This window comes from Vipera ursinii (genome assembly GCF_947247035.1).
Source record: "Vipera ursinii genome assembly, chromosome: 1".
Classification (NCBI taxonomy): Eukaryota; Metazoa; Chordata; class Lepidosauria; order Squamata; family Viperidae; genus Vipera; species Vipera ursinii.
Genome location: NC_139512.1, coordinates 293,020,677 through 293,278,510, shown reverse-complemented (window position 1 = coordinate 293,278,510; position 257,834 = coordinate 293,020,677). Strand labels below are relative to the sequence as shown.

Genomic DNA, 257,834 nt, shown 5'->3' with positions numbered 1-257,834 from the left:
AGGCCTGCTTCTTCAACCCCAATTATGTGATAACTGTAAGCGGTAGACTTTAAGACAGAAACTGAGGAGACAACAGATGAACTAAAGACCTACAATTGATACTGAAATATCTTGATCAAAATAATTAATGAGCATCTTACTCCCAGCGGTGACAACATAAAAATATATACTACAGGCAGGACAAATCCATGTCTGAAAGAGCTGGTGCTAAGTGATCTTTCCTAAGGAAACAAGCTACGTATCTGAGAGACTTGCCCCTTGTGGTAATACATATGCTAGCTCAAAAATTTTGTTGCCTATTTATTTCCTAGGGTCATTATATAAACATATTCTTCTAGCAAAAGTCTATCTGTTGAGTTCACCATGTTTATACTGGCATCATTATATGTTTGCTTCTGTAGGAATTAAACTCAATCAGCAATTTCCCTATTAACTATCAACTGTGGACTTAGCCAGAAACTATCACTTCAGGAATCTTCCTGGTTGCTGTGCCGATTTACGAGGTGGCTCTGGCAAGGGATGGGGCCTAGGATGATGCTGCAGGAAGAGTCGCTCGTCTTTCTTTCTGGTGTGAAGCCAGCTCACCTTACTGTGGTGCACCTTGGGAAGGATGACAGCGTGGTAAATCGGTAGCCAAACTACTACGCTGCAATAGCATTGTGACCTCCTGGTTATGTAACAATGCACTGTTACATAACCAGGAGATCACAATGCTATTGCAGCGTAGTAGTTTGGCTGCTATTAATAACTTCCAGGAATAGATGGGACTGCTACATACATTTGCAAGTTATACACAAATGGAAATAAACAATTCAGCTTTCTTTATTAAAACAATACTGATTAACAATACAGAAATTTATTTTCTGTGGAGGGTGGTACTTGTGTTCCCTGTTACAAATAATTATGGATAACAGACATATAATACAATAATGAAGATTATAGTCCAACAATAACTTATCCAAAACACATCATCCCCAACCACTCCTACCCATAGACCATCTACTGATTAAGGGCATTATGAGAGTTACAGATGCCCATTCTTTTTATACACGATCATATTGCAACAATATGTGTGATCAAGTCAGATTAATAATACATATAATTAACAGGGTACAAACACAAGAAAAAATCATTTTCTTTCAAGATGAATACAGCAGAAACCAAAGAAAGCATCAAGAACCTCCCACCAAGATTATAGCTAGCAAGTTAGGAGAAAGAAGAAACACCAACACCCAGGTATCCTCTAAAGATTCAAGGTTAGTATAAACTATTATGAGAAAGTAACATAAAATAAAATCAAAATTTTACTTTTTACTGGATAAACTGTATGCGTATTATAATAAAATCTATATAAAATTAGAAGCCTAATCTTTTTGTAATCCCAGTAAAATATAAAAGACAACTGATTCCACAGGACACTATGATACCGTACGTTCAAAATATTTTACCACAAAAAAGGCATTAGACATGAATCACTGGGCCTGGTTACCCTAACTATAACCCCAGGGTTACCTACCACAAAGCTAATTTAAATCTTTTGCTGATTCTTAAACACAAATCAAACAAGCCCAAAAAATCTTTCTCTGCTAAGATTCAAAATACAAAAGATTATGATTTTGTAGGAGAACAGGAGGCAGAAAATAAGGCACAAAGTGCACTTAGTAAGAAAGGGTCCAAGGCACCCAGTCAAGATGGAGGGATTTAAGCTAGGGCAGGGGTCAGCAACCTGAAACAGTGAAAGAGCCACTCGGAACCGGTTCCCTCACAAAAGGAAAAACTGGGAGCCGCAAAAAATATGTGTGCATGCGCGTACATGCGCACATGTGCAGAACAGGGTTTGACTGAAGAGTGGAGCCAAGGCGAGATATGCACCTACCCTGCATATTTGAATTGATTGGTTGAACTTTTTTAGTCCCACTTTTCTTTTTTTCTTTTTTTGGACTACACATAGCAGAAGACTGGGAGCCACAGGAGACGGCTGAAAGAGCCGCATGCGGCTCCGGAGTCGCGGGTTGCAGACCTGTGAGCTAGGATAATAACCAAAAATGAAGCAAAAGTCACAGAACTGTATCAAATTGACCAGCAACAAGGTCACCTGGATGCTGAAAATATGTTGTCTCTTAAAGAAAAGACAAAGTTCAGGCAAGCAAACAAACACAGAAACTAGATTATGAGTTTTCTAAAGCCAGTTTCCAACGCTATTATGCAATGATTAAATACAGAATTCAACTAATGCTAGATCTCCTGCTTCCATTTTATAAGAACAAATGCATGAAGAGAAGTACCTAAATTTCCCACTTTTGAAGGTGAGACAAAATGTGTATGTTCTGTTGTGAAAAACAACACAGCTTCTAGAGGGCCAGGCAAATTTTGTGGGTGGATATACATATTTGGAATGTTAAGCGCATGTTCTGCCCACTCTCATAAAACAAGAAAATAAAATAGATACCCATGGAAAGATGTTCCCAGCACTTCCTGTAACATCCAGCATGCTTTTTAATCACCCCCAGATTTTCTTTGAGTTTTTTTCTGGGCAGGTGGGCATGTATCCAAATAAAGCACTGGATTACAATCCCTCACCTTTTTTTAAAAAAAAAAGAGTTCTTGTAGTATATTTTAAGCCAGAAGTATTTTTAGAAGACTGGCATTTTCTTGTGTAATATGCCAGCTGCCCAATTCATTTTTTAAAATAAAATAAATTAGGAAAAAAACAATATTAGGTGATACAAACAATAAAAATCTGATGAACACTAAGAGTGACTCCATATTGCCTGCCCCTAGCACAATAATAAGTAAATCAAGACAATCCACAGTGATACACATTTTAAAATTTCATCAAGTACAATGTAATTGGAACAGAGAAAAAAATAGTAATTTGGATAATTAACCATCCATCTTAAAAAAAAACACCTCCAGATTTACTGGCTTTCATATGAAGTGACCATTACGAATGAAGCAAATATAAGTGTCCCAGGATAATGTTGAAGGATCCAATCTGGGCCGGTCTCTGGGACCAGAGGTTCAGTCTTTCCAGCTTTTGGACTCATGCTGGTGCCCATCCTCAGAGAACTTCTCTCTACCAGAATGTGACACACTAATGTACTGTAAAAACATTCTGGTAAGAGAGATGTTCCCTGAAGATGGTCACCAGCATGAGTCAGAAAGCTCGGAAGACTGAACTTCTGGTCCCAGTGACCGACTCAGATTAGAATTGACCATTATGCATACTGGATCAAGTACAATAGGATTTAAACACTTTTTAAAAGTTATTTATATAACTGAATTCTGTTGGCATATATAAATGCAGTATTATCAGTCTGATATTTTTTAAAGGTTTTGTGGAAGTTGAATGAACAAAATTACCATCAACATTTATTAAAAGTCAGTGAGAATAATGTTGAATAATGTTAAAATACTACATTCTGTAATAGATATGCCTATTCATAAGCAGTTACAAAGCTTCTTTACATAACTAAAAATATTACCCTGTGACCAATCCTATGTTGACCTGAGATGAATATGTTTATAATCATACAGAGGGTTTCACAGAAGCAGGCTAAGTTCTCTCAGAACAAATGTTATTTGTTGTAGATAATGAAATAATTCATGATATCACCTTTCTAAATTTGTTTTACACCCTTTGCTTTCTCTTTCAAAATTAATTATGAAATTAAGTATAGAAATGCATGAGTTTCCTGTTATTCTGAATTTCAGAAATGGAATGCACAAGCAGGTGCATTGGTCTATACAGCTGCAGGATTATATAATGCAGCTTTCTATAATACAGTGTGGTATCTTTCAAGGATTGAACTAATATCCCAGTATGATCAAAGGCCATGCTGGCAGAGTATTATGGAAGTTGAATCTAACCCCTCTGCAGGGTATGAAAATGAGGAAGGCTAATATAACGCACTGGAAATCATAAACCCATTGTTTCATTTTTCCAATGTATAATTCACAGCTGGGTGATTTTTGAAACTTCCATTTTTTTAGCAGAACTTAAGAGATTTGAGAATAGTGCTCTAAATATGACATCTAAAATCAAAAGGCACTAAATTATTATTTGCTGTTGGTGTTTTGCTAAAAACCAAATTTGCTTCACATTTTCAAGCTAAAGAGCCATGTTGACCTTCTTCTAGCCTAGTTCATGACAAAATTCCTGATTATTTTTTTTAAAAAACACCCTATAGTGGCAGCACTCGTGAAATACTTGTCAGATTGTGTCTTCCAGTGCCTGGAAGACACTCAATTACAAAAGTTGATTTCCTACGCTTTTTCTATTTGTCATCTAACACAATGGATGTGACAACTCTCCTGTTGATGGAAGTGATCTAACTGGCCATCTGAAACTTAGTGCTTATGTGCATTATACTGATGGTAGGTACTATTTTATAATCTATTGATTATTAATTGGTCTTCAACATTAAAATATTTTTTCTGGATAGGATGTTAAGAGAAATCTACCCCTCCCCAGGAAAAATTAAAACACAAGGAAAATACAGAAGGGGAACTGTGTAATGAGGGAATTGTGCAGATGGCCAGTAAAAAGATAAGTGAACAAAGTATAGGAATGCCACAGTGTAAATAGGGAAGTTTCTAGTGATTAAATTCACACTATGGAGAATGGTTGGCAAGATTTGCTGAGGTAAGAAAAACATCAGTTTGCAAATCACAATATGCTTATTCATACATTGTCTTACTTCGTATCTTGATAGCAGTTCTCCAGAATGCATTGTATTTCTAAGGGCTTCATTTAAAAAAAGAGAGAGAAGAAATACCATCCTTATACAGCATTACAGACAACATTCAAACCTGAGCATTCATGTATTAAACAAGCAATTTTCAGATGCATTTTCTGCCTGAAGTCCCTGGACAGCATTATCCAGCAAATCCATGCTATCTCGAAGTGTGACACTGAGTGTAAATGGCTTTGGTTTAACAGTCAAGCCATAGGTGAAGTCCATCTTAGAATCTTCCTTTGGATTAGCACTGAAATTGCACTGGTGGACCAAGACAGCAGTAAAGAGAAAGAGTTGTACTTTGGATAACTCCTCCCCAATGCACCTTCGTTTGCCCACTGAAAAAATCAGCACGCTGCTAGCAAGGTCCTTGTTCAGGAATCCATTCTCATCCAGGAACCTTGCTGGATTGAAAACGTCTGGAGCAGGCCATTTCCCTGGGTCATGGTTCACTGACCACTGATTGATGAAGACCACTGTGTCTTTGGGTATGTGGTAGCCCATCAAGATGGTATCGGCTGTGGTGGAATGAGGAATGGTAACAGGCACAAAGCTGCTGAAGCGCATAGATTCATATAGGAAAGCCATGACAGAAGGCAAACGGGGTTGATCCTCAGCACAGGGCAAGCGGTTTCGGCCAACAACTTTGTCTATTTCTTCTTGCAGCTTAGTTTGCACTTCTGGATACCTGGTTAAAAACATCAGCAGCAGCTGTTTTTAAAATGCTTCCCTCAATTCTCTGAAAGCAAATATTATCTAGGCAAACCTATGCTACTAAGAAAACAAGAAGACAGTATCAGGTGAGGGGGCACAAGTGGCAGGAAAAGAGAATATATATATATATATATATATATATATATATATATATATATATATATATATAGAGAGAGAGAGAGAGAGAGAGAGAGAGAGAGAGAGACTAGAGAGACAGACAGAGAAAGAGATAGATAGATATAGATAGATATAGATAGATAAATCTCTTGTGACTATGTGTTTTCCCTTGCAAATGCAATTCTGATGTTCAGCAATTGGGCCTTGACATTTTGGAGATGCTTGTCAAGCATTTTTTTACTTTGTATAAGTATCTTGCTAAAAGGACTCACACATATATTCTCTTTCTTTCATGTTCGTTTTCCCAAATGAGTAGAAAATTTGTATCATTCTCCAATAGTTTTACAGATGGACAAATATATTATGTTGAAAATCATGGCATTTAAGGAACTGACCAACCACTCTCTTCCCAACAATTTTATACAATTCTAACAGATAATAGGCAAGTTAAAGAAAAGATAACCAAACATTTATTCTTTAAATCAGGGCCTGCTGTAATATTTTGATTGAATTTGACTGAAACAGGACTCATAACTTATAAACTCCTACTTTGCCTACTGAAAGTTTATTCTTTAGATTTTTATCCTACCTTTATTACTTTATAACAAGTAAGGTGGCAAACACACCTAGCACCCCTTCCTTCTCCTATTTTACCCACAACAACCCTGTGAGGTGGACTAAAAGTGACTGGCCCAAGGTGCCCAGCCAGCTTTCATCTTCACATTGATAAAATTTCTTCTGTCGACTGCAAAAAAATCACAACACTTGGATCCACAAATATACTATGCTGATACATTATGAACTCCCAGGTTCTTGGAAAGAACTCGATGCATATGAAGGCCAACAGCAGGTTAAAAACTGGCAGCTATGACTCTACATTGTTGTGAACATATAATAATAATGCCCACTAGAAATCCAGACTCTTGAACAAAACTGAACAAAATGAAAAAGTACTTACTTAAGATCTGTCATCATTATGCTTATTTTTAATACGAACTCTGATTATAATCAGTTGTGAAGATGTTGAGAGTTTCTCTTATGATCTTCTTGATAATTTTATACTGCCATGTATCCATCTGGAGGGGCAGTATTTAAATTAAAAATATACATTAAAAGATGCAAGAGATTTATTTGTCATCTACTCAGAGCATTACAATCGTCAGTTGGTTTTTCTTAACCAAACCGAAGATCTGACACTACTGTTGTGGATATCAAGCGGATGTTGAATTTAACTACGGCAGTAAGACTTTTAGTAGGGCAATATTGGAAGAAGGAAGAACTGCCGATTATAGAAGAATGGACTGTAAAAGTTTCCAATTTGGAGGATATGGCAAAGATTTTAATGTACTTGAAAGACTATTTGCAACAGAGAGATACTGTGGAGTAAATATGGGACTAAAAAGTATTATCCAGTATTTGAATAATTATTGATGTGATATTTATACTGTTTGGAGTTAATTTATATGAGTTAAAGTGCGATAGTTTTAATAGTTTATGATTGTTTGCATAAGGTAGATTATGATTGTTTGTATTCTTATACCCTGTACTTAGCTCTGGGAAGTCGGGGAGGGGGGAGGGGGAAGGGAGGGAGGGGCTGGGGAGGGTTGGGAAGTGGGAAGGGGGTGGGGGGGTTTGTGTTTTGTTTGTTAAAAATAAAATGTATTGTAAAACTTTTTAAATAAAAAAAGATCTGTCATCATTATGCTTATTTTTAATACGAACTCTGGTTATAATCAGTTGTGAAGATGTTGAGAGTTTTGAGGATTATTATTTCTAAGTCTTCTGATTTTCTCTCATGATCTTCTTGATAATTTTATACTGCCATGTATCCATCTGGAGGGGCAGTATTTAAATTAAAAATATACATTAAAATATGCAAGAGGTTTATTTGTCATCTACTCAGAGCATTACAATCGTCAGTTGGTTTTTCTTAACCAAACCGAAGATCCAAGGAAGAGCTATTATTTGTTTCAAAAAAAAAACAACGATCTAGAGAATATAAGTTTCATTGGAGATTCGTATTAATGAAGAGCAAACCGTGGAAAATCCATTCTTTTTCCTGACTTGATAACCTGATAACTGCAAAGGTCCATGTTTCAAACAGAAATTATCAGTAACTCATAACCTTTTCTTTCTACAATCTGGCGAGGGAGAGAGAGATGCAAACAAACAACATTCATTAAAAATAATTGCCACCTAAGCAGCTGAAATATTTATCATCCAAGATTATATCAGCCTGCAACAGTGTTGACTAATATTAAATTGCTTAATTTGCTTACAATACTGAAATATGCTCCGGTACATGTGAAGGTATAAAAAGCTGGTTTAAATTATGAATCCTTGGCCACTTTGATCTAAGGGGGAGACTGAGAGTTCTAGTCCTGCCTTGGGTATGAAAGCCAGCTGGGTAACTTCTGTGTCTCAGCCCAATCCACCCCACAGGGTTGCTGTTGTGGAGAAAATAGGAAGAGGAATATGTGATGGATATGTTTGCCACCTTGAGTTATTTGTAAAAATAATAAAGACGGGATACAAACAAACAAACAAATAAATAAGTCTAGTCTTTTGCTTTCACAAATGGGGCTCTGTTCCTCCATGAGATAAAATTCTACTAGGAGAGGGGATAGGAAGGAGGCAGCATTTGCCCATGTTTCTTTTGTCCCCATTCCCCCCTCCCCACATTTGTTCCAAATAATTCAGAAATCCTAAGACTATCTGAGCAGGTGGTGTGGAAATAAATGGGAAACTTAAGTTTTTGCTTAGCACCAGTGCAGGTTAGATGTCAGAGACCATCGTGCAAATTTGTGTAATATCACCCCCCTCTTTTTTTAAAAAAAAATTGCATAACCTTGCAAGGCTGCAAAATCTCTCAAAATGTCAGTCTTCTTACTAAATTGTCAGCAGCTTTTTGGGCTGTCTTGAATTCAGAGTTTAGCTCAAATTTAGACACCACAGGGAAGATATACTTAATGCATGTTTACAAGATATAGGTAAAGGTAAAGGTTCCCCCGCACATACGTGCTAGTCGTTTCCAACTCTAGGGGCCGGTGCTCATCTCCGTTTCAAAGCCGAAGAGCCAGCGCTTGTCCGAGGACGTCTCCGTGGTCATGTGGCCGGCATGACTAGACGCCAAAGGCGCACGGAACGCTGTTACCTTCCCACCGAGGGTGGTCCCTATTTTTCTACTTGCATTTTTATGTGCTTTCGAACTGCTAGGTTGGCAGAAGCTGGGACGAGTAACAGGTGGTCACTCTGTTACGCGGCACGGGCACCCGCCAAACTGCCAACCTTCTGATCGACAAGCTCAGCGTTGCAACCCACTGAGCCACCGCGTCCCTTTTACAAGATATAGTGGTGTCCAAATCGGGATCATGGTTGGGATTGTGGGCATGAATCGTGGCCCTAACGCATTCAAAGAGGATAAAACTCGATTTTTAATTTTTATTTTTGACTGCTTTCATAGATTTTAGACTTTAGACCAGCTCAGTTATGTCCCCTGGAGCGGTTTTTATTGATCTTTCTTATATTGGTCCCTAACATTTCTAGCCGCGCCCAATAGCTCCTCCGGTCTTCCTCTCCCGCCAATCAGCTCACCTGATGAGGAAGATCAAGAGCCACTGCAGGGCGGTAGAGAGGGTGTCCTGGCTGGCGCCGAAGATGTCCGTGACGGTGGCCGGCACGTGCTCCAGAGGCAAGCCCGGCTGCGTTTGCTGGAGGCGGATGAAGGCGTCCATCAGGTCGCGTAAGGGATCTCCCGGGCGGAGGCTGTTCCGATGCCACAGAAACTTCTGGCGGACGAAGCCGTAGAACTCCTGATTGAGGGCGCGGAAAGCGCGGTAGGCCGAGCGCACCGGGTTGGGAAAGCGCTGCAGCCAGGGCAGCACGTCGACCACGCTGCCGGCGCCCACCGTGCGCCCGAACTGCTCGTTCCGACCCACCAGCCGCCGAAACTCGACGTCAGCGTGGCTGTAGCGGCTGCCGAAACAAAGCGCGCTCATGACGTTAGCCACGGCCACCCCCAGGCTCCCGGACGGATCGACGAAGGCGCCGCCGGCGCAAGCGCTCACCAGGAGCCTCACCGCAGTGCGCGCCTCGGCCAGCAAGGGCCGCTCCAGGAGGCGGCGCGCCGAGAAAGCGCGCAAGGTCGAGTGCGCCAAGCGCCTCTGCAGTTTCCACAGCTCGGAGTAGCCGCCGAAGGCCAAGCTCCGTCCGCCGGATACCAGCTGGAAGGAAGGGAAAGGAGGCCTGCCCGCGAAGGCGGCCCCTTGGCGGATGAGGGCCTCGCGGATGGCGCGCTCGCCGCTCAACACTACCACCGGCCATCTGCCCAGGCGCAGCTGGAACACGCTGCCGTAGGTGGCCGCCAGGCGTCCGAAAGCTAGGTGAGGGGCGCGGCCCAGTTGAGCTGCGTTGCCCAGAAGGGGCCACGGGAAAGGGCCCGGCGGTTCCAGCCTCCTCCGTCGCCGCCACTCCAAAGCCAGAAATTTCACCGCCTGCCAGGCGAGCAGCAGCGAGAGGAGCAGGAGCAGCAAGCCTCGCATTGGCGGCACGCCGGCCCGGAGCGTTTCTGCCAGCCCGCGAGGGCGCGCGCTGCGGAGAAAAGAGGCTGCCTTAGGAGCGCTTCTTGGGGGGGGGGGGGTTTGTCAAAACTTAAGATGTATTGCAGTGTTTCCCAACCTTAGGAACTTGAAGATGCGTGGACTTCAACTCCCAGAATTCCCCAGCCAGCTATGCTGGCTGGGGAATTCTGGGAGTTGAAGTCCACGCATCTTCAAGTTCCTAAGGTTGGGAAACGCTGATGTATTGCACCAGTGGTTTTCGGTGCCCGCTTGCAAATGCGTAACGTTTAGTGGTGCCAGATACGGGTTGCGACATGATTACATCGCCTTAAAAATAATTGACTCCGCTTTGTGCGCTTGATCTATCTGTATCCCAGAGAATTTCCCCCCTCCTCTCCCCTCCCCGTGGGAAGGTTCTCAGACTCTGAAGTTTAGAGTAAGGAGTCCACAAGACAGAATATAATTAAGAGACTGTTAATAAACTGAAACATGTTGGCTTTCAATTATGTGTTGTATGTTTCCAAAATCTATAATCCCACTCTTGCATTTTTCTGGTCGGTTGCATTAGTAGTTATGGGTACTTAATAATGACTCAGCCTTCCATCCTTCCGAGGTAGGTAAAATGAGGACCCAGATTGTTGGGGGCAATTAAGCTGACTTTGTAATAATGCCGCTTGGGGGGGTGTGTGTGTGAAAGCCCTAATAAGTAGGCATATACATAGAATGAAGGTTACTGCTAAGCTTGTAAGCCGCCTTGAGTCTTCGGAGAAGGGCGGGATATAAATGGAATTAAAATAAAAATAAAAAAATAAAGATGGGCTGGGGCCTCCATGGGTGGAGGGGAATGGTGCCCAAAAGGTCAAGGTGGGTCCAACATTTATCAAAAGGGGTGAGGCTTCAATTGCACAGTAATAGCTGCCATCCTGATTTTTTGGATCATCACCACTACCCATGCCACAGAAAGAGGCTGGCTTATATGTGAGATTTGTGAATTTCTGTTTGGCTGTAGGAAGTGACTTTTCTTTCAGGTGCACAGGGCAAAATGCACTGGGTATCTTAACTAAAAAGCTTTAGTTCTTACTACAGCTTCATAAGAGCAACTCACTTGCATGCTGAAGAATTTGTGCTCTAAAAATCTAAAACTTTCCAGAAGGACAAGTGATACTTAAGTGATACTTAAGGGATTTAACAGAGATACACACTATCTATATGGAGTAACATTCAACCATAGTGGAGGAGAACCACTGACTTTTAGAGCAGAGATTTCCAGGCAAAGTTTCCATTTTAGATTTCCAGTTCCATAGAGTTCTACCAGAAAGTTAAAAGTTCAAGAACACTTTATAGGAGCTTATGTAGTGTTGAAGTGAGAATTTTCATATTTGTGCTACTCGATAAGCCACATCAGATAGAAAACAATAAAAAATACATAGCAGGAACAGGAAGATCTGAAGTTACTAGAGACAGTATCTTCATGTATAACAGCGAATTGCATCATCAACCAAAAGAAATCCTTCAGTGAAAAAGAAGCATCTGGACAGGATTTGATGTATGTTTATATTAAAAGGTTCTCTTCTCTGGGATCACATCACAAAATGAGAGCATCTCCTAAAGGGCTGAGTTCTCACAACATGCTACAGTTCATTTCATTTATTCCTTGAGTTTGCATAACAAGCTGAAACAAACTATGCTACATGAATTGCATAGTAAACTACAAACTAGTCAATAACTTTTTAGTCTAGTTAAGATGTATGGCTTCTACTACAAAAGTAATTTCATTGAACTTGGGGATTCTACTAAGCTTGAATCATTACTAAATCTCTGTTCTAACTTGCTAATTTCAAAATAAATCAATCTTATTAAACAATAGATGATAGCAAACTACTTCCCTTCTCCCCCAAAATTAATGCCACTGGTTTGAACTAATCCGAGCTGCTGTGTATGCAAAGTGTCTTGCAGGTTTTGTTTATGGTCATGACTTAGTGTCTTAGGATAAAGTGTAATGTTTCCAAGACCACCCACAATTGGGGATTTGGCTGTGAATCCAAACAGCATTGTATCTATATTGCTTGTTGGCTCTTCATTTTCTTAACAAAAAAAGGTTGAGATGGATAAAAAAAATCAAGATAATCCTTAGGAAAGCATGGGGCTACATGTCTCAACTGCAAAAATACCACAAGATTATTAGATAGAGCAGAGAGAGACAGAAAATGCTGAGCATTGCAATCTAGTGGTTTTCCAGATTTTTGCAGGCCAAACCTGCAAAATCTAGCTATATGAGATGTAGGTGAAGAACAGGGTAAACTACATATTCCCACACATTTCTGATTTATTGAGTGTAATAAAAATTTATATGTTTTACCTGTCTTCTTAAATTAGCTCATGCAATTAACTTGAGTAAAAATATCCTGATATGCAACCCAATTTAACCCATATAGTTGAAGACAAAAACCACTGTTCCAATAGGATTTAGTCCTAAGTGAATCCACAAATATTTGAAAAAAGCACCCATTAACTTCAATAGAACTCTGAAAGAAGCACCCATTGATTTCAATAGAACTTTTTTTCCCCATGTCACTGGTGAAGGATGCATCCTTTTATCTTGATAGTAACCACTGGAGTTAATTGTTACATTCAAACTGATGTGAATAACTGTAACTTGGCAGTAACTGTTCAGCTGGATTTCCTCTCATCAGACAAAATGAACAAGGAATCCAACAATCCAGTCACTGAAAACAGAGGATGTAAGAGGATTATTCAGAAGTCTAATCAATAGTCGATGAAGCATACTTGTACATAAAAATGGGGAATTCAGCCACTTGGCAATATTTGGTGATGCACTGATCCACACTAGCCAACCATGATTTGGGTCAGTGTAGTTGTATAGTTACAGAAAATGGGTTAACCATAAAAAAAACAAACCACCCTGACGGTTAATGGCAAACCACTGTCAGAACAGAGTTAGAGTAAGAATCAGGTATTAGTTTCCAAGTTAAAGATGTGGAATATCTCAAGGTTTTGATGGCCATCCTAAGGTCAACTTTTTAAGAAACTGCTGACTGTAAATCACATGGAATATTAGGACCTAAATTCCATTTAAAAAAAAAAGATTTTTAAATTGCCATTGTAAATGCAAAATTTGTAACTCAAACACACTGGAAGACAACAGGCAGTTTAAGATTTCTAAGGAATACATGTTAACAGCTTTAGTTGCTATGGAGAAAAGGATTTGAAAGTTCTCTCGACATATTGCGAAAGGGACCTCTTTGCCTGGTTAAAAAAAAGATTAAAGACTTTTCCTCCAATGGTATTATACCATAATGAAAGAAGACACCTGTATTTTGGAAAACTCTGCCAAGCTTGTACTTGATACCTTAATGACTGGTTCTAATTTCTATTTGAACAAATTAATTTTGCTTTAGTGTATACTTCTGGTTTTTATTCCACTTTGTAAGCCGCCTCGAGTATTGGAATAATCAGAAAGTAAACAAACAAACAGCCTGGCTCATTTGGTGTTGCGTGGGTGGATCATCATCGCCACGACTTTATTACAAGCTGACGTTAACCACAAAAGAACCTTAACCAACCCGTCCTAAAACTCAAGGAGATGGAGCTCTTTTCCATCTCAGGACTAACCTGTTAATTAACGCTTCTCCCAGATCTCTCTGGGTCATAATGCCTCCGTCCCACGCTTGAGCTGTGCGCACAAGTGGTTGCAGTTCACGCGCTTGAGAAGGAGAGCAGCTCAAGACCGCTGTCCGGGGCTGAGGCTGCCGGCGATCTACGCTGCTGCTGTTGCTGCCGCCGCCTGTGAGAGACCCTGATCGGGGAAGGAGTCGGCTGGTGTGCTTTGAGTTGCACCGGCCGCTCAGCTTAGCTCTGCGCCCGGCAAAACCTCTTGCGCTGCCGCTGCAGAGAAAGGTGAGGCAGGGAGAGAGAGAGAGAGAGAGAGAGAGAGAGAGAGAGAGAGAGAGAGAGAGAGAGAGAGAGAGAGAGAGAGAGAGAGAGAGAGAGAGAGAGAGAGAGAGAGAGAGAGAGAGAGAGAGAGAGAGAGAGAGAGAGAGAGAGAGAGAAAGTATATGAGAGAGAGAGAGAGAGAGTATATGAGAGAGAGAGTATATGAGAGAGAGAGAGAGTATATGAGAGAGAGAGTATATGAGAGAGAGAGAGAGAGTGAGTGAGTATATGAGAGAGAGAGAGAGAGAGAGTATGAGAGAGAGAGTATATGAGAGAGAGAGAGAAAGAGAGTATATGAGAGAGAGAGAGAGTATATGAGAGAGAGAGTATATGAGAGAGAGAGAGAGAGTATATGAGAGAGAGAGAGAGTATATGAGAGAGAGAGAGAGAGTAAATGAGAGAGAGAGAGAGAGAGTATATGAGAGAGAGAGAGAGAGAGAGATGTTTTTGGCGCGCTTAAAGTGGCCACGCTCCGTCTTGCATCGCGTCCCGAGTGACCAAGGCGAGCGATCCCAACATCGTCCAGCCAGCAAACGCTTGAGATGGCGGCAGGGAAAAGCCCTCCTCTTCTTATTATCCCTGGGGGCTGAGAAAAGTTTCTATCCTTCGAGTGTCACCTCCCCGTTGCGTGCAGAGTTGCATTGCGTGATCTGTTGATGGAAAGCCTCTGGCCATCCCCCTCCCCTCCCCTTCCCCGCATTAGATGCTCGCACACGCACACGAGATCCGAAGGAGGGAAAGGAGTCCAAGGAATTGCAGAGAGGGATGGGCGAGAGGCAAGCGAGTTTCGACCCTTCCCAGAACTGTTTTCAAACGCCGCCATTCTTTCCCCAGGTCTGGCTAGAAAAGGGTGGTTGGCTCCCATTATCCAGCTTCATTTGGCCAGGTGAGATGGGAGTTTGGGGTAGATCTTGGGGACATCAAAGCTAAGCAGCTTTCATAGAACCTCCATAAAAACTTTAGAGCTACAGGCAACTTAGAAAATTGGGAAACGTCCCAGAAGAATTCAGTAGCAGACCATTTTTCTCTGTTAGAGTAACAAATTGCCTGGATGTGTCCTTGAAGGCATCAGGAACACCAGGCGCCCAAATAATCTTGAAAGAATATTGGCTTGGGGGTTTGGGTTCCCCATGAAGCTATATTTCGAGCGGATTCTTCCCAGCCAAATTTTCTCAATGGCGGGTTCCCTTAGGAAAAAAAAACTAGCTGAAGGATATCAGAGGGTGAGTCAGACCTTCTCTCCTTTGTGAATGTTCTTATAGAAAAATATCAGGTCAGAAGCTCTGAGAAAACATACTCCACTTGTATACAGTTTGATTTCTTTGTTTAGCATACCATTGTCTAGATTGTAGCTCTTCCTCCTACCTCCCAGGGTCATTCTCAGATAGCAATAGCACTTAGACTTATATACAGCTTCATAGTGCTTTACAAGGGACGCGGTGGCTCAGGATGCTGAGCTTGTCGATCAGAAGGTTGGCAGTTTGGCGGGTCAAATCCTGAGTGCCACGTAACAGCGTTCCGTGCGCCTTTGGCATCTAGTCATGCCGGCCACATGACCACGGAGACGTCCTCGGACAAGCCCTGGCTCTTCGGCCTTGAAACGGAGATGAGCACCAGCCCCTAGAGTTGGAAACAACTAGCACGCATGTGCGGGGGAACCTTTACCTTTACCTTTTTAGTGCTTTAAGTGGTTTACAGAGCATAGGGCCCCCAGCAATATGGGTCCTCAGAAGGATGGAAGGCTGAGTCAATCTTGAGCGGGTCAGGATCAAACTGCTGACAGTCAGCAGAGTTAGCCTGCAATACTGAATTTTAACCGTGTTTCCACCACAGTGCCACCATTACATCAAAGCTATAGCCAGCTTAAAAAGAGGGAAAAGTTTATAAGTGGTCTTCAATTTATGACCATTTGATTAGCAACTGATTGAAGTTACAATGGTGCTGAAAAAAGTGACATATGATCAGTCCTCACACTTATAATCATCACAGTGCTCCCCCCAGTCATGTGATCAAAATTTGGACACTTGACAACTGGCATGTATTTATGACAATTGCAGAATCCTATGGATATGTGATTACAATTTACAAACTTCCCAACCAGCTTCGAACAAGCAAAGTCAATGAGACAATTCAGATTCACTTAATGACAAGAACAGGTTAAAGACAGATTGTCACGGAGAAAGTCTATCAATGTGGTCATTAAGAGTAAAAAGAACTTGCTGGCACATAGTCAATCAAGATGGGTACAGCCATGAAGTTTTCTTGGTAAGTGTATAAAAGGGATTTGTTATTGCTGATAATTAAGATGATTACGAGGCTGGAAGCTAAATAGCAATAGCACTTAGACTTACATAACTTCATGAAACATATGATAGTAGTATTCCAATATCTAAGGGGCTTCCATAAAGAAGAAGGGGTCAACCTGTTCTCCAAAGCACTTGAAGGCAGAACAAGAAGCAATGGATGGAAACTAATCAAGGAGAGAACCAACCTAGAATTTAGGAGAAATTTCCTGACAATTAGAACAATTAATCAGTGGAATGACTTGCCTCTAGAAATTGTGGGTGTTCTATCACTGGAGGTTTTCAAGAAGAAACTGGACAGGCATTTGTCTAAAATGGTGTAGGGTTTCTTGCTTGAGCAATGGGTTGGACTAGAAGACCTTCAAGGTCCCTTCCAACTCTGTTATTCTGTTATTGCTTTTTACATTACACCCCTTGTATTCCCTAGTAATCTTCTTCTAAGTAACAATTCTATCTGATCCTGTTTATCTTCTAATCCCAGCTGAGATACAAATACGACGGGAACAGGATTCCCAGGATTCCCAGCCAACAATCCAACATTTGCAAATTCCGGATACTGAAGTCCCAAGACTGAAGAATGGGCAAGACAGCTGTACAGTCTAATCTAATTGGAATCGGGAACATATCTAAAGGAGAAGATGCTTGAAATTTCCTATATAATAAACACTTCCTGTTTGATGGTCAATTCTGCAATGTGAACTTTGGTCAACATCTTGGGGATATTTTATTCTACTAAGTAGCATGCTTAACTTTTTAGAAGTGGAGAACTCCTGTAGTAGTGAAAAGATAAATTTACTTGGGTGGAAATTTTAGTTTTTAAGCTGTTGATTTCCCTTAAGAAAGCTGTTTATAATACTGATCAGTTGTTTGTTATGCGGGTTAATGCAACTAGTCCCAATCTAAAATGCTGTGAAGCTGTTACACTTCAACTGCCATAATTCCCAGCCCAAAGTTACAACACTATCTGGAACTGATGAAAATTTCAGATATTGAGAATACCAGTTTTGGAAAGGCTGGATTTGTACCACTACAAATAAAGTACTATAGAGAAAATAGTTGTGTGCATGTGTTATAGTGATTGTACAGAAGTGTTTAAAAATGTGAGGGGAAGCATTTTACTTGGATAGTCCATTTCCACTTGCTGCCTATGAAAGAAACCTAAGTTCACAAATACAGTTGTTAAGTCTTTCCTTTTAAAACTCTTCATTGAGATATTTATATACTTTATCATAAAAATGTACCTCAGGCAACATTTCATTTGGTTTACAAAATCAGAGAGAGACCAGAGATTTATGGGATTAGAAAGAGGAAGTTTATCCAGTACATAAAGCTCTTTTCATCTGCTTTGTGTTCTCTGTTTGATTCCTATTTGGCTGTAAAATATGTTTTCTGCACATCATTATTATAGTTGGCTTTTGTCACAGCCATTGGAAGATATTGAGATCATAACCAATCCAGCCTCTGTCTTCTCCTATGACAGGTTCCAGCTATTCTCAATGCTGAAATTAATATAAATAAGTCCACAAGAAGGTAATGTGTTTGAATTGCAGGCCCATTTGAAATTTTGTGAGCATATCACAAAATGGCTGTTAGTGTAGGTGTTCATGGCAAGGGAACACAAGGGAGCAGATGATAAAACAGTTGTTGCAAACTCTGCCTTTTATGAGCATGCGTGTGATGCCATGCAAGCATAGAAAGATGGAACTTGTGTTAAGATATGATGGACATTTTTTAATTTTGGCATAGCTGTGGTTAAGTCATATCTATGGCTACCAAGATTATACAGCCAGTCACAAAGGATTGTGGAAGGGGGAAGACAAACTGGCAAGCTTGCCTCCCAAGATACTTACTCACTCACTCATTTACGCACTCACTCATTCTGGTGGAAATATTTCTAAACCTCTCACCATTATCCCAAAATGCTCACTCATTCATTCATTCACTTGCTCTCTCATTCTGGTCAAAATATTTCTAAGCAAAGCGTTGAATTGCTATTTTTACTGTTTAAGAATGCCTGATTTGGGACCAAGAGACATACTTTGAAATAAAGGGGATGCTGGAAATTATTGCTTTGGTTTACAGCAGGCCAATTTCCCATTAATAATAATAGTAATAATAATAATAATAATAATAATAATAATAATAATAATAATAATAATAATAATAATCATCATCATCATCATCATCATCATCATCATCATCATCATCATCATCATCATCATCCCCAGTGAGGAACTATCTTGACATCATTGTAGAGCTTGCCCTCTTCAAGGTTAATGAGAGCTACATCAAAGGTGCAACCGTACTGAACAGGTTTCATCAGAAGACCCAGATGAAGAGTGCCTCTCCCGTAAATCATATGATGAAATGTAATTATAGAAACTCATACTGGATCATTATCCAGGTCAATAAGGACTGCACTACATGACGAGTTCCTGGACATTTGGTGATCAATGTGCTACAGGAATTACCACATTTCTCCAAAAGTAAGACCTACCCTGAAAATAAGACCCTACCTTGATTTTTGGCGGTGAGCCTAATATAAGTCCAACCCCCACAATAAACCCTATTTTTGGGACAGAGGCACATGACTAAAAACCAAGCTAGGGCGGGAGTGGGGAGGTGGAGCTGCCTCATGTGCCCCATGCCCACTTAGCAGGCCTCTCATGAATTGACACTTGCCTCTCCTCACTGGCCCACTTCTTCTGCAGAGTCCCTTGGGCTGTATTTCACAGTCAGAGGCCTTTCCAGAAGGCCTCTGCAGCTGAGAACCAAGCTATGGATTTAATCTGTAGCTCAGTTCTTGGCTGCAGAGGCCTTCTGGAAAGGCCTCTGACTGTAAAATGCAGGCTAGAGCTCCATTCTCAGCTGCAGAATGAAGCTGCTCCTTCAGTCACAGAAGAAGTGGGCTGGCTGGTAGGGGCTGTCGGTGCCAGAGGTGAGTGGGAAAGACACCCCCCAAAAATAAGACCTGGTGCCTCTTTTGGAGGCAAAAAAAGCCCAGGTCTTATTTTCAGGGAAATACGGTAGGATTGTGAACTGACTAATTAGGGCCAGGAGCTGCAGGATTAATGGAAGAAAAATTGTTAACTGTCACAAATATACGAAGACTGAAAACAAAGAACTAATCATTTGCTATTACAAATCAAGTCCAACAGGAAGAGGATATCTGAAAAGAATGCACCAGTTCTGGAAAAAATAACATCCAGAGTCAGAAATAACAGAACAGAGGCTAGCAGATCAACACTGATTTATAATACAAAACAAAGTATTTGCAGAAGAAGAACTGGGAAAACCGCAAAGGTCTACCCAAGGCAAAGAAATTGAAGGCAAAGAAATTGAAATTGAAGTAGCTTAGATTGTACAGGCAAACCAGGGGAAGATAGCATAGTTATAGAACTGTTTTTATTCCTAAACTGGGAACCCTCTTCTCTGCCTTCTTCTCAGAAAGAACAAAACCCTCTAACTAAAAAACAGAAAATAACTGAGCATCTAGAACAGCACAAAAACAACAGAACAACATTGCCTGCATTGAAGCTTGATCCAGCACAAATATTAAAAGATGCCAATACTGTAATATCAAATAACGCATCAGCTCACAACAAGACACAAACCAATCAATCAATCAGAATAGAGCTGGAAGGGACCTTGGAGGTAATAATAATAATAAAGTTTGAAGGGACCTTGGAGGTCATCTAGTCCTGCTCAGGCAGGAAACCCTATACCATTTCAGTCTTGTAGTCCAACCCCCTGCTCAAGCAGGAGACCCTATACCATTTCAGACAAGTGACTATCATGTTTCTTCTTAAAAACCTTCAATGATGTCCAACTAATGTGCAGCATAGCTGTGTAGTTGGATGAAAAATCAATAATAACAACAAAAACCCAAACAGTGCACCACCAAAATGTAAGATAAGGTTGGAAAATAAGATCAGCATTCTAAGATCAGATACAAGTAAGCTAGAACAGATGAAAGAAAAAAAGCTGAAGAACAAGAAGATTAAAGAAAACCCATCAAGAAACATAACTTAGAAATAAAGAAGGTGAGGGAAGCACTAGAAATAAAGAAGCAAATAGTAGCCATAGCCAAGTTCAAAGTTTGAATTGCAGACTATAAGCAGAATTTCCAATTCATTTGAATCAGAAATATTTCTTACTAATCTATCAATGGAGAGACTGTAATGAACCAGTCAACACCTGACAAAGAAGAAACAGTGCAGTTTTGGGTGCAGCTATGTAACAACTCAAAGAAATATAAGAATGCAGCTTGAAGAAAGTAAGTGGATAAAAAAGAAAAAGAATCTGAAATGAAAAACTTGTAATAAGAGCAGAAATGGTGTCATCTTCAAATTACTCCGTTTTCTCCCTGGAACAGATGGGTCCTTTCAAGGATGGTTGTGTGTTTACAAAAATATATACTTCATAACACAAACTAGTCTGTGTGATGCTGAATGCCATGTGATATCATCAACCACTTCATGTTCCAGAAGATATTTTCCTGAAGAAAATATATCATCCTGGAATACTTGGATTAGTTGACTAGGGAGACCTTCAAAATATTCCAGAGATGAATTAGTCTGTTCTCCACCTCCCTATTTATTTATTGAATTACCAAACTGAATTTCTCTTTCTTCACTATGAAGCATTAAAAACACATTATAATTTTTGATGTTTTCCCAATTCTTACACGTCTAGATTGTTGGATGTGCTAGATACCAAAGAAAGTAATTTTTCTTTGAATCACCTTGCAAAGCTATAAGAGTGTGCAGTCTTTTAAATTACATAGTTATGCAGAATTCTGCCACAAAGGACTGTATGGCTTGCAGTCATTTTTGTTTTGAGAGTATTTATAATTGTACTTTGTGGTTAGTACTTATTTTTAATACGAAACATAGCAATCACATAAGATAATCATATAATACTGAAAAAGAAACCATTGCCCTGTGGAGGCTGACTTTAATATCTTCCTTTAAAAAAAAGCATTTCTGTATTGGAGAAAAAGATTGCACTGCAGTAGCTGTTAACAAATTACAACAAATATTGCCCCAGCTAAATATGGTTGAAATTATACATTTTTTTTCCTGAACAGAATGCAGTATGTAACTTTGGCTGCATCTCAAATAAAACTTCGGTTGCATGCTCAAAAGGATTGGAGGAAGCATGAAAAAGGCTCTGTCACTTTAAAGGCTTCCTCCCCCTTCCTACACTTCCATCCACTAATTGCCTGCAGCAAATCTTTTTGGGGAATTGCGTGCAAACTCTGACATAACCTTGGGCTTAACATAAACTAAACTCTCTCAGGTCATTGGCAAATAACAGGTATATCCGGTTATGCTTTTGTTGTACCTGTCTACTCACAAATTAAAAATGTTTGTAAAGCACCCCTAATCAAGGACAGAAAAAAGAGAGAGATAAAACTAATAGTCATGCTATTTTTACACAATTTATCAACATACATCATTAGCAGCAGATGAAATAAAGCTCTAAGATCCTCCTGGCAGCCCAAACATTCATACCACTGGGAGTAATTCAGGGTTTCTTAAAAATATTGCGATTGGCCGAATGGTTGATTTAGTTTGATTTGTAGAACTACCCATCTTAATACCCAAGTCTGGGACACTTAAATATGATCAGAGAGCGTGCCCAATCACTTAATAAAGAGGGCTTGCAGGGCACTGTTCATACGTGGGAACTCAGCATCACAAGGCTGGAGATTCAGCGATTTCTTCCCTTTCTTTGATGATACAGAAAAAGGAGAGTAAATTCAACACTGTTGTATGGAGTTTGTCCCTTGGATCTTGGAGTTTATCTCTTCGATCTTTCCTGGATCTGCAGAATATTTGAAGAATAACCAGATTAAAGTAATTCAAGATAACATGTAATTAGGTTTAACTATGACACAAATAAGTGATGACCACCACTATGTTGTATCATAATTTCTTAAAAAGAAAAGGCCTTAGGATGTGCATTTGTATTCAGTTAAAATCACACCATTTTTAATCTCTTGTATTTTTTATAAGTGAGTCCCATATTTGTCCATACCAGGTCTATGTCTATTGGCAATCCACTCATAAGTGGCTAGTGCAATCAGGTCCCCAATATATTGAGTAAAAAGGACCATCCATTTATCTTTCCAATACTGTAATATCAGTCTTTTGACCATAACAAGAATCCATTTGTACTGTTCAGTTGTCAAATTCCAAGAACTGTGTAATTCAAAAGAATATTAGTTTGAAAATTTTAGCTTTTGTACACAGTCGTATTTATATATTCAGTTTTGCAAAAAAACAAGTTATATAAATATATTAGAAATTTATATATGTACAGTATATATATATTTGAATAATAGTTGCAGTATATAGATACTATATATAGATAACTATATAATTTTAGTGTTAAAATTATACTTTTTCTTTATTGTATTTTTATTTTTTAAATGCACTTTTTATGCTTAAATGCATTTTTATCTTTGAGTTTTATTCCTTTTTCTTTTTGCCACTATTTTAACAACAAAAAGAAAACATTAAAAAAATCATACAAAGTTAAGAGCACAATTCAAAAATGGAAAGAATAAGTTAGAAAAAGAGAATAAAACAAATGAAACAATTATTTGTTTTAAATCTTAAAAAGCTTATCAGGGTCAGATTGCATTGTTTACTTAAATGGGAAACCTTGGGAAAATCCCAGGACTATGGGTGAGATTGAGAAGGCAAAAAACACCCTGGAAGAAGGAAAAGGCAAACCAATTGTACACTGAAGTCACCAGCAGCTACCTTGATGAAAAGGTGATTTTATCTTATTACAGTATATTAATATTAAAATAATCTCATTTGTGAACAAGATCCTACACGTTTTCCTATCTCCACCTGACACTTACTGGAGTGTATACTAATACACTACTCAGTGCCAAGTAGATTAATCTCAATGGACCTCAGTTCAATTCCTGGAGAACAGTAGAAACTCAGATGAAAGATGCATTCAGAAATTGGAGCTTGCCTGCCTGTCTCTTTCCCTTCCCCTCCTCTATTAGTATATGCGCTGATAAAATACATGATCAAAAGCATAGAGGAAAGACTGCTTGAATTCTGGTGATTTTTAAACTTCCTACATTCCATTCCTGGTTTACCGCAGGTAGGTCCCTCAGGGCACCCAAAGATAATTAACACAGGAGATTCAGCATTTCCCCTAATAAAGTTGACAGGATAATCTCATCAAATAAATGAGAAACAGTTCCCCGAGATAGCTGTGGTAGACAGAGACATGTCACAGCAGTTACAAGGATTTCTGTCAACAACTACCACTAGGGGTTCTTAACAGAAAAGGTGCCCTGATCCAGCTCCATGGGAGTTTTTACAAGATCCTACATGGTGGAGAGATGGCCTCTCAAACTATAGATGCAAATCCACAGTGTGAATTTCTATGCCCTGGGAATAGCATGTGCTTCATTTTCCTGGAAATAAAATAAGCGATTTCCTTAAATCATTTCTTGCATCTTTGAAGTGGGAGCAAATTATCTTTGATTTGGCAGGAATATGGTAAAGGAGGTTGGTGAGTGTCTACTGTCTGAACTTCCTAGGGAGAGAGGTTGTGTTAAATAAAAGATTATTTTTCTTTAAGAAAAATATGCTAATAATGCTAGCATGGTAGAAATATTTAACTGAATATTTAAGAACAAACTATCCATGTTTGTCTCAATTATCATGCTCCACTTTACAATTTAGCAGTAAATGCTACTGAAACTAACAATTGCTCCCAATGAAGCATTTGAGAATATTTATTAGAATCATCCTCGGTGTTATGTACTGGGCTTTTGGAATATCACCACATGCTCAGACAGGACGGCGCCAGTCCCATGATTGGTCAACTTTGGGCGGCAAGTATAGCTTCAACCCGATTGGGGCCTGGCTATATATTGAGGCAGGGTGAAACCAATCTCTCAGTACAGTTTCTGCTTAAATAAAGAATGTGTTCGTCTGTACTCCTCTGCGTGTTCCCGTTCCTGCTCATCAGAGCCCACGACATAATACTCATGATCTCTTCTTTCTCTACATTCTCTTACAAACAGATGTAAAATTAAAGAAGCAAAGCTTTCATAAATCTCAATTATAATTTTAGGGCAGTACAGGATATTGGGCTATAAAAGTAGAATAAACATCCAAGAAATTCAGTATTTTGAATTATTGGACAGAATAACTTGAAAAGTGGGAGATTTAAAGCTCACAACTGATATATAACACATTATTTAAGCACAGAGTATAGAGAGGGACCCCTAGTAATATTCAACAGAAGCAAGAGAGGTAGACAAATAAGCAGTTAACATCTACAGTACAGTGTGTCAGAAACAAGTCAGGAAAAAAATATTAGCATCTTCCCAATTCAGAATGTACTGTGATAGAAACCATAAGAAATAATTGCTGTATAAAGATTTTCAATCCAAGCTGAAAGTAGTTTTGTTTTCATCCTGACTGTAAAACCAGATTTGTAGAGATAGAAGGGACCTGTTAGGTCTCTAAGAAGTTGCAGGATTTCAAATATAGCCATCCAATGAGACAGTATCTATCGTACTTAGCATAGATTCCTAAGCATAATATGGCTGTGAGCCATCCACATTGTAGCTATTTATATCTTGGAATGCTGTGGATGAAAAGGTCTCATTTCTGTAAAATAGTAAATAAAAAAGATAGTACCAATAGTATTAAATGCCAAAACATCTGGAGTACCACTTAAACTCCATCAGCATTGACAAAACCACCATCAGTCAATTGCAAAAGGCAGCTTTACTTGGAACAACTTATGTCCTGTGACAACACCTTTTAGCAATTTAAAACAATATCTGCCTATCTCAGGTCTTTGGGAAGGACTTGTTAGGTGGATAAAAATGCCAGTTCCAGCCTAAACATCTGGCTGTTGGATGCAACCAACTATAATAATAATGCACTTTGAGGCAAAGGCTAATTGAAGTAATTGATTTTAATCCTAAGGTTTACTTATTTATCTTCTGGGATTTGGAACTTATCTGCAGTAAGATGAAGTGGATATCATCACTTGTGGCACATAGGTTGCAAATAACGCTGGGGGAGCTAATCAAATTCTGAAGATTAGCAGCAATCAGCAAAGTATCTTTGATGGTTTATCACTGGAAAGCAGTCCCCAACACTTTTTTCAATGGCTTTTGGAATTTCCTTGCCCCCCAAGTCAGCAACTCTTCTTCATTTTGAAACAGGAGAACCCAAACACTTCAGTAAAAGTCCTAAGGTGGTTTTAGCACATGAGAAATAAGAAAATCTCCAACTCCCCCAACTCAAAAAAAAAAACACTTTAAAAGCCTAGCTGTACCCACATGGATGGGACAGCTTTCCATTTTCTATCAGTCCATTGCTCTCCAGAAATATTAAAGTCAACTCCCTAGCACTAAAAAGTGACCTATCTCTCGTTTATGCCTCTTATTATGCCAATTCAACAAGCTGCACTTTATTCCATAAAACATGGTTGCATGATTTAGCACAATGTATTAAGTTTAAACATTCATCAGCAAACCTAGATTCCTAGATTTTGCTCTTCTGTGGCTAAATGATAGATTTATAAATGGGATGCCAGATGATTGGATGAGCTGAAGGTGTTCTATACTATCTTTTTTTTACTGAGGTTTTACCAGCAGGTGGCAATACTTATTCAAACTTGGTGAATCAGAAAACTAACTTGGATCAGACCTGATTAATTCTGAATGGGAGACCACAAGTAAATTTCAGGGCTGACAGCTGGAATAGAAAACTAAAAAAATATCCTAAATGATAGTGGCAAGCAATTTCTATACTGTTGCCCAGAAAACTCACATGGATGTATCCATAGAGTTACCCACGTTTATGTAATTATTAGATGAGCTGCATTTGAGAGAGTCTATAGTACTGTTGCTTCTTTTTAATCGGCTAAATTCATTTACAATGTAAAGGGAGTACATTACTGACCCAGATATGTGGAAGTAATGCAACAGCTCAGTTATGTATTTAATAAAATGCAGATTGCAGCAGTTGAAGGAAAAAAGAAAACCTTTAGATCTGACCAATAAAAGAAACTGAAAGCATTAAATTTTGAAAACATTTTCAAGTGACCACAAACCCTCTTGGTATGCTAAACTGCTTCACTGACCCTAGGGCTTATCTTTGCCCTAGCTCTCAACTTCTCAGAGAATTAAGTGAAGCTGTCAGTCAGGGAATATGAGGCCTTGAGTATGCAAAGCACACAAGCTCTGTTCAGATGGAGGGGGAATGTATTCTAATCCTGCCCTTGCAGTCCTTTATGCATGTCTTTTGATGTGCACATCTGAGCAATTTTCTCCCAGGAGGTTTTCTGAAAGGAATAGAGTACAACTATCCTAGGTGCTATACACCAGAGAAGCCCCATGAAAAATATGTTTAAGACTTTAAAATGGATGCTGAGTGGAGAAAACTAAGATGAACATTATTTCCTCAGGTCTCTCAGATTCTTTACATGTATGGATCTGTGGAAGTGTACAAATAACTTCATATACCACACTGGTATATTCTGTACATGCATGAGATATACACATATATCATTTCTACCCAAATAAATACCTAAGGCAAACTAAAACTTACAACTGATCAATGAGACTTCCCCAAAATTACAGGTTCCATCCATTGATAATTGCAATCTCATCATTCTTTTAATCCTGATTGACGGCACCAAAGTAGAATTACTCAAGGCAGCATAAGACTCACAAATTCCCATCTGCTTTTGAGAACAGGGAAATGAAAGGTGTGAAAGTAAATGTTTTTATTCATATAGCTGAAGGCCTTTTCTTGGAACAATTTACATGTCTTACTTAGTATATACAATTTCTGCAAGCAGAGCTGACGGAAGCAGAGATAATGGTGAACGTGTTGACTGAAGATTATGTGTTAGGGGCCTTGGCTTTTATATCTGGTATTCTATATTATATCTCTTTCTTTTTGAATTTATGTTTGTTGTATTGTTTGTGACTCTGAGCTGCTTAGAGTTATAAGATGGACAGCTATATGATTTTTTAAATAAATAAGCAAAAACAGGAGCAGTATAGTCTCTATGCACAGTATACCCATAAATATCAGAATCATGTTTAGTCAGGTTTGTAAGCCAAACCTGTGATGTTTTCTGGAAGTTGTTAAATAGCAGGTTCTTTGGTGCAGGAATGAAGATGCGAAGCTGAGTACAGGATAACTTATTTTTTATTTCGTGCTGTTACTGTACTGGGAAAATGTCTGCAATTAGCCGCAATATATAGTCTAGCCCGTAGGCGGCAGTCAATAGGTTTTGAATCAACCATTGCCGCCTGGAGATAGCCTATTGCTGCACAGGAGACTTAAAGTCTGGGTTGCTGGAGAGCCGTTAGCTGCTCCAGCAACCCACGTGGTGTTTCACAAGAGCCCAGTACATAACAGAAGTGAAAGTTGGACTTTAAAGAAGCAGGATAAGAAGAGCATTGATGCTTGTCTTCTTTCATGTTAGAGAAGATTCCTGAGAATACAGTGGACAGCCAAGAAAACAAACAGATGGATCATTGAACAAATCAACACAGTTTTCTCACCCAAAGCACAAATGACTAGGCTCAGATTATCCTACAATGAACACAGTATGCAAAGTCTCAGCTCTTTGGAAAAGGTTGTAATCCTGAGAAAAGTAGAAGGAAAGAGAATGACCAATAGCAAGGTGAATGGATTTAATTACAGTAGTGATAAATACACCTTGGTAAAGTAAAAAAGAACAGATTAAGGAGAAATTGTCATGGAGAATATCTATGAGGTCACTAGGAGCTGAAAACAACTTGATAAAAGCGAAATGGTTAACTTACAGTAGTTACTAATCTCTTTATCAGTTTTGTATTAAACACAGTACTTTTAAAAAAAAACTATATTGGAATGACAAACCTATCCAGGACATGAATCTTGTAAACAGCAATCTAGGTGCAGGAGACTTTGTTTCAGAGTGAACTCTTCTTTTAGTGAATTTAATTCATTTGCAAACATTTTATTTTCCCTTCCCCATTGCTACTGAAGTCATGCCTGAAACCTTATTCACTTGCTGGGGAAGTGCATGATCTGTACATCAGATATTAGGATTCATGACTTTAAAATACTTATTAAAGGTAAAGGTAAAGGTTCCCCCGCACATGTGTGCTAGTCGTTTCCAACTCTAGGGGCCGGTGCTCATCTCCGTTTCAAAGCCGAAGAGTCAGCGCTTGTCTGAGGACGTCTCCATGGTCATGTGGCCAGCACGGAACGCTGTTACCTTCCCACCGTAGTGGTCCCTATTTTTCTACTTGCATTTTTACATGCTTTCGAACTGCTAGGTTGGCAGAAGCTGGGACGAGTAACAGGTGCTCACTCTGTTATGCGGCACTCGGGATTCGACCCGCCAAGCTGCCGACCTTCCGATCGACAAGCTCAGCATCCTAACCCACTGAGCCACCGCGTCCCTTAAAATACTTATTAGGAAATCATTATTTTTTGGGACTAAATGTTTAAGCAACCAAGCTGTTATTTGGTTCTTTAATTGTTTAAATCAGTGTTTAAGCAACTCCACTTGGCAATTTTAAGATGAATAGACTTTAACTCCCAGAATTTTATAGGTTTAAATCAGAAACAAGGAATCCATATTTTTAAAGAGACCAGATATCCTAACTAAAGCAATGTTTTTAAAATTTGACAACTTTAAGATGCCTGGACTTTAGCTTCGAGAATTTCCCAAGCCAGCAGGCTGAAATCTATGATGTTTTTCAATGCTTTTTAACCAGAATTCAACAATGTGACTTCTATGTCTGCAGCATTTTCACCACAGGTTTAAATTGATGTTGTTGTTATATCTAATAGAACATGTCTAAAGAGCCAACAACAACAACTTTATTGATTAGCCCTTGGGCCATATCAAAGTGCAAAGTTCCAGCAACAAACCGTCACCAAAACTTGATAAAAGCAATCCAAATGGAATTTGATAAAATACAATTTAAAATGGAATTAAAATAAAATACAATTTAAGATGAAATAGTAATAAAATACAATCTAAAATGAAATTGTAATAATGTACAATAATTTAAGATATAGATAAAATATGATAACATTATATTTCGGAGTCACCCTTGCAATCTACCCCAATCAGTCCCACATATGCAGATCTTAACCGGATCATTTTGTTTAAATACTGTGCTACATTAAATGTTATTTTCAAGTTCTGACCGGACATAAGGTAAGTTATTTTGATATGGGGATCCCAATGGGTCATTCGTTTGGTATATAGACCAAGATACCTGTCTCTCACCCTCTTATACAGACAACAGTCAAGTAGGATGTGAGCTAGGTCCTCTACCTCTGCTGCTTCGCAAATGCAGAGATGCTCATTGTACGGTATAGACTCCCCAAATTATGCCTACTAGAGCAAATAAAACTACAATCACAAATCTCCTGGATCACCAAACTAACAAATTTTGTAAGAAGCTGTGGCCTTCCTGTCTCTTGCGTAACAGGAGAACAATCTAAAAAAAGAGTTGCCCAAAGAATTAAGGATATAGAAGCACAAACTGATATAGCTATCCTTAGTAAGGTGGGTAACTTGAAATGGCTGAGTAAATACAAATGTACTTTTCAAGTGGACAGTTATTTGAAGTTACAACTCCCAAAACATCTTAGGGAGATATTTACGAGAGCGAGATTCTAACAGCTTGACACAATGGTCAGATATGGGAGATTTCATGCTATCAGTCTCCATTTCATTAACTTTGCACCAGTAGTTATAAGCTCTAATTTTAGATAATGCTTGAATTGTATGAATTCCCAATTCAGCTCTAACTGCTGCAGCAGATGTTCTTGGATCTACACCCAAAATACATCTCAAATGCTGGGACTGTGTTTGTTCTAGGACTGTGGTTGAGTAAAACCACAAATTTCTGCTCCATACAAGAGCATTGTGGTAACCTTAGCCTTATAAACCTTGAGTAATGGAGCTAGGGACCCTGGGTAACTATGGTTCTTTAGTTTGAGCAATAAATTCAAATGGGCTTTTGCTCTAAATGTACTCCGTTGATGATGGCAGGCCCATCTAAAGAGCCAAAATAACCATATTCAGGAAGTGCTGGATGTATAGAAGCAATTTTTCCCAGTGAGGGAGGTGCAGAACAACTGTACAAGACAAATTTTTGGATGATTCATTTCTTCCTTTCTCATCCCCTCCTCTTCTACTCCCCCTTTGGGGAGGGGTGGTGGTGGTGGAGAGGAAGCCTGCTCCAGTTGGACCTTTCTTGAGGAGCAAAATTCTCTTCCAGATGACAGTGTTAAAATATTACTCCATTTCATGAGACAGCCAAAAAATATCCCTGCATAAAATTTACTGCTCGTTTTGCCACACTAACAAGGCTAGCAAAGAGTGCTGTCCTTACAGCCTACAGTGAGCCAAGTTAAGGAGAGGCATTTGTAGGTTACCCTGGTTTCCCCCTCCCTTCTCCTATCATCCGGAAAACACCACCTGGAGGAGAATTGGGCAAGCATAAGTAGATACTTAGAATGACTGATCAAACCAAAGATGGGCTGGTGGAAGCAGGAGTGAGGGACTCCTTCTGCTGGATGCAATTCCTGCCTGAGTCTACTCCTCTTCTGAAAGGAAGAGATGAGAAAGAGGAGGCAGAAATTGTGTTGGAGAAAGAGGGAAAATATGACTTCAAAACTAGGAAGCTTCAGATGATTCACTTAGGGGAAAGGGAGGATTAGTGCAAAGTTTTGCAGACATTCTTCTGTTTTTCCTCAGTCCTGATTTACAATAGGCTCCTCTTCATTTACTAGCTTTTTCTTCTCTTTGACCAGGGTTGTCTATGGCTGGCTGAGGAACTCTGGGAATTGAAGTCCACAAGTCTTAAAGTTGCCAAACTTGGACACCTCTCTCTTGGAGCCTTCAACTTTCTCCTGAGATTTTGTTCCTCAAATCGCTTTCCCATCTAATCATGGCACAGTCATGACCTGGCAAATATTTCTTTTCTTCCCATGATGCTGCTTTTGTCACATTCCAACACAGAATTACCTCTACCAACATCTGAGTGGTATATTCCCCTTTATGACCACATTATTCAAGGACAGTTCCAGTGTGGAAAGAAATCTGTAAGCCTTTGTCTCCTGAAGGGAAGCCAGGTGATTTGCAACTGGCAGGACAGGGATTAGCAAGAAGAATAGCAAATTTCAAACTGATGCTCTTGTCTGTCAACTCCAGGATAGCACTTGGCCTTTCCTAGCTCTCAAATCCCCATCTTTTGCTTAGGTACCAACATAACTCTGCGTTGAGATTCTTCCTCATATTGTCTAGTTGACCTTTCCCAATCGAGGCATCCTCTAGATGTGAGGACTTAGGTTCCCAGAATTCCCAGAGAGCATGGTCATTGCTGAGAATTCTAGAGTAAAACTAACACAACTGGATGATGCCTTGTTGGGAATTCTCATATGCAGTAACTTTCCCTTTGCTCTTATCTACTGTCTTATGCAATTATGTATGTATTAACCTTTTGCATATTATAACTGATGGTTGCTGGTAATTATTCTGCCCTCAGCAATATCTTACTACAATAATTTTCATACGGAAATTTGTGTAGGGGATTTTTGGGGTGCGCATTATATGCATCTCCTTGAAAATGCAGGTTTAAGGTGTAGAGATAACAATCTTATTACTATTTACAAGGTAACTGATTCCAAGATTAGAGAAGTGTTTAACTTTATCATTGATCTCACTACTGCCTTCAGCCCTTGAGGCATGCAAACAAAAAAAATGAAAAGCGAATTAGGTTATTTCACAGAATCAATCCCACCCCCAATATCCAATCCTAAAAAACCCATTTAAAAATAAACAAAAACCAGTGGTAACAATCCCAAACAATTCCAAACTTCATAATTAGATACTGAATGTGAAAAAGAAATGCATATCTCTCTTGACCACCAATTAAGTTATTCCAAGTGGGTAGGAAGTGTAGATTCTCTTTATCTCATAAACAGGACCATAATCCTATTCTACAAGGGCTGCCTTTATGTACCATTTTTTAAATTCAATGGAAAAGTGCTGACAAGTGTTGTCATGCAGAAATTAATTTTTCAGCACAACCTTCCATGGCTTAGAGAGATTTATACAGTGTAAAATATTTGGCAGAATTCAAATCCATTTATCCTGTTTAAAGAATGGAAGGAAAGTATTAAAGTAAACATTCCATTCAGCTCAGGCTCTTCTTTACTGTCTTCAAAATCAACATGTTCACAACTGCAATATCCCGTTTAAGATCCATTAAGCTGACACACAAAACTTACTCACCAACATTAGTAAGGTTTACAATGAAATTATGGAGTTTACTGCTCACTTTCAATTTTTATTCCGAATTCAAAAATATTTCTACATAGATTTATAAATGAAGTTCACTGTTAAATCGTGGCTTATTTGTGAATAATTCCTGAGTAAACCATAATTTGCTGAAGTTGTTTGCTAAATTTATGAATAATTCCTGAATAAACCATAATTTGGTGAAATTGTTTGCTAAATATTAAACCACAGTTTAAAAATTACAGTTGTCTGATTCACACATCATAGATCAGCCCAAACCAAGCAAACTACATTATTAGGAACCCACATTAACCATTTTAACAGCTGAACTTCTGCAGCTGGACTTTATGGCTTAAACAACCTCTTCTTTACAATTTAGTTTACTAACAAACTAAATAGCTGTTATTAGTCATAAGCTTATGAACATAAAAACAGTAATACCTGTACTGAGCCGTAAAAAAGCGCCAAATAAACTTTAATTGAAAAACATGTGATTAGAGTTGTACCATTTTTAAAAAATGAGAAACTGACAAGAATAGGAATTCTTAGGAACTATTAGGAACAACATGCATGTGAGTTTCCAGAGGAACAGTTAAATCTAAAAATAAGTCATCTGTACCTTTGGCGGTATACAAATGCAAATATTATTATTATTATTATTATTACTTGCCCCCAAAATTGAGCCGACTTTTTCACTTGTACAGGTATTTGCCCAAAGTCACTGATTTCTTCGCTTTCTGATTCTACAGGAAAATATTAGAGCAAAGAACACAAATTCTGCAAATTTACCGTTACAGCTATGTTGATGGTTGAGTCCTCGCTCCAATATAATTGTAATACAGTGGAAATATGGCATGTAGTAAAATAAATAAATTTTTGCTATATTGTGAATACTTGCAACTTGATCCCATACAAATAAAAACCACAGTATTTATACTAATATTTTAGCATGCCTTATTGTTAGATGAAAATATATTAATAAGTTAAGGTGATTTATAAAAGTTAAGATAACTTAAAAACTATTTGTAGGAAGAATGGTCTTTATAAAAACTTTGATTTCTCTCTTTTTTAATTGTTCCTGAAGCATTCCTTAAAAGGACACAACTCTTGTGTTTGCTCTGAAAGTACTTTCTTTGAGAGGGCTACTATAGATAGAAAACTAAAATCCTGGAATTTATTTTGCAATTAAAGCATAGTTAAAACTAGATGTAATATAAGAAGTTCACAAATAATTCAAACAGCAATTTTAATTCATGTTAAATGAATGAAGGGCGTGTAAGGGGGGTTTTCTTGTTTATTGTTGCTGAATGGAATTTTTGCAAGAGACAAAGCAGAAACAGAAGAGAGATTTTGCTTTCTTCCTTTTATATCCCTACCAGTAAACATGTGTTTTGATCGAGTTAAGAATTGCATCCTTCTGGATTCAGAATAAAGTAGCTTAACTAGTTTAGATTACTTTTCCTTTTAAATAAACACCTCAATATTATACCGCGATATCACACAGTCCCAACCTAGATATTTGACCTCATTGATAATATCCTAGGCTTTGTGATATTCTATGTTCTAAAATGTTCTAGAACTCTATTTTCAGAACAGTTGAAGAAATAGGATGTTCAAATGTTTTTTTTTTGCTTACATTTGCACATTTGTGTTAATCACATATATGTCATGTACACACTGTTTTACAAAGAATTCTTAGTCATTTTCCTGTACTGTGTTGTTGTTGTTAGTTGCGAATTCGTGTCCGACCCATCGTGAACCCATGGACAACGTTCCTCCAGGCCTTCCTGTCCTCTACCATCTTCTGGAGTTCATTTAAGCTCACGCCTACTCCTGTACTGTAGATGTCCTTAAAAGATCATTAAGAAAGGGAGATATGGACATTGTGAATGAAAACTAGCTAACATAAACGGATTCAGTTTAATGTTATTTCAATTTAACAGTCTGACCAATACCAATTTTAAAATTACGATTTTTTCATTTATGGGAAGAATTGTGTATGCTGCAATCCTATGCAGATTTTGTCAGAAGTATATCAAATAGGCAAGGTTCACAAACTGCCCTGAGCAAAATGAAGAAAAGAAATTCTACATTAGCACAATGGGTGAAGCTAGCAATTGTAGCTTTCCAACTATGAATGTTGCTCATCATTATGTCAGTGTTTAAGACAAGTAGTAGAAATTTTAAAAATAAATATTTAAAAGAATATTAAAATAATTTACAATCAACTAGTTTATATTGAAAAGGCATAATTTTAGGACTTTTCTTTCTAAAAGCAGGAATAGTTTAGCACTATGTGTCAACCTGCTATTGTGCTTATTCTGTAAATGCTGAATGCTAACTATTGCTTAATATTAGGGATGAATCCAGCTGCTATTGTGTTAAGTGGGACTTCATAAGAAGTGGGTTTGGGAATTTAGCCTATGTGAATCATTGATACAATTTCTACATTAAAAGGGTTAGATAATAGGGAACAGATTATACTCCATAATAACTGAAATGAGGAAGCCTGCTGAATATTCAAATTCATCTGATTGTGAGAAAGTATCCAATAGGAAAAAAATGCAAAAAAGGTATTTTGGGTATACACATTGCTCTTACCAAGTACTCATTTTCTTTATTTTTTCAAACATTGTCAAGTTATGATTACTATCTATATCATTTTAACTGGAAATAAGTGCCACTGAATGGAATGGGATATATGTTTGATGAAATATGTTCTGATAAACATATTTATAAGTTGCTTTATAGCTTTTAAATATGATTTCAGTTCATCTAATTTTTTAACTTAATGCAGTACATAAAATACTATTATGTTTCCTTCATTCAGTAATCTATGTGTCTATCTATCTATCTATCTATCTATCTATCTATCTATCTATCTATCTATCTATCATCTATCTATCATCTTTCAATGCAACCTGAGCCACATTGCTGGAAAAAAATATCCAAATTTCTTAATTAAAGGAAGTATTTTTTTAAAAAGGCTTTAAAGAGATTAAAATCATTATGCCTTATTAAAAGTTTTCATTCTGTAGGGAAAAAATTATTTCTGTTTTAGAGCAGGTCTTAAGGGTTACATTTACCAGCTTGTAGACTCTAATTGCAGCCTATTAGAAATAATGAGGATTTACATGGCCATATTCATTAGAGAGAGAGAGAGAATCCTAATGTGAAATGTTAGTACAAATGTATACTGCCTAAATGTGCAAAACATCCTTCAACTGGAGCCTCATTACTGAAGAATGACCTGTGGGTGGAAGTGTCACCCAGTTCAGGGACTTTCCCATGTAGTTGAGCTGCAGAAGTTACAAAAGATAAGGACTCAAATGTGGCCATGTCTAAACTAATGAGAACTGAAAGTTGTTTGGAATATCCCAAAGACCTCCCAGATAGGATGCTTATTAAGGTATCTGCATCAGGCTTCCTATCTGTCTAGCCAACTGTTGAAAAGCTGTGTTGAGACATAGGCAACAGTCCGTGAAGGTGTCTCTACGCTTTTCAACCTAGCCACAGCATATTTCAATAAATCCACACTCTACACACTCAGCCAGTGGGGAGCGGGTTTTTGCAGATATGTTTGTGTGATCATGCAAGCAAGGCAGTCAATTGTGATTACTTCATCAAAATTGGCTGTACAGCTGCTACCTATGTGACTATCTGCTTCAGTGCGCTGGTAGGTAGCCAGCTCCAGAGCCTTTTATATATATGGCATCCATAAAAGAATAATTAAGCCATTAAAAAAATAAGTAACAAAAGGGTAGCCACTGGGATGGGATTTGACATAACTCATTAAAATACAATTCAAGTATAATAAATCTGTGTTCTTTTTCCTATTAAAATGATTCTGAAGCTTGTAAGAGACAACAATTTGTTAGAGTTTAGGATTTATCGTGTTTCTGCACAAAATTTAGACCCTTTTTCTTCTTTTTTAATAGCAATTTTATTAAAAGTTATAATTAAAAAATATAAACTAATACAAACTAAACATTAAAAAGAATAAAAAAAGAAAAACAAAGTACAGAAAAAAAGAAGAAAAATATATCATAAAAATAGAGTTTAAAAAAAGAATGGAAATATATAAAGAAATGACTTCTATCTTCATCACAAGTGAAATTTCCTACAGTTAGAACAATTAATCAGTGGAACAACCTGCCTCCAGAAGTTGTGAATGCTCCAACACTGAAAGTTTTTAAGAAGAGACTGGACAGCCATTTGTCTGAAATGGTATAGAGTTTCCTGCCTGAGCAGGGGGTTGGACTAGAAGACCTCCAATGTCCCTTCAACTCTATTATTGTTATTGTTCAGTATATCCAGTATAGCATTTTTTTCATATCATTTTTTCAGCCTGTTATTTTTAAATCCACTTTCAGATCACTCTTAGTCTTATGCAATAAAACTTGTTTCTCTTTCATTACATCTTTTAAACATAGCCTATCTATAGAAGTAAACACTCTTAAAATTAACTTCTTGGTCCATTCTTCAAAAATATCCTTCAATATATCCAATATTAAGATATTTTGATCCATTCTGTATTAGCCAAATGTAAGTACTCACTTCCTTTAAATATAATCTTTAGTTCCCTCTAGTGCCCAATTTTTAAAATCTCATGTTTTTTATAATTTTGATAGAGCAAGGTTTCTTTCCAATTAATTCCAAAATCATATTTCAAATCTACCTGGATCCTTAGTCCATTTGTAACTTTCTAAAATCTAATCAGCCTTTTGCTGTTTATTTCAAAATAATTCTTTTTAAAGTAAATGGATATTTAAAGCTTTTTTCCCCTAAGGATTGAAATAAATTCACCTGGTGCTGTAGAACCTTAAAAGGTTCCTAATAGCTGAAAGGTAGTTAACAAATTCCAAAACTGATTTAAAAAGGAAATATGCAAACCCAGTATTCTTTTCAAAGGCATTGACCATCATTTGAGCAAAAATATGGTTTTCCCTCATCTCCTAGAGCTCATTGTCTTGCAGGTTCCACATAAGGAAAAACTGCATGGGATACTAGTGGGCAATCTCAAATCCTCCCCTTCTCTGGAGAGGAATTATAAAGAACTGGTCTATTTGCCAGCTCTTCATTCTGCTGCAGTCTTTTAGCAGAGTCATTTCTGCTAAAAGTTGGCCATTTCTTCATTAGAAGTCCAAAAAATTAGACCCTTCTTAAAGGATGTGAGGTTGCTGTCAACTCATTTTCAACTCATCATGAAAAATAAGATTTAATTGTTCCAGTTAGTGTTTTCTTCTTCTTTTAAAAACGTCGTTTGCTGCTGATGCTTCATTGACAATGTTGTTGATTCAGAGATTGGAATCTGCTCAGGTTCTATTGGCCCATTAAGATGACACAGGCTCACCCCTTCCCTTCGAGTCACTTGGAACTTTACTCCATGAAGAGATAGGAACAATACCAGATTTAAAATAGTATTGATACTTGTCTGGTTTCAAACAAAACAAATGATATTAAGGAAACAGAGAGTACATGTATTATGTTGGGAAGGTTTGGCTAAGATGGGGAAATCCTACTTCAAACACCAAATACCCCAAAGGGGGTATTTCCCCTTCCCATTGCTATTCCCCCCCTCCTTCCTGTTTATATCACAGATCTTTTATTATGTTTTTTAAACACAGTCTATCTAGCCTTGGTGGAGCTAGCCTTGGTGGAGCAGTGGGCTAATGCCTCCTTAAGTAACACCAGCTGCCTGCAATTAGTGCAGGTTCGCATCCCACCAGGCTCAAGGTTGACTCAGCCTTCCATCCTTCTGAGGTAGGTAAAATGAGGACCCAGATTGTTGGGGGCAATTAAGCTGACTTTGTAATAATGCCGCTTGGGGTGTGTGTGAAAGCCCTAATAAGCAGGCATATACATAGAATGAAGGCTACTGCTAAGCTTGTAAGCCGCCCTGAGTCTTCGGAGAAGGGCGGGATATAAATGGAATTAAAACAAAAAAAAAATATAGAGGTAAACATTCTTAAAATTAACTTCTGGGTCCATTCATCTAAAAATATCCTTCAATATATTCAGTAGATTCTGCAGGAAATGAAGGGAAGGGAAAGAAAACAAAGTTCTTCCCATCATGATTTTTGGGAGATAGTGCTCACATGGCTCCATGAAAAGAGACCTGGCAAATAATGAGTTGGTTAAGAAAGAGGATGGGGCCAATTTTTTTACTGCCATCAATATAGCAAATATAAGTTATGGTTCATGTGATTGTGGGATATAAACTTAATTGGGGTCCTGTTCAATACGCTAAAGTAAAATCCTTAAATTTTAGTTTTTATTTATCATATTTAAGAATCACCCATCTCCCTCCCTCTGGACAGTAAAATATTAAAAGCATAAAAACAGTATATACATGTTAAAAGGGGCGAATAAAACCAGGTTTATGGTTCGATAGGTGCTATCCCTGCTGAGCTAATCACTGATCAATACTTGCCTCTCTCACCTCATCCCCATCCTCATCTCAAATCAAGAATGGACGTTTTCCCCACTGGCCGGTGATATTTGATGGGAGATGAAAACAATTCAGGAAAATCCATCAGTCACTTTCCTTAACTAGTTCTGCATTAAAACTGTAGCGCAGTTTATGCCAGCATGCTTTTCTGTTGGTTCACAGACTAAAGGAAGCTATTCCAGTGTGGCTGTCTGGCTGCACTCTCAGACTGACTGGGGGTTTTCCACGTCAAGTGAATCTCAATCAGACCGTGTCGTGCAATCAGACAAAAATGTTTAGTTCTTGCAAGTAGGATGCTTGGCCACACAAACACATCTTCTCCAATGGCTAACATGTTGCTGAGATAAAGGATGAATTGGTCTTCTGTGTGCAAAAATGCCCCAGCACATTTTTTCCTTACAATAGCTTCCTTGTAGAAAAGAAAAGAAAAGGGGAAAAAAGAGGCCATCCTTATTCCTACGTTAAAGCTGGAGAGCGAGAGAGTGAGGGAGAGTGTGCTTTCCATACAGTGATTTAGTGAATTGTGGGGTGAACTTGGATGCCAACGTAGGCCTCCTGGGCTGAACGCCAAGTTAGTATACAACAAGTCATTTTAAATATTTGAGTTGGTGTGGGAGAAAACTTGGTTTGACCTGCGGGATCGTTGCCAGTTTATGGGTATTCTTCCCTAGCTTGACCCAATTTGGATTGGCTCTCTGGAACAAAAAGAGCAGACGGGTTTCAGGAGGCAGAATAAAATGGCCCAAGTCTCCATCACTTCTGCTTCAGCTTGGCAGCCTGCACTGAGTTTGTTTTAAGTTTCTGGTGGCTTTGTGTACCCAAGCTCTGTCGCCGAGTAGCTCAGAATGATTAATTTAGAGAGAAACAAGCCCTTTCACAATGCTGGAAACTGGAATGCTTGATAGGATGAGTTTTTCTTCGTATTTAATCACAGCATGAGGTCAGTGCTGTTTTTTTAACCCTAACAAGATCTGTCATTAAAAATTACTGGAGCTTGACTTTTCCTCGTTCTCGGCTAGTCATCCACATCCAAGGCTGAGGAGCTCCGTTGTTTGGCTGTCTTTGTGTCTTTTCTGGGTAATGATGATCGGCAGTTCTCAAATTCTCAATGGTAGATTTACTTTTAACAGGAAGTCTAATGAAATAAATATTGCACAAAGAAATAAATGTATGAGCAAACTTTAAGGAAAGTGGTCCCTCCCCCTCCCCTTATCTTAAGGTTAAAGAGGATATAAAAAACAACAACTTATATTTCACCCTCACTATCAGCAAACATGAGACCAGATTAACCAAACAACTTTTTGCATTAGCTAGTGTATAAATTAAAATAAATAAATAAATAAATTAGACATGGAATTTATTTGTGGTACCGACTACGTCCTCATTTAAATATAATGGATAAGAAATAAAACAGTGCAAAGCAGGCAACATTACCATGAAATTAGTGCAGGTTCGCAGGTTCGCATCCCACCAGGCTCAAGGTTGACTCAGCCTTCCATCCTTCCGAGATAGGTAAAATGAGGACCCAGATTGTTGGGGGCAATTAAGCTGACTTTGTAATAATGCCGCTTGGGGTGTGTGTGAAAGCCCTAATAAGCAGGCATATACATAGAATGAAGGCTACTGCTAAGCTTGTAAGCCGCCCTGAGTCTTCGGAGAAGGGCGGGATATAAATGGAATTAAAATAAATTAAAAAATAAAAATAAATATCACAACATTTCAAGTTTCAGAAAATCAATATGTTTATGGAGATTCTCAGTCATCCAGGTCATAGTTATCCAGGTAGCTTGAACAACTCGCTAAAAGAATGCAAATGAACAGCTGTCTGCAGGAGTATAAATCTTCCCATTCCCCACCATCCAGTCAGAGCTGAAGAGGCTTCTTGGATGAGAAGTGAAACGTCTTCAGGGAAAAACAAGAAAGTCCAGCTGCCTCATGAAAAAGCATCTTTGGGACAGAAAATTAATAGTTCAAGTAAGTGCTGTCAAAGACAGCATGCACACAGTAATATAAGGTGGCTAACATTTTATCTTGATCTTTGGTTTATATCTTCTTCTCTTTAATTATCCTTGAGGCTGCCAGAGGCTGCTGTATCAGTATGTTTATACCCCAGTTCTAAACACATTTTGAAGGTTATGTGCTATTTTAGGTTGTTGTTGACTTAGCAAAATTTCCTTTGCTCCATCCTTCTGCCAAGTGGCAAGCCATTTTGTAAACAGTGGGGTTTTAACACTAGCTTGTTTCATTTCTGCTAAACATATTTTAGCATTAGAACTATTCTCTGGCACAGGTTGTTGCCCCAAAGTTGAGCTGGCATCAAGACTTAAAAGCCTTGTCCTATTGAATATAATGGCATCCTGTTCTATACAGTTCAATAACCATGGATGGTAGGTTTTCTATGTTTATTTGCTCCATAAATGCAGAGCTACCATTTCAGTTAGCTTTATCCCGAGTTGAAAAAGAACAATCTGGTTTCAAATTGAGATTAGTAGTACTAGGAAGCGATTCCAATCTCAGTTTTCAACAACGTGCTTAACTATTGGAAAGCTACCATCCACCATGGTAAGTGCATATAGTCTGGGTCAAGGCCCCTAAGAATTATTAAATATAAGTATTCATGCCAGAGCTCCATCAGAACCCTCAGCCCCAATACTTGGGGAAGGAACGAGGTCTTCCCAGCTTTATGTCCATACATCAGAACGAGGCTGTTCCACAAGACTTGTATGTATCATGTTGGAGAAGACACATTCCCTGGAGACCACCAAGTGATATTGCTTTACCAATGGGATCCAGAACATGCCCACTCTGCCAGAAACCACTGAGGACAGACAGTCCTGCAAGGAACCTGGTTCTGTGCCATGTAGAGCTTTAAAGGTGACAACCAGCATCTTAAATTGCACCCAGAAACCTATTGGAGGCCAGACAGTTCAAGCAGTATACATTGCTTGATATGGATGTATCGTCAGTGGTGGGATTCAAATATGTGAACAACCGGTTTTCTTTGTGGATGCTGCTTCCATAAGTCCATTCTGGGCCTGGGCAACAAAAAATTAGCTACCGGTTCTGCCAAAGTGGTGCGAACCAGCTGAATCCCACCACTGTGAATCATGGTGCTCCCAATATTGCGGCTGCTGCTTCTTTCTGAAACAATTGAGGCTTCTAAATCTTTTTCAAGGGCAGCCTCATCTAAGCATGTTGCAGTAATTCAATGGCATGAATAATGCCTCCTGACCTAGGAATGTGCAATTTTTGAACAAGATGTAATTATGTGAGGGATTTCCTTACCAAGGCTGCCACTTGCTCCTCAAACTGGAGTCATGAGTCTTAGAGAAACCCCAGATTACCCAGTTTAGAGTTGGTGAGGATAAAACAGTATACTATGTGGACCTAAATCTAACCAAAGAGAAAGCTCTTCTGATTTTATTATTTGATTGAGATATGCTGACTGGAAAGAAGAAGAAGACAGCGGAAAAAATGTTTTGGGTCACCAATCCATCTGAAGCTCCAAATCCAAAACTGGAGAATGGCAGCCAATGAGAAATACAAATATTTTAGTTTCTTATGAAGCATCCAGCCCAAAATAAGAGCAAGATATCAGTCAGTTTTAGCAGAGCTAGTCAACTGAAAAAAACAGCACAGCTTGAACTAATAAGAGAGAAACTAGCATCAGGAAGGTGCTTCTATTTTAAATAGACCAATTCAACATTTCATTGGTAACCCAACTGGAAAATAACCTTCAGTAACTGGGGTTGAACAATTTCTAATGGAATAAATTACTTATATTGGTGCAGCTGGATTCCAAAAAGTTGTGCTTGAGTCTTAGCCTACCATTGTCCCAGTCCCCAAGAAAACTGCAGTTGAGTGCCTGAATGACTACAGACCTGTTGCATTAACGTCTGTAGTCATGAAATGCTTCGAAAGACTTGGTTCTCCAACATCTCAGGACATGCCTCCCACTGGATTTCAATAAACATCAATTTGCCTACAGGGGGAACAGGTCGACAGAAGATGCCATAGCTGCTTTACACTCTATAGCAAGTCATCTTGAGAAACCTGGAAGTTATGTCAGGATGCTTTTTGGTGATTATAGCTTGGCTTTCAACACCATTTTGCCGAGCATTCTCATCGAGAAGCTGACTGACTTGAAATTTTTCCCCTCCATCTGCGATTGGATTCAAGACTTTCTTAGGGACCAGTTACAGATAGTGACGGTTGGGTCTGCTTTGTCCAACCCCCTGAAGCTTTGCACCGGCTCGCCACAGGGCTGCGTGCTTAGCCCCTACCTGTATTCTTTGTATACATATGACTGTGTATCATCCGACCCATCTACTGCGATAATTAAGTTCGCAGATGATACTACCATGGTGGGTCTTATTACAGGTGGGGATGAGACAGCATACAGGGCGGAGGTACAAAAACTATCCATATGGTGTTGTAACAACAACTTGCACCTGAACATCGGCAAGATGAAAGAGATGGTGCTAGACTTCCAGAGGAAAAAGGAAGAAACTGCCCCACTTTACATCAGGTAGGACTGTGTGCAGAGAGTTTCCTCCTTTAAATTTCTGGGAGTCTACCTCTGCGAAGATCTGACCTGGAAAGTTAATACAACCCAGGTGGCCAGAAAGGCCCAACAGAGACTTCACTTTCTCAGGGTCTTGCGGAAGAACAGGGTAGAACAACGGTTTATGACCCACTTTTACCGGTCTACTATAGAGAGCGTCCTCTCGTATGGTATTGTGGTTTGGTATGCTGGTCTGACAGCTGCAGATAGGAAGGCATTACAGAGGGTGGTGAGCACAGCACAAGACATTGTGGGCTTTCCCCTGACACCACTGGATGACATTGCCAGGGCTCGCTGCCTTGGAAGAGTAAGGAAAATTCTCAGGGATGACTCACACCCTGGATGGTATCTCTTTACTCTCCTACCATCGGGTAGGAGATATAGGAGTAGAGCCAGCCGTACCAACAGGCTGAAGAATAGCGTTTATCCATGGGCTGTTAGGCTTTTGAACGGGAAATAATTTTATAAACTTTTATGCATGATTGACTTGCGAGGCTGGTGCGTTGTGCAATTAGTTCACATGGTGTAATAAGATGGAGGGTTTGTGTCACTGTAAGTTGGGGGTGGGGGCACGAAGGGAGGCTCAGCCAATCTCAATGTATACATGGTTGTACTTTAACAATAAAGGCTCATTCATTCAATCCCATTTATGTATTAATGCTATTACTGCATTTACATTCCATCTTTTCTCTAATATCTCAGTGTGAGTTATTTAAAATCCATCCTCATTTTATTCCAATAACATAATTTGTGGGAATGTAATGTATATGTATGAAGATTCACACATATGTGACTTTCTCAGGAGAAAACTCCACGTATTTGATTAAATGGACTATAACGCAGGAAAACCTATTCCATAAACTTGCAATAGTGTTTTACGATACAAGACTTGGGTGTTTTTGCTTCCCTTCTGCAAATAATACATTTCTGAGGCTTGAAGCTAAGGAAAGGTGTAACAGGGTGACATGGGCCCGGATTATCTTAGGGAGCACCTGCTGCCAGCATCAACTTCCCATCGTCCTGTGCGCTCCCATAGGGAGGGCCTCCTTAGGGTGCCGCCGGTCAGGGAGTGCCGGAGGGTAATCCCCAGAGGGAGGGTGTTCTCTGTGAGCATGCCTGCCCTATGGAATGATCTGCCTGTGGAACTCCGGACCGCCCCCAACCTTCGTTCGTTTCGCTGGGGCCTGAAAACCTGGTTCTTTGATCTATCTGGCCTGGACTGAGGGGTTTTAAGTTTTTAAACTTTGTTTTAATTTGTTGGGCTATTAATTAATTTAATTCATTTTAATTCTATTTCTATTTCAACTTTTATATTGTCTTTTAAATTTTGCCCTGTAAACCACCCTGAGTCCTTTGGGAATAGGGCGGTATATAAAACTAATTAAATAAAGAAATAAATAAAATCAATATTACTTAAAGCAGGAACTCCTAAACCTTGTACCGTCTTTCTCAGGAGAGAGCAAGTAAAAAGCAGCAAGCAAAGAACAGGATCTAGTAGCATTTGAAAATGCTATTCTTATGAGATGAGAAAAGATTCACTTAATTCATTGTCCCAAAGCCCAGCTGGAAAGTCAAAGAGTTGCTGAGGCTCACGATGTGAAGAACTTCTGAGATCCTTGGGAAAATAACAAGTCTTCTACTGTGGTCAGCCAGCATAACCAAGGAGCCATCTGAGCAGACGATCATTTCATTGGACCAGCTACAGACATCGTGACTAATATAACCAAAGCCTTCTCCTTTACACCACTCCTTTAGCCACATATTAAATTCTGCTATATGCTGGCCTTTTCCATTTTGCTCCTTATACACTGGTAATACCTCTGAAAAAGTGAGCCTACAGCCTATTCTGCTGAGTTCCTGCCCCAAGCTCTGGAAATCATTCTGCACAGAGAGTACATCGTTTTGGGACAGATTGTTAGTGCCAAGATGTACAATGGCATCCACATCACAGTCTTTGCTGGCATTGTTGACTATTTTGAAAATACGCTTCTTGTCCCTACTGGTAGTAGCACCTGGAAGACACCTGACCTCTTTTGAAACCTCTGTATCCTTTCCTAAATTTACATCCCTTATAATTGAATCACCAACCAGAAGGTCGCTTCTCTTTTTGGGTACCTTTCTTTTCTTGCACGACTGATGTGTAATACCTGATTCACACTTCTCCCTGTCAAAAACAAGTTCATCTCGGACCATGGTCCCCTGCTTATTTGAGTTATCATCACAATTACATTGACCTATTTCCTTAATGTCTTTGTTAAAGTCAGCAAGGGCACTGTATCTGTTATGCAGGGACACAGCTAAAGCTTTGGGTTTATGGTTCACAGCTCTCACCCTGCCAGATCCCACGGTTGTCCACAGTGCCCTTCTCCTGCAGGATCTTTGCGGTAAGGGGGTTGATAGCATGGAGGCTCAGTAGAGTAGGTGGGCTGAACTGAACACCTGATTTCTGCCTGAAGAGTGCAGATTACAGACCCTAGATGAATAATCTGTCCTTGTAGACTAGTAATTTGTGTACAGATAGGACAGTTTCCCAGTTTGAAGAGTGCTGCAAAAGACAGCTGCAAAATAAGTGTTGCACTGAACTAAGCCAGACATGCTGAGATGAAAGGAATCTCAGATGCACTTGCCCTGAATGTACCACCACTATTTTTGATTTTGTTATATGATTCACGCGCTGTTAGGTGCGCAGGCCGCTACTGTGCTCCTCCATCCACTTTCTTCTTAACTCACAGTTTTGTAGCTTTTCCCAGCAGCCTCTGGCAGTTTAAAAGCAAAGAGGGTCCAATCAGTTTAAAAGCAAAGAGGGTCCAATCAGCAAGGACTTAGCTACTGTGCTCCTCCACCCACTTCTCCTTAACTATGAAATAATCACATGTCATTTCCTGGAAGGCAAAGAATATGCCCCCAACCTTGGCAACTTTAAGATTTGTGGACTTCAACTCCCAGAATTCCTCAGCCAGCCCTACAGTTTGTCTCCTGGTTAATGTTTCCAATTGTACTTCCTTACAGCTCCTGAATACATAACCAGCAACTCCCTTTCCACTGGAATTAAACATAAGTATAGGGAAATGTGTATGCGCCACCTGCTGTATATTATGTCCACTGCAATAAATATAAGAAATAAGCTTCATAGCTCAATCCATATTTATTGATTACCAATGAAAAATAAATAATTTGAGAATATCAGAATAATTTGTGAATCAACACTGAACGTGTTTAATTTCAAATTCTTGTTAGTGATTTTCTGCACTTTCTTTCCCCTTACAATAGTTTGTAACTTGCCTAGTCTGATTTCTCATATGGTCAAAAGAGAACATTATAAAAACTTATAATGTATGAAAAAATGTATAACAAATTATAAAAAACAATGAACAGATGAGTACTGTTCCACCTTCACAAAACAGGCATCCCCGCCTCCCCCAATACTTACAACGTGGACAGTTTTGCTGCCATACCTTTAGGTTCCTTATTGAAAAGCAGAATATTTGCTGGAATTCTTGTGCTGTAATTGTAACCTTTCTTCTGATAAATACTTTTAAAGTGAGCTATAAGATTCTTATTCTTAGGATTAGTTGTTTCCTATCTAGAGGGCAAGGACAGATGTATAGGACACTTCCTGAGGATAGCCAGAAATTTTATTGAAAAGTATTAAAGGCAATGCCAAAACCACCAGCAAAACAAGACAAAAATAAGTAGGCAATTTTAATATTAGAAAATAATTAAAATTAGAACTATAATATTCAACTTTATCTCATTTTCCAATTAAAACCCAAGGAATCTAAATTAACATCAGATGTCAGTTACAGACAGGATGAGAGCAAACAGTAATCAAGTTCATTGGAAGATACTAGTTGAAAGATAGATCAGGGATCCAATTTATTAATCAAGTAAGTTTTAGTTCTGGTTTTGATTCCTTAACTAAAAACAATGAACAACACAAAAATAGAAATATTCATTTTAGTATGTTTTAAGCCAGGGGTGTCAAACGTACATAAGAATTGTAAAATAGCTGTAGTTGTAGCTGAACACCACTGAAATACAATATTATGTAAATAATCTACAGTTGAATTAATTTTGGCATATGAATTAAGAACGAATTTACTGTACCAAATTTCTATTTCCCATTTTTTCCCTGCAGTCTATATGCTCACTTGGTTTAGATCCAGACAATGTTAGAGAATTTTGTGCTATCCACACATTGATCAATTGTAAAATATACTAGAAGGATTTTTTTTTAGCATTTTTAGGTTTAAATTTGTATCTCTAATATTACTGTGGATCAGAATCTCAGTGCTAAAAATGAATTGCTAGTTTTAAAAATTAGTATTTTAAATATTAGCATAGCTACTACTACTGTATCGTGCTAGATGATGAATAACTTTGAAGTTAAGACCAACCTACACACAGAGACACAACAGCCTTCCATGCATACAGATCCCTAGACATTTTTCAGGTAAGAGGCAACCATGTTTCATCAGCTTTATCATAGGAAATCTAGCAGATTACAAGAACAGTTGGGCAGTTACATTATGTTGCCAGCAAAAGTCCAGAGCAGGAGTGTCAAACTGGCGGCCCACAGGGCAGTTGTGTCATGCACAGGCCACGCCCACCCCAGCTCCACAAAGGCAAAAAATGTTGTGATATATCACGATATATCACATGAATCAATTGAATTTGACATCTGTGATCAAGAGAATGCAAGCTGAACTACAGCCTTAATACTTTCTTGGAAGCAATGTTGATGGAGTTAAGAAAGTGTACTTCTTGCTAGGTATAAAACTTAATGCCTCTGTTAAAAGTAGGCAGAAGCAGAGAAAGAGCAGCTCATTAGGGAAAGAAAATTACCACATCTACACACAGGAAGAGGTATGTAGAATACAAGCCTCTCCTTGTTTAGTGACCGCAAATGGTTCCGGCAAAATGGTCACTAAGTGAACATCACTGGTTACTACCATCTCATTCAGATAAAGTTCTATATAGTATACTGTGCCTGACCCATTTTTTTCCTTTTTGCCCCCTCATAGGGCAGAGAGATTGCTTATGCAAGTAATCTCTTCTTGAGCTGCTTTTCTTAGCAGCACAAAATGTCCCTAAAAAGTGCAAGTTAACAAGCTCATCCCTATGACTTGACTTAGTTGATTAGAATTTCCAGCTGGCTCCTGCTGCTGTGGAAACTGACCAAACCTTAATCAGTTTCACACAGAAGGCTTTTGTAGTCAGGCACGCAAAAATTGGTCCTTCATGCACACATTGTTCTGAAAATGAATTTTTTATCCTTGTATTTGTAAATGGTCACCATCCGAGGTAATTGCTAAGCAAGGAGTGGTTGTATTGTGCTTAATTCCTTGGACTTTTTCTGTGCAACAACTCTACCAAAGGCTTTTTGGAACAGAATAATCTGAAATTTTCTTATGGTTTATAATTGCTTGATCATGGTTTTTACTTTTGAAAATAGTGTTAAACTTTATTTTAAATAACATAAAAATAAAACCCACTAACCTGTGGGATTAGGACATCAGAACTGGAGAAGTCCATCGTTCTCCACAAGTCGGCTCATTGACTGATCTTGCTGCCTATGGACCCAGTAGCACCTACGGCTAGGTGCTGACTCAGGAATTCTGGGAGTTGAAGTCCATGAGTCATAAAAGAACCGAGGTTGCCTACCCCTGGGCTAGGTTATGCCTATATAGCAAAAACAGCCCTCTATTGCTCTTTTGAGTTTTCTGGACAAGTGGCAGGTCCAGCTTTACTGTTCGGCTGGGAAAATGGAGTATTCACGTGTTGTTAAAAGGCCACATTGAGTTGTTGTATCTTTTTCTAACATCTTGCTGAAGTATCATTTACTTTTTGAGTCTCAGAGTTTTCCTGATGAAATTATTTGCCTGCCTGAGTGAATCACAAATTGCTTATGCAGTTTGGTTCCACAAACAATGATTCTGCAGAAAGGACGAGTGATTGGCACTTCAGGACCCAATTTTGTTGCCTAACTTTGCAATAGGGTGAGTAACAGACAGGTTGGGCAGGGGTTTCTTTATGTAAGTATCTGTAACCAATGTTTTTGTTTGAAATATTTCTATATGTACATTTGTGTATTTGTTGACACATATGGGTGACGTGCAGGTTGAGCCAGCTAGACAATCTTTTATATACACAGGCAGAAGATAAGTGAAATGGCCATAGTAGCTTATGGCCATAGCTATTACAATAATTTAGAATGACCTGATATTCAAAGAATAATATGAAAAAGCTTTGGCAAATTATACATACTAGAGATATCAGTACTATACAGTGGTAAAATATTGGCATTAAAATCAGTACCAATATATGTTTAAAAGATTTTAGAATTACAAGAATTTAGATGCTAAGATATCAAATCTGTATGTTCAGATTTTTTTATGTTTCTTCAACAGCATACTTAATAGTTCTGTTTTGTGTCTAAATTTCTCCTGCTCAAAAGATACTAATACTTTATAGACTTCATTAAAGTTTATTGGGTTGACAGCTTCAATGAAATCTGAACAATACTGATATTATTCGTCTTTTGAGGGGAGTATGTGTATTATCTTAACTATATTGGTCAGGTAAGATAAAAGATTTGGAAGACTTTAACAAGAGAGAAAACATTGGCTAAGAATGAAATTTAAATGTCTTCCCATCCTCTCAATTGATTCCCATCTGCAAATATTAACCCATGCAATTACATTGCAAGAAGTAAACTGAAAAAGACACATTTGGAGTAGTGTTTAATTCTGCAGATTCCGAAGAAGCATCTAAAATCTATGCCTAAAATTACAGTAATGCTGTATACTTTCAGAAAAAATATACAGTCTGAACTATGAGACAGTTACACTGATTTTTTTGAATTGAATATACTTAACAATATAATCTTTAAATATTTTTCACATTTCTAACATAATAATTTGATGAGAAGGAAGGACTCACTGGAGAAGAGCCTAATGCTGGGAAAGGTTGAGGGCAAGAGAAGAAAGGGACGACAGAGAATGAGGTGGCTGGATGGAGTCACTGAAGCAGTAGGCGTGAGCTTAAATCAAGGGTTTTCAAACTTGGCCCTTTTATGACTTGTGGACTACAACTCCCAGAATTCCTCAGCCAGGCATGCTGGCTGAGGAATTGTGGGAGTTGAAGTCCACAAGCCATAAAAGGGCCAAGTTTGAAGACCCCTGGCTTAAATGGTAGAGGACAGGAAGGCCTGGAGGAATGTTGTCCATGGGGTCACGATGGGTCGGACACAACTTTGCAATAACAACAAATTTGATGTTATGCTGACCACCAGGAGGCACTACATGACTGGTTTCATCCTACAACAGCTACTCTTAACTGTGGCAACTCAGATGTCACTCTGGATCACCTTGCTAGCTGGGGAATTCTGGGAGTTGAAGTCCATGCATATGAAAATTGCCAAGGTTGAGAAACACTGTCCGAACAGTATTGAGACTCACCACTTAACTATGCTTTAGTATTGCTTACCATTATGGGGGGGAAATGCAATGATGAATTGTCAGATCATTTGCTTTCTTTGAATCACAGTAACCAAGAAATATACTTATTTGTGATATCACGATCACAAACTGGTTGAGTGGGTGTTATTTTAAGACAGAAACTGCAACTCAGTTTCAGTTGTTAATTTATAGTCTTAGATACCCCAATCCCTCCCCCCCCCAACAAATAAAATGATATTGCTGGACTCTTGTGAGAATTTAGTGAGTTTGCAGGATTCTGGCTTGGAGAAGCAAAAAATGGCCACCTATTTATAGTTCTCTGTCTTAGAGGACTAAGACATAACAAAAACAGCATGTAACAGGTTCAAGTATGTTTAACATGGCACAGAATGTAAATTTTTTTAAAAAAAGATAGAACAGAGCACTTTAAGTAAATCAATGTAAACTTCGCAGGTAGAAATGCCCTTTAGCTGTAAACCCAAGAGGCTAAACTCTTAGATTACTTGGGGAGACTGTCACCTACATTACCTGCCACCTGATTCGTTTCAAAATGTTCTTCTACTAAAAGTCCAGGGAGGTCAAGAAGAGAAGAAATAGTATAGTGAGGAACAGGATATGTTTCCTTGGGAACTGTTCCAGTTTTATTTATCCAAATGGTTGCCTTTAAACCTGCATTCAACCCTCCTTGGATATCTGTGTCTAAAGAGTCTCCAATCATCACACAGTCCTCTGGCTGAACTCCTAGAAGTTCACAACAGTGAAGGAAAATGGATGGTGATGGTTTCTCTTCTTTTTGCTCTCCTCCTATAACAATTGCATCAAAAAATCCCTGACAGGCACAAGCTTCAATCTTTTCTTTTTGTGTCTCAGTGTCTCCATTTGTCAGCAGAAGCAAAGGGACAACTTTTTTGAGGTCACTGAGGATCTTGTGTGTTTCCTCTGTCAAAGTCAAGTATTGCAGGCGGGTGGTTTTCCAAAGAAAATAACATTCTCTAGCTAGCTTCTGATTGGCTGCTCCTCCCTTTACCTCTTGTATAGCTGCTTCCCAATGCTGCACCCTTAGATCAGTAATAGATATTTTAGATGGATCAAAGCATTCCTTGCACAGCTTGGCTTGGAACTTATCACAGACCATGTCAGCTTCTCTTTCAGTGTAGTGATATTCATACTGTAAGATTTTGGTTACCTACGAAAACAAGACAAATCAGAACAATGTTAGATTGGCTGAAGTTTACTTCTCCAGTTTGATGCCTTCCAGTAGTGCTGGAATCTAACTTCCAGAATTCTTAGCCAACATATGCATACTGGCTAGGAAGTTTGGAAACTGTAATTTAATAGAGTTAGAGCAGTGTTCCCAAGGCTTGACTGTTTGTTACACATGTGGAATTCAGCTCATAGGATTCCCAGCTAGAAGTTGCCAAAGTTGGGAGGCACTGCTGTAGAGTCAAAGGTGGAAGACTGTTGCTGATACTATTTAAAATGTCAGTGTTCATCATTTTCTCTTTGACAGATTGTTTAGTTATGAATTGTTTTTACTATAGACCATGGGTGTCAAACTCGCAACGTCACGTATCTCTGGCAATGGGATGGGCGCAGTTTCGGCATGACGCATCCGGCCCATGGGCCGGCAGTTTGACACCCCTGCTATAGATGGATGAATAAATTACAGAAAAAGCAAATAGAAGATAACATTTTGTGGTTTTGTATATTTATATGAATGCATAGCCATACAAACATTTTAAACAATATATAATATTTCTGTGCAGAAGAATATTTGTACAAACATGTTTTGGAAAAATGTCAGTAAAGCTAATTAACAATTAGAATTCTAATTGTATTTTCTCCCATAATTGAGTTTCACATAAACATACCCCAAGTGTAGAAAATTGATTGTGGGATGGGAGGGAGGGGGAGGGAGGGAGGGGTGGGGAGAGAGAAAGAGAATCAAATCTCTCTCTGTGCTTCAAGGTGCAACCCACATACACCCTACACATCCACCTGTCGGCTGTTGTTCAAGCTGTTTTGAGTCATGGATTGACTGTTCTTCCAGAAGACTGCTAAAGTTACATTAAAAAAATACATATGGTTGAAATGTAGAAAACATGTTTCAAATGTTACCAGCTGTAGGTTAATTTGTAGGTTTCATGAAGCAGCAGGTTCAAATTTATCTACGTTTCTGAGTCAGATACAGTGTTGACTTGGAGGCCTGTTATATAGTATAAAGAGCTTCCCCTTCTACCTGGGCATCCGAGAACAGAGAAGTTTTCTTAAAAAATTGGCTAAAGCTCACACATGGCAAGTGGCTTTCTCTAGGTCAGGGGTCGGCAACCTCGGCTCTTTTATGACTCGTGGACTTCAACTCCCAGAATTCCTGAGTCAGCTATGCTGGCTCAGGAATTCTGGGAGTTGAAGTCCACGAGTCATAAAAGAGCCGAGGTTGCCGACCCCTGCTCTAGGTGGTACTATTGAAAATGTTCAATTTTCCCTAATCAACATGCAATTTGAACTACAGAAGTCCCTTTTCCGAAAGGTAGCAAAGCATGTGGAAAACTTCCTACAGTATATTACTATTACCCTTTTGTTCTACTGATGCACCAGAATTGATGGGGAGTGACAATTTGAATTTAAAGGGCTTTCAAGAGCTAAAATCAACACACGTGTGTGTGTGTGTGTGTGTGTGTGTGTGTGTGTGTGTCTGCTAATCAGCCTCTCCCAACCTCTATTATGTGCTTCCCTTCCTTGTTTAAGTGAGGAAAGAAGAGGTCCAAATGGAAAGTACCTCTACAATGGCTCTCCGGCTTGCAGCGGCGGTGTCGATCAAGGTGTTGTCCAAGTCAAAGAAAAAGGCTTTGATTCCGTGCAACCCATAGCGGTGGTTTTGCCCGGCGCCCGCCAGACTCCGATCTGCAAGCTCCGAGTCTGGTTGGCTCATTTGCTCGTTTGGTTGGCGCAGAAAGGAGAGCGCGACATCCGAGATCGACGGGACCTCCGTGGCGGCGTCTTCCGCCGCTCGTGCGCGTTAGATTTGCACGCTCATTCGTGCACGTTCACTCCTGTATGTCAGGTTGCTCTATTTCCCCCGATTCTTTTCCGGCTAATTTGGGGACGCCTGTGAAAACCAATAGAGAAAGCTCGAATTTAGTTTTTGCTTTTGACACATCGCATTCTGGTCCTCTTTCCCACACCTATTCATTCATACATTCAGGACTTGCTCCTCTTTGAGTTCTTGTTTCTTAGGAAATTAATTAATTAATTAAATTAAATTAAATTAAATTAAATTAAACATGTTAATGCTTGGAGTTTTCAGTAGCTTCCTTAATGCAAGGCGAAGGAGCCCAAGAATTTCCTTTGCTGAGATTAACCTACTCATTTGTTATTGGGAAAATTAAGCCGGGTCCTTCCTGGTTAATACGCGGATGGGAAGCCATCAGGATTAACGATTAAAATGGGAAGTTGAAAAAAAAAACCATCTCACCAGAAAACATTGGCCAACCACGTACTTGGAATTCCCGCCCAAAAAAGTAAATAAATATCTCTGCGGAATCATCAAGCTGCCGAATTTAACGCCGTTTCATTTGATTAAAGCAATCGGCGCCTTACATCTTCCCATTAGTTTCTACCGATAGCCGCCGCCCTAGACTGTTCAAGGTTTGTAAAATGCTGATCCCGGAACTAACAAGACCAGTAAAAGGGATCGTCGCTCAAGGGTTTTTACGTATTGTACGTGTAGCCCAGGGGTAGGCAACCTCGGCTCTTTTATGACTCATGGACTTCAACTCCCAGAATTCCTGAGCCAGCCAAGCTGGCTCAGGAATTCTGGGAGTTGAAGTCCATGAGTCATAAAAGAGCCGAGGTTGCCTGCCCCTGGGGTAGCCTTTTCTCGCCAGAGACCGGGTGGGCGGGGCTAAAATGGAACGGAAGTTTGACTCGGGGTTTCTCCCCGCCCAGTTTTCCACTTGGTGGAAGGGGAAAAAAGCGCGTGCGCGTCACTGACGGACGTGGCCTTCGCGCCCCCTCCCCTCAGGTTCGCTCCGTAGTTCCTCGCCCCCGCGGGGGGGGGGGGACGGGAGACCGCTGTCTTTTGAGCTACGGATCGGTGGCTGGTGGCCACTTGATGAGTCGGAAGAGGCAGCAGCAGAAGTGAATTCCTGGGGCCCAGGTGCCCGATTGTAGCTAGAGCAAGAGAAGAGAAGGGAAATATATACATATATACATATATGTATATATATAACCTGGTCTGATAATGGCTGGTCTGATATTCTGCAATGTATGTTTCCAGAAGCCCCAAGGAGCCACTCTAAATTTCAGCCTGACCAACTGCGGCCATGTTATCTGTGGGCAGTGTCTCCAGAAAGGTAACCTGCCCAGGGGTGGCAGGGCTTTGCTGATAGCCAAGGGATAATTCATAGGAGCCTGCTCTTTCCATTGGCTGGGTTCACACATTGTGTTAAGCCGTGGTGTGACTGCTTGCCTTGAACCTGGTTAACTTCGATTTATTAAACTGCTTGATTAAGCTACACTGACTTTATCGGAACAGGTGAATCAAGTCACCATTTTACCAGCAAGATAGGGGGATAAAGTCTTGCATTCTTCAAACAGTTCCTTCTGTTTGAAACACTGCTTCAGAAATTGAGGAGACCTTCTGTCCATTGGATCGAAAGTTACATTTATTTGTAAATCAAATGGATGTCTAAATTTTAAATTACATTGGGTGGCATACAAGTAAACATTTACATCCAATACTTTTTTTAAAAAAAAAGGGCAATAACCTGGGGACTAAATCATCCAAAGTATTAATAAAATATTCACAAATATGTTTTCTAACCCAATAACTGGAGAATGAGCTAGGTCAGGGGTAGGCAACCTTGGCTCTTTTGTGACTCGTGGGCTTCAACTTCCAGAATTCCTGAGCCAGCTGGCTCAGGAATTCTGGAAGTTGAAGCCCACGAGTCACAAAAGAGCCAAGGTTGCCTACCCCTGAGCTAGGTCTTCAGAGCCCTGAAGATCAGCAGGACTAGAGCAACTCAAACAGTCAAGGCTATGTTGTTGTACAATGTGCTGGATCTATTTTGACAGAGTACTTAGGTCTCATCAGATGACACTTGTTTAAAGATGAGACGTAGAGCATGCATGTGCTGTTCATTTTTACTGGATGGGCAGAAACAATGGGAGAAATTTATTAGAAAAGCTATCTAGTTGAAGCATAAGGAGTCCTCAATTGCTCTCTGAGCTTGTTTGTCTGCATGTGTTTCATTGCCCAACTAGATAACATAATGCAATTCACATTGATGTTACCTAGTTAGGTAATGAAAAATCTGCAAACTAACTCAGCACCAAGAACTCCACAGTTTAACCTTGAGCTACACACTTCTAATGGGATAGTTGAAGCAGTCCTTGCATTTCTAGGAGAGTCCCATATCTGGGCAATGTCTGTTGCAATTATGTTTTTTAAAAACCATGATGAATATGCTGCTTTTTTAAAAAAAAGCTAAAATAATTCCAAGTCATAATTGACACGGTATGCAATTTATTAGATGTTACAATTTATTTGTCAGTAAAATAATACATAGTACAGTGTGCATTTATGTTGATTTTATAGGTAAAAAAGAAGAGTGTATGATTTGCAGAGCTCCATGTCGGACAATAGTCCTTTCAAAAAAGGTATAGAAAATGTTACAAATAGCTACAGTTCATTCAGTAATTGCAAAATGATTAATATATATTTTCATGGGCATTAAAAAAACAAATAGAATGTAACATGCAGTAATGATTGTTGTACTAGGATAGGGAAACCCAAGTTCAAGACCCCTTTCAATTATAGAAGCTCATTGAATGATTTAAATCCTGTCACTTTCCCTCAGGCCAAACTACCTTATTGGGATAGATACCCAGGAAGTAGCCTTGAAGCAAATATTCTTCTGATCATGGATCTGTAGTCAAGTGTATAAATATATACACATTGGTGGACTATTTACTATTGTTTATACTGACACTTTTGGTAACCTCCTTTAGCACCATGACTCTAACTTGGATATAGTATGGTGCTATGATAGAACTTGCAATATTTTCTTTTTGTGTGATGCTGCACACTAGACCTATAAATAACCTTTCAGTAGCTTCATAACTGTATCTCCAAAGAAATTAGTATCTGTATTACTGAGCAGAGTTGCTTATTTTTTAACATTTAAATACTTGAGTTGTATGTAATTATTTATTTGGTAATGTGTAATAATTTGGCTACAGGTGAATTCAGATATCCAGTCACTCTTTATGGGATTAGATGAGCTATGCAGAAAATATTCCAAAGAAATCACACAGGTGAGTTGTTTATGTTTTGAATATTTTTCATTGGGAATACTGTATGCTAGATCAGAAATTCCCAAACTTTACAGGTTCATGGTATCCTTAATTTCTCAATAATGTTTTCACAATATCTTGTAATTCCCAAGCTGGGATACCACAGTGAATTCATAGAGCTTAATGCATGTCTGACAGATGTCTGTGTTTACAAGAAAGTAGATTTAGTATTGCTTTGTAATAAGATTAAGTTGTATTAAATAGTTATGATGAATTACCTTTCATGTAGCACTAATACTAATAGAAGATAAGATGTAATTTTAATGTGTAGTATTGAATGAAGACATAAATGGAAATCTAGGCATGTTTTATCCATCCTGTGTAATGTTTAAATGTAATAAAACTGCATTGTACTATTAAACATACAATATCTCACAAAGTATGAAATTGTAACACAGTAAGAATTTCCTGCCTGCAGCTGCCCTTAGCAGTCAGAATTTCTTCAGTAAAAAATGGATAGTGCCGAAGTGAAGGAGGTTTCCAGAAAAATCAGGGAATTAGGTGATCCAAACTAAAAATGCTTTAGCTGTGCCCAGTGGCAAGGAAAATTAGTTGAACATTATTGTCCATACTTGCAGGTAGTACTGTGGCCTTAAAAAGAAGAAAGGTTTTTTAAAAAAAAAAAATAATTGAGAAATTCCTTGCTAAATCAACATCATTTGGCATTCAACGATTGTACTGTAGTAATAAAAAAATCAGGATTCATTATTATTCATGTTGAAATGGTCTACAGATTAAGAGGTTCTCATCAAAGGGAATGGAGGGAGGAAATGGTGTCGAGCCACATTCCTTCAGAAATTACTTAAGAGGCCTTGAGGGTTTTTCATTTCTTCATAGGAATAAAGCACTTACACCAATTTTTATGGCATTTCATGTTTTTAGGAATGTTTGCTTTCTGGCTAAGCTCACATTCTATACTAAGCCTTACTGTGGTTTTAGCTTAACATGTAACTTGTTCAGTATATTATAGCTTAGCATATAAGAATTACAAATATTGTGTTCTATGCAGTAAAAAAGTATCTTTAACATTTGCTGCACTCCCCGCATTATGATGGTGCTTGGAAATTAAATATAAACTTAGGTATTTCATTTCTGCTACATTTGTATTGCTTTCACATAAATATTATAACATTGTTTAGCAATACAAATAATTGTTACCGTGCTTTCTTAATTTTTAGATTGCCCAGTTTCAAGAAAAACACAGAAGACGTCTATTAACACATTACAGAGAAAAGGTACTTTGGATTCATGTTGAACTGAATACTGAAGCTTGATGAAGTCACATTTCTGTTGTGATATATATAAATAAAATGTAATGTATCAAATAATGTATTGTACTAAGCCATTGGTATCTCATCTAGCAGTTAAAATATTTTGACGGTGTACTGGTCCCGTAGTTTGGAATATTTCCATTAAACAACTGTTGAACCATTAAACAGCTGAGTTTTATAAATGACAAGAAATATTATAGAATTTAAATTACTGAAATAGATTATTCCATTCAGATTACAAAACTGGAAGTGTATCTTAAGAGAGCATCACAACAAATTCAGCATATACAACAATTGCAACAGTGAGTATTTTAATTATGAACATAATCATTGAATTTTGAATAGTTTCAAAGATATTTTGTATTTTCAAATAATCATAACCATTAGAATAATTCAGTTTCCATGAATAGTAACATTTACTTGAAAACTTGTATGGACATCCGAATACACTCAACTAAGTAGAATTTACTTTTCAGGTATCATATTTGGTATTGTGCTATATATATCTAAAGGAAGCAGTACCATTTAAATTTTATTATATTTTTATAACTTTTCTGCCTTTATATGTTTTTAATACTTCAAGCTGCCTTAAGAAAAACTATAGCCTTGGTGGCAAAGAAATAATTACCTAGTTCATCCTAAATGAATTTTAAAAGTGAGGTTGAAATCCATTGCTCCAATTATTCCATTATTTGAAATTTAAAATCTGTATGTGAGTGTTTGTATATATAATATTTATAATATGTAAACTTTAAAAAAATTAAACTTAAATATTTTATACAAGCTTAATATTTTTTCCTTTATTCAATTATTTAAATATTCAACATCTTTTATCAGTCGGAATTCATCAAAGGAGGTAGAAATGCCACCTTCAGTAAGGAAAGTAAGTTTATTTTCCTTGTCTATATACCAAGATACAAATAGTTCCAGTTACCATTCTATGCTTAAATGCTAGATCAGCTTTGTGGAAAAAATTCTCTGTTATTTAGGGTACTTCCTATCCTTACTTCTTAAAGGCATACATGCTGATGTGATATATTGAAATTTGATCACTAATCATTTGAAAAGCAAATGATGACAGTTTAGCACTTCCCATACTGCTCTCTTCTACACAAATATATATAGTAATTGTGGCTGTACCTTTTGTTTATATTTGGAACTGTTCAAATTACATATGAGGTATAAGATGGGACTATTAAATTGACAGCTTTTACATTTTCTTTCTCTCTATAGTCTGTTGCTTGAATTTAACTAGAAAACTAGTATTTGGTAACTGCTGCAATTGAAATGAATATATGGTTAATTCACTCATATTTAGTTTAAAAATTTGCCTACACTACGTTAAATGATTTCATGGAAATGCACATAATGCTTTCTTGTTTTTAACTGCAAACTGGGAAAGTTTCAGCTGATAGACTTTGATATATGTATGTAGTGTGTGTGTGTGTGTGTGTGTGTGTATCATGCTATCTTGTTTGGTGGTAAACAGTATTGTGCAAAATACAGAAAGGTTGTAAGGATAAGAAAAAGAAATAGAGGCTTGAAATAAGAAGAGGAAAAAGTGTAATTAAAGTTTATTTAACTGATCCTTTAGCATCCAGACTAGATGCTAAATAAGCTCTTGCCTGGGTATCTCTCTGGAATAATGGGCATGTTTATTACATCCAAAATAGTTCAGATTAGGCTATTTAATTTATCTTGCCTGTTTTTGAGGCTCTCATCTCCTCCAACCGATCATGACTTTTTCAGTCTTTCCCTCATTGTCTATATACAAAAGTGCATGTGTATTCACATCCCCCCTTTGCTCCTCATACTTTCTAAGTTGTAGTCTTTCATATGTCAAGGATGTCATCAGATGGGTCCAGTGATATTAACTCTTCCAGCTATCAAGGCTTTAGTCAATTGAGGCTTTCACATATAGTATTATGTTTTAGCAATATAGAGAACGTACCTTGCAACTCTATATTTTGTTGCCTGCTGTCCACCAACTAGGAGACATAGGTAGCATACAGAATGTTTAGATTTTGATTGTTACAGATTCTTGTTAGAAGATATTATAGCAGAGGTAGGAAATAATTTATTGGTGAGCCCATTAAAAATCCAGCTCTGTTCTTGTGATTTATCATAGGCCGAACCAAAATTTCTTTTAATTATTTATTTATTTATTTATTTTATTACATTTGTATACCGCCCTTTCCCTGAGGACTCAGGGCGGTTTACAGGGAATTAAAAATCAAAACATACCAAAGTTAAAAACCAAGTTAAAAAATATTAAATTCACCCTGTACTCTTAAAAAACCCCAGTTAAAAATTTTCTCCTCAGCCTGGGCCCGGGAGCTCAAAGAGCCAGGTCTTCAGGCCCCGGCGGAATGATCGGAGGTCGGGGGCAGTCCTCAGCTCCACCGGCAGCTGGTTCCAGAGGGCAGGCGCTCCCACTGAGAAGGCCCTATCCCTGGGTGTCACCCGCCGGCAATCTCTCACCGGCAGAACCCTGAGCAGACCCTCCCTGTGGGAGCGCACTCGGCGAAGGGCGTTTGATGCCGGCAGCAGGTGTTCCCTCAAATAATTAATACAACCTAGTAATAATTCTTTTTTTTAAAAAAGCGGTACAATTAAAAAAGTTCTAAATTCAGTAGCAAGGAAGCAAGAAACACAATAATATGAAATAATTATTTATACTTTATGTTTTTAGTTTATTATATTGTAAATATTTCTGAATTATATGTAGACTGAAACAGTAGCTGGGCCAACAAGGATATCACTGATAAGTCCACCACAGAATGGACATATGGGTAAGAGTAAATATTGTTTTTTTGTTGAGATTGAACAAGATATATACCTTATGTTTGGGTTTAGCATTTCATAATAATTCTTTTTTTCCTATATGTTTCATATTCTGCTGTCTGCTCCATGTCATTTAGTGAAGGATGGATGGATGGGTAGATATTACTAATTTTGTTTAATGATCAGGATTTAAAAAAGAGTAAAAGTACAGCTACAGATATGGTAAATAGAATAAAATAAATTGTATAACAGTGAGTAAATAGAATGAAATAAATTATAAAACAGTGCACACTATTATTTATTCAAATTGCTGGATAAAATTTGTATCCCAGTCTAAAAGGGGAAGCAAATATTCAAGTTATCGTAAAATAATTTGACAATATAAACATAAATCTTAATAATCATAGCAACTTCATTTAAGTTCCCATATAGGAGTCCTAAGGCTGGGTTATTGAATCTGGCCCTAAAAAAGAACCTTGTGTTAACAAGCAGATATAAGTTGATTTCTGCACCCAGACATTCAGTGTCCAGTTTGAGCTGCAGTCATATATTGCAGTTTCTGAGGTCATGAGAGGTCCTTTGCTTAATGATATGTGTAGTCCTCATTTAACAATGGCATCTGGGACTATTGGAACTGCTGATACTAAGCAACACCATTATGTGATATTGCACTTTACGGCCATGTAACTTTGCCATGACAATTCCAATTCCAATTGCTGTCATAAGCCAGGTCTACATATGTATAATAATGTATTTCCATTATTGTGTTTGGTCACCGTTTTATATTTTATAGAGTATGTTTTAATGTTATGTGAAGAAGTTTTAATTTATTTGTTTGTCTATTGTATGCTGCCCAGTTGAGTTGGGCAGCACTATAAATTATTAAATGAATATATGCACTCTATGATCCTATGTCTTGCAAGATCACATCTTGGTACTGAAAAGCCTTTATTGAAGCTCATAAACATAGAGGCCTATAAAAGGATGGGATTCTTTAATGATTATGGAGAGCTCTGTGCTAACATGAGATCTGATGCACTTACTCCAAATAATTTTTGAAGTTTGCAATATATTTAATATATTAAGTTAATCTGGAATATTATTTACAGGTAGTGTTACATGCAGAAGTTCTCAATTATCTGGAATGACATTTCAAAGAAACTCAGCAGGATATGTAAGGTAAAATAAAATGCAGTAGGATTCAGTAGGGGGTATCTTTTCTCATTTTGACTTTTAATGCTTATTTCTGCTGCCCATAGCAGAAGGTGTGATTGGCTTTGGTTTATTATGATTGCTTGACAGAATCAGTATACTGTGAAATGTCAGGCAATGAGTTTTATGAAAACAGGTACTACTACCTGTATTTTTCCTTTACAATTATTGAATTAAGTCTAATTACTGAATTAAATAGAAACTTTCCTTCAGCTATTAGCATTTTTCTTTTGGCTTATTTGAATTTATAGCAGTAAGTCTACTGCATAAAAGAAATAATGTTTTAGTGTCACTATATTCTCTAACACAGGTGTCCCCAATCTATAGGCTGCAGCCCGATACTGGGCTGCAGGCTCTTGGCCAGGGGGCTGCAGAAATGGCTGGCCAGGGTGCGCACCGTGGGCATGCATTCCCCCCCCTCGCGCCCTTGGCCCCATTTGCGTATGCGCACAGGTGCAAACAGGGACGCTAGCGTGGGGTGTGTGCACACCCTGTTTGCGCATGTGCGAATGGGCCGCTAGCATGGGTGTGTGTTGCATGGCACATTTGCGCATGCGTGAATGGGCATTAGCCACTGCGGGGGTGCATAGCCGTTCACACATACGCACGGCACCAGGGCCTGCCACATGTGTGAACGTGGCCACTAGTACTGCACCAGTGAGCGTGGCACACACAGTAATTTGGAAGCTCTCCCCTCCAGGCCGCGAGCCCGGAAAGGTTGGAGAACTCTGCTTTAACAGGGCTGTTCCCATTGTATCTATTTTGTCATTTCCTGAATAATGACATTTCTCCGTTATTCAGTTTGAAATAATGGAACAAGTACACCGCTATTGTAGTGAAAATATGTATTCTGCTTTCACTGCTATATAATGCTCTTGGTCATTTTATTACTAGATCATCTCCATTAAAAATGCTCAACAGTGGGAATTCTTACATGTCGCCTTTTGTATCATCGCAAAACAGTAGAAATCATATCCCAAATACAATTGGACAGAAATCTATTCAGCATTATCAGTCCACATCTGCGTCTTCGCTTTCATCTGGGATAAAACACCCAATCACTCTTGTTAACCTTTTACAAAGGCAGCATTTAGGTAAGTGAATTCCACGAAGTAAAAATAATCCTAGCCAATGTTAACTTGCTGTTTTGTGTAAAATGTAACCTTTGGGACAATGCTAATATGCTCTGATATTGACAAGTGATTTTGTCTTTGTTTAAAAATACTGGATATTTGTCTGGGCTTCAGCAGTGGAACAACCTGCCTCCAGAGTGGTGAATGCTCCAACACTGGAAGTTTTTAAGAAGAGACTGGACAGCCATTTGTTTGAAATGGTATAGGGTTTCCTGCCTTAGCAGGGGGTTGGACTAGATGACCTCCAAGGTCCCTTCCAACATTATTATTATTATTATATTATGACTCTTTGTCTAGTGAGATGTTGTTTTCCCTTTTCTTCCCCATTTTGCAACCGTTACACTTCTTCCAAATCTGCTTTGAAAGATTTTCTAATCTTTTGGAATAGATTGGGAGGAGAGGATAAAGGGGATACTCATTTTGCCAATGATGTTTGTTTGTTCTCCTTACTGCAGATGCAAACTTGAATGCAGTCACCTGCTGCTTCTGCAACTAACCTATCTTGTATTTAGGCAGACATGGCTGTGCCTATAAGATGCAAAGTAATATTTATTGTTATGTACCGAAGTTTTAAAAAAAAGCATCAAAGATGCCACAGTAAAGATTTATAGCTATGATTGCAGGATCGAATCTGAGTTGGTCACTGGAACCAGAGGTTTGTTCCTGGAGATTGAGAAAGGTTGCATATTAACAGAGGGATATAATCAAGATCATGTGAAGTGTTAATACCACTTTACAATGCCTACTGCATCCAGTTTTGGTTGCCACGATGTAAAAAAGATGTTGAGACTCTAGAAAGAGTGCAGCGAAGAGCAACAAAGATGATTAGGGGACTGGAGGCTAAAACATATGAGGAATGGTTGAAGGAATTGGGTAAGTCTAGTTCAGGGGTCAGCAACCTGAAACAGTGAAAGAGCCACTCGGAACCGGTTCCCTCACAAAAGGAAAAACTGGGAGCCACAAAAAATGTGTGTGCATTTGCGTACATGCGCGCATGCACAGAACAGGGTTTGACTGAAGAGTGGAGCCAAGGCGAGATATGCACCTACCCTGCATATTTGAATTGATTGGTTGAACTTTTTAGTCCCATTTTTTTTTTTTTGGACTGCACATGACAGAGGACTGGGAGCCGCAGGAGACGGTTGAAAGAGCCGCATGCGGCTCCGGAGCCGACCTGCAGACCTGTGGTCTAGTTTAATGAAAAGAAGGACTAAGGGGTGACAAGATAGCAGTGTTCCAATATCTCGGGCTGCCACAAAGAAGAGGGATTCAAGCTATTCTCCAGAGCACCTGAAGGCAGGACACGATGCAATGTATGGAAACTAATCAAGAAGAGAAGCAGCCTAGAACTAAGGAGACATTTCCTGACAGAACAATTTTTATATTTCTATTTCCTGAGAATGGGCTCCAGCACAAGTCCGAAAGCTTGGAATCTTTGGTTCTGGTAACCGACTAGATCCGATCCTGCAACATTAATTTGGGACACGTATATTTGCCTTTATTTGACACATACTTTTTTATAAATCAATTATTTATATAAACAGAAATAATTACATCATGTATAGTAATATCTTGAATTATATGGTTGTTATAGAGTCTGGTTCACAGAAATATGCACATCATTTTGTACTTGACTAATATATATAAAACTTTGGACATATGGCAAGAAATGTTAACAGATATTTTTTGATAGCTAAATTATCTTCCTGCTATAATACTTTACATATATTTTACAAATTGAACATTTTTATGATAAATGTGGCTCTTTAAGCATTTGTAGTTAAATGCCTGCCATTTTAATTTGATTTTTGTCATTACTGTATGAAGGAAACTTGATTACAATTAACAATTCAGTATTTCATTTGAGAGATAAACATTCTAGTTTGAATTTCCCTTTTATAGGAGCTACTAATCTTCCTGGATATTCATTGCAAAAATAAAATTACCTGCAACCTTCGTTTGAGAGGAAGAACTTTATATTTTATTTTTTTATAGAAATGTACAATGCATACCATTCTAATACCTGATCTGGTTTGATTAAACACTATTTGAGATAAATCTTTTTTGTTGTTTCTGTTTATTAAGCTTTTTCCCCTGGATGATCTTCCCTCCCTCATAATTATGAATTTTTTGCAACTTCACTTTGATCAATTTAAGTGATACAGAGCTGTTTTTTGAAGCAATATGGTTCCCTCTTATAAGAGTCACCAAAAGTGATTATATTGTTTCATTTTGCCTGTTTGGACTGCCTTTTGATTTCCAGTGTTTCTGGCTTCTATATGAGCCCAAGGATTTGAGGAAACCTGAAACATTTTCTGAAACAAATTCATCTTCTTCACAATGTGAAGCTCTTGCTGAGGCAAATCCAAGCCGCCTCAAAAGGCCTACAATTTGTTGCTATTCAGTCTCAGAGATCCAACTTTTTGGATTTCTGTCCTTTTCGGATGGTTAATAAATCTCAAGGAAGCTCTGCAAAATGGGCCAATTTACTAATATTGGGAAGGTGAAAAATACATTCTCTTTTAAATTCTACTCTTTGACACATCTGCTCTTATATTTTTCAAACACATGTTCAATAAATATTTGGAAACGTCACCTTTCCACCATTGTAGTAAAGCAGTCCCACCCACAGAATGCAATTCATTAACAGAGGAATGCAGTATGTTTAGTCTCAAAGAATATTACAAAAAAGGCCGAAGTCCAAAAATATTTTGTACTGAGTTGGGCATTTTTTGCCCAAAGAAGCTTGCAGCCAAAAAAAAATGTCCAATTCAGTACTGCTTTACTACAATGATGGAGAGGTGATAATTTCAAAGGTTTATTGAATGTGTGAAAATTTCAAGAGCATATGTTCCAAAGAGTAGAAGAAAGTAAAGTCAGGACTTCAAGTGCTAGAATTTAATGGAATTATACTTAGACTGTAGTTCACTTATTCATTCACTGGCTGAATTACAGTATGTTCCTTGACATTTACCATTTATGGCAGGGGTGTCAAACTTAATTTCATTGAGGGCCGCATCAGCATTGCGGTTGCCCTCAGGGGGCCGGGTGGGTGTGGCCAGGGTGGGCGTGGCCTACTGGGTGGGCGTGGCTAGAGTGCGTATGGCCTACTGGGTGGGCGTGGCCAGCTCTACATCGTTCGCATCAAGGGTGCCTATGGGGGCCTGGGCAGGAGTGGGACAGATCTGAGGGTCTCTGGCAGTAGGAGGGTCTCTGGGCCAGGGCCAAGGCAGTGGGGGCCGTTCCCTCACTGTTTCCAGGATGGCTTCGCGGGCCGCATGAAACCACTTCGCGGGCCGGATCCGGCCCCCGGGCCTTGTGTTTGACATGTCTGATTTATGGGGTAGAATTATCAATTGATTATGAATGATTAGAATAAAAGCATCTACAACTAAAACTACACAAACTAAGGATTGTCAAGTTCGTGTGTTTCATACTTTATTTTTGAGTGTTTTTTTTTCCTATTCAAGAAAAATGTCAGGCACTGTTTTTCAGTTAAACACAAAATGACTTCCTGGTGATGAGAAGAAGGTGGGGATTGGATGGGTGCTAGAAAGCTGGTAGAGGGTCAAAAACCATAGTGCTCCAATTTACCTTGTCCTGTTGGTAGAATTTGTCAGAATGTTTTATGCTCTTGGATTTCAGTTTTGACCTAAATCTTGCCTGTAAAATGAATAATATTGGAAACTATTGCATCAGGCAGATCAGTCATGCAGTTAAATATTCCTCACAAATGTGTGTGTGTGTGTGTGTGTGTGTGTGTGTGTGTGTGTGTGAAAGAGTGTATTTCTGTGTGTCTGTCTGCTTTTGAGTCAGTATTGACTCCTGATGACTGCCTGGACTAGTTTGAGCATTTGGCAAGATTTCCTCTTGCCAAATGCTCAAACTAGTTTGCTCTTGTCTTCCTAAGCTGAGAGAATGAGTAGTCCAAGATCACTGAGCTGGCTTCATGCCTAATACAGAACTAGAATTCATGGTTTCCTGGTTCTAGCCTGGTGCCTTAACCACCACACCAAAATGACTCTCCATTTACAAAGTTCTCTATATTAATGAAATATGCAAGAATCTCTCATCTGCTCTGTCGGTGTGACAGTATTAGTTCACTGCCCAAGGAATGCTTGTTAAGATCAAAAACTGCACGACTTCCGGTGGCTCCGCGGCGCCGGAGACAGCCTTCCCGGGCTGCCCGCGGCTCAGCTGTGTGATTTTTCGCCCGAAACAGCGCCGATCAGCTGTTCGGGCGAATTTGAAGCCCCCTCCTCGGGAGAAGAGGAGGGGGTGAGCCCCCAGGTAGGGGTCGAGTTCTCCGGGGCCGCCTGAGCTTGGAGCTTGGGCGGCTGAAGGATTGAACTCCCCCGTAGCCTGGGCTGCTCCCAGCTGGCTAGCGTCTCTGCTCCGGACTTTATGGAGCAGAGCCAGGCGTCTGCGACCATCCCTGCTTGAAGGAGAGACTATGAAAGGAAAAGAGCAGGCAGAGCAGTACAAGAGGGAAAGATGAAGAGATGAAGAGGATTATTTTATTTTACTCTCAAGCTTGATGGACTTTGCTTAAAACTTAAAGTGAAAGTGCGTCACAATTGTAAGTAAAAGATGGCGGCTAAACCTCCCCCTAGAACTTTTCGGAGTGCTGGAAATTCTCCGGTGCAACAACAATCATTACTGCAGGCGTTGCATTCTCCTGATGTATTGACATCGAAGGATCTTGAAAAACATACCCAGTTAATTTTGGAGTCAATGGGTGTTAAATTTGTACAGATGGAGGAGAAATTGGAGCAGAGAATGGAAGAAAGGATGGAACAGAAACTTAGAGAGATGAAGGTAGACATTTTGTCCTCAGTGCATAAAGTAGCTAAATGTGTGGAGGTGCTGGATGACAAAGTGGAAGATTTGACTCAAAAGAATGCTATATTAGAAGCAAGAGTATTGGAAATTGAAGATTTAAAAGGCAAAATGGATAGCGAACTGAGTCTGGCTCAATTTTACCAGATGCAGTTTGCTGTTAGAATTAGAGGCCTAAAAGAGAATATTAAGGAAGATTTAAAGCAGCTGGTTTCTGAGGCTTTTGAGGTGGTATTGAACCATCCAGCATCTGAAATAAAACAAGGCATGGACAAAGTGTTTCGTGTGAACTCGTGGATTGCTAAACAGAGAAAGTTGCCTAGAGATGTGGTGGTTTATTTTGTAAAAAGGGAAATTAGAGATGAAGTTATACAAGCTGCCTATGATACTAAAGTTGTGATTGCTGGTCAAGAAGTTTTGGTTCTAAAAGAAATTCCTCCAAAGATTTTAAAGAGAAGGAAGGACTTTATATTTCTTGTGCAAGAGCTCAAGCAAAGAGATATAAGGTTCAGATGGGAGATCCCAGCTGGGTTGAGCTTCATGTATGATGGCAAAAGGTACTGTTTGGGTACTGTGAAGCAAGCGCATGATTTTTACAACAATGTTTTAAAAGCAACCCCATCAACACTTTTGGAAGCTGCAGAGGGATCTGGAGAAGGAGAACATCAAGAGGATGAAGATGGACAGATAGACGAGAATGGTACAGGAGGAGATCAAGCTGCAACTCTTTTGGATGATCCTAGAGAACAGAGGGTGACGCGTGCTGCCTTAAAACGCTCAAAAAAGATAAAAAAATAAGACCAGTAGAAATCTATGGAACTTCCACAATATACTTACAGTCAAGTGGTAGTTGTGTTTTTAAGAGTTTTGGGATGATATGTATGGTAACAGAATCTTCAATTTGGAATTAATGGACAATTTACTACAGAGGAAGAGGAAGAAAGTTTTGTGGGTTAATGTGGGTTAATTTGTGTAAGAACTATCTATTATAGCCTATTTTGGCTAGAGAGGTTAATAGGGATAGGTGCTTGTGATGTGTAAATGAGAATATGTTTAGGTAATAGTGAATTGTGGAAGAACATAGATGGGAATGATGCTAGTTTTCTTTTATTTTAGTTCTTTATACATATTTAGTATTATTAAGGATTGGTTTACTCTATATAAGCTAGAGAGTGATGGATTTTAGAGTTTATAATTGTTAGTATATGATTGTTTATGATTGCTTTTTAGATATATACCTTGTATTTTGCTCTGGGAAGTCGGGGGGGGAGGGGGGGAGGAGGGGAAGTAGGGGGGGAGGCAGGGGAGGGAGGAGGGAGAGGGGGAGGGGGGGAGATAGGGGGGAGGTAGGGAGGGGAGGAGGGAGGGGGAAGGGGGGTTTTTTAAAGGAAAACTGTATTTTAAAACTTTTCAATAAAAAAAAGATCAAAAACTGCACGTGCTCTTCTGCAGATATGCAGGAACAAAACTAATAAGCTTGCTTATTCGCTGCTAAGAAGTGGTATAAATGTACAATGGAAATGGAAAAGTGCACAGAGATATAAAGTTACCATATCTTCAATCTTGTTTTTTCTCTAAGATTACAATGGAGGGGAAATGTTAAAATAGGAGTGGCATTGGCTTTTGGGTGCAATTCAGTGTGCTGGTTTTCCCTTTTAAAGCCCTTCATGGTTCAGGGTCTGGATATCCATGGGTCCACTTTCCCTGAATATCTGTCCATAGATCAAAGAGGTGAGCCATTCTTCATGTCCCCGTTCCCCAAATATTCATTCAATCCTTGTTTTTAGCATTTAGGGAGTTGATTAAAACCTGGTTATTCCCCTGGAGTGGAAAGCCCACGGGGCTTGACATCATGGTTATAATAATTTCAAAATAAGAGTTTTGAAAGCCTGACAAAGTTTTTCTCTCCTTCCATCTTACACTAGACTAGAAGTCAAGGTGGGGCAACCTGACGTTCCCTGGTCATTCCCTGTTGTTCTCGGCTAAGCTGATGTAAAGTTGTTGCGTAACGTCCTCAAGGTTATTTCACAGTCTTCTATAAATTCTGTATTATTTGAAGGATCCTTGGCAGTTGAGAATAACAGTTGAAAATTAAAACAATCTTTGGGGAATTATAAGATATTTACTAATTTGATATGCATTTCTTTGCCCTGACTAATTAATACCCCAAAGAGTCTTATTAATGTAATAGAATTTTGTAATCTTGCAGCACAATCCTGTATATTGTTACTGAATGTAAATCCCATGAAGTTCAATTGGTTTTATTACTAGTTTATTTTATAGGGTGGAGCCTTACAGTGTATTTATTTTTCAGATGGTCAGCTGCACTCCATATTGCAGTAATATCAGAATTATTTTGATGATGAATAATGATTTATATCCCATTTTTCCTACAGGAGCTTGAGATGGTTCTTTTCACGTTATCACAACAACTCTGTGGGGCTAAGTTGGGTTGTGAGAAAAGAACTAGTCCAACATCACTTCATGAGTTTCCTTGGCTGGGATATGGTAACTCCTGTCCTAGTTCAGTGTCTTTTTTGGGGGGGGGGAGAGGGGCAGAGCAAAAACATTGAGCCATTAGGAGTAATTTTTAAGAGAAACAAGAAGCACATAAAACATGCATGAGACAAATGCTATCATGTCTGAATTCCTTTATCATTTTGAAGGAAAGCTTAGTAGCAGAGTGTTTTCATTGGCTACAAAGGGGAAATGAGAAGATGAACACACTGGTACTTTACTGTCAATCCCAGATGGCTGATAAGATCAAAGAAACAAGAACAATTGGATTTCAGGAAGGTAACTTTAATGTTAGTCTGAGGAAAATACAAAATCTTGGAAAATTTAAGAGGAGTGTTCAGCCTTAGAGAAAGCTATTTGAGGCAAAAAGTCTCTTTGAAATGGTTTTTCTCATATCTCTTAGCAATTGGATTGAGATGCATCTACTGAGATAAATCTTCAAAACCTCACTACCTGTTTTCCCACAATCTCTCATAGATACAGAGCAAGCATGTAGTTCCAACCCCTCACTTCAAATTCAGAAATCAGAGTGATATGAAGCAGTATTCAAAATCAGCATGATTTCTAAAGGAAAGACACACAAATGGTTGCTTATATTTATTTGTGTTTCATGATATGCCAAAGCATTTATTTATTAAATGTATGAATATAATCTTGATGTTTGTTTCAATCGTCTCCCCAATGAATCATAACATGACAGAATACAAAATTTAGAAAGAAACAGACCTGCTGGTACAAATATCTACTTAATATAAAATGTAGTAATCCATCTTATATTAAGGTCTTTCAGGAAACATTGAATGTTAGGCTTTGACTTCTGTTCAAAACATATTACTTCCAAGTTGTCTTAATGCCTTATCTTGAGTCTCTCACATCCTTGCCATTCCCATTACAGTCATTTTTTCCCCTCTGAATGAGACTGAATGAGCGCATTCCTTCGTTAAAGTTTTTTTCTGTACTCTACAGTTCTAAATAGAACTGAAAATGTAAATGTGATCTAATGATAAAATACTACAGTACTAGTTACAAGAAGGTTAGCTGACCCTTAGCATAGATTGAGGAGAGGGATATAAGGAATTTCCCTCTTGCTAAGAATAACATATGGTATGTTGTAATCTTTTTTGGAAGCAACAGTTTATATTTATTTATTTATTTATTTATTTATTTATTTATTTATTTATTTATTTATTTATTTGACTTATATACCGCCCTATTCCCATAGGACTCAGGGCGGTTTACAGGGCAATTAAAATCATACCATACAAAAGTTAAAAAATTTAAAACAATTAATTAAATTTAAAGCCCAAAGTTTAAAAATTAAAACATTTAAAACCCAATTAAAACCCCTCAGTCTAGGCCCGACAGCTCAAAGAGCCAAGTTTTCAGGTCCTGGCGGAATGAGCGGAGGTCAGAGGCAGTCCTAAGTTCCATCGGAAGTTGGTTCCAAAAGGCAGGCGCACCCACAGAGAAGGCCCTCTCTCTGGGAGTCACCCGCTGGCAATCCTTCAATGGCGGTACCCTAAGAAGGCCCTCCCTGTAAGACGATTACAGTTCCTGCCTAGGAATAAAGTTCCTTGAGGCCAGTGAGGTTTACTGTAATTCAGAAGAAACCAACTTAGAATAAAGATTAAACTCTTGTTATCCCAGTATTTTAATTTTCTTAAAAATCACATACAAGCTATTATTTCATTTGATCATTTTTAATACAATTGAGAAGACTCAATAAAATTGAAATGCAGGCCTTCATCAGCGTTAATATGTATTAATTACACTGTCAAAATAACAGCAACAGTATTTTGATTTTGCTGTCTGGCTGGTGCTATAAAGGATTTACTTTGTTTTCATAACTATAAAAACAAGGTACAGAAAGCAATAAAATACTGATAACAGTTACTCCAAATATTTCTTACATACTCCACTTGTACAGTGGAGAAATTGTTATTTCATGATGATGTAATCGTGCTGTAACTTTTCAGCCAGTACCTATTTCTAAATAGCTGGTTGAGGAATGTTAGGCAGTGATTAAAGTGTCTCTTTGACCTGCCTTAGGCTGAGTGAAACTTGCATCAAGACTAAGATAGATTCTCCACGACATTTACTGTTAATCTGAATGATGCAATATATAAAAAAGGGAAGTATCATCCAAATCAGTGACTATAAGACAAAGCACTCACATTAGTTTGCAACTGTTGTTGGAGATAAGTTTTATACTAGTTTTATATTGCTACCACTTTTTAAAAAGAAATTACCTGGAAAGAAGCCCCAATGAGCTGGTACATATATTATGTTCTACAAGTAGCCCTCAATTTAGGATCTTAAAGGAGCCTGCCCATTATGGTTGCAAGTGGTGACAGCCGTTAAGTGAGATGGCCTAGCTTAATGAACTCCACTCCCTGCTGTTCCTGATGTGGTCATGGAACAATCACATGGCTCATTAATCAGAGCACAGAGTACTACATGAGTGTGGGATGCCCAGGGTGACCTAGCATAGGCCCAGGCCTGCCTACCCAAGGCCTTCTAAGGTGTCCCCCACCCCCAAGACACCCCATCCTTCACTTCCTGCCCTTCAGGGGTCTCCATAGCTTTTGAGCCTGCTTTCTGCCCCCTGAGTTCTTATAGACCTCCCCCACTGGTTCTTCACAAAGATTGGGCTTCCTCCCCACCCTCCATCACCCATCACACACTTCCCCTTTGAAGAGCTACAGAGCTTTCTGTAGCATTGCTCAGACCACATTAGGGAAGCAGAAATGATTGTTTAATTGCTTGGCCATACAGTGCAATTCCAGAAGCGGTCATCATTTCCCAAGTGACAACAATTCAGAGTGGCCATTCAAGAATATGGCGGCTGCTTCCAGAATTGCACTACATAGCTACACAACAAGCAATCTATTTTGTTTCCATAACCCGAGCTCTAGAGATCTTTAAAAAGTAAGTAAGTAAGGAGGAGGATGTGGGCCTGGTGGGATGAGAAGCAGGCCTGAGGCTGGGGGCAATGGTATAGAGATGGGAGGGCAGTCTGGCAGTATCCCTGTCAGAAAGGGCAAACAACTGTGGGAGTGCTGCAGCGGCCATAACTTTGGAACCAGGTCATAAGTAGCTTTGGGGGGGATCCTCCATAACTTTGAATGTTGCTAAGTGACCAGTGTTTAATGAGGACTACCTGGATGTGCAACTGGAGCTCTAATTCTCATTTATAGATGCAAATTCTGAGACAATATTTATAGGTTTTTTTTAAAAAAAGATTATATAGCTGAGTGTTATTACTAACATAAAAGGTAAAGGTAAAGGTTCCCCCGCACATGCGTGCTAGTCGTTTCCGACTCTAGGGGCCGGTGCTCATCTCCGTTTCATAGCCGAAGAGCCAGCGCTTGTCCAAGGACGTCTCCGTGGTCATGTGGCCGGCATGACTAGCATGGAACGCTGTTACCTTCCCACCGTAGTGGTCCCTATTTGTCTACTTGCATTTTTACGTGCTTTCGAACTGCTAGGTGGGCAGAAGCTGGGACGAGTAACAGTAGCGCCACTCTGCTACGCGGCACTCGGGATTCGACCCGCCGAACTGCCGACCTTCCGATCGACAAGTTCAGCGTCCTAACCCACTGAGCCACCGCTACTAACATACTAACATACTAACATACGTAGCTGTAATTCTAAATAAGATGTTTTTAAAAATGTATTTCAGAGATGATATACCTTTGCCTTCAGCTCAACATAATTAGGCTTGGACCCACACACAAACTCATACATTTTCAGGAAAATATGCTAAATTACTGGGGCACAATGTTCACTGAACACTGATTTACAATCAAGTAAATGCGTATAGGTTTGTGCTACAAACTCCTCTACAACTTCTCATCAATCTAAACTCGCCGTGTTTTTCATATTGTGTTACATACTCAATTTCAAAAGCAGATACAGAATTTTAACATTCATATTACTGAGTTGACAGAAAAAAAAGTTCCATAGAGTCCTTCCATTAAAGAAAGAAGAAACCTTTTATTTTAATCAATTGGTAGAGTTTCAGGCTGTTTACTTTGCACTCATTTTGGCTTCTGGCATGACAATCTTCCTCAAATGATTTATTTTCTTCTTGGAAGAAAGTTCTGCTCTTCTACTACAGGTTAACTAATGTGTACTCCCAAAGCAGTTATGTAATCAATACACACCAGGATGTAGCGTGCGAAGACTACTGATTCATGACTGTTTTCTCAGCACTTTTTTCTTTATTGAGCAAGAGAAAGGGGCCAGCTAAGGAACTGAATGCATAAAACTACAGCTGCCTTTTGAAAGGATTCATGACAAGGCAGAGACTGCTGGCGAGAGAAAAGAATGGTTGAAGAAAGTAACAGTTTTGCACAACGAATGAATAAGATTTTTGATGAGAATAAAGACAACAAGAATGAAGAGCTTTATTTTACTTTCAAAGGCGTTTTGTATCCTAATCGCCTTTGTAGTGCAGAAACTTTTGAAGCACTGGAAACTATGGAAGCAAGAAAGGATGATATGCTGGTCATTGCTTATCCCAAATGTGGTGAGTATCTTTCTTTCTTTCTTTCTTTCTTTCTTTCTTTCTTTCTTTCTTTCTTTCTTTCTTTCTTTCTTTCTTTCTTTCTTTCTTTCTTTCTTTCTTTCTCATCTCCTTCAGCTACATGGTGGGAGGGTAGCATTTTGTCAATCCAAAAAACAAATCTAGAAGGGATGTGTTTGGGGAAGGCTGGACAATGGCTAGGCACCAAGTGAAACTGCTCAGCTTTTTATGATCCTAGAAGTCATGAATAATTTGCATAAGCTGCATGTTATATTCTGTTAAAAATTTAACCAAACAAAATACTTTTATTTTTGTGCCCATCCCTCAAAAGTAATGTAAATAGGCTTGAGGATGGCATTTTCAAAATTTAGATCCTATGATGAGATGTCTTAACCCATTAGCTGATCATTTTGGGGGGGGAGGTTGGCTAAGAAGGACCGCCATAGAGGTAGTCCTTCATTTGCAAACATCGATTAGTAACTGCAGTTATAATAGCACAGAAAAAAGTGACTTGCAACTGGTCCTCATGCATATGACGATTGCAGCATCCCCACAGTCATGTTATCAAAGTTCAGATGCTTGGCAATCTGCATGTATTTACAATTGCAACATTTTGGGATCATGTGATTGTCATTTGTGACATGCAAAGTCAATGGGGTAAGCTGGATTCGCTTACCAGCTGCATTATATATTTAACTACAGTGATTCACTTAACAACTCCGGCAAAAATGGTTGCAAAATCAGATACATCTCGCTTAACAATCACCTTGCTTAGCAACAGAAATGCTGGTCTCAGTTGTAATTGTTCGTTAGGACTATCTATATACAGATCTTTTTTTAAAAAAGCATGCCTTCAGACAGGCTGGCCCCAATCCTTTTTTTAAAAAAAAAATTGGTTTGAAGCTAACTACACCTGGTTGAATGCAAAATTTAATTTTTAGAAAAATATTATTTACCAGGAAATAATTTAACAAATATTCTTATCCTAGCTATATCAAGAAAGCTTTTCTGTGGGCTGGACATTGTAATGAGGATATGGTTGGCTGGATCCCAGGGTCATATGCAAGAAGGCAGTGTAGAAATTGGAAAAATAAAGGAAAAATAACACAGGTTTGTATATATTGGGCCCTAACTCCTGGAACTGGATGAATGACTAGACCAGGGGTCAGCAACCTGAAACAGTGAAAGAGCCACTCGGAACTGGTTCCCTCACAAAAGGAAAAACTGGGAGCCGCAAAAAATGTGTGTGCATTGGTGTACATGCGCGCATGCGCAGAACAGGGTTTGACTGAAGAGTGGAGCCAAGGAGAGATATGCACCTACCCTGCATATTTGAATTGATTGGTTGAACTTTTTTAGTCCCACTTTTTTTTTTTTTGGACTGCACATGGCAGAGGACTGGGAGCCGCAGGAGACGGCTGAAAGAGCCACATGCGGCTCCGGAGCCGCAGGTTGCAGACCTGTGGACTAGACGGAATTGAGAAGCTTGTGTGTTGAAAAGGCAGGAATTCAGACCAGAGTACTCCTGGATTGCTCCTTGCCACTGGCACCACAGGGAGCCAAAATACTCTCAGTTGTTCCTGTCACTATGAATAGTTGCAGAGACAGCCTGGCCACAGTAATTCAGACTTTGGTCACTGACCACATTCCAACAAAGCTGAACTCCCTCTGAATGCATTATACACAACTTCCAAAGATGGCAAAATGCAGTTTCTAGATAACATCCAGAACTCAGAGAAATATGGGGTTTATAGGAAGTTCTGCCTTTTCATGCCTTGCCTCCTGGGCTTCTTTGAAGATATTTGATATTTTTCTCAGTTGTCCCTCAATGGATTTATTTTCTTACATAAAATGAGACAAATCCACACCAGAAGGATTACTACTGAGGCCTGAAACAAAAGCCTGTATGCAAACAATTTAATTTTTCTTTTGCATGAAGTGGGAAGCAAGATTTGGGCCAGCTCAAGTTAAAGCAATGGTTCTTTGCTTTTGTTCTCAGCATTTTAAAGTTGGCAGATTTAAGGATGGTTGTGGATCATCTTCAGGCTGCTGTTGGACAGGGAAGTGGAGGAAATGGTGGGGTCAGGATACTATAGATAACCTCCTGTGACACACCTAATATGTTCTGTAAATCTACTGCAATCTTGCACTGAGGCTGTTTGAACATTTTATCCCAGTTGCTGACTTAGAGGTCTTCCCAAAATTCAGCACTATGTGCTTAAAAAGGAATCAACAAAGGTGCTGTCTCACCTTTAACCTTTAGAGGACCTATGAAAAAGAGGCAAGGGAAGGAAGAAAAGAGAAAAGATGACGTTTCGTAAAGCGGTAAGGAAGGTATTAAAAGCACCAGGAGATGATGGTGATGCCTTCTTGGGAAGGACTCAATAGGTGAATAAAAATGCCAAATCCAGTCTAAACATCTGGCCGACAGTGCAGCCAACAACAACAAGAACAAGAACAACAATAACATTAATAATAAATGAAATGTGTAACAGTGATACCCATTGTCATCGGGGCACTGGGAACTATGTCCAAAAAGTTTGCAAAATACATCAAGAAATTTCAGCTTCCTACAATAACTCCAGCAAAGCTACAAAAAACTGCGCTACTCGGAACATCTTACATTTTAAGGAGATACCTAGTTGATACCTAGGATGCTGGCAGCAACCCGTGTCAACCATTAGTGCCAGTCAATATGAGTGTTCAGTTGACTGAGTTTCATGTTTTATGAATAAATTTTTTAATAATAATAAGAATAATAATTTTATTAAATTTGTATGCTGCTCAACTCTCAACGTCTCAATGAGAAGATAGAATAACAGTAAAATGGATGGATGGATGGAGCAATAATAAGAGCAAGCTTTCAATACCATCGACCATGGCGGCTTTCGATACCATCGACCATGGTATCCTGCTGCGGCGTCTCAGGGGATTGGGAGTGGGAGGCACAGTTCTTCAGTGGTTCTCCTCCTATCTCCTGGGACGCTCGCAGTCGGTGTTGGCAGGGGGCAGAGGTTGACCCCAAGGACTCTCGTTTGTGGAGTTCCTCAGGGGTCGGTCCTCTCGCCTCTCCTGTTCAACATCTACATGAAACCGCTGGGTGAGATCATTCATGGTTTTGGAGTTGGGTATCATCAGTACGCCGATAATACCCAGCTTTTCATTTCGACCCCAAACCACCCCAGTGATGCCCTTGATGTGATGTCCCATTGCCTGAAGGCGGTTTGGGTCTGGATGGGGAGGAACAGACTTCAGCTCAACCCTGACAAGACTGAGTGGCTGTGCATTCCGGCATCCCGGGACATTCAAAATATTCCACCTCTTTCTATTGGGGGTGAGTTTTTACCCCCCGTGGATAGGGCTCGCAACTTGGGAGTCCTCCTAGATTCACGGCTTACCCTGGAAGACCATATAGTAGCCGTGACTAGGGGGGCTTTCACCCAGGTTCGCCTGGTGCGCCAGTTGTGGCCCTATCTGGACCAGGATGCCCTGTGTACGGTCACTCATGCGCTCGTGACCTCTCGCCTGGACTACTGCAATGCTCTTTACATGGGGCTCCCCTTGAAGACCACTCAGAGGCTCCAACTGGTACAGAATGCGGCCGCGAGAGTTGTCTTGGGAGTTTCCCGGTACTCCCATGTTACACCTTTGCTCCGCGAGCTGCATTGGTTACCAGTTGTCTTCCAGGTGAGATTCAAGGTTTTGGTTATGGTCTTTAAGTCCTTACATGGCATGGGTCCGGAGTACCTTGGGGACCACCTGCTGCCGGCGTCAACTTCCCTCCGCCCTGTGCGTTCCCACAGAGGGGGCCTCCTCAGGGTGCCTCCGGTCAGAGAATGTCGGCTGGTGGCCCCCAGGGGGAGGGCCTTCTCTGTGGGCGCTCTGGCTTTATAGAACCAACTGCCGGTTGAGCTCCGAACGGCACCAGACCTTCGCTCCTTCCGGCGCGGTCTGAAGACCCATTTATTTGAACAAGCTGGCCTGGCCTGATGGGGGGCGTCAGGGTTTTTAATGGGTTTTTATACTGCTACTGTTTTTATCTGGGCAATTGTTTAATTCTCTTTTAATTTTTGTATTTTCTATTTATATATGCCCTGTTCACCGCCCTGAGTCCTTCGGGAGAAGGGCGGTATATAAATTTAATAAATAGAAATAAAATAGAAATAGATGCTTACAAACCCCAAGAGGGCACCTGACAGCCTCTACTGGTGCTACTGGTTGAACGCTAGCTAGTATGGGCTGTGTAAATCAGGATCACTGCCTGCTTGTCACCTGGATCTTGGGTAAAACAGCAAACCTGAGATTCACTTTCTAGTTATTCACTTTCTACCAAAAATAAATAAGTATTAAGTATTACGGTATATCCAACTTTTAAGTATTATATCCAACCAGTGTCAACACATCACAAAATGTACAAGCTAAAGTCTAAATTTTCTAGAATTTTTTCAGTCATGGTCCAGTGGTGGTTGAGATGTTTCCCTGGGTTCAAGAAAACATGTTTGTGTTTGTGCTTGTGGTTATAAGGTTAATGCATTCTGTAATCTAAATGCAGCTCACCTGTTTTCTCTTGTAGGTACCAACTGGGTATTTCAAATTCTAATTGAAATGGCAACTGCAATTTCAAATAATAAGGAGTTATCACTACCAAGACACCACTTATTGCTTGAATTTGGAGGCCCAGAAAAATTTCTGGTCAGTATGAATTCAATCTTTGCCTAATAATATAAGTGGCTAAATAAGCTGGATAATATTTTTTTTAATCCCATTTAATATATCCTGCATCAACATATGGCAGCACCAGAGCTGAGTTTAACTGGTTGGGTCCTAGAGTCCTGGTTGTAAACTACACTGAGGATTTGAAAAAATATTCTTGCATAAGAAAATGCCAAATTGTTGTGAGCCAGAAAAAGCTGCATATATGCATTTATGTAAGTCATCAGGGAGTGAAGTCAGACCTGAAGACGATTTTATTTTTATTTGACAATCTACAGCACAGCTCCAATATATATTACTGCATTGTTTTGATAGAGTTAGAATCTTTGGATTTATGAACCTGTTCTAGATGAGGGTCAAAGAAACAGAAAACCCGACAGAAATATTGAGTTGCAATTTTTTTTTTAAAAAAAAAAGCCTTTCAAAGTTATTTTACTTAGCCATTCCATGGGTTTTGAGAGAATGTGCTTCTAACTAACCAGCCTAATCTCCAGTCTGGTTTTATGTTTTGGTATGTTTGTGGAATTGCTTTGTGTATGCAAAAGAAATATGCGAGTTGAGCTGCCTCTCCAAAGCAGAGGGCAGGGCAGGAGACTTGGGTTACGGACAGAGGAGATTTGGGTGGTCATTATTACCATCTACATAATGAAGAAGCTAATGTGGACTTGCTAATGCAGTTATGTTTGTAGTAAACTGAACAGGTAATCCTCAATTATGACAACAATTGAGCCCAAAATTCTTCAGCAGAATTTTAGCATCTTTTGGTTTTGTTTCAGAAAATGAAAGATCAACCATCTCCCCGTTATTATGTAACTCATCTCCATTATGATAACATTCCAAAATCCTTTCTGGACAACAAAGTGAAGGTAGGGAACCAATTTCACTGTAAGTACAATTGTCCAACAGAATTACCTGGTCGCATCTGGGCGGTATATAAATTAAATAAATAAATAAATAAAATAAATAGATACTGAATATTATACATTTCTGAAGGTCACAAAAAATTTAGCTCCCCTATATCCTCAATATGGTTAAAAGCAATGCTTCTATTATGATCTATGAATTAAACCATAGTATAAATAATCATATCTTTTTCTTCAATATTTATCCAAAGTAATTGAAATTCTGAAGATTTCTTCAATTAAGAATGTTATTGAGACATATACTCAACATATGTATCATATATTGCTGTTCCCATTTTCTCTTTCTTTCTTTCTTTCTTTCTTTCTTTCTTTCTTTCTTTCTTTCTTTCTTTCTTTCTCTTTCTTTCTTTCTTTCTCTTTCTTTCTTTCTTTCTTTCTTTCTTTCTTTCTTTCTTTCTTTCTTTCTTTCTTTCTTTCTTTTTCTTTTTCATTCATTCATTTTAAATGCTGCCCATCTCCCTGTTAAGGCAACTTGATGTAGCTGTCTTCCTTGCAGTATAGAAATACCTCTTCAATCTTACTGGGAGTAAAGGGGTGGTAATCTTGCACATTATAACAACCTCCCACTCTGAATTTGCATTTACATCAAAAAAGCTTGTCCTGAGGCTCCAAGGCTCTATTGCTCTGATATCTTAAAATGTTGCTACATATTGTGAAGTTTAATAAAATAATTGAAGCCAAGACAAATATTTGATTATATTTACATGTACCTACATTTACAATTAACTTCAAATAAATTGTTTTTGTCTTGGCCCCATATATAACTGTTTAGGGTGTGATTCTTGGTATGCCACCATTCAAAGGCCAAATGCAAATTTTGGCATAGAAAACACAACCCTGATTTATGTCTTAGTTTCATTATATAAACACTGCGAATATCTACTGGCCCTTTATAATTCTTTTAAGTCACATTTAATGATCATCTCTCTGTTTAAACAGATGCTGGTGGTATTTCGAAATCCCAAAGATACAGCTACATCCTATTATCATTTTTACAACAAAAATCCTTTGCTTCCTAATGCCAGTTCCTGGGATGATTTCTTTCAAAAGTTTATGAATGGTGAAGGTATGTTATCTTTATTTATTTATAAAATATGTTGGTTGCCATCCTACCATAAGGTAATTCTGGGTGACTTAGGGTAAAAATTTTTTTACATTAAACATAAATAAATTAAAACCAAAGATTAAAATATAAGGGCATGTGAAGAGAGTGGGGGAGGAAGTGGGGAGGGAGGTGGGTTCTGTTGACCTACTCAATCAACCATCTCCAATGTGCTGTTTCCCCATTGCTGCCCCAGGCCAACTGGCAGAGCCAGCTCTTTAGGCCTGACAAAAGCATAGGAGGGCTAGGGCCAACCTCACATCCTCAAAGCCTCCCGTCTACAATTCTGCCTGAAAATATTTCCCATTAAATTTGAATGTGGTCCTATCTAAGTGATTGCACAGAACATAACTTTTTTTCTCTTTAATACAAAGGAAATATTTTATTGGGACTTGAACTTCAAAAAGCTGTCTGTTATTTATGTTTTAGCATATTTCTTATTTCAAGCTAGTTCTTTCTATACATTTTAATACCAGTAGTAAAACTAATATGCATGAGCAACTTTAAAATGGTAATTTATTTAATTCATATGGTATATAAGAAGCAAACTGCTGTAGCAGTCCTGGTTACATAAATAAAACTATGAATGAGCATATTTGCAGTAGGTATACTTTTACTACTTTGGAAAACATTCCAAAGATAATTTGTATATAAATAACATTGTAGAAACTACATCATGGCACAGCTTATGATATATAGTACATCCACTTGTTTCTTCAACAAGATGGTGACAGCAAAAGAGCTGACTCCAAATTTTGGCCTGCCTTTCTAATTCTTCCTGTGATCAGAAGGCAAGAAATTTTATACTCAGTGATCTGAATAAGTACAATTAAAGAATCCCTCATCTTAAAAAATGAATGTAATTCATTTATTACTTCATTACTTATATGCAACTCAGAATTTAGAAATGGAATTGCATACAAATTGAAGTAATATATGAAATTTAAAATAAAAAAAACATTTCCCATATCTTTCTAACTCTTTATGAAGGGAATTACTAAGCATAATCTTCAGATTAATTTTTAGCTAAAATGTTATTTGCATTGACTACTATAAAATTGGGACGTGGTGGCTCAGTAGGTTAGGACACTGAGCTTGTCGATCAGAAGGTCGGCAGTTTGGCGGGTCGAATCCCGAGTGCCGCATAACAGAGTGAGCGCCTGTTACTCATCCCAGCTTCTGCCAACCTAGCAGTTCGAAAGCACGTAAAAATGCAAGTAGAAAAATAGGGACCTCTACGGTGGGAAGGTAACAGCGTTCCATGCGCCTTTGGCGTCTAGTCATGCTGGCCACATGACCACGGAGACATCCTCGGACAAGCGCTGGCTCTTCGGCTTTGAAACGGAGATGAGCACCGGCCCCTAGAGTCAGAAACGACTAGCATGTCTTACTATAAAATTATTACACTGTTCCACAACTTTGGAGGATAAGAAATTATTTCCCCCCCCTCTCCTTAATGTGATAAAAGAATTTTCACATAGCACAAAAGTGATCCAATAAAAAATTACTTTCTTGAATGATATCACTGCATGGAGCATCAGACTTGTCCTACCAAGATATGATTCAGATTATAATAATTTATCACTAAGTGAATTAGAACAAACTTAGTTAAATTTCATCACATGATCCATTTGATTTGCTTATTTTGTTTGCATATTATAAAAATGTGTCCTGTGCAGATCAGCCTGGAGCCAGTACTGTATCACGATGGACTGTACTTTCAGTAGAAATCAGATTAAAATAGCCATGATAAATCTGGTTCCAATCCAATTGATATGACTGAGATTGGTACATTTTCCTTCTGTCATGTATGGAACTTAATTAGATAGTGAAATAGAGATTGTGTATATTTCATTTCAGTGGCATGGAATTCCTACTTTGACCATGCTCTTGCTTGGGACAAACATATGGATGAAGAAAATATAATGATAATCACTTATGAAGAATTGAAAGAAGTAAGTCTTTTAGAAATTAAAATATTTGTATTAGACATTCATTTTTCTGTAGCCTGTAGCTATGGAGGAAACCTTCTCCAGCATTCCCCAATACAGGCAACTTCTATATGTGCAAATAGGCATCTATGGGGAGGGGCAAGAAAGGAGCAAGTGACAAAAAAGTGCATTATAATATCTTGATGCAAATCCTATGACTTGTGCCTATTGTTAGGATACAAGTACAAAAGGATGAAGTTTGCACAATCATATCATCATATATGCATGTCAGGGGTGGTATTCAGCCAGTTCGTACCAGATTGGCAATTTTTTGTTGCCCAGGCCCAGAACAGACTTCCGGAAGTGGCATCCACACAGGGAACTGGTTGTTCACATATCTGAATCCCAGCACTGATGCATGTCCATTTTTTTCACCACTATCATGTAAGTTGCGGACATTCCTGCTTTAGCTCCCACAATTGCTCTTCACACGGATCCAGATTTATGAGCTGGAATTGGCTTGGATCAGTGGCGTAGCGTGGGGGGTGCAGGGGGGGCCAGCTGCACCGGGCGCAACATCTGGGGGGGCGCGCTCGCACTGAGCTGCTCAGGGAGCCCCAAGGGCTGCACAGAGTTGGCTTGGTTCCGCTCTTGAGCTGCTCTTTCTTGCAAAGCGAAATGAGTCCGGCAGGTGAGATGGGCGGCCACATAAACTGAATAAAATAAATAGAAGCGGCCAACTCTCCGCCCAGGCTCAGGCCAACCGCAAGTGCCCCGCAGGCGCCCCGGCAGGCTTGGCCGAGCGAAGACGGACCCGCCGGCCGGCCGGCCTAGCTTCGTGCGCATGCGTGGCTTTATTTAGCAGGGCTCACGTGCGAGCTTGAATGCAGCCGCTCTTGCAGGTCGGAGCCCCGCCCAGCCGCCCTCGAGAGGGACCCGGAAGCATCCCGCATGCGCGCGACTCTTCTTGGAAAGTCTATGCCGCTGCGGGGCGCGTCTTTTCGGCGGTGCCATGATGTCACCGCCCGCCCGCCCCTCTATTTCCGCTTCCGGTTGCCTTGCCCCGGGTGCTGACAACCCACGCTACGCCACTGGCTTGGATAGATAAATGGGGAACCCAGCTTAAAAGATCCAAATTAGAATATCCCTGGAGGACAGCATCTGCCAGAAGTGGCCAATAGATGCTAGGGCTGATCCTGTAACATTAATAGAATGGTCGATGAAGCATGCCGGACTCTATATAGGGTAAAACTACACATTTTGTTGATTGCTTTAGGGCAGACATGTCAAACACAAGGCCCGGGGGCCGGATCCGGCCCGCGAAGTGGTTTCATGCGGCCCGTGAAGCCATCCTGGAAACAGTGAGGGAACGGCCCCCACTGCCTTGGCCCTGGCCCAGAGACCCTCCTTCTGCCAGAGACCCTCAGATCTGTCCCACTCCTGCCCAGGCCCCCATAGGCACCCTTGATGCGAACAATGTAGAGCTGGCCACACCAACCCAGTAGGCCATACGCACTCTAGCCACGCCCACCCAGTAGGCCATGCCCACCCAGGCCACGCCCACCCGGCCCCCTGAGGGCAACCGCAGTGCTGATGCGGCCCTCAATGAAATTGAGTTTGACACCCCTGCTTTAGGGGAACAGTGAGGACAACTTTAAGCTGCTTCAGGAATAGTTAGAGACAATGAGGGCACAAGTGGGAAAGACTTTCATTTTTCTATCCTACCGGTATGTGTCATAGGATGACTGGGAAATGAGCTAGGCTGGTTTGACATATAATACTTCGCCAACATTTGCTTAAACATGGTCTCATGGTTTCTTAATCCATAAATTATGCTTTATGAATGGCTAGAATTATTCAACCCCCTTAAACCACAAACAAACTTACTTTTACTGCAGTATAAAAATCTAGTCTTCTTGTTTGGTCTCAGTGCTATGCTTTGACTTTTCTGTGTTGCAAAGCTTCATAATTAATATAAAGCCTATTTTCATTATTTAATCTACTTGATATCAAAGTTATTTGGGTTAAATATTTTAAAATGAAAATATAAATGATGTTTCTACAGTTAGGGGCAATCCTAATTCAGGCTCTATAAATGCTAATGAGACTGAAGTACATATTAATAATTGGATTTGAAAAAATGAAAAATATATGTAAATATTTAATATAAACAGCGCAATGTGACCCTCAGAAATTAAAGCTTTGTACTATAAACCCTGAAACCTTGGACATAATAAGTTTCACATCTGCACATCATTTACTTCCTCTCATTAATAAAGACATTAATGCACCATAATACTGTACTGTACTTTTCTACAGCCTGGTTGGAGAATACTGTGAGTTGAAGTTCATGCTTTTTACATTTGCCAATGTTGAGGAACACTGTTCTAACTCATTCCATTCTTGGGTATCAAAGTAGTATACATGTAGTCCATGGTCAATAACTGTCCCTTTTAGTGACCATTCATGATTATGGTGCTGAAAATGTAACTTTACAACTGGTCCTCATACTTAAGACCATCACAGCATCCCCACCATCATGTGATTGAGATTTAGGCACTTTGCAACTGGAGGGTATTTACAGCCTTCACAAAGTCCCATGATCACATTATCCCTTTTTCCATGCTTCACAGCTGGCTTCCAATAAACAGAGTTAATGAAGAAGCCGGCAATAAAATCCCAAGTCACAGTCATGTTTTGTCTCCCTTAACAACCATATTGCTTGGCAAACTTGAGTTCTGGGTACAAATTATTATTATTAAATGAAGACTATCTGCATTTTAAATGTTTCTAGAGGTGAAATAATTGATTGTACTATTTTGCAGAACCTTCTGGAAGGAATCAAACAAATTGCTGACTTTTATCAATTCCCTCTCTCTGATGAGATGATTAAGTCTGTTGCAGATAATGTTACTTTTCAAGCAATGAGCAGCAAATATCCGGAAGTTATTGGTCACTTTGCTTCTGTTATTCTCAGAAAAGGTATTATTTACCTCAGCTTTCAAGACAGCTGCTGTTAAGAAGCTGTTTCTTCAAAGAACACCCATGTCCTCTAGTGGAGATAATTATTATTAGATTCAAAACTAAGGTTTATGATGTGCTATATTGAGGGCCTATTTCAAAGTTTTGTTGTTCTGCTGCATTGCAGAATAGAGGAACAGAAACACTTTAAAAGACCAGCAATGTCTTTTTACTTTTATCATCGTATGTAAAATATAAACCTGATCTAATCTGTCTATTTCATTTTTTAAATAAACAGATATAGTCATGAATTCTGCTACCACAGAGGCAACCTAACACCCTTCAAATGTTTTGGACTTTAATTACCCCATCATCTCATTTGGTTTATTCTCATGTGTCTTAGGCTATAAAGCTTTACTATTTGGAATATCCATTAAATTCAACAGGTCTTATTTCTGAGTACTATAGAATTGTGTATGGATACATTACAAAGCATATAAATTGTGCATGATTCCAAATTCCAAAGATGTTTCAAAATTTTGAACTTTTATAGATGACAACATAAATAATTCTTTTCTCATTGATCTTGTACAGGTGAAGTGGGCGATTGGAGAACTTTGTTCACTGAAGCTCAAAGCAAAGAAATGGATGCAAAATTTGAAGCATGTTTAGCTGGGACTAAACTGGGTGCAAAACTAAAATATGATAAATATTGCAAATTTTAAGATTTGTACTTTCAAAATAAATGGGGTTTTAGTTACACTTTTTTAAAATGAGAAATGAAATTAATAAACTAATGTTGTTGTTGTTGTTAGCTGCGAAGTCGTGTCCGACCCATCTCAACCCCACGGACAATGTTCCTCCAGGCCTTCCTGTCCTCTACCATCTTCTGGAATCCATTTAAGCTCACGCCTACTGCTTCAGTGACTCCATCCAGCCACCTCATTCTCTGTCGTCCCCTTCTTCTATTGCCCTCAATCTTTCCCAGCATTAGGCTCTTCTCCAGTGACTCCTTCCTTCTCATTAGGTGGCCAAAATATTTGAGTTTCAACTTCAGGATCTGGCCTTCTAAAGAGCAGTCAGGGTTGATTTCCTCTAGGACTGACCAGTTTGATCGCCTTGCAGTCCAAGGGACTCGCAGGAGTCTTCTCCAGCACCATAGTTCAAAGACCTCAATTCTTTGGCGCTCAGCCTTTCTTATGGTCCAACTTTCACTGCCATACATTGCAACTGGGAAGACCATAGCCTTGACTATACGCACTTTTGTTGGCAGGGTGATGTCTCTGCTTTTTAGTGTGCTGTCTAGATTTGCCATGGCTTTCCTCCCCAGGAGCAAGCGTCTTTTAATTTCTTGGTTACAGTCCACATCTGCAGTGATCTTGGAGCCCAGGAAAATAAAATCTTTCACTACCTCCATTTCTTCCCCATCTATTTGCCAGGAATTGAGAGGGCCAGATGCCATGATCTTGGTTTTCTTAATGTTAAGTTTCAACCCAACTTTTGCACTCTCCAATAAACTAATAATATATATTTCAAGATTTTTTACTGTTTGATTTTGCTTTATGCTTACTCAATCTAATTTTAACTTTCAAACAGGAAACAAAGTTTTGGATTCAGCATTTAAATGCTGCAAAGGTGTTATTACAAAATTGTCTTTATTTTTAATAACTGTCATACTTTTAAAGGACAACAATTTTATTCCTTTTGAAACAACATTGTAATTCACAAACATTTTTGTCATATCTAATTCTGCCAAGAGTTAGAGATTCAACATCTTCTCTTGCTGATATGTTCATTTGACAGAAAATACTGTAAAATAAAGTAGAAGGTATTGTGCTATTCTAGATCTAATCCTTATCAAGAGAGAGGGGTCGATTGAAGAAGATACACCTTGGGAAGAAGTATTATTATATTCCAAAGAGAAACAGCTCAGAAGAGTCAACATTGCATACAAGACTTCAGAAGAGAAGATTCTAATGAACTCAACTGGATTTAATCCTTAATGGGAAAAGAGTCTAGGAAGGATAGAACTATGAAAGATAGATACGAAATGCTGAAGGCATGGATGGTCATCATAAAATAAGCATGCCCAATTCAGCAGAGAGAAAGGATACTAATTTCACATTAAAATGATTATATTTAAATTCAAGTGACTATGAAAATGTTTTATGGTTTTAATTGTTTTTAATTTGTAATGGCTTTTGTTGTTATGTTTTTGGTAAATTTGTGTTTTTTACTTTGTGCACTATCAAGAGAACATATGCAAGGTGGGCAGCTAAATTTGTTTTTTTAAAGAACATTTTATTCTGCCTTTTTTCACATACAGTTCCAATCAGCAAATGCTCCTTCCTCCTCCTATTTTCCCCATAACAACAATCCTGTGAGGTGAGTTGGGCTGAGACAGAGTGACTGTTCAAAGTCATCCAGCTGTTTTTTCATACCTAAGAACTCACGGTCTCCTGGTTTCCAGGCCAGCACCTTAACCACACCAAACTGGCTCCCTATCTCTCATTTACCAAATAATAAATAAGACTATTTTTTTTTTGCTTCTGCTGTAAAATTATCTTCAGAACTAGCAAGTTATATTTTTCTCCAGCTTTCCCTAACAAATGTGCAATATATTAACAATACTGACTTTCCATTCAAGATTGCTACAAAGGTTTCTGGATAATATCTGCAGCATATTTTGTATGCTTGAAACAATTATTATAATATCTCCTTTCACAAACACAGTTATCTGTCCCTGACCACTCATTCATTATAAGAAAGTTGAATGAGAAGTTCATTCACATCAATGGGTAGAAACATAAGCCATTTTTCAATCATTGATTTAAGCACTACACAACCATCATGTCAGAATAAAGCAGTGCCAACTTAATATTAGCTTTCCATCATCAATCTCCTTCCTGCCTTCTTAGATTTCAAGCTAAGTCATGCTAACCTGAGTTCAGGAATAGGTAATCTGGGGGCATTAATGATAACTCCCTTCAGCACATCACCAACTGATGCAAAGCACCTCCCCACATGTAATCAACCAAAGAGCACATATGGGGTGAACCTAGCATTCTTATACAACTCTACAATTTAGAAACTTCACTGGGAACACTCTAGGCTGGTTGCCTACACTTTTATCCCACATGCCATTTGCACATATCACAAAAAACAAAAATTCTAAAGTTTTAAAATAAAATAAAATGAGGAAATATATGGAAAGATGTTCCATAAAATTAAACATTGGCTACAATAATTGCGAAATTCAGCTCAGCAGTATCAACACTTTCTTTTCTAATTTGGGTAATTATAAGAGAAACACAGAAAAATCAGAGCAGAAATAGACTCCCATAACTGTGGAGCTACTTAGCTCTTATATGGATGGATGATTGAAATTGATTAGCAACCTTTATGCTTTCTTCATTATTTCAGGAGGAAAGTGATCCAAATTGATACAGGGAAAGAGGGAATCAACTGTGTCCAATTCAACAGGTCTAATTATTTCTCACAATGAGAAAATGCAGGAATGCCTTTGGTAGTGGATAAAGATGGATAAAATACGGAATTCTGCTCTCCTATTCTGTACTTCATTGAAAATACAATAATGAGTTAAAAAATAGGGAGCAGTGACAGATATGTAAGGAACTCAAGAAACATTACATGGATGGAAGATCAAATACTGAAAAAGAAAGTGCTGCCTTGGCCTTGATAACTGTAGGACATGGAAGCATGTCTATGTCTTTTATACTTCATCGCTCACCATATCTTCAACAGGTCACTTGGCTTGTTTTCCAATATAAACAGATGGCAAAGAATTATCCATTGATCTTTGTCTTCCTAGCAGATTGTTGTTATTGTTGTTCAATCACTAAGTCATGTCTGACTCTTTGTGACCCACAGACCATTACAATCCAGGTCCCCCCATCTCTTCTACTGTCTCCTGGAGTTTGCCCAAATTCATGTTTATCGTGTTACAGACACTATCTAACCATCTCACTCTATACTATTCCTTTATCGGTTTCCCAATATCAGGGTCTTTTCCAATGAATTCTCTCTTCTCATTAGGTGACCAAAGTATTTGCACTTCAGCTTCACCATCTGTCTTTCAAAAGAATAGTCAGGGTTGATTTCCTTTAGGATTGGCTGAATTCAAGGATCTCCTTGAAGTCTAAGCAGGGGAACCCAATCCCCGGTCCATGGACCAGTACCAGGCCGTGGCATGCCAGCAACTGGTCCGCACAAACAAACAAAGCCCCATCTGTGGGATGGAAGCAGCACACAAAATCATGCACCCTCTGGTCCACGGAAAAACCTCTCTCCATGGAACCGGTCCCTAGTGCCCAAAAGGTTGGGGACCTCTAGTCTCAGGGACTCTCAAGAGTTTTCTCCAACACTACGATTCGAAAGCATCAATTCTTTGGCACTTGGCTTTCCTTAGCATCCAATTTTCACAGCCATACATAACTACTAGGAAAACCATAGGTTTCACTATATGGACCTTTCGTGAAAAGGTGATGTCTTTGCTTTTTAATATGCTGTCTAGGTTTACCATACTTTGCTCCTAAGGAGGAAGCATCTTTTAATTTCATGGCTGCAGTCACCATCCGCAATGACCTTGAAGCCCAAGAAAATAAAATCTGTCATTGCTTCCATTTGTTCCTCTTCTATTTGTCAGGAAGTAATGAGACCAGATGCCACCTTAGCTTTTTTAAATGCTGAGTTTCAAGCCAACTTTTGCACTTTCCTCTTTCACCCTCATCAAGAGGCTCTTTAGTTCCTCCTCTTTCTGCCACTAGAGTGCTATTGTCTGCATGCCTGGGGTTAATATTTCTCCCAGAAAACTTCATTCTGGCTTTTGCTTCAACTAGCCTGGCATTTTGCATGATGTACTCTGCATATAGGTTAAATAAATAGAGTGACAACATACAACTTTGTGTTGTCTGGTTATGTGTCATCAAACCAATGCCAACTCTTAGCAACCAGATAGATTTTCTGCCCTCACCTGATCTTTCAGGTACAAGTACTTTATTCTCCTATATTGTTAGTGAGATGGGATGGCTGTCATCTGAGTGGAAGGGTGGAGATGGGGACAAATAAAGCATTCAGGTAATTTTTTCACCAATGAGCACAGATGGGCTGTTTTCTTTGACCAGTAGACCTGCAAACATATCCTCATGCTCATGTTCTAGTCCTGATGTCAGATTAGAACTGAAAGTACATTTGTTTCAGGGCTGTTTTCAACTGGATTCAAGAGGGAAAGGGAGATGGTCTGGAAGGGGGCGTTTCCCATCAAATTGTTTTTTTCAAGACAGAAAGAATTAACAGTGTTCCTCTGTGATCAAGATACTTGAATAAATTCTTCTAGCCTTTGTTTAACAGGTACTTCAGACATTGACCTTCTGCAGGATCTCTCCCAGCAAGAAGCCAACTATCTTGAGAGCTGTTCCAAAGGTGCTTTTTCAGGAGACAACTGGACTTTCTTGTTGCTGTTTAAGGAATTCCTCCTCAGCCTGAAGAGAACGTCTTTTTCCTCTTCCTCGAGTTTGTAAATTCAGGTCAGAGGCCAACGCTGTTGCCCACGTTGTCTTTCGGGTTACTCATCTCGCTAAATGTCATCCAAACTTAGGAAGCAGAGATGTCTTTTTTCTCTCGCATGTTCTTTATCTTATCTTGGGACCACAGATCCCAACCGGCTCCTATGCTCTCATACCATCTACTGTATGAGTCAAATCGTTCACAGTAATGTTATCAAAACGGGCACACACCCTTCAGGCATCCGGGGTTGGACCCACCACCGTGTCTCCCAAGCAGAGCCTTCCTTAGGGCCAAACAGCTCTGTTGGCAGGTCTCCCCGCCTCATTCTCTCGCGAAGAGCGCGAAACATTGGCGTTTCAGACGCGCCTTTTTCTACCTCTCCCTGACCCCGGCCGCCGAGAAGGAGACTTTCGGCGGTCGCTGAGGGTGACGGGAGCTGGGCGCTGAGTTTTCCCGCCGGGGGCCATTTCACTTTCGATTTCCCGGCGGGTTTGGCTGGCTTCGCCGAGATTTCGTCTGGGGGGGGGCCCGGCATAGCCGCGGAGAAACGAAAGTCAAAGGGGCGGGCGCTTCCCCTCGGCTGCGCTCTGCTGGAAGAAAAGGGCGACGAGTCTTCTTCGCGGGGGAAAAACTCTTGGTTCCAGAGCTTTCTGCTGCTTCGGTAAGTATTCAAGAGGCGACAGACGGGACGGGGGCAGAGCGGGGGGGGGGGAGAAACTATGCTTCTCGCCATTCCTGGGGGACCGGTAGGATTCCTCAATTTTGGAGACAGCGGCAGCAGCTCTGGAAAGGGCCTCTTTTTTGTCTTGAAGATGCTGTCGGCTCTGAAGGTGCTGTCGGCTCTGCGTGTGGAGAGTAGGGGGAGGCGAGGGGGTTTCGAGTGCGCGCGCTGACGAGCGTGTGGAGAGTAGGGGGAGGCGAGGGGGTTTCGAGTGCGCGCGCTGACGAGCGTGTGGAGAGTAGGGGGAGGCGAGGGGGTTTCGAGTGCGCGCGCTGACGCGATTTGTCCCTTTCATTTTTCTAAAATGAAATGGGTTCGTTCGACGTTCGGGTTCGAGCGTTCTTGAGGAAGGACTCCCCAACCACTCGACAGATTTCCCTGTGCAATTGCCGTGTTTCCCCCCCCCCGGGGGGGGGGCTCCGGTTGATTGCGTTCAAGCAAATGCTGTCAAATCGTCTGGTAGAGGGAAAAATAGGATAATTTCGATTCCCCGCACCCCGTGGAGCAGCGTTTCTCAATCCTGTGTGGATTCACGGCAGCCCAATGTAGTCTGGGAATTGAAGTCCACGTATCTAAAGGTTGCCAAGGTTGAAAAACGGGGTTGTAGAGGACTGGTCGATTCTGATTTCAATTCCACATTTGTGAATGAATGGACCTTTCTTTATTGTCAAAGTACAACCGTGTATACATTGAGATTAGCTGAGCCTCCCTTTTCGTGCTCCCACCCCCCAACTCACAGTGACAACAAACCCTCCATCTTATTACACCATGTGAACTAATTGCATCACACACCGGCCTCGCAAGTCAATTCTGCATAAAGTTTATAAAAATTATTTCCCGTTCAAAAGCCTAACAGCCCACGGAGAAAAGCTGTTTTTCAGCCTGTTGGTGCGGCTGGCTATACTCCTATCTATATCTCCTACCCGATGGTAGGAGAGTAAAGAGATTGACACTGTTGAAGTGTTATTTTGCATCTTAGAAGCCCATGTTGCCAAGTTAATTTCCCTTTATAAATGGCACATAACTGTGTAACTGAAGTTTGCAGGATTTTTTTTTTTTGCTTACACCCAAAATACAGTTCTGGTCAGAAACAAGCAGCTTATCCTACATACAGTATAGGTACAGGGGTAGGCAATCTCGGCTCTTTTTTGACTCATGGACTTCAACTCCCAGAATTCCTGAGTCAGCAAAGTTGAAGTCCATGAGTCATAAAAGAGCCGAGGTTGCCTACCCCTGGTATAGGAAATCTGATACCTGGATTTTGAAGAAGATCTTCATTTTGGGTCTGGACAATGTGTGATATGGTAAATTGCAGATAGTAACCAGGTGTGATGGTGAATAATAGTGGCACATTAACAAACAGCATTTTACATGTTTATTTTTTTATTGTTTATTGTATTGTGCACAGAGGGCCACTGTTGGTAGCGATGTTCCTGCTGTCCCTGGACGTCCCAATTCTACTGTGTGGTCCTCTGTCTAGCTTAGTTTGACATGGCAAATCAAAGTACATCATGTTGTAATTCTGTCCGTGGTTTGGTATCATTTTTACTGAATTTATTGCAACCTGAATTTGAATGTCAAAATACAGATTTTCAGTATATGTCCTTAGCCTTCATAGAGTAGGAGTAGAGAAGAAAAACAATTTCCAGCAGCTTACATTGGGTAGTGGTGTAAAGAGTTATTTTGAAAGCTGTATCTAGAGAAAGATAGAAAGTTTGACATATTAATACAATTAAAATATATTCAAATAATAATTATAAATATATGAATCCAAGGAGTAGATCTATAAGCTATTAAGTTCAAAAATGGTAAAATGGGAGTGAAGAACTTGTGTCCTACTCCCAACATCCTTTATCATTGGATATGGCAATTGGAATCATGGAAGATGTAACTCTGCAACAGTTGGAAGGTCACAGGGTCTCCATCCCTTAGAAGAGTGGTCCTCAACCTTTCTGGCTCTGTGGACTGGCAGCGACAACAGCAGTGGTGGCGGCCGGGAGAGGGGATGGTTCCACGCAAGTGGCAGGTGCTCGCTGTCACATGCGAAGCTTATTTGCACAAGCAGCGTGTGTGCACACTGGCCACTTGTACAAATGGAGCTTCATGCGTAAGTGTGCGTGCCCGCCACTTGCACAAGTAGAATTTTGTCTGCTTACCTTCTGCTTGTGTGGCCCAGTTCCCAATGGGCCACAGGCCCGGGATTGGGGACCCTTGTCTTATAGTAGCAAAATAAGGAGGGAAGAAGAGTTGCAAAGTGTATTGTGGCCACAATTTTCCCACTGATAGTCCTTTTTAGGATTATCTGTGCCCTTTTAGGGAAAAATAATGAAGACAATATTATCAACGGTAGGGTAAAGTCACTCTTCAGATCTGATCTGAATTGAACTCTGGCTGGGTAGGTCCTAAGGAGTTGACTATAATTGGATCTTGTTCTGTACCTGGGGAAAGTTTGAGCCTGTGAATCTTGTGGAAGTGGACAGGATTTTCAGGACTTTCAGTATGGCCACTTGTCCATCCTGATTGATTAAAGCTGCCCAGAAGCTGAAGTGTGACTGGGCCAATTAATCTTTGCTTGAAGGGATGGTTCCACTTAGATAGAAGAAGACAGTATGCTCCTTCTCTTCAGGAAGCCATAAGTAAATCTAGAACATTTCTGACCAGTCTGCAACCTTGGAGGAGGACCCCGGATGAAGTAGATTATCTCTTCAGTTAGGCTTTAGGCCCCAGTGTTGTATGGACAAGCCTGCCCTGCTGCACTTAGGTGACAGGCTCAAAAAGTGAAAGTCTCTCAGAATTTAAGAAACATCTTTAATGCTAGTCATAGTAAAACATGTTCTTGAAAACTGTGAAAATGAATCGCAAGGCAGCCTTATAACAAACCAATTAAGATAGAATCTCTTTAAAATATTTCTTTTTCCTGGCCCCCATATCTGGACTGTGCTGCTTCTTCTCATACCAACTAAATAACCCTCCCTGTTTCTCAGTCTCTCATCGATTGCTTTTGTGGATAACCTCTGGCAGGGTCAAAATATGGGTAGTTGTTCTGAACCAGCCCTCTTCTCGCACCCCTAATCAAAAGAAGAGTCTGGAAAGCGTCCAAGACCAAAAGGCTTCTGCCAAGATTTAATTACGCAGTTACAAAAATACAAGAGCTTGTCTTCTCAAACGGAAAAGTTGCTTTCAGCAACCAGCCCCTCCCCAAACACTTCTTTTATAGAGAGCTCAGGGCGTGGTCTCCCTGTGCCTCCTCCCGAGGAGTCCCATAGCCTTTCTTTGTTTGTCCCTGCTCGTCTGCCTCCTGCGTCGGGCGTCCTTGAACAGGGCCAGCTGTGGGTCATCATCCTCCGCACTCTCGGGCTCACACAGCTGAGAAGAGGTCCCCGGCTGAGGACTCTGCAAAGCCTCCAAATCATCATCAGCCGGTTCGTTTCCCTCCTCCCCCACATCTGAGTCCTCCGATACATCGGACCCGGCTGTCGGACCCACAGGCTGGCCCTGAGTCACAACAGTAGTGGAGATGATCTGGTCCTGCATTATACCTTGGCAATTTTTGATACCACTGGTCATGGAACCCTTCTGGCCTGCGTTTGGAAATGGGGAAAATACAATATTTCAGTGGTTTTCCCTTCTTTGAGGAAGGTTCCAATTGGTCTTGGTAATAGGGGAAGAGATTAAGTTACATTTTCTTGTGAGGTTCTTGAGATTTCAATGAACATAATAAAAGCCATGCTGTGCTGGATCGGATCCCTTGCTCATCTAGTCCAGTAGTCTGTTCTCACAGTGGCCAGCTGCACAAGAAATTCCATAGTCTTCTTGAAGATGGTCTTCAGAGACAATCACACTGCAATCAAGGTAGCCACCGATTGCCATAACTTCCATGAATTGGTTCAACACTTTTTGAAGCCAACTAAGTTTCTAGCCAATTCTCCCTAAACTTCTACGTAATGCTACTGGGCAGGGTCATCTACCAGTATGAGTTCAGGTATCAATATTTGATATTTAGTTGTATAATCTCAATACTTGGCTGTTGAGAATCTGTCTCTAGATCAGGAGGCTTTAGGTGTCTGGACTGGGAAGAACAGGCTGAGATTTAACTCTAGTTAAACTGAGTGACTAAATTTGTGGGTCCACTATTTACTGTAATGGGAAGCCTTATACTGTTGTGTTCGGATCGGCGACAATAACAGGGAGACGGATCCAGGTTAATTGCTTTATTGAACTGCACATGGAGGAACTGGGGGTTTGCAAGACCTGGGTAGCTTTTTATGCCCGGCAGCCGCTGGACACTGGCCAACCCCCTGGCTGGAATCTCCCGCCTTGCCTCAGGCACCCAACCCGGTGTCCAGGGATTCCCGCCAGTAGAATTAACCAATCCGAGGCTGATTAACTATGTACAGAACATCCCTTATTCATTATCACTCACAACTTAGTTATCTACTGCAACATAATTTACATGGGATTACTCTTAGAGAGTATTCAGAATCTGCAACTGGCACAAAATATGGCTGTGCAAGTGATTATGAAAAGATTTACAAATATTAAAAATATTAGTCCATTTCTATGTTTAGGAAGTTGCTAGTAAATATTCCTATTGTGATTTTTTTTCTTCTAGGTTATAACATGTCTGACAACCATCTTGACCCACAAACATGCAAGATAAAACTTAATGAACATTGTCAGAAGAACCTTTTAAAATGGGAGTACAAAGACATTGCTGTCACAGGCCCACCTCATGATCATGTGTAAGTTGATGAAGAATATCCAAAGGTCATAAAAGAGGCAGTACTCCTCTCCCTATATGTGTGCTGTGGAGCAGGATGTTTTTCATAATAGTAAAAACTGTCCATCTCTCTGACTGTTTATCCCCAACCACTACTTAATAGCCCCACTATGTAAAACATTTCTGAATTCTTACAACTTCTCATTGGACTGCTCCAAATTTTCTTCTCTGTACTTTTGTTCTACTTCCCAAATCATATTCCTATTTTGGATAAGAGATGATCCATGATCTGTATAGTTTTATTTATTGTCTACTGATACCGGTTTCTACATTCCAAAAAAATATTCGTCAGCATATAGATCAGTGGTTCTTAAACTGAGGGGGCTAACTAAGGGGATAATTTGGGTATATCCTGGTATAATAGAGCACGCTGGGTTTTTTAAAATGTGGGAATAATGGCTTTATTGAGACTGGAAAAAAAGAGTAATTGTGTCAGTTTAGGAACCACTGTTACAGATGTTGTATATCCTGTCCTTGTTTACTGGCTGCAATATGTTCCATTAACTTTGTCATTAAGGTAAATGGTTACTAAGTGAACTGTGTGACACACAGGGAGAGAGACAGAGACAGAGATTATGAAGATCACTGGTTGTTGCTGTCTGATTCAGATTAAAGTTATCTTATACAGTGTCCTGGGTCGGACTTGTTTTTTCCCCTTCCTTTTTTGCATCCTCACACAACAGAGCATGCTTAAAAAGCTATCTTTTCCTGAACTGCTTTCTCCACAGAGCAGGGTATCCCTAAAAAGTGCTGACCATAACTTAAGGAGCTCAGTTCTGTGACTTTAATGAGTTGATATGAACTCTCTGGCAGGCTGGCCTCTCCTACCTGAAACTGACCAAATCTTAATCAGTTTCATACTGAAGGCTTTTACTATCAGGCATTAAAAATTGATCCTCAATGCAGGTGTTGGTCAGAAAGTGATTATTATTATTGCTCTCTGTTTGCAAACGGTTGTAGTGATCACTAAATGAGAAGTGGTTCTATCACTAGTCTTTGTGCCCAGCATTTAGCTAGAAGTAGGGTTTCAAGACAGAGACAGGAATGGAAATGTAGTTCAGAGAAAATAGTCTAATTCTCCTATCAGAATCCCGTACTGGGATTTGGGGAACCTGAGATTTTATTAAAACAACTCCTACCCCCCCCCCGGGTGATTTCAGGAAAAAAGGAAATAAATGATAGTTGTGTCTTCCAAGACACAAACTGTTGTTTACTTTTGTTAACTTTTTTTAACGATGGAGAAAATAGAGGAGTCATACTTGTAAAATGGAGTGTATTTTGCAGACGATGCATCTCTCCTCCCTCTTCACAATGTTTTATAAATTACTTTCTTCACTGTAGATTTACTGTAGCAGTTGTAATTGGCACTGCCCAGTATAGTCCTGGCACTGGTAAATCGAAGAAAGAAGCAAGAGGTCTGGCAGCTGTATCAGCCTGGAGGACCATACAGCAGCAAAAAAAGGTAAGTGGAAGAGTGCCTACACACGAATATCTAGACAGCAGCTTCAAGCAACCAGCTTCTTATTTTCACTAAGAAAGGCAATATCTTGATTTTGGATAGTTAATGTTTCCTGTCAGTAGAGTGAAGGATCACCTTGTACTTTAGTCCAGAGGTCCCTAACCCTTTGGTCACCAGGGACCGGTTCCGTGGAGAGAGGTTTTTTTCCGTGGACCAGAGGATGCGTGATTTTCTGTGCTGTCTGCATCCCATGGATGGGGCTTTGTTTGTTTGTGCAGACCGGTTGCTGGTATGCTGTGGCCCGGTACTGGTCCACGGACTGGGGGGTTGGGGACCCCTGCTTTAATCTGCTTTCTGCATACATTTCTGTTTGTCATGGAAAAGGAAGCGAACATAGCATTGCTATGGCAGGGTCTGCATTTAATAATTAGCTTTTCCAAAACTTGACTGTGCATAAACCATTCAGTAAAATGTTTCTCTTAAATAGTAATAGTAATAGTAAAGTATGTCAGTATCATCATGTCACACGATGTTCCCACATTAAAAACAATAGCAACAACAAAAACATTCTTAGTTAGTTCCTTTACCTAACAACCGAGAGTTGCTGGAGTCAGGCAGCATATAAATTTAATAAAATATTATTATGGTTCCTCACACAGTCAGCCAGATGTTCAGACTGGACTTGGCATTTTTGTCTACCTATAGAGTCTTTTCCAAGGACCTGGGATAGGCAGATAAGGATGCTTGATGGTGTTACAGATATCATCACAGGATGGAAGCCAGGGGTTCCCAACTAGTGGTGCTCGCACCCCTTGAGGGTGCGAGACAATATTCCAGGGGGTGCGAGAACTTGGGTTTAGAAGTTTCAAAAGTATAGTGTATATGCATAATTCATTAGTTTGAACTTTTGTAAGGGGTGTGAAAATATATCAGAAGCGTTCTAGGGGTGCAGGGAATAGAAAAGGTTGGGAGCCGCTGATGTAAGCTGTTCCAAGGAAAGCTGCCTTTTGCAGTTGATTGATGGTGAATTTGTCAATGGTGTTCAAGTGGTGCTCCAGTTGTTTTGGGATTGCACCCAAGGCGCCTGTTACTATTGCTACTACCTTTGCTTGCTTTTGGCACAGTCATTCTATTTCTATTTGCAGGTCTTTGTATTTTGTTATCTTCTCCAGTTCTTTTTCTTGTATTCTGCTGTCCCCAAGCACTGCCACGTCCACTATCCAGACTTTTTTTGTCTGTCTTGTCAACAGTTGCTAAGTCTAGGGTGTTATGGTAGGGCCTGTCTATTTGAATTCCAAAGTCCCACAGCAATTTACTGTAGCTTCTTCCTTTTCTATGACTTTCTCTATTTATGGTCCCACCAGTTCTCACTTACAGGCAAATGATATTTCTTGTAGATCTCCAAATGCAACATTGTTCCTACTTTGTCATGTCATCATTGCTTGTAGTCAGTCTGTGTGATCTTCTTGCAGTATATAATAATAAAATGTTGTTATTGTTATAATTATGGCTGTTTGCGACTCTCAGCCAGTTGTTTAGACTAGACCTGAGATAAGCCAATGTATTATTTATACATTTGTCTGATCACGGGGGAAAATAAGGCAGAAATCCTCTCTTTATGTCAGCCTCATTAAGTAGAGGAGACCAGGAAATAAGTCCATGGGAAGGCTAAAACTACCTGAATTAAAATTGGCTACAATAATGGAATATTGCAAGACTAATTATGCTGAACCTCCTCTCTCCCTCTTATTCTCCAGTGAACAATGGGGGCATCTGCCTGAGACTCTCTCAAATGTTGTTTCATTTTTGTAAACTTAATATTTCAAACCATTTTGCTTTGTTAACATTTCTTGCACACATCTATCAAGGTCTTCTTCTTCACACTCTATATTCCATTACGTTTTCAAATCTAGTCCAAATTCTCATATTACTGCATATATTGGGTTTGAGGGGTATAGACCTTCAAACTGAAATTGATTAGGATAAGCTGACTACTTTGTAGAAATCTGTGCAGCCTGGAAAAAAAAATACAAGCTTTAATTTAAACAGACATTGTTATATATTTTCTTAATATGTTCTTGTAAGCCGCCCTGAGTCTTCGGAGAAGGGCGGGATATAAATGTAATTAAAAAATAAAATAAATAAATAAATAAATATCATAGCCATAAAGAGTAATATGAATTATTTTTCCTTTACTGTGGAGGTTGAGGTCAAGTTTGGAGAATGGCAACAGACAAAGTGGGTAGGGTTTGTCTAGGTTTTGGAGAGGATTAGAAATTTTGCTTTTAAAATACTGTTTAAACTTATTTTAGGAATTAATCTAGTTTTAATGTTTCTCACTTCAAACTGGAAGTCAACTACCAGTTCTCAAAGCTTTAGAACAGATCTCCATGAGAATTCAAGGCCATGAGTTGACTATCTCTGCCCTAAAGTCAAATTAGTCATTCCTCAGGCAGTCTGTGGTTAGGACAGGAATGCCTTTTCAATGATTAATTCCAGGTAGCTGATTCTAAGGAATGATACCTACAGGGGAAGGGGTGTTAACTTTTATGCCATATTTCCTCTGTAAACCCTGCCCTTCTTTGAACAGTATGAGGTTTTCAACTTTCGCTAGGTACAGTACTACTTCAGGGGCACATGACCTTATGTGGAAAATAGTAAAAACACAACTCTCTCTTGCTTTTCTCTGTAAAGCAAGATTTCTCAAGGTTGCACAAAAATACTTGCAAATTCCTTCAGACTAACATATTTATTATGGCAGAAGCTAAAGCTAACTTGATCAAAATTCCATTTCCACCTTAGGCCTATGGAAAATGCATAGAATTTCTCTCCTCCCCCCGCCCCGCCTTCTCACCCAGTCCAAAGCTTTCTACAGCTTGAGTGATTCTTCAACCCACATACATTTTACATAGTCATGTGGGGTCACAAAGTAGATCTGCCTTTATTCTCTCTCTCTCTCTCTCTCTCTCTCTCTCTCTCTCTCTCTCTCTCTCTCTCTCTCTCTCTCTCTCTCTCTCTCTCTCTCTGCCTTGGGTATATATTTGTGAGCCATTGTACTTTTTTGCTAAATCAGAACAATGCTTTTGCCAAAAATACTGCAATTTATGTTACTATCTCTCTTTACATGAGATAATAAATTAAGAGCAAGTTATCTGTTCATTGAATGGGAATTCCAAAAACAACCTTACTCTCTTGAAGCAGATTAACTTGTGCTTATTTTTTGTAGGGAGAGCTGGATTCATGTGAGCAGTATACGGAGCCAAATTTATCCCTTGTTGCAAGTGTACCTGAATTCTCATCTTCAAAATCAATTAACTATATTTCCCTGCTTAATGAATATGCATCAAAGAACAAAGTACGTGTTCAGTATAACTTGATATCTAAAGATGGATTGGACCATAAACCAGTGTGAGTTACTGATAATATTTTATCTTGGGGAGTAGGGTTGCATTTTTAAAAAAAGAAATCCTCTTAAGATACATAGGTGTTACTGAATTGTATTCATAGGAGACAGGTTCACACATTGCAATGAGACATATTTTTATTTGACAATGATTTCTTGAATAATGGTTGGGTTTATGCACTATCCTTAATCATAAAACATGGTTTATAAATCACAGTAGATGTATTTACAATATCACTCTAAACCCAGATTAAACCTTTTGGCGCAGAGAATGTGTGAACCATCAGATGACATTGTTGCAAACAAACAAGTAGAAGTTTAGGCTGCAGCAACAGGAATATAGTTCCAAAATCATGGTAAACAATAGTTTTGTTTTGTTGGCTTTTCCCCACCTTAAGTATTTTATCCAATTCTGAGCATCATGCTTTAACAATTTAGAAAAATTAAAATGGGCTTGGAGAAGAGCTAGAAACTAACATCCCACAAGAGACAATGAAGAAAGTGAGAATGTTTAAGAAGATAAAGCTGAGGGTGTATGATAGAGCTCTTGAATATCTGAAATAATGTCACACAGAAGAACAAGACTGTTGACTATCATTCAAGTGTGCAACACACAGAATACTGCTTTATGGAAAGCAGATTCTCCAATCATAGCCATTTGAAAGATGACTTAATTACCCAGAGAAATGGTGGGCTCCCTTGCACTGGCCCATCAGGGAACCTTGAATGTGGATTCTTCCATTGAACAGAGGCTTGGACTGGATGGATAAATGGTCTCTTACAAGTCTGTGGTCCTATCGAAATGTAGAAACATATTTAGTCTATGGTTGCTTTTTGGCATCTATAGTATAGCCATTAAGTGAAACCATAGTGATGATTGGGCTATACAGTGAAGAAAAAGAAAGTATAGACCCAGTATGCTGATTTCTGAGAGGCCATGTCTATCCAGGTTAGTAATTTAACACTTTGGACTTCTAGCTACTAGCTTTAGTAATCAGATCTGTCATAAATAATATATTGTTATTTGTATTCTAACTCTGCACATTTTAGCAAGCCTTGTTTAGGCTTAGAAGATAAGCAGAATCAAATGATCATAAAATGTAAAGGTTGGAACAGATCTAGTCCAATTCCTGCCAGATATGGGTATCCACTGGTATAGCATCCCCAACAGAGGACCATCCAGACTCTGTTTAAACATTGCCCTTGAAAAATGCTGTCTCCTGAAACAATCTGTTCTGTAGAAGGAAACTTTTTTCTTGATGTCCAATTGAAATGGAATAAATGGATTTTTTTTCCTTTGGAACAATTTTACCCTGCCTTATTGTACAGCCAGTGCAGTCTAGGCAACACAGAATAAAAAGGAACAATGTTTTAAAGTTCTGGTTTTAAGGTTGACATATGTGGTACTTAAAAGTTTGTGAACCCTTTTGAATTTTCAAAATTTATCCATAAACATGAGCTAAAAGTAAACTGTTCTCCACACAAGTTCAAATAAAGCGAATCCAATTAAACAAATGAGTTGAAAACACAATTAAAACAAATGAGTTGAAAACATTACACTTGTTCATTTATTTACTTAGGAAATATATACTGCTATATAGCTATGTATAAATAAACTGTGTATTTTTAAAGGTTGATTACTCAGTCTTTAATTGTATAAACTTAAAAGTAAATCTGACTGCCTTAAACCAGGCTTAATTTCAGAAATATGTATAAAAATTGCAGCTTTTTTGTTCAGTCCTGTGCTTTTATATCAGAAATAGGCCCCTTTGATTTACTGACAATTACCTATAGATAGGTAGGAATTGGTCAGCAGCCATCTTTTACAATACTGAACATCATTTTTTTCTCCTTTTATAACTTCTAGATTTTATTACGCGTGTCAGATTGGTGATGATGTATTTGATGTTGGAAAAGGAAATAAAGCTCAAATAGCCAAACTTGAAGCAGCCAAATTAGCATATGAAAAGTTGAATAGGTCATCAACTTTCAGGGTATGTAAACCAAAATATACCATATAATCCATGTCATGTTTTGGATAAAGGAAATCAGGTTGCTCTCTAAGTTTTGTTTTCCAGTTCTATGGAATGAAATTGTTAACAAGCTGCATTATGATACGTCTTTTGATATATAGTACAGAAAGCAAACCTGCTAGATGGGTTGCAAATAGATTAGATAGATAGATAGATAGATAGATAGATAGATAGATAGATAGATAGATAGATAGATAGATAGACAGACAGACAGACAGACAGACACACAGACACACAGACACACAGACAGACAGACAGACAGACAGACAAAAAAAAGTGGATGAGAATTGTACTTGTGACCCTGGGACATTGCAAATAGCCATAAACATGCGCCAGATGCCAGCATTCAAAATGCGATTCCCTGATCATGATTGTATGCGTATGCAGTCAGACTGGGTTGTAAGCAGTTTTTTTTGGGGTTGTGGTGGTCTGTCATAATTTCAAATGGTTGTTAAGCAACCAGTCATAAGCCAAGGATTACCTGTATATTTTTAGAACTCCCAGGTATAAAATGGAACAATTTTTCATGGTTTTTCTTACATTATCTTTTGCTGAATAAAACTTTTGGTTTGGAATTACTATTTTTCTAGGCAAAAGAACGTGCTAACTCTCTCAGTGATTCTTCAGATACGACATTTAGTAGTAGTCAAGGTCCATCGAGTGAAGCATCTCGGAGGTAAGATTATACTGAATTACTTTTTTAAAAATACTATTAAATTGATATGAAGAACGTTACATCACATAATGAATACCAATTAGGAGAGGTAGAGTAATTAGTATGAAATGCCTTTCCATAATTTTATTCTGATTGTGGAATTTCTATGTAGCTCCTTTTATGTCTTTGAAGTTAATAAGCCAGATATCTTTAGCTGAATTACTTACTGACATAGTCTCTGTCTGGATTATAACCCTTTCGTATACACCTTGGGTGTGATGATGCGTGTTCAAAAGGGGTAGAGCGTATTGCAATAATGCTACTTTCATCATTTTTGCCCCTTTTGTGTTAGAGTTTAAAGGAATCTCAACAATATCTTCTTCCCCTTCTAGCTGTTCTGGTTTTTTTTTTCATTTTTACATAAATATGAATGCAATACATACCTAGATACTAGATTTGGTCCTAACAGAAATATTCTCAAAGTGCTTCTGAACCATTAAACCATTTTTTATTTTGTGCACACTTTAGTTGTAATGTAAAGATTTAGCTTGAGAACAAATGTCACTGTGAATTGTTTGCTTGAGTTTCAGCAAAGTGTAGATGTAGAAAAGCATATATGTGGCAAATTTAATGGCAATAAAGTGCAATCATGATAATCTGTGTAGATTCACTGTTCAGTCATATTGTAATTATGCTGTTTTTTTAATTATGTAGCAGTACAGATTTGGATTCAGAACTGATGAAGACATCTGACACATTTTCTGATGATGCCATTCAGCCAAATGAATCTTCATCATCTCAGAAACCTGTAAACAGAATTTTAAAATATTTTTTAATTTATTCTTTTACTGCTTTTAAAATAATGGTCAATAATGGGAGAAAATAAACAAAATAAAAATACATATATTGTCAAAAAAAGGAAAAAAACATATAAAAAGTGCTTTAAAAATAAAAAGATACAACAAAAGGGGAAAAAGATATCATTTTAGCAGTAGTTACCGTTCTATATATTGTTATCTAATTTAATTATTTAAGTAAATATTAGTTCTAATGCATTTATGTAACTATCATTTTAACTTATTGTATTTTGTTTAAATGAATGTCATATTTCATTATATTTGTCTATACAAGTCTATATCTACAGGCTCTCCATTTATAGGTAACAAATCAATCAGTTCCTCAGTCTATTGCTTTTTGCTAAAAAACTAACAAATGTATGTAGGAAATATACCACAGTAGTAATGGGAGACTTTAACTACCCTGATATCAACTGGGAGACAAACTCTGCAGCAAGTGGGAGATCAAACAGATTCCTAACCAACCTAGCTGACAACTTTGTCATCCAAAAGGTAGAGGAGGGAATTAGAGGAAAAGCTATATTAGAGAAGTCATAGAGGGTGTTGAAATTGCCAGAACCTTGGAGGAGAGTGACCATGTCATATTGAAATTCAATATAATGCAAACACAAGAAATAGAACATAATCCAGCCAGTGTCTTAAACTTTAAAAGAGCTGATATTAACAAACTCAGAGAGAGCCTAAGAAAAATTCCATGGATGAAAGATCCTAAAAGGGGAAAACAACTCAAGAAGAAACTGAAAAATACCACTGAAAAAGAAAAACAAGAAATCCAAGAAGAAACCAGCATGGTTGCAAAAAGATCTCTCTGATAAACTGAAAGACAAAAAGGACAAGTACAAAAAATGAAAAGAGGGACACATCACTAAGGCAGAATATCAACATATAGCCTGAATCTGCAAAGATGAAGTCAGGAAAGCTAAGGCTCAGAATGAACAAAGACTTGCAACAAAAGTCAAAGATAAAAAAAACAACTTAGAACTAAGGAGAAATTTCCTAACAGTGAGGATAATTAACCAGTGGAACAGCTTGCCGGCAGAAGTTGTAGGTGTATCATCACTGGAGGTTTTTAAGAAGAGATTGGACAGTCACTTGTCTGAAATGGTATTGAACCTCCTGCTTGAACAGGGGGTTGGGCTAGAAGACCTCCAATGTCCCTTCCAGCTCTATTCTGATTGATTGAAAAAGACTGTGCATTATCTTTCCAATGCTGCATATCAGTCTTTTAGCTATAAAAAGGGCACAGAGAATTTATTTACATTATCTGTTTATCAAATTCCAAATAGTAGGTATTTAGTCCAAAGAATGTTATCATCTGAAAATTGTAGCTTTTTGTTGCTCAATTTATAATCTAGTGCTTTCTCCCAAAACTTAATTAAGTGTAAGACATTGTAAAAGCATTATTGCTTGTCTTTCACCTTCAATCACAATTGGGACCAGAAAATTTGTTGTTAATTTGTGCATTTATTATACAAGACACCATGTGATTGTGTTTTGCAGCCGGCTTCACTTTACTTGTTGGAAGCTGGCTGGAAAGTCACAAATTTCCATCATGCAACACAGGGATGCTGCAGCCATTGTAAATGCAAGACAGTTGCCAAGCATCTTGATTGTGATCACATGACTGCAAGGACAGAATGATAGTTGCAAATGCAAGGACCAGTCATAAGTCCGGTGTTGCAGTATTGTCATAACTTCAAACAGTTGCTAAACGAATGGTTGTAAGTTTTGGACTACTTGTATCCTTATTGCATTTCTAACAAAATGCTGTTATTGACAGTTCTTCGCCATAAAAATGTAACAGAGCCTAATAAATTCCAAATATTGTTTGTTGTATAAATTGTAATTTGAGGCCCACTGACATTCTTTCTATAGAAGTTAAAACATTTGTATGGAAGTTCACATACAATATAGGCAATATATGAACCTCCAAGGAGTATTTTTAAATGTATCTTTACTTCGTGTTTCATAAGCAGTGTATATTTGTTATGACGTTTGACATGTTGATTTGGCTATAAAGTTATATTGGCTAGAATATAAGCAACTATCTTTAATTCATTATTTAAACAAATTGTCGATTTCAGAAAAGGCAGGCACAGCCACACTCCTCTGTGTATTAATGCTTTACCTATGGAGATGGTTAGCAGTATCAAATTTCTAGGTGTGCAGCTAACGAATAGGTTGGCTTAGTTGCTCAGCAGGGAGACATCTGTGAAGTGGGCACAGCAGCGCCTGCATTTTCTGCACTGCATGAGAAAAGTACATCTTCCTTCCTGTCCTTATCACTTTCTATAGAGGGACGATGGAGAACATCCTGTCCTATTGCATTATAGTCTGGTTTGGAAGCATCACTGCTTCAGACAGGAAGGTGGTGCAGAGAGTGGTGAGGAAGGCAGAAAAAATTATTGGCAGTTCACTCCCTTCTATCCAGGACATAGCATATCAGCGTTGCTTGAGCAGAGTCCGCAGGATTGTTTGGGACGCTACACATCCTCTTCACGACCTGTTTTTCTTGTTTTCTTCTGGGAGGAGGCTTTGTGGTATCCGAAGCAGATCATCCAAAATCAATCACAATTTTGTTCCGTACAGTATCAACCTTCTGAGCTCTCAAGCTTCTTCCTTTCACTATGTATTCAAAGTGGACAGTGATAAATGTATATTAATCGGACAAAAGGGAAGCAGCTAAAAGTAACTTGAAGTACAGTTGGGAAGTTAAATTCTTGCCCATATTGATGAGTTCTAGGGAGAAAATGTAGAAAATCTTGGAAGTGTCTTTCTTATCATTCTCATCTTTCTGTATTGGAGATTGAGGCACTCAGACTAGGAGGAGCTACCTTTAAATTAGCCAAAGTATTGATTGGTTAGTTTAAACATAGTCGATCAGATTCTGATTCAGAAAGGGGAAACTTCTTGCAGAGCTCCTGGTTTTAACCTTCCCAGTGGTCTTTCCTTCCATTGTAATTTTGATCAAACCTTTAAACTTCAACATTTAGCTCCAAGATAGAATAACTGCATAATACTTGTTTCTTTACCTCCATTTTGCTTTAGGTCAGTCCATCCAGTCAAACTATAAAACCTAAAAGGTATGTGTCATCTTTGGAAATGGAATTATTAGCTATACAATAAACATATTAAATCAGTGGTATTTATATACAATTGTGTATACCATTTATGTATGTCAATGTATTTCATTTCAAGTTTTTTTTCCCCCAAAGAAAAGAAACAGCTCTGGCTGCAAGATTTTCGAATCCGTGTAGAAGCAAAAGTAAATTCACTGTAAACGACAGGTAACAAACTACTTCAATTCTTGGAATAAGAATTATCTTATTTAATTTGATATTGGATTAATAGGAAATGTAATAATTAGATATAGATTGATATCTGGTTCAGATTTATTTGAAAAGCTTATTTGTCACATAGCCACAGCAATTGAATAAGAGGAACTGGATCCATGTGGTAAAATGAGTGACAAACTGTCTCTCACTTTGTATGGCATAAGATAGTTTTTGTGTGATTTTTAAAAATACATTTGCAATTTTCTTTCTTGACTCCTTACTTAAAACATTTGCTTATCGTTTTCATGCATATTTTGTTCGAATGTTGTTGGGGATATTGATCACAAGAAACCTTTTTAACTTGGCTTCTTGACTTGTTTGGGACTTGTCTGATTTTAGTTTTTGAGGTATCGGGGAAATAAAGAGATTGGTTATGTCTTCTTTTAGAATTGCCCAAGGATTTAATACAGCTAACTATGGTATCCTGGATTATTTTCTTATAGTAGCTTTGTTTTACATACCTACTGATTCTCAAGTAGTCTTGGACAGTGATGTTAGAGGATTGCTGTTCCTTCCATAAATCTTTGATTTGCAAGACACCCTCATGTTATTCTATGTTTATGCACGCTTGATAGAAGGGATCATGCAATGACTTATGCTGTCACAATTTGGATGCTGTGCACCTATCAAAGCTGAAATCACTCTTTACAGTCAGAAATTTGAGAAAGGGACTTATATCAAATCAATCTTTTCTTTATTGGAATATAGTTGCTTGATTTCATTGCATGCGTGCAAACACACAGTCTCCAACTTCCATTATTAAGATGGCCAGGCAAAATATAAAATGATAAGAAGATGTGACAAACAATAAACAACAGTTCAATTAAGGAACCACCAAGACTACTCCCACCAGCACTGACAGGGCAAGCCACAAGCACATAAAATGAGAACAAACCCCACTCCCTGCTAGCACTGATGATATTACCTAGTTTGGTAATGAAACATCTGTAAGAAAACAACCAAGCTCAAAAAGCACCAAGGACCCCACAGATGTGAGGTACCTGGTCAACAAAAGAAGATCTTCCAGATACTCTTTTTTACACTTCTTGTTTTATACAATAAAATCTTTTTGTCTTCAAACTTTCATTTTGAACTCACAAATGTCTGAACGACGGTAGATGTCTGGCTGTTTTCAATCTTCAAATGGAAGTGATACCTGCTCATCAGTATCTCATCCAGACGAATACTTTTTGATAGTCAACTGTTCAACATCCCCCATTTTGTGCATTCATATCTAATTGGTAGCTAAAAATTTATCTTCTTTAACAAATATAGTCTTTAATCATGGCACAGCTTTAGATAAATACCAGGTGATGTTTTCCTGCTCTTTCCTTTTACACAAACTTTGGGAGATAATTATTTTTTTGGGTGGGTCAGCAGTGGACTAGTGGAATGAATAAGAATTGTAATTAATTCTTCCCATTTCCTCAAATTTCTGATGTCCAAAGGAGGCAAAGTTTTTGCTGACCTTTCCACTTCACGGGTGAAATATCAAGAGATCAGAATCAAATATTTTGAAGGGGAAATGCTTATCATGCTGCCTCTTTTTATTTCCTCAATTGCACCAACTGCAGATGGTAGAAATAATAAAAATTTTAAATGTTTTTCTCTCTCTATATATATTATTAGTTTTTTTTTATAAAATTAGGAATAAGGTGGGGTTGGGATTTGGGTTGGGGTTGGGGTTAGGGTTGGGGTTGGGGTTAGGGTTTTTTAAAATAACATTCTCAATATTTAGCAAACAGCATAATGTCTGGGTTCATGTATTTAAAAAAACAATGAGTAGTAGTTAATTACCATAAACAATATGTTAATTAATCACTTAATGGTTTTCTTCTTGCTAACATATATTCAAAGTTACATATCACATTCCTTTCTCTCTAACTAGTTTTTCTAGCCATTGATAAAAATTATCCCATGTTGTAAAATACACTGAGTCTTCTTTCTCTTTCATCTTTAAAGTCAATCTATCCGTTTCTGTACACTCTAAAATTTTCTTAATTAATTCTTCTTCAGTTGGTAAATTTTCATTTTTCCAATGTTGGGCAAATACAATTCTTGCTGCAGTTAGTACGTGTAGAATTAAATATACACAGTCTTTCTCATAATTTGCTCCGATTATTCCTAACAAAAATAATTCTGGCTTAAAGTCTATTTGTTTTTTAGTCATTTTCTCCAACCATAAATGTGTTTTTAACGAAAATCTTTTTGCCTTAGGCCAGGGCATGTCCAACAGATATGGTAATAAGTACCTGGTCTTTGTTTGCATTTCCAACACTTATTTGAATTATTTTTAAACATTTTTGCTAATTTCACTGGTGTCATATGTCACCTGTAAAACATTTTATATACGGTTTCTTTATATGCCACTGCTTTCGTTAATTAGCATTTCTTTCCCATAACTTTTGCCAGTTTTCTAATTCTGATATATCCAAGGTTCTTTGCCCACATTATCATTGTTTCTTTTACTTGTTCTTCCTCCATCTTTAAGCTTAACACATATTTATAGAGTTTCTTAATCAACTTTTCATCTGTTTTTAACAGTATCTGGTCAAATTCTGTCTGTTCTTTATAAAATCCCGTTGTTTTAACATCTTTTTATATCTCATTTGGATTTGCAAATATGGCCACCATGATAGATCAATACCTTGTTCTTGTAAATCTTGTCTGTCGTTCAATTTTCCTTCATTGTCCAAGATACCTTTATAGGACACAACTTTGTCGTAATTAATTAAATTTGGGTAAGCAAAAGCTTCCATTGTTGAAAGCCATCCAGTTTTGTTGTTGTTAGCTGCGAAGTCGTGTCCGACCCATCGCGACCCTATGGACAACATTCCTCCAGGCCTTCCTGTCTTCTACCATCTTCTGGAGTCCATTTAAGCTCACGCCTACTGCTTCAGTGACTCCATCCAGCCACCTCATTCTCTGTCGTCCCCTTCTTCTATTGCCCTCGATCTTTCCCAGCATTAGGCTCTTCTCCAGTGAGTCCTTCCTTCTCATTAGGTGGCCAAAGTATTTGAGTTTTAGCTTCAGGATCTGGCCTTCTAAAGAGCAGTCAGGATTGATCTCCTCTAGGACTGACCGGTTTGATCGCCTTGCAGTCCAAGGGACTCGCAGGAGTCTTCTCCAGCACCATAGTTCAAAGGCCTCAATTCTTTGGCGCTCAGCTTTCTTATGGTCCAACTTTCACTGCCATACATTGCAACTGGGAAGACCATAGCCTTGACTATACGCACTTTTGTTGACAGGGTGATGTCTCTGCTTTTTAGTGTGCTGTCTAGATTTGCCATGGCTTTCCTCCCCAGGAGCAAGCTTCTTTTAATTTCTTGGCTACAGTTCCCATCTGCAGTGATCTTGGAGCCCAGGAAAACAAAATCTGTCACTACCTCCATTTCTTCCCCATCTATTTGCCAAGAATTGAGAGGGCCAGATGCCATGATCTTGGTTTTCTTAATGTTAAGTTTCAACCCAAGTTTTACACTCTCCTTCTTCACCCGCAACAAGAGGCTCTTTAGTTCTTCTTCACTTTCTGCCATTAGAGTGGTATCATCTGCGTATCTTAGGTTGTTGATATTTCTTCCGGCAATCTTAATTCCAACTTTTGATTCATCTAGCCCTGCCTTTCTCATGATGTGCTCTGCATATAAGTTAAATAGGCAGGGCGACAGTATACAGCCTTGCCGGACTCCTTTCCCAATTTTGAACCAATCAGTGGTTCCGTGTCCAGTTCTCACTGTTGCTTCTTGACCCGCATATAGGTTTCTCAAGAGACAAATAAGATGGTCTGGTACTCCCATCTCTTTAAGAACTTGCCACAGTTTGTTATGATCCACACAATCAAAGGCTTTAGGATAGTCAATGAAGCAGAAGTAGATGTTTTTCTGGAACTCCCTAGCTTTCTCCATGATCCAGCGTATGTTGGCAATTTGATCTCTAGTTCCTCTGCCTCTTCGAAATCCTGCCTGTACTTCTGGTAGTTCTCGATCCACATACTGCTGAAGTCTAGCTTGTAGGATTTTAAGCATGATTTTACTAGCATGAGAAATGAGTGCAATGGTGCGATAGTTTGAACATTCTTTGGCACTGCCTTTCTTTGGAATTGGAATGTAAACTGATCTTTTCCAATCCTGTGGCCACTGTTGAGTTTTCCAAATTTGCTGGCAAATTGAGTGTAGCACTTTTACTGCACTGTCTTTTAAGATTTTGAATAGCTCAGCTGGAATACTGTCACCTCCACTAGCTTTGTTGTTGCTCAGCTTTTCTAAGGCCCACTTCACCTCACATTCTAGGATGTCTGGCTCGAGGTCAGTGACCACCTCATTGTGATTATCTGGGACGTTAAGCTCATTCTTGTATAGTTCTTCTGTGTAATTTTGCCACCTCTTCTTAATCTCTTCTGCCTCTGTTAGGTCCCTGCCATTTTGGTCCTTTATCATGCCCATTTTTGCATTAAACGTTCCCTTCATCTCTCCAATTTTCTTGAAAAGATCTCTGGTCCTCCCTATTCTATTGTTTTCTTCTATTTCTTTGCACTGTTCATTTGAGAAGGCATTCTTATCTCTTCTAGCTATTCTCTGGAATTCTGCATTCAATTGGGCATATCTATGTTTTTCTCCCTTGCCTTTCGCTTCCCTCCTTTCCTCAGCTATTTGCAAAGCTTCCTCAGACAGCCATTTTGCTTTCTTGCATTTCTTTTTCTTTGGGATGGTTTTGGTTGCTACCTGTTGTACAATGTCGCGAACCTCTGTCCATAGTTCTTCAGGCACTCTGTCTATCAGATCTAATTCCTTAAATCTATTTGTCACCTCTACTGTATATTCAACAGGGATATGATTTAATTCATACCTGAGTGGCCTAGTGCTTTTCCCTACTTTCTTCAGTTTAAGCCTAAACTTTGCAAGGAGAAGCTCATGGTCTGAGCCACAGTCAGCTCCTGGTCTTGTTATTACTGACTGTATAGAGCTTCTCCATCTTTGGCTGCAGAGCATATAGTCAATCTGATTTCTGTGTTGACCGTCTGGTGATGTCCATGTGTAGAGCCGTCTCTTGGGTTGTTGGAAAAGAGTGTTTGCTATGACCATCGTATTCTCTTGACAAAATTCTATCAGCCTGTGCCCTGCTTCATTTTGTACTCCAAGGCCAAACTTGCCTGTTATTCTGGTTATCTTTTGGCTTCCTACTTTAGCATTCCAATCCCCCATGATGATAAGGACATCATTTTTTGGTGTTACTTCTATAAGGTGCTGTAGGGCTTCATAGAACCGGTCAATTTCATCCTCTTCAGCACTGGTGGTTGGGGCATAGACTTGGACTACTGTGATATTGAATGGTTTGCCTTGGATTCGAACTGAGATCATTCTGTCATTTTGAGGATTGTATCCCAGTATTGCTTTTCCTACTCTTTTATTGACTATGAAGGCTACTCCATTTCTTCTGAGGGATTCTTGCCCGCAGTAGTATACCTGATGGTCATCTGAACTAAATTCACCCATTCCTGTCCATTTTAGTTCGCTGATACCTAAGATGTCGATGTTCAGTCTTGTCATCTCTTGTTTGACCACGTCCAGCTTTCCTTGATTCATGGATCTTACATTCCAGGTTCCTACGGAGAAAAAAATCTTTACAGCATCGGACTTTCCTTTCACCACCAGACACATCCACAGCTGAGCGTCCTTTCGGCTTTGGCCCAGTCGCTTCATTCTTTCTGGCGCTACTAGTACTAGCCCTCTGCTCTTCCCCAGTAGCATACTGGACGCCTTCCGACCTGAGGGGCTCATCTTCCAGCATCATATCGTTTTGCCTTTTGGTACTGTCCATAGGGTTTTCATGGCAAAGATACTGGAGTGGTTTGCCATTTCCTTCTCCAGTGGATCACGTTTTGTCAGAACTCTCTGCTATGACCTTTCCGTCTTGGGTGGCCCTGCACGGCATAGCTCATAGCTTCATTGATTTATGCAAGCCCCTTCGCCACGACAAGGCAGTAATCCATGAAGGGGAAAACCATTCTTTAAGCCATGTTAAAATAGTTGCTTGGTTGTGTAACATCCAGTCCGGCAGTCCAAATGTTCCACTTTCTTTTTAATGTTAATAGTGTTAGTGTTATTTCAGAGGTGTTCTGGAAAACAGACATGATGGCATCCCCCCCCCCCCATTTTGCTTTTGCTCCAGTGATATTTTTAATGCGGCTTCCATAGTAGTTTTAAATTCAGTTAAGCTATAGTGAAGATCTGCAAATATATTCTATACCAAATAGACCTGCTGTTTCCCTTAATTCTTAAGATAAATTCAGAGCTACTCTCTGATTTGGAACTGCTTGACAATGGACAGCATAAGTTTTTTTTTTATTGAAAAGTTTTAAAATACAGTTTTCCTTTAAAAAACCCCCTTCCCCCTCCCTCCTCCCCTCCCTACCTCCCCCCTTCCTCCCCCCTCCCCCCCTCCCTCCCCCCAACCCCCCTCCCCCCCCCGACTTCCCAGAGCTAAATACAAGGTATATATATATAAAAAAGCAATCATAAACAACCATATACTAACAACTATAAATTCTAAAATCCATCACTCTCTAACTTATATAGGATCAAACAAAACTTAGCATTATTAAATATATATAAAAGACTAAAATAGAAAAAAAGAAAAAAAACACGAAAGAAGACTTATTCGAATGCTACATAAAACTTCTTAACCCTATACTTGTTCTGGATAAACTCAATCCATTTTCTCCATTCCATAATATAATGTTCTTGCGAATGATCTTTCAAGTAGGCCGAAATCTTCACCATCTCTGCCAGGTCGGAAACCTTTAAAATCCACTCTTGTATAGTCGGCAGTTCCTCTTTCTTCCAATATTGACCTATCAAAAGTCTTGCTGCCATAACTAAATTCAACATCAACTTGGAGTCCACAACTGTAGCGTCCACAATTATTCCCAACAAAAAAAATTGCGGACAAAGCTTTATCCTCCGTTTAAAAATCTTCTGCATGTTCCACCAGACTTTTATCCAAAAAGCCTTAACCTTTTTACATGTCCACCATATGTGAAAATATGTTGCATCTTCATCACCACACCTCCAACACTTAGGCTGGTAATTCGGATACATACTTGCGAGCTTTTTAGGATCTAGATGCCATCTATAAAACATTTTATAAAAATTCTCTCTTAGATTTTGAGCTTGAGTGAATTTTACATTCCTCACCCAAATCTTTTCCCACATGTCCATTGTAATAACTTCCTGAATGTTTTGGGCCCATTTTATCATACAATCCTTAACAAGCTCTGTTTCTGAATCGATCTCTATCAATGCAAGATATATCCGTTTAATATGTGCTGGTCCCTGATTTCTAATTTGCTTTATCAAATTTTCATCAGTCATTGCAAATCCATTTTTCTGGTCTTCTTTCCACCTGGCCCGTAACTGAATATATTGAAACCAAGTCTGAACAACCTTCTCTTCTCGCAAGAAGCTATATGATTTCAAGCACCAAACATTCCTTTCCAAACTTAAAATTTCCTTGTAAGTAGTCTCATCGTGTTTGAAACCAGCATGTATATTTTCTATTGCGTGTTTTGGGATTGCCCACAATGGTATCTTGCTGCTTAACTTGTGTCTATACTTCTTCCAGACTCTCAGCAGTGCCTGTCTTAAAATATGCATCCTAAACACAGTATCTACCTTCTTATCATACAACAAATATGCATGCCAGCCAAACAACAAATCATCCATCTGCAGTTAAGTAACCCAGTAAGCCTACTATTGACTTCAGTGGTGTCTACTCCTGAAGATGTAAGTATTGGATCATCACCCTATGCACAATGATGGATGGTTTCCCGAACTGGTACAGCTATGGAAATAGCCTAACCAAATTAAAGCATAAGTTTAATTTGGTTAGGCTATTTCCATAGCTGTACCAGTTCGGGAAACCATCCATCATTGTGCATAGGGTGATGATCCAATACTTACATCTTCAGGAGTAGACACCACTGAAGTCAATAGTAGGCTTACTGGGTTACTTAACTGCAGATGGAACTACCACAATACCAATAGATTAGAATCCCTTTCAAAAGCATCCAGAAGATAAAAATAATTTTGTCTGGCATATTTTTTAAAATGCTGACATTGTTCTAAAAGGATATAGCCAAAGGCATGGCAATTTGAAAGAGTTTTGTTGTTGTTGTCATGCCTGTTTAGGCACAGCCTTTTCGCCTACAATTTCACCAGAAATGTTTCTTGTCTAGGCACCTGCATGGAGAAAAATTTTGAAGTGGTCATGATGAGCCTTCCAGAGGTTACTGCTGTTTTAATGCTTCAAAGAAGGGATTTCGCTCAACCCATTATGCTTTGCAAAAGCTTCCTTTCCCTTTGCATAAATTATTTGTATTCTTTTTTATACATTCCTCAAAATTGTTAGACCCTTTTAAGATGGAAAGGCAGGGATATATGAATATTATATAAGAAGTTTGAAAACAAGACCTTGAAATGTCTTGGTAAAGATGAAGGTGAGCAAATACGTCTGCTTGGTTGTAGATCTAGGTAGCAGGATTTTATATATTTATATTATAAAATATATATTAATGCTTTTGGTACTGTAAGTATTTTCAAACAATTTGCTATATGCCATTCTAAATTTAAATTGTTTTTAAAACAGATTTCTTGCAGAGTTTGAAGACATAGAGAATATTGGTTTGGGTGGCTTTGGAAATGTTTTCAAGGCAAAGAATAACATTGATAATAGATTATGTGCTATCAAACGCATCCGAATTTCAGGGTAAGCTATGCTGTGCATCCTTTAATTTTAATTATACTGTTATAAAGCATTTAAACACATAGAATTTTCTACATTAACATTACAGATAGACCTCGACAACTACAATAGAGACCAGAAAATTGGTTAAGTGGTATGGTCATTAAGGGAGGCATCATGTGATCATGATTTTTAACCTCCTGCTAGCCTCCCCACTGACTGTGTTGGAAGCTGGGAAGGAAGCTTGCAAATGGCAATCACATGACTGCAGAATGCTGCAACTGCTGTAAGTGCAAGCTGGTTGCCAAGTGCTGGGATCGCAATCATGTGACCATGGGGATTCTGCATTGTGTGTCCAAGGACCCATTATAAACAGTACCATCATAACTTCTTCTTTTTGTTAGTTGCGAAGTCATGTCCGACCCATCGCGACCCACTGGACAACGTTCCTCCAGGCCTTCCTGTCCTCTACCATCTTCTGGAGTCCATTTAAGCTCACGCCTACTGCTTCAGTGACTCCATCCAGCCACCTCATTCTCTGTCGTCCCCTTCTTCTATTGCCGTCAATCTTTCCCAGCATTAGGCTCTTCTCCAGTGACTCCTTCCTTCTCATTAGGTGGCCAAAGTATTTGAGTTTCAACTTCAGGATCTGGCCTTCTAAAGAGCAGTCAGGGTTGATTTCCTCTAGGACTGACCGGTTTGATCGACTTGCAGTCCAAGGGACTCGCAGGAGTCTTCTCCAGCACCATAGTTCAAAGGCCTCAATTCTTTGGCGCTCAGCCTTTTATATGGTCCAGCTTTCACTGCCATACGTTGCAACTGGGAAGACCATAGCCTTGACTATATGCACTTTTATTGACAGGGTGATGTCTCTGCTTTTTTGTGTGCTGTCTAGATTTGCCATTGCTTTCCTCCCCAGGAGCAAGCGTCTTTTAATTTCTTGGCTGCAGTCCCCATCTGCGGTGATCTTGGAGCCCAGGAAAATAAAATCTGTCACTACCTCCATTTCTTCCCCATCTATTTGCCAGGAATTGAGAGGGCCAGATGCCATGATCTTGGTTTTCTTAAATGTTAAGTTTCAACCCAAGTTTTGCACTCTCCTTCTTCACCCGCAACAAGAGGCTCTTTAGTTCTTCTTCACTTTCTGCCATTAGAGTGGTATCATCTGCATATCTTAGGTTGCTGATATTTCTTCCGGCAAACTTAACTCCAAGTTTTGATTCCTCTAATCCTGCCTTTCTCATGATGTGCTCTGCATATAAATTAAATAGGCAGGGCGACAGTATACAGCCTTGCCGGACTCCTTTCCCAATTTTGAACCAATCAGTGGTTCTGTGTCTAGTTCTCACTGTTGCTTCTTGGCCCACACATAGGTTTCTCAAGAGACAAATAAGATGGTCTGGTACGCCCATCTCTTTAAGAAGTTACCACAGTTTGTTATGATCCACACAATCAAAGGCTTTAGCATAGCCAATGAAGCAGAAGTAGATGTTTTTCTGGAACTCCCTAGCTTTCTCCATGATCCAACGTAAGTTGGCAATTTGATCTCTAGTTCCTCTGCCTCTTCGAAATCATGCCTGTACTTCTGGTAGTTCTTGGTCCACATACTGCTGGAGTCTAGCTTGTAGGATTTTAAGCATAACTTTACTAGCATGTGAAATGAGTGCAATGGTGCGATAGTTTGAACATTCTTTGGCATTGCCTTTCTTTGGAATTGGAAGGTAAACTGATCTTTTCCAATCCTGTAGCCACTGTTGAGTTTTCCAAATTTGCTGGCAAATTGAGTGTAGCCTCTGTTAGGTCCCTGCCATTTTGGTCCTTTATCATGCCCATCTTTGCGTGAAACGTTCCCTTCATATCTCCAATTTTCTTGAAGAGATCTCTGGTCCTCCCTATTCTATTATTTTCTTCTATTTCTTTGCACTGTTCATTTAAGAAGGCATTCTTACCTTTTCTAGCTATTCTCTGCAATTCTGCATTCAATTGGGTGTATCTTTCTTTTTCTCCCTTGCCTTTCGCTTCCCTTCTTTCCTCAGCTATTTGCAAAGCTTCCTCAGACAGCCATTTTGCTTTCTTGCATTTCTTTTTTTTGGGGATGGTTTTAGTTGTTACCTCTTGTACAATGTTGCAAACCTTCGTCCATAATTCTTCAGGCACTCTGTCTATCAAATCTAATTCCTTAAATCTATTTGTCACCTCTACTGTGTATTCATCAGGGATAAGATTTAGTTCATATCTGAGTGGCCTAATGCTTTTCCCTAAATTTTGCAACAAGAAGCTCATGATCAGCTCCTGTTCTTGTTTTTACTGACTGTATAGAGCTTCTCCATCTTTGGCTGAAGAGCACATAGTCAATCTGATTTCTTTGTTGGCCGTCTGGTGATGTCCATGTGTAGAGACATCTCTTGGGTTGTTGGAAAAGAGTGTTTGCTATGACCATCGTATTCTCTTGACAAAATTCTATCAGCCTGTGCCCTGCTTCATTTTGTACTCCAAGGCCAAACTTGCCTGTTATTCCGGTTATCTTTTGGCTTCCTACTTTAGCATTCCAATCCCCCATAATGATAAGGACATCATTTTTTTGGTGTTAGTTTTATAAGATACTGTAGGGCTTCATAGAACCGGTCAATTTCATCCTCTTCAGCACTTGTGGTTGGGGCATAGACTTGGACTACTGTGATATTGAATGGTTTGCGTTGGATTCGAACTGAGATCATTCTGTCATTTTGAAGATTGTATCCCAGTATTGCTTTTCCTACTCTTTTATTGACTATGAAGGCTACTCCATTTTTCTCAGGGTTACTTGCTCGCAGTAGTATACCTGATGGTCATCTAAATTAAATTCACCCATTCCAGTCCATTTTAGTTCGCTGATTCCTAAGATGTCGATGTTCAGTCTTGTCATCTCTTGTTTGACCACGTCCAGCTTTCCTTGATTCATGGATCTTACATTCCAGGTTCCTATGGAGAAAAAATCTTTACAGCATTGGACTTTCCTTTCACCACCAGATACATCCACAGCTGAGCATCCTTTCGGCTTTGGCCCAGTCACTTCATTCTTTCCCTCTGTTCTTCCCCAGTAGCATATTGGACGCCTTCCGACCTGAGGGGCTCATCTTCCAGCGTCATATCTTTTTGCCTTTTGGTACTGTCCATGGGGTTTTCATGACAAAAATACTGGAGTGGGTTGCCATTTCCTTCTCCAGTGGATCACATTCTGTCAGAACTCTCTGCTGTGAACTGTCTGTCTTGGGTGGCCCTGCATAGCAAAGCTCATAGCTTCATTGATTTATGCAAGCCCCATCGCCGTGACAAGGCAGTAATCCATAAAGGGGATCATAACTTCTAACCATTATTAAATGAATGATTGTTAAATGAGGACTATCTGTATATGTCATACTTAAGTCTTACATTGACTACTCCTGAACAGAGAAGTTCTAACAGAGCTTTGAAACAGTTTTGGTAGAATCCTAATGACTATATAGCATGCACTTTGAATACATCACTACAAATCACTTATTTGAGAGACTTTCAGTTTTTATGTGTAAAAGACTGAGTTACTGTTGTATTGAGATTCAGATGTAGAATAAGGACAGATGTGAGTCCTATATCATTTTGCTGTGCTTTGAAAATACTTAGGTATGTAAAACATGACTTGTTTGTCTACCACTAGTGAAAAACTACTAGTCCCACCAGAAAAGTTTCAAAATTGTAATGGAAACATTTTATTTTTCTTTCTTGTGCTTTGTCTATGAGGGACATCAACTACATAGTAAAAAGTAGAGTTAGAGCAGTGGTTCCCAACCTTTTCTATACCCCGCACCCCTAGAATGCTTCTAATATATTCTTGCACCCCTTACAAAAGTTTGAAATGACAGCAATGAATTATGCATATACACTATAATTTTGAAAACCCAAGTTTTTGCATCCCCTGGAACAGACATGTTAAACTCGTGACGTCATGCTACGTATCGGAGCTTTTTACTCCATTGCAGGCAATGGGGTGGGCGCAGTTTCCTGATGATGCGTCCTGCCCGCAGGCTGGTAGTTTGATGCCCCTGCCCTGGAATATTGTTTTGCACCCCTAGGAGGTGCGAGCACCTCTGGTTGGGAACCCCTGAGTTAGAGGGAGATTTCTGTGTGACTTGATTTTGTTATATGAACTAGGCAAAACAGACAAGAATAGATTAGGGATATATTCTTTGTCTAATATATGAATTTCTATATGCTCTTGTTGTTAAGTCTAATTTTTACATTAGAACATTTCCTATATTAAAGTAAAACAGGTGCATCATTAATTTTTCAGATTTCCTCTTTTATGATTTTATTATCTGCAGTGTACCTTCTGACACAGTTGCAGAATTCCAAATTTGATTCTTGTTCCTTTTTATAAAAAAACCTGTAGTTAATTAATCTTGTAAACAGCTGCTTCTGGAAATAATTCTGCCTTTGGACCAATTGTTAACAACAAGGTTTTTTATTATTGCTATTATTAGGGTTGTTTATTTTGCCTTAACCATAACAGGGAAAAAGACAATGGAGAACGAGAAGTAAAAGCCTTGGCAACACTTGATCACCCACACATTGTTCGATATTATTGTTGTTGGCTTGGACAAGATATTTTCCAGTTTCCTGATGCCAGTGAAAGCAGGTAATTTCATCATTACATAACGTGTATTTTTTTTTTAAAGAAAACATTTTGTATATCTGTTTTTTTATGCTTAGTTAGCTTAACAGTTACTGGGCATATTCCACTCGATTTATTCCATTCAGACTTATATATTGCAGTCGTAAATGCATACAACATGCTGAACATAAATAGGTAGAAAGTATCTTACCTTTTATTACAAAGCAAGCTAAAATAAAAAAGTAAAGTTGGCATGGAGCAATATCACAGAGTCAAATTGTTAACATTTCTGTATTAGGGTTTATTTTAAAACACTTCAACCCAACAAGGCTGTAAGCGATGGTTGTTCTTATAACAATATAGTAATAATAAATTAGAGCATTAATACAACCAAACAATAACCACTTATTGACTACATCCTCATATTCTGGCACCAGGCCCACTCAAATTATTATATGTCCTAGCACAGCGATGGCAAACCTTTTAGAGACTGAGTGCTCAAAACCCTGCCCTCTTCCCCCCCCCCCCGCCGCCCTCAGGGCCACCCACTGCTTTCACGGCCTGCCGTAGATAGCCCAGGCAGCCCAGCAGTGCCATGGCAGCCATGGCCTCCGGGGAGTGAGGGTGGAGTCTTGTCCCTGCTGCCTGGCTGCCACGTCCTTGGTTGCGCTGCTCCATGCAGGCCGCACTCGGGGGCAACTCTCCTCTGGGGGAGCTGCTGATGAGGGAGATGCGGTGGGAGGTGGCCTGGGGCAACAGTGCATGAACCCACAGAGAGGGCTCTAAGTGCTGCCTCTGCAACACGTGCCTTAGGTTCACCACCACTGTCCTAGGACCTTGCCAAGGTTCTGGAAGGCTGCAAGAATAGAAACAATTTTGGTCATGGAGGTGCAGGCTGCAGAAGAAAAAAAAAATCTCTATCGAGTGCCTGCATTTATTTAGCCTTTAAGAGCAAATAATTTTATTGGATATTTTCTGTATGTGAGTCACTAATTTTTATCCAAATTAAATTGGCCTTTCTGTCATCCTTTGGCATAAGTATAGAAACTGGCTTTTCCTGATAGCTCAGAACTTTACTTGAAACATGTTAGTTATGTCAGGAGCTTTCAGCTGTATTTGAACCCCATAAATAAACAAAATGGTTAGATCCATGCAAAGACCTACCTCTGATGTCCGTAAAGCAATTAGGAGGTGAATAGTTTTAATATTATTGACTTTTTTATTTTAAATTCTTAACAGCTCAGGGCAATTTCACTGCCTCTTCATTCAAATGGAATTATGTGAAAAGGGAAATCTAGCGGATTGGATAACTCAACAAAAGGAAATTTTATCTTGTAAAGATGATTCTATAGAAATTCTATTTCAGCAAATAGTTGAAGGAGTGGATTATATTCATTCTAAGGATTTCATTCATAGAGATCTCAAGGTGCGTACTGTCAGTAATTCCAAATGTCAGGTTTTGCCATCTTAACAATATTCTTATGGAAAGCTTTTGATAATTCTCTTTGAAAATAAGAAAAATATAAAAATAAAAGCATCTATACAATATTACATTTTAATTATATAGGCTTGTTTTCTGTGAATCACTTATCATCCAGGATGAAATGTGACTTGCTTCCTTTGTCTAAAATATCAGACCTGGCCTTAAATCTCTACAGTATTTTTCCTGAAATTCGGCCCTGCATTCAGGTCTAGATAACAGCAAAAACCCTCAGGAGTTAATATTCATTGGCTTTATTAGAGTGGAAAAAAGCCATACATATGTAGAAGAACTCAGTGATGTAAAATTTAGAAATCAAGCCCTAGATTTAAGTTTAGATTTTGGTGAGAGCTGGTATAATGTAATTATTATAATGTTGGAGTGTGACCTAGGGAGGATCTAGTAGTCTACCCCACAATTAGTCCTTTGGGAGAAGGGCGGTATATAAATATTATTAAAATAAAAATAAAAAATTATGGAAAATTGTCATGAATCTGTTTGATCTTCCACTTGGTGCAGAGTTTGTCTCCCAGTTGATTTCAGGGTAGTTAAAGTCCCCCATTACTATTGTGATGTGCTTCCTACATAGTTGACTAGCAAAACGTTCATCTACTTCCTCTCTTGGTTGGGTGGCCTAAAGTATACACCTATGGCAATGTCATTTCCCTCCCCTTTTATTTTGACCCAAATGCATTCAAGACAGTTTTCTGCTGTCCTAGAAAATAATTTTTGTTCCTTGTATGCCTAAATACAGTGTTTTCTTATATTGTATTTATATTTTTCTTTTACAGCCTCTAAATATATTCTTTCATAGTGAAAATCACATAAAAATAGGTGATTTTGGATTGGCAACATCAGGTGTAAATGACACTTCAGTACAACGGACAATGAACAAAGGAACATTGCGTTACATGGCACCTGAGCAGGTAATTATTGTTAATAATTCTTTTGTGTGTATGCACTGAAAATCCCTTTGAAAGGAATTTGCTTATTTCCTTTGAATATAGAGGTAGTCCTTGATTTAGGACCACAATTGAGTCCAAAATTTTTGTTGCTAACAAGGCAGTTATTAAGTGAGTTTTGCCCCAGTTTATGACCTTTTTGCCATGGTTGTTAAGCATTTAAATGCTTAACAGTTAAATGAATCATGTAGTCATATGAGCCTTGTAGTCATGTAGTCATGTAGTCATATGAGCCTTGGTGGAGCAGTGGGCTAATGCCTCCTTAAGTAACACCAGCTGCCTGCAATTAGTGCAGGTTCACATCCCACCAGGCTCAAGGTTGACTCAGCCTTCCATCCTTCCGAGGTAGGTAAAATGAGGACCCAGATTGTTGGGGGCAATAAGCTGACTTTGTAATAATGCCGCTTGGGGGGTGTATGAAAGCCCTAATAAGCAGGCATATACATAGAATGAAGGCTATTGCTAAGCACATTGGTTTGTGCTTAAATTGTAAGCCGCCCTGAGTCTTCGGAGAAGGGCGGGGTATAAATGGGATTAAAATAAATAAATAAATAAATAAAAATTAAGCAAATCTGGCTTCTTCCGTTGACTTTGCTTGTAAGTAGTTGACTCAGAAAGTTACTAATGTTGATCACATGGCCCCAAGACAGTGCAGCTGTCATAAATACATGCCAGTTGACAAAGTGCCTGAATTATTCTTTTGATATTTTTTCCAAAGACAAAATATTAAAAACTGCAAGAACAAAAAAAATCCCCCAAAAGACAAAAATTACAAACACAACAAAATAATAATAAAAAAGTGCACAACATATATAAAGCAAATATCAAACATACATCACCCATCCTATTTGGTATGTTGACAAATATTTTCAAATAAATCTAATGGAATTTAGATTCCCCTAGATTTGTGGGTCTACAAATAATTATAAAATTTCACATCTATAATTACAATATTTACTATACTACTATTTTATATCACAATTCTTTGATAGCTATAACATTTCTCAGGTAAAGCTTTTTCCCCATCAAATCCATTAATAATAAGTTAGATATTAGTCCCATCCACATATCTAACTTCTCTCTTGTATGTGTATTCATGACATCTTTCACTTGGTTTATTTTAGCCCAATTGCAGATTCTTCAAATGTTTGATCTATTTTGATCCAAGTGCCCAAATTTTGATCATATGACCACAAGGATGCTGTAATGGTTGTTAAGTGTGAAAAGTGGTCATAAATCATTTTTTGTACCATTGTAAATTTGAACAGTCATTAAATGAATAGTTGTAAGTCAAGAACTACCTGTATAGTTTTCCACTTGTAACTTCTGTCTACTGTGCTACAGTTTGAAGTCAGACTCCTAAAATAGCTGATAAATGAAACATCTACATCTCCCCAAAAGTACTAAGTTGTTCCATTTCATCTAAGAGAAAATCATTTCCAAATAAATAACCATATGCTGAAAATTAACTTTTATTGCGTTGTTTTTATTCATTCTCATGCATTTTTCCTCAACAGCATAAGATTGTCTACAATTCTTTTGCCTCTAGTCTAGAGACTCTAAGAAACTGAATGAAGGTTGTGCACATTTTTGAAACAAAATTCACTGATTTACCCTGTACTTTTGTTTTTACATTTGAAGTACCTAACATGCTTGCATTATGCTGTCCATTAGGAAGGATGCAGTTATGGCAAGGAAGTAGATATCTTTCCATTAGGATTAATTTTATATGAAATGCTTTCCCCATTTTCAACTGGTCATGAGAAAGAAAAGGTAAATAATCCATTTTGTTCTTACATCTGCCTGCATGTATTTCTCAATAAAGATAGGAGAAACGTGTTCAAGCTGCTTTTCATACTGACTTATTTAATGTAATGTTAGGAAAATAAATTAAAATAGTTAACTCTAGAAATTTATACATTAAAAAGCTGAGCAAAAGGAGAAAAGCTATCTATCCATCATATTCACAAATGGAATGCCATGTTGTAAGAGCCACAGCAGATATATGGGGAAGGAGATTGTTTTTGAAAGAAAAGTTCTCAACTTTTCTTTCATCTGCTGATCAAAGGCTGTTTGTGTGACCAGTTATTGAAGGTTTTGGGGTCATAAACATTTTGTTAGGAAACCAGGCAAAAGTTGTACATACCTTTCTGACATCATATTTTGCTTGGGAACTTAATTTATATATCAGTGAAGACTTTGCAACTTTTTATAGGCCTAGAAAGTGTCTATGTCTGTGGATTTGAACTAGGCCTATTTCCTATATATTTATATTATATTGTAACATACATATTACTGTTTTATATGTTTATGAATAGAAGCGTAAGTGTGTATTCCTATGCTATGACACCAAATTGTCTTCCTGCATGCACATGCATTTTTAGTCTTATTTCACTGGTGAATCGACATGAATTTGTTGAAATTTGTATTAATAAAGATGTACAAATATGATAAAATATCACTTTGTGCAGAGAGCAAATAACAGGTGTGAATATTCCCTTATGTGTATTTCTTATCAGTTAATATTATTCTTGACATACTGTATCTTCTAGAAACCATCTTATCAAAGGAAACACTCTTAGCTATTGTTGTAATGTGGGATTTTTCTGCTGCTAGACCACTTAAACATTTATGATTGGTAAATTACTTCTGGTAGAACTAGCTAAATTTCTGAAATTTAGCACACAAATCCTTTAAAGTAGAGTTGTGTACTTTAATTCAAATACATTGATTTTTCAGGAATGGCCCAACATTAAAGAAGGCAAACTTCCAAAAACATTCATCGAGAAGTTTACAAAGGAGGTATACTACTGTAAAACATTTCTATTTTTTAAACCTTTTAATCTATTTTTCTTAATTCCATGTTGATTTCTTAATTTTTGTATTAATATCCTCTTCACTTGCAGGCTTCACTAATTAAGAAACTGCTTTCCAAAGAGCCATCTCAAAGACCATCAGCAGCTGATATTTTGGAATTCATAAGATGCTCGCAACATAGACCACACACTTATTAGTGAATTTGTCAAAGCGCAGGTTTTTGTTTCACGTTTCTTTTGCGGTTCCTGATTCCTGAAATCAGTGTGAATAGACAAATTGCGAGACCCATTAAATGTGAAAGATTGGGTCTGCTCCTTATGTCTTGTTGTATTTGGGATCTCCCAAAAAGTCAAAGAATGGGAATGGAAATGGAATGGGAAGATCTAATGGAAGTAGAAAGAGTGCTTTTTGTGAACTTTGCAAGAACTTTTAGTCTCATCCTGTGTGCAAAGACATAATGGCAATCTGATGTATCTGAATGTTTTTTAAGAAGTTTTAATGTGCCATTCCAATACTGTTGTTATACAGTTAAGTTTAATATTGCCTACGAAAGTTAATACCATTCTTCTAACTCTGTGGTGGCAAACCTATGGCCGCGTGCCACAGGTGGCACGCAGAGCCCTCTCTGTGGGCACGTGCGCCGTTGCCCCAGTCCTAGGCCTTCAGCTGGGATTTATAAAACCTTTTCACTTTAGGCCTCCGCCGCCCTGTGCAAAAAAAAAAGGTTCAATCAATCAATTACGACTTCTCGCAGGGGAAAAAATCTCGCAGTTAGAATTTATTGATTGAATTTTTTAGTCCTACCCAGTCTGCCATTACCACTGCAGCCATGCCCACCCAAAGGGCCACACCCATCCAATGGGCCACACTCATCCGGCACCCGACAATACATAAGTGGGTGTTGGGTTGCAGTTTGGCCACTTGGTCTCTAAAAGGTTCGCCATTACTGTTCCAACTCATGGAACTACTCGCATCAAGTGTTAGTTGCTATCTTTTGCTTTGCGAAAGATAGTACTATGTGATTAATTTAATTAAATTTATTAATATTTCTATATCGCCCTTCTCCCGAAGGACTCAGGGCGGTGTACAGGGCAAGAATAAAACACAGAGATTTACAAAAGATAAAAGGTAATTAAATACATGCCCAATTAAAAATACAGTTAATACATACTAAAAAAACCCAATAAAAATAGTAAAAAACCCCACCAATCCCCCCTCAGGCCAGGCCGGCTTGCTCGAACAAGTATGTTTTCAGATTAATCTGCAGTTTTATGACGGAAGTATTCACTTCCTTTCAGATTTTTCTGAATCTTTTCAAATGAATGCTATTGGAGATTCATATAGATACTACTGATTTATAAAGATTATAGATGATATGGTTTGCTTTCTTTTGCAAAAATGTAATGTAAATCCATAAATTAACCTTTTAACTTGCAATGCATAGATAAGCATAAATGTACTATCTTGCATTTGTGTTTTGATACTTTAAACCAGGTATGTCCAACCTGCAGCTGCATGTAGCCCTGGACAGCTAGTCATGTAGCCCCACATAATTAAAAATATAAAAAACAAAGGACATTTGCTATTTATATACCTTAATTATATTTTTATATGCAGCTCAAGACATTTCTTCACTCAGTGTAGTCCCAGGCAAGCCAAGAGATTGGCATCCATGCTCTAAGTCAGGGGTGTCAAACTGCCGGCCTGTGGGCCAGATGCGTCACAAGGAAACCGCACCCACGCCATTGCCAGCAATAGGGAAAAAGCTCAGATACGTTGCGTGATGTCACGAGTTTGACATGTCTGCTCTAAATCATTTAATGTACGAGGACAATTAGAAAATAAACCTCCGTTTCAGCATGTGTAAGAAATAGGTGGGGATAGCGACATCTGTCCTATGACACCGTGCACAGTAAATCAGTAGGCAGTGAGGATTGGAAGGAGAAATTGGTTTCCAATTGACTCGTCTGCTAGATCAATTGAAAATGAACCAGTTTTAAAAATGAAACTGGCTTTAATGATGACAATGCGCTTCACGATGCTGTTACAGGATGGCTTCATTCTCAGGCAGGCAGATTTTTTAGCAAAAGGAATTTCAAACCTTGTAAGATGTTATGACAAGTGCCTCAATTTGAATGATTATGTCAAAAAGTAATGTAATGTAGTTTTTTAATATGTGTAATACAAGTTCTGTATTTGTGAGTATCTGTCATTGATAATCAAATGGAGATTTATTTCCGAATTACCCTCGTATTAACCAAACCAATATAAAACACAACAGCGAGGATATAGTCAAAGGTTGAAAAAATGTCTATAATAATGATAAAATGAAATAGAACTTTAAAAAAGGGGGGCAAACATTAATGGAATCCAGAGATACAACTATCTTAGTTCTTTAATATGTCATCTAGAGCATATATTGCTTTTGCTTCTCATTTCTACAATATAAAGAAATGTTAAAAATGAACAATGTATCTCCTGAATTTACTTCTTCAGTGTTGCTTTCTGTCCAGTATAAATTGTGTAATTTATCCAGTGTCAATTGCAAATTTTTGGAAAAAGAAAAAGCTAGACCAATCTTTCTTAACAACCCCCCAAAAGCTAAGACTCAACCTCCTGAACTCATACAAAAGATTGTTAGAGGATATGTGACAAATTGTGGCTGTAAAAAAAAATAAAATGTTTTTTGAACATTTTGTTTCAAGCTTGTTTTTTTATAGATTATGTTTGCCATGTGTTTTTAAAACTTATGAAAGCAAATGAAATATTAATTTCAATAAAGATAAATTATCTGTTTTATTTTTTAAAGAACTGGGTTGAAGTATGTTAAAACAGTTTTAAAAAGGAAAAACATACAGTATTCTGTCATATAATTATTCCTCATTAACATCTTATAAAGTAAGACTTTTAGGCCTATGCTTGGATAAGATAAGCAAGAAATCAGGCAGAATTTTTTAAAAGGAAAATTTGAAGATTCTTCTACTGATTTACATTAAAGATGATATCCCTTAAGATGGAGGGGGACTCAAACCAAAAGGAAAGGCTAATATGTTGGTCAAAATAAGAAGATCCACAGAAAATTATTCTCAGCTCAAAAACTATCATTAGTGACAATTATTAGTGGATTATTATATGTATATTTTATGATCATGCCAATGAACTGTGAGCTGCAGATATAGTAAAGTTATATATAGTTTTGCTGAACCATGGAAATTTGTATGCAGGGGTTTCCTAAAATCTGGAAATTATTTCAAGGGTTCTCCAAATTAAAAAGTTCGAGAAAGGCTGAGCTAGACTACAATAAATATTTAACAGATGAAATTGAACAATTATTTCTGGTAATCTCCTGAATGTCAGATTTCCATCTCTTTTTACAAAAATAAATCTATTGGTTGGGAAGCTAGCAACTTGGAAGAATTCCAATGTGAATTTGTAGCCATATTAAACTATAGGAACTAGCTAAAGCTTGAATACTTGTTTCGCTGGCTGCTAAAGATCATTATGTTCTAGACAACTTGGGATAAGATTCTTGAAGTATCTCTGGAAAAGACCATTGAAAAAATAAGATAAATGGCAAAACTACAACAAGTAGTAACTGCCAGCCAGGTTATTCCTACTTTAGCTTAACTCTAAGGAACAGTTTGTAGAAACGTTATTCACGTAGATTGCCAGAAGCTTAATGGTAAACCCAAATCAATGATTAACCAATGGTGGTGCATAAACCAAATAAATCACAGCTGAATTTCCATGCATTAACTCAATGTTGCCTAATAACTTTGGTTAAGAAAGCTACGAAACTTAATAAAGAGGGGAAGAAAAGCACAAGGAGAATTTGTACATCTTGAAGCATGGATCATTTCCCATGAGCTCCCTCATGAAATCCCATGTTCAGTTTTATTGTGAACCTAAACAGAATTATCTCTGAACAGCTAAATTCATTATTTAGGGTTTCTTGAAATTTTACTTTGCTGAAATAAAACATGCATTTATCCAATCTGCAGCATCTAGTCAAGCATGTTAGATTTTAAGTTTATTTTTCAGAAGTAAACAGAATTTTAAAAAATAATAAATAACTTGGAAAAATAACAGATTAGTTCCTATTCCAAAGAATTATTTAAATAGAGCAGAAAAGCCATTTTATACCCAAACATAGAGCAATGAGAAACAACCAATTTGCTCAATGAAAAATATAAAGCAACACAGTTCATAGCTATGCTCTTCATTGAAATTAAGAATTTTGCTACTGTTTTGAATTTTGACAGACTTATTCATGATCTGTATATGTGCTCCCAGGGCAATTTGAAGATAGATCTTCTTCATCTGCAAAAGAGTAAAAGAGAAATTTGCAGAATTTATAAGCAAACATGCATACAGTAATAGATTAGAAGTTTGAAATGAAAAATGTATTTTGTTTCAAACTCAAAGCAAATAGCGCATCTGAAATGTTCTGGATTGACTATATTCTGAATTTTATTTCAAGCACTAAATACTCTAAATGGGCAGGTCCAATCTTGTTTCTGCTTTAAGTTGCCAAGTTTTATTCCAACGTCAGAACAGCAAAGCTAGGTTTATTCTGACCTCAGAACAAAACCCTTAGGAGATTGTCGCACTGTGACTGGGTTCTTTTAGAACTGGAGTAATATTTGGGTTTCCAAGAGAGGCATTCAATGTAGAGAAACTGATATGGTGAGTGAAAGCTTTTATGCTTCTCCTTTACAATATACAGCACACTTAGAGTACGAACCCAACTTTTATCCAATCTCTCTCTTTCCTGTTTTGTACTTTGGTGAACGTACCATCTTCTCGTGAGTCTTTGCTTCTCTTCCTCCGGGGGAAACCAATAATTGACATTTTTTCTCCCTCACCTGGGAACCAACCACTGGTCTGCACAATCATGCAGCTTTACTCTCCAATTTTTCTTTCCAGCCACTTCCTTCTACAAGACTCCTTGTAAATTGGAGAGTGAGAAGGAGAGAAAAAAACACCCCAGCAGCAGTCCCCCAGCAATGCCTACATACAAGGCTGGGTTAATGGGAATGCTGTCTACCTGTACCCCACAATGCTGTTGACTAGCAGCAAGATCAGTTAGTTCAAAACATCTGCACCTCTCCCCTTTTGCTGACTTAAACCATCATAAAAGCAGCAAAACTAGGCAATTAAAAGCTTTTTGACAGAAAAGATACATGACTATAGTAAAAATCCTGAAACATCGAAAATTTTCAAGGAAAAACTCTAGAAAACAAGTAATAAAAAGCAATACAATCAAAATTGATTATGCATAATGAATAAACAAATTCCACAGAATTTGAATAATTGTTTGATATTTTAAAAAAATAATTTATGTTTACCTTGGTAGCTTGTTCCGCACCAGATGCAATAGAGATACTCTTCTCTTAAATAAGTTGTTAAATTGATCAACTTTTCTGATTCCTGAAAAAGCACCAATAAATAATTTTTTATTGAAAAGTTTTAAAAATACAGTTTTCCTTTAAAAAACCCCCTTCCCCCTCCCTCCTCCCCTCCCTACCTCCCCCCTTCCCCCCCTCCCCCCTCCCTCCTCCCCCCCACCTCCCCCCAACCCCCCTCCCCCCCCGGACTTCCCAGAGCTAAATACAAGGTATATATATATAAAAAAGCAATCATAAACAACCATATACTAACAACTATAAATTCTAAAATCCATCACTCTCTAACTTATATAGGATCAAACAAAACTTAGCATTATTAAATATATATAGAAGACAAAATAAAAAAAGAAAAAAGAAAACAAAAGAAGACTTATTCAAATGCTAGATAAAACTTCTTGACCCTATACTTATTCTGGATAAACTCAATCCATTTTCTCCATTCCATAATATAATGTTCTTGCGAGTAATCTTTCAAATAGGCCGAAATCTTCGCCATCTCTGCCAAGTCGGAAACCTTTAAAATCCACTCTTGTATAGTCGGCAGTTCCTCTTTCTTCCAATATTGACCTATCAAAAGTCTTGCTGCCGTAACTAAATTCAACATCAACTTAGAGTCCACAACTGTAGCGTCAACAATTATTCCCAACAAAAAAAATTGCGGACAAAACTTTATCCTCCGTTTAAAAATCTTCTGCATATTCCACCAGACTTTTATCCAAAAAGCCTTGACCTTTTTACATGTCCACCATATGTGAAAATATGTTGCCTCTTCATCACCACACCTCCAACATTTAGGCTGATAATTCGGATACATACTTGCAAGCTTTTTAGGATCTAGATGCCATCTATAAAACATTTTGTAAAAGTTCTCTCTTAGACTTTGAGCTTGAGTGAATTTTACGTTCCTCACCCAGATCTTTTCCCACGTGTCCATTGTAATAACTTCCTGAATGTTTTGGGCCCATTTTATCATACAATCCTTAACAAGCTCTGTTTCTGAATCGATCTCTATCAATGCAAGATATATCCGTTTAATATGTGCTGGTCCTTGATTTCTAATTTGCTTTATCAAATTTTCATCAGTCGTTGCAAATCCATTTTTTTGGTCTTCTTTCCACCTGGCCTGTAACTGAATATATTGAAACCAAGTCTGAACAACCTTCTCTTCTCGCAAGAAGCTATATGATTTCAAGCACCAAATATTCCTTTCCAAACTTAAAATTTCCTTGTAAGTAGTCTCATCATGTTTGAAACCAGCATGTATATTTTCTATTGCGTGTTTTGGGATTGCCCACAATGGTATCTTGCTGCTTAACTTATGTCTATACTTCTTCCAAACTCTCAGCAATGCCTGTCTTAAAATATGCATCCTAAACACAGTATCTACCTTCTTATCATACAACAAATATGCATGCCAGCCAAACAACAGATCATGGCCCTCAAGATTTAATAACCTCGATTGTGTCAAATTAATCCAATCACTTATTCCTACTAGTGCAGCAGCTTCATAATATAATTTAAAATTAGGCATTTTAAGGCCACCTCTCTCACGAGTATCCTGCATAATCTTAAGTTTAACTCGTGGCTTTTTCCCTGCCCACACAAATTTATTGATACCACGCTGCCATTCCTCCAAGTTAGAGTCTTTCTTAAGAATCGGTATCATTTGAAATAAGAATAAAAATTTGGGCAGGACATTCATTTTCACTGCTGCAATCCGTCCCAACAAAGACAATTGCAATTTTTCCCAACTCTCCAGTTCTTTTTGAATTTTCCCCCATAACTTTTCATAATTATTTTTATATAGCTTTGTATTAGAGGGTGACAAAATCACCCCCAAATATTTAACCCTTTTAACAATCTCAAATCCAGTTAATCCTTCTAGGAGAGCCTTCTGCGAAACTGTCATATTTCTAGCCAAAATTTTAGTTTTCTGTATATTTACTTTAAATCCAGAAACCTTCCCATATTGTGTTATTATCTCCATCAGGTCCACAACAGAGTTCTCTGGCTGGGTCACTGTAACAACCAGATCATCTGCAAATGCTCTCAATCTGTAATCCTGATCTCCAACTTGTATCCCCTTAATTTTTTCCGAATTCCAAATCTTAACCAATAATATCTCTAATGTTAATATAAATAACAAGGGCGATAGCGGACACCCTTGCCTTGTGCCCTTCTCAATATTACATACTGTTGTCAAACTATTGTTAACTATAATTCGGGCAGTTTGTTTTGGTATAATGCCCTAATCGGTTGTAAAAAATTTTCCCCAAAATCCATTTTGTCTAAAACTTTCAACAAAAATTGCCAGTTCAATTGATCAAAAGCCTTTTCAGCATCTAAAAAGATTAGCGCAGCAGAGATCTGGTTGTGCCTTTCCAAAAACTCTAACACATCAACTATATGTCTCACATTAGTTTTCATTTGTCTTCCACTAATAAACCCCGTTTGGTCCCCATGAATCACCTGTTGCAGAACCCTCATCAGTCTATTAGCCAAAACCTTAGCAAATATCTTATAATCTGTATTTAAAAGCGATATCGGTCTGTAATTTTTAACTAAAGTAGCATCCTGGTCTTCCTTCGGAATCAAAGAGATAAAAGCTGTTCTCCAAGACGGGGGCACCTTTCCCCCCCTCTGGATTGTCTGGAACAGTTCCTTTAACGGTTTTATCATCTCTAATTGTAAGTTTTTATAATAGGCCGCAGTCAAGCCATCAGTGCCTGGTGCTTTATCCACCTTCAGTTCCTTAATAGCTGTAAAAATTTCTTCTTCTGTAATCAGTTGGTTAATCCCCTCTTTTTGTACTTGCGTAAGAACCGGGATGCTAGCCTTCTCCAAATACGTATCAATATCTTTTGCATTAATGTCCTCTTTAGTATATAATTTCGAATAAAAATCCACAAAGGCATCCTTAATAAGATTCTGTTGATACACAACCCTTCCTTTATACTCAATCTTATCTATATTAGATGCCCTTTGTTTTTTCCTCAGTCTATAAGCCAACCATCTGCTTGGCTTATTAGCATTGCAAAAAGTATTATGCCTAGCAAACCGCAGATTGGTCGCCACTTGATCAGCCATTAATTTATCAAATTGTCCTCGTAACAGTCTAATAGCCTCCTTGATCTTCACCTCCTCTGGGTTCAAAATCAAAGCCTTTTCTTTTTCCTTTATTTCATTCTCCAGTTCTTTCCTTCTAGTTTCCACTGCACGTCTATGTCTATTATTCATATATATCAACACCCCTCTCATATAGGCCTTGCTAGCATCCCAAACCATATCCATAGAGGTACCCTTATTCATATTCATCTCAAAAAAATCCTTCATCCGCTGTTTGCATTCTTCCACATTTCTCTGATTTCTAAACAAATTCTCATTTACGCGCCATGAGCGTCTATCTCCTCTTTCCTTATCAATCTCCAACCACACTGGACTGTGATCAGAGATAATTCTTGCGCAGATTTTCACCTTTTTAGTTCTCAAAAGAAGATCATTAGTCAACAAAATAAAATCAATCCTCGAAAAAGATTGGTGTCTATCAGAATAAAATGTATAATCCTTCTCCCGCAAATGTCTCTCACGCCAAATATCTCGCAATTCCAGGTCATCCTTCATTTCAAAAAAAGATTTAGGCAGTCTAGCGTGACTTGGAATGCGTTTAAAGGCTCCAGCCTTATCCAACTGTACATCCATAACTCCATTCCAGTCCCCCATAAAAATAAAGGATTTATAATCCAACTGGGTAAGCTTTGTATGAAGTAAACTAAAAAAGTCAGCTTGTTGTTGATTTGGAGCATATAATCCAACTAGAAGCGTCTTTTTACCTTCAAACAACAGCTCGATCATAACATATCTTCCATGCTTATCTGCTTCAATTAGGTCCGCTGTTAAGGCACTTTTAACATAAACAACCACTCCATTTTTCTTATTCTCTGCAGAAGCAACAAATTGCGTACCCAGCCTCGAGTTCAATAAATACTTTTGATCCAAAACTCTAATATGCGTTTCTTGCAGGCATAAAACATCTATCTTAAATTGTTTTAAATATTGAAAAACTTTCTTCCTCTTCTGCGGTGAGTTTAGTCCATTAACATTCCAGGTTAAAAATTTAGTTGCCATGTATATCCCCGAAAAGCTCTTGGACCACAGCTTTGATAGGACTGGTTACTTTAGGCCGTGCTCCTCCCACAGCTTGGCTATGAATGCGTTGTGAAGAATCTGAAGACTTTTGCTGATCTTGTTCTTTTATTTTCTTTGCTCGTTTTAAAGCAGCACGCGTCACTCTTTGCTCTCTAGGATCATCCAAAGAGATTGTAGCTTGATCTCCTCCAGCACCATTTTCCTCTGTTTCCTCCTCTTGTTGTTCTTCTTCTCCAGATCCCTTTCCAGCTTCCAGGAGCGTTAATGGGGTTGCTTTTAAGACATTATTATAGAAATCACGTGCTTGTTTCACAGTAATCAGCCTATACCTTTTACCTTCATACATCACCATCAGCCCCTCTGGAATCTCCCATCTGAACCTTATATCTCTTTGCTTGAGCTCTTGCACAAGAAATGTATAGTCCTTTCTTCCCCTTAAAATCCTTGGAGGAATTTCTTTTAAAACCAAGACTTCTTGTTCAGCAATCACAACCTTAGCATCATAGGCAGCTTGTATAACTTGATCTCTAATTTCTCTTTTTGCAAAATAAACCACCACATCTCTAGGCAACTTTCTCTGTCTGGCAATCCATGAATTCACCCGAAACACTTTATCCATAGCTGCTCTTATTTCAGATGCTGGCTGGTTCAATACCCCTTCGAGAGCCTCAGAGATCAGCTGCTTTAAATCTTCTTTAACATTCTCTTTTAAGCCTCTAATTCTGACAGCAAACTGCATCTGGTAATATTGGGCATGGCTTAACTCCCTTTCCAATTTGCCTCTTTCAATTTCATTCTCCCGTGCTTTTACTTCTAGTATAGCATTCCTTTGAGCCAAATCATCCACTTTTTCATCTAAATCTTCCACACATTCCGCCACTTTATGCACTGAAGTCAAAATGTCTACCTTCATCACGCTGTACTTCTGTTCCATCCTCTCTTCCATTCTTTCCTCAAATTTCTCCAATTTCTCCTCCATTTGTGCAAATTTATCAGCAATTGATTGATTAATTGATTCCAAAAGTACCTGGGCATGTTTATCCAAGGCATCTCGCAAATCCCTCGATGTCAGCACTTCAGGAGGGTGCAATGCCTGTAGTGATGATTGTTGCACCGGCGAGGATCCTCCACTCCGAAGAGTTTTAGAGGGAGGTTTAGCCGCCATCTTTTAATCCTCAATTATGACGCACTTTCAATTAAAGTTTAAAAAGTCCAACAAGTTAGAGAGTACAGTAAAATAGTCCTCTTCACCTTTTCCTCTTGTACCGCTCTGCCTGCTCCTTTAAATCATAGTCCTTTCTTCAGGCAGGGATGGTTCGCAGACGCCTGGCTCTGCTCCAGGAAGTTCGGAGCAGAGACGACGGCCAGCTGGGAGCAACCCAGGCTTCGGGGGAGTTCGATCCTTCAGCCGCCCAAGCTCGAAGCTCAGGCGGCCTCGGAGAACTCTACCCCTACCTGGGGCCTCACCCCCTCCTCTTCTCCCGAGGAGGGGGCTTCAATTTCGCCCGAACAGCTGATCGGCGCTGTTTCGGGCGAAAAAACAAACAGCTGAGCCGCGGGCAGCCAGGGGAGGCTGTCTTCGGCGCCGCGCCGCCAGCGGAAGTCCAATAAATAATTTTTAAAATCCATTAAATAGATCAATCTGAGAAAGACACATGTAATCATTGATTTGGCAATGAAAAGAATTAAATAAATTAGAATGTTTAGCTTCTGCCTTCTTTTGCTGCTCCTATTAAATGATTGTATTAGGATTCTTAAAAGTCTTTTATTACTTCCAATTTATTATTTCTTCTTAATATTAGAATAAAACCTGTGATGGCTTTTATGAATCTTATTTATTGGCAGATAAAACCACGCATGAAAGAATCGACCAATGAGGCCACTAAAAGTCCACAGATTTGATGGCACTTAATCAAACCATACATCATATATAATTGATCATATACCAACAAGTTATTTTTGACTCCTAGTGACACCATAATTTTTTTCCATGATGAACTAGCCCAAAATTGATCTTTCAGTTCTCCTAACGTGCCCCCATCACCCCACTATTTCTTTAAAGTCCAACTTTCTTTTCTATGTCATAGAAATACCAGAGCTTACACTATTGTGACTCAGGAAGCAGAGGACTACCAGCAACAAAATGGGACACAGTGGCAATGAGTGCACTGCTGGAAGATCTGAAGGACCAGGTTTGGGACAGACCATTATGAAGAAAATGCATCTATGTGGTCTCTAAGAACAGAAACTGATTTCATGGCACATCATAGATCAATCAATCAATGTATATTGTGCTGATGCACACATACATGGATGCATCCAAGCTAAACCAAACTGAATCAAGAGTGATAAGAATGCATGCATTTTGTTCAACATTTATATTTACAGCAGTAAATATCACCTAGTTTGGTGATCACTATAGAGCATCATAATATAAAGAATTACCAACCAGTCTACCAAAGACAACTGCTAAGATAATATCTGAACGTGTACTTACATTGAGTTCATCTTCTTTCTCATCTACTTCCTCTTCTTCCTCTTGGTTTTCTTCGGTCTTTGGGTTTAACCAGTACCAAATCTCTTTGGGGACTTCAAGGCCCTTAAATAAAAACATGGCAATAACTCATACTCCACACTATTAGATTTTTTAGGACTGCTGTAATCTTTGCCCATATGGGGGAAAAATCATATTAAACACAAGAGAAATTTTAGAAGACACTGCATATTAATAAAGCTCTTGATTTCTTAGACATCATGGCCTATTTTATATTATCAACCAGATTATCCTTTTGAAATGGATTTTTCGGTGATGAGGTGAGTTCTGCTTTCATAATATCACTGTGGCAGGTCTGCTTAGCCCTGCAGTGTTTAAGCTGTAGGGCAAACATGTCAAACTTGTGGTGTCACATGATGTCATACAACGTATTGGGACAGTTTTGCCATTGCCGGCAATGGGATGGGCATGGCTTCCGGATGACGCGTCCAGCCCGTGGGCTGGGAGTTTGACACCCCTGCTGCAGGGGATACAGTTCCATCCACAATGCTTTTTCGCACATATATGAAACTTCTTGGGTAAAGTAAAGAGATCTGGGGCGAACCTAACCAATGAGGCCTACTTTACATCTTCATATCTCAATTTCAAATTTAGATTACTGTTTTTATTTTATTTTATTTTTTTTATTGAAAAGTTTTAACATACAATTTTCCTTTAAGAATCCCCCCTCCCCCTCCCTCCTCCCTCCCCCCTACCTCTCCCCCCTCCCCCCTCGACTTCCCAGAGCTAAATACAAGGTATATATAAAAAAACAATCATAAACAACCATATACTAACAACCATAAACTCTAGAATCCATCACTCTCTAGCTTATGTAAGATAAGACAAACCTTAGTAATATTAAATATATATAAAGAAACTAAAGTAGAAAAAGAAAAAAAGAAAGACTTATTCAAATGCTACATGAAACTTCTTGACCCTATACTTGTTCTGGATAAACTCAATCCATTTTCTCCATTCCATAATATAACGTTCTTGCGAGTGATCTTTCAAATAGGCCGAAATCTTCGCCATCTCTGCCAGGTCGGAGACCTTTAAAGTCCACTCTTCTATGGTCGGCAGTTCCTCTTTCTTCCAATACTGACCTATCAAAAGTCTTGCTGCCGTAATTAAATTTAACATCAACTTAGTGTCCACAACTGTAGCATCCGTAATTATTCCCAACAAAAAGAGTTGCGGACAAAACTTTATCCTTTGCTTAAAAATCTTCTGCATATTCCACCAAATTTTTATCCAAAAAACCTTGATCTTTTTACAAGTCCACCATACATGAAAATATGTTGCATCTTCATCTCCACATCTCCAGCATTTTGGCTGATAATTCGGATACATACTTGCAAGCTTTTTAGGATCTAAATGCCATCTATAAAACATTTTGTAAAAATTCTCTCTTAGATTTTGAGCTTGTGTAAATTTTACGTTCCTCACCCAAATCCTTTCCCACGTATCCATTGTAATAACTTCTTGGATATTTTGGGCCCATTTAATCATACAATCTTTAACAAGCTCTGTTTCTGAGTCAATTTCTATCAATGCAAGATATATCCGTTTGATATGTGCTGGACCCTGATTTCTAATTTGCTTTATCAAATTTTCATCAGTCATTGTAAAACCAATTTTCTGGTCTTCTTTCCACCTGGCCCGTAGCTGAATATATTGAAACCAAGTTTGAACAACCTTCTCTTCTCGCAAGAGGCTATATGATTTCAAACACCAGACATTTCTTTCCAAGCTCAAAATCTCCTTGTACGTAGTCACATCCTGTTTGAAACCAGCATGTATATTTTCTATTGCGTGTTTTGGAATTGCCCACAGTGGTATCTTGCAATCTAGCTTATGTCTATACTTCTTCCAAACTCTCAACAATGCCTGTCTTAGAATATGCACTCTAAACACATTGTCTGCCTTCTTGTCATACAACAAATATGCATGCCAGCCAAACAACAAATCGTGGCCCTCAAGATTTAATAATCTCTCTTGTGTCAAATTAATCCAATCACTTATTCCTACTAATGCAGCAGCTTCATAATATAGTTTAAGATTGGGCATTTTAAGACCACCTCTCTCACGAGTATCCTGCATAATCTTAAGTTTAACTCGTGGCCTTTTCCCTGCCCAAACAAATTTATTGATACCTCGCTGCCATTCCTCCAAATTAGAATCTTTCTTAAGAATCGGTATCATTTGAAATAAAAATAAAAATTTAGGCAGGACATTCATTTTCACTGCTGCGATCCGTCCCAACAAAGACAATTGCAATTTTTCCCAACTCTCCAATTCTTTTTGAATTTCCCCCCATAGTTTTTCATAATTATTTTTATATAACTTTGTATTAGAGGGCGACAAAAGCACCCCCAAATATTTAACCCTTTTAACAATCTCAAATCCAGTTAATCCTTCTAAGAGAGCCTTTTGCGAAACTGTCATATTTTTGGCCAGAATTTTGGTTTTCTGTATATTAACTTTAAATCCAGAAACCTTCCCGTATTGTGTTATTATCTCCATCAGGTCCACAACAGAGTTCTCTGGCTGGGTCACTGTAACAACCAGATCATCTGCGAATGCTCTCAATCTATAATCCTGATCTCTAATTTGTATACCCTTAATTTTTTCCGAATTCCGTATTTTAACCAATAATATCTCTAATGTTAACACAAATAACAAGGGCGATAACGGACACCCTTGCCTTTTGCCCTTCTCAATATTACATGCTTCTGTCAGACTATTATTAACTATAATTCGGGCAGTTTGTTTTTGATATAATGCCCTAATTTCAAATTTAGATTACTATATAGGTACTCCTCGGCTTACAACCACTCATTTAGTAATTATTCAAAGTTTGGCATTGAAGAAAATGACTTATGAACAGTCCTCATACTTAGAACTGTTGCAGTGTCTCCGTGGTCATGTGATTAAAATTCAAGTGCTTGGAAACCAGCAGGCATTTACAAGGGTTGCAGTGTCCTGGAGTCATGTGATTGTCACTTGTGACCTTCCCAGCTGGCTTCTAACAAGCCACGTCAATTGGGGAATTTGGATTTGCTTAATGACTGTGTGATTCACTTAATGGCCATGGCAAAAGAGTCATAAAATCAGGTGTACCTCAATGACCACCTTGCTAGTTACAAAAGTTCTAATCCCAATTCAGATTGTAAGTTGAGGACTATCTAAAATGCCAACGAAGGCTGTTCTACAAGCTTCTGTTGCTGCAAGTTGCCACTTCTCCATAAGTAACGTGTAAGGCTGTTACGTTCAATCTCTACAATCTATAATAGTTGCCTTTTACTACTTATACTTCAAAGAGCTTATTGACACCCAAATATTTGCTGGAAAATCTTTTCATGTATGCACTAGCCAGGCCTATAAATCTTGCCTGCAGAGCCACTGATACCTCCAGTATAGTGACTGATTTCAGCCTGAGCATTTAGGTTATGAGGTCTTTGCTATGGAACTCCCTAATATTTGCTCTTGAAACTTAATATTAAGAAAATCGTCCCTCTCAATTCCTGGCAAATAGATGGAGAAGAAATGGAGATAGGGACAGATTTTATTTTCCTGGGCTCCAAGATCACCGCAGATGGGGACTGCAGCCAAGAAATTAAAAGACGCTTGCTCCTGGGGAGGAAAGCCATGGCAAATCTAGACAGCACACTAAAAAGCAGACATCACTCTGCCAACAAAAGTGCATATAGTCAAGGCTATGGTCTTCCCAGTTGCAATGTCTGCCAGTGAAAGTTGGACCATAAGGCTGAGCGCCAAAGAATTGAGGCCTTTGAACTCTGGTGCTGGAGAAGACTCCTGCGAGTCCCTTGGACTGCAAGGCGATCAAACTAGTCAGTCCTAGAGGAGATCAACCCTGACTGCTCTTTAGAAGGCCAGATCCTGAAGTTGAAACTCAAATACTTTGGCCACCTAATGAGAAGGAAGGAGTCACTGGAGAAGAGCCTAATGCTGGGAAAGATTGAGGGCAAGAGAAGAAGGGGACGGCAGAGAATGAGATGGCTGGATGGAGTCACTGAAACAGTAGGTGTGAGCTTAAATGGACTCCAGAAGTTGGTAGAGGACAGGAAGGCCTGGAGGAATGCTGTCCATGGGGTCGCGATGGGTTGGACATGACTTCGCAGCTAACAACAACATTTGCTCTTCATCTGGATGTTGCAGTGACAGACTGTTGTACAGTATTGTTTCTAATATTTTTGTATTCTCAATCTATAAACTGCTTCATTATTTTTATAGAAATTGTTCAATTAAAAGTAACAAACAGTAGAAATAAAAATGTAACACAACATTGATCGTAGATTTGATATTTTAAACATATTACATTGCAATAGTAAAAAGAAATAAAAATGTTGACCTTGTCAATAGCAGTCTTGTGAATAGCTCCCTGCTTGCTGACCTATGATTCCAGGCTAACATTTATAAATCTAATTTTTTTTTTTAAAAAAAAACTCATTAATGTACCAAATACATTGATACATATTTGCAACAGGACTGTTCTAAAATGTTTCCATTGTTTGCTGAATTGTGCACTACTGTTAGGAAGGTTAAAGCAGAGGTGTCAAAGCCTCTACATGCCCAAATCAAAAATAAAATTTTTATTTAAACTTACTTTCTGTGTATCTAATTGTTGGCAGGCTTTCTGGCTTTTTTCAAGGTCCCGTTGTACTTGCAGTTGCTCCTGCTTAGTCTTCAATCTCATTCTTCATAAGACAAAAGCCATAATGAGTAAATTTAATAGAAGACCGTTTTTTGATAAGGACATTTTCTGTTCTGGGTATTAATAAACTCAATAAGTGAGCTAAAACAGAACAGCTTCATCCCCAATATCTGAGGGATGAATACAAGATCCTCGAGGAATAGCTGGACGTCCCAGCATCATTCCACAATGATAATTTTGGGCGGAGCTGCTGAGTGCTGAATTAGATTCTACATTAATTTTGTAGAATTTGACAAGAGATTTTATCTCTTTAGCTTTACCTTGTGGTGTCAGGATTTATACCTAGGTCCTTCAACACACAAAATATATGCTGTCCAGGTTAAATACAGCTCTTGACTCAGTATACAATGGCATTAGCGGTTAAGACAAAATGTCAGAGGAATAAAATAAATGGAAAGCACTACTTGAAGAGGTCAGTTGTCTGCTTTTCCACTTGTTTTTTCATATTCATTTTTTTCCTGTAGTTTTCCAGGTTTTCTTCAGCTTTTCGTTTTTTTAATTCTTCATGTCCAAGCCCGCTTCTTCCTGTCCCAAATACAAGGCAGTTGTTTGACTGATTGAGCAACACCATATTTGAAAGGGGAAAAAAGGGTCAGTTATTTCACAAACCTGTAGTAATATTCAGAGGAATGGGCTCAACTATCCCCTTTCCTGCAGAAGAAAGAAATGTATTTGCTGTTAGTAAAATAACATATGATCCCCTTGCTTCATTGTGCTTGCTATCTTTTATTTCCATATTTTAAATTTTTAATTTTATTGTAACATCTTTATTTGATTGCCGTGAGCTGTGCAGAGTCTTTGAGAACTGGGTGGTATACAATTTTTAAATATTATTAATAGTAATAGTATTTACTGTATTCCCTTCTATATACTTTTATTTCTTATATTTATACCTCCTTTTACCTTTCATGAACTCAACAGTCTATACAATTTTCCCCCACATTAAATAAACCTGTTAAACAGGTTTGACTGTAAAATCATATTGGATCTCTGGTCTTAAGGAACTCAGAAAGACACCCCACTCTTCTGTAATCTTCCGAAGTCAAGATTCACTCTGTGAATTCTATTTTTTCTCTCCAATGGATCAAAAGACAATGGCAGAGATTAGAAGGTTGGCTTAGGGTTGGCAAGAACCAAACTCAAATCCCAACTCAGACACAAAGTGCATCAAGTAACTTCTGGATTAGTCTAATTTATTTCATAAAGTTGTTGAGAAAGTAAAATTGGGAGCAAAACAAGAGAACAAATTTGTTATGTTGAGGAAATGCAGAATATAAATGTAATAAGTAAATTGCTAGATGTCTTTGGCTCCCTTTTCCATTATTCTGCCAGCTGCAGATTTTGTACCAGCATAACTATTTATGGGGTAGTAAAACCTGATTCTTTAACACAGTCACACTTTAAAAACTGGATGTAGAAAAACTCACCACTTTTGCCAAGAGGTTGGCCACTTCTGTACCCCATCTTCTGGAGCATAGCAAAGCCTTTATTTTCATTCCCCAAAGCAACATTTAAAACCATTTCACGTTGCTCTTTTTCTTGTTCTTTGATGCTTTTTTGCCTGCTTTTCTGGTTAGCCTCTTTTAGTTTTTCCTCTTTTTTAAAAGTTTCCTTTACACGTCTCAAAATCGGCATTCCTGGCCTGATGTCCTGGCTGAACAAAACAATTTTTTTTGTTAATGCTCATACCAATGGCTTAGAAACTAACATGAATACAAAAGAAAAGGACATTGTATACTCTTATAGCTGCAAAAAGCATAATTCTACAAAGATGAAAGGACATGTCTTTGTTCTCAATTTTATAATAATCTGAGTTTAATTCTTTTCATAATTAGATAAGAGTTCTATTGTTAGGAGTTTCAATTGAAATATTCTAAATTTGTTATCCTTATATTTATCTATAATTTTAATATTTTGTTTTTGCCTCAATGTAAAAAATACTATACATTAAAATACTTTAAGAATTATTCACTATACATACTGAATAATAAATTATATTAATAGTGATTAATAGTCTTACTGATTTTTACTTCTTTTTCTTTCTGAAAACAATACAATAAACATGCCATAGAAAATTATTATTTATTCACCTGTATTTCTAATCTAATTCTGTAAATTATCTTCCTTGAAGTTTTGTTCTATATGGGCAGAATTTTAAAGCAAAATGTGCATTTGAAAAATTGTACCCAAGTTTTTAATTGGGTATTGGATATTTGAAATTTCATAAAGCCGGTTAAAGTTCAGCATTAAGCAAAGGCAAGCATGATATACTTAGAAAAACATCCACTTACTTAGTATTAATAAAGGAATCAGACATATAATCCTCTTCTGCATCTTCCATGATTCATATCAATCTTCCACCTTCCACCTTGCTACCTATAAATACAGTTCATGATTATTTTAAAATGCATCAAAATCACTTTTCTTTCCAGAGGAAAATTCCATACTTATTAGATGCAACGCCACAAACCCAGATTTTGATCTTTGCGCATCACTGTTCCACAAGACCCTGATTACTTAGCTAGCCAGAGCATCAGCATCAGCACAAGCAGGGCAATGATAGGATGTTGGTCTTTGCCCTGTAAATTAAATTCCAGACTCAGCTCACACCCATTCGTGGAAACTCACCGGGTGAGGTTAGTTTGCTTAATTCAACCTACCTATCTAGACTGCCATTGTATAACTGACTGATCCAACCGTCACGCAACCCGCGGCAGCAATGCTCAATTTTTTCTCCTCTCGATTGCTGCTCCTTACCAATAACAAAAATACAGCCCACCGGACTCCCCGCTCCCCCAATTCCTAAGCCGCGCCTGCGCCTGCGCGCCTCGGTGGCCTCACTTCCTGAGTCTCGAGAGCGCATGCGCCTAAGCCGGCGCTGCTTCAGCTGGTTGCGGGGGCGTAAACTGTGGCGACCTTCGGGCTCTTGGCTGGGTCGGTGGCCGCCGCTGCCTGAGGTGAGAATGATCAGTCGGGAAAGATTGGGCAGGGAGACGCGGGTCGTGCACTCGGTGGGGAAGAGCCCAAGGGGGAAGTGGGTGGGAGGGCTGAGAGGGCCATAAAGAAGGAAGCGGGAGCTCGGAACCATGGCAGCCTCCCCTGCGGATGCTTTCCCCTGGATCAGGGGTAGGCAACCTCGGCTCTTTTATGACTCATGGACTTCAACTCCCAGAATTCCTGAGCCAGCATAGCTGGCTCAGGAATTCTGGGAGTTGAAGTCCATGAGTCATAAAAGAGCCGAGGTTGCCTACCCCTGCCCTGGACGGATGGCAGGTGTAACAATGACCCGGGGAGCTGGGACCTGCCTTTTCTTTAGCCCGCGGACCCAACTGACGACAGCCTCTTAAAGGCCCCTTTTCCAGTATTACACTTTGGGCCGCCCTCCCGGGATACTCTGCGATCCGGGTGGCAAAGCTCCAGCAACCGCTAGATGGCAGCAAAGAGGCGCAGTTTCCTGTGTGTCTCCTTGCTGCTTGTTCAGGTTTGGGCAGTCTAGAGCTGGTGACCCCAGGATGCAAAGGGTATACAGCAGGGGTGTCAAACTCAATTTCATTGAGGGCCGCATCAGCATTGGGGTTGCCCTCAGGGGGGCAGGTGGGTGTGGCCTGGGTGGGTGTGGCCTACTGGGTGGGCATGGCTAAAGTGCGTATGGCCTACTGGGTGGGCGTGGCCAGCTCTACATCTTCACATCAAGGGTGCCTACGGGGGCCTGGGCAGGAGTGGGACAGATCTGAGGGTCTCTGGCAGAAGGAAGGTCTCTGGGCCAGGGCCAAGGCAGTGGGGGCCGTTCCCTCACTGTTTCCAGGATGGCTTCACGGGTTGCATGAAACCACTTTGCGGGCCGATCTGGCCCCCAGGCCTTGTGTTTGACATGTCTGGTATACAGGTAGTCCTGGACATACACCAGCTCGTTTAGTGGCCTTTCGAAGTTACAGTGACATGGAAAAAAGTGACTTATACGACCATTGTTCACACTTATGACCACTGCAGCATCCCCGTGGTCACGCGATCGACATTTGGATGCTTGACAGCTGGTTCATATTTTATGACAGTTGCAGTGTCCTGGGGTCATGTGATCGGCTTTTGTGATCTTCTGATCAGCAAAGTGAATGGGGAACCCAGGCTGACTTAACAGTGGTGTTACCAATTTAATAACTGCAGTGACTCACTTAACCAGTGTGGCAAGAAAAATCATAAAATGGGGCAAAACTCACTTAACAAATTTCTCACTTAGCAACATAAATTTTGGGCTTAAGTTTGGTTGTAAAGGCTCAATTGTGGTTGTAAGTTGAGGACTACCTATACTCCATAGTTGAGCCCAGGATGGGACATCCCCTCCTTTGTAATAAGCCATGTTTGCATAATATGCTTACCTGTCTATATATCACAACTGTTTTATTATTATTGATTTGCTGTTATTGCCCAATGCCCTTCCATTTCATCTAAGCGATTCTGGGAGGTTCATAACGGATAAACATAATCCAATAAAAATAAGTTAAAAACCAATATACAAATGTAAAAAAGCTATTCATAATCAATTTACTAAATCCACATTTTCTTCTGCGTGTGTATGTTGTTCTGAACCATAAACTGCTGTGTGGTTAGATAAAATTATATTTGGCTGCTTGGTGTTTCAGTATGTCAAATCAGCCTGTGTGTGGTAAAGGGACTCCAGTATGGAACTATTTCACACATTATGCAACATCAAACCTGAATTTAGGAGGTGCCTCTACTGCTAATAAAAAGCCAGAGAAAATCCCAACTCTTACCATTGGTGGCTGAGTAGTTGGTTGGGCAGCAGCTTCAGACGAGTCTGGATGAAGCAGATTATCTGGACCTTTTTTTTATTGTATGCTTCCCAGAGTCACATTTTGTGAGATGGATGGCTATATGTATATTTATTTATTAATTTTTTAAGCTGTCCATCTCCTATAAGGTGACTCCGGGCAGTAATTATATCTTTCAGCTTTCAGTGCAAAGTTTTAAATCATTGCAAAATTGTAAATTAAAAAGTTGTGTGAATAGACACTATAGATTCAAAAGAAAGGTGTTCTTTGCCTGAATAATACACTAAGGGGCTGAACCCTAGCAATCAAAGCATATTTTTTGTTTCAGCCTTGAGCAACTGTATTCTCATTTGCCTATTAAAACTTAAAAAATATTCTATATCAAATTTGCATGTAATAAAAGAATTCTTACTTTAAGATATACTTGCTGATTAGAATATTGTCTTTTCTGTTTTATATTGTTATTTCCTTGTTAATTTACACTGGAATTTGTAATACTTGAGAGTACTTTTTTAAAAAAAATGTAGGATCTAAATTTTTCAAAAATATGTATTCTTGGAATTAAATAAAATACTACAGATTTCTAAAATTCATAGATAGACCCAAGTGAAAACATTTTGGATTAGATTTTACACTTTTGTCCACACTCTTATTTAATAATGATAACTTTATTGTCACTTTGAATGTACACCAATCGGCATACATCAAAATGAAATTTCGTTGCATACAGCTCTCAAAGGGTCACCACCTCCGATATATACTCCTTGTTCGTGGCCCGCTCAAATTTCACATTGTCCATTTTAGTCTCTAGGGAGTGAACGATGGCAAACAGGACAGATGGAAATGGGGCTCCATGTGGATTGGCCCTCAAATTCGCTTGTATTCTGACAACCTTGCCTTCTTTCCTTTTTCTGATCCTGACTCTTCCACCTTTTCCTTAAAGAGGCCTTGCTTCTTTTCGCCCCTGGAGCAAACAGTTACAATCATAGTATGTATTTGATGTGGTTATTGAAGGATCCCTTTGGGGGTAAAGGTTGCACAGTACAAGGAATCATTGAATGGATTCATGTAACATCTAAGCCACAAAAACTTTAACCAAATTGTCACTAAATCATACAAACAGCCCCCCAATCATTTTGGAGTTGAACAGTACCAAAATTTAATCAAATAAATATTTCTAGGTTTTTAAATGACTTAATGAGATGCACTGATTGAACACAGTAATAATTCAGTTTCCATATATGTGTACACCAGCACACGTGTGCATGCACACATATCACTCACATTATTATCATTGGTCTTCCACTCTCTTTGATAGAGATTTTAAAAAATCTGTTCTTTGTAGCAGATATGTGGGTGATTGAATTAATAAAAGACGTTCTGTAAAAATAATAGATAAACCGGTTCAAATGCTGGTTCCGGCGTGATCTAAAAACGTATCTATTCGAACAAGCCGGCCTGGCCTGATGGGTTTGGGTTCTAACATTATTTTAACTAACCTACTACATTGGGCACAATCATTTAACTTTAAATCTTGTATCCTGTATTCTTATTTTTGTTGCCCTGTACACCGCCCTGAGTCCTTCGGGAGAAGGGCGGTATATAAATCAAATAAATAAATAAATATTGTAGGTGGGATATTTTAAATCTACTGTTCTTTGTTTTACTATTTATTTGTATAACAGGAAACAAGGGAAGCTTCTGTGCAAAAAGAATTTAACCAGCTATGGAACTTGCTCACAGTTTATTATTAAATGAAGAGGCTTTGGCTCAGATCACTGAAGCAAAGCGACCAGTTTTTATCTTTGAATGGCTACGGTTTCTTGAGAAGGTGCTTGTAGCTGCTAACAAGGTATAATTTCATTTTTATTGTTTAATTTGTTACCCATCTCATGGTTTGAGTTGACCTTTGATAATAGATTTTTTTCAGCCTTTATTTTTGTATTAATGACTCTTCTGTAATATGACCAAAGTGACATGCCAGAAATATTTTTGAATTTTTGTATTAATGACTCTTCTGTAATATGACCATAGTGACATGCCAGAAATATTTTGAACTGTTTGGTTGTTTATGATTTTGATAATGCATATTTACACAGAAACTCCATTTTCTGTTGTGCTGCATAGGTTTATTATACTATTCTATTCTATTCTATTTTGAAAAATGCCTAAGGCATTAATGGAAATAAACTTGAGAATGTAGCAAGTATTTTTAGCTTTATTTAATGAATCCTCTAGTCTAAATTCATGGCCATTAATTTTATGTTCATATTTAAACATAAAAATAAACTTTTAGAGAACATCTGAAATAAACATTTATATGACATAACAAAGTGATAATGAACTTCATTGATTTCATATAAACACTGGACAAGATTTTCATTTGTTTCATTAACAGACAGATGTAAAAGAAAAACAAAAAAAGCTTGTTGAACAGCTAACGGGTCTTATCAGCACTTCTCCTGGACCACCAACAAGGAAATTACTTGCTAAAAATCTTGCCGCTCTATACAGCATAGGAGATACTTTTACTGTCTTCCAAACACTTGATAAGTGTAATGATATCATCAGGAGTAAAGATGATACTTCTGCCTATTTACTGACAAAACTGTAAGTAAATGTTACCTACTAGAAAAAAATCCACAACTTCAGAAATGTATCAGGGAATATTTCCAATATGTAAGATCATATTTTATTTTATTATTGTGTGCATCCATGTAAAATACTTAAAATATGCCAGATTGTTGGTGGATACATTATATTTGAAGAACAAATAGTTTTAAATCACGAGGTCAAAGTTGGATTACGTCTGTTTTCTTGTTACCTCACTACTAATCTGATTATCTGTAAAATCATAGCAGTATCGTATTATACATTTAGGTTATTTGAATTTAAAGTTTGTCCAGTATATGAAGAGGTTCAACTTTGCTTGAAAGTATATTGGCTTGATGCTCCCATTTAAAAGACAGATGCCTTTGAACTGAGTTTGACTCGTGGTGATTAAATAGATGATCTTTAAGTAAGAGTGGAGAAATGGTTTGCTATCTTCTTCCAAATTATCATTTTTTTATTAGTTCAAAGTTTAACCTGAAGACTTGGGATTTCCTATTGAATCTATTACTATACAATTAGAAATTATCTTATCAAAATTCCCTTGCCTTTTGTAGTACTGCAGTGGCATGTGTTGGAGCATTTTATGAGAAAATGGGAAGAATGCTGGGCAGTTCTTTTCCTGAAACAGTTAACAATCTCTTAAAATCTTTGAAAAGTGCTGAAGTAAGTAACAGCAGTGTTCATAGAATATTTGAATTTTTGTACTCTTTTCATTTATTTAATTAAGAGTCTTTTAATCTTGTTGTACAGGAAAAATAATTTTGGACCATCTAAATAAAAACAAAATTCTTATGTCAGGTTTTTGTGATCTTCAGTGGGTGATATGGTTCATGAAAGCTTATAGCATAATAAATTTGCCTGATGTTAAGATGTCAGCAAAATCTTTGTGCTTATCAAGGTTGTAGTGAGCTAAAAATAGAGATATATTCAGCAGTTAGAAAAATGTGTCTTGTAATTAACATAATTACTGCTTGAAATGTTGCATTGAATCTCAGTGCTAGTTCACATTATTAAAAGGCAACCAATTAAACTTACAGCTGAGCTGAAGAACTGTTTGACTAGATTCATCTATTATCCATACTATGTACTATAGTATACAAAATAATTTATACTCTACAACTACAGAGAAGGAGTGGTTCTCATATGTGTTGGAGAAGTCGTGTTTCCATCAGATCTAAAACTTGTGAGATGAATAAGAATTACCTCCTCTATCAATTGCCCCTTATAGTTTCTTAGTTTAATTTTGAAAATAAAATTAAAAGCAAATTCCTATTTATTTATTTATTTTTCAATCCTTGGGAATGGCTGGAAGAAATGATAATCTTTTTCAATAAGCGTGAAATGTGTCAAGTATTTGTGAAATAAAATAAAAGATTGTAATATATGTTTGAAAAAGAATGAGTGTTGATTTATATGTTCCATAAATTATGACTTTGGAATAGAATTCCTCAGCAACATATTTAGGAATAAGGTTTATGATCTTCATACCATATTAAAAGATAATATTTACTGTTATGATGAAGAGTTCCATTTTTACATAGAGATACAAGAATATTTTTCCTTACAATATTTCTTGTGTTTAAATAAACGAAAAGCATGGTTTTGGTAAAAATACAATATGTTTATGTCTTCTGCTGATTTGCAGTCACAGGGAAGGAGTGAAATATTAATGAGTTTACAAAAAGTCTTAAGTGGCCTGGGTAGTGCAGCAGCTTCTTGTCACCGTGACATTTATAAGAATGCCCGGTCTCTCCTGACAGACAGAGCTATGGCTGTGCGCTGTGCAGTAGCAAAGGTAAGTTTGCTTGATTTTTTAAATGATAAAAACATTACTGCATTATTCATAGCATTTTCTAGATTATCTAGTGTTCTAAGTGTGCTTTTTATGTTGTACAGCAGGGGTGTCAAACTCAATTTCATTGAGGGCCGCATCAGCATTGCGGTTGCCCTCGGGGGGCCGGGTGGGTATGGCCAGGGTGGGCGTGGCCTACTGGGTGGGCATGGCTAGAGTGCGTATGGCCTACTGGGTGGGCGTGGCCAGCTCTACATCGTTCGCATCAAGGGTGCCTATGGGGGCCTGGGCAGGAGTGGGATAGATCTGAGGGTCTCTGGCAGAAGGAGGGTCTCTGGGCCAGGGCCAAGGCAGCGGGGGCTGTTCCCTCACTGTTTCCAGGATGGCTTCGCGGGCCACATGAAGCCACTTTGCGGGCTGAATCAGGCCCCCGGGCCTTGTGTTTGACATGTCTGTTGTACAGCTTAGTATAGATATGGACCCTTCTCTGAAATCAGACAACCAGTGTTAAATATTCTTCTGGAAAGGTACATGATATGCTAGTAGTTTAGTTTTTAATCACTTTCTGAAAGTGCGTAGCTTCACATTCACATTCTTACATTCACAGTCTTATTTCTGACATTAAGTATTAAAGTTGATATGCAAATCAAATAAATTACGCAATTCTGATTGAAGGCAAAATTCCTGTTGCTGGGATAAAATGCTGCTATATATTTTTTTGTCTTTTGTATCTAGTTTTGTATCTAGTTTCTTCCCTTTAGGTTGTTTGGTGTCAAGCAAAAGCTGATTTTATTTTTTGACATATCTGGAAAAGGAATCCACACTACACAAGACTTTTTAACACTGAAAACTATTGGAAAAGCATTTTGGACTTTTAATGCTCCATTCCTTTCACCAATTCCAAATTTGATTATACTCTTTGTGCATATAGTATATACAACTCTCTTTGCAAAGTGAAGAAAGATTCCACTTTTATCTTTTTCCAGTTACAATTCTTTTTTTTTTTAAAGGGATGGTATTGTAGGTAAAATGAGGACCCAGATTGTTGGGGGCAATAAGCTGACTTTGTAATAATGCCACTTGGGGGGGGGGAAAGCCCTAATAAGCAGGCATATACATAGAATGAAGGCTACTGCTAAGCACATTGGTTTGTGCTTAAATTGTAAGCCGCCCTGAGTCTTCGGAGAAGGGCGGGATATAAATGGGATTAAAATAAAAAAATAAATAAAATTGTGATGGCTGATTTTAAAGAATGAATAAATAAGCATTCTAAAAGTATTAACAGTTTTGGGATAATTTTTTGTAGTGTCTGCTAGAACTGCAAAATGAAGCTGTATTTATGTGGACAACAGAATTAGAAAATGTAGCAACTCTATGTTTTAAGGCTCTGGAAAACTCAAATTATGGCGTACGAGTTGCAGTATCCAAACTTCTGGGGACAGTTATGGCTACAGCATTGATACCAAAGCAAGCAGCAGGTATTATACATTGAGTTATTCATATCATTATTATTATTTTGTTTTTCAGCAATAGACACATTGATAAGCTAAATGTTTATCGTTAATGATAAAAACCCTATACTTTCACAGTTTTTAATTTGGTGAAGATGTTGTATTAATTTCATGGCTGTAAAGACATTGGTATCTTTAACATGACATATTACTTACCAAAATCTCAAAACTACAACGAGAACCGATTGAAAATATTCCTTTGAATAAAATTTTCTGTTTATTTGTTTTAAGTGATGCGCCAGAATGTGAAGAAAGCAACATTAGAAGAGGTTTTAGAACTCATGGCTACTGGTTTTTTGCGAGGAGGATCTGGATTCTTAAAAAGTGGTGGAGAGATGTTAAAAGTAGGAGGATCTGTTAATCGAGAAGTACGAGTTGGGGTTACTCAGGTATGTTTATTTTAAAATGTTTTAAAGTATTGTCACAACCAGACAAACTAAAAAAACCCAGGTTTCATAGAACTGTAGAAACTAGTTATGTATTTACTAATAATCGTACAATGATTGCTTTTCATTATTTTACATTGAAATTCTTACAGCTCCAGCCAGATAAGTATATAATGAGATTCAAAGAAGTGTTCAAGTAAGCCCAGTGGGCATTGGGCTGTTTCTTGAAAAGGCAAATGATAGAATTCTTTTGAAATGTGGAGCCTTTTCAACAGCAGTAACAAGTGGCAGTGAATAAAATTTATTTACTTATTTGTTTATGCTAAAGAATAAAAATCTCACATGGAATGCTACTGGCTCATCCTTCAGGATGTAGCTATAATATGCTATACAATTGAGTAGCTTACATTAGTAGATAAATGAAGATGCTTGTTAAGTTCCTGAGAAAAACTCTTTTGCTCAAACTCTTGACAGTCCTGTTCAAGAAATTGTTGGAAGCCCCCACTTTTGGGGGTTTCCAACAACCTTGAGGCCATATACTGTGAGATTGTCATATACGATCACAATATTATCATTATTATTATACTAAAAAGCTGTATGATGAGAACTAGTTATAGAAATTATAATTAGTTTTCATCATAGCTGAGGTGTTATTGAGCTTGATAAACCTATGTGATTGTAATATTAGAGGGCCTGATCTGGTATTTTCATTTCAGAAACAAACATTTTATGGTTTTAAGGAGTGGGATAGGGGATATTGGAGAATTGAAGGTAAAAAGTGTAAATAGAATTTTAAATTCAGAGTACAAATCCCATATACCTTAAGTAACTTAATAATTTTGAATTTTCAGGCCTATGTTGTCTTTGTCACAACCCTAGGAGGTCAGTGGCTAGAACGCAATTTTGCAACTTTCTTGTCACACGTAGTGGATTTGGTTTCTCATCCTCGTGCAACTCAAACTCATGTAGAAGCTGTCTACTCTCGAAGATGTGTCTCGTTTATCCTCAGAGCGACAATAGGAAGTTTATTGGGAGAGAAGGCACAGATTGCTGCTGCTAAAGATATTTGTCAGGCTATTGATAAACAGATGAAGGCAGTAGGTAAGAGAGCAAACCTTAGTGTAGGCATGTATTGTTTTTACTATCCTTGTCCAATCTTTTTAATTCTAGGATAAAGAGGTGCTAGTTTTTAAATTTATTGAGCTACGTGTGTTATGACACTGGCTTATGTGGTTATGATATAAACGAGATCATTCGCAACAATTGTGTGCCTGAAGAATAAAGACTGTGAAAATATAATGCTGTACAGGTAGTCCTCGATTTATAATCAGAGTCACGGGGGATTCCCCCCCCACAAAAGCTGCTTGTGACTCAGTCCCAAAGTTAAGGCCACTACAGCATTCCCATGGTTGTTCACCCTTACAACTGGCTGCAGGGACATTGTAGCGCCCCACTGCCTATGTCGCCCCCATCCCACACCACCGTGCTCCACATCCTCCTCCTCCTCACCCTGTGTCATCCATCTCATACTTATATTTTGAAGATCTCTGGAACTTGGGTTAGGGAAGGTGGGTCGGCCGTTCTGTTACTAGGCATCTTCCTCGTGCACTCTGAAATACTTTTTTGGAACCCGGTCCAAAGCAGTATGTTTTAAGTGTAACAGAATGCTGGATTATTCACCATTTTCTAATTTACTTTGACAGAAACAGTTGTGAACGATGCTAATATTGAAAACAAATCAGGAGCAGCAGAAGTTGCCGCAAGTCAGCATGTAATGGTTTGTGCTCTTCAAGAGCTGGGAAGTTTAGTTCAAAGCCTGAATGCTACTGCATCACCACTTATACAGGAACCTTCTATAGGTAAATCATTCAGATTGCCATGCTATACACACTAAGAATATTTAATAAATTTATTTGTTTATTTATTTATTTCTACCATTTAATTATGTACGTAATGCAATACTGATGTGAAATGTAAACCTAAGTACCAGTGAAAATGAGATGTTTGGAACTTTTCTAGTTTTCATCCAAGTGATGGGAGGTTTAGTTGATTAAGTGGATAGAATAGATGATTACCAATCAGTTTTGTTTGTTTTGTTTATTTAAAAATTCAGTTTCCCGCCTTTCTAAGGCATCAGGGCAGTTAATACTATGAAAGTGATATAATATTTACAGATTTAAGAATGCAATATAATCAAAATAATAAAACACTAAAATATTGATTTTATTGATGTTACTTGTTTTATTTATCAGCCTAATCAGAAAGATGAAGCATAAAGAATAAAGCATAAAGGTGAAAATATAAAGCATAACAGAGACTTGGGATTTGGTGTGATTTTTGGCTTTTTTATCCTCAGCCATTTAATAGTGTTTTTTTTAAAGAATTGTATTTTCTATTTTTAGTTGCTATGGTGGGAAAGGCGGCCATAGAAATCTAGATAATACATAGTACATATATTGATCAGAAATCTGGGTGGTTCATTAAAATTGTTTCCTACATAAAAAGAAAAATTATCATGCTAGTGAACCACCAAGGCAGAAAAAGCATATTTTCCAGAATAGATTATAGCCATTGAATCTGAATTTGGCGCTCAAAGAGTGCTTTGTGTTAAATGCTTCTTGATGTTTTTAAGACTTAAAAAAAATAAAAACATCAAAAATAGATAGCCTTGTATTCTTTTGCTACCCAGTGTGAAAGTTTTACATCATTTCAACTTCTTTCTTTGACCAAAACTACTACAAATAAATGTTTTGGTAGTTTCCTCAAAATATTCTCTTCTCTGGTTTGTTTTCAGGATTGCTTGAGACGGTTACTTCAGTTCTTCTCCATCCTAGTATGGCTGCTCGACTTGCTGCTGCATGGTGTTTGCGCTGTGTGGCTGTAGCTTTGCCTTTCCAGTTGACTCCGTTATTGGACCGGTGTGCAGAACGGCTTAACAACCTGAAGACCTCCCCAGAAGCTGTTAGTGGGTACAGCTTCGCCATGGCTGCTTTGTTAGGTGGAGTTCATCAGTGTTCTCTAGGCATCCCTCATGCCAAAGGAAAGGTGAGATTATTAATACATGTCTGCATTGTTTTGTCTAACACCGGGGTAGAGAAGGAGGCTGTCACAAAGCAACATGAGCTATTTAATGGTATATTCCAGGGGTTGGCAACCTTGGCTCTTTTATGACTCGTGGACTTCAACTCCCAGAATTCCGCTGGCTCAGGAATTCTGGGAGTTGAAGTCCACTAGTCATAAAAGAGCCAAGGTTGCCTACCCCTGGTATATTCCAAAGAAATTGCATTCAAAGATTTGCTTTACCGAATGTTAGTTTCCCAGTTATATTCAAGGTTTAAAGTCTGAAAAGCTCAAGCTGTAAGCTACCAAGGAACATGTACTTCTCTGTGAACCTGAGGTACGTCAGCCATGTCAAAAAGGAAATGCCTTTTTATAAACACTGTTATGCTCCAAAACTAGGAAGCATCCATTTTGAAACTATGATTGCTCCTTCCTAGGTATAAGAAACTCAAGTTGCTTCTTTTTAGTCTGACCTCTTAAATGGCTCTAGGGCAGGGGTAGGCAACCTTGGCTCTTTTATGACTCGTGGACTTCAACTGTTAAAGTCCATGAGTCATAAAAGAGCCAAGGTTGCCTACCCCTGCTGTAGGGGTTTTATACTCTCATGCTCATTTTTTATTACATAATAATGCTTATTCTTGGATAAATACCTTTATCATCACAACAATAGAAACAAATTTCATTTGATGTTCGAGCATTTCCTCTTTTTTTTTTTTTTGCTCTTTTCAGGGCATTTCTCTTATCACTTTCCATATCTTGATTTGTTTTCTTTAGTAATCTTTTAGTTTGCCTGCCCTGAGTCTCAACCGTCCCCTACTGAGTCCTTCAACCCCTTCTTTTGTTTGACTTCTTCATTTTACTGTTTAAAGGAAAAATAACTTGAATAATAATGAACTTGATATTAAATAAAGTTTTCTATTTTCTATCCTGTATTAATGTTAGGTTATGAGTTTTATTAAGATGCTTTCTGGTTCACTTCTAAGTTGATTTTCCCTTTATTTTAGATGGTTGTTAGCATTGCTGAGGATCTCTTGCGGACTGCTGCACAAAATAGCAGGCTGTCCTTACAGCGAACCCAAGCTGGCTGGCTTTTGCTAGGTGCTCTAATGACTTTAGGTTTGTATGCGCACATTCCTTCATTTTAGCAACACAGTCTGACTTGCACTTAGCAGCAAGATTGTCAATATCTCTCTAATACTAAACTTTATCAGGTTCTGCTGTTGCTACCAAAATCCAGATTATTTTGAAACTGCAGTTGCCTTGCCAGATTACTTTTGTTGTGAAGTAAAAGTCTAGGTAGAAATATACTCTGATCAGTAGTTAGGAGTATTAAATTACAATTAGCACATTGAATGATAACAGAATATTAAAGTTAGCTTTAGTTGATTTGAATCTTTTAATGTTATTAATATGTAGCCGTATTTATAAAGGTATAAATATTTCTGTAACCTTAAAATCATAATTACAGTAAGATTCCTAAACGTACTCTGCAAGTTATTTATTTTAATAGATAATTCTATTTTAATTAAAATTTGTCAAAGTGGCATATAAAATATAAAGTCAGTTTTTGAAAATGCCATCTACAAATAGCATTGAAGCCTGTTTAGAATTCTTTGGCTTTCTCTTTCATGAAGATTTATTAAGCCCCAGTATCATTTGTGTTCCTGGTAGGTCCTTCAGTTGTCCGTTACCATCTTCCTAAAATGTTATTACTGTGGCGAAATGTGTTTCCCCGTTCGCTAAAGGAATTAGAAGCTGAAAAAGCTCGTGGTGATTCCTTTACATGGCAAGTAACGCTGGAAGGACGCGCAGGAGCTCTCTGTGGTATGAATCTCAAATATACAGTACCTTGTCCAGGACTATTTCAGCCAGCCTAACTATATTTTATGAATAAAATAATCAGCTAGAATCAAAAGGACTGAAAAACTCTATTCTGAGTAATCTTTAGATGTTGATTCCTTGTGACAAAGTGGAGGAAAAACTGATACACCTATGTTATGACCATTGAAATGCAAAATATTAAGAATATATTTGGAAAAATGCAGCCGGATTGTATTCCACCATATCCATGTTTGGAATATGCTAGTATAAGAGTATGGATAGGAGTAGGATAGGATGTTCTTAATTTTTTTTTTACAGGATACAAATAAAATTGAATTGAGCACTATATTTGTTAGGTGACCATATTATGTATGTGTCAATGCTGCAACTTCGTTTTCGGTTGCCACAGTTGGGAGGGGGAATGTTTTAATGGTAGAGATAATAATAAGTTGTCCTGTGGGAACCAATTTCATTGCTGCTTGGGTTTTGGCAGGCTGAGCTTTCTGTTAGAAAACCCGCCAAAGTAATTTATTGGGGAATGTGATTTATGACATACTACTGGGTGGGAAGTTCAACTTTGTAACAGTTGGGAGGGAATTTCAGTCTTGGTTTCACTTTTGATCATGCCAATACTTTGTAGCCAATAAATATGTTCTTTAAGGAAACCTTTTGCCTTGGAGTTCTGGTCTCATCTATCGGAAACATGACAATATGTGTGCTTGTGTGTAGCCAGTTTAGCTTTTCTTTTTTAGTGGAAAGCTGTAGTTTGAGCAGAGAGCCCTGTTTCTGAGAGAGAGAAAGAGAGAATGACATAGAGCAATAGCACTTAGATTTATATAAATGCTTCACAGTGCTTTGCAACCCTCTCTAAGCAGTTTACAGAGTCAGCGTATTGCCCCGAACAATCTGGGTCCTCATTTTACTGACCTCGGAAAGATGGAAGGTTGAGTCAACCTTGAGGTGGTCTGAATTGAATTCCTGGAATGCAGAGTTAGCCTGCAGTACTGCATTCTAACCATTGCATCGCTCTTCTGTATGTCTTTTCTTCCCCTCAGTAATTTTATTTTGACCATATGTCAATTCAGCTATCCATTGCATTATATATTTGATGGATATGTTTGCACTGATTTTTTAAAGCTATCATTTCTGCTATTTTTGTTTGTTGCTAGCTATGAGGAGTTTTGTTGCCCACTGCCCTGAACTTCTAACAGAAGATGTTATTCGAAAATTGATGACACCCATTGAATGTGCTATGACAATGATGTCTCAGTGAGTATGTTTCTTAGAAATTGAAACTAGTTTTCTTTTAAAATCAATTTGTCTGCCTAATCACTAATAGAACACAATCTGTGATCTGATTTCTTATTACAACCACTAATCAACCTCTCTCCTCCTCTGTTAATCTTTTTTATTTTTCCCCCTCCCCAGATGGATATGTGGATGTGGATGGCTAAATTGTAATAAATTCATGTGAAAGAGAGCTCATATACATATAGGTGATGAACATAGAACAAGTTCATTAATACCCTGCGTTCTCTCTCAATATCTTGTGATCTCACCAATTTTCCCTCTGTAATTTCAAAGGGCAAAATAACATGTTCCCCTATTGGCATACATCTTCCAAAATTTATAAGGGAAAAGGTGCTTTTACTCCCAGTATTCTATATCTACAGTATAAGTTAAATAGCCTTTTGAAGTAATAGTAACTTTTATGTTTTTTTTTAACATGGTAGCATTCCTTCTGTAATTAAAGCCCATGGAGCACATCTGAAGGCAAGTGCAGCAATGGTTCGATTAAGGCTTTATGACATTTTGGCTTTGTTACCACCAAAAACATATGAAGGTAAAATTCACTTTCCCCCCCACTATTTCCCCTGTTCTTAAATACACCACTTTAATATGAGGTAGAAGCTTTGTAAACATTTTATTTCTCTATTTTTTAAATGACAGAAAGTTCAGCAGGAGAACTCTGTGCTTCCATATGCTCACTTTCATACATAGTAGCACTACTCTCAGATAACATTTCCTGCAACTTTCTCGGACTTGTGTTCAAATAATGACCCTGTAATCATAGAAATATTAGGGGGGAATTGTTCATCATACAAAGCTTCTGAAGCTTCAGTAACAACAGTATTTTGCCATGGGATTTCACGTGATCAGAATATTATTAGTTCTGATTTTCTTGTTTGAAAACTAGGCTGAATCGTGTGATGCTTGTTGTTTTAACGGCCTGTGTGAAAACTGTATTTTATTGTTTTGCTCTAGGGTCTTTTAACCCACTTCTTCGGGAGCTGGTGGCAGAATTTACTCTAACAGACAATTCTGCTAATACAACCACCTCCCTGCTTAGATCACTTTGCCACTATGATGACAGTGTTCTTCTTGGCTCCTGGCTGCAAGAAACAGACCATAAATCAATTGAAGATCAGGTATCCAATCTTGTTTTCAAATCCTTTCCAAGTGTCAATTGTTTTTATTTACACACTTGTTATGCGTATAACAAATAAATTAAACATTTTCTGTGTTTTTTTCCATATTAGCATATTAAATCTTAGTCAGATCGTTAAGCCATAAATTCATTAGGGAAACTGTTTATTTACTAAAGGTGAACTTGGATGGCTGGATAGGCATTTGATACCGAAATGGAGCCTCCCCCAAATAAAATAGGTTCTGCATTCAATCCTTACAGAGTTGTTCCATCAGTTTCCAGAAACTAAGAATAAGCTAAGTAAAACTTAAGAATATGAAAGAAATGAAAAGAATCTTTTGAGACTCCTGATGTATTGAGCCCAGTTCTCCATAGCCTTGTCTAATATGGGAATATTAGTAAAACAATATTTGAAGAGCAATAGTCCCCCATGGCTGATATAGTCATATTTAACCCATTTATTTCACCATGCAGCTTCTGCTTTGGGGAATATGGACTAGTATATTAGAGGAAATATTGGAGAAAATCATATTGTTATTAACGTTTGAGAAAATCCATACTTTTGAAGTGATGGGCATCTTTTCCTCCTCATTCATTTGATGCTGCTTGCAAAAATACCTTCTTATAAAGTGTAGAGACTGCCACTGACAATCCCACATCTGGGTCCTTAGAGAGGCAGAAATTAGACATAGTGTGTACAGTATAATTCCCAATATCACTAAAGGCTCCTGCTTCAAGTTCCCTACAGCAGTACTTTTAGTAGGAGCTGAAATACAGTGCAACACCTGGCTTGCAATATGTTAAGGCAACGTATAAGAAATTGGAAATGATTTCTAGCAAGTTGCCTTTAAATGCATAGGAATATTTGTCTGACCCTAAAGTATATTGTATATTGTATAGAATAGAATAGAACAGAACAGAATAGAATATCTTTATTGTCATTGCATAACTGACAACAAAATTAAGTGCTGTCCACAGTGCACGCTATACACAACTAAAAACCACAAATAAGAACATACACACATCCTTCACATTCTATTCACCATTGTGCTGCCCCTAATATTGGACTTCAATGTTGCACTATAAATAGTATTTAATATGGTTAAAGCTCTGGGATAAAAACTATTTTTCAGCCTAAAAACTATTTTTCAGGCTAAAAACTGAAGCGGAGAAGGTAAAGATACAAAGTTGCACCTTCTATAGTTATTAGATGCTGTGCTTCACTAGTTTTTACATATTGTGATGTATACTTCCTTTTCATATTCTAGAAAGCCAGTTTGGTCTAATGGTTAAGACACCAGCCTAGAAAGTGGGAGACTGAGTTCTAATCCCACTTTAGGCATGAAAGCCAACTGAGTGAGCTTGGGCCAGTCACTCCCTCAGCCCAACCCACCTCACAGGTTATTATTGGTGGGAAAATAGTGTGTTGGATCTGTTCACCACTTGAATTATTTGCAAAAATAATAAAGACAGGATAAAGGTAAAGGTAAAGGTTCCCCCGCACATGCGTGCTAGTCGTTTCCAACTCTAGGGGCTGGTGCTCATCTCCATTTCAAAGCCAAAGAGCCAGCGCTTGTCCGAGGACGTCTCCGTGGTCATGTGGCCGGCATGACTAGACGCCAAAGGTGCACGGAACGCTGTTACCTTCCCACCAGAGTGGTCCCTATTTTTCTACTTGCATTTTTACGTGCTTTTGAACTGCTAGGTTGGCAGAAGCTGGGACGAGTAACAGGCGCTCACTCTGTTACGCGGCACTTGGGATTCGACCTGCCAAACTGCCGACCTTCTGATCTACAAGCTCAGCGTCCTAACCCACTGAGCACAAATAAATAAATATTCCAGATAGAAACTTTGGATGAAAATGTATGTTGTGGTGTTATCTATTTCAGAATAACCCATAAATTTCATGCAATACTGATAATTATATCATTGAATCCATTTCACTGAATAATGCAGCTTATGAGAAGGTCTTCACTTTGCTTGAGCTGAAGAGCTCACCACTAACATAGACTTTCTCTAATACATGGAGGGAAAAACCAGATGTGCATGTGCAAGATAAATGGTACTTGGCTTAGCAAGAGAGAGGTGGAGTCTTGGTAGGGCATAGATTAAGGGTGAGTCAGGAATGTGCTGCAGTTGCCAAAAATAGACAATGCAGTTTACAGCTGTATCAACAGAGGCACAGTGTTGTCATGGAAATTTATAGTACCGCTATAAATGGTGCACTGGTCAGACAACATCTGACATACTATCCCTGTTCTGGTCACTACAGTACAAAAAGGATGCTAAGGAATTGGAATGAGTACAGACAAGAACAACAAAGATGGTAAGGATCTTGTAGGCTAAATCCTGTGAAGGAACTTGGTCTGTTTACCTTCAAGAAGAGAAGAATAATGTGAGACAGGATAGCAGTCTTCCAATACATGAAGGGATGTTACAGGGCAGTAGATTTATTTTTCCCATTACCTAAGCATAAGACAAGAACCGGTGGGTAGAAGCTTTACAATGAGATATCTAAACTTGAACTAAGAAGGAATTTCCTGACTTTGGGAGCTATTAAACAGTGGAACAGCCTGACTCCTGAAGTTGTGAGTGCTTCATCACTGGAGGTGTTCAAGAAAAGACTAGACATCTATTTGTTCACAGTGGTATCAGGATTCCTGTATTCTGTAGGGGATTGGCTAAAATTACTCCAAGGCCCCTACCAACAGCCTGATTCTCTGATAATGAAAAATGGTAATGAATAGCAGATATACTTATTTGAGGATATAATTGTTCTGCAAAAACTGAAAATACATTGTATAGGTCCCATAGAGTACTCTTTTAACTAGGACAACATTTTTAGCTGATATGAAATATTATGGGATAAAAAAATACATGTCTCTGATTTCAAATGTGCTGATGCTTTACAGCTCCAGCCCAACAGTGCCTCAGGTAGTGGTGCCCTAGAACACGATCCTTCCTCCATTTACTTGCGCATCCCAGCTGGAGAAGCAGTGCCAGGTCCTCTTCCATTGGGAGTATCGGTCATTGATGCCTCAGTGGCTCTCTTTGGAGTTGTTTTTCCTCATGTGTCCTACAAACACAGGTTTGTTATAATAAAAGCTAACCCTTCTATGCCTCATTGAGGTGTTCTTTCATTCAGTAATATCAAAATGAGAATCATATATAAAGATAAGTTATCCTTTTTTTCATTTTTGTAATTTTTCAAATGTTACAACTTATCTTTTGGAGGAAGCTAGTGGAAGTGACTTTTATGTTATTTTCAAGACTATTTGATTAGCATACTAATTATCTAAATTCTAAATATGACAAAACGGCTATAATGAGCAGGAGTTCCATCTTATTTGACATTCAAAGGTAATTTTTATCTAGAAATTCTCTGACCTTACATTTATTTCCAATGCAACTGTTAGTTTCCACATGTTATCAGTGTGCATATTTCCTCAAAAGGGGCTAAAGCATTCTTTCCCAACCTGATGCCCTCCAGATGCATTAGCACTGTAATACCCAGAAAGCCAGTATGACTTAAAGTTCATACTGATGAAGTTAAAGAATTATATGGATACTTCTAAATATGGAAGGCAACTAGAAATCTAAGAGAATTTGGGGGAACTGTAGGGGATGGTGATGGAGATAAGTGAGGAGAAAGGCAGCTAAAGTGGGATGGAAGAAAAAGAGACCACTAGTATACTTAAAAGACAAGAGAAATACCAGTATCCTTTGTGAGGGTGATTGTATAATGAAGCACTCAGGAGACATTTACTGATAAAACTAAAGAGAAACAACTTTTTTCCTCTCCTCATTGTACAATGAATGCGATTCATAAGGTTCCTTTGAATAAATGAAAGACAAAATATCCCCCCACCACTCGCACACTTAAAATATCACACTATAGGAAAAATAATTAATTAAATGATAATTTCAGTGCAAGAGCTACTTTAAGTTGTTCAGCAATAAGTTATATTCATTTATTTCCAAGAAACTTAAAAGTGATTATGCCATTCTGGATTAAATAAACCAAGTTTCATCATAGCTGCAGTGAATCTCGGCAGTACTAGATTTTTAGAAGTAAACAAAATAAACTTCAGAGTTAATTCTAATTACATTAATTCATATCTGACAAAAGCTGCTTTAAAGTGCCAAGATATTTAGCAACCATTACTACTGGAATGTGGATGGTTGCTATTTGAATCCTAGTTTCCTCATTATATTTCTATTTTCAGGCTACAGATGTTGGATCATTTTGCAGAATGCATCAAACAGGCAAAAGGTGTTCGTCAACAAGCAGTGCAGCTTAATATTTTTACTGCTGTTCTCAGTGCACTAAAGGTAAATCTGCTTCAAAAGATGAAACTATAGTGTTGCTCTCAAGCAATGGAATGGCCTCTTAGGAACTTTTCCTGCTCTGTTGGTTTTTAGTAAGAGACTTGTTGCTTCAGCTAGGCGAGGGGTCTTCAAACTTGACCCCTTTATGACTTGTGGACTTCAACTCCCAGAATTCCTCAGCCAGGCATGCTGGCTGAGGAATTCTGGGAGTTGAAGTCCACAAAATCATAAGAGGGCCAAGTTTGAAGACCGCTGAGCTAGGCCTTTTTAGTTTAATTAGCACACAGTGATTTTAATAATTTTATCACATTTTAAACAATGGTTTTATTGTTACTTGACTTGAGTGCCCTTTAGGTAGAAAGGTGGATTGTAAAGTGAACACATAACAATAATTTTATAATTAAAATGATTTGGAAGATGCTGAAAAGCAAGTATATCAGAGCGTATTCATAATGTATTTTCTTAAAGTAATCAATGACTGCTTTAAAGATGTTCTAGATAATGTTTTAAAGTATTACCTTTTGTAAAAGGGCTTGGCTGAGAACAAAAGTACCTTAGGACCAGAAGAAGTCCGCAAGTCTGCTTTGACTCTTGTAATGGGAGCACTTGACAACCCCAATCCTATTTTGAGATGTGCTGCAGGAGAAGCTCTGGGCAGAATGGCACAGGTGGTTGGGGAAGCAACTTTCATTGCCAGGATGGCTCAGTACAGCTTTGATAAGTATGTTGTAATTTTACCTTAAGTAAAACAAGAACTGTGTTAAATACTACTTCGGTTTGGGCTTGTTTGTTTATTGTTTAAAATTGTCTTCTTTTGTACAACATATGAAAAATATATAAACTATATATGACTCTTATTTGTAGTGGTTCTGTTCCAAACCATTCATAAAACCATGAATAATGAAACCATGAATAATGAGATTGTGGAGTCTGTGCTCATTTTCCTCAGCCAAGAGAGGCTGTGTTCTTCCTGCTTGCAAGAGCAGTACCAGCTTCTGTCATTAGTAGTTTATTCTAAGGCACAGGTGCTGAGGAGTTCTGGGAGTTGAAGTCCACAAGTCATAAAAGGGCCAAGTTTGAAGACCCCTGTTCTAAGGCTTCAAAAAACAAAACAAAAAACCCCTACCTCAGCCCAATCCCATTGGAGCATAAGCACTCTCCAGCAGCCATATTAAACCCAATTAAGAGGTTCTTATGACACTGAAAACCATGTAAAATGAAGAAACTAGCATGAGACATTTGGCATGAAGAAGGCAACATTCTTCATCACCAGCCAACTAATTTGCTCTTGAGAAGAAAGCATCCAGATACCAAAAGATAGCCACTCAGAACCTTGCAGTCAGGCTGATCCAGCAAGATCTGTTATAACCAAGTGAGAAAAAGTAACAAATATACTATGCAGACAATCTAACTCTATTCTGAAAAAGAAAGACATGCTTTGCAGATACGTAAAAGCCCATCTGCATTCTGTACACACATAAAGAAATAAAATGGAAGCCAAAATGTGGACGTGTGAAGATCTTTTATTTGCATGCCCGAATGTTGTCTACATGGAACAGTTGTGAATATTCAAAACCGCTAATACATGAACTGTTTATAACAATAATATCACAATAATTTTGGCTGAATAAACTATAACTGGAAAAATTCGGCTGTAAGAAGGCACATAAATGAAGCTGATCAGTATTACTTCCTTAGTTTGTTGATTAAAAAGAAGTATGGCCTCTGTGCCAAGGGAGGCTTGCTATGATGCTGTGCAGTTTTTGTCCCCCTTCTCTCACCCGCTACTGCCATTTAGGGATAGAATTTAGGAGGATGAGTGGCAACTGGCAAGGCTGTGGTTCTGGATCCTCAATTAGTAGAGGCCGAATGATTGCTCGGAAGTGGATGAGGAGGGAATATTAGATGAGATCCAGCCCTCCTCCCGTTACAGTTCCTACCTAACTGCTTGACTAAAAGTCCTTGTTGTTTGAATTGTGGACTCAGATGCAAATGTCCCATGTCAAGCAGTGGTACGTGTTTGAAAGCAGACATTATCCATTCAATGAAGAGAAGTTATAGCCCCTCTGGCAGTAGCCAGAACTGGCACCTTGGTACAAGAGATACCTTAGCACAACTTGAGCACCTTAGACAAAGAGATTCTGTGGTAACCTCTGCTGCTGCTTTCTTCCAAGATTATCGCCACATAACCCAAAACAAATTCAGAAGGTGTAAATACTTTTCAGTTCAGTGGATCTTACTTTGAAAAAGAATACAAAAATGCAAGTTTATTTCATTTTTTTTTCCACCCGAAAGGAAGTGTGTGCAAAATACATGGCTAATTATGGTGTCAAGATAACTTAATTGGCTTTGGGTTCTAAGTATTGTAAAGGTTTTGGAATCGTGTGGAATCAAAGGAAGAAAATCAACTTAAAGAGAGGGTTTGTGGCGCCAGAGTTACAGTTCTTTTAATTGTATTTATTTTATATCAGTTCATGGTTGTAGAAAAATACCCTTATTTCTTATTTTTGTGTATTTTAAATGATTTAAATAATTATAACATTTGTTAGGTTTAACATTACAATATGGAACATTTTTATATATGTGAAAAAAATGTTGGAATTTTTAAAAGTATGTTTTTAATGGGGAAATGGAGTTATTTAGAAGTATAGACAATTTAATTATAAAATTTTGTTTAAAATAATGGACTTAAATGATTTTTTAAAAAAAATATTGGCAGGTTGAAATCTGCTAGAGATGTTGTTTCAAGAACTGGCCACTCTTTGGCCCTTGGGTGTCTGCATCGCTATGTTGGTGGAATAGGTTCTGGGCAGCATTTGAAAACCAGTGTCAGCATTCTGTTAGCGCTAGCACAAGATGGAACCTCTCCTGAAGTTCAGGTAAAATTAATATATATTAATATACGTTATATGAACGTACATGATAGGAATATAATATCCACGCTTTGAAAAATATTCAGATATGTTTTGGACTTCGCACAAGTGTATAGTCTGTTATTCATTTAAGAAGCATGACCTTTTGGGTTTTCTGCAAACTTGCTTCAGCGAATCCAGTCATTAAAGTTAGCATGACTCTTATTGTAATAAAATATACTGCTCAAAAAAATAAAGGAACACAAGATAAGACATCCTACTATTAAATACAGTACATTGTGTTGTTTAAGTGTTCCCTTTATTTTTTTGAGCAGTATATTTTTAACATAATAAGGCAGACTTCTTGCTTTAAAATCTTTATTCCTTATCCTTTTTGTAAACAGCTGAATTTTAAAAAAAACTTATTATGTGTGTGTTAGAGAACTGTCAGCTAGAAATCATAAATTATATTTGTTAGTCTGCTTGCTTTTGTTTTGTGAGGCATAGGGACATTTACGTTTCTTTAATTATCATTATAATAGGCAGTTCCTGTACAGTTCCCAATCTAGAGAGAGATGTTAATGAAGTTAGTATATAATTTGATAATCCATTTGTTATACAGATATCCTCAACTTAGGACCACAGTTCAGCCCAAAATTTCTGTTGCTAAGTGAGGCAGTGGTTGAATGAGTTGTGCCTCTTTTTATAACCTTTTTGCCACAGTTCTTAGCAAATCACTGCCATTGTTAAGTGAATTGTGCAATTGTTAAGGAAATTCGGCTTCCCCAATTGATTTGGCTTGCCGGAAGCCAGCTGGGAAGGTTACAAATGGTGATCACATGACCCCAGGACAGTGCTACCATCATAAATACATGCCAGTTGCCAAGTGAATTTTGATCATGTGACCCTGGGGATGCTGCAATGGTTGTGAGTGAGAAAAAAGGTCTGAAGTCACTTTTTTCCAGTGCCGTTGTAACTTCGAAGGGTCACTAAATGGAGTGATTGTAAGTAGAAGACAACCTATAGTTGTAGCCTTTTAATGATCCTAATTCAGATGAAAGCATTTGATTAAATTATTCATTCTTCTTCTAGACATGGTCTCTCCATTCACTTGCTCTGATAGTGGATTCCAGTGGACCAATGTATCGTGGTTATGTGGAGCCTACCCTATCTTTGGTCCTTACCTTACTTCTGACAGTGCCTCCCTCCCATACAGAAGTTCACCAATGTTTGGGTCGATGTCTAGGTGCTATAATAACTACTGTGGGTCCTGAGCTTCAAGGTTAGTATGAAAACAAAAGCATTGGACCTTCCCTATAATTTTATGCATATTACACTGCATGTGATTTAATGCAAAGTTACAGTGCTTTGGATCCAAAACCAAAAAAGGTTCTTCAAAGCAGACGTGAGCATGTGTGCTGCTCTTCTTGGCACATCCTTAACAAAGCTACTAATTGTCCTGAGATTGCATGGCAGAAGCATGATCCCTGGAAAATAGGTGTTTAAGTTAAAAAGGTACTGACAGTGCACCTACAACCATTCCCAGACATATGTTTCCACACTCTTGGTACCTTCTTAAACTCCAACAGGTACTTTCTTGATCCCAGGTGGTTATTGTGATTCTAGAAGTGAGGAGGTGCCAACAAATGTTTGTTCCAAGACACTCTTTTGGCTTTAAATCCAAAGTGAGAGGCAAGTTTACTATTTTTCTTCTGTTTTTCTTTTTTCTTTTACTCTAATCTTATTCTGTGTTATGTGTACTATGTACTTTACATTATATCTAAGAACATCTGATTCTCAGACTCTGTCTGGACAAGTCCTTGCAGTTTTCTTGGCCAGGTTTTTCAGAAGTGGTTTGACATTGCCTTTTTCCTAGGGCTGGGAAAAGTGCCTAGCTAGCCCAAGATCACTGCTGCTTTGTGCCTACGGTGGGACTATAACTCACTGCCTCCTGATTTCTAGCCTGACACTTTAACCACTACACCAAACTGGCTCTTCAATCCAGATTAGGTAAAGGTAAAGGTTCCCCCGCACGTGCGTGCTAGTCGTTTCCGACTCTAGGGGCCGGTGCTTATCTCCGTTTCAAAGCCGAAGAGCCAGCGCTTGTCGGAGGACGTCTCCGTGGTCATGTGGCCGGCATGACTAGACGCCAAAGGCGCACGGAACGCTGTTAACTTCCCACCGTAGTGGTCCCTATTTTTCTACTTGCATTTTTACGTGCTTTCACACTGCTAGGTTGGCAGAAGCTGGGACAAGTAACAGGTGCTCACTCTGTTACGCGGCACTCGGGATTCGACCTGCCAAACTGCCGACCATCTGATCAACAAGCTCAGCGTCCTAATCCAGATTATCTAACTGTAATTGTATGTAGATGCAGTTGTTTCTAGGCTGGTTTTATGACACACCATACTAGTGATTCTTGAACTGCCTCGGGTCCTGGTCATTTTCTGAGCAAAATTCTGAGAATTCATCTTGATCTTTCAATAATTCTTATCAGAGATTTTTCTTTAAGGTTTCATACCATCTGAAGTGTGTCTTAAGGAGAATACCCCTCAGAAATTATATTATAGAGTTCAGTTCCTTTCTTTCGCAGCTCAGTTTATTATTTAAGATATTGTTAGACTGTTTTGCATAAGCTGCATGGTATACAGTGAAATGATTAAAACGAAGTAAAACTGTGCAAACATATTTATGCACCCTAACACTCATGTGCCTGATTGTAACCTTCAGTTGGGGAAATGGTGCCTCAGAGTGCAATAGTTTTTTAATTAACATACCTCAAATGGGATAACTTACAGAATGCATCCAAAATCCAGGACCTTGATTCCCATGAGATTGAAATTTGACAAATTTGAGGCTGCTTCATTAAAAGCTGCTATGGTGCTATATTGTTGTAGTAAGCCAAGTCATTTGATTGTGATTTCCAATGCTTCCTGCCAGAAGTCAGAAGTTGCTCCCACTCTCACTGTTTCCCCCCCCTTTCCGGTGGTCATTCTATTTCTCTCTTTAGATAAGGAAATATCTCTGAAATAATGAGCCCAAAGTTCACATGTTCTCTAGTATTCATTAGTAGATAGGTTGGCAGGAAAAGGAACGAAATAAAATGTATCCATAATATACAGAGAAAATCCAAAAGAATAGATCTTCAACACTATAGGAACTTAAACATTTATTTATTTATTTATTTATTTATTTATTTATTTATTTATTTATTTAATTTGTATACCGCCCTTCTCCCTAAGGACTCATATACTAATAGGCATCTTATAGGTTTCTGATGGTGGGAGAAAATGTTCAAAAGTTTATTATTTAGTATGTGGTGAATATCCTAAGTTGAGTCCTTTTATTTCCTTAAAGCAGAGGTCCCCAACAGTTCGGGCACTAGGGACCAGTTACGTGGAGAGGAGGTTTTTCCACAGGCCGGAGGGGGTATGGTTTTGTTGCTGCCTGCATCCTGTGGATGGGGCTTTCCTTGTTTGTGCGGACCGGTTGCTGGCATGCCGAAGCCCGGTACTGGTCCACGGCCCGGGGGTTGGGGACCCCTGCCTTAAAGGATTGTACTTTTCTTGGGTATTAAATTGCAAGATACTTATTTGGCTGTCTTTCATTTCACAATTTATAAAAGTTGATTTAAAAATGTTAATTTTGATAGGTAATGGAGCTACTATTTCTACCATCCGTTCCTCATGTCTGGTGGGATGTGCAATTACACAAGATCATTCGGACTCTCTTGTTCAAGCGGCTGCCATTTCCTGTCTCCAGCAACTTCACATGTTTGCACCACGACATGTTAACCTTTCCAGTCTTGTTCCCAGTCTTTGTGTAAGTATCTTTGTCCTTCCGAGCAATACCAATAGCACTTAGACTTATATACTGCTTCACAGTGCTTTACAGCCCCCTCTTAAGTGGTTTGCAGAGTCAGCATATTACCCCGCAACAATCTGGGTCCTCATTTTACCGACTTTGGAAAGATGGAAGGCTGAGTCAAACTTGAGCCAGTGAGAATTGAACTGCCAAACGTAGCACTGGCAGTCAGCAGAAGTAGCTTGCAGTATTGCGTCACCATGGCTCTTATATCCCAAAATAGTGTCCCCCAATGCTCATGATGATACCAACATTGTCAGATCACAGCTTGTTGCAAGCATGTATAAAATGTACTCTATCTTTGTAATAAAATATATAAACTATAGATCTTTCTGTTAATTTGTAAGTTTTGGAGTGCATTAGAAAAGTCTGAGGTAGGCATTTAGATTTTGCAGATTCTTAAAATGCTTTTATCCTCTGAATGAAGATGAGACACTGTGGTATACTTTTGAACCTTTTATGGAACTAATTCTTTTGTTACACTTTGCTGAAATGGCAAAAACACAAAGATTTTTGATATAATTGTTAATAAATTAATAAATGTTCAAAAAGAGTTCCTTGCAGGATAATTAGACACTCTGCATATTGTCTCTTTCTGTGAAGAAAGATCAGGAGGTTGCTATGTTATGTAAAAGTAGAAGGCTTAAATATATTTTACTGGAAGAAAGATATGTAACATCTCTGTTTAAAAATTATATTCGGCTTTGTCATAAATGGAGTTGAAGTCTACGAAACTTAAAGTTGCTAAGGTTGAGAAACACAAATTGAAATGGTCTTGTGCAATAAAATCTGTAGGCAGCAAACAACTGATTGCCATTCATGTGTAGAAGTACAAACATTTTGAAGTAACCAAGTCCTTCTGGCTGCTTTTGGATGATTATAGGTTCACCTGTGCAGCTCCCACTTGCTTCTACGTAGGGCTGCAGTGGCGTGTTTGAGGCAGCTTGCCCAAAGAGAAGCAGCAGAAGTATGTGAATATGCCATGAGCTTAGCAAAGAATACTGGAGAGAAAGAGAATAACGGGACAAGTAAGTATCGGGACCAAAGAGTGGAACTTCTTAAATGGGTTTGCTGTTTTTGTTTTTCGGCTACATGTCTCTTTCTCAAAATTCTGTGAATAATATGAACGTTCTCTCCTTTCACAGGCTGATGGATGGTTAGCAGTTTTCTCTTGATTGGCTGGAGAAGGGCATCTGCTGAGCCTAGCCCTGCAGAGATGAATAGCAGTTTTATCCTCTGCATTTTTAATTAACTGTTTTCTGTAACATTGAAGGGTGCTTCCTAAGATATGGAAAGACGAATTGAATATCTTATTAATTCAGTCTGACTGTGCAAATCTAGGTGAAATCTTGCTCTAGTTTTAGCAGGTTTTCATACACATTGAAGATCTGTGGTACTGTAGTGTAACAATTATTCTTGTTTCTTTAGTTGTAGCCATGGTATTAACTAATATGATTGCACATGAAGTTAGATAATTCACTAGAAAAATCTGAGATGTTGCACTACTTAATATATGTTTTGCAGATATTAATCCTTTTGCCCTAGGACTTGGCTCTCGGAGAGATAGTCATGGCAGACATCAAGGAATTAATATAACAGAAACAGGACTTGAAGGAGTGCTTTTTGGAATGTTAGATCGTGAGACTGATCGGAAATTGTGTTCTGATATTCATGACACCTTGGGCCATATGCTTTCATCTCTGGCAGTAGAAAAGCTCTCTCACTGGCTAATGTTATGTAAGGATGTCCTCGCAGCATCCAGTGGTAAGAATCTGAAAATGACTTAGTAAATGAATGAAGAAAATATTATTTGTTGTCTCCTCTTTCAATAGAGGTTCTTTGTTTACTGTAAAAGAACTATTCAGTTTGCAATCCGTTGTGTCTTCGGCAAGTCTTTGTATAAATTATTAAAAGGTCATCTATGATAAACCAAAATCTTATTTATTTATTTATTTGAATTTATGGGCCACCTAATTCCTCTGGGCTCTGGACAGCTGATAAATACTTCCTCAGACAACAGATGAAGCTTTGAATGTTTTTTTTGGGCTTTGGCTTGTGCAATGGGGCTTAATAAATCCCTTCATAAATGTGGCTTTTTAAAGAGTGTTTTAAATTAATATTTTTAATAAGATAAAGGAGAAGATGCGTATTTGTAGAGATGGCCCTCTAAAGGTTTTGTGATTTTTAAGTTTTGTGCTATAACTGCCTAAAAATTAAAACCATATTATTTGAAATTTAGTAAGCAAGTGAGCTCAATCAATCATTCATTCATATATTTTCCTGACTTTTAATGGTAGATCTATGAAATGGATTTAAATGTTAATTGTGTTTTCCACAAATAGATAACTGAACTCATAATTTCAGTGATTTAGGCATAGTTTGAAGCATTTCATTGCAACATAATGCAAGTAGCTAAGGTTTGTAAAACATTAAAATGTTTATCTTTGTTTAATTATTAAAAGGGTGACAGTTTAACTAATTGGCCATATACTTTCTTTTCTTTAATTTCTCTCCCTTGAAGATGAATTTCCTGATTTTTCAAAATGTTATTTTGCTCTGAGTTGCTTTCATTTGTAACTGAGATATAGTTGCATGACTTTTTTTGTACATGGTGTATACAAATGTAATGTTTGAATGGTTCAGATGGCTTAAATGGATCAAAACATAAGGCAGGGTTTTTAAGTGACAATATCTGGGAAGTGAAATTCAATCTTCCTTTTTTCTCCTCTATGTGTCATTGTTTTCTTGGTGGAAATGTTAACATGTTGCCTACATTCTTGACAACTTTACCACAGTTTCCTGAGAAACAAGCTATTTAAAGGCAAAACTGCAATTATGAAATTGCAATACCTGAAATTACTTGCATTTCACATGAAGGTTCATATGAGCTATTAGTTTCAGTTGGGACCATTAGGTGGGGTAATGATCGGAAATAAAGCTGCCTTTGTGATGGCATTCCAATTGCGAACGCTGTCTTGTCTTTTCAATGGCTGAAAACAATGCTGTTCTTCCACCCTTTTATATGATATTATTTTAATAACTAATCTTGGACATTTTATTCAAGCCTCAGTCCTAAATATTTTGCGTCAGTAATAAATCTCTTATTGTATACAGATATGACAACTACAGCTCCACTAGGAGGTGAAAAAGATGAAGATCTGGAGAAGAAGGATGAAATGGATGATGATACAATGTTTACTACACTGGGTGAAGACGACAAATCAAAGCCTTCTGTGGCTCCTCGCTGGGCTACTCGAGTGTTTGCCGCAGATTGTCTGTGTCGAATTATCATGCTCTGTGAACATGCAAATAAAGCCCACTTTGATCTAGCTCTAGCCCGTTCTGCCAAACTTAGAGATCCTAAAAGTAAGGAAGTGCCTTTTTTCTTTTCTTTTTTCTTGAATATGTTTCTTAGCCACTTTGAAATATCATGAATGAGTATTCAGATATTCTTTTTGCTTTGATGAAAGATTGTTGCAGCCATATTATATTTCAAAATATATTATAGGTTATATGATTTGACATAGCAAAATGCATCAGAGATTTATTATAAGTGTGTTTGCTTGCAGGTCTTTTGTCTTCTAGATTTTAAATTGCTGCCTAGTATGTGCTGCCTATTTAGATTTGGTTTTCTACAGCTGAAATTTGGATAAAAGAAGAAATTTTAAATTATTTTTGCTCCTTAATATTCTGATGTTCACTTTGAATACTGTTCTTATATCATTCTCTCCTTCTTTCCTTCACCTTTTAAATATATCTCAGACCGTGCTTTATTATAAAGCTACTCATCATAATTTCCTCAGCCAGGTATAACGCAAAATATAGTTAATTCAACTGGGAAATCTTAAACGTAAAGAAGATGGAACAAGTCATTTTCTGCAGGCTATCGTGAGCTTTTCAGAATCATCTGAATGACCAATGTGCTTAAGAGTTGGGACACTATACTTAACAAAACCTTTCAGATATTTCTGTGATATACTGTATCTTATAAAACAACTGAATTTTATTTTTGTTAAGAGTTTTTAGAGACTGTGTGTTAAGTGGGGTAATTTATTTACATCCAATAGTGATTTTTTTCCTTAACAGAAGACGCTTTAAGTTTTCATGCCATATAACAGTGGTGGCAAACCTTTTTGAGACCGAGTGCCCGAATTGCAACCCAAACCCCACTTATTTATCGTCGGGTGCCATATGGGTGTGACCCACTGGGTGGGCGTGGCTGGTATGGGCGTGGCCTGCTGGGTGGACGTGGCCAGCTCAACGTCACTTGCGTCAAGGGGCGGATCCGAGGGTCTCTGGCGGAGGGGAGATGAGACCAGGGCGAGTGCCAGGTCATGGTCCACTGAAGGAGCCTCACTGATATTAAAGGGGGTGGGAATAGACATGATATTAAAGGCTTTGGGGAAGACATATTAAAGGGGGTGGGGAAGTGTGTGTGTGAGATAGAGAGATTCCTCTTTTTGTAAGTTTGCTTACTTTGCAATGCTGTCCTTTCCCCACACTTTTGCTTCCCTGCTGGCACAATCTCTCTGCTGCTTCTGCCGTCCAGATCTACAGCTGCAGAGCAATTTCGCTCCTGCCCCCCCCCCCGCCATGGCCGATTTCAGCAGAAGCGTTTTTGAAGCCTCTGGAACTCACATCCATGGCCGTGGGGAGATTTTACGATGTTCCAGCGGCCCAATCTGGGCATCAGAGGCCTGCAAAATGCTTCTGCTGCCCAAATCGGTTTGGGGGGGGGAGCGAAATCTCTCTGCAGCCCTAGATCTGGGAAGCAGAAGCATTTTGCAGGCCTCCAACGCCCGGATCGGGCAACTGGAGCATTATAAAATCTCCCCACGGCCATGGATGTGAGCTGCAGAGGCTTCAAAAATGCTTCTGCCCAGATCTAGGGCTGCAGAGGGATTTCACTCCCCTCCCCACAGATGATTTGGAGGGAGGCAAGCGGCTGCTACGTGCCCGAAACCGTCCCTCTTCGGCGATGTGCCAGGCAGCTGTTCTCCGGAGAAAGGCGAGCGGCTGCCTGGCGCGTCGTGGAAGAGGGCTGGTTTCGGGCGCATAGTGGCCACTCGCCTTCCTCCGGAGAACGGCTCCCCCTCCCCCTATAGATTGTCCTGCCCTGCCACTGTTTCCTCCCCCCACATGGATTACCCTGACACCACTTGGAAAAGGCCTCTGCCCCACGGATGTAGGGCTGCACAGCGATTTTGTTCCCCCCAGGCCAATCCAGGCGGCAGAGGCCTTTTTGAAGCCTCTGGAGGTTGCATCCATGGCTGTGGGGCCATTTTGTGGCACCTCAGCGGCCTGGATTGGCAGTGGGGAGGGCGCAAAATCGTTGTGCAGAGGTCTTTTGCAGGCCTCTGGAGCCCGGATCAGGCCACTGGCACACTGCACAATTGCCATCGATGCGACTTGCAGAGGCTTCAAAAAGGCCTCTGCCACCCTGATTGGCCATCAGGGGGGTGCAAAATCACTCCAGAAGATTACCTGGACTCATGCTGCAGCTGCCTTCACCATCCAGCCCAGATCCACCCAGCTCTTGCAGCTGTTCCCTGACAGGAGCACGTGGAGAGGGCGTGGGGCAGCGTGGCCCCGCCTCCATCTTGGGTGATGGCACGCGTGCCCACCAGGATGGCTCCGCGTGCTGCCTGTGGCACGCATGCCATAAGTTCACCACCCCTGCCATATAATTTTTGCTGATGTTCCCTATATTTTTCTATATCTCTTCAGAAAACTGTTCCAGGGAAGCAATTTCCAATAAAATAAATCATCATCATTACAACACATGAATTCCGTATAGGGATTCAGTCTTTTGAAACTCCATGAAAATGCATTTCATCTCTAATAGTTTTTGCACATCCAATTTAATGTTGGTATAAGGTGAAATTTTAAAAGATGCTAAATGCAAAGAAAGCCATGATCGTAGGCTGTGTTTCTCATTTTTGTATTCTTCAAATAGGTCTGTTTTATAATCTGAATTAAGCTTTTGTTTAAAAAATACTGTGCATTGTTCCCTTAACCAAATTAACCAATGGCTTGAATCTCAGAAATGATCACATGCTCTTCTGTGAATAATAGACACTATGAGCTCGCTAAGTATACTTTAGATTTTTGTAGAACATGAGATGAACTTGTGTCATTATTTTTTAAAATTCCTTTCTTGAAAAGAACAGGGCATACAAGAGAAATCTTGGCATTTGAAACAATATTTTTGCAGAGATTCTAGGGGTGGGTGCTGAAACTGGAATAAATGCACAACTTAGCATTTTTAAAAAAATCAAAGCTGGCCAATTGTGGGTGGCTTTTGAAATAAGTCCTTTTCTGGGTTTTTACTTTCAGATGACCTTCTAGTGCTTCATCTCTCAGACCTTATTCGCATGGCATTTATGGCTGCAACTGACCACAGCAATCAGCTGCGAATGGCTGGTCTCCAAACACTTGAAGACATTATCAAGAAATTTGCAGCGGTTCCCGAGCCAGAGTTTCCAGGCCACGTAATTCTAGAACAGTATCAAGCTAATGTAAGATAATTTTGGGTTTTATATGCCAGTTGAAAAATCAGATGGAAAAAGCTATGCCTTTCATCCCAGTATTGCTTGTGTTGGAGTTTTGAATGCATATACTAATGCTTTTTGGATAACAGTGGTCTGTATATAGACATGGAGTTCTGTCGGAGCCTTTACTCTTGATCTCATTTTATGAGGATTGACTCTAAAATCAAGGTCAGGCACTTCTTCATAAAATGTTGGATTATTCCAAGAAAAAGTATTCCCTAATTTCTGAAAGTTCATCTGTATGTGATTTTGCTTGTTTTGTTTTGCTTTGTGATGGTACTGCATGCGGACTATATTGTGTGTCTCAGAAAAACACCATTAACTCATTCATTCATTTGAAGAAATATAGGAAAATCTCATGAGGTTTTAAGTCAGAGCAGTAAAATTCTACGAGATTTGGCAATTTGATGAGATTTTGACCATATTAAGAGTTGGTATATTGCATTGTAAAATGTCAAGTATTCGAAATTAATGTAATTAATTGTATTGCAAGGATCCATTAATACTTTCAGGGGGCATATAGTGATTGCTGTTTTCCATTATACACAGAAGATTTCAGTTACAAAGTAGTACTTTATATGAAGGTTGCGACCTGATGCTCTAGACTCCTACAAATTTAAGATAATTACATTCTAAAATATATAGTGTGAATTATTCATTCATATCTTTTGTTTCCTGTGAATACTTATTTGAACTTAAAAGAGCCTATAGAAGAATATCTGTTATTCTACAGCTGTATCAAATCTTGCTCTCTCCATCCTGTCATTACAGTAGTTCTTTCTTTAATCACCTAAGACAGACATGTCAAACTCACGACGTGACATGATGTCGCGCGCCATATCGGAGCTTTTTCCCCATTGCCAGCAATGGAATGGGTGCGGTTTCCTTGTGACGTGTCCGGCCCGCAGGCCGGCAGTTTGACACCCCTGACCTAAGATGTTAATAAAACTGACTAGATCCATTCAAATCACATGAAGTGCTCACTTCCTTTTTGACTGACACCATTAACTCCATTACTTATTACAGAAATGTTGGTATAAAAATACTTTTTAAAAAACCCCCACTACTTTATGGATGTGTATGCTTCTAAAATTGGATGTTGTGTCTCCATGAAAATGACACTAATAGATGAAATAATTAACATAGAATATAGGAACTCCAATTTCGGTTGCTGAAATATGAAATATTTTGCTTGCTTTCTTCTTTAGGTTGGGGCTGCTTTAAGACCAGCTTTCTCCCAGGATACCCCTTCAGATATAACTGCAAAAGCTTGCCAGGTACAAAGAAAAGCATTGTTGCAATTTCAAAAATTCAAAAGGCAATATCTGGAAATGAGAGAGAAATGGACAGCAAACTTGACATGTAACTCCAAAAATATATAGTATAAATATTGTTTCAGTGTTTTTCTTAGAACATTATACCGACAAAGCAACGCTTCTCTTTAAATTTTCTGATCATCTGTATCATAGTTCTATTTAACTTACCGTAGATTCCGGCGTATAAGACTACTTTTTAACCCATGAAAATCTTCTCAAAAGTCAGGGGTCGTCTTATACGCCGGGTGCTGAAAATTTAGGGACAGGGCTGGCTGGAAAACCTGGAGCGGATCTTCCATTTAGTCTGAGCAGGGAAAGCGGGACCAATTGGAGTAGAAGCTGCAGTCTGTGATTTTTTACAGGCTGGGGTCTGGGCTTCTTTCCTTCTAAAGTTGAAGAGCAGCTGTAGGCAGGTGGGGAATGCAAGAGCAATTTGAAAGGCAGGTGGGGAATGCGTAGCAGAGCAGCAGTTTAGCTCTAAGGACACATTTGACTCAGGAACTGGGCGGGCTGGCTGGAAAACCTGGAGCGGATCTCCCATTTGGTCTTTTTTTTAAATCCCATTTATATCCCACCCTTCTCCGAAGACTCAGGGCGGCTTACAATTTAAAGCACAAATCAATGTGCTTAGCAATAGCCTTCATTCTATGTATATGCCTGCCTATTAGAGCTTTCACCCCCCCCACACACAAGCAGCATTATTACAAAGTCAGTTTATTGCCCCCAACAATCTGAGTCCTCATTTTACCTACCTCGGAAGGATGGAAGGCTGACTCAACCTTGAGCCTGGTGGGATGAGAACCTGCACTAATTGCAGGCAGCTGGTGATACATAAGGCTCTGCGCAGGGAAAGCTTTAGAGTGAATTAGGAAAAGTGAAAAAGTGAATTAGGAAAATAGGGAACGGTTGCTGGAATTGGGTATGTGTAGTTTAATGAAGAGAAGGGTGAGGGGTAACACGATAGCAGTGATCCAATATCTCAGGAGCTGCCACAAAGAAGAGGGAGTCAAGCTATTCTCCAAAGCACCTGAAAGCAGGACAAGAAGCAATGGATGGAAACTAGTCAAGGAGAGAAGCAACCTAGAACTAAGGAGAAATTTCCTGACAGTTAGAACAATTAACCAGTGGAACAACCTGCCTCCAGAAGTGGTGAATGCTCCAACACTGGAAGTTTTTAAGAAGAGACTGGACAGCCATTTGTCTGAAATGGTGTAGGGTTTCCTGCCTTAGCAGGGGGTTGGACTAGATGACCTCCAAGGTCCCTTCCAACTACTACTACTACTACTTATTATTATTATTATTATTATTATTATTATTATTATTAAAGTTTAATCCACTTGCACTGTTTTATGTTTACATGTTTGATGACAAACAGCCTTATGTTTATAAGTGACAGTTTTCCTACTAAGTACCTGCATGTCATAAGCATTTGAATTAAAATTACCATATTAAAATCAAATCTGATGTTTTTTAATTTTTATTTGGTGTGCGTTGGAAGAGGGGTAGTCTTATACGGCGAGTATAGCCCAAACCCTATAATTTAACAGGAAATGTAGGGGGTCGTCTTATACGCCCAGTCGTCTTATACGCCGGAAAATACGGTATCTTTGAAGGTGTTTTAAGATATGTGCATAGGGATGTTCCCATTTTGGTATGAGAGGTATCCTTCCTGCTTTTTCAAAAGGCAGGGGATAATTATTTGTATTAATTAGAAAATTCCTTCTCGTTTCTTTTGTATCGGACTTTCTCTCTTTTGCTGAGATGAGACTTGAACTGATAAGTTATTGGATCCACTCTTTCATTTAGGTATGCAGTGCTTGGATTGGAAGTGGCGTAGTAAGTGACCTTAATGACCTCCGCCGTGTTCACAACCTTCTTGTCTCTTCTTTGGACAAAGTACAAACAGGAAAAGGGTCTTCCAGCCAGCTGTATAGGGAGAGTGCCACTACGATGGAAAAACTGGCAGTACTCAAAGCCTGGGCAGAGGTAAATGTTCAGCAATTACAATCTAGCAATTAGTTGTTCTAGTGTTCCTGTGTACTGAAGGATGCATTCAGTGCAAATACTCGGTAGTTCCCTGCTGTACCTCTCTTGATTTCGTAGCATAGAAATATAGCCAAAATTAGCCAATTAACTTGCTTGCTCCTGTTACAAGCAACAGCCTTCTTTTTTTTTTTAGGTTTTAAGCATAAAACAATTACTCGAGTGATACTTGGAAGATTTTCAGCCTAGCTGAATATTTTCACTGGCAGAATGGGGGAGAAGAAAATCACTATCAGTTCTCTTCTTGCTGGCAGTGCTTAATTCCAGTTATGAGTCTGTTCCATAAAGTTGGGTAACACTGTGAAATAGTGATAGTGGTATTTGAGGTTTCAGAGAAAGAATAATTATTGCTTATAGTTGTGGCTATTGTGATTCATACATGTGGTTCTGGGTTAGACTTAAAAGCCTCTGCTTCTCTTCTAATTTGCTTCAGCAAGAGGTAGCAGCTTCATCTTCTATTTCTTCAGATGTCCAGCTGGTCAGCGATTAGTCTCCAACGTGACATTACATTAGGAGTCGATATTTCTCAAGGCAAAAATGTCAGTTACGTCAACAGTCAACAAGCAGCCTAGCTTCACAGCTCAAAACTGCAAAACCACCATTAAAAACATAGGAAATGTGGTGAAAATAACTTTAAAGTACATAAACTGTTAGGCTGACAGAGCAAAACAAGCTATTATAATGTCAACATGTTTCATGTTGTCAGAATTGATATGGCTCCTAGTTTCCAGCTTGTCTATCTCGACCAGAGTATGTTTGAGCCTTCTAGCTATCTGGCATGTACTTCCAGGAGCAGGAGTTATTTTGAAATAGCTCAGTCTTTTCTCAAGATACCATCATTTTTGCAGTTTGCTCCCATTATTGGGATTGTGATAGGCACTATAAATATGTCTCATGCAGACCACAGTAAGATCACTGGTGCAGTTCTCTAGATCCTAGTGACTATGCATCATTTTATGTCTTCCTTGTACAGCAGCTGTGCACACTTTTATGGTAGAATAAGGGACTGTATTGGCAGGCATCTTGAAGCACTGGCAGTAACAATGCACAAATAGAAATGTCATGCTTCAATCCTGGCCCTCTTCTTCTCTTACAGGGGGACCCTAATAATAGGAAGCATAATAGCACACAGTAATAGGCTCTGCACCATCTATGTCAACAATTATTCTCCCTTCAGCAGAAGTGACTTTGGTTATTAATCTTTAGAAAGTAAGTTCTAGTTCCAGGGGTTTCAACATTTCTTGTATTTATTTCCTTTGTTTTTACGGATTCTGTGGATGTGACCAGAATCAGTCAGGGCAGATCTCATGCTATTCTATTGATGCTACAATGGCCTCCTTAATCAGGAAGCCATCAACTTTTTCCATTACCAGTTTGGTCTAGTGGTTAAGGCCCCAGGCTAGAAACCGGGAAACCATGAATTCTAGTCCCATCTTAGCCAGGAAAGCCAGGTTAGTCACTCTCTCTGTCAGCCCAACTCGCCTCACAGTGTTGTTGTTGTTGTGGGGAAAATAGGAGGAGGAAGATGTGTTGGATATGCTCACCTCCTTGAGTTATATGTAAAAATAGTAAAAAGCGGGATACAAATTAACTGCTACACAGGAAAATATTTGCCTTCTGACACAATTTGACTGAGCCTTTAAACATAACTACTTTCAGATTTATGATCTTTCAGCTAAGGATCGATTTTGTGGCAATTTCAGTAGCCCTAATGGATGGCTTTACTGATTTTTCTTCACCCAATTTATAAAACAGTTTTGAAAAAGTTTTATCCAATTTGTTTCTCCGTAGTGTATGTCCTCTGCTTAAAAATTCTATCCAGTATTATCCATGTTGGTGTTGCTCGTTAGTCTCCAGAATATGCCTTTTTCATTTTCTGACATGGCATGGCATAGCTTAGCATAACATTTTGCTTATGTCCTTCATTCGGATGGGCCCTATTTGATTTTTCATAAGGACAAGATTTTCGTTTATGCAAAGATGGGTCTGAATTTGTGTCATGTTTTTTGAAACCCTATCGAGCAGTCCCTTCCATATTCTCAATCCTGGTTGGACTATGTGGCATCTTGTGTTTCTTAAAACTTATAATCTCTATAAGATAGTCACTTTCATAATTTAATTGTAGGAAAAATATTTTATTTCTAACATTTTGCTAAATGACCCACAGCCGCTGCCAGACTTTATTATGATATAACTAATATCCATATTCTACTGTTCAGACTGATTTGATGAGGGCAGTAGATCTTAAATGTTATGGAAAAGTGTAATGTTGTTGAGATCTTCATTCCCCCTTCTGATTGAAATCACCCATGTTCCTCAGGCAGTATTCATCGGGCACACAGCTTCTGACAAAGCTACCCTATATCCTGTATTGCACATTTCACTTCTCCCAATTATATTAACATGATAATCGCCTGTGCTGTATGTGTTATAGAGATTGTAATGAAGAATTGGCTACTGATATTTTTCAATTCATTCTGGTTCTCTAAATTTCCAGTCTGCTGTACATTTAGGTTTGAATTTAGTTTATTGTAATGATGATCCTTTAAAATTTTATCCCCTTTGGAGATTGTGAGAATGAAGAAAAAAAACAGTGGTGGCAGCAGAGAGTCCTGCTTTTATATAATGTGTGTTATGGTATAATATAGAGCTCTTGCCAAAATCCTAAGCTCTCTTAGGATTTTCTATTATACGTTTTCATTTAAAATTCCTAATACATCTATTTTTTAATTTTTTTTTAACCTCATGGTCACTGAGCCTTTAAATTAAATTGAAAAATACTGCTATAGTGCTTTAAGCCAATGTAAATTAGCATAATTTCCTAATGTTAGTTTTCATTTCTTGCACTAAATTTAATGCACACATAAAGCAAAATAACTGGGAGCTAGCATGATATGGTATGCAAAGTTTTTAAATGAAATACATTGCAGGTACAGACTTGCTGGCTGATCTTAGGCAACATTCTTATCTCAGTCTCTCTTCCCTGAATGCAAAACAGTCAAGAAAATGAAGAGCTATTTTCTTGGACTGTGGTGAGAATGAATACCAGAGGACTTGTAATTTGATGAAAAATGTGATAACTAAAATTTTCCTGTTATTCAATAGTATTTATACACTTTCTTTACAATATATATAATGGTACTAGTAAAACTAATTCAATCGCTACCTAAATTCTCTTTTTTTAAGTTTTTAAAGCAATCAGAGTTCAGCATGTTTAATGACATGTAAGACATATTTTATATTTTCCACACACTTAGTAATATGTTGCATGTGCTTTATCTAAAGGTATATATTGTGGCTATGAAGATTAAAAAAGAAGCAGAGACCAAACCAAAGAAAACAACAAAAAATGGAGGGGATGACGATGACGATTACAGCGCAGTAGATGAACTGCCACCAGATAGTCTAATAACCCTTGTTCAACCAGAGCTGCCCACTCTTAGCCGTCTCTGGTTAGCTGCGCTTAAAGACTATGCCCTTTTGACATTACCAGCTGAATTTGCAAGTCAGCTTCCTCCAGACGGTAAGGCATAAATTTTATTCAGAAACCACTTACAAAGGTAAAAAGCAGAAATTAGGATGATTATCAATTCATTTGCTCTGCTGTCATTTCTGACATGACAGAACATTGCAAAAGTACAAGGGTACAATTACTTTTGGTCAAAAGCATTTGGGCAGCGAGGGAAGGTGTAGCAAAAATAAAATAAAATCACCCTGATCCCTGATTTTAAAAAAAACCTTGGCATTTATAAGTCAATTACTTAGCTCTTGCACGTATCAGCAGTATTTTTATATCATCTTCCTATTAAATACAGTGCTTTTAATTGTGCCTTAATCTTCAAGTCCTTGTGCATGAACCAGTTTGGTATACATAAAGTGATACCAGTAGTTCAACTTTTCTGATAATTTGACAATCATATTAAGCAGTCATGTCATGAATCCTGTCTTTATATAGGCTACAGATATGTGTGCTATATCACCAATGTGCACAGATGTGTTAGTACCTATCCAAAAATGCTTACGTTTATAAAAGCTCTGTTCCAGTGTAAAGGGTGGATAAATGGTTATCAAGCCATTACTTAATTGGAGCCTTTGATCATCTACTTGTCATGGCTGCAGCATTGACACCACTGCTTCCCACAAGACTTCCTCCCACGAGACTTCTTTTCATAATGTATTTGTATTTGCTTCTCTTCTTCCTTGCTTAGTCACAGTGGAGCTAGCTAGGTTGTGGGGCTTCATATGGCTTTTTTTGTGGTGCTCGGCCTTTTTCTTTGGGACAGCTCATTGAGCCTTTTTTGGGCCTCACATGGCTCATCCCAGCTTCTTCATTCCAAATTGGTCTTTCACAATATCTGTAAAGGGTCTGCTTGATTTTGCTGCTGGCTGCTTGCAGACCACTCAGCAGTCAGAGCAAGCTTGAGAGGTCCGTGAACGGCCTTCCACTGTTGCAACTGAGAGTTTGGCGTCATCAGTCTGCAGACCACAATCCAGACTCCACTGGATGCTAGTACCCTTTGTAGATGGCTCACAGTTAACACTGTTGGACTCTAGTACTGCCATCAGTCATCTTGTGGAAATTGGAGCGCCAGCTTCCAATAATGGATTTAGATTGTGACAGAACTACACAAGTCAGCATGAGCCATGTGGTATGAAAAGGTAAGTCACTTCATTACCAACAAAGCAAGATACTTTTGAGGAGAAATCTGCCTCAAAAAAAGCTGTTTGGAACTTTGTGACTGGACTGAGTCAATGAAAATATTTACACATGTGCTGAAATCTCTCATTATCTAAAATGGATATGTGAACCACATGGGGGGGCACCTATATTGTAAAGTTTCCCTTGACTTTGGCTTTGCTCCTATTTTACTATGTCAACAGAACTGTGTGGATTTCTTGAGAACAGTTTGATACTGTAGTGATTTCCCATTGCTGCCTTCCAGGGTAGTTTTGGATAGCTCATGTTAGCTTACAAGCCTGATATCCATAATTATCTCCCATTCCAAGAACCAAGGAGGTCCAGCTCTGTTTATCTTCAAATTCCAGACGAGAGAGATCAGGTGTTTCTGTGTTTTGTGGGATATATTACAAACATGTATTAAAATGGTAGTATAATTGTTATTATCTCTATCTCTTATTAAAAATGCATTATGATTATTTAACAGGTGGAGCATTTTACACTCCTGAGACTATTGATACAGCTAGACTACATTATCGGAATTCATGGACTCCAATTTTACATGCAATTGCACTATGGCTAAACAGTACAGGGTTTAATACCTGTGAAAAGACAGAAGATGCATCAGCAGCAACACCTCCACAAAAGCATGCCGCACCCATTATGTTAAACCCAGCATCAGAAACGCCACCTTCCACCAAAACTTTGCAAGAAATAAATAAAGATAGAATGCATTTGATTTTAGGTAATGCCTTTCAGTCTATTACAGAAGTCTGTAGTGTATCCATTGTTTTATCACACATTATCAAATAATAGGATTATTATTTTTATGTTTATGCCAATACTAAAACAGAACCATTCTGGTTTCAAGAATACCCAGCTCTTTCTTTGTAGTGTGTGAAAACACTGTCCTGATGAAACTAAAAATATTTAATATACAGCGTCTGCGTGTAAAAACTATTGGGACCCGTACTTCATCTATGCCTTAAAATCTGCAAAAAAAAATACTACTTTACTATTTATAAACTTAAAGTAATTTGCTCCCCAGGTGTTAGCATACAGTTTCTATGTTCTCCTCGACCAGAAGAGCCTGTCGAACATGTTATGTCCTGTTTACAAGCACTGCACACTTTACTAGATTCCTCTTGTGCTAGAACCCACATTGCAGAAGATCAGGTATGTTGCAGACAAATTACTGTAGTCCATTAAGCATGCAGAGTATTGAACAGATTGAAAATGAAATTAAAGGAAAATGTAATTTTCAGGGACTGGAAATGCTTACGAAATATTCGTTGGTATCTTCCCTTATTGGTCTTATTAACAGTTATTGAGAAAAAATGTAATCAACTAACAAATCATTATTTTAGACCTCTAACAACAAAATGCTAACCAAGGCATTAAAAAAAACAATGAAGGGTAATGGTTTCATTTTAACAAGTGCACAAAAGTAACTGAAGTAAAATTACTTGAAATTAACCATTTGGGACATGGGGGCTCAGTGGGTTAGGACGCTGAGCTTGTCGATCAGAAAGTCGGCAGTGTGGCAGGTCGAATCCCAAGTGCCGCGTAACAGAGTGAGCACCTGTTACTCGTCCCAGCTTCTGCCATCCTAGCAGTTCGAAAGCACGTAAAAATGCAAGTAGAAAAATAGGGACCACTATGGTGGGAAGGTAACAGTGTTCCGTGTGCCTTTGGCGTCTAGTCATGCCGACCACATGACCACGGAGACGTCCTTGGACAAGCGCTGGCTCTTCGGCTTTGAAACGGAGATGAGCACCGGCCCCTAGAGTTGGAAATGACTAGCACGCATGTGCGGGGGAACCTTTACCTTTACCTTTTAACCATTTGGAAGGTGATAAAATGATGCCCTTCATCTTATTTCATGTTTAAGCTTATAATGCTTAAAATGATCCACTCCTCTGCACAATCTTTCAAATGTAAATTAAATAAGAGACTAGAAGACAGTATCAAATGGGATGGAATATTGCAAATGCCATTTTTTGAAAATTCTGCTTACAATTTTTTAAGCTACTTGGTGTCGAACTTCTGAGCGTGCTACATCGACTCTTGTTGACCTGCAATCCTCCTTCAGTTCAACTCTTAGTTACAGAAGTTGTGCAACAGATTATAAGAGCTGCTCAAGATCATTTACAAGAAAAAAGAAATACATTGAGTAAGAAATACATGTTATTTTTCATGCTACAGATGTCCAGATTAGAAAAATAATAAAACGGGCTATGTAAAATTGTCCTCTTGAATCATGTATTGGCTTAACTGACCAATGTCTGCCCTGGTCCTGGATGTTCATTTTTAAATTTACAAAATATTTAAAATATGTCCAGATACATTTGCAAGATTAAAAAGAAATATCTTTAATAAAATATATTTGCTCTGAAATGCGGTAATATGCTTTTATGTATGACATTTTAAATTTATTTGGACTTTTTTACCTCAGCTAATTAAAATATAAATTTATTATCAGCTATACTGTATATAATTTCAAATTTGCAATAAATTAAAAGAGAAGAAAAGTTGGAAAAAAACCCCACCAGATCAGTGCCAAGTTATAAGCCTGAATATTTATTTAGAATTCTAAGGGACGTTGTTCATGAGAAGATTTGATGTCTTCTCATGATTTTTTAACCTGTATGTTTTTAGCTTCAGGGATATGAAGTGAATTATCATGCAAAATATAAGGAAAACAATTTAAAATGTTGAAAACATTTTTATTGTCCTTGTCCAAAAAGAAAATAAATCTGTCACATTTAGCTTTGTATATGCAGGTTTATGTATATTTTTCTTTTATTTGCTTGTTTTTTAAAAAAATTTGTACAAAGGAAATAAGAATAAAAGCAAAGCTTTTCTTAATGGAATAATTTGATATACAATGATGCAATTTATGATAGAAGCAAAGCAAAAAAAAAAAATGGCTGGGCCGCTCACTGTTTATCTCTTACTGATTTAAAAGGGAATGTATTCATATCTTTGCATTTTTTTAATTTGGATATTAGCATATACTTTCTGTCATCTCATCTTGTTTTCACTAGTTTCTATAAAAAAAGAAATAGAAAACAAATACAACCTGTAAGCTTTTGACTACTTGTGAGTTTCAGTTGGTTGCTTCATTTAAACTTAAGTTTTTAACCTGTGCAGTTGGTAGCATTTTCTAAAATGTCTTGCATGAATTTCATATTATAATATTATTTCTCCATTTTTTTTGTCTTTGTAGATGAAGAAGATGCAAAAGAAAAAGACCGTAGCTGTGGGCTGGGTGAAGGAGGAGACAGTGGTGGTCTTGTGCCAGGAAAATCTCTCGTATTTGCTGCTATGGAACTTCTAATGTTTATCCTTGTGCGACACATGCCACATCTGAGCACAAAAATGTCAGATTCTCCAAGTCATTCTTTCAGCAGAACCCAGCTCCCAGAAGAAAGTGCTCGTCTCGTGGCTGCCACTGTTGCCATCCTGTCTGATCTACCCACTCTTTGTTCCCCAGCTGGTAGTATAATAGATCTTTCTCAAAATTCAATCAGTGGGTTCCACAAAATGTTAATTATTTTCAGTGAAATGAGAAACCCAAATTTAAACAAAACAAAGTGTGTGGAGAGTACTTAAGGAGGCAGCAGGAGTTTAGGAAGTGGTGTGTGACACTTAATAATGGACAGAACATTGCTTGGTGATAGAATGGACAAAAACAAACATACAAATCTAAAAGTGATTTTAAGATGTGTTTTATCATTCTATGGGCCTTAGAGACATTGGAGTAAGCTTAAGTTTGTCTTTTCTTTTTAAAGAGTCCCTAGATTCCTTAATTTCAGCTTCTGACATTTCCTTTTCTTTAGAACAATCTTTGTTGCACCTTAAAAAAGGGCATTAAGCACATTCACCTCCTACCACTACTTATCTATGGCATATATTTTGTGTGCATTTTTTTGCCATGTATCTACTTTCCTGTATTTCTTCATTGATTAATATTTAATAGGACTAATCAGTTATCTGAATTGGTCTGTTTAAGTGCATGCATAATCAAACACCTCCCTAAATCAAACACATCTTTCCAGCATTCTTGCATAATCTCAGACAAAAGATGTAATTTCTTCAAGAAGTTGCTGACAAGTGCACCAATGCACCTTTGAAATCATACTGCCCCAAATAGACTCAGGGCACAGTCTGGAAGTTCTCCTGGACTCACATCTCCTTCTTGAAGGGCAGATGGCAGCTTTGGTCCAGAGGATCCTTTATACCAGAAGTCCCTAACCTTTTGGGCACCAGGGACCCGTTATGTGGACAGAGGTTTTTCCGTGGACCGGAGGGGGCGTGGTTTTGTGTGTTGCCTACATCCTGTGGATGGAGGTTTCCTTGTTTGTGCGGACCGGTTGCTGGCATGCCGCGGACTGGTACTGGTCCATGGACCGGGGGTTGGGGACCTGTGCTTTATACCACTCCATGTTGCATGCCAGTTGTGCCCATTCCTGGACCTGGAGGTACTGTATATTCACAGTCATTCATGCCCTGGTCACCTTTTGAATGGATTACTGTAATGTGCTTTATATGGGACTGCCCTTGAGGAACATTTGGAAGCTGCAGCTGGTACAGAATGTATACGTGTGAAGTTCTATGTCCTTCTCAATCAGTGCACATTATACCTCTGCTGTTCAAGCCACATTGGTTGCCAGTGTGCCTTCAGTTCAGTTCAAGGTGCTGGTTGTGGTCTGTAAAGCCCTACATGGCAGTAGTCTCCAACCTTTCCAGTTTTGCGGAGGGGAAGGGAAGAGGGGATGGTTCCATGTGAGTGCAGGTGAGCACCCGCACCTGTGCAGGTCTATTTGTGCAAGCGGTGGGTACATGGAGCTGCATGTGCAAGTGGAATTGCATGCACGCACTCGCCTGCTGCTTCTACAGCCCGGTTTTGAATGGTCCAGGGATTGGGGACCCCTGCTATATGGCATGGGGCCAGGTAATTTGAGAGGCTACCAGTTACATCTACCCACTATCAGGAGAGGCATGTTACAGGTCCCCTTCACAAAAGAGTTTCATTTGACAGGATCCAGGAAGAAAGCTTTTTATGCCATGATAAAAAGGACCTGTGGAACATCCTTCAGACAATGGGCTCTTAATTTCGCCCCCCACCCCCAGCCTTTAGGAATACCCTGAAGACATGGCTCTGCTATCATATGTGGGACCCTGGCAATAGCAGGAAGCATTTACAGTGGCTGTGTTGAGTTGATGAGAATGAATTATGTCTCTTATAATGAATTTGATTATGATTTTTATGTTTCTACATTAGTTTTTTTAACTTGTTTTACTGGATTGTTTTTTTCACCGGTTGTGATCTGCCCAAAGTTATTTAGATCGGGGTCCCCACCCCCAGTCCATGGACTGGCATCGGTTCACAGCATGTCAGAAACTGGGCCGTGCAAACAAGCAAAGCCCCATTCGCAGGATGCAGGCAGCACACGAAACCATGCCCCCTCCAGTCTGTGGAAAAATACTTCTCCACGGAATTGGTCCCTAGTGCCCGAAAGGTTGGAGGCTGCTGATTTAGATGAGAAGGGTATTCATACAAATTGAATGAAAGAAAGAAAGAAATTTTTCACCAAAAGAGCCCAGGATGGTAGTTACTCGTGAATACTTTGTGTTTGGCATTGATCGTGCCTCTTGTGCATTCTGAAAGTATCTGATATAAAGTTATTTTATGTTTTAGGATCTATGACTATATTGCCTACTATCCTCTTTCTAATAATACAAGTGTTGAAAGATACTGCTATAAAAACTGTGGGAAATCAGATCCTACTGCCAGTCAGTGCAGCACTTCAGGGACTGAAAAACATAGTAACTCTTCCAATGAGTATGAATGAGAATATTCATAAACAGTGGACAAATCTTATCCGCAGCACCCTAGCCTCAATCTTGGAATACTCTCAACCAGGTAATTTTCATGCTATCACTGGAGCATCTCTTTAAAATGAAGCAAAGCTAGCTGATTTGCATTAGAAAATTAAACTGGTACAATTATGTCAATATACTGCATGTTTTAGATTTATAGAAAAAGGTACGGAATTCAAGGCAAATAGTATTGTATTCACATTGTTGATGGAGCAGAGTTCAGAATCTCCCTTAATGCCTATAGTGTTTTATTTTTCCATACATGCTGAAGGAATTCACATGTATGTGAAATTCTGTTTTTTATTGGACAGGAGTGATTAATCAAATTCAGTAAATATTGTAAAATGTCACTTTTAAAAATTCATATAGTTCAATTCATTCAAAGTTGGTTTTTCACACAAAGTTAGCAAAATAGGTTCTTACTGTCTTAGTACCACTTTCATTTACATTATAAAATTGTTTAATCAAAAAAATATTTGGATGGATTGTCCTGTAAAAGATGGTTATTTTTGAAATCAGGAACATTGCATATTTTTCAACATCTTCACTCTTGAAAATAGCTGTTATATTTCCCTGTCCCAAACTCTTTCCAGCATTTTTTTGTTTTATTTCCTCAGAAGCCTCCAAGCCTACTTTAGATGAAGTAAGTATGCTTACGGCTATTACACTCTTCCTTTGGTCTGCAAGCTCTGAAATAATTGGTGTGCAAACATTGCAAAATGGCTGCATTAACAGATTTAAAACAGCATTGAATTCATCTGATCCTTGGGTGAGTAAGTCATTTAGCTTTTATCCCTTTAGATATTATTTTGCATATATGTTATTATCAGTACCATATTATGATCAGATTGTTCTCTGTTGGCCTTGGAGTTCTTTGCAGCTGCTCCCCAAACTTGGCCGTTTTATGACTTGTGGACTTCAACTCCCAGAATTCCTCAGCCAGCGTGCCTGGCTGAGGAATTCAGTGAGTTGACGTCCATAAGTCATAAAAGGGCCAAGTTTGAAGAACCCTGGCCTACAGGATTTGATCAGTGTTTAGAGATTTTGGGGGATCTGAATAGGGAATAAAAACTGTAACTCCTTCTTGTATGCCAGTTGGGCTTAATCCTGAATTAGGAGTCCTGCTCAACAGTCATTCTTGCCTTGATCATGCTTCAACTATTAGAATGCATTTTATGTGGAAATGGTCTTATACTGAAAAGCAATAGCATGTATAGTTATGGGCATATCACAATAACCCATGTAATACCACTACTTTTTGAGCTGCATTGACTTCCTGTAGGCTTCTGGGTGCAATTCAAGATGCTGGTTGTTATTTATAAAGCCTTTCATGACATAGGGCCTGGTTGTTTGTAGGACTCTTGATCTTGATTAAGTCTGCCTGGCCCACAAGATCTGTCAAAACAACTCCATCTTCCATATGGCTTTAAAACTTGATTTTCCTCCCAAGCTCACTCGTTTAGAACATTGGATAAGTCCATCTGCAGAATTACTTTTAAGATTTCGAATATGTTGCACTTTTGGCTTTTGCGTTCTTTATAGTCCATTGCTGTGGTTTCTTTATATTTATTGTTTATCTTGTTTTTAATCCTATGTTAGCTGAACAAAAGTTGCATTTTGTGAGTTGGACAGCCATACACTTCATTTAGAATAAAATAAAATAATAAAGCAAATTTTAAAAATAAGATTTCTGGTGTATGCTTAGTTAACTGGATATACAGTACTTACCCTAAAAATGAAAACTGGAGGACAGATCAGAAATTTTAAAAAATGGACAAGCCAGGTTATCTGATAAACATTTCTGTCTCCATTGAAGCATTAATATCCATGTTGTTGAAAAAGGATCGTATTAGCTATAATGCCTTAGATGAGAATATGTATTTGTATTAAGGGTGTGCAACATAGTTTGGTTTGAAATATTTCAGATTTGAAAATTCATGCAGTGTTCCACTTGGCATATGGAACTGTGAAAAAATAGGCAGAATATTATATTACCTCTCCAAAAATCCTTTTTACTATGGCTAGTTAGGCTTTTAAAACAAGCATTTGATTGAATCCAGTAAGATTAGATCTGTATGTGTCATGAATGAAGTATGCAATTTATGACCCACAGAAAGATAAGCTAAAAAAATGCTTTCATGATGCAAAGGTTTGCAAGGTAGACAATAAACATGACTCCATCGTTACAATTTTATTTGCCTTTTTTCTTTAAATATTAACTGAGTGTGATATTTCATGGCAAATTCTTACCAACACAGCTATATTTATGTATTGTGATTAGGTTCAAGCCAAATGTTACCATCTTCTACTTTCTATATTTCAACACACAAATCGTGCTCTCTCTACCCCATATATACATTCCCTGGCACCAATAATGGTTGAGAAATTAAAAGGTGTGGAGAACAACCGTCCAAACAACAAAACAGAACTCTTAGCAATCCAGGAAGGAATTAAAGTTCTTGAAACACTGGTTGCACTTGGTGAGGAGCAGAATAGTAAGTACCTTGATTGAGAATTACCATACTTATCTTGTTGGAGCACATTAGCATGTGGTAAAAGCCGAAGCATTCTTGGGATTGAATAGCTTTTATCTTGTAGCACATATTTTGGTTCAGTGCAGCACTTACCCTCTCTTTCCTAAATGCGAGACAGTGATATTCCAAGGATATTGTGTAATATTCTGACAGTTAGAATATTACATCTAGAACAGTTAAAATTCTGGGAGACAAAATTAATTCGAGCTAGATCATTCTAACGCCTGTGAGCTATTTAAGAAAAACAATGTCCTTTGGATTTTATTAGTTTAATCAGCAAAAAATAGATCCTGCATACTGCCCTGAAACCTAGAATTTCTAATAAATAATTTCTGTGTAAAAATTATCATGTTCACAAATTATCCTGCTATGGACCCGTAGTTGGATGGGTAGAGATACCCTTTTCACTTAAATAGGTATATTTGTATTCAAATGCATGAGACAAGTAGGCAAATATATTTCTATTGAAAAGAATAAGGCAACATGCCTAGATAGAGCCTCTCCACATTCTTGAGAGCGCATCTTATCCATCTGTGGCAACTAATCTGAGATATAAGGTTATGATATTCTAATTCTGTTATCCATGTGACAGATTCAAATAGCATATCTATAAAAGTCACCTCCTCTTCAGTATATTGCTAAATGTAGTTTTATTCTATAACTGTCCCCATAGTAACCAAGCACTTTAGAGGGATATTTTCTAGACTAGAACTGATCACATTGCTGAATGATGTGAAGGCCCTAAAATAGTTGTTCTATTTTCTACTACTGGGCATTTTTAAATGTTATCAAGAAGAAACATCATTATTTAGGGGATGTTTATTTTCTAACAGTAATATATTAACAGTATATGCTGAAGATGTTCTACATTGTCAGTCTTGAATTTTAATTATTTTAATTGATTTCTTTTTTCCCCTAGGAGTACAATTGCTCGCTCTTCTTGTCCCTACACTCATATCTTATTTACTGAATGAAGATGCATTTTCTTCTGCATCCCTGCTATCAAAGGAACTTCATGAATTTGCTCTCCAGGATCTCACCCGCATTGGGCCCCTGTATCCTCATGCATTTAAGACAGTAATGGGAGCAGCTCCTGAACTGAAAGCACGACTGGAAACTGCAGTACGAGCAAGTCAGGCAAGCAAAGCAAAGGCAGCTGCCAGGCAACCACCGCCCACAGTACATTCCACGCCAACAATTAAACTTAAAACTAGCTTCTTCTGATTCTCGTTGGAACAATCATCATCAAGAAATAAATCATTCCTTCTGTGCTGCTGCATCTCATTCTCTATTTCTCATTGTCTGTCTACAAGCTCTACATTGCCAATGAATGTTTCTAGGGGATTGTTGTGTTCTGGTTTGAAATCTGTGCATTGCAAGAAAGGTAATATCTGGATGTACACAGATTTTTATGAAATGGAGTAAGTTGATCATGAATCCGAGGCTGTGTTAAACTATCTTCTTTAACAATGTGTTTTATGTAGTCTTTGTCTTTCTTTTTAGAATGTTGAGTTCTCGTTAATTCTGAAATTATATATAGTGGGTATATATTTTCCACTAAGTACTATCTGTGGAAACTTGTGAGTTACACTGCTTTCTTATACAGCATTTTTAAAAAGAGCAATAGCTGTTGTCACATTGCAGTATATCAGTTGTTTCAGTGAAAGCAATTTGATGTGGAATTCAAAAATGGTAAACATACAGTCTTGCATATGGTTTTCCAGTAGCTTCTACTAGCTCTTATCCAGCTATAAATGAAGCACCCAAATGTATTTCCTTAGTGCATCTAGTTATTAAAAATAAAGCTCTCCAAAGTACAGGATCATTTACTAAAACATTGCTTACATTTGGAGAAGAGGTGACAATCCAGTTCTCAAAGTGTAAAAAACATTTTCTCTCAGAGTTAGAAATAATTTGTAGGGCAGCGCCATCAAATTATGGCTAAATCTTTCCCATTCCCCTGCCCTTTCGGTTAAAATTTCTGTTATCCCAGAGTGCCATTCGATTTCTTTTTGAATTGTTGTATCTTCTTGATAAAGTGTGGAGTGAGTACTACTTTGTAACAAACCAACAAACACTTGTGAATGTTTTTTGTCACATATAGGCATAAACAAAATAGACTGCACTGTATGATGAAGAAGATGTCTGCCCTACTTATTTTGTAGATGCACTTGAACTGTGAAGCATATTTCTGTGTCTAAAAACAATTCAGCCAATAGCTATGCCTTCATTAGGGAGCATGATCTGTCGATTCATTTTGCTCTGATGTTAGAGCATGGTCTTTAAGTTACTCATCTGTACCAACACAGTGCTCATAGTCTGAGAATTTTGCAATTTAATTTGCTCCTTGACAGAGACTTTTCATGCAGGGGTTAAGAACAGTCTGGTTTGTGAGACTGTTATGTAAGGTCAGGCCCCTAAATTACAAGTTTTTCTGAAGGGCAGGATTGTTCTCTGGTCACAGATTGCTATCTGTTTGCAAAAATGGTTTTTCCATTCTCAGAATGATTTTCATGAGAACCTGGCTGACCAGGAATTCATTTTATTTTATGGCAAAAGAACTCAAAGCTGTACTCCCTAAAGGCAATTTGTGACCTATAATGGAAAGACCCAACAGGATGAGGTAGAAATAGGGCGTTGGTCAGGACTGTTAGAATGTATATGAAGTATAGTCCAACATATCTAAAGACCACAGAAGGGGGAAGACTGTCGGTCTAGAATTAACATTTAACAATAGCCATTCTCCCCCGAAAATATATTTATAGTTCAGTTCACAAGTTGCTTCATGACTGCTGAATTAGAACGGCATCCACTATAAGCACCAGCAAATAAATATATATTGCATGTCTACTCCTAGAATAAGAGAGTAGTTCATAACAGAAATTGGAGTAACTCTATACCTGCTGGTCTAATACTTTTTGATCATATTTTTTTATTATCCTTAAGCTCCTTAAAGCCATTTTCATGACATATGAACACCCCACTCTAATTCCTTTCTACCTGTTGTAATGTTCAAATTGCAACAGAAAATATATATATTTCAAAACAAAAAAATTGGTTTTGCCTGTAAAAGAAAACACTGGCTGCTTAATGAAAAAAAATTGCAATTTTTCCTGTTATATTATACCTTAATTTTTTATTTAATATTTCTTATTTTTTGATGTTTACAGTATGCTGCTTAATCTAAAAGGGAACAGTGGTCATTTTATGATGTTTTCAACCACTAGGAATTAATATTAATAACTATTAAATTTTAAGGAATGCCGAGAAAGCTGAGTTGTATGGTGAAACACTGTAATTTATTCATTCAAGTTTTTATTACAATAAATGTAGCTGTATACAAAATTTAGACACTCTTGATCAACTATAAGTTTCAGAAGAAGCTGAAACAATCTCTCTGTAAATTTGAATGCATACTTAACATTCAAGTGCTGCTGTTTATATTTTCAAAATAAGAAAACAATGAATATAGTAGGTTCAGAAGTTTGACTGCCCTTTCTGTCACTATTTTGTAATGTCTCCTTTGGCAGAAATAATAGTTACCAATTTTTGTGTGTGGTCAACCAAGTCTTTTCTAACCTCGTGTTGCTATTTTTTTCCCTACTCTTCTTCTTTCTTAGGTCCTACACGTTTAAGATTTCCCCAGATTTTCAATTATATTCAAGTCCAAGGGTTGTGAAAGCCATTCCCAAACCCTTATTTTCCTTTCCTGCAAGTTTCCTGCATGGTTAATTCTTGCAACTGATTGAGCTTCAGTATGCAAAATATGTAGCAGCATATTCTTCAATTAGATTTAGAATCCAAATTCATGACAGTGGCAAGTTTGTTGCAACAGTATATGAAGCTGGAATGACCCAATTGTAAAACAAAAGAGATGAATGCATAGGGTTTTATTTATTTTGCCTTCTTTTCTTTACCGACTATAATATGAAGTGTTCCTGGAAGAAATAACTCTGAAAGAGGGGCTAAGGCATGGAGAACAAGAACTCATAAATGCTTCAGTACTTTATAAACTGTAAAATCTATTAAGATTTTGTAATAAACATGGTCAGTTTTATTTTCATATTTTTGCTGAATTTGGGAGTCAAAATTCCAGAAGGGAATTAATTGGGGGAAGCATCATAGAAAAGCAACACAATATACTGTAAAGGCATATCATTTTTCAAATTTCATGTAAAGCAAAAATGGTTAAAACTATGAGTCCTGTTTTTTTTTTAAATTAGAGACATATTTTCTTCATTTACCTTTTCTTACTAATCAAAATTGTAGTACTTGCTAAAGATAAGCAAACTAATGGTTGTGGTTAACTTCTTTGCTGTCTGCCAGCCTTTATTTTTTAGAGTCTTCTAACTAAAATAGGATTTTTATGCTGCAAAGTCTTGATGGATGCTATGGCATTATTTTCAAGAATGCAGTGAGGCCACAATCATTTTTAGAAAACTAGGTATATGTAGCCCAACAAATATGCCCACCTGTTAGAGGGCAGGGCAGAGAGTAGCCACTAGCTGTGCCCATAATTGCACTATTTTGTTTTTAGAATTTTAAGTCAAGCCCTGTGAGGCTGGCCCAAGATCTGGAAAGATCTTTAGGGTTAGTAGGGAAATGTAACAGGATCTTTAAAGCCTATTAAAGTAATACTCATGCACAACTTAGTGTAATTACGGTGGAGAGTTTCTTTTTGGCACTCTCCCCATTGCCTGAACTCAGGAATCTTCTGTAACACCCATTTCCTTCCTTAACTATCCTATTGTCCCTCTGTGTTTGTGAAGTCTGGTAGGTCTGTGTTTGTGAAGTCCTCTGGTAGGTCACACTATTTCCCCCTTCAGACTTACTCTTCCCATTGTCAAGGAATGAACTGGCAGCAATGACAACATGCCAAAGATGGACTAGGCCAAGGGTAGGCAACCTCGGCTCTTTTATGACTCATGAACTTCAACTCCCAGAATTCCTGAGTCAGCTGACTCAGGAATTCTGGGAGTTGAAGTCCATGAGTCATAAAAGAGCCGAGGTTGCCTACCCCTGGACTAGGCCTATCCTCAAAGTCATCTGACAAGTAAAGGTAAAGGTAAAGGTTCCCCCGCACATGTGTGCTAGTCATTTCCGACTCTAGGGGCCGGTGCTCATCTCCGTTTCAAAGCCAAAGAGCCAGCGTTTGTCTGAGGGACGTCTCCTTGGTCATGTGGCCGGCATGACTAGACGCCAAAGGCGCACGGAGCGCTGTTACCTGACAAGTACTGGTATGAAATTGTACAGGGAAGAGGGAAAGGCTTTGAGAGACATGAAGAAAAGCTACTACCAAGTCAATGGTGAAATAAAAGAGGCTTTAGTAAGTTATCCTACTAAACTTCTCAGATAATCTCCTTCCTAGTTCTCACAAAAGTAAAGGGAGGGAGGGGGGAAGAGCATTCAGACATGCAAGGTGCTTTAACTATAGCTTTACAATAAAAGTTGTAAGTGTTCTACATGGCATTGAATTCCTAATCCGATCTACTTGAAATCTGGAAGAACCCAAAAAGGCTGGAATATATTCCACTTTCCCTATTCAAAGTAAGTCTAAAATGAACAGCTTACAAGGCAGGCGTGACAGGAAACAGACCCCTCTTTGGTGATCAAAGTCTGGTGGGGACTAGATAGTTCAGGAGGATATGGCTCGTGGAAATTTCAGATGTCAGAAACTGCAGAAAACAAGACAGTGAGGCCCCACCCTCACAAAGATTGCTGTAAAACATTTAGTGTATTTTCATAAAGGTAAAGGTAAAGGTTCCCCCGCACATGCGTGCTAGTCGTTTCCGACTCTAGGGGCCGGTGCTCATCTCCGTTTCAAAGCCGAAGAGCCAGCGCTTGTCCGAGGATGTCTCCGTGGTCATGTGGCCGGCATGACTGGACGCCAAAGGCGCACGGAAAGCTGTTACCTTCCCACCGTAGTGGTCCCTATTTTTCTACTTGCATTTTCACGTGCTTTCGAACTGCTAGGTTGGCAGAAGCTGGGACGAGTAACAGGCGCTCACTCTGTTACACGGCACTCGGGATTCGACCCGCCAAACTGCCGACCTTCTGATCGACAAGCTCAACGTCCTAACCCACTGAGCCACCGCGTCCCTTGTATTTTCATAGCAGTGGGCAATTGCAAATAAAAGACTACAGGGCTGATCTAAATTGTTACAGGGAAGGAGCCAGTAAATATTGGGCCCAGTTTCTTGGATAGAAGGAAGGTAGAAACTAAATAAAAAGCTACACCAAGTGCCCCACAACAATTCTGGTGCTGTTCTGCCTTTGAGCATCAACTGCCTATTAATACAACCTGAGCCAAATCCTACTAGGCTCAATTTATTTCCCTTGCAGAAAAGCAGGGGCTTGAGAAACCATAGAGGCTAGAGTCCTCTAGTGCAAATAGCCCCAATTGATATTCATAATTTGCTTGAAGAGAGCCGAGCCAATAAAAACATACCTTGTTATATTCACATTCTTCACATAGCAACAGGTCAGGCAAATTGTTCTGTTAATAGGATAGATAGCAATGCAAATATGGTTCTGTCACTACATTTTTTTCCTTTCTGGCCCTTCAATTCTAGGCAATGTGCCACTGAAAGATAAATATAGATGTCAAGTAATTACAAGGGTTTTTTTATAACCCAGATTTAAACAGAGAGCCATAATCTGAGCCCAATGTTTTACTGATCACCCAAAAAAGGTGACTTAGAATTAGCTGTATAGCCACTAACTCGAGTTATTTGTCTCATGATTTCTGAGGATATCTGTTTCTGTTCTATGAAGTGTGTTTTGGCAACATTACTCCAGTCCTTGGATCATCTTAATTTTCCTTCTCTGAACCCTTCTCTAGCTCCACTATACCTTTTAGAGGTGCAGTGGCCAAAATTTTGCAGATTTGTAAAGTTCTTGACTTACATAAAGGAATTATAATATTGGTTTCTTTGTTGTCAGTTCCATTTCTTATTCATTCTAATATGGTTTTGGCTTTATTTAAAATATTGGAAGCACATTGTGTCCACACCATCACTGAATTGTTTACCATTATTCCAAGACTTCCCCCCCCACTCATTAATTACTGCCATTTGTTGATCCTATTAGTTTGTTGGAACCCATGACACCGACTTCCATCACTTTAACCTAGGGGTCTTCAAACTTGGCCCTTTTATGACTTGTGGACTTCAACTCCCAGAATTCCTCAGCCAGCAAAGCTGGCTGAGGAATTCTGGGAGTTGAAGTCCACAAGTCATAAAAGGGCCAAGTTTGAAGACCCCTGCTTTAACCAATCGACTCAGCGCTAAACTCACGGATAGGTCCTACGTTCTAGTCGCTTTCACGGCATAATTTCTTTTCTCAACTCCAAAACAAAAACAAGTTTGCAAATCAAACTTGAGATTGTTGTAACCCGCGAGCCCCAAACGGTTATTTTGTTAGAAAGTCGCCGCTCTTTCCGACAGGGAACTGCATTTCCCAAGATGCTTCGGGTTCCCAGGCGCCGAACGCGTTTTGAAATTGACTCCGGCGAGGCCCGGTAGCTGCCGGCGGGGGTGGCTGTCAGGCGCTGACGGCTGAGGGGACGCGCCCAGTTTGTTAACTGCTTCCCACTGAGCGAAGCGGACGGGGGAAGAAGGAAGCTGGGCCGGCGGGCCACGGACGTCGGCAGTGACCGTAACGAGCGCTCGGGCGAGGTGCGGAGGAGGAGCAAACGGTCTCTCCCGCCGCGACGACGGCTCCAGCCATGGACGAGCAGGCTGGCCCCGGCGTCTTCTTCAACAACAACAACAACAACGCGCTGCTCTTGCCCCCACCTCCGGGCGGGGCCGGGCCGGGGTTGGAGTCGGGAGAAGCGGCGGCGGCGGCGGCGGCGGCTGCAGCGGCGGCGGCTGCCGCTGGCGGTGCTTCAGCAGGGCCGGCGCCGGCCTCTGCAGCGCGGGCTCAATACAGCGTCCCGGGCATCCTGCATTTCCTGCAGCACGAGTGGGGCCGCTTCGAGGCCGAGCGAGCCGAGTGGGAGGCCGAGCGAGCGGAACTGCAGGTAGAGTTTCACACACACACACACACACACACACACACACACACACACACACACACACACACACACACCCCTCTCCTCCGTTGCCTTCCTTTCTGCTCCCGGCAGGTTTGCCCGCTCGAGGGTGGGGGGGCGCCGCCGCCGCCGCCGCCTCGGCCGCCTCCGCCCAACCTGCCCTGCTCTCCTTTCCCCCCACGCACCTGTCGAGAAGGCTTCCTTCTCCGCTCCCCGCGGTGCCTTCTTCGACGGCCGGACGCGGAGCTGCGGGAACGGCGGGGCAGCGATTGACTCGGGGCCGTCTCGGAGTTTTGGGGGAGCCCCCGGGGGCTCGGAGGGGGCCTCTCTTCAACAAGCCCACCTTGCCTGGCCTTCGGAACTTGGGAGGATGGTGGTTGGCCGCCTCTGCCTTGCAAAGGGATTCGTTTTCCCGTTCTCTCTCTCTCCCTCTCCCTCCCTCTCCCCCTCTCCCTCCCTCTCCCTCTCCCTCCCTCTCCTTCTCCCTCTCCCTCCCTCTCCCTCTCTCTCTCTCTCTCTCATATACTCTCTCTCTCTCTCTCTCTCTCTCTCTCTCTTATATACTCTCTCTCATATACTCTCTCTCTCTCCCCCCCCCCCTCTCCCCCTCCCTCTCCCTCTCCCTCCCTCTCCTTCTCTCCCTCTCTCTCCCTCCCTCTCCCTCCCTCTCCCTCTCCAACCCCCCCCCCGTCCTGCGGGGGATGAACATCAGCTGCGAAAGTTGAGTATTGGCATCCAGGTGTTGTTGTCTCCAAGGTCTAGTTCGCCGTGTTTGCCTCCTTTCCCTAGAAATGTGTGGTTAATTCATTACTGTAGCCGGAGGTTAAATGGCAAAAGATTGGTGCCTTTTCTTCCTGGAGAATAAATGAGCCACGTGATAGATACAGGTACTAAGAGGTCTTCAAACTTGCCCCTTTTATGACTTGTGGACTTCAACTCCCAGAATTCCTCAGACAGCGTGCCTGGCTAAGGAATTCTGGGAGTTGAAGTCCACAAGTTATAAAAGGGCCAAGTTTGAAGACCCCTAGGCTTTCGAATCTTAGTCAAACGGACGGAGGTGAACTTATTCCTTTACATGATTATGGTTCGTGCCTGGCTTGGCTGTTACTATTAGGAGTGGTGTATAACTTTCAGAAAAGCTAAATGAATAGTTGGAGAACCAAGTTGGCATTTCTCGGTCCCAGACTCTCCCTGTTGACTACAGGTAGTCCTTGACTTACAACTACAATTGAGCCCAAAAGTTATGTTGCTAAGTGAAACATTTGTTAAATGAGTTTTGTCCCTTTTTATGACTTTTCTTGCCGCGGACGTTAAGTGAATCACTGCAGTTGATAAATTAGTAACACGGTTGTTAAGTGAAACTGGTTTCCCCATTAACTTGGCTTGTCAGAAGGTCACAAAAAGGGATCACATGATCCCAGGTCCCTGCGACCGTCATAAGTATGAATTAGTTGCCAAGCATCTGAATTTTGACCATATAACCATGGGCATACTGCAATGGTCGTAAGTGTGAAAAATGGTCATAAGTCACTTTTTTCAGTGATGTAACTTTGAACGGTCACTAAATGAAGTGTTGTAAGTTCAGGACTATCTGCATAATAAAGCACACTCTTATTTTAGTTGAATGGGATGAAGTTTCCATAATTTTGTAGTAATTACAGGGAACTGACTTCATAGTGGCTTAACTTTGCCTTTAGCCACTTTTGGAATTTATATCCAAAATGGAACTTGAATGGTTTCTGATACTGTGTTTAGATTTTTAGCCTCTATTCCAGGCATGTCAAACTCGCGACATCACATGATGTCACGTGACGTCTCACGACCTTTTTCCCATTGCCGGCAATGGGGTGGACGTGGTTTCAGTATGATGCATCCGGCCCACGGGCTGGCAGTTTGATATGCCTGCTGTATTCCATAATATTTGATATAGTGCAGTAAATACGGTAGCCTTTAACAAAAGTTTGAAATTTTAATATTAGTAGGCTCTTAAAATACTGGTAGTATAAGCAAAAAGTGCAGTGGGATTGGTAAGCATCTTGCCTTTCAAGTTGAATAAAAAGCTGCTGAACTAAATGGAGCCATGTACAATAGTAGATTGGCTCACATGGGGTTTTGTGCCTTGAATACAGCCTAAGCAAAAGACGTTTGGATGCTAAAAAATGCACCTAACACTATAATAAGCTTTTCAGCAAACATGCACAAATTGAGTGATTTGAGGATGGGGAACTGACAAAAACATTAGTGAAACTTTGGAAAGCAAAAGTGCCTGTTTATTGTTAGTATTTGGTTATTGGATCAGTATGTTATCTAGAGAGCAAATTTGGTCTAGTGCGGTACCGGGCCGTGGTATGCCAGCAACCAGTCCCTGGTGCCCACAAGGTTGGGGCCCTTTGGTCTAGTAATTAAAGATTAGACTAGAAAGTTCTAGTCCTGCCTTAGCTGTGAAAGCCCTTTAGCTGACTTTTGGTCAGTCATTTACTCTCAGGTCCACCCACCTTACAGGGTTGTTGTGGGGAAATAGGTGAAAAGTGTGCTGAGTATTGTTTACTTGATTATTGGTCTCAAATTAACCTTGGAGTTAATCTATGCTGATCTGGTGCTGATTGCTGGTGGAGAGGTGTTTGGGTCTTTTTGTTACTTTTTGGGCTGGGTGATATAATCTGTAGTCTATAGCAGAGGTCCCCAATCTTTTGGGCATCAGGGACCGGTTCTGCGGAGAGAGGTTATTCCACAGACCGGAGGGTGCATGATTTTGTGTGCTACCTGCAGATGGGGCTTTGCTTATTTGTGCGGACCAGTTGTTGGCATGCTGCGGTCCAGTACCAGTCCATGTACTGGGGGTTGGAGACCCCTGGTCTATAGTGTATAGCCTATAGATGTTAATTTCTTTGTATCTATTGATGGCTGACTTGTCGGAGTGCCAGGCTTCTAAAAATTCCCTGGCGTTTTTGGACTTGGCTTGGTCTAGGATGGTCACATTTTCTCAATTGAAACTATGGTCAAATCTATATGTTGTGAAATAAGAGAATTTTCATCGTGTCTTTTGACTGCTAGTTGTTGTTGGTGGATACATTTTGCCAGTCTTCTGCCTGTTTGTCTTACATCGTGGATGTTGCAGTCCTTACAGTGTATGCTGTAGAATGAATGACTCCTGTTTTTTCTTTTGAGGTTGTTGGGTCTTTTGGTGTGCTTAGGATGTTTTGAAGGGCTTTAGTTGGCTTGTGTGCTATGCTAATTCCATGTGGTTCTAGTAGTGTGTTGGTGGTTTCTGAGATATTCTTGATCTATGGCAATGTAATTCTTTTTAGGGTTGGTGTTAGTTGTGCTGTATTGGGTTAAGTGGTCAGGAACTTTTTGATAAAATTGCATGGATATCCATTTTATTGGAATATGTTGTATAGATGCTCTGTTTTCTTTTTCTGCTGTTCTGGGTTGTTGCAGAATGTTGGGCTCGTCTAAATAAAGTCCTTACACAGCTTCTCTTGTGGGAGGTTGGGTTGTTGCTTTGGTAATGGAGCACCTGGTTAGTATGGGTGTTTTTTCTATAGAGTTGTGTTTCTAGTTTGCCATTGTGATCTCTGCTGATCAGGATGTCCAGGAAGGGTAGCACTAGGGTTGGTATATGGAAAGCCATAATTAGCTGGAAAAATATATTTAAAAATCAGTAGCAGAAAAATGTGATTTTAATATGTCCCAATGCTGATTACACTTTTTCCTAAGTAAAGCCCTATGTACTTTCCTTAATATAACTAAGCCTGTCCAATTATAACATCAGGAGAGAGCCTGATCCATAATTCTCCCTAACTGGAAGTCAAGGGAGTTTAGACTGGGAGATAGGCCTACTTGGTAGTGGCTCCTGCCATATGGGAAAATGCGACTCCCAATTAGCTCATACCTGCTGAAATTTCAGAATAAAATTGTCAAAACAATTTTGTTTTGTAGGCTTCTAAGTCAAGGGTATTTTACTGATGTAAACATAATCTTTTCTGATTTTGTTATTCTCATTTTGTATAGTTGATTATTTTATGGCTGAAGATTGGCATAGTGCTTTACTCTTATATGCTGATTGGAATTACGTGGATTGGGGAAGTTTAAATAATGTTAAAGAATTGATTATTGTCTGTTGTAATGGTTTGTTATACATTGCCTGTGCCATTTGATTTTTTTAATATAAATTTGACTGTCATTGTGTATTTACTTTGGAGCAATCCAGGTCTTCTAGGAAGACAGCTAAGATTGTGTAGACAAGTAATAATGGTAGAAAAGATATTCCTTGGCATTTTATTCAATTTCCATAAGTTGCATCTTACAAAAATACTAATTAATATAATTGCATTGGAATTAAAATTGCTGAGATGTCTGGTATAAATTCCATATTTTCAAGTTACCAGTCTACAATTTACCGTAGAAGCAGAAAAGTAGAAATATTAATTGTTGTGATAGGATCAAGAATTTTAAAAAAGTTTACGTCTTTTAGATGTGAAGAACTATTAAATGAACATGCAGTAGGTAACTGGTTGCTAACATGCTAGATACCCAAAGATTTGGTTTAGTAGACCACTCAGACATCGCTTTCCTTTACAAGTACATATTCAATAGAGGTTAAGATTTTTTTCTTTTGCTAATGTCCTTAAATATTTTTAAGGATGTTTGAGTAGGGAACAATAACTCTTCTTAGGTAATATTAAAATGGATTTATTCACTAGATTGTATACTTTATTAAAATATTGATTCACACATTCTGAAATTCTGACTGCAAGTTTGGATACCTTCACTTTTTTTAACAGCTGGTTAACTTCATTTGCCTAGATTCTGTCACACTGCCATTTTTATTTTTAATATTTCATTTTCTAACCAGAAGAAAGGAAAATATTTCATTAAAGAGCCTTAGGCATTCTCTAGAGATTCGGAGTTTTTCTTAATATAAACTTCTCCATACCCAAAGATTAGCAGAAAGGCCCTTGTTAAAGATATTTTCAGTTTCCAAGGACTGTGTGTTCTGTCCGGCACACAAAAGAGAGACTTCTTCAATGATGATTGCATGCTATGGGTTATATTTCTCAGGAGTTAGGCAAACTGTGCAAGTAGGCAGATGGTGTACTAATGGAAAAACCGCTTGTCCCATTGTCTGCAGGAGTGGGAAATGTGATAAAAGTGCTTCTGAAAATGCTAACAGGTTTAACAGTCTGGCCACAAATAAGTAGCAATTTTTGCCTAACCCTTCTTCTCCAGATTTTTAAATACTGTTCTTTTTCAGTTCTTGAAGAATGAATGTTAGTCCAATTTGTGCTCCTAGAAGCTCATTAGCAGAGCAAAACTTATTCCTCTTAAGGGTGTTCCTATTTGAATCAAGCATTATTTATTGAGGAGAACAGAGACTAACCTGTGCAAGGAATTATACTCCATTTCTCAAATAAACATTTCAAGGATAACCTATAATGATAAGCATAATAACAAATAATCCTTTAAATATTGCTGAGGTGTGGCTTTAAGTAAGTCTAAAAAAATAATTGTAACTCAAAAAAATTGTGACATCAGAAAAACAGTGTCAAGAGAATATTTTTCTAGTGAAGTACCATAATTGAGAGGGGCCTTTCCAGTGCCACTAAATGTTTTTGCATATTTAAAGATTATATCTAAAGGGAGACTGATACTCTTCTATTCTTTCAAGTGATTTAAATGTCATTATTGAAGTAATGATAAATTACTTTTTCATTTCAGAAGAAGCTAATTGGAGAAGGAACTTAAGATGAATAAAATTCCCTATAGAAGGCAAAACTAAAAGTATAGATGCAAATGATTGCAGTGAAGAAAAAATTCAGGACAGCAAAATAAATGAATATGTCTATACAAAAAAACCTAGAAATATTTGAAAACATAGAAGGACACATAAAGGAAATGGAAACAGGGCCAGGAAGAGTACAGTCATAGACAGGTAATCCCTGAGTTACGAATGATCCCTTAGCAAACGTTCAAAGTTATGTGATAAGCGCCCCCTAGTGTTTACGAACAAGTTCTGAAATTACAAACATTGCCACACCACGGCAGTCTTTCACCCTTATGAATGACTGCAGTGGCACTGCAACATTTACCCTGGCTATTCCCTCTCTCCACCCTCCCCCCCGGATCTCCCTAGGCCAGTGGTGGCGAACCTATGGCACGGGTGCCAGAGGTGGCACTTAGAGCCCTCTCTGTGGGCACCCGCACAATGCCCCGGAAGTGGCAACTGTCCCTCTTCAACCAGCCGCCTGCTAATTTGCCGAGGTCCCATGTGGCTGAATGCATCCCGGCACGGCTGGTTTCCCTCCCCTCCGTCCCATCCTTCCTGGCCTCACATGCTCTCCTTTTCCCAGGCACGACCCACTGCATCACCTCCTCACTGTTGGCCAACCATCCATCTTGGAGGCAGCTTCTTTGAACTGCTGGTGATGGGCTGCGGAGCCCCAGAGTGCGCCTATCGAGGGGCCGGCATGCTGTGGCTACTGATGGACACTGTTGGCCCCCATGCACTCACTGGCCTCTGTGTGCGGGGGCCGATGGTGTCAGGCAACAGCTGCCCCAGCCCTTGCCTTGCCCCATGGCAATGGCACCCCCACCCTGCCTCGCCTCACCCCACAGGATGAGTCCTGCCTACCGCCCCACCTGCCAGAAACCTCCTGGAGCTTCCCCAACCCTGCCCACCCCCCACAGGTGTCCCTCCTCACGAGCAACATTGAGGTGACCCACCTTGGCCACACCCACCCAATCTTCCATGACCACCAGAGCCACACCCACCCAGTGGGCCACACCCACCTGGCATCCAGCGATAAATAAGTGGGTTTTGGGTTGCAGTTTTGGCACTCGGTCTCTAAAAGGTTCGCCACCACTGCCCTAGGCACTAGGCCTGTGGAAACTCACCTTGTGAAGAGTGAGATATCCTTTGCTTTCTTGACTGTTTTGCTGCTTCCTTCAGTATGTTCGCAGAGAATGGAAGTCTAAAGTACCGCGAGATCATGCGAGATCAGTGGCACAAGATCTCACGCTAGTGATCTCGTGTGATCTCACGGTACTTTAGGCCTCTGTTCTCTGCAAATGGAGACCTAGTGGAGATCTGCAGCAAAAGGCTTTGCAAATGCAGGTAAGGGTTGAAACTTCGAAGCTTTCCCTCCGTTTGCAAAGCCTTTTGCAATTTTTGCAAAAAGACTTTGCTGTCGAGGCCAGGAGAGGCTTCCACGTGCCTTTGGAGGTCTGTTCTTGGCACCAGATTTCTCATCCATGCTCCTGCTGCCCACAACGGAGGCTGGGGGAGGCTTCTGTGGGCCTGTGAAGGTCTATTCTGCATGTTGGAGGCCTCGTCCAGGCCTCTGCCACCCAAACGGAGGCCAGGGGAGGCTTCCTCAGGCCTCCGGAGTTCCATTCCACACATTGGCAGCCTTGTCCAGGCTGCTGCCGCCCAGAACAGAGGCTGGGGGAGGCTTCTGCAGGCCTCCAGTGGTGTGTGCATCAGAGGCCTCCTGCAGGCCTCGATGCCCGGAACAGAGGTCAGGAGTGGCAACTGTGTGGCTCCAGAGTTGGGGGGAGCAGGAGATAGGTACCGCAAACACCGCAAAAGTTCAGGCACCCATTCTCTGCAAAAGAGGATGGGTGCCTGAATTCACACAATATTATGGCACGCAGGAGCTTCCATCAACTCTCCTCTGCCTCAAAAGCAGGAATCGCAGAAGAGAGGAGATGGATCTTTTCAAGGTATGTGAGTCTGGTGGGGCAGGAAGTAGGGGGAATCATGGGGTATCTTAGTGAGTTCAGAACTTGGGGGCCTGTTCCATCACTAGGACCCCCCCATTGCCTTCCCTACCCTGAGATACCGCATGTGCGCTTAATGAACCACACATTCGCTCATGTATTAAATTAGTAAATGGGCAAAAGCAGGGAGTGATCTCGTTCGAGGTACGAGATTCACTGCCACAAATTTTTAAGTTACGAATGGAATGGGCAGGCTCCATTACAATCATAACTCGACTACCTAAAACTTTGAAGTGTAGAGCTGGTGTCAGGAGAGTAAAAGCACAGAGCATTAGACTGAGGACAAAAATGGTTTCTGTAATTGGGCTCACAGTACAAAGAAAATAGCAGCAGCATACAGCTGCTCAAAGAAGAAGGCAAAACTAGTTATAGATAAAAGCAACTAATAGCTTTAGGCAGTCTTAAAAAGCAACCTTTGTGTGTTATACTAACAAATTGTACAACAATTTGTTGTACAATTTCCTAGTACCGTATTTTCCGGCGTATAAGACGACTAGGCGTATAAGACGACCCCCTACATTTCCTGTTAAATTATAGGGTTTGGGCTATACTCGCCGTATAAGACTACCCCTCTTCCAATGCACACCAAATAAAAATTAAAAAACATCAGATTTGATTTTAATATGGTAATTTTAATTCAAATGCTTATGACATGCAGGTGCTTAGTAGGAAAACTGTCACTTATAAACATAAGGCTGTTTGTCATCAAACATGTAAACATAAAACAGTGCAAGTGGATTAAATAATAATAATAATAATAATAATAATAATAACAATAATAACAATAACAATAATAATAAGAATAAGAAGAAGAAGAAGAAGAAGAAGAAGAAGAAGAAGAAGAAGTAGTAGTTGTTGGAGGGGACCTTGGAGGTCATCTAGTCCAACCCCCTGCTAAGGCAGGAAACCCTATACCAGGGGTCAGCAACCTGAAACAGTGAAAGAGCCACTCGGAACCGGTTCCCTCAGAAAAGGAAAAACTGGGAGCCGCAAAAAATGTGTGCCCATGTGCGTACATGCGCACATGCGCAGAACAGGGTTTGAAGAGTGGAGCCAAGGCGAGATATGCACCTACCCTGCATATTTGAATTGATTGGTTGAACTTTTTTAGTCCCACTTTTTTTTTTTTGACTGCACATGGCAGAGGACTGAGAGCCGCAGGAGATGGCTGAAAGAGCCGCATGCGGCTCCGGAGCCGCGGGTTGCAGACCTGTGCCCTATACCATTTCAGACAAATGGCTGTCCAGTCTCTTCTTAAAAACTTCCAGTGTTGGAGCATTCACCACTTCTGGAGGCAGGTTGTTCCACTGCTTAATTGTTCTAACTGTCAGGAAGTTTCTCCTTAGTTCTAGGTTGCTTCTCTCCTTGACTAGTTTCCATCCATTGCTTCTTGTCCTGCTTTCAGGTGCTTTGGACAATAGCTTGCCTTCCTCTTCTTTGTGGCAGCCCCTGAGATATTGGATCACTGCTATCATGTCACCTCTCACCCTTCTCTTCGTTAAGCTACACATACCCAATTCCAGCAACCGTTCCCTATTTTCCTAATTCACTTTTTCACTTTTCCTAATTCACTCTAAAGCTTTCCCTGCGCAGAGCCTTAAATAACACCAGCTGCCTGCAATTAGTGCAGGTTCGCATCCCACCAGGCTCAAGGTTGACTCAGCTTTCCATCCTTCCAAGGTAGGTAAAATGAGGACCCAGATTGTTGGGGGTAATAAGCTGACTTTGTAATAATGCTGCTTAGGGGGTGTGTGTGAAAGCCCTAATAAACAGGCATATACACAGAATGAAGGCTATTGCTAAGCACATTGATTTGTGCTTTAAATTGTCTTTGGAGAAGGGCAGGATATAAATGGGATTTAAAAAAAGACCAAATGGGAGATCCGCTCCAGGTTTTCCAGCCAGCCCGCCCAGTTCCTGAGTTAAATGTGTCCTTAGAGCTAAGCCGCTGCTCTGGCTGCTGCCTTCCCCACCTGCCTTTCAAGTTGGGATATACTACAGCTGCTCTTCAACTTTAGAAGGAAAGATGCCCAGACCCCAGCCTGTAAAAAATCACAGACTGCAGCTTCTTCTCCAATTGGTCCCGCTTTCCCTGCGCAGACTAAATGGGAGATCCGCTCCAGGTTTTACAGCCAGCCCTGTCCCTAAATATTCAGCACCCGGCGTATAAGACGACCCCTGACTTTTTAGAAGATTTTCATGGGTTAAAAAGTAGTCTTATACGCCGGAAACTACAGTAAGCTATATGAAGAGGCAGGATTGAAGCTTGATTAAAGTATAGTCAGTAAGTGCTTCATTACTTTGAATTCTATATCTCTAGGAGGTGATGAATTACATCCATGGATAGTAAAAGACATAAGAGTCTGGCCATATCTTTATGCATTGTATTTCAGGCATGTAAGAGTTAGCGAATTGTCCGATGATTAGAGGAGCAAATGTCTATATCTTCAAAAAGGGAAAGTTTTTATGACTACAAATCAATCATTGTGATATTAATGCCTGAAAAGATTCTAGAGCATATAATAATTTATTTGTAAGCATTTTGAAAACAATGTGGTAAGTACTAGTATATCATGTGTGCATTTATCAAGAACAGATCCTCCCTCTTATCTCACTTTTTGATTAGGCAACTTATTTAATTGATATCAGGCTTCAACAAAGCATTTGGCAACATGCCTTACTTTTATAATATACAGATTAGCAAGCACTCTGTATGTGCTGAATGGCATGACAATAGATGGATAGTTGGTCCAAACTATACTGAAAAGTGTTATTGTAAACAGTTCTTCATAAGTTACAGGTTTCAGGTGAGATGCCACAAATTAAATATTACCAGTTTTTCATTATTTTCATGAATGAATTGGATGAAGTACTGCAAATGTTTATCAGATTTCCAGATGCTAGAGATTTGGGTGGGATAGCTAATGTCTCAGTTTCACATTAGTTTTCTGCCTTCTGTTTTGGAAAAATGGGCTAAAAATAATAGAATGAAATTTTAAACAGGCAAGTGCAAAATTGTCCTTTGGAAAAAAATATATGCATGTACAAAATTGGAGATTAACTTCCATGGTAACAGTACTTGTGAAAAAAGATGTTGGAATAATAGCTATAAATATCTGTGCACCTAGATCTCTGCTCCACACTACCAGGTTCAAGTTTTCCTCAAGGTTAAATTCGAAGTGCTGGTAATGACCTGTAAAGCCTCACATGCTTGAGGTTGGCTATCTGAGGGAACACTTCCTAATTTCATCTATGTAGTTAGGTGGAGCAGTGAGGGCATGTTGCATTGGTTGGGACTTACTTAGGAGGAGATCTTTTTCTTTAGTGGCACCTGCATTTTAGAACATCACTCACAAGTCAGATTGGCCCTGATCTTGGTGGCCTTCTGGAAGGTCCTGAAAACATAGCTTTACAATCTGGCCTGAAAGTATGAAATCTACAAAGCGGATACAGGGAGTCCTCACTAACCAGGTTTTCAGTGGCAATTGAAATTATGACAGTGGTGAGCAAAGGGACTTACACTCTGTGTCTGAAGTTATGGTTGCTCCACCGCTCCTGTGATCTCATAATAAAAATTCAGGTGCTTGGCAGTCTGCTCACACTTATGACTGGAGGGGCATTGCAGCTGTCCCCACCTGCCTATCTTTCCTCCCACCTCAGCTGCCCATATGGTCCACCAGCATGCTAAAAGCTGCTCTGGTCCAGGACACCTCTGCCCAACTAGGCTTGGGAGGCCTCAGCTTACCACCCATCCCACAAGGCCCAGGAGGCCTCATCTGATTAGAGAGTCCACCAGCATATGCATAATACTTATCTTTAGGGGTTTTCTGCAATTGCTGACAGGCCTACTCAGCCTACTAAGTCTGCCTGTCACCATTCTCCAAGTGGCACCCTTCTCACAATTGCACAATTTGGAGAATGAGTTTCTGAACACCACAATTGTGGGCTCCATTCTCACAATCATTTGGAAGGTTACAGGATCACTTTCTCCCAATTACATTAGCTCAACTAATAGAATTTGTAAGGAACAATTGCTAGTGATTCCACATTTTCAGAATATGAGGGGATCCAGGTTTCTATTGGAGATCAGTCTCCTGGCCCACCAGCCTTTAAGAAGCTATCAGAAGCTATTATTCTGTAGAGCATTGTTGCAATTTTCTTAATTTATTGCCCTATTTTTATTTCATTCTGTTTACTTTATTGTCATTTATGTTGGTATTCAGCATAGCTTTTTAAAATTATTTTGTTGTGTTTACTGCAATATCCGGAGAGTCTATTTATTATGGCATGATATAAATAAACTTTCCCTTAAAGGCAGGTACTGGCTTACTGTTCTACAGATGTCAGACTTTTTTTGCACGTGGAACAAAGAGACGTTCAGCAATTTCTTCCAGTTGTACCCCCAGAGAATCCTCTCACTCTTTTGAGGGACTCACTCAAAGGAGCCACAAAAGATGCTGAAACCGTAGATGAGTAGTACAGAGAACAACAAAAAGATGATAAGGGTTCTAGAGACTAACCTATATGAGGTTAAGGGAACTCGGCATATCTAGCCTAATGCAGAGAAAGATTAAGGAAGACATGATAGCAGTCTACAGTTAAAGACATGAAGCAATGAGTGAAAGTTTGTTAAAGAGAGATCCTATCTGGAACTAAGGTGAATTTTCCTGACAGCGCAAAAAAAATGGCTACTACCTGTTCGTTGGATAGAAGCTGCAAGTCCATGAGGACCACCAAATTGTGCACTGGCAGGTTGAACTAAAAATGAAACTCACCAAACCCAGGGGCCACCTTCAGTGGTGCAGCTAGAGAATGTCTCTTTTCATGCCTCCTTTCGCTCTGTAAATCAAAGAAAACACTGGGATCCACGTGAGAAAAGAGGTTGGGTAGGTATGAGCCAATCCTGAGCCTCAGTTGCCCCCTCATTTCAAGTGGTGATTATGGTTTCACTTGGACAGCACACAAGATCTTCAAGAACAGTATGTGAGGTGGAATTCATGTTTGGGGACTGTTGAATTCAGTTGGGCTAGGCTAGAGGAACTGTAGAGAATGTGCTTTTATCAAGCACACAAACGTTATTCAGTACGGTTCCTCTCGCTGTAATCTTTTTCCTTTTTGAAATTCTTTGAAGCATTGAAATTATCACAGTTGTATTGTTTTTTAGCTAAACTATACCTTTTTATTAGATTACTTTTGTTCTATTGTTTATTATTATACTCTTGTCTTTGTGATAAATAAAATCTACAGTATGTGTTTAGATTTGTTGCTCTTCATTAATGCATTGAATAGTTTAGAAAATAGAATATAATCATTCATGTTTGTATATTAATATTAATTATTATTCTTATTCTCATTGAGTAGCAGTTAATTTCTTCTTTATTAACATAATACATCCAACTATGCCAGAGATATTAATCTTCTCTTTACAATTTTTTCCTGTACCCTAATTGTGGATAATATGTGCCCACCCTACTGCCCCTTTCACACTTGTTGCTGATATGTAACATCAAGCTGCTCAAGCTGACATGCCATAGGATATTTGAAATTGCAAGATAACAACTTCTGCTGAACCAAACATATCCTTTCTCTAATACACCTTGATGTGATGACAAGTCCCTAATATACCATGATATAATAATGTGTTTAGAGAATGTCAAGTTAGCATGAGTAGATGTATACTACAGTCAGATGGACAAATGAATTATTGCTATTTTTGTCAGAGTACTGTTACTTGATGGGTTACAAATGAATAAACCAGGATGTCGAATAATCATATACTGTATATTTCAGCAATACTTTGCCTCAAAGATTTTGCCTGGAGATTTAGTTCTTTACTAAGAACAATACTTTTCAATACCTTGTCATGGAACTGATGTAAGAAAACAACTTGATTTTCTGTTAATCTTTCTTAATTTATTTTAGGCTCAGATTGCCTTCCTTCAAGGAGAAAGAAAAGGTCAAGAGAATTTGAAGAAGGATTTAGTGCGAAGAATAAAAATGTTAGAATATGCTCTTAAACAAGAACGGTATGGTACTTAAGTTGTAGATACCTTATGAGCTGTTAACTGTTAAATGCAAGAACTATTTACTATCTTATGTCAAAATCAATACTGAGTGTCTTTTCCCTATTCTTCTCTCCAGTACAAAATAAAATGTTATGAAATAATCTATAACGTAAGTGCAAGTCATTTATAATAGGAAATGTTTGTAAAAAAAAACCCAGCCACCTTTAATTCATATTTTTTATAATTTTATTAAAAAGTTTAAAAAGTAAAGTTTAAAACTAGTGTAAAGAAAATGGAAAAGAGAGAGCTAAAAATGGAACAGAAGAAAAATACAAAGAAGTGGCTTCTGATCTTTACAGCAAGTTCCATCATCTTCTCCAACCATTCCTCCATTGTGGATAGTGCTAATTTTTTTCCATCCTTATGCATTCAATAATCTTGCTGCAGTTGTCACACACACAAGCAAACTTTTTTTCCAACTTTTGTACATTAATCCCAAAAGAAAAAGCTCTGCTTTCAATTATATATTATTCTTTAAAATCCTCTAAATCAGTGTATGTATTTGAATCCAGAATTTTTGTAGCTTTATTACATGTCTACCAAGCATGATAAAGTATTCCTTCTTGATGTTCACATTTCCAATATGAATTTAAAGTGCCTTTATATGTTCTAGACAATTTCTCTGATATCGTATAACAATGCCAGATCATTTTATAAAATTCTCTTTAAGATTATAACATAGTGTAAATTTCAATCCTTTCAGGCTTGTATTTTCCCACTGTTCCTTCTATATATTATAATCAAACTTTTAGCCCACTGTATCATACATTCTTTTATTTTTTTCTTCTGTTTCAAATTTCAACTAATTTATATATTTTAGCAATTATATGTTCATCATGTGTACATAATTGCATTTCAAACTAACCCTTCAAGTGTTCAAAACTTAAATTCTTTTGTGTATTTTAAATTGTTCTAATAATTGTAAATAGGAAAACTTTGGCAACTATACCAACAGTTTTTCTCTTGATTTTATTTTGTATTTCCCTTGACATAATTCTAATATCTCATAGTAAGTTAGCCATTTGTATTTTAGCCTATTACTGGATTTATTGTCTATAAAATGCCACTTGTGTTGAGAACCATAAAGGTGTTTTTGGGTGCAACCTGAGTTTGTATCTTGCATACTCTCAGTATTGCATTTCTAACATAATGATTTTTTAAAATCCTGCCACGGATACTCATACCATTTAAATATCAAGCCATGTCCTAAAACCCTTCACTTAGCAATACTCATTCTTTCATTCAAACCAAACAGTAAGCAGCAATATGCAATTTCAAATCAAGTAAACTCAATCCTCCTCTTCCTTTGCATCCTGTAACACCTTATATTTAACTTGCCACATCCTTTTACCACTGTTTAAATGGTGCATCAGTTGTCAAAACAGAATTGTCTATGGAGATTCTCAGTCATCCAGGTTATAGTTATCCCAAAGATGCTTTTTCACGAGGTAACTGGACTTTCTTGTTTTTCTTTGAAGACGTTTTGCTTCTCATCCAAGAAGCTTCTTCCGCCATCCAGTCAGAGGTGAAGAAGCTTCTCGGATGAGAAGCGAAATGTCTTCAAAGAAAAACAAGAAAGTCCATTGCCTCGTGAAAAAGCATCTTTGGCAGTGGTGGGATTCAGCCAGTTCGCACCAGTTCGTCAGAACTGGTAGCTCATTTTTTGTTGCCCAGGCCCAGAATGGACTTCCGGAAGTGGCATCCACGCAGAGAACCAGTTGTTCACATATTTGAATCCCACCACTGATATTTGGATCAAAACAGAATTATTTCAGACATAGCAGGTCTTGTCTGAAACAAAAACATCATTCTAGACAGGACCTTGATACATAAGATCAGAAAGATGAGCAGCTTGTAATATTTTCTATTGCTGAAGTTTCTTTTACTAGTTTTCTTAATTTGAAATAAGCTTTGTGGTAATTTATTGCATTCTGAAAACTCTGATCAAGTGAGATAAGAGATGATAAGAGAGATGAGCAATCAATTTGTAAATACTGAGTGCAGATGAAAATAAAGCACCATTCTAATTTTAATTTCTGACACATCAGTTAGACTGAATGTGTTTTCTTAAGCTCTATATTATATACTCTCCAAATTTTTAGATTCCGAGCAATCAAAATCATGCCCATGTGAGTCCATAATATCCTAAAAACATATTGCCTATACCTATTTTAAATGCTTAAGATTACTTAGTGTAATTTTGGTTTTATATGTATATGTAAATGAATATAATGGTTATGTTTATTTTTCCATTCATATCAATTTATGTAAAGCTTTTGCTAAATATCTTAAAGTAGAAATCACATAAGTAGGAACCTTGCAAAGATCTCATTTTTTTATCCCAAATACCATTCGTAGAATTGACATTACTGAGAAATTAGAAAGGTGACATTATTCCAGATATTAAAGAAAAGTTGTTGGATTTGTTTGATCTATCTGTTTTGGAAAAGGCAATATTTTCTACCAATCAAGGCGTGCTGCAATATCTGTTACTATGGCAGAGATCTTTACAATAATAATTTGTACTGATTATATCATAGGTATATATTTATTAGTAAACCAGTGACCATGTATAAAATATACAATAGATTTTTTTCTGTTTCTTTTCCTTCTTAATTGCATTTTTTGTTTTTTTGCCATTGTTTAAAGATTGCTTTGTTAATTGTATATGTTAATAATTCTAAATAAAAAAGAAAAATATTTTAAAAAATATTTGTTAATTCCAATTTAGTATTATAAATTAATCTAATCGCATATAGAAAAAAGCCAAGGACAAGAATGTTTGAGTAAAAATCTTACTTAAAATAGTTGGTTCTAATTAATTTTAGAATTCATCAAACTGCATCTGTGTTGTTTGCATGCTAATATTAAGCAGTTTTTTCTAAGAAATAAAGTATCCTAATAAACGTAATTGACATTCTTCTATCTTTTAAACATGATTCTCAGCAATCCGATTTACCTAAGCATTATTTTTATTAAACGATCTCCACAAAAAGTACATGATAATGAATTTATAATGTTTAAGATACCTCTGGATGCCATTGTTTTTATTTATATGAAATTCTTTTGAGTTATAATCTTTTTTACAAACCATAACATCAGCAAAAATGCAAAACTAAAGATTCTAATGTGATTATTTTAAGACTAGAGTTTCCTTGTAGATTATGTCATGATATTTTTCTTAGCAACTTTTTGTCTCTCAGTTTGGCAGCAGTTCTTATTGAATATTTGCAGACTAGTTAAGTATAGCTGAATTGGATTTGTGATTGTAACTTGTCAATAAACATTTTAAATAAAAACCATGAAATTAATTTACCCACATTTGTAATTTATATACTTTCAGTATGTATAAAGCATTGTTGTTGTTTTTTTAAAAAAAATAGAGAACATTTTGAATACATCTATGCTTGTGGGAATATGTAGTTATGAAAGAGAAAGGGGAGAATGGTGCTTTCCTACCCTAATTAATTCCTCTTTCCTTTATAGAGCTAAATATCACAAATTAAAATATGGTACAGAGCTGAACCAGGGAGAGATGAAGCCACCAAATTATGATTCTGGTAAGAATTAATTTGTGCAGAGCAAAGCAGTTGAGACAGAAGAAAAGACAAAGCTGTCATTTTGTCAAGAATGGTGGTCTGGAATAGTTTAGCATGAAATAGTGTTTAGGGCTCATAAGAGGCTGTTCCTTTTCACATGTGGTTCTTCCTCCTATGCTTGGCACACAAGACAGTCCTGTAACTTAAGTCTTCAATTTTGTCTCAACTGTGCCTTTATTTTACAGCATTACAATCATAATGAGTGATATGGGTAAATGACTTGATAGGCCTCTTTTCACTTTTTGTTGTAGTCAGAAAAATAACTTAGTTACATGTAAGTTAACAACTGGACAAAAACCTATGCATGAACTTTTTACATAGAATTTGTAAAATATTTGCTACTTAACAATTAATTGGGAAAGCAGATAGTAAAAGTAATATAAACAACATGGGATTCAGATTAATTGCATTGGAGGTGATTAGATAATTGAAATGGATGAATTTCTTGGATTCAAACTCAATTTGACACTGACTTCACTTCTTATAAACTTATTTTAGAATAGAAAACCACTGTAGGCAATGATAATATATTGTCCTTTCAGTACTATTAACCTAAAGTGTTCTTATTTTCTGTTTGAAATTGTAGGAATTCAGTGTATAGTCTTTCTACATGTTTTCATTGCCATTAAACATGCCTTTAACCGTGCTCTGTAGAGTATTTGCTGCAGAAATATACCTTTGGGAGTAACCATAGAATAATATCCAATGTATATTATATTTATTTAAATTTTGTATAGTATGTTTTGATTTTGTTTCACTATTTAAATAGGCTGGAAATATTTAATCAGTGCTAGACGATAAATTTGCACAAAACTGACTCCTCTTCTAACGTTGTTATAGTAATGTTAGTCTTGTCTATGTTTTTCAGATGAAGGAAATGAAACTGAAGTTCAGTCACAACCTAATAGTCAGTTAATATGGAAACAAGGGCGACAGTTACTCAGACAGTAGGTTGTCTAAGAATAATAAACTTAATAATGACTTCATAATATGGTGGGAACAACCAAAATATTAGTATCTATGCTATGATGATTGCAAGTAATTGGATACTATTAGTTCCTCTTTTCCTTAACTTACAAAAATTATTTCACTGTGGTAAAATTGACAGCTTTTATAATAAAATTGCTTATATGTTTTATTCATAAGATGTTATTTTTATTTTATTTCTTGTAATGTTTGGCTTATAAAACTCACTGCTCTGAATTCAGTATCTCCTCCCAAAGTAAGATGAAGAGAGGAGCCAATTATTGCTTGGTTTCCCCTTTATAAAAGAATATAGCTGAAGATGTGTGAGGAATTTTTCTTCTTGACTAACATAATGAATAATTGTGTATGCATGGATAGAAAAGCTCTCTACTTTTCATGGGAGTTGTAGAGGCTGGTACTGCAGGAGACATCCCCTCTGCAGCTGGTACAAGTTGACTTGTAAGCCTGTTGTGTCAGGCAAAGCCACATTATTCCTCTTACTACTTAAATTGTTGATCAGTTCTGGGTAGATTGTATCAAATGTTTAATACATTGATAGCTCCTGAATAACTGCAGTGTAATTGTTCATACAGATACCTGCAAGAGGTGGGATATACTGATACAATCCTGGATGTGAAGTCAAAACGAGTACGAACGTTGCTGGGTCTTTCAGGTGATGGTCCAGAGAAGGAAACTGACAAAAACCAAGGATCAATGGTGAACGGCACTGATGTTGAGATTAAACAAAAAGTGATGATTGGGTAAGTGTTCTTAATAATGAGAAATTGTAGAAATTGTACTTTAAAAATCTCTGTGTTAAAAATGTAGTATTATATGTTACACCGATATGATAGAATGTGGATGCTGTTTTTAAAGGAAGAAGCAGTTTCTCTCTCCTCATTTCTGTTTTTGTAAACTATGCAGTTATTATACTGAATGGAAGAAAAACCCCACCGCATGATTTTTTTGCTTCTTTCCCCAACCAATGCTATGCAGTTTTGAAAGACATAATGATGTGGTATGTCATGTTCTCAGCACTAGCATTGTCTCTGTAAGAGAAAAGTCAAGAGACCCAGTGATGATCGCTGTTTACTTTCCCGATGGCATTCCAGTAATTTAGCATACTGGTATAGTGCAAGGTAGTAAATAGCTTCTGTTGAATAATTTAGAACTTGTCACGGATGGAAATTGGAAGAAAGTAAAATACAAATTGTTTGTAGGAAGACTTAATTCATGGACTCTGCATTTTTGGCGGTCTTTACTCCTCTAGGAAATGTACCGGTAATTGGTGGGAATGTATTTTTATTTATTGTTACCAGAATTGTTATAAATCAATAAATGAAGCAGACTCAGGATAAGGAAACCTTCTTTAAGGGCAAATTTTGTATTTACTATTCCTCAAAGTAATTTAAGGTTGACCTGATGCTTCCTTAAGGAAGAATTAATTATTCTGTCCATGGTATTTTTATGCAAGCCAGTATGTTTGCTAATGTACAGATCCCAGTGAAACTTTTATACTCAAGAGCATCGTATGAGTTCGAATGCAACTTGGAAGATTTCAAGCCCATCCACGGAAACATTATTTTGATAGTTTGACAGACATAATACTACTCACACATGTTTCATAATGTTTAATGAAAGAAATGTTGCACTTCTTCAGATCAGCAGACTCCTTTTATAAAAGATAAGTACCATATCTCAGCATGAAGCCCACAGGGATACTAAACAATTAACTTTGATATTAATATCTAGCATTTCCAGTGTTTGCTGTGAATATGAAGGGTGCATCTTGCCATTAACAATTTTTGATAAAAGAAGAACAAATCAATAAAATGCCTTTTTTGGTATAGCCTTGCATGGTATACCAGATAGTTTTCATTTAATCTCTGCTTCTTTATTTTAATGTTTTTTTTTTGCAAATCGAGTAACCAATATTTAGATATGTGTTATTTTAATACTGGAAATATAATATATAATGTATAATAAAATTTGTCAAACATTCTGATTTTTAAGATTGACTTACGAAGGGTACCATTGTAAATATTTTTTGTTAGGCAATATTGACAGAAAACTTTCATTTAATAGCTTTTTGTTTTGTTAAAATTCAAAACAGAAATATGTCTTATGTTGATATTAATAGGTTCATAATTCACTGACTTAACTTCAGTTTGAAATATCATCCCTACAAAAGGTTTCATATATAGAGGAGCTGATATAAAGATTTGGGAAGAACTTAGAAATGTTTTTTTTAAAAAAGTTGCATTTGCTATACTAGATGGAACTTTGCTTCTGAATATGAAGGCCAGTTCATCTCAACATGTCTTCTTGTTAGTTCTTACTGTTCGCAGCCTGTGGCTTGCCTGAACAGAATGAACTTGCACTAACCCAAAGAAGAGACTTGGATTTTCACTGATCATCTTCCTACATCTTCAGCCTCCTACATTGCATCAAATGTTCTAAAAGATCTCTTCATCCTCAGGAACAGATACAGAGGCTTTACAGGAAAGAGAAAGTAGAAATATGCTTTTTGCAAACAAAATACTATTTAGTGTTCTTAAAATTCAAATCCTTCTTCTTTTTTCCAATATATCTTGTTCCTGGGGTTATAATTTCCACCATTCTTTGCCTCAGACTGGTTGGCCTTTTATGATAGCACATTTGACAGCATCATGAAACCAATTCCAGAAATATGCTAAAACATGTTACACCCATTGAAACAAATGCCCTAAAATTGGTTCAACATGGTTTAAATGTATAAGAATTTTTTTTAAAACCCCAAACTAGAAATCTATAGGAATATATTTAAGCATTTGTACTGAAGTACTAGCTGTCACAATTTAAGCTGATTTTCATTATGGTAAACAAAAATACTTAATTTTAAATATTTGTGCCTTTCCTAAACTCAAGCTCAGTTCAACTATGAGAATCATCATCATTTAACATATCTGGAAAGCTTTAGTGGAGAAAGGTTAATTTAGGATTAGGTTCTGTTGCTTCTCCTCTTCCTGCCATCTTCAAAACCAATGATTCACAGAGAATATGTATCATAGAGCTGAAAACTAATTTTTGCCTGAAATTAGTTCACAAAAGCTTTACTGAAAATAGGCAATAAACCATTGTTCTGTGAAAAAATATAAGTAGGTATGCTTCACAGAATAAGTATAAGTTTGTGTACTATATGGTTATTTTAAATTTGATGACATTTTCTTTGATTTTACTGTTGCGGTTCCCAAACTTTGTGCCATAGCTCCCTGGGGTGCCAAGTGAACTCACAGGGGTGACACAGGATATTTTAATTTTTTGAGGGAAACACAGCAGTTCTTGATGTCTTTCAGACACGATGGAAATTACTACCTTAAGGTAGATCACAGCTTGGGCTGGGGGGGGGGGTAGCCTAAAAAAAGATTGTGTGCCATGAAAGTTTGGAAACCTCTGTTGTACTGTTAATTTTTTTATTGCATCATTCAGTATATGTTATGATACTTAATGCTTACTTTGGCTGTCAACTGCATTTAAAAACAATTATGTAAATATTTTCAATATTTCCCTACTTGTACTGTATAAAATAATTTAGAATGTGTTTATCATGACTGTGCATTTTGGGAACTATAGTCTCAACATATTGGGAATGAATCAGGTTGGGAAAAGTGGGATTGACCTACATTTTCCTGATGTTTGTACAACATGTACCATTTAATCAGTTTTCATAACTGTGTTATGAAACTGTGCTAACATAAACCATTATATATTTTGTAATATATATTTACTTGGAAATAAGTTGCCCTGAATTTGCTGAGGCCTATTTATGAGTAAGCATGTATTGCATTTAAGTCTTGTCCTATCTTGATAGTGTCATTTACGAATATAAAACTTTTAGAAATTGTAGTTTTGCTTATGTTTCAAAGAAGTATTCTAAAGTGATCTTTCTTTGATGTTAGAGAATACCAGAGTTGGAAGAGACTTTGGAGGTCTTTTAGTCCAACCAACCCCCTGCTCAAGCTGGAAATGCTGTATCATTTCAGACAAATGGCTGTCCAATCCCTTCTTTAAAAACTCTTATTTCAGTTAATTGTGTAGTATCTGCTTTTTTAAATAAAGAACTAATTGTGACATGCAGGTTTATAGGACCTAGGTATGAAAATAAAGCATAGTGGGAGAGATTTATTTTAGTAATTGTTTTAAATTTATTCTCTTTATTTTTTAAAGAATGGGGGAAAAAATTGAAAATTTAACTTTTCCAGTCAATTTAAGTATTGGGACAATTGTTCTAGCTTCAGTTATTTTCTTCTTGCCTCCAATTGCTCTTCATTGTGTCAATAGAAGAATTTGCACAATTATTGTCTTTAAACAATCTTAAATAATTAGAAATATCTATAGCTTTAAACAGCAATTATTTTCTTGATTAATCTTAAGATAAGATGTAAAGTACAAACACGAACATTTTGTTTAGTGATAGAAGTACTGTTTAGTGATAGAAGCACTGTAACAATTTCATGTACGGTATGTTCATTTTCAAAAGTGTTATCATTAGCAGCCATGAGTCTGTGTATTTTCTCTTTCATGCTATCTTCAGTTTCACAATTGTTATCAGATTATTGCTTTTATTTGGTTGTAAGCTGCCTAGAATTGCCACTTGGCAAAATGGGCGACATATAAATTTTATAAAATAAATAATTGTTGGTAAAAAACATAAGGATCTAAATATGAATGGAGGGACCTGGGGTTGTGCAGAAAATAATAATGGTTTTCCCTAGTCCTTCTGGCTGCTTGTGCTGGAAAATGATTTTAAGGTAAAGGTGAAAATGAGCAAAAAATTGTCTTCCCTTCCTTGGTTTCAGTTTCACTTGGTAATGAAATCTTAAAATCAAAAATATTTGGATGCTCCCAAATGTTACTTGTGTAACATTATTACTATATCTCGCTTTATGTTTTTTACTTTCAAATATGTAAGTCCATCAAAAATGAAATTTGAGGTATGTTGTTGGATTTTATAAAGCTTAATGAAAAGAACCACAGGTAAATTGGTTTGTGCTGCTGTTTTAATTTTTATCTAGAAAACCAGATTTGACAGATTCTGCCTCTCTGCTAGAAACATTTAAATTCCTTGAAAATGCTGCTGCAGAATTCAGCGATGAAGAGGAAGAAGATGATATTGATGGAAGAGAGCGAACAGTCATGGATACATCAACGGTGGGCTGAAAACAAATTGGTATAATGAAGGTTGTACCAAAGGAACACTTGATCATTCACCTATTAAAAACTTCAATTGCAAAACACTTGGAAACTGATCAATGAAAACACTTGCGTATAGCAGTCCAAATATTCCTTCAATAATGGGCTTTCCAGTGTTCGGGGAATAGACATGCAGAGAAATATCTCAAGAGGAAAAAGAAAAAGAGCTATGCAGCTATATTGCATTTTATATGATAGTTAGAAGCCTAACTGGCTTTATATGTTTTGAGGTCTACATTTATATTAGGAGTTCCAACAAAAGAATACTTTTTAAGAGTCTGTTTTGTGTTCTCACACAAAGTAGTTATGAGAGGTTTAACTGTTCCCCAAATCTGTGGATGAGATGGCCGATCTCCAAATTTGATAAATAAATGGATATTTAATAAAATGGCCAGTTAGAAGAAACACTAGAGGTTGTTAGAAGGTTAAAGGTTGTTCTTCACCATCCTCTCCAGATCCTAGGGTGATCACTGCAATTCTCAGATGATTGTTCTAGGCAATTAGACATATTTCAAAATATAGGTATGAATTTAGATTAGCTGTTCTTTGTATTTTATAAGAATGCCTCTGGCACATATAGGCTTTCCAATGAAGAGAAATTATGTTAGAGGTTGGCAATTTGTTTTGCCAGGCCAGATAAGTCATCTGATGGATATTATGTATATATAATATATAATATAATTAATGTATATTTTACTGGCTGGTACCAAAAATATATTATCTTTCTGCTTATATGTGCTTATATGTGTTTAAAAAGTGCAAACATGAGAAAAATAGCACATAATGAGAGAAAAAAATTGTCTCCCATAGATTGTGAGAAAACGAGTACTGCCTGATAATAATGAAGACAGAGATACTGAAGAAGCCCTAAAGGAATTTGACTTCCTGGCTACATCTGATGAAGGGGATGGGGAATCTAGAAGTTCAGGAGATGGTACAGACTGGGGTAAGAAGAGAAAGAAAATAGCCTAAATGCAGTAATTTACCTGGAACTGGAGAACCATCCTAGGGAAATGTTATTTTAATTCTGGACATTCAACTTGAGCTGTTTCTTAATTTAACAGAATATCTAAAAATATTGAAGTTATTGCTATCTACTTTTACAGTTCGAATTCATTGCAGTCTGTATGGTAACTGCCTATGGGGCTTCTGCAAGCAAAACAAGGAAATAAATTCCAGACAAGTTTTAACAGTCCTTCCACTTTGCCTTTTCAAGTTTAAAGTGCCCCTCTAACTTGGTCATCTCCATGAGAGCGGATTCAAACCTATAGTTTTAGACCAATAGACTAGCCCTGAATCTGTTCATCTCATTAGACAAGTATATGGGGCAAATCCTGCTTTTTCTCACGTTTAAAGCCTTTGCAGCAGAGTCCATTTCTTAATTTCATGTAGTTTTACATAGTTTTGAGTAAAGAAATAGAGAAAATTAGTTTTGAAGATTAGCCTGTGTAATAGCAAAGTAATCAGAAGATTAAAGCCAGTTTTGTGAGGTCTTCCTGTTTATTTTTATTTTTCCTTGTTGATAGAAAGCTCTGAATTCTTCTGTGTTTCGTGTAGCAGTACTTTAAGCAGATTTATATTACAACTGCACTAGGTTGTATTAAACTGTGTAGTTCCTTAGAATAGGTGGTTAGGAGGTGACTGTGCAATCTTCAGTGCTGATTTGAGCTTAGAACTTTTCTGGAATGGTAAATTGTTCAAATTTGGTTCCCCAGTGAATCATAAATTAAGAATACTATACCATAATTTCAGATCCTAACAATATCCATCAGCAGGCAGAAGAGGAAATCCAATGCACGTTCCAGGAAAGTATAATTGAGATTTTTGAAAGTGAATGGTTAATCCCCTTCTTGCTTGCAAACATCTGCTTGTTGTGGAATTTGATGCCTATTTACTTCTCCAAATTGAAGTTTGCTGGCTACTGAAAAATCTGGCAAGGTCCAATGTATGACCACTCTTGACCTAACCCAAGACTACTTGCATGGGAATAATAAGGGAAGGAGAACTTTTAATTCAGCAGTTGTGGAAAACAAGCCATTTTTTTAGCATGCTGTGTGAAGCAATCTATCATAACAAGTGAACGCAATCTTTAATATACATTATCTTGATTTAAGATTTTCTCTAGTGTATTTTGTGCTTTTGTTTTCTGCTATTTCGGGGGAGAAAATTTGAAATGGAATTTTAAAAAATTCTGGCTATTCTATTAATGTTTAATGTTCATCATTACTAACCTATTTGCTGCAGATTTTATAGTCCTCCAAGTACCAGCCTTTTCTTTGGCATACCTCTCCATTTTATCCTTCCTACATATAATATGAATTGACCATTCCCTTGAAGTTGCTATATAGTCATGCTTGGTTAATTTTTGTAATTTCTCTTATGCTGTTATATAGAAAGCTACTTTTGTTTATCTACATACCTTGTCCCTTCCTAATCCTCACCTTTTACTATTTTTCTGCATTTGGATTTGTTGCCATCACCTTGGTAAATTTCCCATATGCCGTCTATGGTTTTTATTCCCCTGTGTATCATTTAAGTAGTGTGGTTTGAAGGTGTGGCTAACAGGACTGTCACATGGACATTTTGTTTAAGGTAAATCTCACCGAATCCCCTTTCACTGACTATTAGATAAGATTGCAAAGGGCTGAAATTAGAAATATATAACTATCCAATGAAAGAGTTCTTACATGCATGGGTTAATGGAGCACCTGTTTTCATACAACAATTTTCTTTTAAAACATTAGAAAGAGTTTATTTTTCAAGAGGTTATTTAAGTTCATATCTCTATGATGTACAAAATGAAAATGAGTTAAGAACACAAATCAAGAGTACCAAGTCCCTCATCTCCTATCCCACTCCAGTTTGTTATTGTTTGGAGGTTTGTCAATTTCCTCTTCATTCAGATTCTCAAAAAAAAAGTGGCACTGGGAAGTAAACCATACATAGTATCTGGCCAATGTAGCAGTGGTACTGTTCACCTGATGTACCTAATCAGTTTGTTGGTTTTAGGAATATAAAGGTAAAGGTTCCCCCGCACATGCGTGCTAGTCGTTTCCGACTCTAGGGGCCGGTGCTCATCTCCGTTTCAAAGCCGAAGAGCCAGCGCTTGTCCGAGGACGTCTCCGTGGTCATGTGGCTGGCATGACTAGATGCCAAAGGCACACGGAACGCTGTTACCTTCCCACCGTAGTGATCCCTATTTTTCTACTTGCATTTTTAATGTGCTTTCGAACTGCTAGGTTGGCAGAAGCTGGGACGAGTAACGCGCTCACTCTGTTACGCGGCACTCGGGATTCGACCCGCCAAACTGCTGACCATCTGATCGACAAGCTCAGCGTCCTACCCACTGAGCCACCGCGTCCCTTTTAGGAATGTAGAACCCCTTAAATCTGTATCATTTTCTTATTAGGTCCTTCACACTAGGAGTAAAGATTACTGTAACTCACCTCCACCTGGTTTCCTTGTTACTAAGTCAAGCTTGTATAAGCAGGTCATATGTCACAAAATAGCCAAAAACCTATACTGAAGTTGAAAAACTAGCAACTGCCTCAGATAGCAATTGTTCACAGTTATGACAGTGATCGAAAAGTAAGATTGTTACCATGTTAAAAACTAAAATTGTGACCAATACCTGCATTTATAACCTGCACAAGTCTGGAAAGCAAAGGAAAGCTGAAGTAAGATCATAAGCACTATTGTGGTCACATGCTTTCCCATAAAGTGACAACTTTGTTTAACAACCAAGTTGCCAGTCCTATTCTGGTCATTAAATGAGGATTGCCTGTATATCACTTGAGATTATTAAATACGTTTGCAGAAACTGCAAACTATGTAGATATTTGTCCAATGTTCCAAATAGTTTTAGCAGATTTCCAAGCCTTGTGGTTTTAATTCAAGTATTCAAATGGATTTCCTACTACTACGTAATACAGTTCTTAGAGTTCTTTCAGGCAATTTGTTTTAGCAATGTTAACTGTTCAAAGAAATTAACATTACACACAACTTGAAGCTTAGGTATACCATACACTATGGAAAGATATAGTGCAATAACTTTATCTTGGACTGTAAATAAATAGAGAAATTGGAAGGAAAAATCTTTTCCAGGACTCATCAATGGATATTTCTTAATCGCATGCAAGAAAGAAATGCTTAGATTTGCTGTTAATGCACCTTTTTTCCACTTTAAATTTTAACTTTCTTTTGTGAAGACTTGTGTAGTAGAAGAGAAATTTGACAATATGTTCAGATACACAAGCAAAACAGTGTACTTGAAATTGTTACAATTACAATTAAAATATTTTCTAAATTTGTTTTTCTAAAAATGTCTTAAGTAGGATAATCTGGATTAAATGAAAGATGATATTATAGCTGTAATTCTAAGGAACAGAAGAGATGATTAGAGATTAGATTTGAGTTAGAACATTTTCTTGGTGAACAAGATTGAATATGAAAAGAAATACAAGACCTTCAAATTTAATTTAACCTTTAGTGGCAGCATATTATATGCCAGTTGCTCTGCTCCTGGATTGGGAGGCCCTACTCATGGTCACTCATGCCTTGGTCACTTCCTGATTGAACCACTAGAATGTGCTCTACATGTGGCTGTTCTTTAGGAGAATTTGGAAGTTTCTGCTGGTTCAAAATGTAATGGTGTGGGCAATTATGGATGCCTGTTGTTCAAAATATGTGAATCCTCTAGTCTGTGAGTTGCGTTGGTTGCAAGTATGCTTCCAATTGAAGGTATTGGTAGATACCTTTAAAGTCCTTCATGGTTTGTGGCCAGTGGTCACTTGCGAGGCCATTTCTTCTTGATGGTACCTCCCACTCAGTAAGATCTGGCAGGAGAAGAATGTTCCAGGTTCTGTCTGTTGTGGAGTGTCATCTGAGGGGATCCAAGAAGAGAGTCTTTGTGTTGTGTCACCTGCCCTCTGAAACATTATTCCCTTCAAGCTCAGGTTCATCGTCTCTGCTGACCTTTCGTAAAGCCTTAAGTGAATTGGTTTTGTCATTGAGCCTAGGGCTCTGGATGTGTAGCTGAGCCTGTATTATAATTATGTTAATTGTTTTATTGTTTTTCTCAGCTGCTATTCACATTGTTTATAATGTTATTATATACTTTTATAATACTAATTGAAGTACTGCTAGCCACACATGTATTTGAGATGAGCAGCCCTATAAATTGAGTGGATAAATACAACATCATTTCACTGATCACCAGCTGCTGCCAATAAAGCATTTTTAAAAAATTAAATAACACAAAAAGGATGTTTCATTTGTTTTAATTTGTCTAGAAAAGGAAGACCAGTGTCTCATGCCCGAAGCCTGGAATGTGGACCAGGGAGTAATAACCAAACTGAAGGAACAATACAAAAAGGAGCGCAAGGGGAAAAAGGGGGTGAAGAGTAAGTGGAAAACATTGCACCATAGATCCACAAATCCTGCCTCTTTCACTTCACCAGTGCTATCTTTATTTCAATGTTTTCCTCAAACTACTTACTCTTTTTCTTTGTTGCTCCTGACTGCTTTTGAGTTTACAGTTACCAGGGGTGGAAATTAATACTACTGTACTTAAAATCTAAATGTGTTGGTAATGCTAATATTATGTACATTGACGAAATAATGTACAAAATGCATTGAAGAGAATTTTTGACGACTCTAAAACACATCTTGCTAAGTTTTGTCCAAACCAGGCAATATTCATGTGAGCAAACTTTTGCAGTATAAATAGCATCGTGTCATTTCTCCTTATCTGCATTTCTGGGATTTTGAGGTCAAAGATAATACTGCAATAAATGGGGATTAATCTTTTTCTCTCTGTATATGACCTGATTTATATTTGTCTCTGTACTATGACCAAATCCCCAAAAGCCATTCTGTAGTTCTATATATTACAAATGACTTGGACTTCGCATTTTTCTGTAGAGCAGTTTTTAATACTCAGGTTCTTGATTAACCTGAAAGCAGCCTTTGACTTTGAGTGCAGATTTCTTTCACAGATTGTCTTATGACAGCCTAGGGGTAATTCTCCTTACATAAAGTCAGTAGGTTTATTGGATGTTATAAAAAGACATTTCTTGCTTTCCCTGTTTTTCTTGCCTTTTGTGCATACTAGTGTTTTAAGTATGTATACATAGTTGGGTGTAGAGTGTCTGATATTTAATGGCATGTTTCAAAACAAAAACCTCTATAGTACAGGGAATATTGGAGTAAAAAAAACGAACAACACAAATAATAAACATAGTATATAAATAATAAAATCAGCATATAAAGAGAATTTTGTAGAGAATTTTGGTCTGGACATATCCTTAACAAGAGTGAAAGTTAATGAATTAATTTCTACCCTTGTTTATATTTTACTGTTTGCTTCATGTGGGTCATGCTGTTTTCATAACTTGAATGCAGGGCTCGAAATGGAAAAATGTTTATTAAAATTAGTCTTGATGTAGTAACTGAATTAAGTTGAATAATATATATAAACCAGGCAACCAATTGGATCACTTTTCAAAATTTAATTTCTAGCCCTGTGCATCATTCTGTTTTCCATTTTCCAAAATATAAATATACAAGTCATAGATTTAAATTCCATATACAGAAATTGTATTTGTAAATGCATACAGAATAATACAAAAGCTTACATAATAATTGAACGGTACCAGTGAGGTTGACATTTACAGGATGGTTAATTTAAATTATTGAAATGTTTACAACAATGATTTAATGAATTAGCTTATTTCCAATTGTTAGGTACATTATTATGTACAAATTGCTAATTTTTAGCATTTTTCCTAAAGTGATTTGTAGTATTCGTTGTCTTACTATCATGGAATTAAAAAGAATATCTAATATTTTAATTGGATTACTGTTAATATGAGGCAGTGCAAAAACATTTTGTATTAAAAGTAACATAAATATAATGGCAAAAGGCACACTGGACACTGGAATTTGATGAAAAATACTTGCTGTGCATACTTGTTCATATCCACAAACCAATGAATAAGGTGACTTATGAAGAGTGAAGTCTCTCAGATGAAGACTAGCAAGTTGCATATATTTGCCTCAGAAGTCATTGAGAGGCATTTCTTAAGAGGAGAAACATGTAACTCCTGGAGCCTTTTGAGAGAGCATGCTTTGTGGAATAGTCATCACCTAGTCAATTCCTTGTATTCCTCCACTTGAATTTAATGGGAAAGATGAATAGGCCTGTACACTAATTTGAGATTGCTCATAACTAACTTGTAATATCTGTAGCACTCCTATCCCCTACCATGTCATTCAGTCAAAACATTGTGTACATAACATTATTAGCAAAAATTGGACGTCTGCCCAACTTCTCCAGACTTTCGTATGGCTTAAAGAACTGAGCTGTTGTGAGCCAATCAACTTAACTAAGCAGTGCCTACTTTAAAATGGTGGTCAATTCTTATTCCACTATTAGTTAAGTTAATGGATTTCACTGTGAAAATTGTTTGCTATCTCCCTTCATATTATATTTTGGAATTTGTGCCACTTTGAGTCTATCTATTCTTGTAAAGTATTCCACAATTTGGGAGTTGTAATCAAATGAATAAACAATGTGAGTTGTAAATACACACAGTATGAGTATCAGGCTTTTAAATACAGTATAATGTATCAAGTAACACAGACGGCTGGAATTCCATCAGTTTTCAAATAATTTTGTGGATTGTTAACATATATTGTAGCTTTCTAAAAGTTTACTTTTCAAGATTAATTGCCAATACTGATTTCACAAGTGAAAGACAGCACCTGCAAGTTATATTTCTTTTCCCATCCTTATTTTTGGGAAAACTCATTAGAACACTTCCTGAGCAGTGTGAGTTATGTCCCTTAGAAATGCAGGATAGGCATTTTAGTTGACAAAATGACTCCCCAAATACATAAACGTGCTCTTTGTGCTAGCTTCTGCTATTCAGTCATAGATACAGATACTTAGTTTTATGTGCTGTCACCTCACCAGTATTGCAGCCTCTGTCCTCTAGCAGATGATTGATGTTAAGCTTGACAAACAGGAAGCTATTTTGCAGGATTTATAGTTTGGCACACTTGACCAAAAGATTGGGGGTCTAAATTAATATGCAAATTAATAATGTGTAGTCCATGTGTGAGGTGAAGAGTTGGGGGGATTTGACTAGAAATTCTTTGGTAAACCAAGTGGAACCCAATCATTTATGAAACTCACAGCATTTTGAAGCTTTAGAGGTAATGATGGGCAAGATTGATATTTCCTTCTGTCTCCTCCAAACAAAATTTGGCTGATAAAAAAGGGTGTGAAGTACCTTTTTGCCATTACAGAAATTGCAGTACAGCATCTGTTCAGGACAAAAGGCTACTGAAAATGAAATTAATTTTTATAAGCTATATTAACTTTAAACTAATTATGTTCTTTTATCAGACCAATGAAAAGTTAAATGTAGGAATCTGAGTTGGGTGGACCTGAGTCTTCAAGTATAAAACTAGATCTAATTTTGATCTGATCAATGAAAATGTCAAATTTTATATACTGTATATTTGCAGTTTTTAAACATGAATTGAATTATGTACAATCAAAGCAAATATTCATAATGCTACTACCATTTAAGAGTTTCATCAATAATAATGGGTCAAATGACTGGTATGAGGATATTTCTAAGATTGGCCAGGCTATTGTAGCAAGGCCTTCTGAGCAACATTACATTCAGATTTGTGTTGGAATGCTTTTAGCTACTAACAATAGTTGTATTTACTAGAATAGGAAAAACAGTTATGGACTGTGGGTAAGATATTTTCCCATTCTTAATTAAACTTACAACAGGAAAAACTACCGAAGATATGTTTCAGCCTCAGTCCTTTATAAAACAGTCAAAACAGGGATGTGGGAAAATGATGGAGCAAAATACAGGTAAGTGTTGAGAAAGGCATGGGGTCTTCACCACATGTAGTTTGAGGAAGAGCAAAAAGTTATTCTTGCTTGATTTTGTCCCCCCCCCCTTTTTTTAAGCAAATCACTTTTTTAAAAGATTGTGGCACCACTGATAAAGCTGTAGCCTTACCCCATTTGGGGAAGTTTTCAAAACTTGTGCAAAAATATATAATTCACAAGTATTTTTATATTCAGAAAACTTTGTGTTTTATCATTTGCTTTCACCTGGTTTTTATTTTACATTTTGCAAGTTCATAAAAGTGAATAAAAGTGTGAATGTATGTATGCACACCTTTGTTTTCATTATTATCTCAGCACCTCATTTCACGCTTTTAACTTAGTTGTTGCTGAAGCTAGTCCTCTCTACTTGAATCACATTCATGTTTTTCTTTGCTCGAGGTAGCACCCATTGTCATTAGTGCTGGAACAACTTTGACAGTGTTAATGCTAATTCAACCTTTGCACTTTTTTTGGCTAGGACCCAACAGGTCAAAACTGCAAGATATGCTTGCTAATTTGAGAGATGTTGATGATCTCCCTGCATTACAGCCTTCTGTTGTACCAACCACACGACCCAGTACTTCGCGGCTTATTGAACAAGAGATGAATCGAACAGATGAAGGTAAGACGTATGGATACACACACACACACAGACACACAGAGATATACACATATACACACATACATACATAACACATACACACACACACATAACAGGGACGTGGTGGCTCAGTGGGTTAGGACGCTGAGCTTGTCGATCAGAAGGTCGGCAGTTTGGCAGGTCAAATCCCGAGTGCCACGTAACAGAGTGAGCGCTTGTTACTCATCCCAGCTTCTGCCAACCTAGCAGTTCGAAAGCACGTAAAAATGCAAGTAGAAAAATAGGGAACACTACGGTGGGAAGGTAACAGCGTTCCGTGCGCCTTTGGCATCTAGTCATGCCAGCCACATGACTTTGTAAAGGTGGCACTGGGAAGGTAAAGGTAAAGTTTCCCCCGCACATGCGTGCTAGTCGTTTCCAACTCTAGGGGCCGGTGCTCATCTGTTTCAAAGCCGAAGAGCCAGCGCTTGTCCGAGGACGTCTCCGTGGTCATGTGGCCGGCATGACTACACGCCAAAGGCGCACAGAACGCTGTTACCTGCTTTCGAACTGCTAGGTTGGCAGAAGCTGGGACGAGTAACAGGCGCTCACTCTGTTACGCGGCACTCGGGATTCAACCCGCCAAACTGCCGACCATCTGATCGACAAGCTCAGCGTCCTAACCCACTGAGCCACCGCATCCCATATATATATATATGTGTGTGTGTGTGTGTACTGCTCAAAAAAATAAAGGGAACACTTGAAACAACACAATGTACTGTATTTAATAGTAGGATGTCTTATTTTCTGTTCCCTTTATTTTTTTTGAGCAGTATATATATATATGCTTAGATTAGGTTTAACTTCTAAAACAATCTTAATATTTGCAAGTATTAACATTTTATCTTAGTAAAACAATTGTTTTAAAATTTAATGTTGTATTAAGTAATAGAAGTTGTTTTAAGTAGACTAGGTATAAGCCTGTAACTTTTATTTATTAAATAGGATAAATAAATATATACTTGAGTGTTTTCCCCCATTTTTAATGTATCCCAGTATATTATCCAATATTCAAAAGATTAATTTTAATTAATAAGACCACATTTTAAAAATAATTGATCAAATTTACAACCTTTGTTTAAGTATTTTCTGCCTACCTTACATGACTAATTTTGAGGGTGGAACTCACAACATAGTTGTTCCTGTGACAGCTCTGTATCTAATAAAACACCGATTGCATTCTTAAAAAAATATTTTTCTAGCAATGCTTGGTAATTGGTAATGTCAGTTGCTAAATTAGTCCTGAGTTCAGTGAAACTCGAATTGGTGCTAGGTTTTTAATGTTTATGGTTTAAACATCTTCACCAGAGTTTAGGGGATGTCAGTGTCCGTGTTCTTCTGTTTATAAGAGCTTCAGGTGTGGGTGTGTCAAGTGAGAGTCTTGTGATGGGGAGGTTACATCAGGTCAGGGTCATTGAGAGGTGTACTGGTGGGGGAGGGGGCTTGTGTGGGTTGTATGAGGGTCGATGCTGTCTCTGGTTGGCTGTGTGGTTGAGTTGGACTCTGAGGGGTTCATAGGCTGGTTGTAGGTCAATGTGTCTGTTGATGGAATAGCTTGTGGAGTGCCAGGCTTTGATGAACTCACGAATGTGGCAGGTGGTAATATGGCTGATGATTTTAGTGTTGCTTCAGTCGAACTGATGATGTTCAAATAGGAATTTTGTGAATATTTTGAAGCAGCAATAGAAACATATCGATAATACTGTATTAGGCTAAAACTCAGCAAACTAAGAATTAAAACACCGTGTAATAATAATGCTTGCTAGTGAACCTTGATCATTTTGGTGTCCTCGATTAATCTAAAAATCTATTGTTACTAGACTAAAATAATGAATTAGGAAAGTTAAGTAATTTCATAATTTGAATAAGAAGACTTGCATGTACTTATATAGGATTTTAGAAATATTTCTGCTAATGAGAGCTACTTATGATTTGTGAAAAAATATCCCAAGATGCTAGAAAAACACTGAACATAAATGGCTTAATAAGCATTATTAAAACCAGCATCTCCAATACTAGATTTATTCGCCATCAACTATCGTTAAAAATATTTCTGGGCTAATATTAGTGCGATCAAATTAAGCAAATGAGAAATTAAGAAAAATACGAAATGATCCAAGAAATGGATCTTGCTAGTTCATCTTGTGGTACACGAAAGAATCAAATAAAAGGAAAAGCATCGAAGGTGTAGTTCAAAGCGCTGGAGGTTGTGATATGAGCAAGATGGTTATTCCCTTGTCTTCCAGAGTTCTAAACCTGATGGATACCATTGGTTTGGGGTCTCTTCATGAGGAATAACTGTAGGGAGCACTTGTGGATGATCTCAAGTCCTTTCCTTATCTGGAGAGGAGTTACAAAGAGCCGGTCTGCTCACTGGTTCTTTTTTTTCACTGTGGTCTTTTAGCAGAGCTGTCTTCAGTTTGTCATTTCTTCCTTGGAAGTCCCAGGGTTTTTGTTTATTTTTATTTTATTTTATTTTTATTTTTATTCCATTTATATCCCGCCCTTCTCCGAAGACTCAGGGCGGCTTACAAGCTTAGCAGTAGCCTTCATTCTATGTATATGCCTGCTTATTAGGGCTTTCACACACACACACAAGCGGCATTATTACAAAGTCAGCTTAATTGCCCCCAACAATCTGGTTTGTTTGTTTTTTGTTTTGAAATGGTATTATTAATTGAAGTTGTCTTCATGCAGTGTGTTACATGTTTTGGATTTATGTGTGCTCTGTCTTTCAGTAGAAGCTTTAACATTCCCTCCTTCATCTGGGAAATCTTTCATTATGGGAGCAGACGAGGCCCTTGAAAGTGAGCTTGGCCTTGGGGAATTGGCAGGCCTCACAGTAGCCAATGAAGCAGATTCACTGACATATGATGTAAGTGCTAATCTCTTAATGTTGCAGTTATTTTTGTTTTGAATGGTGGTAACACTCTTTAATGACACCGAGAAGCTTTTAATTAGAAAAGGAGACTGGTTTTACACCCTTTCCAAAAGTTTATGGAGATTCTCAGTCATCCAGGTCATAGTTATCCCAAAGATGCTTTTTCACAAGGCAACTGGACTTTCTTTTTTCTCTTTGAAGACATTTTGCTTCTCATCCAAGAAGCTTCTTCAGCTCTGACCTGGATATGCAGACAGCTGGTCATTTGCATTCTTTTAGAATCAGGCCACCTGGAGGCTTATCTGTGTCTTCAGGGTCACCTGAGTAGTGCAAATGGGTATGGAACCTTTTTGGAACTGTTGAAAGGACTGTGTTGTAGACTGGAGATAGATGATGCCGTATCCCTGCCCCTCTGTTGAGAGAAGGCTGTTGACCCCTCTGTCTAAAATGTGAACTTTGCTGTCTTCGAAAGAATATAAATTCCCCACCATCCAGTCAGAGTTGAAGAAGCTTCTTGGATGAGGAGCAAAATGACTTCAAAGAGAAAAAAGAAAGTCCAGTTGCCCCGTGAAAAAGCATGTTTGGGACTTTCCAAATGTTATTAAAAGGTATATTTCTTGAGCTGCAACTCAATTCGGATGTATAAATGACTAGACCAGGGGTCGGCAACCTCGGCTCTTTTATGACTCGTCCACGAGTCATAAAAGAGCCGAGGTTGCCGACCCCTGGACTAGACTAACAATAAGATTTAAATTAAAGTGAGATAGAAAGGGGAAAAATAGATTGTTTATGCAATTTAATAGGCATTACCAAAATGGCTTTTAGATTTAAATTTAAACTGGAGAGATGAAATGGAAACCATTAACAGTACTCATTTGTTAAAAACCCATTGTGTTTATTGAGACCCGCTGAGATCACCTGCAAGCATTTGATGTATTTGCCCCAAGTTGGTGCTAAATTCTGATTTTCCAAAAGGTCTTCCATAGAGTGAGAGTTCAGTAAGTGTAAGTATTTAAAACAAAGAAATGGCTGTAAAGGAAGAGCCAATGAAAAGATAAGAATTACAGAATTTGAAATTATATCTAAACCCTTCAAACTATTAATAGATGTGCAAATATAAGAGAGAGAGAGAGAACATTACTTTGTAGGTTATATCCAGTGCTGTTTTGTAGATTACAGTATACATTTCTGATTGGCTGTTGAAATGTTTTTAATGTGTTACTTTAATACAGAGATTCTTACCTGATTTGAAAAAAAAAAACAGCAGTATTTTAACTTCTAACATTTTGTTAGTCTTTACTGAGCATTTGATAACCATACTGTACAGTGAAGCACATCCTCTGTCAAGTGATTGATATAATTTGTATTAGTATATTCCCATTGACTTGCCTAGTTTTTGTTCTTGTTACAATAGATAGCAAACAATAAAGATGCTCTGAGGAAAACTTGGAATCCCAAGTTTACTTTAAGGAGCCATTTTGATGGAATAAGGAGCCTGGCTTTCCATCCAATTGAATCAGTGTTAATTACAGCTTCAGAAGACCATACCTTAAAAATGTGGAATTTGCAAAAAACTTGTCCAGCAAAAAAGTAAGTTGATAGCTGAAATAGATACATTCTTGCAGGATGTATTTTGAAGAAATAGCAAAAATGAAGTTTTACATCCAATTTATTTCCCATGAGAGTAATTTATGTAATGTTAGGTGCAATGTTGTTTGTGTGCTGATAGAAGGCTCCTAGAATTCACCAAGAGAACTGGGAAATATAAAAAGTTTATTATTGGAGAAAGAGGGTGGTATTACACTTTCTCTTGCAGCCATCTTTGCAGTGGTTGTATGATATACATTTAAATAAGTGTACAGTCAAGCTCATTTGGGCAAAAAATCCCAAATTCATTTATATACTGATGAGGTCTGAGCATGACTAACCAGAAAAAAACACACGTCTGGGCGTAGTGAAGGCATTTATATGGTATGCAGCAAAAATGAAGAATGCAGATTCCATGCTATGCAAATCACTAGGGGAAGAACTGCAAAATTAAAATGCCAACGTTATAACTTTATGTTATGTCTGCATCTGAAGTACTATACTGTACACAGTTCTGGTTCTTGCATTTGTAAAAGGAAATAATAGAACTGAAAAAAGTCCAGAAGAGGAAAACTAAAATGATCAAAAGGCTCAAATGCCTTCTCTATGAGAAAAGGCTCGAATATTTGGGACTATAGCCTGGAGAAAAGGCAACCAATTAGAGACATGATCAAGATATTTAAATCATGCATGACATGAAAAAGTGGACCCATAGATAGTTTTGTCCCTTGGCCAAAGTAAAGGCCATCCAATGAAAATGTAAAAGTAAAACGATTCCAGGCAGCACATTTTTAACTTGAGGAATTCTTACTTCATAAAAATGATCATGGCTATTAACTTGCGTGGCTTTAAAAAGGGATTGGATGAACTCATGGGGAACAGTATCTTAAGGGTTATTGTTCTTGAAAACTTATTACACCTTTGAATGCCAATAGCATAAAAAAACAATTGTGTGGGAGGTGCATCTCTCTATCTCTTGCTTGCAAGCACTGCATCAGGTTGGTTATTGTGAGAAACAAAATGGCAGACTGAAAGGGTTATTGACCTGATTCTGCACAGTTGTTCTTGCAATAACTTAATAACTTTTTATTTTTGTTTAGGAGCACCTCACTTGATGTTGAACCTATCTATACTTTCAGGGCACATAAGTAAGTACATGTGGACAAAAAGAATGTCATTTTGTTGCTGCCGATATAACATTACAGCTTCTCTTTAAAGAAAACTGAGGGGTGATATAAACCATGAAATAGTGGTGAGCATTTGCTTCATTTTGTAGTTGAACTCAGCTCACCGCACATTGAATGTTTCTAAATATATCTTGTATGCTTGTGGTAACTAAGAAACTTTCACAGTGTAATGGTGTGGTACAGTTGGTTGAATGATTGCATTGGTTTCTCTTACTGCTGTTGCTGTTATCTCTATGGACTATGCAGAATACAGAGGTAATTCTTAGGAGGTCTTAAAGCTTTCTTCCAACAGTGACAGAGAAATAGATTTATTTAGTAGGAGATTTATTTTTATTGTGTTTAATGAGGTGTGCTGCACACTAGCTCTTCATTTCCAAGACAAAAAATATTTGGACATCTATGATTTCTACTGTAAATTAGAATTATTAGTGTTATTAGTCTTGTTATTAGGGAAAATCACTAATCAGTGCTGTCATAACATGTTTTCTCTTACAGCAGTCCAGTGCTTTGTGTAGTGATGAGTAACAACGGTGAGCAGTGTTACAGTGGAGGTACTGATGGCCTCATCCAGAGTTGGAATACTACAAATCCGAATATTGACCCTTATGATTCATATGGTTAGTGATTTTACTTTTGTTGCCTTTCATTTTTGTATGTTTAAAGGAAATGTAAAACATATTCAATGCTCTAGAGTTCAATATGAAATCAAGACAAAATACCATAGTGAAATATATTTTATATATAGTGTTACATTATAAAGTTTTGGTCACACGATGTAAAAAAGATGTTGAAACTCTAGAAAGAGTGCAGAGAAGAGCAACAAAGATGATTAGGGGACTGGAGGCTAAAACATATAAGGAACGGCTGCTGGAATTGGGTATATCTAGTTTAACGAAGAGAAGGACTAGGGGTGATATGATAGCAGTGTTCCAATATCTCAGGGGCTGCCACAAGCAAGAGGGAGTCAAGCTGTTCTCCAAAGCACCTGAAGGTAGGACAAGAAGCAACGGATGGAAACTAATCAAGAAGAGAAGCAACCTAGAACTAAGGAGAAACTTCCTGACAGTTAGAACAATTAACCAGTGGAACAACCTGCCTCCAGAAGCTGTAAATGCTCCAACACTGGAAATTTTTAAGATGAGACTCGACAGCTATTTGTCTGAAATGGTATAGGGTTTCCTGCCTGAGTAGGGGGTTGGACTAGATGACCTCCAAGGTCCCTTCCAACTTTATTATTATTATTACTATCATATAGCAGTAGCTTAATATATTAATCTTATGTATTAGTAAGACCTCAATAATGTGAAAACCTAGGAAACAGGTTATATGATAGAGGACATCTCAGGAGCAACCCTCAGTTGGTTATAAAATAATCCTATATAGATTTGAAGATTTAGAACAGGGTTGTCAAACCGACGGCTCGCGGGCCGGACGCGTCACAACAAAACTGCGCCCACCCCATTGCCGGCAATGGGAAAAAAGCTCCGATACGTTGCGCGATATCACATGATGTTGCGAGTTTGACATGTCTGATTTAGAATAAACTCATAATCTCTTGATTAGAGGGACCAATTGGTATTATATATAAAAAATAAGGTTCTTTTAAAAAGATACTGATATTTTAGTTTAGTGGAGCCTATATATTCATTGGAAATATTTCTTCAGAACTCTCATTTTGAAATATATGGTTTTGTCCTCAGATCCTTCCATCTTAAGGGGTGCCCTTGTAGGCCACACAGATGCCATCTGGGGTTTGGTTTACAGTGGAACACACCAGCGTTTGCTCTCCTGTTCAGCAGATGGCACCATACGTTTATGGAAGGCTTTGGAGATCTCTCCTGCTTTGAATATATTTAATGATAATCAAGGTATTGTACAATCTTCTGTTTCTTAGAGTGCATTGTATTTGTTTCTGAAATATATGAGATTAGATTATACAGTTTAATAAAAAGGATTAACTTTACCATTCCATTATATAGTAGTGAAGTTGCATTGGGGAACATGTGTACTATATTATTGCTGTATATAGTATTATAATATAGTTTTATTACATTTCATTATTTGTTTATACTTGGTTAATGATCAGAATAAAAACTATTGGCCTGATTTGAATGTGTGTTTGTATAAGATCAATTGTTTTTAAAAGAAATTACTACTAGAGAACATTTCCTCTTTTTAAAAAAAATCTTAAGAGATGATTTTTAATTTTCTATATACAACTGTAAATTGAAATATAATAGTAATTTGTAGATTATATTCAATTGTAGATTCTGCCAGTCATAGGAATGAGTACCCTAGTGGATAGAATTCTCCCTCTGCTATTCACCCAATCATTACTCCATAGAATTTGGATGCATGGTTTAAGGTGGGTGGACACGTGAGAGAGAGAAAAGAAAAAAACTCTTTCTGCATGGGTTTGCTCACAGGAAAGTAAGAGGAAGCCTTGCATTTGATGAGAAGATAATATGTTCCTATCAAATATAGTATAAGACTCCAAACTGGAGTCTTGTGTGTGTGCTTTTGTATTATATGGCAGAGAAGCATAGTCGTTGCTGGAGAAAGAAATTATTACTTTCTAAATGAGCAGTATTCAAATACTTGCCTTAAGATAGTTCTGTCATTCTCTGGAATAAATATAATTTGAGACTTTCGTGGATGGCTTCATCGTTGGAATATTCATAATAGTAACAAAAGCAACATTATAGTGTTTATTCATTTTAAAGAAATATTACTCTGGTCATTCCAAATTTTCCAATAATATATTTTTATCCAATTTTGTGCAATGTGTGTTCTCTTCCCTACAACCGTGTTATCATTTTAGCTTTGGGTGGGATTCTCCTTAAAGAAAGAGTGGCATAGCTAGATTCATTTTTATGCTGATTCCACCTAACTTTTCACTGAGTATTTTTTATGCTTTTTTGTTCTGATGTTATTCTGGTTTGGTAAATCTTGAATTATAGAGAGTTAGATATATAAACATTTTTATAAGATTTTGGTGAGAGAGATTTCTCCTATTCCAACACTTCAAAAATGGTTTATTGTGCAGTCAAAAAACCACATTTCTTGTGATGTTATCTTTTTGAGCAATGTTTACATTATTGTTACTTGAATACTCATGCTAAATAAATATAGCTTTTTCAGGTTATAACTTCACAGTAACTTTTTAAACTTGTTTTGTACTCTGGACATTATTTTTGTAGAAATGGGAATTCCATCATCTGTGGATCTAGTGAGCAGTGACCCAAGCCTTATGGTAGCATCATTTAACACTGGATATACAAGCATTTTTAACATGGAAACAAAACAACGCATTCTTACCTTGGAGTCCAATATAGATACTAGTATGTATTAAATATTGCAACAAGGGGTAGTGGGGAGAGGATATTTGTAGCATCATTTTCATTATTTTCAGGACACTTTAATTTGTTGTAAAACTTCAGAATAAAGTTGATGCAGTATGTCTATATGTCTGTCTAATTGTCTAAGCATAATGGAGAAAATGGTAACGAAGCATTAAAAACCAAATGGAATGAATGAATAAGAGAATTTGTTTCAGTTTGGAAGCATAGAAGAAAGGGTGATGGAATTGGGCAACTCTGTAGATTAAAATACCCCCCCAAAGGAGCCTTGGTGGAGCAGTGGGCTAATGCCTCCTTAAGTAACACCAGCTGCCTGCAATTAGTGCAGGTTCGCATCCCACCAGGCTCAAGGTTGACTCAGCCTTCCATCCTTCCGAGGTAGGTAAAATGAGGACCCAGATTGTTGGGGGCAATAAGCTGACTTTGTAAAAATGCCGCTTGGGGGTGTGTGAAAGCCCTAATAAGCAGGCATATACATAGAATGAAGGCTACTGCTAAGCTTGTAAGCCGCCCTGAGTCTTCGGAGAAGGGCGGGATATAAATGGAATTTTAAAAAAAAATCTTTTAAAGGGAACTTCTTGAAGAGCCCTTAACAAAAATTGCTACCAAGAAATACAAAACAAATGAAAGAAAATTAGTAAAGAAGTAGCTTCCGGTCTTTTTTTGACAGCAGTTATAAATGCATTTATATTTTATCCTTTCTGTTTAAGATTACACCATAAATTCCTTCTTTCTACAAGCTACCCTTTCTAATTTTCAAATCCATACATCACAGTTTATTTTTCTAATTTTTAGAAAGCAAAAATTCCATAAAGGGTTTCCAATTCCTGACATGTAGTTGTTGATCTTTCTCTAATCAAACAAATTATTAATCTATTATTAAACTATTAATCTCAGCAAGAAAATTTCTGGTTTCAGATAAATGTTGATCTTTAAAATTGTATCATTATATGTTTTTTAACCCTGGTGGACTTTTTTAACGTGAAGGGTCATTTTATCATTCCTGGTGGACTTTTAAAAAAGTCCACCAGGAATGATAAAATGACCCTTCACGTTGTCCATATTTGCAGTATAGATTTGAAGTATATTTATATATTGTAGACCAGGCATGTCAAACTGCCGGCCCACTGGCCAGTTGCATTACGGTATGCCAAAACTGCGCCCACCCCATTGCCGGCAATGGAGAAAAAGTCCTGATACGTTGCACGATGTCACATGACGTTGTGAGTTTGACATGCCTGTTCTAGACCATTTTTCTATAGTCATATATCAATGCTATATAATTTTATAAAATTTTGTCCTTTAGGTTATAATATAATGTAAATTTGAATCTCTTTGTATGTTCTATCATATGGTGTCCAAAGTTCTTATTCTGTTTTATCATATGGTCTTCCATTTGTTCTTATTTTGGGTGCCTTATATAAGAATCCACTATGTTTAGTGGGCCTAATAACATAAAGCTGGTTTAAATAATGTGAATATAATTGTTTGGGTCCTGAAAATATTCTTTCATCAGAATGGTCTACTAGATTAGGTCATTAGTGTTTCAGAATTTTATGTGACTTGAATATTTTTTGAAGTTGATTTTGTTTGTATATATGCTTTCTGTTAACAGCCGTTAACACTTCTTGCCAAATAAACAAAGTAATCAGCCATCCAACTCTTCCAATAAGCATCACAGCCCACGAGGACAGGCACATTAAATTCTATGACAATAATACAGGTAAGTAGCCTGTTTCTCTGTATAACATATAATAAAACCCCAAAATACTATGGAATCACTTACCGTTTGAAAATAACTTTATTAAGTGATGAATATTTCAAGATCAGTATCCAAGTTATAACCACTGGCAGACAAAAAGGATTGTAAGAATAAAGACTTGTTGGCTGAGCAATGCAGCATATAGAATTAAGTTGGTAAAACATTGTATTTATGGTAGAAATCTCTGATATGTGTCATTGGTATAATCTGTTCACAGTTATTTAAGAGACCTGGAAAAGTAATTTATATTAATGTGTTTTCTACATAGCACAAAATGAGATTTCTGTTAAAATCTGTGGACGTTTTTCTTCATTATAAAATTGTAAAAATCTACCAGAAAAGATTTTTACATTGTTTTTGCTCATAAAATAATAAAAGTAAATTTGTAAATTATATCTCTTAAAATGCTTGTAGTCTTATGTATATGCCCAAAGGAAGAAATGTGTACATTTCAGTTTAAGAATTAACCGTTTAGCTTGGCTAAGAAACTGATTAAGAGTTTATGCAAGCAACATAGTAACATATTGCAAATGTGTTTACAGGTTCTTCCTTCAAAGTTATGTAAGTGTTCAGGCTTTTTAAAGGTACACCCCATATCTTTGGGAAGTGCAGGGTAGAACTGCAAAGGGGAGTTGCAAAGGGGATGCTTATCTACCCCTTTGAAAGCTAATAAAGATGCAGTGTACTGTGATCAAGTATAAGTTTTGAGAAGCATATTATACAATGAAGGTGACACAAGAAAAGGTGATTATTCAGCAGAGACGTTAAGAATCAGATTTTCTGGTTTGTGCTGACACATGGTACAGTATAGATGTTTAGAATGAGTGCATGTCATTCTACATTTCTAACTTTCTGCAATATCTTAAACTTATTGCAAGTTCTAATATATTTGTGTATTTAACTGCAAAGGGAAACTGATCCACTCTATGGTAGCCCACTTGGATGCAGTCACAAGTTTAGCTGTCGATCCGAATGGCTTGTATCTGATGTCTGGCAGTAAGTATATTTTATGTTTTTAAAACTGTCTTGCTCATAGTTGGATTGGTCACAAAACTAAGAAAATATTTTTCTCCTTTAGGCCACGACTGTTCTATACGCTTATGGAACCTTGAAAGCAAAACCTGCATTCAGGAATTTACAGCTCATCGCAAAAAACACGATGAATCAATTCATGATGTGGCATTCCATCCCACCAAATGTTACATTGCCAGTGCAGGAGCAGATGCACTTGCCAAAGTCTTTGTATGATGCAACACTTCCCTAGCCTTCTAGTTTCCTTGTACATATCTATAAATATATATGTCTATATCTATAAAATAAGCTGTACAAAAGAGAAGAGCGAGAACCTTCTTGTAACCGTTAATTCAGTGAATGTTAGCAAATGCTTCAGATTATATGATCTCAGTCATGAGAGCTTGGAAACTCCTTATTTCAAGAGATCTATGGAAGAACCATTTTGATTTTAAAAGTGTCCTTTTTTTGTCTAGGCTGGCCTTGGGCAAAATGAGATGCTGTCTCATTTATGCAATGCAGAAACCAACACAAAGGCTAACAGCTTGCTTGGGTATTAGCGGATAAGCTTCTTCCAACCTGGTGTACTGCAAAAGTGTTGAGGCTGTAACTTAAGAGCTCCCAGCTAGCACTTCTAAAGGACACCAAGTTGGTGGAAATAGCAAAAAAAACCTTAAGTTAGAATGTTCCCACTATTGGAAATTCGTGCAATTCAGATCCTTGAGACAGTTATTTCACTGTCTCCTTTTCTAGCACTGAATGGCTAAGTGAGTCACAGAATCTCAGCCTGTAGAGTCTTATAATAGACAGATTGGATTTAAAATATTGACTATTTAAAAATATGAATGTGATAACATATTTTCTAAATTTATGTTAAAAGAAAATATGTAAAAGCTCATAAATGTAAATTCTATTGTTGGAAATGAATGTTAATGGGTGGCTGGAACCACAGTATAGCCTTTAATGAAACTTCATCTAAGATGATGGGGCATATGTTTACAATAAGGATCTGATTAATTTCAGATGCTAATGACTATTCGTTGTAAAGCTAAGGAATATTAAGTATCTTTCCAACTAGCCAACAAATGTAATTTCTAAATTATCTCACTGGGGTGCTTATTGATTTGGAAAACATATATATGCTCTTCTCCTGCTTTATAAACTGTACTGCATCAGAGCCTAATGAACCACACAAGAGCAGTACTGTTTGGGATATGTGAGGTGATTGACTTCTATTTACCATGGACAAAACCTGTATGAAATAACAGTGGTTTCCTGACCCCTTCCAGTGATTCCACAATGTGTGCCGTAACTGTGGGAGGGTTTGTGCCAATGCAAACTGCAGGTATCCAAAGGTAGACTCATTATTATCTCCCCTTCTGCCCATTATCGTCATGGTTTTATATAGCAGTCTTGTGTTGGGAATATGTGACTGGATTTGGTTTTTGAAAGTACTTGAAACTTAAGATTGGCCATCTTTGGCTATTATGTTGTGGTACCGTTAACGGTTATTTTTTGTAGGTTTGCTACAAAAGAACCAAACCTGTTTATAGTTGTTTCCTCTCCTATAAAAACTGATTAAATAAGAATAGCTGTTACACATTCATTTTTTGTGATTTTGTGTCAAAGCAGAAAATCCATCTACACAAAACACATTAATCTATGTGTGACTTCTGTGTATTTCTCTTTACTAGCTTGATATCCTTATTTTTTAAAGGATATTACAAATGTTAAGCTGTGTATATTTTGTGTATGTGTATATATATATATATATATATATATATATATTTATATATATATAAATATATGACAGAGATTGTAAACAGTATATATTATAAGTAAGGGAAAATTCTGTGGATAATTTCAATGTTTTGGTACTGAAAGTTCTTGAGACTTAATGCAAAGAATAAATGATAAATAGTATTGTGCTTTTTGCTTAATGCAACATAATACAAAATTGCTGATGTTTAAATTGCTGTACAGTACGTATCAATAATAGGTCAGCATGTTTGATTAAATTATGAATGTAACAAATGTTGCTGTTCAAATATTGATAGAAAGATGTGCCATCCTGCTTAGTGAATTTTTGATACAAGCGAAGTGACTTTTAAAACAGATGAATAGCCAGAGGTTTGAGGTGCCATTGAGCAAACAATGAGGTTGCGGTCTCTGTTGCAGATTCTGTGTTTGTCTTTCAAATTGCATATTACAATCTGCATTGCACTAAATACAGATATATTCTGTTGCAGTTGAAAAAGATCCTTTTTAATTGATAAGCTGTTTCATTTATCTTCCAATCTTGAATTGTATTTCTGTTATGCATTCATACCCATTTTTAGATCAGCTTGATTAATGTTCAATGTGTATCTTTTCTTTATGCTATTCAAATGTAAGTTCATCACATCAGTTGCCTTCCCTTAACATACTGTAGTTGAAATCATGTCTAATTATTTAAATGTTTTGCCCATGCAGCTAACTAGGGAGAAAATGCTTAAGCATATGCTTGTCATCTGAAGCTATAGCTATTGATTCATGAAGAACAGGAAGAAATGTGTGAACTAGTGCTGCCCTTAGACCCTCCATAATTTATTTTAAGAGCACATTCTTTTCCCTTCTTGTTATCTTTCCTTTTCAAACCAGAGGGAGAAAATTTAAGCCTCCATTTGTTGTTTAAAGCAAAAAGAAAAGCAAAACCCTTAACTGCATGCTAACTGAAACCCTGTACTGTAAATCAACAAATTGAAAACACACAACGGTAACCATGTTTCATAGTAATATATGTGATTTACAGGTACCAGTATATATTTATGCTATTGCTCTTCATATTAAACCAATTGTTTAAAGTGCTTGAAAAGTACAAAAGTGCAGCTTGGTTGTAGTTGGATGGATAGATTTTATTTCTTCTAGTATATTACTTGACATTTCACTAACTGCCCTCCTGTACAATGGACAGATTTGGATTTTGCATGTGCAGAATAATTTTTGTGCATACCTAAAGTTATATTTTCGTACATTACTTTTCGTTAAGCATTACCAGAATGGCAATAGCTTATGTTCTTTTTGCCATATTTTACTTCAGAGAATTTAGAGAAATATTTTTTAATGTTATGATTAATTTGAATTCTTTTGAGTTTCTGGATTTAAAACTTACTTAGAGATAGCTGGTAATAGTCTTGCTAGTACTTGAAGTGGTTTTCATTCTTCACCAGAAAACCGTGGTTTGTTTCTTGTGTTTTATACTACAACTAAACTGAAATGAAGTCATTTCCCAAAATATAAATGAAATTCCTGAAAAAGAGTAGTAATCCTTCTGCATTTAGCATGATAACAGTAATCGTCATAGACTGCTTCAATAAATAAGTACAACAAACTACTTTGTTCATGTGATCACTGTATTTATCATAGATATAAACCTTAATATTGGCTTGGATCGAGAGAAAGAAGTAATGAAATATGGGTGATACTGATCATGAACCTCTCAAACTGCTCTTTGATTTGACAAAGTTGTGGGGGTTTTTTCTTTATCTAAAATGGCTTTTATAATTCCTCCTATTTTCCTGTATATGTTTACTTAGAAGAATGTCCTCTATGATCTAACAGGACTTACTCCCAGGGAAATATATATAGAATTTGCAATATTTTTATTATATTGGAAATAGTTTTAATAATGCTTTGTAATACCAGTTTGCCTTTATTTTGATCAAAATAAATCAGTTAGGTTTCAGTTTCATCATATTAGGAAATATTGCATCAACAAAGAAAATGGTGGTGATGCTACATTTTAGGGATATTTATAATAAATAATTCTTCAATGAATATTACTCAATATCTGTCAGTTTTAGTCCAGGAGGTATTCATAATTGTTATGAATGTACACTTTAAAGTTTTCAATATAGTTTGCCATTCGGTTAAAATCTGGAGCATGCCAAATGAAAATTAATATAGCAATTTTTAAAAATTCTTAAAAACAAACTTTTAAAGAGCAAATGGCACAAACTTTGTGAAGCATCTTGAGTAAATCTGTCTGCCAAGAAAATTTTCTTGTAATCTTCTGTTATTGCAATTAAATATGAGGTAAAAGTGATGTGGTAATGAAGGTAGTAACTCTGGGTAGTTGCTAATAAAGTGTGATTGTTTTGTATAGTACTTGCATTCTCTGTTGAATAAAATCTAATGGACCTTTCTGTAGTAACACTATACAGAGCAGCTTTACTAAACATTGCAGCAACAAATAAATGTCCTTTGTAATATATATTTATGTAAATTGGGTGCTAATAAATACTATTTTTCAACACCTTTGTATCTTTGCATTTTGTACTTGTACAAGAATGTATGGATGTTACAAGTTGGAGAAACCACTGAAAATATAAGGTTTAGAATAGAAAGATAAAAAGCTTCTTTATAAACTGGTTTTTGCCCCATAGAAATAGTGTGTTTGTTTATAAGCTTTGATTGCTGCCACTGAATAAAAATCAAACCTCACAGTCTTAGAAAGAATTAAGTTGTTGAGTTTTCCAAATTTATTGTTTTAGGTTCTTTGTTAAGCAGAACAAGGTCTGGGGAGATAGATATTTGTTTGAAGCCCAGCCAATTCTGGGAGTTGAAGTCCACAGATCTTAAAATTGCTGAGGTTGAGAAACAGTACACTGCCATGCTGGTCCAGTGTAGATTGTTATCTAGATATTTTTGAGTTTTACCAGTCATGGACTGAGAATGACTGACCTATAAGTCTGTGTGGGAACTCCTGTATAGTATTGCTATGTCTAATATGTAGCTGATGGCCCCGTACTAATTAAAACTCTTGAGTTCCTATATGGAAATGCTAAGTTTCTCTCTGCAATGATGTACCTCCAAATTAGCTGGAGTCTATAATTTCAAGAATACATAGTACATAATATCTAGGAAAGGCAACGTGATGATCAACACACATTTACATTGAGTGTCTTTTAAAATGAACCCTTTGATGTAGAAGCATTTCTTCTAATCTGTTGTGTGGTAGACCTATAAATGCTGTAATTTGATAATGACTGTTTAGAGTCACTTCAGATATGTTTGAGATAGTCTAATCTTCACGTTATAATTAAAAAGATAGCCCTAGAAATATGCATTGCAATTGAATTCTAGCATTCTTGAGAATATGTAGTTGCCATACAATGCAGTACTGATTTGTTTTATCACTAGTCTCATCCCACATTTGGATTATTAGCCTGAAACAGAATTCTGATTATTCAAAATTCATCAGAACAGTAGTGATATCCATTTAAGAATTAACCACTAAAATGTTACTTTGTAGAGGATGCATAACTCAGGTGGTTTCCATGTTGAAAACTCCACAGACCAATAATCTCATGCTATATAAGAGTAATTCATAAGCCTGAGAGTCTGTTCACGCGTGCAAGGAAACTTTTTTTTAAATTTGTCTCCTCTTGGGGGAAAAAATGTGAACAAGGCAGAGTGTGCATATTAACAACCTCTTTTGGATACTCCTGAAGTTTCTTGCATATTAAATGCTATTTTTTTTTGCTTTTCATAAGTGCCACAACTTAACAAAAAGCTATTATAAGACAAAACATGGAGCTTTACTCTCTTTTGGATATACATGTGCATAGACAGAAGGCATGGAATTGAAATTCACAAATTCGTGTTTCATTCACAAAAAATACCATTTCTTCAATACTCAGCTGAATGTACTCTTTGCCCCTGCCTTCACTAAGGGAAGGAAAACAAAGGTAGTGGGCTAAAACAACATTTCAGAAGACAGTTTGAAGAAATGAAGTAAAGCTGACATAAGAATTACTGATCATTAAACACTTAAGAAAGGGATGCGGTGGCTCAGAGGGTTAGGACGCTGAGCCTGTTGATCAGAAGGTCGGCAGTTTGGCGGGTCGAATCCCGAGTGCCGCGTAACAGAGTGAGCGCCTGTTACTCATCCCAGCTTCTGCCAACCTAGCAGTTCGAAAGCACGTAAAAATGCAAGTAGAAAAATAGGGACCACTACAGTGGGAAGGTAACAGCGTTCTGTGCGCCTTTGGCGTATAGTCATGTCGGCCACATGACCATGGAGATGTCCTCAGACAAACGCTGGCTCTTTGGCTTTGAAATGGAGATAAGCACCGGCCCCTAGAGTCGGAAACGACTAGCACGCATGTGCGAGGGAACCTTTACCTTTACTAAACACTTTAGAAGCGCTCAAGTAACCTTCCACTGTATATTTATTGTGAAATTGTTGGCTTTCCCACCAAAACTATCTAATGTAGCACAATAATTGTATGGGGATCTAGAAAGTGGCCAGTTTTCTTTAAAAAAAAACACCCTAAGAAATACAAAATTACAATTAATGTCTGTTTCTGTAATTTGGGAAAAAATATGAATATAAGTATATAGAGTCTTTCCTGAAATAGAATCAGTCTACTTTGGATATCTCACTGTTTGTAATGTCAAGAAGCATGTGGATTAGAATGGTTTAGCCAAAATATATATGTAGAGCAGAGGTGTCAAACTTGCCACATCACGTGACATGTTGTGACATATCACAACTTTTCCCCATTGCTGGAGTTAGGGTGGGTGCGGTTTCAGCATGACGCATCCGGCCTGTGGGCCAGCAGTTTGACACCCCTGATGTAGAGTATTTTCACTTTCAAGCTACTTTTAGAGACTTCTGTCTCTGTATGAAAACC

The 257,834-nt window shown here is 38.2% G+C and overlaps 7 protein-coding genes across 18 annotated transcripts; 4 read left to right on the top strand and 3 right to left on the bottom strand.

The window, feature by feature from the left end:
- Positions 1-4,820: 4,820 nt before the first annotated feature.
- Positions 4,821-13,800, bottom strand: CYP1B1 (cytochrome P450 family 1 subfamily B member 1; the record flags this gene model as incomplete). The annotated part of the gene is made up of 3 exons (XM_083376173.1): positions 4,821-5,427; positions 9,165-10,193; positions 13,763-13,800. 3 exons carry the CDS (start codon positions 13,798-13,800, stop codon positions 4,821-4,823), a joined length of 1,674 nt encoding a protein of 557 aa, XP_083232299.1.
- A 37,105-nt stretch (positions 13,801-50,905) lies between these two features.
- Positions 50,906-54,850, bottom strand: NANP (N-acetylneuraminic acid phosphatase). 2 transcript variants are annotated; one of them, XM_083350386.1, is made up of 3 exons: positions 54,669-54,850; positions 53,973-54,302; positions 50,906-52,379 (listed from the first exon to the last, which is right to left on the bottom strand). In XM_083350386.1, exons 2-3 carry the CDS (start codon positions 54,123-54,125, stop codon positions 51,693-51,695), a joined length of 840 nt encoding a protein of 279 aa, XP_083206512.1. In that variant the 5' UTR covers positions 54,126-54,302; positions 54,669-54,850; the 3' UTR covers positions 50,906-51,692. The 2 variants fall into 2 exon arrangements, with proteins under 2 accessions (XP_083206512.1, XP_083206513.1); XM_083350387.1 differs by having other exon boundaries at positions 54,694-54,850.
- Positions 54,851-55,117: 267 nt separating this feature from the next.
- Positions 55,118-66,137, top strand: RNF212 (ring finger protein 212). 5 transcript variants are annotated; one of them, XM_083369071.1, is made up of 11 exons: positions 55,118-55,217; positions 55,473-55,548; positions 56,793-56,854; positions 57,437-57,511; positions 58,729-58,785; positions 59,056-59,123; positions 59,659-59,704; positions 61,550-61,613; positions 62,715-62,784; positions 63,712-63,911; positions 65,853-66,137. In XM_083369071.1, exons 3-11 carry the CDS (start codon positions 56,810-56,812, stop codon positions 65,888-65,890), a joined length of 663 nt encoding a protein of 220 aa, XP_083225197.1. In that variant the 5' UTR covers positions 55,118-55,217; positions 55,473-55,548; positions 56,793-56,809; the 3' UTR covers positions 65,891-66,137. The 5 variants fall into 5 exon arrangements, with proteins under 5 accessions (XP_083225197.1, XP_083225196.1, XP_083225194.1 ...); XM_083369070.1 differs by lacking the exon at positions 55,118-55,217 and having other exon boundaries at positions 55,219-55,548; positions 63,784-63,911; XM_083369068.1 differs by lacking the exon at positions 55,118-55,217 and having other exon boundaries at positions 55,219-55,548.
- A 9,302-nt stretch (positions 66,138-75,439) lies between these two features.
- Positions 75,440-131,549, top strand: LOC310648301 (interferon-induced, double-stranded RNA-activated protein kinase-like). The gene is made up of 25 exons (XM_083376066.1): positions 75,440-75,837; positions 80,408-80,526; positions 81,324-81,413; positions 82,410-82,536; positions 84,433-84,527; positions 87,329-87,485; positions 88,059-88,178; positions 92,835-92,906; positions 92,951-93,000; positions 93,528-93,651; positions 98,324-98,453; positions 99,833-99,953; positions 103,177-103,358; positions 105,221-105,347; positions 105,977-106,062; positions 106,756-106,849; positions 109,947-109,981; positions 110,114-110,185; positions 118,877-118,996; positions 123,498-123,623; positions 124,839-125,025; positions 125,871-126,005; positions 127,716-127,814; positions 128,781-128,843; positions 128,948-131,549. The coding sequence occupies exons 1-25, from the start codon at positions 75,636-75,638 to the stop codon at positions 129,053-129,055; spliced, it is 2,841 nt and encodes a 946-aa protein (XP_083232192.1). The 5' UTR covers positions 75,440-75,635; the 3' UTR covers positions 129,056-131,549.
- Positions 131,550-131,635: 86 nt separating this feature from the next.
- On the bottom strand, positions 131,636-148,526 carry GPATCH11 (G-patch domain containing 11). 4 transcript variants are annotated; one of them, XM_083349421.1, is made up of 10 exons: positions 148,344-148,500; positions 148,154-148,262; positions 147,975-148,059; positions 147,111-147,337; positions 146,293-146,334; positions 146,088-146,208; positions 145,576-145,666; positions 140,910-141,011; positions 134,207-134,288; positions 131,636-133,178 (listed from the first exon to the last, which is right to left on the bottom strand). In XM_083349421.1, the coding sequence occupies exons 3-10, from the start codon at positions 148,022-148,024 to the stop codon at positions 133,123-133,125; spliced, it is 771 nt and encodes a 256-aa protein (XP_083205547.1). In that variant the 5' UTR covers positions 148,025-148,059; positions 148,154-148,262; positions 148,344-148,500; the 3' UTR covers positions 131,636-133,122. The 4 variants fall into 4 exon arrangements, with proteins under 4 accessions (XP_083205547.1, XP_083205546.1, XP_083205545.1 ...); XM_083349420.1 differs by lacking the exon at positions 148,154-148,262 and having other exon boundaries at positions 148,441-148,526; XM_083349419.1 differs by lacking the exon at positions 148,154-148,262 and having other exon boundaries at positions 148,312-148,518.
- Positions 148,527-148,539: 13 nt separating this feature from the next.
- On the top strand, positions 148,540-201,621 carry HEATR5B (HEAT repeat containing 5B). Its single transcript, XM_083349415.1, has 36 exons — positions 148,540-148,640; positions 152,156-152,322; positions 152,869-153,080; positions 153,638-153,746; positions 154,729-154,878; positions 156,182-156,353; positions 156,618-156,775; positions 157,624-157,873; positions 158,476-158,631; positions 159,567-159,817; positions 160,837-160,948; positions 161,504-161,656; positions 162,823-162,922; positions 163,387-163,496; positions 163,919-164,082; positions 166,994-167,169; positions 168,308-168,413; positions 168,941-169,131; positions 171,130-171,289; positions 172,355-172,544; positions 174,915-175,084; positions 176,010-176,154; positions 176,672-176,890; positions 178,241-178,492; positions 181,463-181,644; positions 182,886-182,954; positions 184,800-184,979; positions 188,322-188,559; positions 190,202-190,459; positions 190,763-190,890; positions 191,743-191,887; positions 192,944-193,213; positions 195,419-195,643; positions 196,218-196,369; positions 197,882-198,095; positions 199,054-201,621. The coding sequence occupies exons 2-36, from the start codon at positions 152,197-152,199 to the stop codon at positions 199,356-199,358; spliced, it is 6,198 nt and encodes a 2,065-aa protein (XP_083205541.1). The 5' UTR covers positions 148,540-148,640; positions 152,156-152,196; the 3' UTR covers positions 199,359-201,621.
- A 4,119-nt stretch (positions 201,622-205,740) lies between these two features.
- Positions 205,741-255,444, top strand: STRN (striatin). 4 transcript variants are annotated; one of them, XM_083367416.1, is made up of 19 exons: positions 205,741-206,157; positions 219,874-219,977; positions 223,503-223,576; positions 224,484-224,562; positions 225,175-225,342; positions 229,636-229,771; positions 230,624-230,759; positions 235,105-235,215; positions 238,623-238,709; positions 239,209-239,352; positions 242,112-242,245; positions 243,666-243,841; positions 244,939-244,986; positions 245,521-245,642; positions 246,726-246,893; positions 248,226-248,366; positions 250,000-250,107; positions 251,056-251,142; positions 251,225-255,444. In XM_083367416.1, the coding sequence occupies exons 1-19, from the start codon at positions 205,861-205,863 to the stop codon at positions 251,392-251,394; spliced, it is 2,490 nt and encodes an 829-aa protein (XP_083223542.1). In that variant the 5' UTR covers positions 205,741-205,860; the 3' UTR covers positions 251,395-255,444. The 4 variants fall into 4 exon arrangements, with proteins under 4 accessions (XP_083223542.1, XP_083223541.1, XP_083223544.1 ...); XM_083367415.1 differs by having other exon boundaries at positions 242,109-242,245; XM_083367418.1 differs by lacking the exon at positions 238,623-238,709.
- Positions 255,445-257,834: the final 2,390 nt, after the last annotated feature.

Excerpts from the sequence above, each read along its gene's own strand:
- NANP (XM_083350386.1), bottom strand. The coding sequence starts at position 54,125 with ATGAGCCAACCAGACTCGGAGCTTGCAGATCGGAGTCTGGCGGGCGCC. Across the intron at positions 52,380-53,972 it reads GCCGGAGAGCCATTGTAGAG|GTAACCAAAATCTTACAGTA; the intron begins GTACTTTCCATT and ends TTGTTTTCGTAG.
- RNF212 (XM_083369068.1), top strand. The coding sequence starts at position 55,437 with ATGGCTGGTCTGATATTCTGCAATGTATGTTTCCAGAAGCCCCAAGGA. Across the intron at positions 59,124-59,658 it reads CATATACAACAATTGCAACA|TCGGAATTCATCAAAGGAGG; the intron begins GTGAGTATTTTA and ends ATCTTTTATCAG. Across the intron at positions 59,705-61,549 it reads TGCCACCTTCAGTAAGGAAA|ACTGAAACAGTAGCTGGGCC; the intron begins GTAAGTTTATTT and ends AATTATATGTAG.
- LOC310648301 (XM_083376066.1), top strand. The coding sequence starts at position 75,636 with ATGGTTGAAGAAAGTAACAGTTTTGCACAACGAATGAATAAGATTTTT. Across the intron at positions 84,528-87,328 it reads CTTATGAAGAATTGAAAGAA|AACCTTCTGGAAGGAATCAA; the intron begins GTAAGTCTTTTA and ends ACTATTTTGCAG. Across the intron at positions 118,997-123,497 it reads AAACGCATCCGAATTTCAGG|GGAAAAAGACAATGGAGAAC; the intron begins GTAAGCTATGCT and ends TAACCATAACAG.
- GPATCH11 (XM_083349420.1), bottom strand. The coding sequence starts at position 148,024 with ATGGAAGATGCAGAAGAGGATTATATGTCTGATTCCTTTATTAATACT. Across the intron at positions 146,209-146,292 it reads TCCTCTGAATATTACTACAG|GAAGAAGCGGGCTTGGACAT; the intron begins GTTTGTGAAATA and ends TATTTGGGACAG. Across the intron at positions 145,667-146,087 it reads CAGACAACTGACCTCTTCAA|AATGAGATTGAAGACTAAGC; the intron begins GTAGTGCTTTCC and ends TGTCTTATGAAG.
- HEATR5B (XM_083349415.1), top strand. The coding sequence starts at position 152,197 with ATGGAACTTGCTCACAGTTTATTATTAAATGAAGAGGCTTTGGCTCAG. Across the intron at positions 157,874-158,475 it reads TAAACAGATGAAGGCAGTAG|AAACAGTTGTGAACGATGCT; the intron begins GTAAGAGAGCAA and ends TTACTTTGACAG. Across the intron at positions 163,497-163,918 it reads ACCACCAAAAACATATGAAG|GGTCTTTTAACCCACTTCTT; the intron begins GTAAAATTCACT and ends GTTTTGCTCTAG.
- STRN (XM_083367415.1), top strand. The coding sequence starts at position 205,861 with ATGGACGAGCAGGCTGGCCCCGGCGTCTTCTTCAACAACAACAACAAC. Across the intron at positions 219,978-223,502 it reads TATGCTCTTAAACAAGAACG|AGCTAAATATCACAAATTAA; the intron begins GTATGGTACTTA and ends TTTCCTTTATAG. Across the intron at positions 225,343-229,635 it reads AAACAAAAAGTGATGATTGG|AAAACCAGATTTGACAGATT; the intron begins GTAAGTGTTCTT and ends ATTTTTATCTAG.